At 41.5% G+C, this 241,598-nt stretch overlaps 6 protein-coding genes across 8 annotated transcripts; 3 read left to right on the top strand and 3 right to left on the bottom strand.

Annotated features, from left to right (window-relative positions):
- Window positions 1-4,810: 4,810 nt before the first annotated feature.
- Window positions 4,811-17,596, top strand: stub1.S (STIP1 homology and U-box containing protein 1, E3 ubiquitin protein ligase S homeolog). The gene is made up of 7 exons (XM_018239333.2): window positions 4,811-6,263; window positions 7,172-7,370; window positions 12,578-12,743; window positions 12,931-13,021; window positions 15,324-15,380; window positions 16,149-16,265; window positions 17,226-17,596. The coding sequence occupies exons 1-7, from the start codon at window positions 6,087-6,089 to the stop codon at window positions 17,349-17,351; spliced, it is 933 nt and encodes a 310-aa protein (XP_018094822.1). The 5' UTR covers window positions 4,811-6,086; the 3' UTR covers window positions 17,352-17,596.
- A 4,278-nt stretch (window positions 17,597-21,874) lies between these two features.
- Window positions 21,875-38,575, bottom strand: XB5729975.S (novel C3HC4 type (RING finger) and B-box zinc finger protein with SPRY domain S homeolog). 2 transcript variants are annotated; one of them, NM_001086430.1, is given in 2 exon segments: window positions 21,875-23,746; window positions 37,994-38,044. In NM_001086430.1, a coding segment is annotated over 1 exon segment (1,638 nt). In that variant the 5' UTR covers window positions 23,647-23,746; window positions 37,994-38,044; the 3' UTR covers window positions 21,875-22,008.
- On the top strand, window positions 38,226-85,302 carry pgap6.S (post-glycosylphosphatidylinositol attachment to proteins 6 S homeolog). Its single transcript, XM_018239332.2, has 13 exons — window positions 38,226-38,736; window positions 51,393-51,567; window positions 52,958-53,165; window positions 67,178-67,311; window positions 69,406-69,674; window positions 71,092-71,402; window positions 72,434-72,527; window positions 73,876-73,999; window positions 77,924-78,060; window positions 80,677-80,855; window positions 81,810-81,956; window positions 82,292-82,408; window positions 84,633-85,302. The coding sequence occupies exons 1-13, from the start codon at window positions 38,661-38,663 to the stop codon at window positions 84,927-84,929; spliced, it is 2,268 nt and encodes a 755-aa protein (XP_018094821.1). The 5' UTR covers window positions 38,226-38,660; the 3' UTR covers window positions 84,930-85,302.
- Window positions 85,303-91,054: 5,752 nt separating this feature from the next.
- On the bottom strand, window positions 91,055-95,990 carry LOC121399108 (retinal cone rhodopsin-sensitive cGMP 3',5'-cyclic phosphodiesterase subunit gamma-like). Its single transcript, XM_041578967.1, has 3 exons — window positions 95,399-95,990; window positions 94,252-94,289; window positions 91,055-91,598 (listed from the first exon to the last, which is right to left on the bottom strand). The coding sequence occupies exons 1-3, from the start codon at window positions 95,605-95,607 to the stop codon at window positions 91,522-91,524; spliced, it is 324 nt and encodes a 107-aa protein (XP_041434901.1). The 5' UTR covers window positions 95,608-95,990; the 3' UTR covers window positions 91,055-91,521.
- Window positions 95,991-105,037: 9,047 nt separating this feature from the next.
- On the bottom strand, window positions 105,038-177,772 carry rgs9.S (regulator of G-protein signaling 9 S homeolog). 2 transcript variants are annotated; one of them, XM_041578511.1, is made up of 19 exons: window positions 177,684-177,772; window positions 170,601-170,697; window positions 161,003-161,053; window positions 150,334-150,440; window positions 146,866-146,917; window positions 145,633-145,691; window positions 145,428-145,504; window positions 138,463-138,544; window positions 133,134-133,202; window positions 128,830-128,859; window positions 127,797-127,858; window positions 124,234-124,347; window positions 123,684-123,799; window positions 121,763-121,850; window positions 121,105-121,243; window positions 119,261-119,343; window positions 117,139-117,253; window positions 111,054-111,196; window positions 105,038-106,017 (listed from the first exon to the last, which is right to left on the bottom strand). In XM_041578511.1, exons 1-19 carry the CDS (start codon window positions 177,744-177,746, stop codon window positions 105,891-105,893), a joined length of 1,674 nt encoding a protein of 557 aa, XP_041434445.1. In that variant the 5' UTR covers window positions 177,747-177,772; the 3' UTR covers window positions 105,038-105,890. The 2 variants fall into 2 exon arrangements, with proteins under 2 accessions (XP_041434445.1, XP_018093289.2); XM_018237800.2 differs by lacking the exon at window positions 111,054-111,196 and having other exon boundaries at window positions 105,932-106,017.
- Window positions 177,773-191,561: 13,789 nt separating this feature from the next.
- Window positions 191,562-240,020, top strand: arhgdig.S (Rho GDP dissociation inhibitor (GDI) gamma S homeolog; the record flags this gene model as incomplete). Its single annotated transcript, NM_001094028.1, is given in 6 exon segments — window positions 191,562-191,640; window positions 223,031-223,210; window positions 234,416-234,499; window positions 237,373-237,449; window positions 237,653-237,716; window positions 239,776-240,020. Coding segments are annotated over 5 exon segments (600 nt in total). The 5' UTR covers window positions 191,562-191,640; window positions 223,031-223,035.
- Window positions 240,021-241,598: the final 1,578 nt, after the last annotated feature.

Here is a 241,598-nt window from a genome sequence, read left to right as displayed (position 1 = left end):
ACAACTACCTTTGCCAGATTTATTTCCTTCACACCTCGTTGGTTAAAGGAACAAAAAAACAAAAAAATAAAATGTGTTTTAAAGGAAAGACAATAAAATGTAGTGTTGCCCTGCACTGGAAAAACTGGTGTGTTTGCTATAGTTTATATAAACAAGCTGCTGTGTAGCCATGGGGGCAGCCATTCAAGCACAGGATATACAGTAGATAACAGATAAGTACTACTATAGTTTATATAAACAAGCTGCTGTCTAGCCATGGGGGCAGCCATTCAAGCACAGGATACACAGTAGATAACAGATAAGTACTACTATAGTTTATATAAACAAGCTGCTGTGTAGCCATGGGGGCAGCCATTCAAGCACAGGATACACAGTAGATAACAGATAAGTACTACTATAGTTTATATAAACAAGCTGCTGTGTAGCCATGGGGGCAGCCATTCAAGCACAGGATACACAGTAGATAACAGATAAGTACTACTATAGTTGTTATAAACAAGCTCCTGTGTAGCCATGGGGGCAGCCATTCAAGCACAGGATACACAGTAGATAAAAGATAAGTCCTACTATAGTTTATATAAACAAGCTGCTATGTAGCCATGGGGGCATCCATTCAAGCACACGATACACAGTAAATAACAGATAAGTACTACTATAGTTTATATAAACAAGCTGCTGTGTAGCCATGGGGGCAGCCATTCAAGCACAGGATACACAGTAGATAACAGATAAGTACTACTATAGTTTATATAAACAAGCTGCTGTGTAGCCATGGGGGCAGCCATTCAAACACGTATCCTTTAATATCTTGGACTAAAAAGAAAATAAATAATGAATGTACATTACAAAAGAGCTTATAATAGCCCCCTCGTCAATTTTACATGCACTTATTTTAAATGTTTACTACTACTAGTGACACACGCTGCAATTTAGGGAGATTAGTCGCCTGGCGATAAATCTCCCCGAAACTGCCTCCCCTGCCTTCCCGCTGGCTAGAATGAAAATCGCCAGTGGGATGGCAGTCGGAGCACTTTGTTTTCCGAAGTCACTCGAAGTTGCCTCACGAGGAAACTTCGGGCGACTTTGGAAAATTAAGTGATCCGAGTGCCATCCAGCCATGATTTAGATTCTAGCCAACGGGAAGGCATTGCGGGGAGATTAGTCGCCCAGAAAAGAGGCAATTTGTGGTTAGAGCTGTAGTTCAGCATCATCTTGGTAATGTATGATAAAACAAGCCTATAAAAATGGACAGAGCCCTTCTATACATAATACTATTCTTTTTTCCCCTCTACAGACCAGAAGCCGTGGCAGGGCCGATGCCCTTCAGTTGGCACAGCTCATTGATTGCAGTAGAAACATCAGTCAGGAGCTGGAAAAGCTTTACTGGTGCAGGTCTCTACAGCCCAGAGAGAGATGGACCCATTAGAAATACTGATGTTTGTTGTTCTAAACTACTAAACAGCATAGTTAAGTTTGGTGCTGGAAGCCTGACATTCTGGTGATGCATTTCATAGGGAAGATCAATGGCCACCATTGCTACTCACAGTCAGCTTCCACTCCATCAGCTTCACCAGCTCTTCCCGGATTAAGTGTTTCTGTGGTGCAGGGTGGCAGTTTCTCCTGGTACCTGCATAAATTTGCATATATGGTAAATATTATAATTTGCAGTGGCACACGGGAAGATTTGTCCCTCGTGATTTTTTAGATGCAGCTGCAGGCGACAAATCTCCCAAAAGTGCCTCTCCATTGCCAGTAATTAAAATCGCTGGTGGTGTGCTCAACTTTTTGCTAAATTGCTTGAAAATGCCTCCAGAGAAAAATGTGGCTGATTTAGCGATCAGTTGGACATACCGCCAACGATTCCTATTACCAGCAATGTAGAGGAATTTTCGGGAGATTTGCAGCGTCTAAAAAAAATCACAGGCGACAAATCTTCCCCTGTGCCACTGCCCTAACACACTGACTTCATGCTCCTTAAATCCCACGACTCAATCAGAAGGAAGACATTGTTGGTAGTAGGGGCCGGTATTAGAAATTTACCGGCAATGTAGCTGCCGGTAAATTTGTAATACCATTAAAAAGAGCCATCGGCCTGCCCCCAATCCCCTTGAACTTACCTGTTCTTTGTGGTTCTTTTAGTGTCCGTGACGCGGCCCCGCCCCCTTTGACATCACGCCCCGCCCATTTTGATGTCATGGCCCGACCCTTTTCGTCCCCGCCCCCCACAAGCCAGTAAAGAAATTTTAAAAAGGTGGCAACCCTAGGAGGAGGTCAATGGAGAAATCCATACCCATAGTGGGAGGAGTTGCCAAAATAATATATATACAGCCCTTATTTGGGACCCATGAGAAGTTTTGAATGCTTTTGTTGCTCCCCAAGTCTTTTTACATTTGAATGTGGCTCACAGGTAAAAAAAAAAAAAAAAAAAGGGTTGGGGACTCCTGCTCCAGTCTAGGATAATTTGGACACTAGCAATGAGATTGCTGAAACTGCAAACTGGAGATCTGCCAAATATCAAGCTAAATAACTCAAAAACCACAAATAATAAAAAATGAAAGCCAATTGCAAATTGTCTCAGAATATCCCTCTCTACATCATATTAAACGTTAACTCAAAGGTGAATTTAATTGGAAAAGGCAATTATGCTGGAAGACTTCAAGGGCAGAGCCACACACGAAGATTCGGGGAGATTTAGTCGCCCGGCAACAAATCGCCTCTTCTTCGATGACTAATCTCCCCTAAACGCCTTCCCGCTGGCTAGAATGTAAGGACAGAGACACATGCTTAGATTCGGGCGAGATTTAGTTAACATTCTAGCCGGCGGGGGGGGCAGTTTCTCCTGGTACCTGCATAAATTTGCATATATGGTAAATATTATAATTTGCAGTGGCACACGGGAATATTTGTCCCTCGTGATTTTTTAGATGAAGCTGCGGGTGACAAATCTCCCAAAAATGCCTCTCCATTGCCAGTAATTGAAATCGCTGGTGGTGTGCTCAACTTTTTTGCTAAATTGCTTGAAAATGCCTCCAGAGAAAACTTTGGCCGATTTAGCGATCAGTTGGACATACCGCCAACGATTCCTATTACCAGCAATGTAGAGGAATTTTCGGGAGATTTGCAGCGTCTAAAAAAAATCACAGGCGACAAATCTTCCCCTGTGCCACTGCCCTAACACACTGACTTCATGCTCCTTAAATCCCACGACTCAATCAGAAGGAAGACATTGTTGGTAGTAGGGAGATTTATTTCCTTGAAATCTACCTAGATAAGTAGGTCCCAAATCTGAGATAATTGGTGGGGAGGAGGTAGGGTTGCCACCCGGCCGGTATTTTACCGGCCTAGCCGGTAAAATACCTGCCAAGGCCGGGATTACAAATTTACCGGCAATGTAGCTGCCGGTAAATTTGTAATACCATTAAAAAGAGCCCTTGGCCTGCCCCCAATCCCCTTGAACTTACCTTTTCTTTGTGGTTCTTTTAGTGTCCGTGACGCGGCCCCGCCCCCTTTGACATCACGCCCCGCCCATTTTGATGTCACGGCCCGACTCTTTTCATCCCCGCCCCCCACAAGCCTAGGAGGAGGTCAATGGAGAAATCCATACCCATAGTGGGAGGAGTTGCCAAAATAATATATATACAGCCCTTATTTGGGACCCATGAGAAGTTTTGCATGCTTGTGTTGCTCCCCAAGTCTTTTTACATTTGAATGTGGCTCACAGGTAAAAAAAAAAAAGGGTTGGGGACTCCTGCTCCAGTCTAGGATAATTTGGACACTAGCAATGAGATTGCTGAAACTGCAAACTGGAGATCTGCCAAATATCAAGCTAAATAACTCAAAAACCACAAATAATAAAAAATGAAAGCCAATTGCAAATTGTCTCAGAATATCCCTCTCTACATCATATTAAACGTTAACTCAAAGGTGAATTTAATTGGAAAAGGCAATTATGCTGGAAGACTTCAAGGGCAGAGCCACACACGGAGATTCGGGGAGATTTAGTCGCCCGGCAACAAATCGCCTCTTCTTCGATGACTAATCTCCCCTAAACGCCTTCCCGCTGGCTAGAATGTAAGGACAGAGACACATGCTTAGATTCGGGCGAGATTTAGTTAACATTCTAGCCAGCGGGAAGCAGTTCGTGGAGATTAGTCGCCCCGAAGAAGAGGAGATTTGTTGCTAGGCAACTAACCTCCCCCGGATCTGAGCGTGTCTCTGCCCTAGATCGCCGGCAGGATGGCTCTCGGAGCATACCTTCAGTCCCTCATTTGTACTGGAAAGTCCCGATTTTCTCTGCACTGAACAGACAGAAAAAGAAACAGTTTCTCACTTAATTGGTTTTTAGCAGAGAGCCCAGACCAGGTAACAGGTGCAAATAAGATACTTTGTAACAATTTTGAGACAAAAATACAGTAATAAGGAGAAAAATTTTCAAACTTTCACAGCCTGCCAAATTTTGTAAAATGCACATGATAATTAGAGGGTGTGGCTACAGAAAGGGGCGTGGTCAAAAATTTTTGCAGCGCTACATGTGAAAAAAAATCCCTCATTTTACTTGCAAGATGTTGGGAGGTATGCGGCTGCCCAGTGCGCTAGGTTTTCCAAAGTCGCACATTTCCAAAGTTCCACCTTCTAAAAAAAAATTACCGGCCAGTGGTGGGGGCGGAAAATAAAGGGGCGGGACATGATGCAAAAAGAGGCGGAGCTGATGAGGCACACTGCAAAAGGGGTGGGGCCACTTGGGGTAGCGTCACAAAAGGGACGGGAAGTCGACAAAAATTTAAGTTTTCATCGGCGGAGAAGGGATTTTGTAAATAGTATTACAAATTACCGGCAGCTACAATGCTGGTAAATTTGCAATAGAGGTGTTTTTAGCCGCAGGAAGGCTTTTCAGGGAGATTAGTCACCGAAGAGGCAATTTGTTGCAGAGCGACTAAATCTCCCAGAATCTTTCCATGTGTGTCTCTCTGTCCTAAAGGAAAAGAAGAAAAGAAACATTGAACTTCCATGAAAGGACGCGACCAAACTTTCAAAGACTAACCCGAGTAGGCGGGGTTTTATAACATAATCTTCTTTCTACTGAATGAGCCATGTGGGCGCGGCTTATTTGGCTACTTTCGATATCGCTTCCTGGATTTGCGTTCCAAGTCTCGGTCTGATTAAAGCCGTACTAAGGTCTCTGTGCGGAAGAACCCAGCTGGTTGCTGTAGAAGGCAGACCGGAAGTTCCGGCTGGTGGTGTCAACAGCTGTCTGTGTTTAGGGTTTTGGGCTGTAGCTGTGTCAGTGGAGCGCCCTGTGAGCGGGGTTGGAAGCTCACAGAGGGGAGGACTGTTGTGGGAGATATGTGGGGCCACAAGGGCCGGTGCTTAGGGTTTGGCCTGACTTTTCTTGTTATGAAGAGCAACCTGGGGATCTATAGTGGAGCCTGTGCTTGTGGATTCTGACTTTAACCTGTACATATCAGGGACATTACAAGGGCTCTGTGACATTAACCTGTAAGTGTCAGGAAGGATATAAGGGCCTTCATTAATTTGTCTGTGTATTACTGTAGTATGGGATTTATCTGTGGCTGTTAGAGGCATTATAGGGGCCCTCATTAATTTGTCTGTGTATTACTGTAGTATGGGACTCATCTGTGGGTGTTAGAGGCATTATAGGGGCCCTCATTAATTTGTATGTGTATTACTGTACCTGGGAGAATAAGCTGTGAGTGCAGGCGGTTCAGTCAGTGCTTATATCTATAGAGTGAAACATTGGGTTCTTATTAAGCATTATAGGGTTTCTTGTGCTGGTTGTTTAAGTGGGACACACAGAGACACTATCCCACCAGCATTGGTTTGAGCATTGACAAACACTTGAATATATAACGTTTATATAATGTTTATGCCAAGTTTAACAACAAAGGCGTGACTAGATATTTGGAAATTAGTCTTTTTATTTGATCTTGGGGCGGGGGAAACCTCAACTTTTTTCTTTAAATATAATTTTTGGGTCCCCTTGATCAAGGGGTCCCTCGCCATCTGTGAAATTGGGGGTGGCACCAAGCATCCCGAGGATTGGAGGGGTGACTGCGGGAGGCCCTGGGATGAAAGGGAAGGAGGAGGGTGGTGGAGGACGCCCCTCGGGGGTCAGTGGGGGGTCCGGTGGTACAGAAGGTAGTCCAGAAAAGAGCGTCAGTGCCCAAGAGCTAAAAGAACAAGGCAACAGGCTGTTTGTGGCCCGGAAATACCAAGAGGCTGTGTCCTGTTATAGCAAAGCCATTGTAAGTATCACCTCTTCTCATTCAAATATATGTATATAAATAAGGAACTTCATGTAGAATTAATATTTGTAAAGTGACCTTAAAAATTGTGATGCAGGAGGCAGATATTTTATTTCTTGCATGGGACAGTGTTGCTCAGTGTTTCCCAGCCTTAATATTAAATAATACACAGAAATCTATGAAGTTTCTCAGGCAATCCTGGGGGGGCTTAAATTAGGTGTATTAGCCTAGAAGATACCAATTAATTGCTTGATTTAGGGAGGCTGGTTAGGGTTTTGATCAAGAGTTTTAGGGCCATGAACCAGTCAGGTCCATTCCCATCGGGTCTACATAAACTTTGGTTATGACCTGTTTATCAGCATGGTGGCCAGAAGAATAGATCAGCCCAATTTGTTCTTTTTCTCCATATGGTTGTTATTGGGGATATGTAATTATTTGATTTATTTAGTACTGTAAGACCTAAATGCCACTAAGCCCACTCTCCTAATATACAAAAGTGAAAACGTTCACCTATTCTAGGTTAAAGAATAGCAAGATGGTTGACTGTGCTGGTAATGAACATTATCACTGGAACATTCTTTTTCATATTTAATTCAAATTAGGCAACCTATTTTGCAGAGCTAAATGGAAGAATTATGAAGATTTACTGTAGCTCAATTCTTCAGAGCAAACAATAGGCAATTATTTATAAACGGTCGCCTACAAGATAAGAGCAGAGATCGTATTGGACGTTATGGATAAATGTACTGGTGCAATAAAATGGAAGTAAATCAGCCCTACTGAAGTCATGGGTGGGGGTTTAAGTGTAACTTGTTCACCCACAATATAGATTGGATAAGACAAGGGATCTGTATATTTTGTGTAGCTATTTCTAACAGTGGCCGTTTCTTCTCTGACCCTCCTTTTAGACCAGAAACTCCTCCATTGCTGTGTATCACACTAACCGGGCGCTATGCTACCTGAAGATGCAGCAGCTGGACAAGGCCCTGGCAGACTGCAAACATGCCTTAGAGTTGGACTGTCAGTCGGTGAAAGCCCACTTCTTCCTGGGGCAGTGTCAGATGGAACTAGAGAACTATGATGAAGCCATTGCCAATCTGCAGAGAGGTGACCCCCCAGCCTGCGCTGAACAGTACAATAACATGTCTCTTCCAGCATGTCTCACTTGAGACCAGAGGGGTCCCACCTCCTGTACACAGGATACTTAAATACAGTAGAACCCACATTTTACATCCCCTGATTTTGTTTCCCCTCATGGGGGCCTTTATACATTTCCCTGATTTTACATTTTTCCTGGATTTTACACCATTTTTTTATGGTCCCCTGTAAAATGGGAGTTATATTGTACTGAGCTCATAAAGGAAGTGCTAGGGAAAAGCCAGAGTATCCAGGCACGCCCTCTTTTTTCGTTTAAGCAAGTGTCCTGCCATGAAACTTTACCCCACTGTGTCCCTCTGAGACACCAGAAACGTTTTGTTTTTTAAAGGAGAATTCAACCCTTTAAGAAATAAACCCGTACCCCCCACCCCAAGTAGACCCCCCAGCCTAATTTCCCCCCCCCCCGCGGGGAAATGCCCCATACTTTATACTTACCCCTCAGCACAGTTTCTGGCATCTGAGTTCCACGCAGCCGGGTCTTCAGTAAGCTGACTGGGAGATCGGCATGTCGGCGCATGTGCAGTTGGAGCAATTTGCCGGTTTGCGCATGCACCGAAACGGACGGAAATTGCAGAAGCGCCAGAAGAAGACGAAGATCCGGAAGATGGCTGCTTGGACTCGGATGCCAGAAACTGCGCAGAGGGGTAAGCATAAAGTATGGGGCATTACCCCAGGGGGGCAGTTAGGCTGGAGGGAGGGGGGGTCTACGTGGGGTGGGAGGTACGGGTTTATTTATTAAAGGGTTGAATTCTCCTTTAAAGGGGAACAATTGCGAAAACGAAAATTTAATATAAGCTTCATCAAACTGAAGTAAGAAACTTTCTAAATACAATCAATTAAAAATTCTGCATTGTTTCTGAAATAATCAAGTTTATCTTCACTATCCCTCTCTCAGCATCTGTTATCAAATTTTCATTTTTACAATAGTTCCCCTTTAATGGGAACAATAGGTAAAACAAATTGCACAATGCCCCCAGTAACTAAACTCAGTGACTTTTTACCCCAGGCCAGTTCCCTTTTTCTATAAAATACAAAGTGGCCCAGGGTACGTTCTCAGAGAAATCAGGGCTGCCATCTTTTCCTTTGCTCCAGGTATCCCTCATGCTGCCCTGAGTGAATACATGTGCACAGGGCCGCCATCAGGGGGGGACAGGGGGGACAAGCGTACCGGGCCCGGGCATGAAGGGGGGCCCGGCAGCGCTGCATTTTTTTGAAGATCCGGGCCCCCCTTACGAGCGCCCGAGCCGTACGTCTTGCCTCTTCAGTGCCGAATGCGGAAGTGCCGAAAAGCCGAAGCCGATGCGACGAAAAGACCCGAAGTCACGGAAAAAGCCGAAGTCTGAAGTCACGAAGCGCCGAAAAGACCCGAAGTCACGAAAACAGCCGAAGCCGAAGTCCTGAAGCAGCGCAAAGACCCGAAGTCACGAAAACAGCCGAAGCCGAAGTCCTGAAGCGGTGAAAAGACCCGAAGTCACGAAAGGAGGCGAAGTTGAAGTACTGAAGCCATGAGTTCAATTCTACTGAACACCAGTTTGTGTTTTTTTTTTTTAATCCCCTGGCCACCAATGTATTATTTTAATATTCTATAGGCCCCTGCCACCAATCTTTTTTTTAAAACTTTTGTTTTTGGGGCCCCAATTTTTTTTTTAACTCGTAAGGGGCCCCTTGCCACCATTGTTTTTTTTTTGGGGTTTTTTTTTTAAAAAAAAAATTAATTTTCTTTTTGGTGGCCCCAAATTTTTTTAACTTGTAAGGGGGCCCCTGCCACCAGTTTTTTTTTTTTCAAAAAAATTTTTTTTTCTCCATATTTTTTTTTTGGGGCCCCAATTTGTTTTTAACTTATAAGGGGGCCCCTGCCGCCAATGTTTTTTTTTTTTTTTCAAAAAAAAAATTAATTTTTTTTCAAATTTTTTTTTGGGGCCCCAATTTGTTTTTAACTTATAAGGGGGCCCCTGCCGCCAATGTTTTTTTTTTTTTCAAAAAAAAATTAATTTTTTTTCAAATTTTTTTTTGGGGCCCCAATTTGTTTTTAACTTAGAAGGGGGCCCCTGCCACCAATGTTTGTTTATTTTTTAGTTTTTTTACATTTTTTTTGTTGGGGCCCCAAGTTTTTTTTAACAGGGGGCCCCTGCCACCAATGTTTTTAAAAAAAAAAAATTTTTAATTTTTTTTTTTTGGGGCCCCAATTTTTTTTATAAGGGGGCCCTGACCATCAATAGCTTTTTACAACTTGTGTGGGGGGGGGGTTACTTTTTTAGCGCTGATGTCTGTGTGGTCTTTTAACTGCGATGTGGGCGGGATATGGGGCGGAGCTTGGTCGTCAGTGTGGGCGGGGCCCAGGGGGCCCCAAAAATTTTGTTGTACGGGGCCCCGTGATTTCTAATGGCGGCCCTGCATGTGCAGTATAGAACCTCTTTAATACTTGTCTTCACTCAATCTGCTGAGAGCTGAAAAAAAAAGATGGCGGCACACGGAGAGCACCCTGGGCTGGAGTGTTTTTTTAAAGATGAATTGAGTCAACCCAGAGTAAAAGGTCTTCAATTAAAATCTAACAAATTGGCGCCCCCAATGGTGTTTTCGACATTGCATTCACCTTAACCGATAAGATAAAATGCAGCACATGCACTGAAATATCTTATGCACGGGCTGTTTCTGGAGCCTAGGGGCAGATTTATCAAAGGTCGAATAGTAAATTGAGATTCAAATTTTTGAGTTTCAAAATTCACAGATTCAAATTTTAATCCCCTTATTCGAATGTAAATGCCTTAAACCTGCCGAGTTCATGTACAAGTCAATGGCCGAGGTCCGTTAAGCCATTTGGAGATGTTAATAGCCTTCCTGACATTTTTTCGGGAGAAAAACTCAATTCGATTCGAATTTCGGGTCGGAACCATTCGATCGACTATAAGACATTCAAATATTTTTCTTAAAGGTGTTAATTTTTAGTATGTTATAGAGTAGCTAATTCTAAACTTTTCAGCTAGTCTTCATTATTTTTTTTTTTTTTTTTATAGTTTTTGAATTATATGCCATCTCCTTCTGACTCTTTCCAGCTTTCAAAAAGGGGTCATCGATCCCATCTAAAAACAAATGCTCTGTAAGGCTACACATTTATTGTTATTGCTACATTTTATTACTCTTCTTCCTATTCATGTCTCTCCTATTCATATTCCAGTCTCTTATTCAAATCAGTGAATGGTTGCTAGGGTAATTTGGACCATAGCAACCAGTTTGCTGAAATTGCAAACTGAAGAGCTGCTAAATACAAATCTAAATAACTCAAAAACCACAAATAATAAAAAAAAGAAAACCAATTTATATTGGAACATCACTCTCTACATTACAAAAGTTAATTCAAAGGTGAACAAACCCTTTAAATAGCCTCCCAGTCGAATTGTGAGTTTATTCGAATTTAAAAAAAATTCACATGAATTCGAAATTCGACCTTTGATAAATGGGCCTCCTAAAGTCTATTTAATGCAAAAAGTGTTTACACAGAAGATATATTTATTTATTTACACCAGCAGACTTAGTGCTGCCTGACAGCAAAAGTATATTTAGGTCTTGAACAAGCTTGAAAAACAAGAACACAGAGGCCCGGCACACAGGTTTAGCAAGCCGTGAGCTCACAGTGTGACTTGTCGCAGCTTTAGTTTCCCTTGAAAATGACACATGCAGGGAGGCCTAGATGTAGGTTCAGATTGTTGTACTTTATAGACTGGAGTGCAATTCCACTAATGTAATGAATGCATTGCTACAATAACTGTATGGATATGTGTTTAAAGGAACAGTTCAGTGTGAAAATAAAAACTGGGTAAATAAATAGGCTGTGCAAAATAAAAAATGTATCTAATATAGTTAGTTAGACAAAAATGTAATGTATAAAGGCTGGAGTGACTGGATGTGTAACATAATAGTCAGAACACTACTTACTGCTTTTCAGCTCTCTAACTCTGAGTTAGTCAGTGACTATAAGGGGGGCCACATGGGACATAACTGTTCAGTGAGTTTGCAATTGATCCTCGTCATTCAGCTCTGATTCAAAAGCAACAGTTATGTCCCAGGTTACCGCCTGGTAGGGATGCTCCGAATCCAGGATTCGGTTTGGGATTCGGCCTTTTTCAGCAGGATTCGGCCGAATCCTTCTGCCCGGCTGTTAGGGGCAGGGAGGGAAATCGTGACTTTTTGTAAAAAAAAAAAACCCTTATTTGGATTATCAGATAAAATGGAGTCTATGGGAGACAACCTTTCCGTAATTTGGAGCTTTCTGGATAACGTATGCCATACCTGTATTCCCTTACACTAATCCATAACCCTGTGTAATATTGGTCGCTGTGTTACTGGGGCTTGTGTTTATCTTCCCAGTATCAACACAGAGAGCATTGAACCTGGTCGCTATGGATTTTTACCAATGCAACTTTACAGTATCACCCTGCCCAGTATTACATAATTTAAAGGACAAGGAAAGTTAAACTAAAGAAGTAGCTAGAAATGTTGTACATAATGTTTTGTGCTTCTGTATCAGCCCAAGGCAACCACAGCCCTTTAGCAGTAAAGATCTGTGTCTCCAAAGATGCCCCAGTAGCTCCCCATCTTCTTTTCTGCTCATTCACTGCACATGCTCTGTGCTGCTGTCACTTACTGAGCTTAGGGAGCCACTCACAATATACAGTACACATAGAATAGAAATGTCACAATATAAGGCTGATTAGTAATTAATACAGATAATTACTACATGGCAGCACAGAAACCAGTGCAATTAGCATCAGAATTTAATAATCAGCAAACCTGTAGCATCAGCTTATATTACAGCCAGGGAAGCTCATTTTCTGCTGGATAATTAGTGACGAGCCCTAAGCTTAGCTTCTCAACAGCCAATCAGAGCCCACTGAGCATGTGAGTGTCACAGACACTTTCCAAGATGGTGACCCCCTGTGACAAGTTTGAAGTCCTGGATCATTGCTGCTATTGTCAAGCTGAAACTTTAGCCTTGTGCAATAAGTTCACTATATAAAATATGCCATTTTTAGCCACATTCATTTTTAGGGTTTAGTTCTCCTTTAAGCTAATAGTTTCCCAACCAGCTACCCCATAAAAAAAGAAAATGAAATAGTCTTTACAAGTCTATAACTGGTATTCTCCTTCTCCCTGTGCAGCATATAACCTGGCCAAAGAGCAGAGGCTGAACTTCGGAGATGATATCCCCGGTGCCCTGCGAATTGCCAAGAAGAAACGTTGGAACAACATAGAGGAGAGACGGATCAACCAGGAGAACGAGCTGCACTCGCATCTCACCAAACTCATCCTGGCAGAGAAAGAGAGGTGGGTGGCCATTTGCTCTGCAGCCCATTTGCTCTGCAGCCCATTTGCTCTGCAGCCTTGCTCATAATCTGCTTGTGTTGTGCTACGTCACATGCAGACTTTTTAGCTTTTCTGTTGTCTCTTGGAGGGGTCACAGCTCAGCATTCATCTGATACGGTTAATTTACCACTTTTTTTTGTTTTTACAGGGAACTCGAAGAAGCAGAGAGAAAACACCAAGAAGATAACGTAGAGGAGAATAGAGGTCGAGCCCTGTTGTCTAGTGTGGCTTCGAAACATGTGAGCAGGATTCTTATGGGATGTTTAGTGTTTTGGGCTTTTTCCTTGTACAGGTATGGGATCCGGAAACTCGTTATCCAGAAAGCTCCGAATTATGGAAAGGCTTTCTTCCATAGACCAATGTGTAAAAGAAACTGATCCGCACACACACCGATTAGTGCAGTCGGGGATTATCCCCTTTTATTCAGCCACCAAACATCAACGTTTCGGGGGGGAACACCCACCCTTCATCAGGATACAATTATTTGTGCAGTCACCCATTTATACCCAACTTCCCACGCCTTCTTTTCCCATCATGCAATTTGCCATAAAAATTAACCCTTATGTGGGATACAGGAAATTCGACCTATATGTTACATACAATAAAGCAATCAATTTGGTACGGTTAATTTTTATGGCAAATTGCATGATGGGAAAAGAAGGCGTGGGAAGTTGGGTTTAAATGGGTGACTGCACAAATAATTGTATCCTGATGATTGTATCCTGATGAAGGGTGGGTGTTCCCCCCCGAAATGTTGATGTTTGGTGGCTGAATAAAAGGGGATAATCCCCGACTGCACTAATCGGTGTGTGTGCGGATCCGTTTCTTTTACATATTGATTGCTAAGGGACCCGGCCGGGTCAACGGAAGGAACGCACCACCAGCTTGCAGGATTGGTGAACTACAGGTGTGCGGTAGGATAATTACATTGTTTCTTCCATAGACTCCATTTATAATTAAATAATCCAAATTTTTAAGAAACCATTTCCTTTTTCTGTGTAATAATAAAACAGTAGCTTGCACTTGATCCCAACAAAAAATAATTATTGGAAGCAAAATCAGCCTATTGGGTTTATTTAATGTTTACATGATTTTCTAGAAGACTTAAGGTATGAAGATCCAAATTATGGAAAGATCCATTATCCAGAAAACCTCAGGATAACCGGTCCCATACCTGTACCATTATTGTATAATTGCTGGGCCAGTGTACCTTCTGCACTGAAATCCATTTCTCAAAAGAGCAAACAGATTTTTTATATTCAATTTTGAAATCTGACATGGGGCTAGACATTTTGTCAATTTCCCAGCTGCCCCCAGTCATGTGACCTGTGCCTGCACTTTAGGAGAGAAATGCTTTCTGGCAGGCTGCTGTTTTTCCTTCTCAATGTAACTGACTGTGTCTCAGTGGGACCTGGTTTTTACTATTGAGTGTTGTTCTTAGATCTACCAGGCAGCTGTTATCTTGTGTTAGGGAGCTGCTATCTGGTTACCTTCCCATTGTTCTGTTGTTAGGCTGCTGGGGGGGGAAAAGGGAGGGGGTGGTATCCCTCCCAACTTGCAGTACAGCAGTAAAGAGTGATTGAAGTTTATCAAAGCACAAGTCACATGACTTGGGGCAGCTGGGAAATTGACAATATGTCTAGCACCATGTCAGATTTCAAAATTGAATATAAAAAAATCTGTTTGCTCTTTTGAGAATTGGATCTCAGTGCAGAATTCTGCTGAAGCAGCACTATTAACTGATTCATTTTGAAATAAAAAATTTTCCCATGACAGTATCCCTTTAAAGGACCAGTAACACATTTTTTTAGCAATTTCAACGTTTAATTTGTCTGTTTTTTTTCCGTTGTATACTAAACGAGTTTAAAAATTTTTTTTATGTTACTGTCCTTTAAAGGAATTGTTCAGTGTAAAAATAAAAACTGGGTAAATAGATAGACTGTGCAAAATAAATAAATGTTTCTAATATAGTTAGTTAGCCAAAAATGTAATGTATAAAGGCTGGAGTGACTGGATGTGTAACATAATAGCCAGAACACTACTTCCTGCTTTTCAGCTCTCTTGGTTTATACTGACTGGTTACCCTGGCTACCAGGTAGTAACCAATCAGTGACTTGAGTGGGGGCACATTGGTCATAACTGTTGCTTTTGAATCTGAGCTGAATGCTGAGGATCAATTACAAACTCACTGAACAGTTATGTCCCATGTGACCCCCCTTATAGTCACTGACTAACTCAGAGTTAGAGAGCTGAAAAGCAGGAAGTAGTGTTCTGGCTATTATGTTATACATCCAGTCACTCCAGCCTTTATACATTACATTTTTGGCTAATTTACTATATTAGATACATTTTTTATTTTGCACAGCCTGTCTATTTACCCACTTTTTATTTTTACACTGAACAATTCCTTTATGATCTTTGCGTCCCATGGTAGAAAAGTGCTATAAAATTGTTACTATTATTATAATTCATTATTACTGTACCTGCAATTTACAGCATTTGCTGCTTATATGTTTTTATTGATTATTTGCTGCTTTCTAGGACAAGTATCTTGCTGAGATGGAGGAACTTTTCTCTCAAGTGGATGAAAAGAGAAAGGTGAGTGTATTATATTCGGCCTCAGTCTGGGCACGTAAAGGACCAGTGCTGCTGTTAGTGGTTATATGTTTGGCCACTTAAGCAAGATTTCCAGCTTAAAGGGGAACTATCACGAAAATGAAATATAAGCTTCCTCATACTGAAATAAGATACTTTCTAAATGCAATCAATTAAAAATGTTGTACTGTTTCTGAAATAATCAAGTTTATCTTCACTATCCCTCTGTCTATGTTTCTCTTCATTCTGTCTTCATGCAGCAGTTGAGTGTCAGATGAATGATCCAATATATCTTATAGGGGGGCTCCTTTTGCCTAGAAGATGTATTAGAGCTCACTATATTAAAATCACCAGACATCATGTCTCTCTACATGCAGGATTTGTGCAAAAAGCAGTTATTTTGTTAGATTTTGTTTGTACTGGAATCAGTTATTTGAGTGAACTCTAATACATCTGCTAGGCAAAAGGAGCCCCCCTATAAGATATATTGGATCTAACTGTCAATGAATATCTGACACCCAACTGCTGCATGAAGACAGGATGAAGAGAAACAGATGCTGAGAGAGGAATAGTGATTATAAACTTGATTATTTCAGAAACATTACAGAATTTAAAATTGATTGTATTTAAAAAGTTTCTTTTAGTATGAGGAAGCTTATATTAAATTTTTATTTTTGTGACAGTTCCCCTTTGGTAGTGAGAATTGAGGAAAGCTATGCACAGAGCTGCCATGTTGTTTTTTCTTAAGCTCCTCCCTATTCTTCTCAACAGAAGAGAGACATCCCAGATTATCTGTGTGGCAAGATCAGTTTTGAGCTCATGAGAGAACCCTGCATAACACCCAGTGGAATCACGTACGATAGGAAAGACATTGAGGAACATCTCCAGGTAATTGAATGTTGGGAGCGGTACTGCAGGGGGGTTAGTTATTATAGGGACTGAAAGAAAGAAAGGGATCAGTTACTTGTTGCTATTGCGGATGAAACCATGCAGGCGCAGGGAGAATATACAGACCTTTCAAATATTGCCCTGGAATTGAATTTAGGACATTATTGGAGGAAGTGGGTCTTGACACTTAAAGGAAAAGTTCAGTGTAAAAACTGGATAAATAGCAGGAAGTAGTGTTCTGGCTATTATGTTACACATCCAGTCACTCCAGTCTTTATACATTACATTTTTGCATAACTATATCAGAAACATTTTTTTATAGTTTTTATTTGTATACTGAACTGTTCCTTTAAAAGCATCCAGAAATGTTGGGCAGGAAAGGGGGTTGGGCTAGCAATCACTATTTTACATTTATATTTACAGTGCACATCTTCTATTTATATATCGCGGGGCTCATTTCTTCTCTCTCGCTAACATTCAGACATTTAGAAATAGCCTGCCCGTGCCTTCTATATTATTAGGAGCAGATTTATCAAGGGTTTTTTTGAACTCCCATAACTTTGAAATTCGAATTTAAAAAAAAGACCAATTGATTAACTTCGGGTGAATAGGCTGTGTTGGAATCGTTCGAATCGAATCCCAAAACCTACATTTTTCAAAGTCCACCAAATGACTCCAAATAGGTTCTTGGAGGTCCCCCATAAGCTAGAACAGCATTTTGGCAGGTTTTAGATGGTGAATGGTCGAAGTTTTAAAGAGACAGTACATGATAAATTTCGATATTCGAATAGTCAAATTTTTTTCACATTCGAATCTAATTTTGGTCTATTCAATAGACGAAGTACACAAAGGTTTTTTTTTTTTTTATTTCGAATTTTCACTTAGACCCTTGATAAACCTGCCCCTAAATCTTGATAACATTTATAGATCTCTCACTTTTCTTTATTTTTCTTTATCCAGAGGGTCGGACACTTTGATCCAGTAACTAGAAGCCCTTTGACTCAAGATCAGCTCATCCCCAACCTGGCCATGAAGGAGGTGATCGATGCATTTATATCAGAGAATGGCTGGGTGGAGGACTATTGATTGTGGAGAAGACTAACGGTGGCCTGGCATTGCAATTTGATTCCTACTCCTCTTGTGCCTGTCTAGCCTTAAGCCTTACTCATCTCCCTTATGTGTCAGAGCCTAGTCTCTTCTAGAGCTTATTCTAGATCAAGCAACCCGAGTCTGCTTCTTTGGCTATTTGCCTTGGTCATTTGTTTGTGTGCGTTTGCCATAGTCACAAATACGGTGACCTTCCAGTGAGCCTGCCTGCTTTTCACTTAAAGGATAAGTAAACCTTTAAAATAAGCAAATGAAAAATTGATGAGGGGGCTATTCTAAGCACTTTTGTAATTTACATTCATTATTTATTTTGTTTTATTTTGCAGAGCAAACCTCTTTCTTTCTCCTGACAACTTCCTTGACTACTTGGTGGTCAGACTGGTGGGAAACTGACCAGCAGGTGGTGCTGTTGTTAACAAAATTCATTCATAACAGCGCCACCTGCTGGTCAGTTTCCCACCAGTCTGACCACCAAGTAGTCAAGGAAGTTGTCAGGAGGTTGTCACCAGCAGGTGGTGCTGTTGGAACAAAATTAATTCATATTAACAGTACATGTATCCCTTAATATCTTTGATATAAAACAAAATAATTGATGAATGTACATTAATACATACATACAAAAGTGCTTAGAATAGCCCCCTCGTCAATTTTACATTCACTTATTTTAAAGGTTTACGTGTCCTTTAATGTTTCCTTTCCTTGGAGGACACTACATAGCGATGGACTGTTTTATAGCTGAGTGGTTTAAGGGCTGAAGGACTATGTTCTGGAGATGGCCCACCCAGCATGCACTCTGCCAGCCATCATCTCACACCCAGAAGTATTTAGTACTACTCCCAGAGACTGTGCTACTATGGCATGAGAACAAGCCCAGCGTATTGTATGCCAATATTTTGCCCTTTCAATTCAACACAAGGATCTAGTGTGTTCTTATACAGCAGTTGGAGTTTTGTTTTGGAGTCCTCACACCAGAACTTTCAGTGTGGGCTTTGCAGAACATTTGCTTGGCACACAGAATGGCTGTGAAGCAAGAGTCCTGGCTCATGACAAATGGAGCACTTGGCTTGATATGGAGACTGACTGCAGGAAGCAACGCATGAAACACATTAAACCTGTAAAAGCTGCAGATGGAAGGATTGGCATTTACTAATGTATGACACGTACATACTCCAAGGCACATCTGCAGCAATGAATGTATCCGCCCCGGGACTTGAACTCCTTTGCTTTACTCTGTACATAGTCTGTAAATATGTTCTAGTGTCTCAGACATGTGTGTGTGTGAGGCCATTGTGGAGCGATATAGATACATACATTAAAGGAGTTACACTGTATCTCTGTTCTCTTATTGATATAGTCCCTTACATAAATGATACACCCCAGTGGAGTTTACAATCCAAGGTCCCATTCATATGCACTGTGGCCATTTTTGCTTAGGAGGAACCAATTAATCTGGCCATGTGTTTCTGGAGCCAATCATTCTTGTGGCTCCACAAACGGGATAAAGGAATAACTACCCCTGGTCCATTTTTTGGAACCCGTCCCATACCCGCAACCCGTATTCTTACCTGCTTGGACCCACTACCCGACCCGCAAGTACCTTATCCGCAACCCGGACCCGCTGACCATCAAGAATCAGAAAGTGCTGTCATTGTAAACCGGAAGTGACATCATCGGAAGTAGACGTGATCAGAAAAAAGGAGTAAAAATCGCTATTGAGAAGACCCGCAGAACCGCGTCTATAGCCGCACCCGGAACTTCTACCCGCAGGTCTTTGTGGGTACCCGACCCGCTGCAGGACTCTGCCCCACACCACAGTAAAAAGTCCACCAGCGTTAAAAACAGTAAACCCCCCTCATTTACAAGTTATAAAAAGCCATTGGTGGCCAGGGCCCCCCTACAAGTTAAAAAAAAAAAAAATCATTGGTGGTCAGTAGTGATGGGCGAATTTGTCCAGGACACCGAAAATGTGTGAAATTTGCAAAATGGCGAAAAATTAGCAAAACACGAATTTTGACACCAGTGTCAAATTTTTAATGTTAGTATGACAGAGACAATTTGCAATTGGTTTTGATTTTTTTATTATTTCTAGTTTGAGTTATTCAGCAGCTCTCTGGTTGGCAATTTCAGCAATTTGGCTGTTAGGGTCCAAATTCCCCTAGCAACCATGCACTGATATGAATAAGAGACTGGAATGTGAATAGGAGAGGCCTGAATAGAAAGATGATTATAAAAAAAAGTAGGTATAACAATAACTTTGTAGCGTTTGTTCTTCAGATGGGGTCAGTGACCCCTATTTGAAAGATAGAAAGAGTCAGAAAAAGGCAAATAATTCAAAAACTAAGTAAGAAAGAAATCAAAGCCAATTGAAAAGCTGCTTAGAATTATCCAATCTATAACATGCTAAAAGTTAACTTAAAGGTGAACCACCCCTTTAAATATGCTACTTGCCTAGTAACCCATAGCAACGAATCCAAAGTTACATTTGCTGGGTTACCAGATGTGGGTTAAATGTAAGACTTATTACTACTAGGGATGCACCGAATCCAGGAATCGTTTCGGGACTCTGCCTTTTTCAGCAGGATTTGTCCGAATTGAATCTGAATCCTAATTTGCATATGCAAATTAGGGGCTGGGAGGGAAGTCGTGACTTTTTGGCACAAAACAAGGAAGTAAAAAACAGTTTTCCCCTTCCCACCTGTAATTTGCAAATTAGGATTCGGTTAGGTATACGGCCGAATCTTTCACAAAGAATTCGGTGGTTCGGCCAAATCCAAAATAGTGGATTCGGTGTATCTCTAATTATTACATTACCCAGGTAAATCTTTTTTTCTTCATCTCTATAATTTGCATCTCTTGTTTCCATGGTCCCACTCACCCTAGCAACAGGAAATGGGTTGGTTAGAATTAGAAGGGCTAAAAATTACAATACTAAAGTAGTCTGCTTTTTGGTTATCATATACACTAAACACCAAAAAAAAGTATAGCATTTAAATTCCCAGGCTGTTGTAGAACTAAAAGGCTAATTGTTCACCAACCACATAAAAGTAACAAAGACCCAACTGCTTGACCATTTGACTGAGTTCAATCTGTGAAGAAGGTTCCATAGATGTACATTAGTAGTTCTAGATTCATCTTACTTTGTGCTTATGGGTTTAATATCCTTGCATTAAAGTTCTGGTAACTGTATGATGAGCAGAATATAAAGAACCCCATGGAAACAGGACAGGGCACATTTCAATACAATGGTGTAGAGCAGTTTTGGCACATATGTAAACTGATAGAACCAAGTTTGCCTTAATTCTAGTAACCTATTGGCAACCAATCAACAGGTAGCGTTTACTGGTCTCCTGATTGAACGCAAACAACTGACTGGTTGCTATGAGTTACAAGACCTGAAGCCTATGATTTTTTTTTTTGTGGTTCTAGTTAATGAAAACACTGGAGGTTATGGCACACATTGCCCGTCTTATTGTTTTCTCCATAAAGGAGAAGGAAACCCCCCTGGGCGCAAAAACCTAACTTGTTACTTACCCCTCTGCGCAGGTCCAGTCCACGGAGTTCACAGACGCCATCTTCTTCCACGCGATCTTCTTCCTGCTTTGACCGGCGTGACTTTTGGCGCATGTGCAGTAGATCCGTACCGGCAAAATGCTCCTACTGCGCATGCGCCAAAAACGCCGGTCAAAGCAGGAAGAAGATCACGTGGAAGAAGATGGCGTCTGTGAACTCCGTGGACTGGACCTGCGCAGAGGGGGTAAGTAACAAGTTAGGGGCATTTGCCCAGCGGCACAGTTAGGGCAGGAGGGAGGGGGATCAACACAGAGGAGGGGGGAGGGTTTTTGCGCCCAAGGGGGTTTCTTCTCCTTTAAACACAAACCTCTCCAAATAACCCCAGGCCCCAAACACACGGCACTGTTGATTCTCACCGATATTAATAGGGCAACAATGAGGGGCAATTTCCTTACTGATGCCGATTTAGACTATAGAAAAAAAATAATCTTTTATTTTAATGCAGTATTAGGGTGCAGAACCCAGTCTTTTGCATATTCATAGAAATAAGAACTTCCATGTTGCTTGACTTGGCCTATGTATTATCTAGTGCACTGCGAATGGTCATAATGGGCAGTGAATTCCCAACCACTAACATATCAATCTACCCATAGACATTTTACAGGGGAACAGTTGAATGATCCGTATATACATATATACACACACACACTTTTTTCCTAGAAGATGCATCAGAGCTCACTCAATTAAAAGCCTCAAATCATGTCTCTCTACATGCAGAATTTGTCCAAAAGGCAGTTATTTTGTTAGATTTTGTTTGTACTGGAATCAGTTATGAGTGAGCTCTAATACATCTGCTAGGAAAGGAGCCCTCCTATAAGATATATTGGATCATTCATTGGACACCCAACTGCTGCATGACAAGAGAATAAGGAGAAACAGATGCTGAGAGAGGAATAGTGAATATAAACTTAATTACATCAGAAACAATGGAAAATTTTTAATTGTGTGTATTTAGAAGTTTCTTACTTCAGTATGAGGAAGCTTATATTAAATGTTCATTTTGGCGATAGTTCCCCTTTAAGGTGAGGTGGAATAGTGGCCTTGGTTAATACTCCTGAAAGCAATCTTACAAATCCCCAACTTTGGATTCAGTAGTACTTGCAATTGTCCAGAATGGTTTGCTGCTTATTCTCACCCAGCCATTTTCTACACGGAAGGCAAGATGAAGAGGCTCGGTGAATACACAGGTGAAGGTGTACAGGTGTCTGATGGGGTTGCACAGCTGATAGAAGGTCAGTACTCCTGCTTCGTAGTCTAAGTAGATTCCAACATTTCTCATTGTTGAGCTTTTAGACACCGTTTTGCCCTCAGAATTATGACTTACTCCAATCAGGTGATTGATCCAGGTTAGGCTCCAGGATTGACTATTATAGCCTATAATGGATTCCTGCCCTGCCCTCGGGATGCTGGAGTAGGCAACGCCAACACTCCTGAGACCATCTTCACTAACCTCTACTTCCCAGAAATGTTTTCCAGATGAGAAGCTGGTGGTACTCATAACTTGTCCTGTTTGGAACCTGCAAGAATTAGCGCCTCGCTCTTGTGCCTCTGTCGAGTATGTAGCCATTTTCAGGTCACCGGACAGACAAATGTTATTACCAGATGTGTTATCGTCCAATAAAAGATCAGACACACATTCCACATTGGACCATCTGTCAGCCGTAAGTTTGGGGATAGTGGCAACATACCTGTCTAGACCTTTCTGTATTATTAGAGACAGAAGCAGCCGATCCACGTGACTTGTTGATATCAGATGCTTGCTATACGTTTCTTCTTCATCATCATCATCATCTCGTACATTGTCCAATTCCTGGTCCTGTAATACAGCCAGGGAATCAGTATTATGACACAACTCCTCTATGTAATGCATTTTTCTGGTCAGTTCATCTTTTTCTACTTCCAACTTTCCAATCAACTCAGAGATTGGAAGGAGAACCTTTTGTTCCTGGAGTTTTATCTCATTGAGGATGTGGTGTTCTAGACATCCAAGATGTTCTCTGATGGTAGAAAACAAGGCAGCAACATTCTTGGTTAGAACAGCAGTCTCCTGTTCTACTTTCCTGCCGTGGCGAGTAAGATTCAGGGTTGCCATGTTTTTCTTTGCTTTCAGGAGGCCCATGTTTTCTAGAATGACACTTAGTTCAGCTTTCCTTATCTGGGAAGCCTTGTTCAACATTTCCACTTGGTGTCCCCGGTGCTGCTCAGAAAGGCAGCAGTGTACACATACGCAGACAGAATCCTCAGAACAGTAATACTCAAAAAGCTTTCCATGAATGGGGCAGTGCCGATTCTGCAGGGGACTGGTGGGGTCCAGTAAGATATGTTCCTCCGAGGTGCAGTGAGCTCTAAGGTGCACTTCACATAAGGAGGCCTCACAGTGCAGGCAGGTCTTTACTGCATGTTGAGGAAAGTCTATGCAGTAAGTGCAGAGGATTTCAGTCTCTTCTGGCTTTGGCCTGGCAACCTTGTACAGCTCTGCTATATTATAGAGTGCTAGGTTTCTCACAGGCAAAGGTCTCACCTTAAATCTTTTTCTGCACTCAGGGCAAGTATAAAATCCCCATTCCTCCTCCTCTTGGGTATCGAACACTCCAGTAATACAGTCCTGGCAGAAATTATGGCCGCATCGGAGAATGACCGGTTTTCTGTAAAAGTCCAGGCAGATGGAGCAACATAACTCCTGCCTGAGCCTAGCAGATGCCATCGCCAAATGAAACACAAATACCAGCGAGTGTTTGTAAGGGAGGACGTTCCTTAGAACACACCTTCATCGGTCTGTCTGGGTTTCTTTTTCTCATCGGGATCTGATCAGAAATAGAAATGAAAGTGAAATTGTTAAACAGTGAAGGAAGTCCCCACCAGTTTCATCTTTATCTGTGATGATTTTTAAATGGTAACTATTGCGAAAATGATAATCATTTAATTAATATAAGCTTCCTCATAGTGAAATAAGAAGCTTTCAAAATACGATCAATTAAATATTCTGCATTGTTTCTGAAATAATCAAGTTCATCTTCACTATTCCTCTCTCAGCATCTGTTTCTCTTCATTCTGTCTTCATGCAGCAGTTGGGTGTCAGATATTCATTGACAGTTACATCCAATATATCTTATAGGGGGGCTCCTTTTGCCTAGAAGATGTATTAGAGCTCACTCTATTAAACTCACCAGACATCATGTCTCTCTACATGCAGGATTTGTGCAAAAGGCAGTTATTTTGTTTGTACTGGAATCAGTTATTTGAGTGAGCTCTAATACATCTGCTAGGAAAGGAGCCTCCCCTATAAGATATATTGGATCTAACTGTCAATGAATATCTGACACCCAACTGCTGCATGAAGACAGAATGAAGAGAAACAGATGCTGAGAGAGGGATAGTGAAGATAAACTTGATTATTTCAGAAACGATGCAGGATATTTAATTGATTGTATTTAGAAAGTTTCTTATTCCAGTATGATGAAGCTTATATTAAATTTTCATTTTCACATTAGTTTAATCCTTTAAGTAACCCCTTAACAGGATTATATTTAGCTGAGTGGTTAAGATGAGTTTAGTGAGGCAGAGGTAACAATAAAACTGCCTAACACTAATAAAATTGAACTATCGATGCTGAAAATTATTTTTAAAATTTAAAAGGGGTTGTTCATCTTTAAATTAACTTTTACCATGATGTAGAGCAGTGATCTCCAACCAGTAGCCCGTGAGTAACATGTTCATGTTGCTCACCAACCCCTTGGATGTTGCTCCCAGTGGCCTCAAAGCAGGAGCTTATTTTTTAATTCCAGACTTGGAGGCAAGTTTTGGTTGTATAAAAACCAGATGTTACAGCCCATATTTTGCACCCCTGGGGACTTTTAGCAGCATTATGTTGTGCTCCAACTTTTGTTTAGATTTAAATGTGGCTCACGAGTAAAAAAAAAAAAAGAAAAAAAAAAAGAAAAAGGTTGGTGACCCCTGATGTAGAGCGTGATATCGTGAGAAAATTTGCAATTGGTTTTCATTTCATTATTATTTGTGGTTATTTAGCTTTTTATTCAGCAGTTCTCCAGTTTGCAATTTCAGCAACCATGCAGTGGTTTGAATAAGAAACTGGAAAATGAATAGGAGAGGCCTGAATAGAAAGAGGAGTAATAAAAAGTAGCAATAAAAATACATTTGTAGCCTAAAAGAACATTTGTTTTTGTTAGATGGGGTCAATGACCCCCATTTAATACTGGAAAGAGTTAGAAGACAAATAATTTAAAAAAACTATAAAAAGAAAAAATGAAGGCCAATTGAAAAGATGCTTCGAATTAGCCATTCTATAACAAAGACACCTTTAAAAAAAAAATAACATTTGGATCTCATATTACTTATGGCTAGCTTTCCCCTTAAAGTAATTGTTAAGTGTAAAAATTAAAACTGGGTAAATAAATAGGCTGTGCAAAATAAATAATGTATCTAATATAATTAGTTGGGCAAAAATGTAATGTATAAAGGCTGGAGTGACTGGATGTGTAACATAATAGCCAGAACACTACTTCCTGCTTTTCAGCTCTCTTGGTTTCCACTGATTGGTTACCAGGCAGTAACCAATCAGTGAGTTGAGGAGAAGTCACATGGGTCATAACTGTTGCTTTTGAGCTGAATGCTGAGGATCAATTACAAACTCACTGACCAATATATACAGAATCACGAGATTAAATGGTTTAACTGAAATCGAATTATATAGTGATAACATAATTTTTTGTGTGTTTTTTCTGATTAAAAAGACAGGGATACTTTCTTTCTTTTCGCCTATATAAAAACTCACTGAGCAGTTATGTCCCATGTGGCCCCCCTTATAGTCACTGACTAACTCAGAGTTAGAGAGCTGAAAAGCAGGAAGTAGTGTTCTGGCTATTATGTTACACATCCAGTCACTCCAGCCTTTATACATTACATTTTTGGCTTACTAACTATATTAGATTATTTTAGTCTATGATAGCTTTTGCCATTACCCACCACTTGTGCTTGTAGCCAACAAGAGCCTCAAATGCCTTTACCCACTATGGCCCATGGCATGCAGAGTTTCTGAACATTGGAATCTCATAACTCAGTATTGATTAGCTCAAAAGGATAAAAAGATTCAGTTTAGATTTCTGCATCAAACTGACTTAACTCTATAAATTACATTTAATAAACCCTTCCATTCCAGATATATGCCCCAAATGTAAGCACTCCCCAACTGACGTCATACACATGGTGTGGCATTGCCCACCAATACAAAAATTCTGGGAAAAAACTTTAACTGCCTCCTGGTGCTAATAATCCCTATGGACTTAACCCTCCTTATCCTGAACCAGTAAAAAAATTCAAAAATTGAAGTAATTTTTTTGGATACTTCGACCATCGAATAGGATACTACGACTTCGACTCAAAGTAAGATAATTCGAATATTCGATAATCAAAGTACTGTCTCTTTAAAAAAACTTCGACTTCAATACTTCGCCAAATTAAACCTGTGGAAGTGCTATGTTAGCTTCTAGAGCATTTTTCTAAGTTTTTGGAAGTCGAAGTAAAATCGTTCGATCGTTCGCTGAAATCCTTTGAATTGTTTGATTCAAAGGATTTAATCGTTTTTACTTCGACCGCAGGATACCCAAATTTGATGGTCGAATTTGGAAGTATTTTTAACTTTGAAATTCGCCCCTTGATAAATCTGCCCCTAAATGTTGCAAAATTGTAACAGTTCAGAGTCTGCTCTAGAGTCCTGCAGCGGGTCGGATACCTGCGGGTTACTCGCAAAAAAAGCGGGCACCCTGCAGAATGAGGATTTTCAGGTGCAAGTATACCCACGGGTCGGGTTTCGGGTCTCATCTAAATTGCTTATCTTATGTAATGTTGTCTATATTTTACTCCTTTTAAAGTTTTACAAAACTTATTTCTATCCCTGCCCACTTTTGAAGATGTCACTTCCGGTTTGCAGCACCATCACTTCCTGTTCATGGTGGTCGGCAGGTTGCGGCAATTGTGGTGGGGGCACTTGCGGCAATTGCCCAGCCTGCTATGATGAATAGTGAGTAATAGCATACACGGACGCTAGGGAATCCAAGAATTACTAATATGGTGCTAGTTCCAGGGGTCTGCTAATGGGCTGAACTAAGCAAATCGCACACATCGGGGCACATTCAATTAGTTCGAGTGAAGGAATAGAATAAAAAAAACTTAGAATTTCGAATGTTTTTTTGGCTACTTCGACCATCGAATTGGCTACTTCGACCTTTGAATCGAACGATTCGAACTAAAAATCGTTCGAATATTCGACCATTCGATAGTCGAAGTACTGTCTCTTTAAAAAAAACTTCGACCCCCGACTTCGCCACCTAAAACCTACCGAGGTGCAATGTTAGCCTATGGGGAAGGTCCCCATAGGCTTTCTAACAATTTTTTGGTCGAAGAAAAATCGTTCGATCGACGGATTCGAGGGATTTAATGGTTTTTCGTTCGATCGAACTATTTGCGGTAAATCCTTCGACTTTGATGTTCAAAGGATTTACATCGGATTTTCGGCAGTTGAATATCGAGGGTTAATTAACCCATATGTAAATCTGCCCCTAATTCTGTTATAAATGAATGAATAAAGGAGTTATTCCTGAAACGCGTCAGGCGTAATCATCCGCAGTCTGGGGCAATAAACTTTTTATCCAGAGTTTTATCCAGAGTGCCGCCTTTTGTGATTTTGCTACAAATCTCTTATAAATGCTGTAAGTCATGCAATATAATTTGTGTGCATTTTGCCACATCACATACAATTGGGGCAGAGGAAACTTAGCGTCAAACTGCACTGAAGCTGAAATTCTTATAAAAGCAGTGCTGAAGTGTGTGTGTGCGGTGTTCAGAAATAAGCTTTTCAATAACAGAGCATGTTGAGTGGTCCAAGATCCACTATTCATATAAGGATTTAGAGTTCTTATTAGGATTCATTCCGAATAACTGTTCTGTTCAGCACCGCAGACAGCTGCCTATCCGGAAACTGTGCAAGCCTCAGTGAATAAGGATATGGGATATATATCGGGTGCTTGTAGTAGTTTTGTGACACGGTTTTAAATTAACTGAACAATTAGTACTTTTTTACGAAGCAGGAAATGGAGATACAATATATTTTTTTGTATTGGAGAGTAGACGTAGATAAACTGGGTGCGGTTGTTTCCCTTACATATCAATGAAGGAGAACTAAAGCTTAACTAAAGAAGTAGCTAGAAATGCTGTACATTATGTTTTGTGCTTCTGTACCAGCCCAAGGCAACCACAGCCCTTTAGCAGTAAAGATCTGTGTCTTCAAAGATGCCCCAGTAGCTCCCCATCTTCTTTTCTGCTGATTCACTGCACATGCTCTGTGCTGCTGTCACTTACTGAGCTTAGGGACCCACTCACAATATACAGTACACATAGAATAGAAATGTCACAATATAAGGCTGATTAGTAATTAATACAGATAATTACTACATGGCAGCACAGAAACCAGTGCAATTAGCATCAGAATTTAATAATCAGCAAACCTGTAGCATCAGCTTATATTACAGGGGAAGCTCATTTTCTGCTGGATAATTAGTGACGAGCCCTAAGCTTAGCTTCTCAACAGCCAATCAGAGCCCACTGAGCATGTGAGTGTCACAGACACTTTCCAAGATGGTGACCCCCTGTGACAAGTTTGAAGTCCTGGATCATTGCTGCTATTGACAAGCTGAAACTTTAGCCTCGTGCAATAAGTTCACTATATAAAATATGGCAGTTTTAGTCGCATTTATTTTTCATGGTTTAATTATCTTTTAAAAGCCAAGAGGTTGGTCCAAGATGAATGAGCCTAACAGAGAACTTTGTGCAGAATTGTTGTACACTCTCATAAGTATCGCCCCACAGAGAAGCATAACATTTAGTGCTGCCATGAAAAGAAATGCACGTGTTTTCATTGATCTAAACACTGAAGACAAAAATCTAGTAAACAGAGTTGCAGTGTGGCATAACAGATAAAACTGTGCTGCACGCCACACATTTGTAAATGTTCTTGGGTACAATGTCAGAATTTAACACGGGAATATATTTGTCTGAGCTCAAGAATGAAAATAAAAGTATAATTCCTGCTGAGGAAATTCCACGGAATTCCAGATGACTCAGGGATTTGCATATTATCGGTCTGTTGTCGGGTATTATACAAACAATTGTATTAAAGGGGCAGATTTATTAAAGGAGAAGGAAAGGTAAAATACAAATAAAGTTGTATAGATTGCCCACAAAATGAAGAGATACTTACTTTTTGTAAGGTGCATAGAAAAATAAAAACCTTGCTTTTTGTAAGGTGCATAGAAAAATAAAAACCGTCCCTCTCGCTATCCAAATCTGTTCTAATAGGGCTGGCACATGCTCAGTAAAAATTTGGCAAGCCCTGCGCACAATATCCTTTTCTTCCCACATGCGAGCGGCGATACTGCGGTCAGGTGGTACAAGGCAACGTCATTGTTGGACTAAATTTAGCGCATGCGCAGTTCAGACAGGGACGTGACGCACACTCTGCTAACGTGGCGGGCGCAAAGTTTAGAAACGGCAGAAACTTCAACGGGACGGTGTGAGAGAAAGAGAACGGATTGGGCAGCGGAAGTAATGCGGATCAGGAGGGGAGCACCCAAGCAACATTTAAAGATAGGTTAAAAAAAATTACCTTTCCTTCTCCTTTAAGGGTCGAATTGAAAATTCTAATTTTCAAAAGATTGTCAAATTCGACTAGGGAATTATCCACTCGATTCGAGTTTTTTTTTTTTTTTTTTTAAATATAATACGAGTGATACTCAGAGTTCCCTGTATAGTCTGCAGTCTTGTGCCTTTATATGGTCACCAAATCCCTCAGTGACTTCTAATATCCTTATCATTTACAGTAGGGGGTACATTATCCCTTATAATACAAGAGTGATACTCCGAGTTCCCTGTATAACTCAGCCTGCAGCCTTGTGTCTTTATATGGTCACAGAACAACCCCTCAGTGACTTCTAATATCCTTATCATTTACAGTAGGGGGTACATTATCCCTTATAATACATGAGTGATACTCAGAGTTCCCTGTATAACTCAGCCTGCAGCCTTGTGCCTTTATATGGTCACAGAACAACCCCTCAGTGACTTCTAATATCCTTATCATTTACAGTAGGGGGTACATTATCCCTTATAATACAAGAGTGATACTCCGAGTTCCCTGTATAACTCAGCCTGCAGCCTTGTGCCTTTGTATGGTCACAGAACAACCCCTCAGTGACTTCTAATATCCTTATCATTTACAGTAGGGGGTACATTATCCCTTATAATACAAGAGTGATACTCAGAGTTCCCTGTATAACTCAGCCTGCAGCCTTGTGCCTTTGTATGGTCACAGAACAACCCCTCAGTGGAACCCCTTATCTGTGGAACTCTGACTTCTAATTCCACATTTTTTACTATTTACACTTCATCCTTGTTTTGCATTTACCTCATTACATTAATAAAAAATATATCTGTTAAGAACATAGATTTAATGCAACTGTAGTGCAATCAAGCAGAAACTTAAAAATATATGCAAAACACACCATGGTCTAAGGTTTTCTGGTGGGCCCCTGGCATCCCAGTCCGACACTGCTTATGATTAAGGGCAGCTGTGCCCGAAACGCATCAAGCTATCACGCAGTATGTTCTTAAAATGGATTAATACAATTTTCGATTTTTAAGTTATCTGGTGTGCAGAGCTTAATCCTATCTTTGATACCGCAGTCAGCACCAATTTATTTCTTACATGATTATTATCACATGGTTACAAATGAAGCTTTCAGCAAAAAACTTTCGGGTCCTTCTGTATATATTCGTTGATTTCTGTTACAATCCTGACATGCGCAAAGAACGATTGTTTCTACGAAAAATATCTAATTCACACCCACTGTCCGATTTTATCCTTGAACGACCAAAATTTTTAACCCCATCGGATCAATTTTGAGAACAATAATGTTGAGCCAATAATTAGCCCAACGATGATAAGTTACCGATAGGGGCGAAGTGGCCGTCGATAGCGAAAATTCACCAGAAATCCCATCCACAGGTGTAAAGGACAACTCGCTAGCATAGTTTCGCACCCTATCGCCAGGCAAATTTTTGCTCAGGCGAACTATTGTTAATCCACAGATTCACTAAAGTGGGAATTTTACAGAACGTTACCTCTTTCACCAGAGTTTCCTTCGCCTTTGCCTTCGATAGGCAGAAACCAAAGTTATAGAAAGTTTGCTATGAAATGCTCGTGCTGACGAATTAACACTAGCGAAACTTCGCCAGTGTTTGGCTGCAGAGACGCAACTTTGCATTCTAGTGAATTAGGGTAGTGGAAGCGAATTTATGCCTGGCGAAGTGGCGCGGAGTGTGGCGAAGCGTTCGCAGGCAAACATTTGTGAATTTGCACCTTTATCAGAATATTCGGGAATCGGTTGTTTGGAAGTAAAGAATCTGGTGGTGTATGGCCACCTTAACGGTACCTATTTAGTCTCAACCTTACTACTGGCTTTAAAGGAGAACTAAACCCTAAAAATTAATAGGGCTAAGAATGCCATGTTTTTTTTTATTTACTGAACTTATTGCACCAGCCTAAAGTTTCAGCTTGTCAATAGCAGCAATGATCCAGGACTTCAAACTTGTCATAGGGGGTCACCATCTTGGAAAGTGTCTGTGACACTCACATGCTCAGTGGGCTCTGATTGGCTGTTGAGAAGCTAAGCTTAGGGCTCGTCACTAATTATCCAGCAGAAAATGAGCTTCCCTGGCTGTAATATAAGCTGATGCTACAGGTTTGCTGATTATTAAATTCTGATGCTAATTGCACTGGTTTCTGTGCTGCCATGTAGTAATTATCTGTATTAATTACTAATCAGCCTTATATTGTGACATTTCTATTCTATGTGTACTGTATATTGTGAGTGGGTCCCTAAGCTCAGTAAGTGACAGCAGCACAGAGCATGTGCAGTGAATCAGCAGAAAAGAAGATGGGGAGCTACTGGGGCATCTTTGGAGACACAGATCGTTACTGCTAATGGGCTGTGGAATCCCAAAAGATAACGTACAACATTTCTAGCCTACTGTTTTAGTTTAACTTTCCTTGCCCTTTAACCACAGAATTTTGCTCATAAGCCCACTAGGGGGCAGATACACACAAGATATTCTTACTCCTGAAAAGTGTAATTAATGCTTATTGGAAGGTGGCTTAGAATTATATTTTCTTTAATGAAGTAAAATTTTACTTTTCATTTTTACACCCCACTTAAAATAATTGCAACACTGCATTTCCCATAAATGTTATCATTCACATGGTCAGTGATTCCACAAATATTATGATGTTCAAAAATTCGGTAAGTTCCACAATGCTTCCAGCCTCTATACATTATTGGCCAAAGGAATATACAGTATGTTTATATCCAGCCTGGTACACCACTAGGATCTAGGTAAAACAAGCCTAGATCCCAAGGTATATTCACACAAACATTCTGACACACTCAAGCAGTATGATGTGTTCATCACAGAACAAGGCCTTATACAGAATGTGTGCATGCTTATAGAAACAGCAGGGGTTTTATGTACTTTATTTTTAAGGCTTTTTTTTTTTTTTTTTTAGTTAAAGCGAGGGTTATGCTACAATGCAACTAATATTTTTGATATAATGATATAAATAAAACTGTTAAATGTTTGGAAGATTAGGTTTAGGGCAAGGGCTGGCCTATTATGCAACATCATTGTTGGTATAAAGAAAAGTGTTCAGGGTTAAAGAATTTAATTTAGCGACATTAGGGGGCCGATTCACTAAATTCGAGTGAAGGATTCGAAGTAAAAAAACTTCGAATTTCGAAGTATTTTTTGGGCTACTTCGACCATCGAATGGGCTACTTCGACCACGACTTTGAATCGAAGGATTGAAAGTAAAAATCGTTCGACTATTCGACCATTCGATAGTCGAAGTACTGTCTCTTTAAAAAAAACTTCGACCCCCTAGTTCGCCATCTAAAAGCTACCGAATAGCCTATGGGGAAGGTCCCCATAGGCTTGCCTAACTTTTTTTGATCGAAGGATATTCCGTCGATCGTTGGATTTAAATCCTTCGATTCGAAGGACTTAATCGTTCGATTCGAAGGATTTAATCGTTCCATCGAAGGAATAATCCTTCGATCGTACGATCGCAGTATTTGCGCTAAATCCTTCGACTTCGATATTCGAAGGATTTCAATTCCTAGTCGAATATCGAGGGTTAATTAACCCTCGATATTCGACCCTTAGTGAATCAGCCCCTAGGTTTAGGGCTAGAGCAGCGATATCCCCAACCAGTGGCTCATGAGCAACATGTTGCTCCTGGTGGCCCCATAGCATGTGCCCATATTGAAACTTCTAGCTTTGAATAAAGTTTTGGAGGCATAAAGACACATTTACTCCAACAGAGCCTCCTGTCGGGCAGCAGTCCACATGGGGCTATTAATTAGCCAATCACAGCCCTTATTTGGCATCCCTAAGGAAGATTTTCTTGATTGTGTGGCTTCCCAACAATATTTATATTCGAGTGTGGCTCACGTGTAATAAAAAATGACGTGGACCACTGGGCTAGAGTAATGGTGAGGAGCAAATGTAGAATTGCCTTCTTTAATTGGTTTAAGTAGTTAAACCACTCAATAAGATATATCCTTATGGCCACTAGGATCTAAGCATATAAGGCTACAGGGCCATATCTAGGAGCGCTGCTCCAATGGGATGAGAAATTCAAACAACAGCGCCCCCTTGGGGATTCAGCTCTTCTAGCGCAGGGAGCACAATTGCACTTCTCTGTCCCAGTGTTTCCCAGTTGTTGGTTTATGTGCAGGACAAACGCACCATTTGCAGGAGAATGAGGTTTGGTGCCTAGGGCAGTGCCGGGACTAAATACAGCCCTGTAAAGCTACATGATTCTATGCCTGTCACAACTAGTATGTAGGTTAATATGTGTACAGTGGCTGTATACTAAGCTCTGAGGGATGCTGTGGTTACACCCACTAGTCTCTAGCCCTTTCATACCAGTTCAGTCTTTGGTTTGACTGACCTTGTTACACCTTCCCCTGGAACATGGGTTGAATGGGAACAAACAGAAGAGACAGACCTGCCAGAAACTAGCGATTGTTCCAAGGAGGCAATAAAAACCCTTCCACCCCTCTGTTTCCTAGGCAGGTCAGTTATTTGTGGTTAGGGGCCGTATGCCTGTGCTCGCTCCATTAAAGAGATACTGACATCAGAAAATACATTTTTTTATTATTGATCATAACATTGTCTTTGAATGTTATTTATAATTTTGCCATAAAAGTATCTGCCTGATGCTTTTACATTGCCTTTCTTACTGCCATGTTTCAGCTTCAGTAGTCGGTTAGCATTAGAAACTCTGACACTTTAAAGGGATACTGTCATGGGAAAAAATTTTTTTTTCAAAATGAATCAGTTAATAGTGCTGCTCCAGCAGAATTCTGCACTGAAATCCATTTCTCAAAAGAGCAAACAGATTTTTTTATATTCAATTTTGAAATCTGACATGGGGCTAGACATATTGTCAATTTCCCAGCTGCCCCTGGTCATGTGACTTGTGCCTGCACTTTAGGAGAGAAATGCTTTCTGGCAGGCTGGTGTTTTTCCTTCTCAATGTAAATGAATGTGTCTCAGTGGGACCTGGATTTTACTACTGAGTGTTGTTCTTAGATCTACCAGGCAGCTGTTATCTTGAGTTAGGGAGCTGCTATCTGGTTACCTTCCCATTGTTCTTTTGTTAGGTTGCTGGGCGGGGGGGAAGGGAAGGGGGGTGATATCACTCCAACTTGCAGTACAGCAGTAAAGAGTGATTGAAGTTTATCAGAGCACATGACTTGGGGCAGCTGGGAAATTGACAATATGTCTAGCCCCATGTCAGATTTCAAAATTGAATATAAAAAAATCTGTTTGCTCTTTTGAGAAATGGATTTCAGTGCAGAATTCTGCTGATTCATTTTGAAAAAAAATGTTTTCCCCATGTCAATTAGTCAATGGGGTAAAGACTGCGCTCTGTCAAAAACGGTGGGGAAGAGAGCTGCACCAAAGTTCAATCTATGGATCCACTTGTCCACATACAATTCAAAAGAAAATAGGGAATGGAAGGTGCGCTGGGGGTACCTGTAGAGAAAGGGAGACAAGCCTATCTAGTGTAGTATCCTTTGTACACTTTAGCGGATATTAAATAATCAGATCTACTGACATTCGTGAAATAATCGTATCGCAAAAATGGGATCTGGTCGCATATGTCTTCAGTGTGAGGTTGGTTTGTAGTTGGCGTGTCTGGTCGATTCTTTCGCCTGTTAAGTAAGGATGCCGGATAGTGTAGTACAGCTAGCAGAGAGGTGGTTTTAAGCCGATAATGCGCTTACCTTAAGTGTATGTACAAACGGCTTAATAGAACGCTGTCTGGATCGTGTTCAGATCGACCTCCGCAAGGGTTGGATGGATGGCACTTGCTGGGGTTTACATCCGATCGCGTCCCGATGTCTAAATTCTGGCGATGGTGTGTTCTCCTCCAGTAGACGCTGCTCTGATGTTTCCCGCAGTTGCACAAGTCGGCGTTCTCCTCCACGCGGTCTTCAGTCTCACCTGGGGATACTGTCGGCGCTGCTTTCCACTTCTCTACTGGATATTTTAGCTCAAAGGGGTTTGTTGCGAAATAAGTTTACGGCAATGTCTTTTGCCTTTAAAGAATTTATTATAGTCAAGTGTTTATAACAGTACAATGCCCAACGCGTTTCGTATACAATTATACTTCCTCAGGGGCTGATTTCCCATATTGCTTCACAGAGGTGTTTTTATCCCTTCCGTGGGTGGTTTTCTCAATTAAAAATGCAAATCACATTTATTTAATCATGCCATATAAAATAGAATATATAATACTAATAAAATGGAATATATATAATAAAACGGATTTTAAAAAGTTAGTCTTTTAAAAAGCATTTAATATCAATGTCAATGTTTAAACCTTTGGGGGTTAAAGTCTTTAATTTATGAATCCAGTAAGTCTCTTCCTGTGATATTACTTTAGTCATGTCACTCCCACGCCAATGGTTCTTTTTAAGTGATATTCCCATGAAAGTTAACTGTGTGGGATCTGAATTGTGGTATGTTTTAAAGTGCGCAGGCACACTATGAGTAGTCATTCCTTTTTGTATGTTATTGACATGTTCACGTATTCTGATTTTCAGACTTCTGGTAGTTCTCCCCACATATTGTAACATACATGGACATTGTAATAAATATATCACATTTTTGTTGTTGCAAGTGATTGTATCTTTTATGTCGAATGTTTCTTTTGTTACATTTGAATTAAAATTAAACGATTTTCTTGTATTATTTTTGCATGTTTTGCAAGCTTTGCAGCTCCCACATGAATAAAATCCCTTTTTTCCACTGCTAAGAAATGTATCGTTTTTTGCTTCATTAAGAGGTAGACAGCTTGGTACTAGCATTTGTCTTATGGTTTGGGGTCTTTTATAGATTACCTTCGGTTTTTCCGTTAGGAAGCCAGACAAATCTCTATCATTTTTTAAAATATGCCAATGTTTGTTTATTATTTGTTCCAAATTTTTATTCGAATTATTAAATGTAGTGATAAACGAAATGGCGTTTTCTTGTGGGATTTTTTGTTTCTGATGATTATGTTTTAACATTTCCTTTCGATCTTTCACATCGCAGATCTTCTTGGCTTTATCCACAGTTTCTTTTTTATATCCTTTTTCTTTAAATTGTTTGTATAATGTTTTACATTCTTTTTCGTAATCACTCACTTTACTGCAATTTCTTTTTACTCTATTAAATTGACCAAGAGGAATATTATCTAACCATTTTTTATGGTGGCAGCTGGAGTTCAGGATGAAACCATTGCAGTCAGTTGGTTTGCGATATAGGCTGGTCACAAACTTGTTATTGTCAATCGATATTGTCAAATCTAGAAAATGTACAGTATGGCTACTGAATTCACTAGTAAAAGTCAGATTAAAATCATTTTGATTTATAGTATTTAGAAAGTTTTTTAAGGATTGTTCAGGACCTTTCCAAATAAATAGACAATCATCTATGTAGCGTTTCCAAGCTATAAGTCCGATGTTCGAATCAAGGAGGGGAGTGATATTAGTTAATTCCCAATAACCCATGAATAAATTTGCATAGCTAGGGGCGAATCGAGTTCCCATAGCTGTCCCATTGGTTTGTAAATAATAATTCCCTTCAAACCAAAAATAATTTTTCTCTAGGATAAAATTAATTCCTTTAAGTATAAATTCTTTTTGTTCGCCAGCAATTGTTGCGTCCTCATCTAGGAAATATCGTATAGCATGTAATCCCTGATTATGATTTATAACCGTATATAGAGAGGTAACATCGCAGGTCCCTATGATATAACCATCAGAGCAAGGTGTATTGTTAATAAAATCAATTGTTTGAACAGTGTCTCTAAGATAAGACGGAAGTTTTGTCACATATTTCTGTAGAAAGATATCTATATATTCTGATAAATTTGAGGTTAGGGAATCGCACCCTGATGTCAGTATCCCTTTAAGAAGGGACAGTCAGGTTGGCAAAACTGTCAGGTTTAGGAACTTCAAGTGACACAAAAGGAGAACTATCTGCGAAAAACGATCAACATGACCTGATTGGTAACTTCTGATATTTTGAAAAGAACATTTTTAGTGTCGGTATCACTTTAAATAAACAGGCACTCGCCTCAGAACCCTCTCTGTATCCTCCTTGGGGTCAGGGGATGACCGGCTGATATTTTATTTAAGTAAATGCTCCCTGGTGCCCACGTTATTTATAAGAAAGAATAGGAAAGACAGAAGAGATAAATAGGATTGTATTTCTTATACAAATGGCAGCAAACCCCATTTTGTGACCCATCTCTACCTCTCAGGGATTTGCCCATTCCCAGCATTCCACACGGAAACTACGGAACAGGAAGTGCCCCTCTAAATCTCCCTTGGCTTCACTTTCCTCACACAGGTTGGTCACCTCATTACCTTGGCGTAACAGCGTGCTTCCTTCTTACGTCATTAGGGCTGACGTTCTCCCAAGGCTCCCTACTTTAGTATACGTCCCCCATCATATTTATCACAGAAGTAGAAGCGGAGGAGGGGAAGGTGGGAGTGACAGGGAAGAATGGGCGGAGACTAGAAAACTCGTGCGCTAAAAGTTGATGATGTTGTGGGCGTGGCTTGTTGGACTGGGCGGGGATTATCTCAATGTTATATAGAAAATGGATTGAGTAGGGACGAGAAGGACTGGGCAGGAGATCTAATGACGTTTGGAGTAGGGGACAAGATTTAATTGTGAGTGACTGGCGGAAGAAGCAGGAAGTGAATAAAGGAAAGCCAGACAGGCCCGTGTGGGAGTGATTGGCAGCCTCACAATGGAAAGGGGCGGTGAGAGCGAGGCCGGGGGCGTGGCTTAGTCTCTATTTGCTTTGCCCTTACCTGGCAGGAGCAGTGTGTGTGTGAGACACCGGCCTGGGAACTGGGTGAGCTGCAGAGTGTGTTTATCCTGGCGGGTGAGTCACAGGGAGCTTGGGAAGGAGCCAGTCTGTGCCAGTGACTGCATTGCGGTGACTGAAGCCTGTGTGAGGACATGATGGCAGCTGTGTGTGACATAAACACTTCCTGATCCCTCGTCCTATCAGCTGTGGCCGGCATGTCTCTCCCCTCGGGCTGCCTCATCATCCTGGGGATCATCCACTTGTTGCCAACAGCCAGGAGCCTGTCCAGCGGTGAGTAGGGTCTGTCATTACTACAATTCCCAGCATCCTCTCACAGCCTCAAACATGTTCTTCTAAGCAGGACATATTCCATTTCCCTGGAACACTTCTCACACATGTGACCAATTTAAAGGGGAACTTCACCCAAAAACAAACGTACAAATCAGTACAATAAAGACTGAGCTTCAGTGGCAGGTATCCCAGGGGAGCAAGGGGATATGCTGCTGTTTATCTGGATTGTGTTTATTCTACACTCACACAGGACAAGCACTGGCAACCTTTCCCATTACAGGTTTCTGGGAGTTGTAGTCCGACAACATCTTCCACCTAACCTGGGCTGTGGTATACTAGGATGGTTCACCTTTAACTTCTAGTATGTTATAGAATGGCTAATTCTAAGCAACTTTTCAATTAGTCTTCATTTTTTATTTTTTATAGTTTTTAAATTATTTGCCTTCTTTTTCTGACTCTGTCCTGCTTTCAAATGGGGGTCACTGACCCCATCTAAAAAACAAATGCGCTGTAAGGCTACACATTTACTGTTATTGCTTCTTTTTATTACTCCGCTTTCTATTTCGCTCCCCTCCTATTCATATTCCAGTCTCTTATTCAGATCGATGCATGGTTGCTAGGGTGATTTTGACCCTGGGAACCAGATTGCTGTAATTGCAAACTGGAGAGCTGCTGAATAAAAAGCTAATAAACCACAAATAATACGAAAAAAAACTAAAACCTATTGTCTCAGAATATCACTCTATTCATTATATTAAAAGTTAATTCAAGGGCTCTTGCACACGGCCGTTTTCTCCTGCGCTCCCCTGCGTTGCGCTTTCTTCCGTTCAACCGCAGGGGAGCGCAGGAGTAGACGCAGTCCATTATTGTGAAGGGGGCTGTACTCACAAGGACATGAAGGGCCCAGCAATATCTACCTACGCCACTGCTGTTATCTACTGTGTATCCTGTGCTTGAATGGCTGCCCCCATGGCTACACAGCAGCTTGTTTATATAAACTATAGTAGTACTTATCTGTCATCTACTGTGTATCCTGTGCTTGAATGACTGCCCCCATGGCTACACAGCAGCTTGTTTATATAAACTATAGTAGTACTTATCTGTTATCTACTGTGTATCCTGTGCTTGAATGGCTGCCCCCATGGCTACACAGCAGCTTGTTTATATAAACTATAGTAGTACTTATCTGTTATCTACTGTGTATCCTGTGCTTGAATGACTGCCCCCATGGCTACACAGCAGCTTGTTTATATAAACTATAGTAGTACTTATCTGTTATCTACTGTGTATCCTGTGCTTGAATGGCTGCCCCCATGGCTACACAGCAGCTTGTTTATATAAACTATAGTAGTACTTATCTGTTATCTACTGTGTATCCTGTGCTTGAATGGCTGCCTCCATGGCTACACAGCAGCTTGTTTATATAAACTATAGTAGTACTTATCTGTTATCTACTGTGTATCCTGTGCTTGAATGGCTGCCTCCATGGCTACACAGCAGCTTGTTTATATAAACTATAGTAGTACTTATCTGTTATCTACTGTGTATCCTGTGCTTGAATGGCTGCCTCCATGGCTACACAGCAGCTTGTTTATATAAACTATAGTAGTACTTATCTGTTATCTACTGTGTATCCTGTGCTTGAATGGCTGCCTCCATGGCTACACAGCAGCTTGTTTATATAAACTATAGTAGTACTTATCTGTTATCTACTGTGTATCCTGTGCTTGAATGGCTGCCTCCATGGCTACACAGCAGCTTGTTTATATAAACTATAGTAGTACTTATCTGTTATCTACTGTGTATCCTGTGCTTGAATGGCTGCCTCCATGGCTACACAGCAGCTTGTTTATATAAACTATAGTAGTACTTATCTGTTATCTACTGTGTATCCTGTGCTTGAATGGCTGCCTCCATGGCTACACAGCAGCTTGTTTATATAAACTATAGTAGTACTTATCTGTTATCTACTCTGTATCCTGTGCTTGAATGGCTGCCTCCATGGCTACACAGCAGCTTGTTTATATAAACTATAGTAGTACTTATCTGTTATCTACTGTGTATCCTGTGCTTGAATGGCTGCCCCCATGGCTACACAGCAGCTTGTTTATATAAACTATAGTAGTACTTATCTGTTATCTACTGTGTATCCTGTGCTTGAATGGCTGCCCCATGGCTACACAGCAGCTTGTTTATATAAACTATAGTAGTACTTATCTGTTATCTACTGTGTATCCTGTGCTTGAATGGCTGCCTCCATGGCTACACAGCAGCTTGTTTATATAAACTATAGTAGTACTTATGTGTTATCTACTGTGTATCCTGTGCTTGAAAGGCTGCCTCCATGGCTACACAGCAGCTTGTTTATATAAACTATAGTAGTACTTATCTGTTATCTACTGTGTATCCTGTGCTTGAATGGCTGCCCCCATGGCTACACAGCAGCTTGTTTATATAAACTATAGTAGTACTTATCTGTTATCTACTGTGTATCCTGTGCTTGAATGGCTGCCCCATGGCTACACAGCAGCTTGTTTATATAAACTATAGTAGTACTTATCTGTTATCTACTGTGTATCCTGTGCTTGAATGGCTGCCCCATGGCTACACAGCAGCTTGTTTATATAAACTATAGTAGTACTTATCTGTTATCTACTGTGTATCCTGTGCTTGAATGGCTGCCCCCATGGCTACACAGCAGCTTGTTTATATAAACTATAGTAGTACTTATCAGCTATCTACTGTGTATCCTGTGCTTGAATGGCTGCCCCCATGGCTACACAGCAGCTTGTTTATATAAACTATAGTAGTGTTTCTGAAGCAAACACACCAGTTTTACCAGTGCAGGGCAACACTACATTATATTTTCATTACTTTAAAACTTAAATTTTTTGGTGTTACTGTTCCTTTAAGCACTGGGACTTCCCTTACCTGTGTTTGATGTCGGTGCCTTCTATGTACTAAGACAAGCTAATAAACACATAGCGCACACAATGTAAACAAACTGGGGTGACCTTTGTTACACCGTCATTTCACGCATCATAGCCACAGCTCTCCACCTGTTTACAGCTGCCATTGTCTCTTTTCCAGTCCAGTTAATATCATAAAAATAATTTTGTTGTCTTGATTTTAAGTGAGGAGGAATCAGAAAGATCAAAGGAGAACTAACCCTGTTTTACAGGGACCCTGCAATGAATTCCCTCCCAACCATTTGCCATTACACCAGCAGAAGCTCTAAGCCGATGGGGCTCATTTCTGAGGATCTGGCACGGTGGTTTTATGTTGGGGGTGGATGGCCGGTGCCGTAATAGAACTACCTTAGACATCCTTTAATGTATATTGGACAGGTTCACGGCAGGAATATTTACCCTTAGCAGTTGTGTTGCTCACACCTGTTCATGTGAATGAGCCGAGGTACGTTAGCTCTGTGCTTTTCACTTGCCACTGGCCAGGGGAAAGTACATGTTGAACATTATGCCCTATAATAAAACCCAAACCTTACAGGCTCTGCTGCAAAATTAGCACCATCCCTCCTCGCACCACCACATGTTCTACTTGTTAGTGCTCAGTACAGCACACATTGGCTTCCCAGCAGGGTCCATCCCCTTAGTTACATACCTTTTCATTTGTTTTGACTAACAGCACATCGTTATTATTATTATACTTCGTTTTGTTGGGAAAATACACTTTATTTTTGGTGTCTATTTCCCTGTATAAAAATCTGTGTGCATAGGTTATTGTATAGGTGTTGCATGACACAAGGTTTAGTAATGTTCTTTTGTGGAATATAGAGGTTTAGTTTTTATATACTGGTTGGGGTCACATCAGACAGTACAGGGCCCTTTCAATTTAGTGACTTACTTGCCATAACCCCCTCCCTTTTGGTGGCACCTCGTGCCAATGGCAGCTACAGTATAAATGACATGATCAGAGTGAGCTGGGTCAGTGCTTGTGTTGGGCTAAAACATTAGCCACAGGACTTGCTACCATCTGTGACAACATCATGACAACCCCACTAGAGACCCAACACTAACCCGCCCCCTCCCAATCCGCACCAGGGCCTGCTGCTGCCCTCTATTTATAGGCATGCCCCACCCACAGTTACAACACAGAAGGGACGGGGCAAGCGCAAGTTTATAAATTCTGGCGGCTGAAGCCGGAACTGCAAGGTCGCGGTCGGGGAAAGCAGGAGAAGAGGTCGACCCACACCTGCGACCCGATGATTTTGCGCAGGTTTCGGTTAAACTTAGATTAGATTAGAGCTGTGTTGGACTGGGATGCCAGGGGCCCACCAGAAAGCCTTAGACCTTGGGCCCGCCAGAAAACCTAAAACTGGGAGCCCACCAGAAAACCTTAGACCAGGGGTCCCCAACCTTTTTCACTCGTGAGCAACATTCAGATGTAAAAAGAGTTGGGGAGCAACACAAGCATGAAAAATCTTCCTGGGTGGTGCCAAATAAGGGATGTGATTGGCTATTAGTAGCCCCTATGTGGACTGGCAGCCTATTGGAGGCTCTGTTTGGCAGTGCATCTGGTTTTTATACAACCAAAACTTGCCTCCAAGCCTGGAATTCAAAAAAAAGCACCTGCTTTGAGGCCACTGGGAGCAACATCCAAGAGTTTGGGGATCAACATGTTGCTCACGAGCTACTGGTTGGGGATCACTGCCTTAGACAGTGGACCTTTCCAAACTACTATTCCTCCTCTACTCACTCAACCACTTTATTCTCCTAGTCTTTTATATACTTACAATATTCTCCCATTATTAAGTATTTTCCCCCATAAAGAAATAGGGAATGACCATGAAATTGGCCAATTGTTTAGAAACAAGAGTGCCCACTAACACCTGGGTACAATGTAATTTCTCCTACCGCACACCTGTAGTTCACCAATCCTGCAACTGGTGGTGTGTTTCTTCCGTTGACCCGGCCGGGTCCCTTAGCAACGAATGTGTATAGAAAACGGATCCGCACCCACACTGGTTAATGCAGTCGGGGAGTATCCCCTTTTATTCAGCCACCAACGTTTCGGGGGGGAACACCTACCCTTCATCAGGATACAACTATTAGTGCAGTAACCAATCCAAACCCAACTTCCCACGCCTTCTTTTCCCATCATGCAACTTGCCACAGTAACACCTGGGCCCACTGGGAATTTTCCTGGTATCCCGGTGGGCCAGTCCGACACTGGATTAGAGTTTATAAAAAAAAATTGTAATTTGATTTTCGAGATATATTATATTATATTTCATATCATCATCAAATTCGATTTGAGTTTTCTGGTGGATCCTATTCACCCTAGTTTTAGAAATTCGATTTTTTTTTTTTTTTTTAGTAAATTTCAATTGGTCAAATATCAAATTCATAGGAGTTTAGGGGAGTTTTTAAAAACTCGCATGAATTTGAAATTCGACCTTTGATAAATGTGTCTCCATAGGTTTGCCAGAAAGAAAGTAGTGACATGATTGGGAAATGGAACCCTCCATGCCAGGAAAACATTGCCGGTAACTTGTCCAGCAGTAAAGCATTTTCCCTATGTCTATACTCCTTTATAATATTACACATTATTCTCAATTAAGCGTGGACATTTTTTATTCTAATGACACTATCCCTTTAAGAAGGTTATAAATAACCTGATTTCCACTAATTTGTCCCTATGTGCGTGCCGTATTTCCTCTTCTGTTTGGGAAGATTTTTCATATCTTTTGGACCAACAAAATTGTCCTGTATCGAGTATAGTTTTGCATGTCATCTGTAAGTGTGATTCTTGTACCCATCTATTGTACAGCGCTGAGGATTATGTTGGCGCATTATAAATGTGCTGATAATATTGGCCGAATTAAAGCTCATACTGTACAGCAGGTGACTGGGTGCTTAACGGGGTGTGAGAGGCTGGCACTGTTACATGGTATGATGTGACTACTGTTGGCGCCAGGGATAATTAGAGCTTTTCTTATTGGCACCTTCCAATTAGATAATGAGCCCTTGGAGTAAATATTATTGTGATGTATCACAGAATGAGCATTCATAGTGGCACAAATGCACACGTTCTGTAATTTGATGACTGCCTATTAAACCATGCTGATGATGTTTATAAAAAATGTGATGATACATCCATTCTTTATTAGGGATTTATTCTCCTTGTTCTTCTGCTCTAAATATGCAGTTCCATTATCGTGTGTTTAATTGCTATTCGTTGTTAAAGTGCCGTAGAGAGACTTATGGTTACTAGAGTTCGTATTAAAAGAAAAAAAAAAATTAAGACCGGTTGCAAATTGTCTCAGAATATCACACTCTAGATCATATTAAAAGTTAATTTAAAGGTGAACAACCCCTTAAAAGGAATTGTGGGAAGCATTGCGATGGGAAAAACATGGAGACTGCACCTTGCTCACTGCACTTGTGGTCGTAAAAGGCACCTTGGCACCTGATGTGTGGCCAGGAGTACTTCTGGGGTCTTTGGCACCCGAGGGGGCCTTTTGTATGCCCACCCCCCCTTGCACCCGGCGCTTACCTTTGTATGTGCCGGCAGGTTGAATGAGGGGGGGGAGCATCACTAGTGCAATTGCGCTTTCTGCACTAGAAGAGCCAAAATCTAAAAATCAGAATTTTGGCTCTTTAAAGGGATTCTTCATGATTTTTATGATGTCGTTTTTATTTCTAAATGATACTGTTTACACTGCAAATAATTCACTCTACAATATAAAATTTCATTCCTGAACCAGCAAGTGTATTTGTTTAGTTGTAATATTGGTGTGTAGATGCATCTCAGGTCATTTTGCCTGGTCATGTGCTTTCAGAAAGAGCCAGCACTTTAGGATGGAACTGCTTTCTGGCAGGCTGTTGTTTCTCCTGCTCAATGTAACTGAATGTGTCTCAGTGGGACCTGGATTTTACTATTGAGTGTTATTCTTATATCTACCAGGCAGCTGTTATCTTGTGTTAGGGAGCTGCTATCTGGTTACCTTCCCATTGTTCTGCTGCTGGGGGGAAAGGGAGGGGGTGATATCACTTGCAGTCAGGACTGGATTTAATCTTTTTGAGCCCCTAAACCGCCTGGGTCCTAGTGCCCTTACGCAAATGCACGCACCTCCCTACAAGCGCATGTGCCGGGTCTAAAGCTGCCAAGGTCATAGCTCCCTCACTAAAACCAGGTCCAAATGCGCAAACATCCCCCGCAAGCGCACACTCCCCAGCAGGTCTGGACTGAGAATTAAAATTGGCCCTGGCATTTCAGGTACACGGAGGCCCAATCAGCCCACATATAGAGGCCCAAACAGCCCCCACCAGCCCACTAAATACTGACTTTCTATGGCACCTTATAGCAGCCCCTCTGGCATTTGCCAGAACTCACAGATTGCCAGTCCGGGCCTGCTCCCCAGTGATCTTAGTGCTCTTCTAGATGCGGCTTGGGCAGCATGCCTCCCCTCAAATTTTGACGCCTCGCCACAAATACGGGCCTGCTTGCAGTACAGCAGTAAAGAGTGACTGAAGTCTATCAGAGCACAAGTCGCATGACTGGGGGCAGCTGGGAAACTGACAATATGTCTAGCCCCGAGTCAGATTTCAAAATTAAATCTAAAAAAAATCTGTTTGCTCTTTTGAGAAATGGATTTCAGTGCAGAATTCTGCGATGGCTTTTTGCCACCCCTGGTAACCTGTGGGCTGCTATCGCCTGAGACGAATTTCTCAACTTGCCTCATGGCAACATCGCCCTTGTGTGTGGCTTTGAAACCCAAATGGTATGTGGGTTGAAAAAAAAATAAAAAATACTTTGAATGTCAAGCCTGGCATATTTAGCTAACAGGGTGACATCCTTCTTGTTGCCCTTTAAACTGGAAATTTCATATACATCTTCCTTATAAGGTCACCTGTTTGGTGAAAACACCTTGCCCTACAGGTAAGTCATATGTGAATGAAACAACATATTTTTTTTGGAGTGGGGTGGGAAACATAATTCATAAATTAACTGACGTACCATTGGGCTGTTCACTGTGCTCTTTGGATTCACTCTCCGAACTGCCGCTGACTTACGTGAATTTGGCAAGTTTTAGATGGAGTATTTTCACATTCAGACTTGGAACAGATTTGGGGCATAATAAATTGTGTAAAAAAAAAATCACGTCTTTTTTTTTTTTTTTCCCCGCAACTTTTTTTAGTTTTCGGTGTTGAAAAAAACCAGAGAAAAAATCGCACCTTTATAAATAACCCCCTGAAAGTTAATTTAAAGGTGAACAACCCCTTTAAAGACCCCTTTATTGTTCTGTCTGGATATTTTCCACTTATATGTCAACATTTTTCCACTAACGGCCAAGTTAAAGTGGACCTGTCACCCAGACATAATAATCTGCTTAATAAAAGTCCTTTTCAAATTAAAAATCCCTTTTTTTTTTTTTTTTTTTTTTTTTAAAGCAGTCCATGGGGATGGACATCAGGGCCCCCATTAAGGTGCACAAACAAGATTTTGAGCTGATACAAGGCTTGTCGTAATAACTGTCCACAAAAATAGTTCCTGTCTGCTTGTTATAATTATGAATTCCCAGACCGAAGGAAACAAGATTCAAATAATTTATTTTGTGTAATTAAAGTTTATTTTGCTTGAGTAACTTGATAAAATAGGATTTGGAATCATATATTTCGGGTGACACTGCATTGTATAGAGAATGCTATACACCAGGAATTCCCAACCTTTCGAACCCGTGAGCAACATTCAGAAGTAAAAGGAGTTGAGGAGCAACACTAGCATGAAAAATGTTCTTGGGATGACAAATAAGGGCTGTGATTGGCCATTTAGCAGCCCCTATGTGCATTGTCAACCTACATTGAGGTTCTGTTTGGCAGTACATCTGGTTTTTATACAACCAAAACTTGTCTCTAAGCCTGGAAAATAATCACCTGCTTTGAGGCCACTGGGAGCAACATCCAAGGGGTTGGAGAGCAACATGTTACTCATGAGCTACTGGTTGGGAATCATTGCTGTACAGAGTGAGACCAGTAGAAATCTTCTGAGTTCTCTCCAATTATCTTACCTTGGATTTAGGGTTAACTGATTTGTAATTATGTTTTCCAGTTATGTGTAAAATGTATATGAAGTTCTTTTGGCAGCGTCACCTGTATTGGCCTGTAATAAGTTGTTTTCTCTCCAGTCTCGTAGTATATTACAGTAGCTTGTGAGTCCTGTGCAAGCCGAAACATGTTTTAGACGACCCTGCTGATCATATTATCTCTTTTTAACCAGTTATGTGCCCAGTAGTCATGGGCCGGCCTTTCCTTTTATAAAGTTTTTATCCTGCCTTATCTGTGATCACTCGAAACCAGTCCGACCTCTCCTGCCGCCCTGTTGGGGCTTGTCTGTGTGTAGCAAAATGAGTATTAATTTAAATCCACCCTGATGCAAATAATTCAGTTTGTATATTTCTGACTATCTCTTAACTTTTCAGTGGCTTCTAATATCCTTATTCAGTAGGGGAGTATATTATCCCTTATAATACATGAGTGACACTCAGAGTTCCCTGTATAACTCAGCCTGCAGCCTTGTGCCATTATATGGTCACAGAACAACCCCTCAGTAACTTCTAATATCCTTATCATTTACAGTAGGGGATACATTATCCCTTATAATACATGAGTGATGCTCAGAGTTCCCTGTATAACTCAGCCTGCAGCCTTGTGTCTTTATATGGTCACAGAACAACCCCTCAGTGACTTCTAATATCCTTATCATTTACAGTAGGGGGTACATTATCCCTTATAATACATGAGTGATACTCAGAGTTCCCTGTATAACTCAGCCTGCAGCCTTGTGCCTTTGTATGGTCACAGAACAACCCCTCAGTTACTTCTAATATCCTTATCATTTACAGTAGGGGGTATATTATCCCTTATAATACATAAGTGATACTCAGAGTTCCCTGTATAACTCAGCCTGCAGCCTTGTGTCTTTATATGGTCACAGAACAACCCCTCAGTAACTTCTAATATCCTTATCATTTACAGTAGGGGGTACATTATCCCTTATAATACATGAGTGATGCTCAGAGTTCCCTGTATAACTCAGCCTGCAGCCTTGTGCCTTTGTATGGTCACAGAACAACCCCTCAGTTACTTCTAATATCCTTATCATTTACAGTAGGGGGTACATTATCCCTTATAATACATGAGTGATACTCAGAGTTCCCTGTATAACTCAGCCTGCAGCCTTGTGCATTTATATGATCACAGAACACCTCAGTGACTTCTAATATCCTTATCATTTACAGTAGGGGGTAAATTATCCCTTATAATACATGAGTGATACTCCGAGTTCCCCGTACAACTGAACTTGCAGCCTTGAAACGATATATGTGATTTATGTTGCCGACAAGAAAAGAGAATTGCCAGGATATTCTGCCGCTCTAGTCCTACTTCACTGTTTATCATGTGAGTATGTAGGTCAATAAAAGATATATTCCCAGAACAGGTTTAGTAGCTGCAAGGTAGGGTTGTATTGGCCTTAAATATAAAGTAGAATTTGTTTTGGGTTTGGTTCCATTGTCCCTGTATGTGTGTATCAGCCTTAGGCCGGGACATGCCATTGTTTTACTGTGTGGGGGTCTCTACTGTAGCACAAAAGGATTGTGGGAGCGATCCAAGGTTAACTAAAGTCAAAGTATAAAGTAAGTGCAACTGATCCAGCCAAAAAGTTGGTTTGACCCATACATGTTCCCTGGTTCTGTGTTTCACCCAGAGAAGACAGAGTTTCTATGCAGAGTCTAAAGAGGAAGTATTCTTATGAAATCTTTTCTATAAGAAGAATTCCATGCTCTTTGTTTAGGCTCACCACAAAACTAAAATAAGTAAAACAGGTGTAGCAGCACCCCTTGTCCAGGGGCGTAACAACACGGGAAGCGGACCAAGAAGCTATAGGTCCACTTATACAGTTTCAATCTCTATTGGTAGAATGAGGTAGAACCTCTAGATATGTTTTGGGCCCTAAAATTAATTTGCTGTGGGGCCCTGAAACATATAGTTACGCCACTGCCCTTGTCTGTCTGTACTGTGTTTTGATCTGTCTGTGTGTTGCTAGGCATGGAGCAAACCGAAACGTAGAGGCTACTGGCCCAATGCTTGTGGATTTTAACTAGCATGGCACATAAAGGACAACCAAGGTCCTGGCTACCAGATATCCTTGAGAGAACTCCAAGAGACCTGCACACAGCCAACATTTTGCAGGGGGGAGCTGGTTGCCTTGATGTAGTTAAAGGACCAGCAACATACTTTTTTTTTTTTTTTTAAATTTGTTTCTACATAACAAAAAAAACAGACCACTTTGTCTGGTTTTTCGGTGTGCAAGCCCTTTCTATGAGATTTAAAGGACCTGTAACTTGAAAAACTATTTAAAAATTTGTTTCTACATAAAAAAACAAAACACCAAGACACATTTAACTTTAAATTTGCAAAGTCTTTATTAAGAAATAACGATACTCTGCTTGCGCTACTCTTCAGAAAAGGTGATGGGGCAACAATCTATCGTGCGGCGATCGATTTCTCCTCCCTGCCTTGTATATGAGATAGCCAGGGAAGAGAAATCGAGCTTTGCACGATGGTTCGTTGTCCTGTCGCCTTTTCTGAAGAGGAGCGGAAGCGGAGTATCGTTATTTCTTAATAAAGACTTTGCAAATTTCAAGTTAAATGTGTCTTGGTGTTTTGTTTTTTTTTTTTATGTAGAAACAATTTTTTTTAAATTGTTTTTCATGTTACAGGTCCTTTAAATCTCATAGAAAGGGCTTGCACACCCAAAAAACAAACAAAGTGGCATTGCAAACGATCTATATTTACAAATAAGCAATCACAGACAAAAAGTCAGTTTGGTCATATATACAAAGTAAGACAAAACTGTCCGCAAAATGCACAATTTAAGCAGATGATCAGAAAAAGGAAGCGGATGCCTTTGCCACAGAACGAGAATTACCCCAACGTTTTGGCTATAAGCCTTTCTCTTCCCCTTTAGAATTTGGGTGGTTGTATGCTAAAATTGTGCATTTTGCTGACAGTTTTGTCTTACTTTGTATATATGACCAAAGTGACTTTTTTTCTGTGATTTCTTAATATTTTGTAAATAAAGATCTTTTGCAATACCACATTGTCTGTTTTTTTCGGTGGTCAACCCCTTTCTATGGGATTTAGGGGCAGATTTATCAAGGGTCGAATTGAAAATTCGAAATTCGCATGTTTGCGTTTTTTTATGGTGAAAATTGTCAAATTTGACTAGGGAGTGATTAAAATTCAATTCGAGTTTTCGGAGAAAAAAACCTCAAATCGAGTCGAAACGAAAATTCGAATGCGATCTGTATTCGATTCGAGTTTTCGGGTCGATCCTATTCACCCGAGTTTAACAAATTAAATTTTTATAATAAATTTCGATTGGTCAAATTCAAAAAACTCACATGAATGCAACATTGTTTTGCCTTGTATGGGGATATGCTTTGGCTTTTTGCAGCTGTAATTAACCAAACTTTTTGATACTATTGGTACATTAGAGTGCTCTCCATTGATCAATATTTCTGTATGTCTTGATGTGGTTACCCAGAGAAAGTCTGACATTTTTGGTCTTTGCCAGAAAGAAGCAACCAAAAGCTGCAACTCCCTTAGAAGAATAACTTCATATTTCTATTTCAGATGTTGTCTATACCTCGGAATTCTTCTCCCAGATTCAACAGCAGCTCTCCTTTTACAACTGGTACGGGAATGCGCGGCTATTTCAATTCCGGGTGCCCCCTGACACCGCTCTCCTCCGATGGCTGCTACAGGCCTCGCGGGACAAAGCTGACTGCAACGATGCAGAAATTACTGTGTAAGTATCTTTTTTTTTTTTTTTATTCTCTGCTTATATTTCTGTTATTTTAGTTTAAAAGCAATGTCATGATTGGCTAGAAAAAAAGGCACTGTTCTGGCAGTCTTCCTGGTGTGAATGTGTAATATAGCGTGCTTTAGATGCATGTGAGGTGCGGGTGGAAAAAATGTCTTGAGAACCCTACACCAAGATAAGACTTCAGGGGCTGTTCCTTCTGAATTGTGCTTAGTACAGAGGAATACCTTTGCTGCCATAGTTTTATGGTATCACTCTGTACAGACTATGAGCAAACTTAGGGGACTGGTCCTGCTGAATTGTGCTTAGTACAGGGAATACCTATGCTGCCATAGTTTTATGGGATCTCTCTCTGTACAGACTATGAGCAAACTTAGGGGGCTGTTCCTGCTGAATTGTGCTAAATACAGGGAATACCTATGCTGCCATAGTTTTATGGGATCTCTCTGTACAGATTATGAGCAAATTTAGGGGACTGTTCCTGCTGAATTGTGCTTAGTACAGGGGAATACCTATGCTGCCATAGTTTTATGGGATCTCTCTGTACAGATTATGAGCAAATTTAGGGGACTGTTCCTGCTGAATTGTGCTTAGTACAGGGGATACCTATGCTGCCATAGTTTTATGGGATCTCTCTGTACAGACTATGAGCAAACTTAGGGACTGTTCCTGCTGAATTGTGCTTAGTACAGGGAATACCTATGCTGCCATTGTTTTATGGGATCTCTCTGTACAGACTATGAGCAAACTCGGGGGACTGTTCCTGCAGAATTGTGCTTAGTACAGAGGAATATCTATGCTGCCATAGTTTTATGGGATCTCTCTGTACAGGCTTTGAGCAAACGTAGGGGACTGTTTCTGCTGAATTGTGTTTAGTACAGGGGAATACCTATGCTGCCATAGGTTTATGGGATCTCTCTGTACAGGCTATGAGCAAATTTAGGAGACTGTTCCTGCTGAATTGTGCTTAGTACAGAGGAATACCTATGCTGCCATAGTTTTATGGGATCTCTCTGTACAGACTATGAGCAAACTTATGGGTTGTTCCTGCAGAATTGTGCTTAGTACAGAGGAATACCTATGCTGCCATAGTTTTATGGGATCTCTCTGTACAGATTATGAGCAAACTTAGGGGCTATTTTGGGATATAACACAATAGGTGGGGCTATATGAGGGGATCAGAAAGGCTATACCATAGCATGTAGGTGAGGCTACAGACACATAGATAGCAGTAATTAAGTAGATTTTGCCTGTGCAAGTCAAAGCCATTGGATGTTCTGTTGCAGCCTATGCAGAACACATGACAACGGGTACTGAATATTGCTGAAAGTGACAGAGCAGTTCTTTACAAGTTACGTGTCCTTTTGCTTTGCAGACATTTCCGTCATGGAGCCCCACCGGTGATTAACCCTCTGGGCACAGCTTTTTCCGCTGCCACTCGTGTCCCTTATTCTTTTAACATGACAATGACATTTACAAACTCGTTGAACAATAACACCTTCTTGAATATCACCAACCCTGAGCCGGGAGACTGGTATATCGTGGCCCACCTGCCCAGAGATCCAGAAAAAATCCAAATCCAGGTAAGTGGTTAGTTGCTGATCATTTTGAAGGTGACATTGTAGCCTTTGTTTTTATTTATGTTCAGTCTTTATGTTGTTTCTGGAGGTGGAGATTGTGGGTAAGTCACTTCTGATCCTCCCATACCTCTTGTTTGTTGCAAAAACACAGAAAAACATTTGGACTATTGAGTGCAGCTTTAATGTGGCTCTGTCTCCCTGGTGCTCAAATAATATTTCCATTTACCCTGGTTAAAAGGACAAATCGTTTGTTTTCTCTCTCTTTGTGAGCAACATAGAAGCTTTATTAGCCACAGTGATCCTGACACATGGAATAAGAATGAATCATTATGCACCATTTTAAAGTACACATAAAACAATGTTTTGTTAAGCATTTCCCTGGTTATTGCTTCAAAGGGGAAATAAAACACAAACAAACACAGCACAGGAGCACCTGACTGTAGAGTCCTGCAGCGGGTCAGGTACCCGCAACAAAAGCGGGCACCATGCGGAATGAGGGGAGGATTTTCAGGTGCGGGTATAGCCGCGGGTCGGGTTGCGGGTCTCGTCTAAATTTCTTATCTTATGAAATATTGTTTATATTTTACTCCTTTTAAAGTCTTAAAAAACGTGTTTCTGTCCCCATGATGTCACTACCGGTTTGCAGCACCATCACTTCCTGTTTGGTGGTTGGCAGGTTGCGGGTCGGGTTGTGGATAAGGCAGTTGCGGGTCCGGGTCAGGTAGTGGATCAAAGTAGGTAAATATGCAGGTTCGGGTCCGGTTCTTAGAAAACGGTTCCACGCAGGACTCTGCCTGACTGCTAGAAGCTCCCGCTCTCAGACATGATCTAGGTTGGGGTATCACCTGACATGAAAGCAGTGTCTTGTTTGGGATGGCCTGGGTAGAGCTGAAACAAGCCAATCAATCCTCTCATCACAAAAGTTAATGGCTGTAACACAACCATATATGTGACCCACAAGGCTCAGAAAATAGCATCCATTGAACTCGGAGGAGACCGTCTTTAATATTTATTGATGAGAAATAATTGGCTTGCTGGGGGCAAAATAATCCTCAGTATTATAAAAATTGCTTTCTGACAGTTTAAAAGGCTACTTGGAGCCATCATCAATAATTTCAGTTTAGAATTGTAACTATGGTTTTCTAAAGAGGTGGAGAAGAGAAAATCACCGGCACAACAGGATATTTCTAGCAGGGAAACCCTTGCTCGTTTATTTGCGGATGCAACGTTTCGGGGCGTAACCCCTTTGTCAAGCATACCGGGAATCAGTGCTCATAGTATTTAAAAGCATATCAATTAGACATAATTGGTTAAGTGATTACAATATTAAGTGATTATATAATTTAGTGAAAAATAAATACATAGTAAGTGTAAAAGGCCATAAATACATAGTAAGCGTCTCAAAAAAGTGTAGTAAAAATTGTCCCAAATATCCATCAGAATAAAAAATCCCTCAGAAAGAGGTGTTCAGCTTTTTTTTCTTTCTTTTTTACCCAACCAATAAGGGGCAGATTTATCAAGAGTCAAATTGAGAGTTCAAATTTTTTAGTCTTTTGATGGCCAAAACTGTCAAATTTGAGGTTTTTTTTTTTAAAATTCGAATTTGATTTTTGAGATTTATCATACAATGGCCCTTTAAGGACTTGAATTTGACAATTTGCCACCTAAAACTTGCCCGAATTGCTCTTTTAGTCAATGTGAGATGACCTGGGGTAAAATTGGAGTTGTTTGCAGCCTTCCTGACATTTTGAGTTTTTTTTTATTTAAAACTCAAATCGACTTCGATTCAAATTTGATTTGGGTTCGATCCTTTTCACTTTAGTTTAGGAAATTAGATTTTTTACATGCATTTGGATTGGTTGAATTTCGAGTTCATAGGAGTTTATGGGAGTTTTTAAAAAACTCACATGAATTCAAAATTCAACCTTTGATAAATGTGCCTCCCCTGTCGGATTGCCCTCACAATAAGGCTAATGCCCTGCAGGGCTGCAGGATTTCTGCATGAGAATTTGCATTATGGTGCTGAGATCGGCAGGACCAACACAAATGGTTACAGGTGAAGGCAAGGAGAAAGGATGATTCAGACCGGGATTCATCCCTGTGGGACATAAGGGCAGACAGAAAGATGCGGATCCGCTCTATCTCCGTTCATTTGAAGCGCTTCAGCTTGCATGCAATAACACACAGCTGAGCAGATCTTGGCCTGAAAATGCCTGATTTTGGGTATTTGGGCCAACCTCTACTGCAAGCAGTTCTTCAAATCAGTGGAGATAGGGCAACGATCTAACCCGCTTCTCTCAGCCTGAAAAAAATACACAGACTGAGAGCAGTGGAGCCAATGCTCCAAAAAACCCTAAAAATTAATATGGGTAAAAATTTTATATACTGAATTTATTGCACCAGCCTAAAGTTTCAGCTTGTCAATGGCAGCAATGATCCAGGACTTCAAACTTGTCACAGGGGGTCACCATCTTGGAAAGTGTCTGTGACACTCACATGCTCAGTGGGCTCTGATTGGCTGTTGAGAAGCTAAGCTTAGGGCTCGTCACTAATTATCCAGCAGAAAATGAGCTTCCCTGGCTGTAATATAAGCTGATGCTACAGGTTTGCTGATTATTCAATTCTGATGCTAATTGCACTGGTTTCTGTGCTGCCATGTAGTAATTATCTGTATTAATTACTAATCAGCCTTATATTGTGACATTTCTATTCTCTGTGTGGGTCCCTAAGCTCAGTAAGTGGGGTATGGATTTTTTTAATAAGGGGTTTGTTTCTCCTTTAAGCTACTGAAAAATGCCTTACCCTTTGAACAAAACAGGGATTGTTTGTCCATATATTGCAATATATTTAATCTGGCCAACTACGTCAGTCATCCCTGGTCTGGTCAGTCCTACACTCAACTCTTATCTGATTAGTTCTACAGATATATTTTACACAGGGACTAAGTTTTACCTGTAACTTACTTGCTGCTTTCAAGGTTAAAACTCCAAAACTTGGTTGTCCTTTTATTGGCCACCAGTGGCATCAACAGGGATGACTTTGACATTGTTGGACAGCTTAAATATATTTAATCAAAACCAAAGAATGGCGGCACTCCAGTAAAAAAGGCAGGTTTATTGCAGAATCCTGCAGATGTACATGGCCTTACGCATTTCGGGAACAAAATCCCTTAATCATAGACTTACATGGCGAATCATACATGCGCATTATATGCAAAAAGTCTGTGGCGACCCCTGTTGGCCACCCTCACATATCACAGTTAAAATCACTATTTATTTATGTCAATAAAAACATGGAATGCTCAGTTAAAATCTCAAACTTAATAAAACCAAATATAATCCTGGGGAACTCTGTGTGCTTGTATTTTCTATATATATTTATTGCAATTCTTACTGTAAATTATGTGTCCTTAGCTTACATAGTCCATTCGCTTTGTTATTTATAACTAATTCTTAGGCATTCATCTCGTTATAAGTGCAAATATGTCTATTGTTACCTCAAGGGGTTTACCGTCATCTCCTATAATTAATCATTTCCCAATTAGGTGTGGCTAAATACGTGTTTGGCGTGGAGGCACGTGTACAGGAATGAAGTCTAATAATTAAACATAAATATTTATATATCTCATCATATCACCCACTGCACACTGTAAATACTTGTTTCCCACACTTGTCATTTGTCAATATAAATATGCAATATCATGTCTCATGTTCAGACCCTTCGTAATTCTCGTTTCCAACTCAAGAATCCAAAATGCCTCTCTTCATTTTATAGAGCGTATTGGATCAACACCTCTTAAAGGTGTCCTCACCTGTAGGTTCCTTTTACTGAGAGCCAACTGCCCCCAGGGTTCCATGAAGCTGAAGTAACTAAACCAGGTGCTAGAATCTTCCCTAATATTGGAGCTTTTTTTGAAACACATATAATGTCTGTCAGTGACAGCACCTCAGCTAGCGTGGCATCGTTATATAGTACTGGAAGATGTCTTCTAATGATACCACAAATCCTGCCATATTCCTCACTATATTCAGTGGTGAAATAAATTTGATCCTTCCCCCTTTATTCCTGATATCTGTTCCTTATGATTAAGGGGTGGGGGATCCTACCTTTTTTAGGAACCCTGCCTGCTTTGTTGCATGATGCCCTTATGATCTCCTTAAGGTGGCCATACACTAGAAGATCCGCTCATTTGGCAAGGTCACCACGTTACAATACTACGAATGGGCTACTACTGGTCGCAGGACCACATCAACTAGCCGATGCGGTCCTGGATTGTACAAAAAATCAAACTTGACCGATCGATATCTGCCCGATTTTTGGCCTGATATTGATCGGGAGGACCCGTCGGCAGCCCCCACGCATGGGCAGATAAACTGCTGAATCGGTCTAACGGAATGATATCGACATCTTTGATCTGGCTGTGTATGGCCACCTTAATATGGTATTGCCTGCTGTAGGTTTCCTAAAAATGTTGGATGAAGGAGTTTCACACCTGCTTCAATGTGAATCCGTTTAATTACATTTTTACACTAGAGCACAATCAATTGGAGATCAATTTCCTGGATCTTAATCTAAAAGGTAACAGTCAGCTGGGGAGTATTGAATCCAATGTTTTTAGGAAACCTACAGCAGGCAATACCATATTAAGGGCTAACAGCTGCCACCCTAAGCATGCTATACGGATATTCCCTACAGTCAGTTTGTTAGATACAGAAGGAACTGTAAAATAAATAATCTCATTTTAATCATGTTGTCAAAGAAGCCGTATTTCATTTTAGGGCAGAAACCCCCCTTTTTCACATTTAGCTGTTTTGGTTTTTTTTGTTTGTTTTTTTAAATTTGGGAAAGATTCTCTGAGTTAGACGTTGTTGCTAATTTTAGCCAGAGATCTGTTTTGGATTGAGATGTTTGTATGACTGGCTCATTATTCATGCAGCCGCCAGCTTTCATTTGGTACAGTCACCGTTTCAAACAGCATGCCATTTTAGGAGTATTGCTCAGAAAGAATGTCAGCTGAGCCGCTTACATCATCAGCTCCTGCATTAAAAGAAATGTAAATCCACTAAATAAATTAATAAAAATGTTGGATAAAGGAGTTTCACACCTACTTAAATGCGAATCCGTTTAATTAAATTTTTACACTAGAGCACAATCGATTGGATATCAATTTCCTGGATCTTAATTTAAAAGGTAACAGTCAGCTGAATCCAACATTTTTAGGAAACCTACAGCAGGCAATACCATATTAAAGGAAAACTATACCCCCCAAACAATGTAGGTCTCTAATAAAAGATACTGAGTAAAACAGCTCATGTGTAAAACCCTGCTCCATGTAAATGAACCATTATCATAATAATAATATACTTTTCTAGTAGTATGTGCCATTGGGTAATCATAAATAGAAAATTGCCATTTTAAAAAATAAGGGCCGCCCCCTGAGATCGTAAGATTCACAGTGCACACTTACAAACCACATGTAAGGTCACATGAGCCAATTAACAGACAGAGTTCTGCCTTTTGCTTCCTCACTTCTTCCTGTTACAGTTAGTGTTGTAGTATTTCTGGTCAGGTGATCTCTGAGGCAGCACAGATACAGTCACGAAATGGTGGTTCAAGGCAAGAGATGTAAAAGGGCAATATTTATGTAAATATATATTCCAGTTTGGAAAGATTCTTTAATATGTCATTCAATTTGATATAAACTATCTGTTGCTTAAGTATTCATTTTGGGGGTATAGTTTTCCTTTAAGGGCTAACGGATTCCACCCTAAGCATACTATACGGAGTATTCCCTACAGTCAGTAGTCTGTCACCCAGACGGAGTATTCCCTACAGTCAGTTTGTTGGATATAGAAGGAACTGCAGCCAGGATGACACCTTCAAGGAACAATCGAGATTGCTGGGTGACAGACTACGGACGCGGGGCTATTCTAAGGAGATCATAAGGGCATCATGCGACAAATCCGGCAGGGGCCCTAAAAAAGGTAGGATCCGCCCACCCCTTAATCATAAGGAAGAGATATCAGGAATAATGGGGAAGGATCAAATTTATTTCACCACTGAATATAGTGAGGAATATGGCAGGATTTGTGGCTTTTGGATTCTTAAGTTGGAAACAAGAATACCGAAGGGTCTGAACACGAGACATGATATTGCATATTTATATTGACAAATGAAATACAATGTACAAATATATACAATGTACGGTATATTTTGACGTTGGAGTGGGTGATATATACATATATAGATATTTATGTTTATTTATTAGACTTCATTCCAGTACACGTACCTCCACTCCTCACCAAACACGTATTCATCCACACCTAATTGGGAATGGATTAATTATAGGAGATGACGGTAACCCCCTTGATGAGGTAACTATAGACATATTTGCACTTATAACGAGATGGGTACCTAAGAATTAGTTATAAATAAAGCGGTATAATAGGAAACAAGAAATGGACTATGTAAGCTAAGGACACATAATTTACAGTAAGCATTGCAACACATATATTGAAAATACAAGTTCCCCAGGATTATATTTGGTTTTATTAAGTTTGAGATTTTAACCGAGCATTCCATGTTTTTATTGACATAAATAAATAATGATTTTAATGGTGATATGTGAGGGTGGCCAACAGGGGTCGCCACAGACTTTTTGTATATAATGCGCATGTATGATTCACCATGTAAGCCTATAATTTAGGGATTTTGTTTCCGAAATGCGTAAGGCCATGTACATCTGCAGGATTCCGCAATAAAGCTGCCTTTTTTTACCGGAGTGCCGTCCTTCTTTGGTCTTGATATTACGCTGCTGCGGATAGAGCACCTGGAGCTTTATATGGAAGCAGCCACGGGGGTTGTTAGTTTGGAGTGGTCCCCCTTGTGTGTTGCAGCTTAAATATATTGCAATATATGGACAAACAATCCCTATTTTGTTTAAAGACTAGGGCATTTTTAGTAGCTTAAGGCACAAAATGTCTCTGTCTTAAATATATTGATAATGGGTTGAGTGCAGAGGATTGCTTGTATTTGTCTTGGCCAAAAGGAACCATACCTATACTGATCATGCCGTCTCTTTCCCTCCAATCTCAGGTGATTTCTCACATGCAAATAAATGTCATTTTTATATGTGATAACCATGTAATGTAAACAAATGAATCCAGTTTGCTTACGCTTTCTTTATCAGCCCCCAGCTCTGATTAGTTTGACCAATACCCGAGAATCCATTCAATATCTTTTAGAATATAGGTGCCTACAGCTAGGTGTGGTGTTACCATTTATGTATTATAGGGAAGAGCTGTTAAAATAATTGTAGTCAAATTACTAAGTAAGTTAATCGCAATGTTATGATGAGTTACTTCCAGGCATAATAAGCGGCGTGACTTCCCTCATTTGCAAATTACCATAGTTGGTTGATGATGAGTTAAGTTTTGGATGCCTTTACAGTAATGGATGATCCTGACCTGCAAATTGTATCGTTTGAAGGGAAAGAGGATAGAGGCCAGTTCTTGGCTTCTTCTTTGAGGCTTAGCCGCACCTTTCTCATCAGGGTTGGACTGGCATGCCGGGACACTAGGAAATATCCTGTTAGACTAGGGTTGCCACCTGCCCGGTTTTTCAAAAAACCGGGGAATGCCAAATTAGGAAAACCGGACAGGATTTCTTATGCTTGATGCTGTGACCAGCCAATCACCGCGTCATAGCCCTGCCCCAGTTGCATCACGGCTCTGTCCCCTCCCCGGATTTCCCCTGGTGAAACGGTGGAAACCCTATAGGCCCCACTGGCCACTGTCCCTAATAATTTGCAGGTTGAGGGGAGCTGTTAGTGTTTGGGTGAGGAGGTTTCTAGGTGGCCCAGATACAGTGGCATAACTAGATGTTTATGGGCCCCCAACATTTGCAGCGGTTGTGCTGTTTTACCAATATATGTTGAAATAGTCATTAATGCCTCATGGGGCCCCCTATACTTCCTGGCCCCCCTGCTTCCTCTGTAGGTACGCCACTGCCCAGATACCCCAGAGCAACATTGTTTCTCATAATCAAAATCACTTGGACCTCGATCCACCAGAGAAATCGCTGGCATGAGAAATCACTAAATAATAAGCCATGCCGTACATCATTTTAGGGCAGAAAACCCCCTTTTTAACATTCAGCTGTTTTCTCTTTTTTAAATTTGGGAAAGATTCTCTGAGTCAGACGTTGTTGCTAATTTTAGCCAGATCTGTTTTGGATCGAGATGTTTGTATGACTGGCTCTTACTCATTATTCATGCAGCCGCCAGCTTTCATTTCGTACAGTCACTGTTTTAAACAGCATGCCATTTTAGGAGTATTGCTCAGAAAGAATGTCCGCTAACCTGCTTACACCATCCGCTCCTGCATTAAAAGAAATGTAAACTCACTAAATAAATTCATGTAAAATTTTCTAAAACCTTTTGCACTATCTTTTCTGCTTTTCAAGATATTGGCAGTTTTTATACTGCTGACAAGGTCTTGGAAACTACATCGCCACCTGCTGTTCATGTCCGCTGACTTCACACATTAGGTAGAAAATCACATTATTAAGCCAAGTTTTGTGATGTTGCTCTGCTTAGAACTGACCAGTGATGCCTCTCATCTGCTCACTAACTTCATTTTTAATGGTCACAATGCTTTTGTACTTTACATGTTTCTTTGGAGCTGAGTGAGCACCACTGACCAAGTCCATGTATTGTAAGTCAGATCTAAACACAGACACATTTTATTTTAATGGATGATGGATTTTAAACTGAAGAAGGGTTATGTTACAGCGGGGGAACCGGGAGTTTTGTTTCTATTTTTGGACTATCTATCTCCTGGGTGGATTGGATAACATGCCAGACGGAGCACCCAGCTAAATGCACCAGAGGAAACACTGGGTGCCCTACTTAGCCCAGAACCAAACTTAAAGAATTATTCTTAACAAACAGGTTTAATTTATGCTTTCATGTGATTGTGTGTCACACACTGTAACCTACAGCACTTTAATACCCCTCCAAATTGTGTCTGTAAATTATCCTCCCATTTAGACTGTAAGCCCTACGGGGTAGGGTCCTCCATCCTTTTGTCTCCTTGACACTGAGCACTTAATCTCTATTGTAATTATATTTATGTGAATTGTATTTCTAATAATGCACTTATTGTTACTTATTAATGCAGTGACCCCTTGTTTGTTATTACCAATTTATTGTTTTCCTCAAAGAGCGCTATACAAATAAAAATATACATACAATTGCAAATGCAAGTAAGGCAGAGCTCAGACGGACACAAGACTGTGTTTGTATCAATGCTATTCTTTAAAGGTATACTCTCCCAGCTCATCCCTCGTAGCTACCCATGTTGATAATTTTATTGCTATGACCTCGTTATATGGAAAGCAAAACATCGAGATAAGGCAATTTCAAATGGAATGAGGTTTATTGAGTTTAACAAAGAATATTTAATGGTTTTGCTTTGGGAAAAAGATCATTTTACACCGAAGTGTCCCATGAGCGTTTTGCCAAAGACACTCCCCTTTTCACAAGCTTTTATAGATTAAAATACACATACATACGTTATATAACTTGAACCCTCCCAAAATGTTGGAAGAGGACTGAATGTTCTTAGCTACAGATATTGCACTGAAAATAGTTTCCCATTTACAACTGTCCCTCAGCCTTGCAGTTCTTTATCTGTTAAAAGCAGACACAGGGAGGAATCAGCAAATGAAGAAAACACTTCTGTAAAAAGGGGCCTCATCTAGTATCTGCTGACACTCTGAATTCTGTCAGTAACTTACAAAGTGACCTCTCATCACTGGGTGTCATTAATGAGAGAAATAATAAATAGGGGAACATCACCCATCCCTTCACCTTTCCTGCCTTGGGCATTTGGTTATTGCTGAGTCAGAATGATAGGGGCATTTGATGTAAGACTTTATTATTCTTACACTCTGACACATAACCATTTGTCCGTCATTGGAATAGGCTGTTCTCATATAAATGTGGTCATATAAAAAATATATTATCACCCATTACATTTTCTATCTGTGGCCAGTGACATCACAAATGACTCCCATTATGTCATGACCCCACCTGTTGCATCATCAACCTCCTCTCTCTCAGACACGTTCCCACCCTAGCCTGTATTAGAAGCGACAAAAGCTTTTATGCCCATAAAAACCCTGCCTAACTGCTAGTCGATCTCCTGCTGGGTTCATCCAATCAGAGCAGGTGAAATCTGTCAGTGACTGACAACAAGAGTGTGTTGGTTTCAGCTAGGACAAGCATGTTAGATTGAGGAGCTTGCAAATTTTTTATATATTTTATTCACAGTTTCCCGTTAAGCAGCTGATGTGAGGCAGATTTCTGTCTGAGAGCCGATGCCGTACAATGGGGTATTTGTTGCTGCTGATAGTCGGGGGAATTAATAGTGTACTGGGAGAGAAAGAAGGAATAAAGAGCTGCTTATGGTGTGTAGGAGCCTCTGCATTCTAGGAACCTGCTCTATTGCTGCTGCTGCCTTCTTTTATTACTTGGCCTTTTCCAGCTGAAAGAATGTTATTGTCAATTGTACGGAGCAGCGGCCATTAAACTGGCTTCTCCTTCTGGTGTCCAAACAAAGGGAAAGTCGATAGGAAAGGGAAACCATAGCTGACGGAGCCTGATTAGCATTATATTATGTGCGTATATGTTACAGAAGACAGGATCTCTATTAGAATGTACAGCTTCTACACATAACTCCTATACATAACTCCATGTATAAAAACATATGTACATGCATTTTATAGAAACTTCACTTGTAAAGCATTATGTCACTGCCAAAAATTGTCTGTATGTTTCTTTCTGAGGCAAGTGATGCAACATATTTACTGGCGTAACTTCTATACAGCAGGCCCCAGGGAAGGTTGAGCCAAGACCAGTTACTACCTGCATTCCACCTCCACCTGCTGCAAGTCTCTTCTATCCAACACCCATGCCTCCAGCATCTGCTACTAACCCTCACAAAATGCTAAAATTGTTTCTGCTGGGGTCCTGGCTTTGTTACCTTCCACCACCTCCAACTCTTTCCCAGCTGGCAGCAGATGCCCCAGCAATGATGTCTGTTTTGGAGCCCCCTGCCACATAAAGTTACTGTTACCCTCTTAGCACCCACAAGCAAATGTATCTGGCAGCAGGCAGGAGGGATGGCGTCGGGGGGGATGCAGGTCCTTTCTAGTATCCCCATCAGGGTCGGACAGGGGGAGTCTGGGCCCACCTGGGCTGCTGCATCAGGCCCCCCCCCCACCAGTGACACAATATTGCACAGGTAACCTCCAGTATTCGAGGGGGGGGATTACTTCCTTTTCTTGCATAACTCATTTTTTTAGGGGAGTTGGCAAAACCCTGATAAAGGTTCCATCAATTCTATTTATACATGGCAAATAATTAATACTAGTAGGTGTAGTAGAGTAATAGAAACCTAACAGACCCAACAGTCATGTCATGCTGCTGATTCTGTCATTGAATCATTCATTGAGGCTTGTTCCAAATAATAGCAGTGTTCCAAATAATAATAGTTTGTTCCAAATAATAGCAGTGTTTCAAATAATAATAGTTTGTTCCAAATAATAGTAGTGTTCCAAATAATAATAGTTTGTTCCAAGTAATAGCAGTGTTCCAAATAATAATAGTTTGTTCCAAGTAATAGCAGTGTTCCAAATAATAATAGTTTGTTCCAAATATTAGCAGTGTTCCAAATAATAATAGTTTGTTCCAAGTAATAGCAGTGTTCCAAATAATAATAGTTTGTTCCAAGTAATAGCAGTGTTCCAAATAATAGCAGTGTTCCAAATAATAGCAGTGTTCCAAATAATAATAGTTTGTTCCAAATAATAATAGTTTGTTCCAAATAATAATAGTTTGTTCCAAATAATAATAGTTTGTTCCAAATAATAGCAGTGTTTCAAATAATAGTTTGTTTCAAATAATAATAGTTTGTTTCAAATAATAATAGTTTGTTCCAAATAATAATAGTTTGTTCCAAATAATAATAGTTTGTTCCAAGTAATAGCAGTGTTCCAAATAATAGCAGTGTTCCAAATAATAATAGTTTGTTCCAAATAATAATAGTTTGTTCCAAATAATAGCAGTGTTCCAAATAATAGCAGTTTTCCAAATAATAGTTTGTTCCAAATAATAGCAGTGTTCCAAATAATAGCAGTGTTCCAAATAATAAGTTTGTTCCAAATAGCAGTGTTCCAAATAATAATAGTTTGTTCCAAGTAATAGCAGTTTTCCTAATAATAATAATAGTTTTGTTCCAAGTAATAGCAGTGTTCCAAATAATAATAGTTTTGTTCCAAGTAATAGCAGTGTTCCAAATAATAATAGTTTTGTTCCAAGTAATAGCAGTGTTCCAAATAATAATAGTTTTGTTCCAAGTAATAGCAGTGTTCCAAATAATAATAGTTTTGTTCCAAGTAATAGCAGTGTTCCAAATAATAATAGTTTGTTCCAAGTAATAGCAGTGTTCCAAATAATAATAGCAGTGTTCCAAATAATAATAGCAGTGTTCCAAATAATAATAGTTTGTTCCAAGTAATAGCAGTGTTCCAAATAATAATAGTTTTGTTCCAAGTAATAGCAGTGTTCCAAATAATAAGTTTTGTTCCAAGTAATAGCAGTGTTCCAAATAATAATAGCAGTGTTCCAAATAATAATAGCAGTGTTCCAAATAATAATAGCAGTGTTCCAAATAATAATTTGTTCCAAATAATAGTTTGTTCCAAATAATAATAGTTTGTTCCAAATAATAATAGTTTGTTCCAAATAATAATAGTTTGTTCCAAATAATAGTTTGTTCCAAATAATAATAGTTTGTTCCAAATGATAACAGTATTCCAAATAATAGCTTGCTACAAATAATAGCTTGTTACAAATAATAATAGCTTGTTACAAATAATAGCAGTGTGGAGTTCAATTAGTGAGCTCATGCATTCTGTGAAAAAGTAAATTCCGGCTCTTATTTAAGGAAGGAAGGAGCAAACGTTGTGTATGCTGGTTATAGTGTATTTCTCTCTGAAAATCTCACTCAAATGGCTGATTAGAGAGGGAAAAACATATAAAGAAGTGGAGAAAATGACAGGCTGCTCTGCTAAAATGATCTCAGATGCTTTAAAATGGCACCTAAACCTGAAAGAGGCAAAAGAAAATGAAAAACGACCATTGGAATGGATAGAATGAATAGCCAAAATGGCAAAGACTCAGCCAATGATCAGCTCCAGGAAGATGAAAGAAGGAGTAAAGTTCCCTGTGATACTGTTACAACGAGAAGACGACTATGTGAAGCCAAGATATCAGCAAGAAGCTCCCGCAAAGTTCCATTGTTGAAAAAAAAAAAAGTTGTGTTGAAGAGCTTACAATTTGCCAAAGAATCTGGTGATGTCCATGAGTTCAAGACTTCAGGCTGTCCTTGCCAGCAAAGGGTTTTCAACCAAGTATTAGAAATGAATATTTTATTTTCAATTTGTCCAATTACTTGTGAGCCCCTGAAATGAAGTGATTGTGTTAAAAAAGACTTAAGCAATCTTTTTGTTCAACCCACTGAATTAAAGCGGAAAGTCTGCAGTTCAACTGCATCCGAGTTGTTCATTTAAAATTCATTGTGGTCATGTACAGAACAGAAAGGTATGTGTGTGTGTATATATATATATATATATATATATATATTTTCTCTTAAGTCTAACAATGCAATGTAGGGACCTGCCCTACAAAACATAGAAGATGGGAGGAGGAGAGGAAAAGAGAGCTGAACTGTGGGGATAGAGCGTCCATTGATATTTAATGAAGGACAAATTAATACCCTAAGCATTTTGTTTCTGTCTTAATTCTTACAGGGGTTGGAGCTGCCAGATGCTTAACCCCCACAGATAATTTAAATAACCTGAAAAAGATGCTTCACTTCCAGCAGATAAAATTGCATAACACTGCTTTATTGTCAGATGCTTACAGCTGCCTCTTCCTTTCTCCCCTCCAGGGTTTCACCAGTTCATGCAAGTACTTTTTCCAGCCGGATCTATTTATTCTTCGGGAGGTTGATATCCCAATATTACAGGCAGACACGCCCACGCAGAAAACATTGTCACAATCTGGAAGCTCGGCAAGTTTCAAGTGAGTGAGACATTTACTATAAGATACACTGGCAGGCACATTTATCAAGGGTCGAATTTCGAATTCATGGGAGTTTTTTTAAACTCCCTTCAATTCAAATGAATTCAAAATTCGACCTGGGCAGATTTATTTAAAAAATAGAATTTTGAAAAGTCGGGCGAATTTAAACGACCCTAAAACTTAAATTGAATTCGATCAAACTCGATTCGAATTAGAATTTTTTTAACTAAAAACTCGAATTGAATTTGGATAATTCCCTAGTCGAATTTGACAGAATTGAACATAAACAAAAATTGAAAATTCGAATTTTCAATTCGAGCCTTAATAAATGTGCCCCTTAGTCACTGTGTGTTTGCATACTCTGCTTAAAGGGCCGGTAGCAACCAGAAATCATAATGCCTTATAATTACACCTTGTCATATTAGTTACTGCATCTATACATATCTTTTCTTGAGGGTATATTCTCATGTAAATAAGCTGTAAGTATCAGTTACTGTAACACTCACGGTATCAGGAACCTTGCGCAGTGACGGTATGCTCTAATGCACAGGTGAACCCTGTGGATTCCAGTGTTCACCGACGGGCCCGGGATTTCTGCTGCAGAAACCAACAAGGATGTGCGTAGCTAGAAACAAGTCCGTAAGCGAGGTACCGGCAAGGATTTAGAGAAGACATGGTCAAGAATCAGGTGAAGGGTTAAAGGCAGGTGTCTGGAATCGTAGTTAAAGGAACAGTAACGTCAAAAAATAAGTGTTTTAAAGTAATGAAAATATAAAGTAGTGTTGCCCTGCACTGGTAAAACTGGTATGTTTGCTTAAGAAACACTACTATAGTTTATATAAATAAGCTGCTGTGTAGCTATGGGGGCAGCCATTCAAAGGAGAAAAAGCTCAAGTTACACAGCAGATAGAAGATAAGCTCTGTCTGTCTAATGGTGTTATCTGTTATCCATTCGTTAACCTGTGCCATGTAGCCGTTTTTCAATTTCCACCATTGCTCAACAGCAGCTTGTTTATATGAACTATAGTAGTGTTTCTGAAGCAAACACATCAGTTTTACCAGTGCAGGGCAACAGTACCTGATATTTTCATTACTTTAAAACACTTGAATTTTTTGGTGTTACTGTTCCTTTAAGGGTCAGGCAGGAGTCAAAAACCAGGATATCAAAGTCAAAAATATGCTTTAGCAGGAACAGTAAACTGAAGCCTAGTTTGGGCACTGGCAAAATGGCAAATAGGCTATTTAAAGAGAGTTTTGGCGCCAAAATTCAAACACGCGCCGAACAATGACGTTACTTTGCCAGCGTTACTTCGAGTGATGGTGACGTCCACGCCGCGTGCGCTCTATTCACCTGTAAGCCTGGAAGAGACGTGCCGGGAGGTAAGGACACCAGGAGATCTCCCCGCGCGTCTTACAGTTACATTTTTATCCCACCTCTCCAAAGCCCTTTTTTGTGTTGTAATCCGTTAACAAGAAGCCAGAAGGGGGCAAACATAGCAGCCTTGGGACTGTGGGGTGACGTCATTAGCTGCTGTCACACTGGGCCATAAATTAGATATTCCAATGTATTTCTGGGCTCTGTATATAGAAATATATACAGTGCGCTGATAAAGAAATTAATCTGGCTCACACCTTTTCATGCGTCAGAGCTGATCTACAATAGTGGGTGGCTTTACAGAAGCAGCAAACGAGCAGTACAGGTATGAGACCCATTATCCAGAATGCTCTGGACCTGGGGTTTTCTGGAAAACAGATCTTTCTTTAATTTGGATCTCTGTACCTTAAATCTACTAAAAAAAATCATATCAAATCATATAAAGCCGATAGGTTTGTTTTGCCTTCATTAAATATTAATTATATCTTAGTTTAGATCAAGTACAAGCTACTGTTTTATTATTACAGGGAAAAAGGGAATCCCTTTTAAAAATTTAAATTTTTTGATTATAATGGAGTCTATGGGAGACAGCCATCCACTAATTCGGAACTTTCAAGGATAACAGTTTTCCAGATTCCATACCTGTATTTGGTATTTTAGTTTTGTCTCCAGCCACATGTATGCCCATATTCATTTTTTTTTTTAATCTCTGTTGTCAGAATGTTTATACCCGAATACACCCGGGAACTGAGGCTTCAGCTGCAGAATTGCACCTTGGACACCACACGGGTCCCTTGCCCACTGCTGGTTACAGTGGGATCCATCTCGGAGCTGCCGTCTGCCCAAAGGACAATGAACTGCAGTGAAAACCCCGAATGTGCTCTCCTCTTACACTCCCCGCCCTGGGGAAAATGGCTGAATGTGCTAGTGGAGATCCCCCAAGGGATAAACTCCAGCGTGTCATTCGAGATCCTCCACAAAACCTCAGGTTGGTTTCAGGGCACTGCAAATTACTATATTTATTGGATTATAGTTATGCTTTAAATACTTTCCTGTATTATAACACTAACATCTTGTGGTTTTCAGTGAAATCTGCAAGTCATATACAGTATGTATGGATGTATATAGGATAATGCCACCTAGTGGTTTATTTATCTATTACTGCTGTAAAAGAGTGATATGTGATGTATATGTAATTATATACAGGCCAATGGCAAGTTGTAGATATATCTGCTCTTTGTTTTTTTTAGGGGGTTGGACATGGCCTCCTCTTTGGAATAAGACGGTTTATTATGCTTATACAGATATGGTATCCGTTATCCAGAAAGTTCTGAATTACAGAAGGACCATCTCCCATAGACTTCATTGTAATCAAATAATCCAAATTTTTAAAAAGTGATTTTTCAGTTTTTTTTCTCTGTAATAATAAAACAGTAGCTTGTACTTGATCCCAACTAAGATATAATTAATCCTTATTGGAAGCAAAACCAGCCTATTGGGTTTATTGAATGTTTACATGATTTTGTATTAGACTTTAAAGACCAGTATCATAAAAAAAATGTAAAAGAAATTTTTTCTACATAACGAAAAAAAAAACACCAAGACACTTTTAAATTTAAATTCGCAAAGTCTTTATTAAGAAATAACTGACCGATTCTCTGCTTGCGCTCCTCTTCAGAAACGGCGTCGATCCATCATACGTCGCTTGATTTCTCCTCCCTGCCTTCTATAGGAGATAGCCAAGGAGGAGAAATCAAGCGCCACACGATGGATCGTCACCCTGTCGCCGTTTCTGAAGAGAAAAGCAAGCGGTGAATCGGTAAGTTATTTCTTAATAAACACTTTGCGAATTTAAAGTTAAGTGTCTTGGTGTTTTTTTCATTAAGTACAAACTATTTTTTTTTTAAAAAGATTCATGTTACTGGTCCTTTAAGGTATGAAGATCCAAATTACGGAAAGATCCATTATCCGGAAAAAAAAACAAAGTCCCAAGCATTCTGGATAACAGGTCCCATAGCTGTATATATAATCAAAGGAGAAAATGGTAGGCACTCATAGACATGCTTGTATAAGAACTTTATTTTAGGCAACAAAGCAAATGAATACATAGCCTCACACATTTCATGCCTTTAGGCACTTAATCGTAGGCTAAACAAAAACAGATCGGTATACCCAGAATATACCCCAAACCCACCAATCACCGGAGTACATTAATTAACCAATAGGATAGAAAAAGGAAGGGGCATTAAAACAACGTACAAAAAGGGAAGGCATCGAAGGGCATATACTCCTAGCAAATGGTTCATAATTAACAAATGACAACAAAAATACTATAGTAAATTATGCAAGAAAGCAAAATATACACAGTATATGTATATAAACCACGCTGGCATTTCTGTTTTCAGCCTGTAAACCAGGGAAAGTCATGAGCCGAAGGTCGGCGTTTACATTAATGGAACAAGCAATTCTCAAAGCTGCCAAAAATGCCACCCAGGCCGACACCAATGAAACCCAGTTGCTTGCCGTTGGCTCTGGCTCCTGTCTGAACAAGTACCCGTTAATACGGGAAGATCTTGATGTTGTGTCGGTCAGGTTCCAGTCCGTTAAAAACCCATATGTAGCAGTTTCAGCTGAAATGCCCTCGATTATGCTCCTCAATCTCGATTCCGATATGGACAGCGGTGGAATGCTGAAAATATCTTTGCAGCTGAACAAGGTAAACTATGTTTTTTTTGTTTTCTTTTGTTTTTAATTTCAAGCACAAAAAGGAAAGAGTTTCAGGCAGTTGTAAAGCTTAACGAGGAACCATCATGGAAATGAAAATGTAATATAAGCTTCATCATACTGAAATAAGAAGTTTTCTAAATACAATCGATTAAAAAATCTGTACCGTTTCTGAAATAATCAAGTTTCTTTTCATTCTCTCTTTATTCAGGAGTTGGGTGTCAGTTTTTTATTTCAGTATGATGATTATATTTCATTTTCGTGATAGTTCCACTTTAAATTCACCTCTTATTATGCTCACTTCTTTGTTTATATGTTGGTTATTCCTTCATTTATTATGCATTAGGGCACTGTTACTATGGGCATCTCACAGCCAACCATATACTTCCCAGCTTAAAGGGGTTGTTCACCTTTGCATTAACTGTTAGTAAGATGGAGACAATTTGCAATTTTTTATTATTTGTGTTTTTTTGAGTTATTTAGCTTTTTATTCAGCAGCTCTCCAGTTTGCAGTTTCAGCCATCTGGTTATTAGGGTCCATCTTACTCATTAAGATGAGTATTAAAAAGTAGAAATAACACAACAACACAATAACTATACATATGTAGCCTTACAGAGCATTTGTTTTTAGATGGGGTCAGTGACCCCCATTTTAAAGCTGTAAAGAGTCAGTAGAAAAAGGCAATCATTCAAAAACTATATAACAAAAAAAATTAGACCAATTTAAAAGTAGCTTAGGACTGGCCATTCAGTAACATACTTAGAGTTAACTGAAAGGTGAACCACCCATGTTTTAAGTAATGAAAATATACAGTACTGTTTCCAGATGCTGAGAGAGGGATAATGAAGATAAACTTGATTATTTCAGAAACGATACAGAATACTTAATTGATTGTATTTAGAAAGTTTCTTATTTCAGTATGAGGAAGCTTATATTACATTTTCATTTTTGCGACACAGTTCCCCTTTTAAATGCAAGACGAAACATCAGTAATTGGTTTTAATTGAGTTCTTTTGTTTCAGACGACCATGGGAAATTCCTCTGCGACTGTGATCGCTTGTTTGAGCGCTGATTCCCCTGTACTCACATTTAACACCTCCCAGAACTGCGCAACAGGTAAATGTGCCTCTAAAATAATCCGTTTCTGAAATCTAAACAACCCCCCCAAGAAGAAACAATGGGTAGAAATGGTGAATGCCTCAGTTCCCATGTACCAACTTACATTAGAATCCTGCACGGGTCCATTTTTTGGAACCCGTACCCGCAATCTGCAACCCGCAACCCACATTCTTACCCTCTTGGACCCGCTACCCGATCCGCAAGTACCTTATCCGCAACCCGGACTAGCGACCCGCTGACCATCAAGAATCAGGAAGTGCTGCTGTAAACCGGAAGTGACATCATCGGAGGTAGGCGTGATCAGGGGGGAAAAGGAGTAAAACAGGAAGTGCGGACATTGTAAACCAGAAGTGACATCATTGGAAGTAGGCATGATCAGAAAAAAGGAGTAAAAATCGCCATTGAGAAGAACCGCGGCCCAACCAGCGACCCCGCAGAACCGCCGACCCGCATCTATACCCGCAACCCGCAGGGTACCGCAAGTTTTTGCGGGTAACCCACGGGTACCCGACCCGCTGCAGGACTCTTAACTTACATATCTAAGCAGGGGATGCCCCAAAAAGTTTGAAAAAATATGGTCCCCATGGCTCACTGAACATCTACCAAGTCAGATACCCCGTGCCGACCCATAGGTGAGAAATCACCTTACTCCTTCAATACATTCCCTCCCCCCCATCCCTAAGAAAGACAGTAGACATAAATAGAGGGAAAAGGTTAATTTATTGTTGACAGAAATAACTGAAGGCATTACTTTTGCATTACTGACACAGAGACCGTAAGATACTTTGGCATAAGGTTCTACATACAAGAAGGAAAATATTTGTTAACAATTCCAGACATGCAAAACTAAATAATTGCATCTAAATGCAGTAACGTAACTAAAGGGGGGCGGGCCCTGGCGCGGGACGTGCAGCCGGGCCCCGTCCCCCTCCGTACGGCCAGAAACAGCCGAAGAACTCAGTGGCGCACAAGCTGCCGGGGGGGGGGGCCTGAGGGGGTGCGGACCCTGGTCCAATTGCACCCCCTACTCCCCCGGTAGTTAAGCCACTGTCTAAATGCTAACTGTCATTAATACACTTAGTGAACTAAGCAAAAAAAACTGACTTTAATTTGTAACTTCAATACATTTCTTTTTTTACTTTTGTTTGTTTGTGGGAAAGTTAAAACTCAATAAAAAACAACTTGGAAAAAAAAAATATTCCGTTTCTATTAAGCTGACTTCAGTGTATTCCAAGTGTGCAGGCTGTAAAGCAATCATTCGTGATTTAGATAAAGCATTTGAATCTGCTCTACAGACAGCACTATGTACTATGACTGATAACTACTGTAAATTGTCTTTTCCCAGCTTTTTCTCAGGGTTATACATTACTAATGGACCGCTCCATGGCAGACGTTTCACTAAACATCCCCTTCCCAGTGACGGCCAGTTGGTACCTATCTATGCAGCTGCTTTGCCCACTGAATGACAGGTAAATAGCAGTCTCGTTTCTTTTTCTTATAACTAGTCTGCAGATAATATCTAATATATTTATTATGCGCAAATGCATTATTAGTGGTGCTTGCGAAGCAAAGCATCACTACTGTTATCTTGCAAACTTATTTTTATTCTTCTTCCGTATGAAAGTTTGGCGCGTAACTAGTCCCGCACCGTTTGTCCTAGACCCATGAATGAGGTGTCAAATCGTGCGGCTTAATCGGGAATGGGGTGGTATGACTTTTCTAAGGGGTGGGTGGTTAATTGCCCCTTGCGGGGGCAATTAACCACCCCGAAAAGTCCCATAGATTAACATTGAGGCCAACTTTTGACGGATTCTAGCGCAGAGAGGGAATCTTGTAGAAACGTTAAATTTACCACATTTGAAGAGGTTTGCGACCTGTGTCAGATGATACCCCACACGAGGGTATAAGTTTTACCCCCGGGGCAGGAGAGGTCCCCAAATTTGCCCCATTGACTTATAATGGGGAATTTATCGAATAATTAGTTTGTCGCAGACCCATGAATGAGGTGTCAAACCGTTCAGCTTATTCGGGAATGGGGTGTTGTGACTTTTCTGTCCTATTTTGGGGACCCAAAAAAGTGAGCGGAGCCGCAAACAACCAATCAGATTTTCCCTATTGACTTCAATGAGAAAATGTAAACAGCTGTAATTCTCACAGTAATAAAGCCAGAGCTCCCAAACTTGGCACCGTGGGTCACTGGGTGACTGCGGCCAAAATTTACAAAAAGTGGGCGGAGTCTACAACAGCCAATCAAATTTCAGCCATTCAATTAAATAGGAAAATTTTAAACTGCTGCCGCTCTTAGACGGTTAATGGCAGGGTCCTCAAACTTGGCACAGTTGGTCACTGGGGGACTGGGATTAAAATTAAGAAAAGTGGGTGGAGCCAAAACCAACCAATCAGATTTCTTTGATTGGTTTTAATGGGAAAAATTAAGAAGGCTGCCATTCTCTCAGTATTGATGTCAGGGACCTTGAATATCACAAATGTGGTCGCTGGGGGTTTCCACTTCAAGTTTAGAAAAAGTGGGCGGAGCCACCAACAACCAATCAAATTTCATTCATTGATTTTCAATAGAAAAAAATAGAAATGCTGCCATTTTTACACATTAAATGACAGCATTCCCAAACTTTGGTATGTTAGTCACTGAGTGACTGTGGTTCACAATTAGGAAAAAAAGGGGCGGGGCAACAACAGCCAATCAGATTTGGGCCTGAGTTTTGCCACGGCAAGCACCACTCACATTTTCTTCAGGAAATGTACCTCTCTAGTTATTATTATCATTCAAATCTTCTTGCTTGGTCCTCTTGCTGGGTTAGGGTTGCCACCTTTATTAAAGATTTTTACCGGCCAGTGGGGGGCGGGCACCAAAAGGGGGCGGTCCGTGATGCTAAAAGGGGGTGGGGCTACGTGCCGTGCCGCAAAAGGGGTGGAGCAACATCGCTGAGACGTGCACAGCACTGGAAAAAAGGTAGGTTTTTTGCAAATTGGGGGCAGGCCAGGGGCTTTTTTAAAGGGTATTACAAATTACCGGCAATTGCATTGCCAGTAAATTTGTAATACCGGCCCCGGCCTTGGCAGGTGTTTTACCGGCTAGGCCAGTATAATACCGGCCGGGTGGCAACTCTATGCTGGGTACATGCTGTAGATATTTAGGAACAAACATCTCTCCGTTTAGTTTTTCTCTTTCATTTCGTATCACTTAACAACCAATTGAATCAGGACAGTTACAGTAACGAGAGGGAACAACAACTTCATCTTCAGCCTCCTCACATTGTGCACCAACAGTTGACAGGAAGTGATGCAGCTCTCACTCAATCAGGAAGTGTGTCAGTGAAAGGCACAACTCTGTCCATTCATTGGCTGATATCAGCTAGCAAGTATGTGTGCACTGATTTGTGTGAGAGCACAGGGCCTCATAAAAGCTACAGAGAGAGGCACATGGCTATTTCAAATGACAGTGTTTCTCTATGGGATTATGTGATGGCACAAACTATTACATGTGATTTATTTTCACACAGATTTGCCCAGTAACTGATATTTACCTGCACAAACCTCAGACCCTCATGCACATAATGAGCCAGTGTCTCTGGCCAAACATGGCTGTCACACTGCAAGTTCTCTCCCATTGTGGCTCTAATAGTCTTTGCTTTGAGCCCAAATACCATTGTTTTCCCCATAGGCAACATAACTTATTTTATCTTCACTATTCCTCTCTCAGTATCTGTTTCTCTTCATTCCTTCTTCATTCAGGAGCTGGGTGTCAGATAATCATTGACAGTTAGATCCAATATGTTATAGGGGGGCTCCTATAATACATGAGTGATGCTCAGAGTTCCCTGTATAACTCAGCCTGCAGCCTTGTGCCTTTATATGGTCACAGAACAACCCCTCAGTGACTTCTAATATCCTTATCATTTACAGTAGGGGGTACATTATCCCTTATAATACATGAGTGATACTCAGAGTTCCCTGTATAACTCAGCCTGCAGCCTTGTGCCTTTATATGGTCACAGAACAACCCCTCAGTGACTTCTAATATCCTTATCATTTACAGTAGGGGGTACATTATCCCTTATAATACATGAGTGATACTCAGAGTTCCCTGTATAACTCAGCCTGCAGCCTTGTGCCTTTATATGGTCACAGAACAACCCCTCAGTGACTTCTAATATCCTTATCATTTACAGTAGGGGGTACATTATCCCTTATAATACATGAGTGATACTCAGAGTTCCCTGTATAACTCAGCCTGCAGCCTTGTGCCTTTATATGGTCACAGAACAACCCCTCAGTGACTTCTAATATCCTTATCATTTACAGTAGGGGGTACATTATCCCTTATAATACATGAGTGATACTCAGAGTTCCCTGTATAACTCAGCCTGCAGCCTTGTGCCTTTATATGGTCACAGAACAACCCCTCAGTGACTTCTAATATACTTATCATTTACAGTAGGGGGTACATTATCCCTTATAATACATGAGTGATACTCAGAGTTCCCTGTATAACTCAGCCTGCAGCCTTGTGCCTTTATATGGTCACAAAACAACCCCTCAGTGACTTCGAATATCCTTATCATTTACAGTAGGGGGTACATTATCCCTTATAAGTGCCTTTATAGTGAAGATAAACTTTATTTCGAAATTATTTTCGAAAGATTATTTCAGAAACAGTACATCATTTTTAGCTTCACTATTCCTCTCTCAGCATCTGTTTCTCTTCATTCTGTCTTCATGCAGCAGTTGGGCGTCAGATATTCATTGACAGTTAGATCCAATATATCTTATAGTGAGGCTCCTTTTGCCTAGAAGATGTATTAGAACTCACTCTATTAAAATCACCAGACATCATGTCTCTCTACATGCAGAATTTGTGCAAAAGGCAGTTATTTTGTTAGATTTTGTTTGTACTGGAATCAGTTATTTGAGTGAGCTCTAATACATCTGCTAGGAAAGGAAGCCCCCTATAAGATATATTGGATCTAACTGTCAATGAAAATCTGACACCCAACTGCTGCATGAAGACAGAATGAAGAGAAACAGATGCTGAGAGAGGGATAGTGAAGAGATAAATGTGATTATTTCAGAAACAATGCAGAATTTTTAATTGATTGTATTTAGAAAGTTCCTTGCTTCAATATGAGGAAGTTTATATTAAATTTAAATTTTTTGTGATAGTTCTCCTTTAAAAACATGGTGGATTGTGCCTATGTTATGCACTTTGCTCCCTGCCCTCGTACCTCTAAGCCTGGGGCAAGGCAGATCAGGTTGATCTCTGCCCATGTTTCAGTTCCACGATCGACGGCATCCTTTAGTGCGAGACCTGTTTGCCCCACTTTGGTGAATGAGGGGGTTAAAGATGTAAATTTGTTTCTGTTTCCCCCCTTTAGTGACTGCCAGTCCCTGTCCCCTAGAGTACTTTTTGGTTCTGCTCTCAGTCCATGCGAAGATAACTGCGGGCCCAATGGAGATTGCCGGCTTCTGCGAAGGAATGGTTACCTCTATGCTGCCTGCAGCTGCAAGGCCGGTGAGATTTCTCTTGAGTTTCTTTGTACTGTTGCAGCAATTTATAGCAACCAGTTGGTGGTTTGCTTTGCTGTGTTGAAACTGGCTGCTATAGAATTCTAAACTACTGCAAGGTTATACAGGTACGGGACCTGTTATCCAGAAAGCTCAGGACCTGGATAACATATCTTTCCGTAATTTGGATCTTCATACCTTAAGTCTACTAGAAAATCATGTAAACATTAAATCCTTCCAATAAGGATTAATTATATCTTAGTTGGGATCAAGTACAAACTACTGTTTTATTATGACAGAGAAAAAGGAAATCATTTAAAAAAAAAAATGTGGATTATTTTATTATAATGGAGTCTATGGGAGACGGTAATGTGGAGCTTTCTGGATAACGGGTTTCATACTTGTGTAAGGATAGATTGAATGTCTGTCTTTTACCTCTGGGCTCACCCAAGATCAACTCTTCTATGGGTGAGACTTATAATGACTAGTGTATTGCCTGGTGGGAACCTTCTTGTTTGCTAGGTACAGTTGTGCAATATGTTTCTTCAACTAAGTAATGGTGGATGTCTCCAGAAAGAATATCTTCCGATGGCTGCCATCAACACATGAGCTGGGCATAAGCAAGCCCCTTGTCAATACACTTTATGGGCCATCAGCCAGACAAGCAGATCAGTTGTTTTTCCAATTTGCTTGGATGGTCTGTTAAAGGAGAAGTAAACCCTAAAAATTAATATGTTAAAAATGGCATATTTTAAATACTGAACTTACTGCACGAGGCTAAAGTTTCAGCTTGTCAATAACAGCAATGATCCAGGACTTCAAACTTGTCACAGGGGGTCACCATCTTGGAAAGTGTCTGTGACACTCACATGCTCAGTGGGCTCTGATTGGCTGTTGAGAAGCTAAGCTTAGGGCTCGTCACTAATTATCCAGCAGAAAATGAGCTTCCCTGGCTGTAATATAAGCTGATGCTACAGGTTTGCTGATTATTCAATTCTGATGCTAATTGCACTGGTTTCTGTGCTGCCATGTAGTAATTATCTGTATTAATTACTAATCAGCCTTATATTGTGACATTTCTATTTTATGTGTACTGTATATTGTGAGTGGGTCCCTAAGCTCAGTAAATGACAGCAGCACAGAGCATGTGCAGTGAATCAGCAGAAAAGAAGATGGGGAGCTACTGGGGCATCTTTGGAGACACAGATCTTTACTGCTAAAGGGCTGTGGTTGCCTTGGGCTGGTACAGAAGCACAAAACATCATGTACAACATTTCTAGCTACTTCTTTAGTTCTCCTTTTAAATATACTAACTGGCCCTCAAAGTCAGGTCAAGCTGACAGAGTTGGCTAGTAAGGGGTTAAGCTTAAAGTCCTTGCTTGCTAGTGCACAAAGAGGTATATTTATCAAAGAGTAAAGTTAGAGATCACCACAGTCCTCTAGAGTGAAATTCTGCCACTCTCCATTCATTTCTATGACATTTTAAAAAGAGTATTTATAAACAGGTGAAAGAGAAAGTTCACCCTTTCATAAATTCAACTTTCCAAATGTCATAAAAAAGAATGGAGATCGGCGGAATTTCACTCTAGAGGACTGTGGTGATCTCTAACTTCACTCTTTCATAAATACACACCAAAATGTTATAGGAACTGAAATTATTTTGCTTGGCACACGGAAAGCCCCCAGAATTTAGTCAATAAATCGTACAAGCTAATGCATGAAAATCTGCTTCGTAACAAATGATGCTTAATCATAAAATCCAATGACGTGAGATTAAAATTAAGATGACCTATAAGATTGATTCAAGTATAATACGTAATCGAAAATGTTAAAGGGGGTTGTTCACCTTTAAAGAAACTTTAAGCATGATGTAGAGAGTGATATTCTGAGACAATTAAATGAAAAATAATTTTATTATTTGTGGTTTTTGAGTTATTTAGCTTTTTATTCAGTAGTGGCAATTTCAACCATCTGGTTGCTTGGGTCTAAATTCCCCCAGCAACTATGCATTGATTTGAACAAGAGACTGGAATAGGAATAGGAGAGGCCTGAATAGAAAGATCAGTAATAAAAAGTAGCAATAACAATACATTTGTAGCCTTACAGAGTATTTGTTTTTTAGATGAGGTCAGTGACCCCCCATTTGAAAGCTGGAAAGAATCAGAAGAAATCTGCAAATAATTCAAAAACTGTAAAAAAAAAAAAAAATAATAATAATAATAATAATAATAAAGGTAATTTAAAAAGTTGCTTAGAATTAGCCGATCTATAAGTAATAAAAGTTAATTTAAAGGTGAACCACCCCTTTAACGATGTTTTGATCTGGGTATAAAATTGAACGGGAAGAACTGATTTTCTCTGGCCGGGCCTGTCTGATTTGTTGTGTTGCAGTTTGATGCATCCTGCAGATAAATCAATGTTTTGAGTCTGAACATTATCCGTGTGTCCAGATGTGCTGATTGCCTGAGAGATAAACAACCGAAGTCTTCAGGTCACATGGGGCAGTATCCATCTCTTCTCACATGGTCCATTCAAACAGACAACACAACTTTAGTAACCACACGAGAACTACACTCGGGCTGTTTATCTGATTTACAGACATATGTCTTTCTCTTCCCTCCAGGCTGGGCCGGCTGGAGCTGTTCAGACAACAGTAAGGTTCTCTCCTACCAACAACAATTGGTCGCCACTTTGCTGCTGACACTGAGCAACTTCATGTTCATACCCACCATCATTGTGGCAGTTTACAAGTTTTACTTTGTGGAGGCTGCAGTGTATGCATACAACATGTTCTTCTCCACCGTACGTACAGATTTTTCTTTCTGTTGTTGCTATCCTGTCTGCCAGCTATACTGTACATGAAACCATTTTCATAATAATGTACTTTTTTAGTAGTATGTGCCATTAGGTAATCCTAAATAGAAAACTGCCATTTTAAAAAAACAAGGGATCATAGGATTCACGGTGCACATAAACATACCAAACAAACCATACATGTTAGGTCACATGAGCCAATTAACAGACAGAGTTCTGTCTTTTGCTTCCACACTTCTTCCTGTTACAGTTAGAGCTGCAGTATTTCTGGTCAGGTTATCTCTTCCTGTTACAGTTAGAGCTGCAGTATTTCTGGTCAGGTTATCTCTTCCTGTTACAGTTAGAGCTGCAGTATTTCTGGTCAGGTGATCTCTTTCTGTTACAGTTAGAGCTGCAGAATTTCTGGTCAGGTGATCTCTTCCTGTTACAGCTGCAGTATTTCTGGTCAGATGATCTCTTCCCATTACAATTAGAGCTGCAGTATTTCTGGTCATGTGATCTCTTAGGCAGCACACAGACCATCACTAAATGGCAGTTTAGGCAAGAGATGTAAAAGGGCAATATTTACTTAAATATATAGACCAGTTTGATACGATTCTTTAATATGCCACTAATAAGATATCAACTATCTGTTGCTCAAGTGTTCATTTTGGGGGTAAAGTTTTCCGTTAAGCATCAGTGCAAGAGAATAGATGAGTATATGGAGCTGTCTGCGTGTGTACACCCTATAGCTCCCTGGAATACTCAAAATAAGTGAATGAGATCCACAATTAATAAATGCAGTAGCAAGGGTAGTAGCAAAATATAAAAAGTATTTATTAGGACACATATAGCCTAACGCATTTTGTGCTCAGAGGCTTTCATTGTTGCTGTTACAGTGTCTGTCGATTGCATTTCTGGTATTGTTCCCACACCATTCTAACATCATTACGACTGTTTCAGTTCTATCACGCCTGTGACCAGCCTGGGGACGCAGTGATGTGCATCATGGACTATGACACCTTACAGTACTGTGATTTCTTTGGCTCCGTCGTGTCCATATGGGTGACCATCCTCTGTATGGCCAGACTGAAGAAAACTCTGAAATATGTAAGTATGAAATAACAGTTTGCTTTAGTGCTACTGCCTCCCTAGCTCCAGTCTCAGAGCCATGCCATGGGGCTCATATATAAACACTGGGCAAATTCGCCCCTGGGCAGTAACCCATAGCAACCAATCAGCGATTAGCTTTTTTCAGCCATATGCAGGTTGAACATTGAAAGCAATCATCTGATTGGTTGCCATGGGTTACTGCTGAGGTGCAGGTTTGCCCAGTGTTTATAAAGAACCCCCCCCGACTGGCTGGACTTTGCTCAATTCTAGGTTAGCTAAGGGCAGTGACATTTTATTTCCATTTGCTATTTAGTGTCCCTTTGTGATTGCAGGTCTTGTTTATGCTGGGCACACTACTTATTGCCCTTTCTATGCAGCTAGACCGGAAAGGAATCTGGAATATGATGGGACCTTGCCTATTTGCACTAGTTATACTGGTAATCACATGGGTAAGTAAAATTTGTTATTGGTATTCATCTGATTTTTTTGGTGTCTCTGATTTTTTTGGTCAAGGTAGAGACCGGCGTGGGTCCATTTTGTTAGACCCATACTCGCAACCTGTGACTTTCCCCCACGAAACTGCTACCCTCCCCGACCCCCAATAGCCCAACTTACCCTTCCTTACCTGGGGCCCCGCAAAACTGGAAGCGACGTCACTTTGGGCCGGAAGTGACGTCGCACCAAAACTTCAGGAAAACGGAAGAAATCTCACAGGGGAGGGATCAAGCCTCCACATGAACTGCCCGCACAGCCATAGAATCGGGGACTTTTTGCCCGAAAGCCAAACACTTTGCGGTTATTCCGCGGGCACCTAACCCGGTGCAGGACTCTAGGTTATGGTAGAATGGGCTAAAAGCTGTAAGTAAATTAGGAATGCACCGAATCCACTATTTTGGATTTGGCCAAACCCCCTAATCCTTCACAAAAGATTCTGCTGCATACCGAATACTAATTTGCATATGCAAGTTAGGGGTGGGAAGGGGAAAACATTTTTTACTTCTTTGTTTTGTGACAAAAAGTCACGCAATTTCCCTCCCGCATATGCAAATTAGGATTCGAATTTGATTTGGCTGGGCAGAAGGATTTGGCCAAATCCAAATCCTGCTGAAAAAGTCAGAATCCCGAACTAAATCCTGGATTGGTGCATCCCTAAAGTATACCTACTCTATGGGAGCGCCCCCCCCCCATCAAGGCCTGGCTGAAGATGGTAAACGTCACAATTCCACTCTACAAACTCACATACGAAATCAGAGGTTCCCGTGGTGTGACATACTCCCAGAGACCCTCCAACCCTTGGACCCTTGAAACTACTAACTCCGCACCCCCGGAGAAACCATCAAGATATGCTTGAATGTTAATTAGAAATGTATCCAACTATCTAGCTCTAACTCTGTGCAAATGCTTCTGGCCACATAATCAACCTGATAAATGTCTATTGTTATTATTTTTGGTTTAAGAAAATAAAAATTGACCTTTAAAAAAAATAAAAAAAAAAATAAAGCTGTAAGTATCTTAGTAGGACAAAATAGCCGGCATCATTCCCTGGGGCACCACTTAGCACTTTAGAACTTGCTTAGAACTTTGAAGTAATAAATGACCCTTTATGTGATCAAGGTGGAGAAAGAGGCTATTGGGTACAGAGTAAAGAGACAGCATGGGATTAGAATAGAGTCAGTAATTCAAGAGGAACTATTGTGAAAATGAAAATTTAATATAAGCTTCATCCTACTAAAATAATAAATACAATCAATTAAAAATTCTGCATTGTTTCTGAAATAATCAAGTTTATATTCACTATTCCTCTCTCAGCATCTGTTTCTCTCCATTCTGTCTTCATGCAGCAGTTGGATATTAATTGACAGTTAGATCCAATATATTTAATAGGTGGGCTCCCTTTCCTAGCAGATGAATTAGAACTCATTCAAATAAATGATACCATTAAAACCCAACCCACACCCGACTCTAACCCACTATTTGCCAACCCACCCAAGGCCGGCTTCCATTTTAAGGCCCGCGCCGAGACATCACAGAAGGGGCGTCTTTAAAAAATTAAGCCGGTAGTCGCCAGGGTCGAGCCAAGGTGCGGGGTCAGCCCGAACCCGCTTAACCCGCGGGTATCGGGCCTACCGCACATCACTAATTCCTGTACAAACAAAATCTAACAAAATAACTGCCTTTTGCACAAATCCTGCATGTAGAGAGACATGATGTCTGGTGATTTTAATAGAGTGATCTCTAATACATCTTCTAGGCAAAAGGAGCCCCCCTATAAGATATATTGGATCTAACTGTCAATGAATATCTGACACCCAACTGCTGCATGAAGAGAGAATGAAGAGAAACAGATAATGATAGAGGAATAGTGAAGATAAACTTAATTATTTCAGAAATTGTACCGTACCAACGTTTCTTATTTCCGTATGAGGAAGCTTATATTAAATTTTTATTTTCACAATAGTTCCCCTTTCATGTTCAAAAAGAATAAAATCACAACATTCTATACTGATGCAGACTTTTTGTGGTCAAGCTTTTGGTCAGTTCTCCGGTCAGAGCCCCTATTACTCTCTAAAAAAAATTGCACTAGGGTGATTCTTTGTGAAATCGCTGTAAAAACAATATATATCCATGTCATTTACTTCCAAAGAAATCATTGCCTCTCTGCTCTGTTTTTAGACTTACCGTGGAGTACGGCGCCGGCACTGTTACCCTCCCAGCTGGAAACGCTGGCTCTTCTACTTGGTTCCGGGAATTTCCCTGGCGCTCATTGCTCTTTCCATCTACGTCTTTGCACAGACCAACACCAATTACTTTTACACTCACAGTCTCTGGCACATCATGGTGGCCGGAAGTGTGGCCTTCTTGCTCCCGCCGCGAGACAAGAAGAAGAAACCGTGGGATTTTAAACAGCTGCTGGGCTGTCGGTACAAGATCTGCCACGATGACCGGGAGGAATTATTTGTGGCGACGTGAGAATTCACAACGGGACAGTTTTTATTTCTTTCAGACACATGCGCGAGGGAGGCGAGATGTTCTAAGACTTGAAACCGGTGCTTCTACACTACAATCATAATAGGCAAGAATAGCTCGAATCGTGTAATAAAAACCCAAAGAGGGGAGAAGTGGGTTTTTGGAAAAAAATATGTATATTTTGCTGCAATGATGGAAGAAGACTGCCAGTGCTGGGCTTCTGGAACACGAGTTTACAACTATATCATTATTTTTCCATTTTCTGATTGGGAGAAGTCATTGTTCCCAGCACTCCTTGCCTTTTTATGCATTTTCGTCAAAGCCCATGTTCCTAATTCTGTAGACACCATTAACCAACCAAATTAAAGGATATGTAAACCTTTAAAATAAGTGAATGTAAAATTGCTGAGGGGGCTATTCTAAGCACTTTTGTCATTTACATTCAGTATTTATTTATATTTTATTCCAGGATATTAAGGGATACATGTACTGTTAATATGAACAGCCACCTGCTGGTCAGTTTCCCACCAGTCTGACCACCAAGTATTCAAGGAAGTTGTCAGGAGAAAGAGGCTGCTCTGATTCATAGCTATACTGAGAAAGAGGCTGCTCTGATGTTCTTCTGCTTAGGAAAGATTTGAGAAAGGTTTCTAATTGTTTTCCTAAGCAGAAGAACATCAGAGCAGCCTCTTTCTTTCTCCTGACAACTTCCTTGACTACATGGTGGTCAGACTGGTGGGAAACTGACCAGCAGGTGGTGCTGTTGTAACAAAATTCATTCATATTAACAGTACATGTATCCCTTAATATCTTGGAATAAAAAAATAAATAATTAATGTAAATGACAAAAGTGCTTAGAATAGCCCCCTCATCAATTTTACATTCACTTATTTTAAAGGTTTATTTACCCTTGAACAAGCTGCAACTGAATGGCTTGGACTGCTTCTTCTGTCTAGGTTAGTCAGCTTTTTATGTAACCTTGTCTGTGATCAAATAAGTCTGACTGTGTTAATTTAATAGTTCAGTTGGGGTAATGGCATCAGCAGATATGTATATATGGTAACGTAAAAGGAGACTTAAGAAGAGCTTCATTTATTTTTCAAAGAGAATCAGATACTGGTTAAACAATACAGAATATTTTTTTTTTTTTTTTTGAAATGCAAGATATTATTTTCGTACATAAATTCAATGCTACAGCCACTCTTTAATGCCTGGAGACAGATACCTCACTCCTCGGGGCACATAGGGCTCTGTATCACATGGTGTCAGTAAGGGTCAGACTGGGGCGTCCAGGGGCTGTCACTTGAAGGGCCCTTCTTGCAAACTTAAGAGCCCTTCTACAGCTTCTACCAGAAGATTTTTAAAATGTCCACTATTTTTTTAATATTCAAATATTTTTTTTGCTCCTAATCTGGAGTATTCAAATCCTGAAAACTCAGATTCCAAAATTATTGAGATTGTGTTTTTTTTTTTTTTTTTTTTTTTTTAAATGTGAACTGTGGCAAAAGCTTGATTTGATATGTTAATGAAATCTGCCCCTTAGTGAACTGAATCTTCACCCTTAAAGGAGAAAGAAAGGGATAAAATACTAAGGGGGTGCAAGTAACTATAATCGCTAACCTCTCACCCCACGTCCAAGATGATACAGGTATGGAACCTATTATCCAGAATGCTCAGGACCTGTGGTTTTCCAGATAACTGATCTTTCCATAATTTGGATCTACTAGAAAATCATGTAAACATCAAATGAACCCAATAGGCTGGTTTTGCTTCCAATAAGGGTTAAGGTGGCCATAGACGCAAAGATCCGCTCGTTTGGCCATGTGCCATTAACGAGCATGGCTATATCGGGGGGTAATCTGAACATTCGGCCGATTTACGATGCGCAATGGGCAATGGTCGGGTCAAAATCAAACCTGTCCGATCGACCAATCTCTGCCGGACGAAAAAGGTCGGCACACTCCACACACAATCCGAAAATCATACGAATCCTCAATTTGTACGATAGGATCTTTGCTTCTATGGCCATCTTTAATTAGATCTTAATTGGGATCAAGTACAAGCTACTGTTTTATTATTACACAGAAAAAGGAAATCAGTTTTAAAAATTTGGATTATTCGAATAAAATGGAGTCGACAGGAGACGGCTATTCCGGATAATGGGTTTCCGTATAACGGTTCCCATTCCTGTACTTTTGTACAAATGTGCGTATGGGTTCAGTAGTTGCCTTATTCTTCTGTCTATGGGTCGTTATCCCTCCTAATCCAAAAAAAATGACAGATGTGGTGCAACCCAATAAACATATGTATTAATGACCTTACAAATATTTTCCGAATACTGCGCCACTGGTTTTTGGTGCTACACTGAAGGGCTGATTTAAAAATATAGAGGCTGAATAGCACAAGTGCTGTTGCTCAACCAATCGGGTTTTTAATTTTCTATCTGCTGGTTGGTGACCATGGGCGACTGTACTTGAGATATTCAGCACCTATAGCCGAGCTCTTGAGTTGGGTAAAGTAATGTGGCGTATGTTTTATATGTTGTATCTGTCGTAGTGTCTTACCTTCTGATTTCCATGGATTTGTTGGGAAAATTCCTAAAAAGTTTGATTCCTGTGGGTTGAAAATATGGAAACGCAAAGCTGAAAAATGATTAAAGGGGACCGTCACCCAAAAAAATTATTAAAAATCCTATTTTATCGCATTAGTCAAGCAAAATGAACATTAATTACACTATATAAATTATTTGAATCTTGTTTCCTTCAGTCTGGAAATTCAAAATGATAGCAAACAGGCAGGAGCCATTTTGTGGACACTGTTATTAAGACAAGTCTTGTATCATCTCAGAATCTTGTTTGTGCACCAGAATGGGGGACCTGATGTCCATCCCCATGCCCTGGCTACACAATTAAATGGTGAAGAGAACGGGGGAATGTGTGGGGAGAGCAGTGACATGTAGGAAGTGCTGAATGGAAAGTGAAAGTAATTGTCTGCCCCGCCTCTATTCCTAAGGCATAGAGGAGGGGCAGACAATATTTGATTGACAGCTGAGATTTTTAATTGAGTTTACAACAGCTATGAATGCTTTAATAAAAAATAGAAATTGGATTTCATGTTTAATTTGAAAAGGACTTTTATTATACCGATTTTTGTGTCTGGGTGACAGGTCCACTTTAATAAACACCAGAAAGGCTACGGGCTCAACAGTAGCTGCAACTTGTAGCTGGCGCGAAATAGGATTTAGTGTTTCCAAAGAGGGTATCATGGCATTATAGCAGCTGCTAATGTCTGTTGGACATAGACCCAGGGAATATACCAATCTTCACATATTCTACTTCAGTAGATCCGACTGACTAGACTTCCCATATGTTGATTGTGGCAGAAGGCTTGCATGCTGACTCTCTGTTGGCTGCTGTACATATGGCTTTATAAACAAACACTGTATCTACATTATGGAAAGGTCATTTGCACAGATGCTGGACACAGATGATCCATTAACCGACCCCTCTGTATTTCAGCTTTAATTTATGGTTTTATTTATAAAAAGAAAAAAAGTGGTGTCAGACTGTTTCTTTGATCCTTAGCATTTTTATTGACCAGTTGGAAGGTGATTGATCCATCGTTTACATCTAAAAATCAATGTATTGCCTGGATGTTCTAGAAATCTTATTAACTCTGAAAACCCCCAAAAAAACACTAACAGTATGCCAAAATTATTTTTTCTGCCATTGGAATGTTCAGTCAATTGCACTACAATGTGATCTCATTATTTCTGAAGTCCAAGGGGCAAATTGCACATTTACGTATGATTTACATTTTTTTCTGGTTTTTTTCCACTTCCCAATGCAAGGATTGGATCTAAGACACAACTAGAATAGAGCTAATCATGTAGGAGGTAGAAGGAAAAATGCTAAAGCTGATAACTTTAAGACGCTTCAGAAGCACCAAACTTTCTGCTTCTAGAAGTCCAACCATGGAAGCCAAATATATATATAATGGCAGCAAATTCAATTCACTTCCTTCTCTGCTCCCAACAACGATGTCTTCTCTTTTTAATTCCAAAGGATATGGTGCCAATCCAAGCATGTCTCTTCTGGATAACTCCCAACAGCAGAGTTATTTCTAGGGATTACAAAGGTTCTTCCCGATGTCGAGACTGTCTATTGTGTTATGTCCACTAGCAATTCATTGTGTGTCAATTGTAATGTCCTCCTGATTTCTCTAGATTAAAAAAAGCTTTATTTTTCTCTTTCCGTTGATATTTTGGGAAATATGCAATATTTTTGGAGTAGATTTGCAACGACACTTTGTTTTCTATTGAAATCTTTCCTCAAATTAATTTCAATAAACAGCCAGAATATATTGTGTGTGGATTGGTTTTTTCTGAGTTTGGTATGCCATTTCGAATATTAAGGATGCTTTTTTATTAGGTATAATGACTCTAACAGTCAAAATGATCAGATATAGAATAATATCGGTATATCAGCCATAGTACCAAAAATATCTAGGATTTTTAGAGTTTTACCCCAGATCTCTCCCTAACTGAACTTCAAGTTGGACTTTTATTGTATCTAGGAGAACAAATGGCCATTCTACTCAAATCTAACCCTAGCCAGCCATAATGATGGCCTTTCAATACATTCTATCACCCAAATCTAAACCTAATTGTCCTTCAGGCTTGACTTTCAATGTATTTAGGAGAGGAGGAGCTGGCTTAGAGGTTAAGTGATCAGCCTTTGAGAAATTATTCTCTTTCCTTTCCTTTAGGTGAACAAATGGCCATTGTACCTGAACTTTCAGTGTATCTAGGAGAGAAACTGGCAGTTCTACCCAAATCTAACCCTAACTGTCCTTCAAGTTGGTCTTTTTTAATGTATCTAAGAGACAAAATTGCCATTCTACCCAAATGTAACCCTGTTCTTCAAGTTGGACTTTCAATGTATCAAGAAGAGCAAATGGCCATTCTACCAAATTCTAACCCTAAATGGCCTTTAAGTTGGGCTTTCTATGTGTCTAGGAGAACATATATCCATTCTACCAAAATCTAACCCTAGCTGGCCTTCAAGTTGGACTTTTTTTTAATGTAACTAAGAGACAAAATGGCCATTCTACTCAAATTTAATCCTGTCCTTCAAGTTGAACTTTCAATGTATCAAGAAGAGCAAATGGCCATTCTACCGAATTCTAACCCTAAATTACCTTCAAGTTGGGCTTTCAATGTATCTAGGAGAACATATATCAATTATACCCAGGCCCGGATTTGTGGAAAGGCCACCTAGGCCCGGGCCTAGGGTGGCAGGATTTTAGGGGGGCGGCAAGGTGCTCAACCACACCCACATTGGTTCAAAAACAATCATTTTTTAAATTTCCCATCCACCAATCCCCATTGCTGCGGTCCAGATTATGAAAATTTGCACGAATTAAGGGGAGGGGACAGGGGCGACAAACGGTAGTGGGCCTAGGGGCGCCCACTTTGTAAATCCGGCACTGATTATACCCAAATCTAAGCCTAACTAGCCTTCAAATTGGGCCTTTAATTTATCTAGGAGGGTAAATGAACATTCTTCTACCCCCTGCCACTGCTCCAAGCCCCCCCCCACACACACAGTTCAAGACTCTAAAAAGAAATTTTTTTTATTATTATTCTAGTCAAACCTGGTTCTTTTATAATTCTGTTTTGTTTTGTAAAATTCAGTGAGTTAACTTTAAAGAGAAATGTATTTATTCATCCATTCAAACATGATTGTTTTAAAAAAATTTTTAGGAAGTTTTGTATTTCAGAACATTCAAGATTTTGAAAATTTTACAGAACACGAAAGACAACATAAAATCCTGAAGTATTTGATGATATGTACAAAAAATACAACATTCTTACTCCTCCCCTAACTTAAAAGATTAGTAAATTACAGGCACCGAATCCTGCGCCCAAATAAAATAAAAACCGTTGATGTTATTGTGTCCAGTGCTAAAGGAACAAAGACGTGTGAGCCTTATTTAGCCTCTCTTAAAGGAGACCAGAACTATTTGGTGTGTGGCTCATACAATGTTTTAACTCCCAGTGACCCCCAACAGAGAGGACATGGTTAAAAGTATGATATAATATAGGGATCCCGAACTTTTTATACCTGTGAGCCACATTTAAATGTAAAAAGAGTTGGGCTACAACATACACATGAAATAAGTTCTTGGAGGTACCAAATAAGGGCTGTGATTGGCTATTGGTGGCCCATATATGGTCTGGCAGCCTTCAGGAGACTCTGTTTGGCAGATTTTTTGTGTGATTTTTATACAATCAAAACTTGCCTGGAATTGAAAAATAATCATCTGCTTTGAGACCACTGGGTGCAACATCCAAGGGGTTGGTGGTTACTGATATAATGTATGGGTCTTCGGAGCAGTGTATATCAGACTAAACTGATTCACTCTTCCATGCCATTCCTTTATTTATTAATTTCTCTTGCTACTGTTATCCAACGTTTAACAGTCCAACTTCTTAAGTAGACAAAATGCAGAGAAGGCTTCATAGTTAAAAAAAAAAAAAAAAAAAAAAAAAAAGTATTTATACACAAACAAAAACCATAGAAAACCCTAATCTTCAAATAATTCCATACTGTGCAAGTTCGTGCAGCTCAAGATGGCTATACGCTTCCCACGGGCAAATGATGGTGATGTCTGAAACAATAAAGAGATCTTGTTATGGAAATATTTTCTGCAGAACACTAGATGGCAGCATCGTTTTAATGCCCCTCCTGGTGTATTCTTGTGTAGATTAGGGTTCTGTCTCTGATTTTTGAGACTCCAGAATTGCTTTCCAATATCCTTTCTCTACTTTTGGATAAAAATCTCAATTAAAACCACAACGGTCTTCTAAAACAATTATCATTTCATCGTTGTTTGCTCATTTCTTCGATTTGTAAAGTTGTATGGTGTATTAGTTACCGTTTAAAGTTATAACTTTTTGGCCTAAATATTATTTTAATGAAATAATTTGATATATATATATATATACCTATTAAAGGTTATGCACCTTTCATAATCTCTGTTGAAATAAGTACAGGTATGGGACTGGATTTGCTTCCATTACGTATTAATTATATCTTAGAAGGTACTTTTTTAATTATTACAGAGAAAAAGGAAATCATTTTTAAAAATTTGGATAAAATGGAGTCAATGGGAGACGGCCTTTCCTTAATTCTGAGCTTTCTGGATAACAAGTGTCTGGATAAAGGGTCCCATACCTGAAGTTATATCGTAGAGGTTTGCGGATCATTTCACCTCACCCTGCCCAGATGTTGTACCCAGTTAGAATTTCATAATTGATGGCCATTTACAGTTTAAATAAAATTGCCCGTTTACAAAGGATTGAAAGATTTTGGTGAAACATTTTAGGCGACATAATTGTCAATTTAAATACTTCAATATAGTAGCGTATTACAGATTTTTGAATCACTTGTTTTATCACAGATTTATCAAGGGTCGAATTTCGAAGTTGAAAATACTTCGAAATTCGACCATTGAATTGAATTACTCTGACTTTCGAATATCGAAGTCGAAGTTTGTTTTCATCGAATTTGGCCATTTGCGGTCGAAGTAAAATCGTTGGATCGAACGATTAAAACCTTCGAATCGAACAATTAGAAGGATTTCAGCGATCGATTGAACGATTTTTCTTGGACTTCAAAAAACTTAGAAAACTGCTCTAGAAGGTCCCCATAGGCTAACATAGCACTTCTGCAGGTTTAAATTGGCGAAGTATTGAAGTCGAGGTTTTTTTTAAGAGACAGTACTTCGATTATTGAATGGTCGAAAATTCTAACTATTTTACTTCAAATCGAATTCGAAGTCGTAGTATTCTATTCGATGGTCGAAGTATCCAAAAAATTACGAATTTCACATTTTTTACTTCGAAAATTCCCTCAAATTCACTTTGACCCTTGATAAACTTGCCCCTTAATGTTTTTTGAAACACTGCCTCTGAAGCTTTTCGTATTTTTCTATGAATAAAGTGGGAGCGGGGCTGATTTACAAATTGCACAAGAGCTTTTGCCAATAGCAACCACCAATGTTATGGTTGAAAAATGAAAACAATTTCCCTACGTCTCTTGAGTTTGTCCAGTGTTGTTTTATCCATGGCAGCAGTGCAGAAAAATTGGTATTACATTATAGAATTTGCATTACTATAAATTTAGTGGAGAACAAAAATCAGCTGCACTGAAAAAGTCATAGAAGGGATACATTTCCCTAAATTTTATTTAAAAATATATATATGAATTTGTCTCATTAAATGGGCCCTCCTTTGAATATCTATTTTTATCCGTCAGAGCTTGTTTGAGGACCTTTCCTATTGATTCTCTATTCTGCCTTCCAAGTGCTGCCTGGTTACTACGGTCATTGTAACAGTTAAATTCCAAACCAGAGATTTGCAGAGCACAAAAATTAAATATTTCAAAAACCACAAAACGAAAACTACCCCTATCAAATTTACTGTAAGTTTTAAAAACCTATAAGGTAACGTGCTCCCCAGAACAGTTCTTCCAACAGAAATGGTGTTGCTTCTAAGCTCGATGTAAATGGAAGGCATTTATCCGTCAGAACCAAGCTCACAAAAAAGCTTTGCCGTTGAACAAACCTGTGGAATTCCCGTAGCTGGACCCTGATTGAGCTTCTCGTTGAACATTGGCCAGGTGTGGGTTAATACATGTATAATGTGATTAGTTAAGTAAATCGGCATTAAGTTCTCCTTGTCATCAAATTTCAGTGTCGCCGATTTTCCCTTTCCGAAGAGGAACAATGTCTTGGAAGGTTAAGAAGCTTAACTCAGAGACAACAGGAATCCTCTTAAGCTTTGGGAATTTTGTCAGCAAAAAATAAAACAGTTCCAGTCACGAAGAAAAGAGGCCAATGTGTCCTTTAGAGCTCACATCTTGTATCAATTGGGGTTCCCTTTGTTTACTAAGATATTCTAGACGAGATTATGGATTTGAAATAATTTAAGATTCTTTTATTTTATCGCAGTTGTAGATTTAGGGCATTAAGGTTAAGTTTATATTTTTTGTTCTAACCTTAATTTCTATTTTTTTTTCCCCCCATGACTTGCTAAATGCATGTTTTAATAAGAAGCAGATGTTTCCCTTAAGATTTTTAGTTTAGGCAAAGGAGAACCACTGCACGTTGGTTTCACTGAAATGTGAGGGTTCCTTTAAAAAAAATATTGAGGATGATATGATATTTTTGATTTTGTTCTCTGTAGAGGACGCCACCACCAAGGCAAATAATATGGTTCAGGCTACTAAAACTGCGAGGAGCTCTGTACAGAGATACCAACCTGCGCCTAAGCCGTCCATTCCAGGGATTTCTTCAAATCTAGATTTAAAGGAGAGGAACACAATATGATTTAACACAAGAGATAATTCTGATAATAATACAAAGCTGAGACCTAGATCTGTACCCTCTTAGCCCCAGCAATCGCTTGAGAACCACTCGTTGGCAGTTGCAGTAGCCCATTATCTCCTGTTCAGATACAGGTAGACAGACAGCCTGGTAAGGGCACACGCTAAGATTTGCAGAAATTTAGTCGCCCGCTGATCAAACGTCTCTTCTTCGGGCGACTAATCTCCTCCTTCCCGCTGGCTAGAATCTAAATGGCCAATGGGATGGCACTCAGAGCAGTTCATTTTTCAAAGTCACCCAGAAACTTCGGCCAACTTTAGAAAACGAAGAGCTCCAAGTGTCACCCTACCGGCTCACCTTAGTTTTGATTTTTTTGCATATTATTTTTGGATTAATTTCTTCTTTTTTTAATTTTTTTCTAATCGGGTGTGCTGTCTATTATTTTTATTTTTTTGTAATTCATTTGGAGACTCTTATGGGGAGTCACCGATGGATTAGCACCCTGTAATTTCATTTTAGGGTGTGCGCCTTCTATTTCCATTTTTGTATTTGTTTATTTAGATTCCAGCCAGCGGGAAGGCTTTTTGGAGAGATTAGTCGCCCGAAGAAGAGGCAATTTGTCGCTGGAGGACTAAATCTCCCCAAACCTTAGCATGTGCCCTTACCCAAAAGCCAATAGAACTAACCAATTTCAAGTTCACTTTATGATGATGTTATAGTTGTCAAGAAAGGAAATATTTTGGGTCTAAACAAGAACTTGTTATGGGTCAATCACAATTTTTTTGGTGGAAACATTTCTTTCGCCGACCTCTCAAGCACAGGGCCACCATTATGGACGGTGTCTGCCTGCAAACTGGCAAGGGGACAGATTTACTGTTTTATAATTATACCTTCATCAGGGAGATCAGCTTTCTCTTTGGAGCTAAGTGTAAGTGAAAGAGAAGAATTTCTAGAAGTTTTCCATGCATAACATCTATACCCTTTGTATTGTATCTTATTTGTGTTCATTCATTGATGTAGAATTCCAACAGTTCCTCTACACTTTGAGACCAAACTTTTTGCCTGAATTTCACCCTGCTTACCCAATAACTCCTCTTTTGGGTGGTTTGCTTTTGAATTCCTTTGACCCCCTTTGCTTAAATTTTGGTCCTTTTTTCGTTGTTGGACCTGATCGAGCAGGAGGCTGGGACGACGTTGCACCAAAGTTTTCTGTAGGCACATTTGCTTCCTCTGTGACTTTAACTTGAGTTCCTTTTGATTCTTCACCTAAAACATTCGTTCTGTGCCCCATGGTGACTTCATTTGGTTCTTTGTTCACTTCTTCCACCTTTTCTACATTTTCCTTTTGTACATCATTCTGTTCTTTTGTTTCTTTCTCTGGTGGTTGACTTTCATTTTCAGCTGGGACCTTTTCCTCAACTGTGACCTTCTCTACTGCTTCACCTTTCTTATCTGCCTGGGCTTGTTTTTTGTCTTGTTTTTTCTCTTCAGTTGCACTGATCACTGCTACAGGGGCGGGGGTTGGCGTTTCCACTGGTGTTCTGTTTTCCAAAGGCACAGCTGTTGTAATCCTGTAAAGGAAAAGAAAACCTCAGTAAACATTTGTTTTATTATCACCCTTAAACATCATCTTGAACAACGGTCTCACTAAAAGGATTATTACCATGATTTGGTATTAAGATTAACTCAGAGTTAGATGCTAGCTAGGGATGGATGGTATCTAAGTGGTCTCGAATGTGGGAGAAGCCCATGCAGCTCAAATCATAAGTGCTTCTTTCAGTTTTTGAGATATTTTGTGGTGTTGGGAGGGGAGCAGCTATGGAATTCAAGCACTGCATAAAATGTTCATGTGGTGGTTCCTTAATTATTATGGAGTACCTTCTTTAAGGAAAACATTTATGTATATGAAGCGCAACCCATTGACTGCCAACAGCCTTTGTGTTTTACCTCTCATGGCTGCCCAACTATATTTTAAATTTCCGAACAAGCACGGGGACTGATATTTTTAGGAACCGGTCAGCTGATCAAGGCCTGTAATAGACTACTCTGAATGTGGGAACAACTCCATTAACATTTGTAAAACTATTAGGGAAACCATAAAGGTTTGTTAGCATTGGTATTTCCCTATAATATGCCAAATTCTGCAGGAAACTTTTAGGGTATGCCTATAAATGATGTGTGTGTGTCTAATATGTTTGAATGAACGAAGTGTTGATAAGTTGTGGTCTAAGTAGTCTCAGGAGGAATCTGTAGATACTTATCGATGTCTCCTTTTGAATGGCTCTCTTTTCATCAATCTACCTCCAGCCTTGTTATCTTCGTCTAGGTTGTTTTCCATCTGTAATGGGACACACATGTGTAACAGGTTATTTACTGTCCGATAATCTGCTCTAATCACATAGAATAAGAAATAAAATCTAAGCAGCCTAACAATCTATATTTTATTGTTTGTACTTATAGAAGCAAGGAATTTATCACATGACCAACGGATTCCACTGTGCACCCCCTTGGGGTGATAAAATAAAGTTACAGAAGAATGGAATGACTTACTTCCATTCTCATATGGGGTAAGCAGTCTTTTTTACCCGGTGTTGTATATGGTCTACACAGTCTAAACAGTAACTCAGGCTTTCATCACTGATTTCATCTGGGTCTAATATCTTGGGGCCAAAACCAAAGGCTCCTGATTTTTTATTTTGACTCTTCTAGAGTGAGGATGGCCGACCAAGCTAGAAGTGTCAGGGATGGTAGCTAGCAGATCAATGAAGAATGTGCTCCTGTTAACATAGTAGAAGGACGAGACCTGTATTGTATGGGTCACAAATACAGTATGTGGACTATATCAGAAGGACTTTCAAATATTATTTAGGTTCAGCTTCTCCTCATAAGCTCCAATATTTGGTCTCATGGATAACTCTTAGAGTTCCGGGCAAGTAAGAGCCATACAGTATATGCCCAAATTTCACACTAAATGACTTAAGGCTTCCCCCACCCACTGGTTTGGACCATCCACATTTTAATAACCACTAACTTAGAGATTGATATAAACAGTGAACTATTATGAAGTGCTGCGCAATCTTGGTTACAACTCATGTATTATTCATGTTCCTGTTAATTTTATTTCTGTATGTTTTACTGTTCATGACCGATCATGAAACAAAACCGTGTGCAGTGGTTAGCATTGCTGTCTTGCAGAACTTGGGTTAGAAGTTCAATTCCAGCCAGGGCATCATCTGTAAAAAGTTTTCACTGTGTTTGTGTGGCTTCCCACCATGTTCTCTGGTTTCCTACGAACATACTCCAAACACATTATTTGGCTCCTGCTGAAGTTGCCAACGGTGTCTGTGTCATAGAGGCCAGGAACAGGGACTGATGTACAATCTCTGTAATCTCTGATAAAATATAATAACAATAACTGGCAGGCACACCATTGTCCATATATTCAGTGGAGATTCAAAACTGACAGTACTGCAGGGCAGAAGGCTTCACTTCTACAGCTGAATGTCTTCATATTGTTACAAAAGTTGGAAAACAAAAGGATTTAAAAGATTTAAAGAGGTTTGTCCCATAAGGTGAGTATTAGACATAAGTCGGCTGCGGGTGACTGTAAATGACCCGAGGTGAACATATGGTAGAAAGGCATTAAGAGATCTATATCTATTTATGTTTCATATAGCTCTATCATTATGTAGCACACTGCATATACACCTACTATGGACTCATGTGACTGTCTGACGTCATTAATAAATCAAGTACATTTCACATCCCCCTCAAAGTGGAACACAGTGTCAGTGGCCTCAAATTATCAACCGCTGGATTGGCAGAGAGTTGAGCCACTAACAAAGAACACACACTCTTTGCCAAGAGACTGCATATTCATGATTAAGGGAGGACTTTATCCTCAAAAAGCATTGCACCTTCTAGTCACATTGGCCATGTTTAATAATAAAAGGCGAAGCATTTACTTCAGACTGTGCATGAGGTTCCTACTTTTTAATTACTCAAAGAGCCTCCATTTATCACCAGTTGCTTGGGTTTTGTTAGAATATATAGGCCATTAATTGTTAAGACGTTACAATTACGATCTTTCCTGGAAAAAATCTTTCCAGTAAAAAATTGTTGAGTTCAATACACACGTGAAGAGCTGAATCGTCTGATATACAGTTAGAAACAATAGAATTCTACCCGAATCTGATGACTCAGCACTAACAATGACTGATGTTCGGTTGCCTTCAAAGGCGTCCAATTAAAATTTTCTGGCCACCCCAATCGTTGAGCCATCTGATATCAAGTCTTCTGCCGATATTGGTCGGATCGTCTCCCACCATAAACGCACCGAATATTGTATGAAAATTATGGCCACCTTTAGACAACCAGGGCTGACCCATCCGCGAAAAACTTCAATAGCAAAGGCTACACCAAAATTAAATCTAACCCTGGTCTTATTTTCTCTCCATTACTCTAAACTCTTGCGATTAGGGATTTAGTCTCTTATGGGTTTTTTTTTACCAGAATGAAAAATGTGTCCATATTAACCTTACTGTCTGCTTCATTGTTATAAATTCTAAATAGTCTTAAATGTTCCTCATTATTAAAGCAATTTCCTTCAAGTCTTTCAGCTTTTATAGTAAATGCCACTTTCCATCATTATAATCCTTCACTTTTATGCGCCGCTCATTAATCAGATAAATTATTTTACCCTTTGGGTTCAATCTGAATTGCTAAGTGAGTCTATAAATCCATGGACATTAATTTCATGTCATAGATGCACAATCCTTATTTCCATATTTTACCAACCTACTTAGTGAGATGAAACAATAACATTTAACCACCATCATTATGATCATATAATGAAGCCGCATTTTGAATAATTGGATACGAATAATGGTAATTTTGTAACATTTTCCATACTGGCATTGTTTTTTTTATATAAATTGAATGATTCCTCTGGATTAGGCTGAAATGAATTCCTCCAATAAGTAAGAAGTAAAATATAAAGATCTATACTCTTGTGGATAAATGTTTTCAAAAATCTATTTCTTCTATTATCTATTTCTTGAAAACATCATCAACGTATCGGGGCTATTCTCAGACCATTATCAAAATCCTGATAAAAGTCAGATAATCAGACTGAAATTTGAAATTTGATTTTGTGCAATAAAATTTAAAAAATCTTTGGCATGCCATAGAGGTCAATAAAGGTAAGTACAGTATAAACTCTCCTATTCCCAAAAACAGCCACAATTTACACTTACAAAAAAATGCAAACTGAAGTGTACAAAATATTAAATATCCGTTATCAATCTCTAACTATGTACACCTTGAATCTACATATATATCTATCATCTGTCTGTATTTTAACATTATGCAAATTCTAAAATACATCTATTCTCCCTTTGTTTAAAATAAATTCTTAATTCTTTCAAATAAAAAAGTGTTAATATTTTTAAAAATAAATTCTTTTTTTAACATTTTTTTCTGTGGATGAGTATTGTAAATAAGTTCTGAACATTACTGTAAATAATTAAAGTGCTAAGAATTGTTAATTGACTGGCACGGGAGACGTAGAAGGCACAACGTGATACTTACTATTGTTATATGTGCACTGCTTCTCCTGTGTAGCCTTGTGTGTAGTTACGTTACCTGTCAGTAAATACCAGAAGCATCTATTAAGCAGGGTGCCAGGCAGCGGAGCATATTAATAGAGGCTTAGAGTTGTCTGGTGACATCACCACCAGAAACACGTTCGAGTCTGGAGCTCACATGCAATGCAGATTGATATAAACTGAGTATTTATAAATACATTACTGTGTTTTTTCTATAAATTATATTGTGAATAGTGATGGGCGAATTTATTCTCCAGGCGCGAATTTGTGGTGAATTCTCTTGATTCACCACCGGCGAATGAATTCGCGAAACCACCGCAAAAAAATTCGCCGGCGTAAAAAAAAAAGTGCATTTTTTTGGATAATGGTGCAATTTCGTCTAAAACGGATGCTGGCATCAAAAAATAGACGCCAGCACCGTTTCGCTAATTTTTCGTTGTTCCGTGAATTTCACAGGAAATTCTCAAATTTTTCGGTGAAGCGAATCGCCCCAAATTCGCCCATCACTAATTGTGAACAGAAAAAACGGATCTATTTGACGAGGATCTGGCAAAAAAGAAATTGTCACCTTAATTTCCACTAGGGAAGTTGATTCATTTTTCTGTACACAAATTTATAGCAATATCTAGTACCAAGATTTATTATTACCAAGATGTAATATTCTGGATAATCAATCCCATGTCGGTATTTATAGAATTAAATAAAAACGACCCTGAAGTGCTGGGGTCCTACGTTTTCCTCCAGATACAACCATTTCCTCCCACACTTCAAATACACAAAGGCAAGTGACTTGGCTCCTAAAAGATTGTAAGTTCCACTGGGGCAGGGGCTGATGGGAATGATGTATAGTAAAACACTGCGGAATATAATAAAGGATAATAATCGAACTATACAAGGCCTTAATAGGATTTGGGCAGGAAATTTGTGCTTTGTTTGTCGAGAGGCTAAAGACTCTTGACAATGGCAGGGGGGTGTTAATAAGCAGCACCTTCCTGATAAATGTATAATACACAAAAGCCACAAATATCCTGTAAATGATATCCTTATAAACGTTGACTAGTGATGTCATCAGTTATAAACGGTGAGTAGTGATGTCATTTTTGTCACATGACTCACTAAAACTTGTGTATTATAATAAATAAAGTGTCCCTTGTTGGAAAATATGAGGATATTAGAAGTTACCTTGGAGTTCCATGTCCTGTATAAAAGCACTCGGCCTTCGGCCTCTTGTTTTTATATGGTCATGGAACTGCTCGGTGACATAATATGCTTATATTTAACAATAGGGACTACTTTATTCACTATTCACTATATATATACGGTATGTAAAACTGCTGTTACAGGGCATTAGCTGCATGTGGGGATTAGTCTCAGCCATACGGGCAAAATCACCTGAGTAAGCACCTTGTTAATCCGTGACATCAGAGAACAGGTAAAACAGAGCACGTGACAGTGGAGCCAATGGAAGCAAAGGCTGGATTTAGAATTCTATACCTGAACTCTGTAAATCCCTTGGAGGGCCAAACTAGGTCAAACTTCAAGTCAGTGTTGGCCAATAGGTATCTCTTGTCCCCGCATGGTAAAACACTGAAAAAAGGGGGGCACGGGACACAAAATATGTGAATCTAGAGCCGGATTTACCTAACAGGCCCCCCTAGGCCAGCTGTCATTCGTTGCCGCCCCCTCCCCCTTTTATTAGTTCAATTTTTCATCATTAGGACCACAGCAAAGGGTATTGGTGCCCAGGAAACTATTGTGTCTCCTGCACATCCCCAGTGTTTCTGAACAAATGTGGGAGTGGTTGGGTGGCATGGCACCCCCTAAAATTCTGCCACCCTAGGCCCGGGACTTGGTGGCCTCTCCACAAATCCTGGCCTGTGTGGATCACTCCCCATGTAGAAGAGATGGTCCAAGTGCACCAGCCCCTCAGCTTAGGGAGCAAAATACAAAAAGAGGGGTATCAGGCACTCAGAATCCACAAGGGCCACCAAAAAAAATGTTTAAAGTAGCGATGCACCGAATCCAATTTTTTGGATTCAGCTGAACCCCCGAATCCTTTGTGAAAGATTCCGAACTGCATATGCAAATCAGCGAGGGGGAGGGAAAAATAGTTCCATGTTTTGTGATGAAAAGTCACATGATTTTAAGGATTTGGATTCAGTTCGGCCAGGCTCAAGGATTCGGCCGAATCCAAATCCTGCTGAAAAAAGGCAGAATACCGAACCGAATCCTGGATTCAGTGCATCCCTAGAATCCATTTCACGAAAAATTTGCCTGAATACCAAACCGAATCCAAATCCTAATTTGCATATGCAAATTAGGGGTGGGAAGGGGAAAACATTTTTTACTTCCTTGTTTCATGACAAAAAGTCACGTGATTTCCCTCCCCGTCCCTAATTTACATATGCAAATTTGGATTCGGTTCGGCCGGGCAGAAGGATTTTTGTCAGCTTGAGAACTTTATAGTTGGGGGTTCAATGCAGAGAGTTCTAGGAAAGACGTCTTTTTTTAACCCTTTAAAAGGTGGCAAGATGGCCACCAACTATTAGGCAGAACAAAAGAAAATTAGACAAGGAAAATTTGAATTGGGAAAGTCACTCGTTAAATTTAAAATTTCATCCTTTATACACTGTCTATCTCATCATAAAGAAATGTAACCATTTCAGCTTAATGTTATAGTATCAAAGGCACAGGAGCGTCTTCATCTGGGATTCTGGTCTGGCTCTGACGCAGGCTGTAATGCTAAGTGAGCTGTGAGGATTTGGCTGCTTGTGCCAGTGAATCGGAGGGAAGGGGGAAGACCCCAGACATGTTCCAGTGTGTCCTTGATTTCTTTTATGGGTCAGATATGTCCCTTGCAAGGACCGAAATACAGCAAAGTGCTTCCATAAATGCAGATAATTAAGGGGAAATATTCCAAACATGCTTTTATAATGCAGGATGAGTAGGAGGATGTCTGTGTGATTGGTCTGCTATGGATAGTGAGTCTGGTTAAGCAGGGGTGTCGCCCAACCTGGGCTCTGGGACCTAACCGGGCCCTCTATGGTGCAAAATAATGTGACTTTTAACTACAAACAGAGACCTGGAATGACTATCAGATAGAAGGGCAGCGTTTTACAAAGATTCTACATTGGGCCCTACTCCATGGAGCTTACAGACGAAAGTCCCTATCGCATATCTGTATTACAATAGCAACATTCATAGGCGGATTTTCATTAAGGCTTGGGGAGACTTAGCCTGTTTGCCTAAAAAATGTAAAGAAAAATTCAAAGAATAAAAAATGAAAATCCTCTGTTTGACCAATGTGTCTATTTGAGCTTGTCTGGGGGAGGGGCAAGGGGTGCTAATCCTCCACTTGCTTGTCTGGTATGTGGGGATTATTTCATACTTACATTGTACAAAAAATAAATAAAAAGACCACGCCCCGCCCCTGACATCATCCACCCGCACCTGACATCACTTGCCACTCCCCTGATGTCATCCGCCCCTCTCCTGACCCTGCCAGTTTTCTGCCCCAGCAAAGGTGGCAACCCTAGCGAGGGGCGGGGCTTTGTGGCTGGGATGGCGGGTCCCTAGTTGGACGCTGGCTGGGGTAACAGACCTTGGGGGGTGACGGGGGCCCTGATTAGGGTTGCCACCTTTTAATAAACTTTTAACTGGCCGGTGGCGGGAACAAAGGGGCGGGTCATGGTGGCAAATGGGGTGGAGCGTGATGACAAAGGGGTGGAGCCACTGTACGCGATTGGATGGGGCGGGTCATGACATCAAAGGGGGCGGAGCCGGAGAAAAGGCAAGTTTTTACCAGACTGGGGGCAGGCCATGGGCTTTTGTTAGGTGTATTATAAATTTACCGGCTGGTTAATTTGTAATACTGGCCCCGGCCTTGGCAGGTGTTTTACCTGCTAGTCTTGTAAAATAGTGGCCGGATGGCAACCCTAGCCCTGATGTGGCAGCCCTGGCAGGCCCAGAACCCCCCCCAGTCCCATGCCGCCGAACACAGGAATTCCTCGGGTACAGAACCTGCATCAGTGTCTTCTAATAAATACTGGCAACGTTGCTTTCCTCTGTGTTTTATACAAATATATTTCATGTTTGTACAAATCTCTTGTTACAAGCGATTTACTTGCAGCTCCACCTCCATACACTTACCCCCTATAATTTGTAGACTACCTGTATATCAGAGAAAACCAAGAAATGTGAGGCCCTCCAAAAAAATCATTGAAAAGTTTATAAAAATACAAAAAATGTTTATTAGGACATAGCGAATGGAGACCTAACGCGTTTCGTGCCTATTACTCATATGAGTTAGTGCCACACAAAATGCGTTAGGTCTCCATTCACTATGTCCTAATAAATTCTTTTTTTATATTTTTATAAACTTTTCAATGATTTTTTTGGAGGGACTCACATTTATTGGTTTTCTTATGGATATGCGCCCCTGGGGATGGGGTGAACTGTGAGTAAATCCGTCTTCCCAGATTTCAATTTGTTTATAAATATTATTGATCTCCTATTTACTGTGTTAGTGTTCACACTGGATCCAGGCAACGACCCTTTTTTGCTCTTGTTTATTCAGTAACTGTATATCAAACCCCATGAAATAATCACATTCTATATGTAGCACTACAAGACAATTGCGCAGCCTATACCGATATCAACTGATAGATCCTGCAGACTGTGCTGGTTTCTATGCCACCGAGTTGCACTGAATCCTTTAGAACTTGGGTAAGATAACTTTTAGCATGCTATAGAATGGCTGGTGTTCTTAGCTTTTTTTGCAATTGGTCTTCAATTTTAATTTTTTTTTTTGAATTCTCAATTATTTGACTCTTTCCAGCTTTCAAATGGGGGTCACTGACCCCAGAAGCCAAAAAATATTGCTTTGCAAGGCTACAATTGTATTATGATTGTTACATTTTATGACTTGTCTTTCTTTTCAGGTCTATCTTCTTCATATTCCAATCTCTCACTCACACCATTGCTTGTTGCTTGGGTAATTTGGACCCTAGCAACCAGATAGCTGCTGAAATGTCCAAACTGGAGATCTGCTGAACAATTAAAAAAAAACAACCCACACATAATAAAAAAATGAAGACCAATTGCAAATGATCTCAAGATTTTACCAGTGGCGGAACTACCAGGGGAGCAAAGGGTGCAATTGCGCCAGGGCCCGCACCCCCTCAGGACCCCCCGGCAGCTTTCGCACTGCTGATTTCTGGCCGCATCGGCCGATTTCGGGTAAAAAAAAATCTGGTACGGAGGGGGGCGGGGCCCGGCAGCACGTCCCGCACCAGGGCCCGCCCCCCTCCAGTTACGTTACTGGATTTTACTCTCATAACGATTCTTAAAGTTTATTTAAAGATGAACAAACCCTTTAATTGCTAGATTTTCCCAGGAAAGTCACATTTTTGCCGCTACAAAATAATCATTCCTATTTGGAAATGGTTTTCAGATGTCCGTGCGTTTGAGGGAAACGGAAATTTCTAAAAAGAAAAACGAAAAATGTAAAATTCTACAAAAAAAATAGTTTAAATTGCCTGTCGAGGCCCTTGGCCTTTTAATCCAGGGTCATTTAATTGCTGCAGGAATGTTGTTCCCCAACACTATAAGAAATTTCCCAGCAGCCTTTTCCTGCCGTGGGTAAATACAAGAAACTGAGAATATTCCAGAATGATCCAGGGTCTCCTATACCAACCTGAATAACCAAGTCAGCATCTCGTGCATTAATATCCTCCAATCACCGCTGCCTCCGGTGAACTACAACTCCCAGTAATGGCAGTTTGGGGTCTCAGGAATAAACGGTGTTGGTTTCATCTATAGAATGTTCTAGTGGAACTATAAGTGCAGTTATACAGAGCAGGGAATGAGCAATAGACACAGGGCATAGACCCATTGCTCCAGTGTGTGTGCCACATGCATGTCACTAAATAAAGGCACCATTGGGTGTTGGAATAGAATTTGGGGGTGATCAAAGTGCTGTGGATGTTGGGGTTCTCTCCCCTTCCTGCTGCTGCTCCTGGAGTCTGTGGTGGGGCTCTTGGGCTGTACACAATGGATCCCGGGGGCAGGACTCGCTTCCCAGAGGATTTTCATGGCTGCAGCAAAAAGAAAAACATCAGCTCAGAACCAAGATCTGTGAAGTCAAAACTGTTACTAACGAACAGACGGAGAAGGAGCGGAGAGAATACGGGGGCACAATCATGGAGACCACACATCCAAGGGGCTTTTAGTGAGGGCCAGGAGGATATAGTGCCGGATAAAAGTCTCATTTGATGTTAAATATCAATGTGTGAAAATCTATGTTCTTGTTAATTACTGGAAGTTACATATAAACACATTAGTCATTGCCAGGTATTGCGCAGTCAGTAATGTCCACTAGGTGGCGATAGTGTCCATGGCATCTATTTATCTATCTACTGTATCTGTCTAACTGTCTGTCTGTCTATCTACTGTCATTATCTTTCTGTTTGTCTCTCTGTCAGTCTTTTTGCCTGGCTAATCTGCTAATTGTGTTTGGTTTGGAGAACACCCCTTTAGGGCAGAGACACACGTGGAGATTCGGGGTGATTAGTTTCTCTCTCCTCTTCTAGGGGTAGGCTAAGAGTGAATTTACATTGTAGCTGGTGTGAAGGCAGTTCGGGAGATTAATCGCCCCAAAAAGAGGAGATTTGTCACCGGACGACTAATCCCCCCGAATGTGACCGTTTATTTCTGCCCTAAAGGTGTGGTTCTCCTTTAAGTTAACATTTAGTATGTTATAGAATGGCAAATTCTATGTAACTTTTCAATTGGTCTTCATTATTTCTTTATAGTGTTTGTAATTATTACTTTTTTTTCTGACTATTTCCAGCTTTCAAATGGGAGTCACTGACCCCATCTAAAAAAACAAATGCTCTGTAATGCAACAAATGTATTGTTATTGCTAATTTGTATTATTCATCTATTCAGGCCTCTCCTATTCGTATTCCAGTCTCTTATTTAAATCAGTGCATGGTTGCTAGGGTAGTGTGGATCCTAGTAACCAGATTGCTGAAATTGCAAACCGGAGAGCTGCTGAATAAAAAGCTAAATAATGGAAAAACCACAAATAATAAATAGGGATGCACCGAATCCAGGATTTGGTTTGGGATTCGGGCTTTTTCAGCAGGATTCTGATTCAGCCGAATCCTTCTGCCAGGCTGAACCGAATCCTTATTTGCATATGCAAATTAGGGGTGGGGAGGGAAATCGTGTGACTTTTTGTCACATAACTAGGAGGTAAAAAATCTTTTCCCCTTCCCACCCCTAATTTGCATATGCAAATTAGGATTCAGGTTCGGTATTTGGCCGAATCTTTCGCGAAGGATTCGGGGGTTCGGCCGAATCCAAAATAGTGGATTCAGTGCATTCCTAAAAATGAAAAATTAAAACCAATTGCAAGTTGTCAAAATCTCCCTCTCTACATCATACTAAAAGTTAACTCAAAGGTGAACAACCCCTTTAGCTACATATCTATCTAGTATATGCCTTTCTTCCCCATTAATCCAAGAGACCAAACCTGGTTGTTAATACAATAAGAATTAAAGGAGAACTAAAGCCTAACTAAAGAAGTATCTAGAAATGTTGTACTTGATGTTTTGTGCTTCTGTACCAGCCCAAAGCAACCACAGCCCTTTAGCAGTAAAGATCTGTGTCTCCAAAGATGCCCCAGTAGCTCCCCATCTTCTTTTCTGCTGATTCACTGCACATGCTCTGTGCTGCTGTCACTTACTGAGCTTAGGGACCCACTCACAATATACAGTACACATAGAATAGAAATGTCACAATATAAGGCTGATTAGTAATTAATACAGATAATTACTACATGGCAGCACAGAAACCAGTGCAATTAGCATCAGCATTTAATAATCAGCAAACCTGTAGCATCAGCTTATATTACAGCCAGGGAAGCTCATTTTCTGCTGGATAATTAGTGACGAGCCCTAAGCTTAGCTTCTCAACAGCCAATCAGAGCCCACTGAGCATGTGAGTGTCACAGACACACAAAAGATGCCTAATAAGATCCAAGATGGAGAGCTGCTGGGAAGGCCTGGATTGTTATTTATAAAGGGCTGCTGAAGCTCTGGGCTGGTACAGTATATTCAGTATATAAAATACAGCTTTTCTAGCCATTTGGATTTTTTGGCTTTAGCTCATACAGAAAAGCAAAGTCTCAGGGGTGTAACTACAGAGGAATCAGACCTGTGGCTGCAGGGGGGCCCCGGAGGTATAGGGGCCCATGAGGCCCTAATTCATATAAAATTGCTTTAATGTTTTTATTTCATGTATTTTTCTTTGCTCTTATGTCATTTTGGCATTTTTTAATTAGTTTGTTCCTGAAGATCATTAATTGTTACTATAATTGTATACTTCTACATTCCATATTTGGTATATCTATGCTCCATTATTGACTTGTTTATGAAAAATAATAAACACATTTTAAAAATGAAATGAGAATTCTGGGAATTCATCAATATGTTTTGATCTAATAGACATTTTTTTTCCGTTCCAAATGAATAACAAGGATTTAGTGGGCTCAGCGGTGAAATTCAGCATTCTGTATCCATCCCAGCCTTTGGTGCATTCTAGAACTCCCGCACCTTCTGCGGATCATTAGGAAGAACTCCCCAGCCTGTGCTATTGCAGCAGATCCCCACATGATGGCGCCATTGTCACCAAGTAATTGACTAATGGATCAGAGGGCAGGAGTTTGGCTGCTCTGGTTTAATTGTAAAATCTGAATATATTACATATTTTCATTCAATCATACAACGGCCTGAACCCCAAGCAAAGTCTGTCGCCGTGGGGTGTTATATAATCAATATATAATCAATATATAATCAATACACCACCCTTGTATAATAGACAAATAGAGATATATCCACCCAAAGATCCATAAATACTATTAATAGGGAGGAAATGCCGTTTCCTGACTGAGACGTTATATCGTTTTTCTAAGCAGGATCACGGATCTCCTTTTATCTTTAAAAGCCGCCCGGAGGCTCAGTGTTATACGCAGAAAAGTGCTCATCTGGCAGAAGGCGTTTATTCTGTACAAATGAAAGAAGCTCTGGGTCCCTTGGGCAGTGAATTTAAGATCAGCGAGAGGGCTTGTTAAAAGGCCTGGATATATATATATATATCTGTATCAGCAGGGGCAGAGTGCAGCTTTCCCATTATGAAAGGGAAGGAAACATTTAAGAGGTGGCAGCCAAGATCAGGGCATGACTTCATGGCATTGTATAAATATAAAATCCTCTTGACTGCGAAATTGGGTCACACAAATAAAATTATTTATTATAAGGATATTAGAAGTCACTGAGGGGTTGTTCTGTGATCATATAAAGACACAAGGCTGCAGGCTGAGTTATACAGGGAACTCTGAGTATCACTCATGTATTATAAGGGATAATGTACCCCCTACTGTAAATGATAAGGATATTAGAAGTCCCTGAGGGGTTGTTCTGTGACCATATAAAGGCACAAGGCTACAGGCTGAGTTATACAGGGAACTCTGAGTATCACTCATGTATTATAAGGGATAATGTACCCCCTACTGTAAATGATAAGGATATTAGAAGTCCCTGAGGGGTTGTTCTGTGACCATATAAAGGCACAAGGCTACAGGCTGAGTTATACAGGGAACTCTGAGTATCACTCATGTATTATAAGGGATAATGTACCCCCTACTGTAAATGATAAGGATATTAGAAGTTACTGAGGGGTTCTGTGACCATATAAAGGCACAAGGCTGCAGGCTGAGTTATACAGGGAACTCTGAGTATCACTCATGTATTATAAGGGATAATGTACCCCCTACTGTAAATGATAAGGATATTAGAAGTCACTGAGGGGTTGTTCTGTGACCATATAAAGGCACAAGGCTGCAGGCTGAGTTATACAGGGAACTCTGAGTATCACTCATGTATTATAAGGGATAATGTACCCCCTACTGTAAATGATAAGGATATTAGAAGTCACTGAGGGGTTGTTCTGTGACCATATAAAGGCACAAGGCTGCAGGCTGAGTTATACAGGGAACTCTGAGTATCACTCATGTATTATAAGGGATAATGTACCCCCTACTGTAAATGATAAGGATATTAGAAGTCACTGAGGGGTTCTGTGACCATATAAAGGCACAAGGCTGCAGGCTGAGTTATACAGGGAACTCTGAGTATCACTCATGTATTATAAGGGATAATGTACCCCCTACTGTAAATGATAAGGATATTAGAAGTCACTGAGGGGTTGTTCTGTGACCATATAAAGACACAAGGCTGCAGGCTGAGTTATACAGGGAACTCTGAGTATCACTCATGTATTATAAGGGATAATGTACCCCCTACTGTAAATGAAAAAGATATTAGAAGTCACGCAGGGTTTTGTCTTAAAGCAACACTGTTGGGGCAGGGGCACACGGACAAAATCGGGGAAATTTAGTCGCCTGGTGACTAATCGCCTCTTCTTTGGGGGCGACAATCTCCCTGCTAAAATGAAAAATCGCCTGCACCAATGCACTCGCGGCGCTTCAATTTCTGAAGTCGATTCCACGTGAGGCAACTTAGGGCGACTTTGGAAATTGAAGCACCGCAAGTGCCATTGCGCTGGTGTTTTCTCATTATAGCAGGGCGAAGGCAATTCAGGGAGATTGTTGCCCCCGAAGAAGAGGCGATTAGTCACCAGGCGACTAAATCTCCCCGAATCTGTCTGTGTGCCCCTGCCCTTGATTAGCAACAACTGCAACAACAATAAGCAAATGTTACTGTAAATACATAGGTCATTAGACAGACATATATCAGTAAGAGCCTCTCATTAGTGGAGGAACATCAAAAGCTGTGGATAAGGAATGTTGTGTGAGGAAAAGGCCAAGGAGAGCAGAAGACAAACCATAAAGACAACAGCAAAGGATGGTGGGTATCCTAAATACAGAAACAGGAGGGAATAACACAAAGAAACATTTCAGGCAAACAGAACTACTACTACTTTTCTATTTATAGTTGAACACTGAACCCATCACCATTAATTCTGAATAGTGTGAAACCTGGCCTTTAGTATATCCTGAATATATAGAGCCGTGATAATGATATGAAGACATGATCAGGCAGAGAACCTCTCAGACTTTGCGGTAGGAGTCGGGAAGGTGAAGATGGGTGGGGCTTCCAGGCAAAGGGAGGAGTAAGGCTGGAGTTCTTCAGGGCAGGTAGGTAGGGTTGCTTCAGGCAGCGCAGCCAGAGGATTACTTAAGTGACCAAGCTGTACGAAATGAAGCAGATAAAGAAATTAATTCACTGATAAAAATATTGGGAACAATCACAATTCTGTTTCTTTTTTTAAAAATGGAAGTATTAGTACCCTAGTCTGGTTAACAGACAAAATAACCACACAATTTAGTCATCTTCCACACTCTGTGATCAGGGTCGGACTGGGGGCCCAGGGCTGAGTCCCTTCTTTTGCTGCGACCTGGGCCGGAGAGAAAGAGGGCAGGGCAGCAAAGGCAGGGAGTGGTTATGGGCCGGCAGGTCTCTCAAGAGCTGGGACACACCTTTTCCTGGTGTCCCGTCAGCACAGTCCAACCCTGTCGGGGCTATGTTAAATATATATAATATAGAGAATAACACATAATGATGAGAAGAAACAGAAAAGGAAGGTGTACAAAGGCCTTTAGCTGGATATAGAGGTTGGGAAGCCAGGTCTGGAGTTGGATCAACAGGTTAGGAAGCCAGGCCTACAGCTGGATCTACAGGTTGGGAAGCCAAGCTTGGAGCTGGATCTACAAGTTGGGAAGCCAGGCCTGGAGCTGGATCTACAGGTTGGGCAGCGAGGCCTGGAAATCGATCTACAGGTTGGTAAGCCAGGCCTGGAGATGGATCTACAGGTTGGGAAGCTAGGTCTGGAGCAGGATCTACAGGTTGGGAAGCCAAGCTTGGAGCCTGATCTACAGGTTGGGAAGCCAGGTCTGGAGCTGGATCTACAGGTTGGGAAGCCAAGCGTGGAGCTGGATCTACACGTTGGGAAGCCAATCTTGGAGCTGGATATACAGGTTGGGAAGCCAGGCCTGGAGCTGGATCTACGGGTTGGGAAGTCAAGCTTGGAGCTGGATCTACAGGTTGGGAAGCCAGGTCTGGAGCTGGATCTACAGGTTGGGAAGCCAGGCCTGGAGCTGGATCTACAGGTTGGGAAGCCAGGCCTGGAGCTGGATCCACAGATTGGGAAGCCAGGCCTGGAGCTGGATCTACATTTTGGAAAGCCAGGTCTGGAGCTGGATCTACAGGTTGGGAAGCCAATCTTGGAGCTGGATCTACAGATTGGGAAGCCAGGCCTAGAGTTGGATCTACAGGTTGGAAATGCCAGGTCTGGAGCTGGAACTGGATACATACATAAAGGACAAAAAAAATATGTATTCACTGAGAAATGACAAGATGTTAGACACCCCAATAAATGGAATAACTACTCCTGTTTTCTAACAAGAGCCCCAGCCCAAGGAACAAACCTGGTGTGTGTGCCTTGTATATGGCACGCTTCAGTGTATAGGGCTTTCCTTAAAACCATAAAGAGAGAAACAAGCAAACAGAGAAAGGGCTGGTCCACAAACACAGGAAGGGTAGGGTATCGTAGGTTCTGTCTGAGACTGGGCCAATTTCTGGCACAAATATTATAAAACCCAAAGAGCCTCACCAAACGTTAATATGTAGGATAGATGTCTTATGAAAGGAAGAAGAAACCAAGCAGTAGGGGTAAGAGAAGGAGCGAAATCCCACAGTAGCTTTAGCCTTTACCAAACAGAAGAAAGAATGTGAGGGGCAGAAGGATAAAATGCAGCTGATGAATGGATCCTGTCCATGTATCCAAGCCTACGGATATGTAAACACTGTATTTTGTTGGAAGGACAGAATCAGAACTGAAGCCAACAGATGTTCCTTGGGGGAATCCTCCAGAGAGAGAGATATATATAAATACAAATGTGCCGTGTGAAGGCCCTGGGAATTCTTCCCTTACAAGAGTCCAAAACATGAAAAACAGAATCTTTTGTCAAGATGCCAAATAACAAATAATACATTATACAATCTCTGACATTGCCTTATGTTACCCCGGTATAAGGGAACACCATGTCCTATCACTGGCTTCTCCAACGACACCATGAAGCAAGTGCTATCTCACCATTTATACATCTGCATTGTCAAGGAAGCCCCGGTAGTAGAAAACTAGCTGCTATTTTACAGACCCGACCATAAAATGTTTATTTGGTACCAATGTTATTAATAGGGATAACTTCTGAAAAAAACAGGAAAGTCATTTTTTTCCAGAAATGGTGGAAACCCTAGGTGGGGGGCCTACATAGTAACGGGTGCTATTTGCCTCGCTCATGTATCACTCTGAAAAGAGCCGGCTACTGTGCTGCACCCTATGACCCTAAAATGCAGCGCAGGGGAGTTCCCGGTCTCTATTCAGACACAAAGCCTGCGGGAGCATGCACAATTGGGCCTAGTCAGGAATCGGCTTCAACTGCACATGTGCAAATCGGCTTTGAGACCAGCAGAGATTGCGAGCGGGCAGAAGATGGTGCTCTGGAACTCCACTGCGTAGTTCTACATTTTAGGGTGAGGTTTTTTTCAAGAGCTTCTTTTTGACTAATGCCCAGTGCAGGGAGGGAGAGGGAAGGGGGGGGGGGGGTGATGGCAGGGCTATTGTTACTGAAGGGGAGGGTTTCTTTCTCCTTTAAGGAATATCTGGAGCATTTGCTGCAATGCCATATTCCAAGGATTTTCACAGAGCTCTTCATCTTCTGTTACTTCTCCGCTGCATGCCCCACCTAGTGGCTGAAAGCTGAATTGACTAATATATATTTAAAAAACAGGGTTGCTGTTAATGAAACAGTAACATAATCTAAAATTAAAGTGTTTTAAAGTAATAAAAAAATAATGCAGTGTTGCCCTGCACTGGTAAAACCAATGTGTTTGCTTCAGAAACACTACTATAGTTTATATAAACAAGCTGCTGTGTAGCCATGGGGGCAGCCATTCAAGCACAGGATACACAGTAGATAACAGATAAGTACTACTATAGTTTATATAAACAAGCTGCTGTGTAGCCATGGGGCAGCCATTCAAGCACAGGATACACAGTAGATAACAGATAAGTACTACTATAGTTTATATAAACAAGCTGCTGTGTAGCCATGGGGGCAGCCATTCAAGCACAGGATACACAGTAGATAACAGATAATTACTACTATAGTTTATATAAACAAGCTGCTGTGTAGCCATGGGGACAGCGATTCAAGCACAGGATACACAGTAGGTAACAGATAAGTACTACTATAGTTTATATAAACAAGCTGCTGTGTAGCCAAGGGGGCAGCCATTCAAGCACAGGATACACAGTAGATAACAGATAAGTACTACTATAGTTTATATAAACAAGCTGCTGTGTAGCCATGGGGGCAGCCATTCAAGCACAGGATACACAGTAGATAACAGATAAGTACTACTATAGTTTATATAAACAAGCTGCTGTGTAGCCATGGGGGCAGCCATTCAACCACAGGATACCCAGTAGATAACAGATAAGTACTACTATAGTTTATATAAACAAGCTGCTGTGTAGCCATGGGGACAGCCATTCAAGCACAGGATACACAGTAGGTAACAGATAAGTACTACTATAGTTTATATAAACAAGCTGCTGTGTAGCCATGGGGGCAGCCATTCAAGCACAGGATACACAGTAGATAACAGATAAGTACTACTATAGTTTATATAAACATGCTTCTGTGTAGCCATGGGGGCAGCCATTCAAGCACAGGATACCCAGTAGATAACAGATAAGTACTACTATAGTTTATATAAACAAGCTGCTGTGTAGCCATGGGGGCAGCCATTCAAGCACAGGATACACAGTAGATAACAGATAAGTACTACTATAGTTTATATAAACAAGCTGCTGTGTAGCCATGGGGGCAGCCATTCAAGCACAGGATACACAGTAGATAACAGATAAGTACTACTATAGTTTATATAAACAAGCTGCTGTGTAACACCTTTGGTTTCTCTATTTCAACTTTCTCTATTTTGTGTAGGAAAGAAAATCCAATTACAAAAAATAGTACAAAATTAAGGGGTGAGGGGGGTTTTATGACGGATTCTGAATGGTTTCAGCAGGACTCTCGTCTGTGTGGCAGTTACAGATTTTGGATGTGCAACAGGCAGTTTTACACTGTAATGAAAACGTAATTATACATTAATGAATTCCCAGGCACAGGCTCTCCGTAATGACACTTTACAAGGAATCACTTTCTGCATTAACGGAATGAAAACACAGAATTATGGGGACAATTAATTGCAATTGGAAAGGTCAGGAATGGCTAAGCAGTGGAATGAGGAGGATTCCTTTTAATGGCTATAGCCTTTGAGGCATTCACTATGCGGCTTTGTCTCGGGGTGTGGAAGCTATTACAGTTTGGTAGGACCTCCAGCAATTAAATAATAGACCCCCATGTTTTCGTCTGGCTGCAATTGACTGATTATTTCAGCCACATCTACATAGAGTTGTCTCCATCTCCATTTGTATTTGCCTATAGCCCTCATAATGGCCATATTGAGCTGATATATGGAACATTCTCATCACACCAAGGACCAATATCATTATTTGGCCATACATTGACTACATACACACCCCGTCCATTGCCCATCCCTGAACTTGCACCCCAAATGCAACGGCAACCCCCCTCCACTCACCCTCATGCTGTATTTTATCTTGTTTTTGCCGCAGTTGGGGTGGGTGTAAAGGTGCAGAGGTCAGGACAGGACAAGGTCTGGGCATGCAGGGCCCACAGGGTTTTTTTCCCAGTGTCCCACAGGCCTATTTCAACCCTGTAGGCCACAAATGTATTGGAAATATCAGGCAGTAGTGCTATTTTTTTGTAAGCCCTCTCGTTGTTAAAAGTTCACTATTTACATTCATTGTTACTGTCTGATACTTTATGCAGAGAACAGTTGGGTAGACTATTAAGCAGGGTGGGTCTAGTATAGGGGTGAGCTGTATATGAGGAAGAGAGAGAGATAGACAGGAGTCCTTGAGGGAAGGTACCCACCCCTGCTACATAGGATTGTCACCTGACAATAGTTCACTGGACTACAGTATGCTGGTAAAATAGCAGCCATGGCTTGGGCTAGTATTACAGTTCTGGTGTAAAAAATAACTAAAATAGAATGCAAAGGTAGGATAGATCTGCTCCAGATCTATTCCAATTCTTGTAAAATCTTACCTCCTGCATCCTGATCCCTCTTAATCAGCCTCATGGCTCACCCATTAACATAAGCACTCCACCCCTTTACATCATTGCTCCGCCCCATTACATCACTGCCCCGTCCCTCTTACATCATCTGCCACCCCCAACATGTGCCGCTCCATGGTCTACCCATTAACATAATTGCTCAACCCCATTACCCCAATAATATGCCACTAGTATTCTAGGATTCAAAGGTTGACAACCCTATTGCTACAAGGTCACAATGTTATTTATAGGGATGAAAGATAAAAGACATAGGAAGATCAGGCAACATTTTTACCAACATCTTTAACTATTCTACCTTTGTACACAATGTTATTAATAGGGATGGAAGATGGAAGACCAGGCAACCTTATTCCCAACACCTTAAACCAGGGGTCCCCATCCTTTTTTTACCTATGAGCAATATTCAGATGTAAAAGGAGTTGGGGAGCAACACAAGCATGAAAAATGTTCTTGGGGTGCCAAATAAGGGCTGTGATTGACCATTTAGTAGCCTCTATGAAGACTGGCAGACTAAAGGAGACTCTGTTTGGCAGTACAGCTGTTTTTAGGCAACTAAAACTTGCCTCCGAGTCTGGAATTCAAAAATAAGCGCCTGCTTTGAGGCCTATGGGAGCAACATCCAAGGGCTCAGAGAGCAACATGTTGGGGACCACTGCCTTAAACTATCTTACCTCTACATTCAATTTTAGTTACTGTATATTTTACACCAGAATTGGCCAAGCCATGACCATCCCAATGATGTATAAATCTAGCCCAACAACATTACAAGGGCAGCAGCTTTCCTGCCCCATTTCCCATTGCGTGATGGTGCATGCCTTGCTTATTCTCATTAATTGCAGAACACGCCTAAACATTCAAGGAGATGATGGGAAATCAATGGAAGGATGAAAACACAGGTCACCTGGGAAACTGGTGCAGGGGTGAGTGGTTCCGTTCTTGCCTCTTGCTCTCCCTGGGGCAGTTGGAATGCTGGACTAGGGCTGGAGTGTCGCTGCCGTCTCATGAACGGGAACACCCTGCGAAGAGGAGAGAGAATGAGAAAATAGGAGCAGCCATATTGATTGACTACAGATATGCATTAGACTGGTGCAAGCCTAATAGATTTGCCTATAGTCTCTATGAGCCTGGCACCATGCACTAACGATAAACTAAACATTATTATGAAATAGGAGTTGCTTGAGCTGTAACTCAATAAGAAACTCAAACCCCCCCCCCATTACTTGCTTGTAAGAGTTAATGGCAGAGACGGGTTCATGTGAGAGCGACAGTCAAGAAATAAATATAAACAGGGGAGTCGAGTTTCCGCTGAAATAATCTTCTTCCCAGAAAATTAGAACTAAAGTCAATAATTAGAATTGCACAACAGGATACGAACCGCCTCTACAATGAAATGTTATATTGTTACCCGTGAGCCTTCTCATTACACTTAAATGCAATTCATAAAAACCCTGGAGCAGACAAAAAAAACTCAGCAGAATTTGGGAACAATGGTTTCATCTTAATGGGCAGTATCTAAGAATATACCGTCTTTTGAAACACAACAAAACATAAATAGGGCACAAAATACAGTATCTATATTTTCTTAGGCTATTTACATTATAAATCACCTATTCCTCCTCCTTTGTTTTTTTTCTTTGGCTTACAGATAGGAGGTGTTAATGTGTGCACTACTAATCCAATCAACTACCTTCTCCTCCTATAACTGCTCGCGAGAACTAGAAAGTTGGAAAAGACGTTTTAATATCTGTTTGCCCCATGTAGATCCAGAAAGTAAACAGACAAACTGTAGGACTAGTATAAGGCTTATTTATTCAAGTCATGTTGAACATGGGGGTACACTGCCCTATTAAAGTGATATTGACTAACTCAGTAGGGGTCGGTTGCCGATCCCTCCTCCTAGAGACCGATTTATCAAAGGTCGATTTTAAAATTCATGTGAATTTTTTTAAATTCAAATATACTCACATTTCGACTGGGAGATATTTAAAAAAAAATCAGAATGGCTAATATCCAATCTAATTTTTCCGACCCGAAAATTCAAATATTATTCGATTCGTATTCAATTTGTACGAATTGAATTTTTCTCCGGAAAAAAACTTGAATGTCAGGAAGGCTATTAACATCTCCAAAGGGCTCAACGGACCTCTGCCATTGGCTTGTACATGAACTCTGCTGGTTTTTGGTGTCAAATATTCGAATTGGGACTGTTTCCATGATCGAGGTGTAATAAAACTCACTTTCGAATTTACATTTGAATAGGGGGACTACAACTTGAACATGTGCATTTTGATATTCGAAAATTCGAATTTGAATTCAAATCTGGCCCAGACTGAGACAATTCAGTGAGCAGAACGGAGAAAAGGGAGCCGTGGGAAAGAACAGAACCATCTACACCTTGAGACTCCCCCAGAGCAGCCATCTGGGTACCCATATATACAGTCACATCAGCCCACGGCACCCTGACCAACTCTCTGGTCTCTCTGTAGGCACCATCCAAAGTCAGTGCCATGGCTCTGGTGTTCACTACCTACCTGCTCAAGCCTGTCTTCCCCCTAACCTTTATGGGGGGAGAGCACTGACTACCAATTTGTTTTGTTTGCTTTTATGGGGGAACCCTGGCCACCGGTGTTGCATATTTATATGTGGGCTGCTTTGAATTTTTTGCCAGGGCAGCTTTTTACTCTGTCCTTGAGTCCAAATGTAAACAGTTCTTCGTCCAGCCTATAGGAGGATTATCCAGCCAAGAATGACTGACAGTTCTGACTCTCCAGTGGCCAGCATACTTAGCATGTTGGAGATTCAGAACATGACAACGTGGGCACATACGTGATGATGGTATCCCTTTAAACACAATGCAACTGGTACTCTTCCAAATCTGAACTTCTGGAATTCTTATTGAGTCACTAGCCAACTGGAAGTTTAGGTTGAGCAACAACTAGACGCCCATTTATAAGTAAATAAGACGCATGTGTGTATTGTATTCGCCAAGCATCATAATAGATTCACTGGAATAGGCTACTGACCCTTTCTTGGTTTCCGGAGGTATAAAAGCTTGGCCAAGGAGGTTCTTATACATCTCAGATTTTAGGTACCTCGGATAGGAATCCTGGAAGGCAAAATGGAGGTAATTAAATTGGTGTCAACTGAGCAGAGACATAACTCATGAAAGGTCCCTCATTGATGAGATGTGTAACAGAAGACACCGATACCTACACAGGCTGTTGGCTAATGCACCATTATTTGGTGGTCTAGGGATCTTATAGTAATGAACACAGGAATCATTTATCGTCTGCACATTTAAGGCTGGATAGGAAAAATCTAATTGCATATGAAAGTCAATTTTTTCCTTTAGATGTATAAATATTAATTGCGAAGGAAAGGCACAGCTGCGTGCAACATTCTGGTCACATAAATGCCCTCTATATATTTAGGGTTAATGTAACTGGCACAATTTTTAAGTACAGTATCCTTTCATTTGACTAATAAAAATAGTAAGGTGAAATGAGTTGAAAATATTATTATTTTGCTCTTGCTTTTGTCTCCCAAGAGTCTTTGAAGGTGATAATAACTGCCCTGTGTAATCCTCCATTGCTAACTGCCTGTTGGGTCATAAGCTTTCTTTTCCCCTCCCATAGCCCTGCTGTAGCATTACAATCTACAGGGGATTCATCTAGTTGGGAAAGGAACCTGTGCTAAATCACTGGGAGCAAAGTCAATTGAGAACCTTCGGAAATAGAATTATATAGTTATAGTGGTATTAAAATCACTAAGTGCATTGAATTCAACATGGACTTATGAGTTGTGGGGGTTACCCAGCTGAAGGCACATTTTTTTCTTCACTCAGAAGAGCAGAGAAAGACAAAGAGAAGATGGGGGATTTACTGACGCAAATTACTTGAGTGTTGGGTTTCACAGGCTCATTACTGATGATGATGATGATGATGGAAAAAGTAGTATTATCTGCCACAACTGCCCCTCTACTTTACTTTAACTTATATCCGTATAAAAGGAACATTGTTTGGACTCCTCTCTTATTGTTTCTAGTGCACTTTACGGTCCTGTGTCTCCATTTATGTTGAGTGTTGGGTTTCACAGGATTATTACTGATGATGATGATTATGTAAAAAGTGGTATTATCTGCCACAAACTGCCCCTCTATTTTAATTTACTTTAACTCATATCCATATAAAAGGGACATTGTTTGGATACCTCTCTTATTGTTTATAGTGCACTTTTCAGTCCTGTTTCTCCATTTCTGAGAACCTACCAGTCAACCAACTAGATGCCTCCTTAATCCAAAAATCTACACTCTTGGTAGGAACCTACCTGCAGGATGGGTGTTTTCTGAGGATGTAACGGGAGAGTCATACAAGTTTTTTAATATCCTGTATGGAAGTGCTTAGTGTCCCAAGAGAGAGACAGGGCCTGGTGACCCACTTTATAAGGGCAGTGGTCTAGATCATTCTCTTGGATCCCATTCAGGCAGGCCTGAGAGTAGGTTAGAAGATGATTAATCATAGAGTTTTAGCTCTGCGCTGTCTTATCTTCATTTAATTACTCTAGGAGCAAAAGAGAGTTGGGATAGGTAACCAAAACTGGGTATTCATTTACTGCTGGTTTTCATACACATTGCATTCAGATGCCACCATTGATGTCCTGCTCTGTCAAACTTTAGACTTTGGTCAAGCAGCAATATCTAATCGAGCAAGGAACCATCCACCTGAAATCTCACAATTAAAGTCATGCTGGGCCCCCTTGGGGAAATCTTTGGACCCCTTTTGGTAGTTGCTGAGTGCTGTATGGAATGTTCTGTGAGTGCCCTCGCTGATGAAAAAAAACTCTAAAAAATGTAAAAAATGGAACCCACCTTTTTCATCAGCATGTAGATATGCATCTGGGCATCATCCAGCACATAGCGGTGGGGATTCTTTATCCCTTCTAAAGTCTTTTCCATTGTCTTGCTGTCAATGTTCACCCATCGCGTAGCACCGGGAGCCAAAAACTGCCTGCAATAGGAATTGACATTGTTGCGTTATGTCCAATATCCTTTGAGAAAGTAGAGGGACAAGGGATGGTTTGCAGGTTTACTGTGGGGGTGGGAAGTTCCCTGGAGGTCAGGTCCTGTTGTGGGTACATAGTCTCCAGTCTGACACTGCTAAAGATTGACCAGTGCTAAGCCACCATATCTACGTCAAGATGAACCCCATAAAGTAGTCATGGTGGACATTGGGCCAGAATATGTGCATTGATCAATTTCTTTTTATGTTTATTACAGTCCAGCAGCCAAAGGCACTTTATGTATAGGACTAAGGGAAATAGTGCCATACCCATACCAACCAGCCAACCAACCAGCACTTACAGTAAATACGACATCTGATTCGTTTTTTTAATTTATATTTATTTTTATTTGCAGGTAAAAAAAAAAAAGACAAAGAAAAGAATTGTACACAAACATGGTTATCTGATTCGTTTTTGTAGGGTACAGTATAATAGGATAATGTCAATAAGAATTCCCTAATCCTTACTGATAGACGGACTCCAGCGTTGACGCGACCTTAGCTTGTTCTCCATAACGTAACTCTTCACAGGCCTCCCAAAAACAGAGGTTCTCAGCTGGAATAAATATATATATATAGAATTATGCTCCAGTTGGATCAAAAGGAGAAATAATAATAAATTCGCACACAAAAAAAATGTCTGAAACAAACTAAACAAAAATGACTAAAATATAAACTTTCCCTTTGATATACAGATACAGAATCATACTCTTCATCTAAAACTAAGGTAATATGAGCACAGGATTTTGCAGATAGTGGATAAAAGAAAGCTGGATATTTATAGTCTCAGCAAAAGGGCCCAAATCATTCTGCCTGAGACAAAAGTATTGATTAAACCAAAAACCAGAAATGATGAAGGAGTTCTGGGATCATCAGATAAAAATGGTCTGTTACCGATAGACCATTATGTGAGTTAGAACATAGCCGAGACGACACAGAGACAGGCTCACAGCAGGCCTTTGGGAAATTGGGAACAATAACCTACTTTCCGATACTTTGTAAAAATTCGGAGGGGAAATGTCATTTGTACTGTGATCACTATACACATTACTGCCTGCAATCTTTCTCGGTAGCCCTTAAGGAAAGATTTGTTCTGCTACCTTCAAAGCAAAAAGTAGGTCAGCTAGAACCAAGGGTGGGGACAGTTTATGCTCCTAAAGCTTCTGGTCCAAAGCACCACCACAATATCTGCACCAATGGCTGCATCAGATGCGGACAGAAGCATTTGGAAGTTTAGTGAGATGGGAAGAATATTTATATTTGCCTTAGGTACCCCTGGAACTATAGCAGGGTGACTGTTACCCCAATGTTTCTATATATCTGTAACCTTGTTATGAGCTAAGGGGGCCCAGCCTGAAGGCCAGTTAGGGGGAGATTTGGGGTGAGTGCTTATTTGTGCCTTAGGTACCCCTGGAACTATAGCAGGGTGACACCCCAATGTTTCTATATATCTGTAACCTTGTTATGAGCTAAGGGGGCCCAGTCTGAAGACCAGTTAGGGTGAGATTTGAGGTGAGTGTTTATTTGTGCCCTGGGTACCCCTGGAACTATAGCAGGATGACTGTTACCCCAATGTTTCTATGTTTCTATATATCTGTAACCTTGTTATGAGCTAAGGGGGCCCAGTCTGAGGGTCAGTTAGGGGAGATTTAGGGTGAGTGCTTATTTGTACCCTAGGTACCCCTGGAATTATAGCAGGGTGACTGTTACCCCAATGTTTCTATTAATCTGTAACCTTGTTATGAGCTAAGGGGGCCCAGTCTGAAGGTCAGTTAGGGGGAGATTTGGGGTGAGTGCTTATTTGTACCCTGTGTACCCCTGGAACTATAGCAGGGTGACTGTTACCCCAATGTTTCTATATATCTGTAACCTTGTTATGAGCTAAGGGGGCCCAGTCTGAAGGTCAGTTAGGGGGATATTTGGGGTGAGTGTTTATTTGTGCCCTGGGTACCCCTGGAACTATAGCAGGGTGACTGTTACCCCAATGTTTCTATATATCTGTAACCTTGTTATGAGCTAAGGGGGCCCAGTCTGAAGGTCAGTTAGGGGGATATTTGGGGTGAGTGTTTATTTGTGCCCTGGGTACCCCTGGAACTATAGCAGGGTGACTGTTACCCCCAATGTTTCTATATATCTTTAACCTTTTATGAGCTAAGGGGGCCCAGTCTAAAGGCCAGTAACCTTTTAAATAAAAATGATGAGCACCCCAAAGGACTTCAAGCCAACAAAGTCTGAAAACCACTGGTTTACACAATGTACTAAGGCCAAGAGATGGTTTCTTTGTGGGGCTGGAGTCTTTTTAGTAGAGAATAGCATGACAGATTGGATGAGTGTGTGGAAAGAGCCACTAGCTAGTAAGAGTAAGTAGTATGGAGTGCTGACTTCTCACCACTGAATTCCTTCTCCAAGAACTGTAGGAACTCTTTCCGTCCACGAGGATCATTTAGAAGCTCCATAAAATTAAAGGTCCAACGATCCACTCTGAGCTTGCTCGGCATTTCCACCCTAGTATTGATAGGAAAATAATGCAACCGAAAACATCAGTCACTTTATTCTTTACATCTTCAAAGATGAAACTGCCTCCCACCTATTTATCTATTAACATCAAAATGTTATGGGGCTCTTAACCAAATAAATAGGATTCTTTTTTGAGGGATTTGTATCCTCCAAATACTGGGGCATGTAAACTTAATCCAAGACAGGTGGGTCGGCACTGGAGGGTTTAAATTTTAAGTATGACTAAATGCACATTACTTATTTTTCAGTCACTGGTGGTGCTGGAAATTGAAGCTTAAAGTTTATGAAATTCCTTTTTTGATTTGCCAGGTTTAGCAACCCATAATAACCAATCAGAATTTTTCCTTTGAACAAGACTAGGCAATGCTACTTATAAAGCCGGTTTCATCCCAAATCCCATGAAAAAAATGTTGCCTACTGACATGGGTGCGTATATGGTCCAGTGCATGCCATCGTCGGTGATCCAGGGGTTGCTGGGGAGGCAGCCAGACATGATGGGATCGTGGGGGAGGTATTGTTCGCTGAATTTCAGAAAGCTGCAAAGGAAGAAGAAGTGAAAGAAGTTGGTTCCTCATCATCTTAATTTGCCCTTCTTTTTATGCCGTCTTAACTGAATTTTTAGCTTCAACATAAACTAGTTGGCAATGAATGCTCTCAATTGTCACAACATTTACTGTCAGTAGTTCGTCAGCCATCTGGACTAATTATCCCATAATGCGCCATTAAATCACAGGTGTATATTTTTCCATTTTTTTCTATCCTTTTTCATCTGCAAGTTCTTAAAAAAACACGTTTAGGTTTGGAAAATGCATACTTTGGGTTCGTTCCATGCCTGTCAATGGACACTGATGTCAGGGTAGAAAGAAAGGGACTGACATTGTCTCCGGGACTTCTAGGTACTGGTGTGACATGACCCTCAGAGGGCCACTGGGCATCTAATGGCCTAGATGCTCAGCGGATGATCTAATTGGACCATAACCTAAGAGTTATTTTGGTTTCTTATGGCCTGGGCATAGGGTTGCCACGGTGCCACCTGTCTGGTCTTGACCTGGTCTTGACCTGGACACCCAGTTTTCATAAGGGCTGCCTGAGTCAAAACTTTCCAAATTAGGAAAGAAAATTAGGCAGGATTGTCTTAGATTGATGGCATGAGTGGCCAGTAGCTGATCACCATGTCATAGATCTGCCCCATGACTTCTCCTGGCCAACCCTGTGATGTCACAGGCCCACCCTCACACACAGATTGTGAGGCTTCCAAAGTTGACAACCCTACCTGGATAGATGCCATAAATACATGGCAATATAGGTAATCCCATCTTCTAAGCACACGTCTGGAAGTGAATATGAATAACGATGTCCAATTGAAGATCAGGGTGCTGGTTGCAGCTCCATCCCCAAGGGATTTTGAAGGCTCCTAGTTTGCTCAACATCTCCACAGACTTGCTTCTAAAACCATTTTAATATAATCTGGCCCTCGAACATCTGCCCACTACCTGCAATATGTTGAAGGATATACCTGTCCCTTCTTCTATCAAGTATATTCCTTGTAGCCAGTCAAAATACACTTTCCCCTCATCCAACTTTCTGTGGGAGTGGCTTAGAGTCCCATGTGATACAGGCAGGATCAGGTGACCTCCTGGGTTTATAAAAAATATGGCAGTGTCTTAGTTCTGTCTCTTGGATCCCCCTCGGTGAGCAGGGTGGATTTGTACCCAGAGCCGGGGGTGATTTAGGCACAGGAACTGAGAATTAAGTTTAGGGGTGATGCACTGGTCTTTAGTATTAAAGGGGTGGTTCAACTTTCAATTAACTTTTGGTATGTTATAGAATGACTAATTCTCAGCAACTTTTCAACTGGACTTCTTAATTTATTTTTAATAGTTTTTTAATTATTTGCCTTTTTCTTCTAACTCTTTCCAGCTTTCAAACGGGGGTCACCGACCCCATCTAACAACAATTGCTCTGTAAAGCTACAAATGCACTGTTATTGATACTTTGTATTCCTCATCCTATTATTCTGATCCTCTCCCAATCATATTCTGGTTGCTAAGTTAATTTGAATACTAGCAACCAGATTGCTTGAATAGCAATTTGGAGCGCTGCTGAATAAAAAGCTAAATAATGCAAAAACCACATATAATAAAAAATGATGACCAATTGCAAATTGTCTCAGAATATCGCTCTCTACATCATATTAAAAGTTAACTCAAAGGTGAACAACCCCTTTAATTACTGCTCAGTTATTTATTGGCCTCTTTTCTAAATCAGAGTTTTTTCAAAATCAGTGGGCACCAATAGTGATGAGCAGGTCAGGAATTTCCAGGCCTGCACTTGACCTTTTTAAATCCAGGCCCAACCCAGGCTGAAGTTGAGAAGGGGATTCAGAACCCAATGTTACCTGCGCACATAATGACATCACAGATTACAACATAGAGAATGGCATATTGTCAGTGGAGGGAGGTGGTGACATCACTAGCAGGGAGGGGCCTTGTCAGGATTTTGGCGGACAAATCGTCCCTGCTGCTAGGAATTCATTCTTACATTTTATTTAAGGATCCATTGAACAGAAAAGACTGGGTAGAGCATTTTTTTCATGTAACAAATACAATATGGCTGAACACTGCCGAGCCGATAACAACCAAAATGTGATACAAAATAGGACTTCTGCACCAAAGAAAACATCCTTAAATGTACAGGACAGTGTTTCAAGTCAAATCAAGCAGATTTTATATTTGGTATTACTAGCCCTTTAAGCTATTTACATTTTAAGGGCCAGGGTATAAGGAGGCCATTGCAGCTAGGGTTGCCACCTTTTCTGGAATAAAATACCGGCTTTCCTATATTCTTGCCGTTTTTTCCTATTAAAAACATTGGCATCGCGCATCATTTTTACCGGTCAGGCTGGTAAAATACCGACCAGGTGGCGACCCTAATTGCAGCCCATGTTGTACTTTGGGAGGGACCAAAGGGGTTTTCTTTCCAACTTTGTGATGTTAAACATTTATCTACCTGTGAGAATGGGATTTAGGGTTGGATAGGTAATGGGAACAGCTGTAGCACTACAATGGGTGGCATATTTGCCAGAAGTCATGGGAAGCTGGATTCAGTCATGGCCTATGATAGCACAAGATATAAATACATCTCTATAGCTGTGTCTGCTTCTAATACTGGGTAACAATGGAGAAATGTTGAGGAGCATTTTAGGAAAGAGGTTTTTTTTATATTTATTTAAAGGCTTTAATGAACATATCCTCACACCTCCTCTTGGTTAGAGCCGCAAGGAAAAACCACAAGAATAAAGGAAACAAGCCCATTTCTTAAAGGGTTAAACCCCAAGTTAACTTTATATGGAATATCTGCACTTTTTGTGTAGCATAGTAAAATAGTAACATTCATAGTAGTAACATAGTAACATACTTAATAACATAGTAAGGTAGGTGGAAGAAAGACACATGTCCATCAAGTTCAACCTTTTAACTCTATATATAACGTGCCTAACTGTCAGTTGATGCAGAGGAAGGCGAAAAACCCATCTGAACCCTCTCCAATTTGCCTCAGAGCGGCAAATCCTTCCTGACTCCAAAATGGCAATGGGACTAGTCCCTGGATCAACTTGTACTATGAGCTATCTCCCATATCCCTGTATTCCCTCACTTGCTAAACACCATCCAACTCCTTCTTATACCTATCTAATGTATCAGCCTGTACCACTGATTCAGGGAGACAATTCCACATCTTCACAGCTCTCACTGTAACAAACCCCTTCCCAATATTTAGCTGGAACCTCTTTTCTTCTAATCGGAATGGGTGTAGAGTCAAACCACCCTTCCTTTGGGTCAGATATTGCTCCTCTTGTATAAGGAGAGCCCTGAATCTAAAGAATCCACCTAACATGGAATATTACTTTCTAATTAATATGGAACACCACCTGTCATTCATCCGCTGACCTGAGAAGTACTTCATTGGCTTCTCTTGTATTTCTTACCCTTCCAGGCAGATTGAAGACTTCACTCTGGTTCTTCCCATGGCTTTCTGCAAGTATTCCATCTGGGTAAAAGCAAAAGACCATATTCATTATTTACTAATTTGCATGTTTAACCTTATTTAGCAGTTTATGCGATTCTGCCATCTCAGCAATTGTTTATCTTGATGGTTCGCAGAAACGCCTAGAAGTAGGTGTGCCATTGCCTTATATTACCTTTTACAAAATTAGTTCACAGTTGGACTGGATTGGTGGGGCATCAGAAAAAATCCCGGTGGACCCCAACCCTCATGGGCCAGGACAACCCAGTACTGCTGTCCTCCCTGTCTGCTGACTGGGAACTGCTGGCCCACCCCCCACTGGCTGCAATCAACAGGTCCCAAAATGAGAGAGGAGTTACGCAATGGGGTGTTGGAGGGGGCAAGAGTTCACAAAGGAGATGAGGGTGGTGGGCCCTTAATTTGGCGGCCCTAGTAGGCCCTGAACCCCAAGTTTCAAACTGAATTGGTTTATATGATAATGAATACTACCCAGTAACAGAACTACGAGTCTCGGGGGCCGGGGTGCAGGCTCTGTAGCTGGGCCACCCCCTTCTGGATGCAGAGATCACAGCAGATTCGCAATCGCGCAAACCACCGACGGGCCCCGAGGGGGTGAAGTCGCAGTAGTTCCGCCACTGATACCAGTAGTGTTTTGACCCCCTTGTTGGCTCTTCTTTATTGTTACAGATATACGGCACGTTGTGGTATCAGTACGCCCCCCTCCCCCAAATCTAATCTTAATTCACGTATATGGTTTACTCTAAAATATGGATTGGAAAAAGTAAACTAAAAGGCAAAACATATTTTTAGAGAGGAAGCAGAACTCATGTGTCTAATATTGAACACGATAAAGTACAGGCCCTTTATATATTCATTACTATTAATGAAATACATCATTGACTTTGCTGAAGGCCAACTATCAGCTTCTGTCATTGCCTCTGAGGAGCGACCCTCACTCAATCAATACAATACAGGCGGTAACATTTAGTACTTACCTCTCTTTTATAAAAATCAATGTTCTTTCCCTACAAATAAACATAGGAATAAAGATCATTCCTCTTCCAAGCCACAATACACTACTATATAAAGAGACATAATATCCCAAAAGCTTAGCTATTCAGATTTTTTTAGCATAATTGCCATGTATTTTACCCACAATGCAGCATTTTTCCCCCAGAATTCCAGCAGCATTATGGCCACAATCAGGTAATGCACTTGGCAGAATTTCGTCCACATTTTATAGCAATTTGGACACAATCGTACAGAAGTTCTGCTGTCGTTATTTCCAGTGTTTGGCGTAAGAGTGGCGGCTGCACCAGATGCTTTAGACGCAACTGACAATAGGGAAATTACAGGGAATGCAACTGCACTTGTGTAAATACGAGCCCTCATTACTTCTCTGCATATTTGCATTGATACAAAGCTCATTTACTTGCCTTGACTGAAACATTCTTAAATAAACAGAAAGGTCGAATTAATCCCATGGCTAAAAAAGATGGCGCTATCCTTCTTATACCAATGAGGAATCTCTCAACTGATGATACCAATATGCCTCCTTAGATACAATGTTTTTATGAACACTATTCATTCCACTTCTGGTTTTTGCAGCTCCACTAAAGAATGGTGTACCCCTTACTGTAAATGATTAGGATATTAGAAGTCACTGAGGGGTTCTGTGACCATATAAAGACACAAGGCTGCAGGCTGAGTTATACAGGGAACTCTGAGTATCACTCATGTATTATAAGGGATAATGTACCCCCTACTGTAAATGATAAGGATATTAGAAGTCACTGAGGGGTTGTTCTGTGACCATATAAAGGCACAAGGCTGCAGGCTGAGTTATACAGGGAACTCTGAGTATCACTCATGTATTATAAGGGATAATGTACCCGCTACTGTAAATGATAAGGATATTAGAAGTCACTGAGGGGTTGTTTTGTGACCATATAAAGACACAAGGCTGCAGGCTGAGTTAATGTACCCCCTACTGTAAATGATAAGGATATAAAAGATATGTCATTGAGATCTGTCACAAAGGAACAAGACCAATAAATACTTTTAAAGGGGATTAGAACTTGAAGGAGACTTCAAGTATACTATAATCTTATTATTACTGATGACATCACAATAAGCACCATGTATACATTTACAATTTACAGTTTTTTTATGGCTAATTTGTATAAAGAAATATAAATGCAATCAATATTTATATGTAGGGCACAGAAAAGAAGATAAAATAAATGCCATTTTCCACCAGAAGGCACGGTCTGTCCAATCACAGTAAATTGACAGGAATCATGTGACATAACCCTTTCTCTGCCAGAGATGCAAGTAGAACCTTTAGTGCTGATAAAGCATTTTAGGACCACACACTCTATATTTCTTAATTCAAAGTTTGCAACTATTTCTTTTTTAATCGAGGGGGGGGTTTCTGGAGTGAGTTATAAAAAAATGCAATTATTGCAAATAATATAGAGTTTAGGTTTCCTACTAACAATCCTAAAAATAATCTGCTTTGAAGATCGGTGTTGCTATGGCAACAGAAATGGTGAGAAATCGGCAGCGTTGGGGGCTTCTGTTTCTTGTGCTGAGAAAATATTTTCTTCTAGGAGAAACCGCTGTCACCACATTTACAATCTAGATTTTGCGTCAGTGCCGGATTATTATTAATGGGGGACATTTACTTCCTATAAGACTTCTTATTACACTTTCACTTATAGTTCTGCAAGGACAGTCCAATTAGTGCTCCAAACAAACAACAGTATGTATCATGATATATATGCAGGCATGGGATCTGTTATCCAGAAACCCGTTATCCAGAAAGCTCCAAATTACGGAATGAACATCTCCCATAGACTCTATTATAACCAAATAACCCAGATATTTAAAAATAATTTCCTTTTTCTCTGTAATAATAAATCAGTACTTGATCCCAGCTAAGATATAATTAATCCTTATTGGAAGCAAAACCAGCCATTGGGTTTATTTTTTTATTTTATATATTTTCTAGAAGACTTATGGGGGCAGATTCCCTAAAGGGCGAAGTGACTAACGCTTGCGAAAATTCGCCAGCGTGACTTCATTTCGGAACCTATCGGGTGTTACTCTTGGCACGAAAAAGTTCTTTATAGCAGTAAGAGCAGTTTCATAAGTCTCATCAGGTAATGGTAATGTATAGAATATACGCTGTCCCTCTGCTCCCAGGCAGTGAATAAGTAAAGCTTTCTAGCAGCAGAAATCTCCCCTTGGTCAGCAGCAATAATGTAATTTTCAAACGTACGGATCCAAGCAGTAAAAGGTATGGTAGGTTTACCAGGGTTTGGAAGAAAAGGTGCAGGCTGCTGCAGAGGTAGAAGAGCCATCCTCGTGACCATTTGTTATGTTTTGGGTAGCCGAGGATGAGTAGAGTATAACAGTGCTTTATTAGCAGAGTCATGCAGGCATTACACAACAGTAAGCGTTCACTTTCACTTTTAAGCTGTCAGGAAGTATGCACAGTATAAGTCTGAGCACAATGACATCTACAGGCCATTTGTATAAACAACACACTAACGAATTTTCGCTGGTTAGGGAATTTGCCCCCTGGTATGAAGATCCAAATTATGGAAAGATCCAGGACCCGAGCATTCTGGATAAAAGGTCCCTTACCTGTAAATATAGATAGAGAATTTCCCAAGACTTTAATAAATAACCCCCTAAATAAACCCAATACTCTGGTTTTGCCTTCAATAAGGATCAATTATATCTTAGTTGGGATCAAGTACAGGAAGATGGAAGGAGAGGAAGGAAAGACGGATGGAAGGAAGGAGAGGAAGGGAAATACAGATAAAAGGAGAAGAAGGAAAGACAGATGGAAGGAGAAAAAGGAAAGACGGATGGAAGGAGAAGACGGAAAGATGAACGAAAGGAGAGGCATGAATGATGGATGGAAAAAGAGGAAGGAAAGACAGATGGAAGGAAGGAGAAAAAGGAAAGATGGATGGAAGGAAGGAAGGAAGGAAGGAAGGAAGGAAGGAAGGAAGGAGAGGAAGGAAAGACAGATGGAAGGAGAAGAAGGAAAGAGATTAAAGGAGAATGAAAGATGGATGAAAGGAGAGGAAGGAAAGACAGATGGAAGGAGAAGAAGGAAAGATGGATGAAAGGAGAGGAAGGAAATATGGATGGAAGGAAAGGAAGGAAAGACAGATGGAAGGAAAAGAAGGAAAGACAGATGGAAGAAGAAGGAAAGATCAATAGAAGGAGAAGAAGGAAATATGAATGGAAGGAGAGGAAGCAAAGACAGATGGAAAAAGAGGAAGGAAAGACAGATGGAATGAGCAGAAGGAAAGATGGATGGAAGGAGAGGAAGGAAAAACAGATGGAAAAAAAGAAGGAAAGACAGATGGAAGAAGAAGAAGGAAAGACAGATGGAAGGAGAGGAAGGAAAGACAGATGGAAGGAGAAGAAGGAAAGACAGATGGAAGGAGAAGAAGAAAAGACAGATGGAAGGAGAAGAAGGAAACATGAATGAAAGTAGAGGAGGGAAAGATGGATGAAATGAGAGGAAGGAAAGATGGATGAAAGGAGAGGAAGGAAAGATGGATGAAAGGATAGGAAGGAAAGATGGGTGGAAGGAGAGGAAGGAAAGATGGAAGGAGAGGAAGGAAGGACATACAAAAGGAGAAGAAAAAAGATGGATAAAAGGAGAGGAAGGAATGATGGATGGAAGGGGAGGAAGAAAGGATGGAAGAAATGGAAGGATAGGAAGGAATGACAGATGAAAGGAAAGGAAGCAAGGAAGGACGTCAGTAGAGGAAGTAGGGAAGGACTGACACAAGGAGAGGATGAAAGGACGGACAGCAGGAGAGAAAGGATAGAAGTAGAGGAAAGAAGGAAAATATATACCCATACACTGTCCATAGAAACCTGTTATATAGAAAATATAGAAAATGAGAGAAAGGAAGAAGAAGAGAGTGGAGAGAGAAGCAGAGAATACTGAAACAATCAGGGCCACCGTCATCAGGAACAGGCTAGAGTGCAGTAATGGCCTGGACTGCTACAAAAGGGACATAGCTTCCAGCTGAGTGGATGGGATGGGTAAGGGAAGAGAAGAGATGTTGTTGGTCAGATAAGGAGTAGGTGGGATTGTAGGAAAGTCAGAAAGGTGTATAAAGGCAGATGATTTCTTACAGTAGCCACAGCCTCTGCTCTTCTACTTTCCCCCCAGTGTCCAGTTCACCAGTGTGACACAAGATACACAAACTGCCTCTCAATCATTGTTTCAGAATTGTGACAAACAGCAAAGTGTGGTACTTACAATGAGCATTGTGCCTGCACAAACGTCTTCTCTCTCCGGCCCTTCGTCCATCACATTCAATAAACCGGGCTGCAAAGCAACATCCCACATTAAGAGACCTCACAAAATAATGTAAGTTTGAGAGATGAATCAAAACCCAATTAGGTTTCTAAATAGAGTAATTTAGTAAAGTACAGGCTCCGTGGAAACGGAATATTATCTTCATAATCACATACCAACCAATATTTTGAAAATAGAAAGAGGGACAAAAAGTATGGCCACACCCCCTAATAACCATGTCCATTTTATTAAATTTGGCAGGTTATGAAAGTTTGAACACATTTCTGTGGTTTTTATGTGTTATTACAGTTGTGCTAATGAAAGTGAATTGTCCTTTAAGCTGCAAGTCACAGTTTCCCCAAGAGACCTGCTTATCTTTCTTTGCTTATCTTAAATTGTTACAGTTGTTTCTTTTCTTATCTTAAATGGTTATAAAAGTATCTAAGTGTGCCTGACACGTATTCTGGGCTCTCTTCTAAAAGCCAATTAAGTTAGAAACATTGTATGTTTTTTCTGGCTGTTCAGTGCAGGAGATCAAAGAGAAAGTCGGGAGGTTTCAGTAACAATCCGGGACTGCACATTGAGCTGTCAAAATCGGGACTGCCCCGCGAAAAACGGGACAGTTGGGAGATATGTAATCATATGCTGAGAAGCTGAGAGATCCAATGCTGTGATACCGATACTAATTGCCAGCCATGGACTCCTGCCACAAAAATATGTTTTTAATGGCATCAGTTGGAGACTCCTCCATGCAGAGTGAGCTTTCTGCTTTGTAGGATGTCAGGGGGTGGGGCTTCCTCTGCTGCTCAGGCTATAACCTATATGTTCAGCTGTGACTGACAGTTGTGTCATCCTATCTGTCACAGCCTGAGCCACAAAGAGACCACCCCATCACACTGCAGAGCAGAAAGCACATTCGGCATGGGGAAGTATTAGCTCTATGACACACTTAATAGACAGAGGTCTTTCTAGTGTTAGTACTACTGTTAGGGGATTATTTATCAAAATCTCAACATTTCTCAGAATTTTCCAGATACTTAAAAAAAAAACACAAATAATTAAAAAAATAAAACAATTTGCTTATGGTCTCAAAATATCACTCCCTGAATTTAAAGGTGAAAAACCCCCTTTAAAGAACACTAGAGTTGTCATGTAGAAGCTGGTGGAATTATTAGTAAAAAAAAATAAATAAACTAAATTCATCCCGCCCAACTTGCCTTTAACTTGTTCCATACAGCACATTAGCACTGGGATTTGGAAACCACAACAATTTTTTCTTATTTCTGCCCTAGTGGTAAATGCCCCCCTCTTGGCCACTTACCACCTTCCATTCTCATTACTGCCGTCTACTCTAGGAGGACTCAACTATAAAGTGGAACTATTATCAGCTGAGCCTTATAATTAAACCCTGTATCTGCTGCTGAGCAAAGACTTTATCATTTTCCTGATGTCTCCAAGGCCCAATAAATTCCGGTTTGGATGCCCTCCAAGGCACGTACTAAATTTAGGAAGAAAAAATAATAATAAACAAAACTACTAGCAGCATTTTTTTGGGTTGCACTGCAGAAAGCGACTTCTGCACCTAATAATATGAGACTGACAAAAAAACAAAAAAAGGCTTTAATAAATATTCTTCCGGTGGCTCTAAGCTGTTGCTGAGAATATGCTTCTAGTGGCTGTTTGAAGGCTGGTGTTTGGGAACATAGAAGGGCAGAGGGAGAGGTCACACACACACAAAATCGCCTTTATAGATCTTCCGTTTAACGTCACTTCAGATCAGGGGGAAAAAAGCGAACCTGACAGCCCCATTACAAAAAATAAAAAAAAAAAGATTAGAGCGTGGGAGAAATTATTCTTAAAAGATCCCCCCCCCGAGGAGGACAGATGTGTGCGTTATGTTATTGGCTCTGCCACGGAAAGTCTGGTAAAAGAGAGGTTAAAATAACAAATTGAACAGAAATACATAGGAATGGACTGGGTCGGCCGCTGCCCTTGGGTTTGTGAAGTCAGAACAGACTTATGTTTCTTGCTGAAATACTGTACAGAAAACAGATCCCAGTCTGGACAATCCCTAGATTAACAACAAATTAAAACTTTTGGAATTTATTAAACTGCGAGGATGAAAACGTCCAAATGTGAAAATCCGGCATCTCAGACCTGTCGAGGTTGCATACAAGTCAATAGAAGTCCCAATGATTTTTTGATGTGCGCTGGGTTACGTGCAATACCCTGAAGAGTTTGTAGCAGAAAATATTAAATTCGGGCTTTGATAAATAACCACCTTAGTATGTTATAGAATGGCTAATTCTAAGCAACTTTTCAATTGCCCTTTAATTTTTTTATAGTTTTTGAGTCTTTCCAGTTGTCAAATGGGGGTCACTGACCCCATCTAAAAAACAAATGCTCTCTAAGTACGGTTGCCACCTGGACGGTAAAAATTATGGGAATAAAGATAAATATATAGGAAGGTCAGTGATCCCAATGTTATTAATAGGGAATAAAAATAAATATATAGGAAGGTCAGTGATATGAACCCAATGTTATTAATAGGGAATAAAGATAAATATATAGGAAGGTCAGTGATCCCAATGTTATTAATAGGGAATAAAGATAAATATATAGGAAGGTCAGTGATCCCAATGTTATTAATAGGGAATAAAAATAAATATATAGGAAGGTCAGTGATCCCAATGTTATTAATAGGGATGTCGCGGGCTGTTCGCTCGCGCGAACATCGGCTGTTCGCGCTCGCCGAATGTTCGCGAACGTCGCGCGACGTTCGCCATTTTGGGTTCGCCTTACCTGGCGCTTTTTTTTTACCTCTCACCCCAGACCAGCAGATACATGGCAGCCAATCAGGAAGCTCTCCCTCCTGGACCACCCCCACACCCCCTGGACCACTCCCCTTCCATATATAAACTGAAGCCCTGCAGCGTTTTTTCATTCTGCCTGTGTGTGCTTGGAAGATCTAGTGTAGGGAGAGAGCTGTTACTGATTTGAGGGACAGTTGATAGTAACTTTGCTGGCTAGTAATCTACTTGATACTGCTCTGTATTGTAGGGACAGAACTCTGCAGGGATTTGAGGGACATTTTAGGTTAGGTAGCTTTGCTGGCTAGTAATCTACCTTCTACTGCAGTGCTCTGTATGTAGCTGCTGTGGGCACTGCTGCTGATCTCTCATCTGCTGACTGCTGCCTGTAACCCAATAGTCCTTGTAAGGACTGCTTTTATTTTCTTTTTTGTTTTTTTACTTTGCTACTATAAGAGCCCAGTGCTATTAGTCTAGCTGTGTTGGGGAGTGGGACTGGTGTGCTGCTCCTAGTAGTTCAGCACCAACCAGAGTAATTTTTTTTTTTTAATATACATATACATATTTTTTTATTTTACTTATCTTACTGTTCTTTAACGTGTCCAGTGCTGTTTGCTGTTCTTCATAGTAGTGCACCAATAGTAGTGTACTTGCAGGCATTATTTGCCCAGTGTGTTCTTCAAACAACTGCCAGCTAGCTGTGTGAGCTTGTTTACATTCTGTCTAAATATCAATAATAATACAGTCTCCAGAAACACCACCTGAGTGACGTTTTTCAAGCAGCAATAATATATTCCGTATCCACTACTGTATACGTTGCCCTTGCAGGCATTGTTTGCCCAGTCTTTAACCAAGTGCCACCTAGCTGTCTGAGCTTTTTCACATTCCGTGTCCAGAAACATCACCTGAGTGACGTAGTGTGATTTCTGCCCTTTACAGCACAAAACGCAGCGCTGTGTCAACAATGGATTTTTTAGAAACATTTTTGCCCTTGATCCCCCTCTGGCATGGCACTGTCCAGGTCGTTGCACCCTTTAAACAACTTTAAAATCATTTTTCTGGCCAGAAATGTCTTTTCTAGCTTTTAAAATTCGCCTTCCCATTGAAGTCTATGGGGTTCGCGACGTTCGCGAACCGTTCGCATTTTTGACGCAAGTTCGCGAATATGTTCGCGAACTTTTTTTCCGACGTTCGCTATATCCCTAGTTATTAATAGGGAATAAAGATAAATATATAGGAAGGCCAGTGATCCCAATGTTATTAATAGGGAATAAAGATAAATATATAGGAAGGTCAGTGATCCCAATGTTATTAATAGGGAATAAAGATAAATATATAGGAAGGCCAGTGATCCCAATGTTATTAATAGGGAATAAAGATAAATATATAGGAAGGTCAGTGATCCCAATGTTATTAATAGGGAATAAAGATAAATATATAGGAAGGCCAGTATTTTTTTCCAGAAAAGGTGGCAACCCTAACTATAAGGCTACAAATTGATTGTTATTGCTACTTTTTCTTTTCTTTCTATTCAGGCCTCTCCTATTCATATCCCAGTCTCCTATTTAAATCAATGCATGGTTGCTAGGGGAATTTGGACCCTACCAACCAGATTGCTAATATTGCAAGCTGGAGAGCTGCTGAATAAAAAGCTAAATAACTCAAAAAGTACAAATAATAAAAAATGAAGACCAACTGCACATTGTCTCAGAATATCATTGTCTACATCATACTAACAGTTCATTTAAAGGAGATCCACGCCTTAAATACATAACTAAAGCTCAACAAGGCTTTAGACTAGAAATGTATATATATATATTTATAACTGAGTCTGGGCCCACCGGGGCTGCCACATAACAGGCCCGCACACCCACCTAGGACTCCAACCCACTCCTCCCACTGCTAATCCCCCACTGTACCCCCTCTGTACCCCCCTTGGTCCTGTCCGACCCTGGATTCACATGACACGGCAGCAGCAAATTCTGCATCAGAACTGACACATAATCAGTTTTGTAGATATGACAGATGTAACTTTATTTTCTGCTGATCAGGGTTGATGAGTTCCCACAACCCCTAGGCTTAGTTTCTCAGCAGCAGCCCAGAGCCCACTGAGCATGTGCAGTGTCGCTGACACTCAAAAGATGGCCTAACTAGATCCAAGATGGGGAGCTTCTAGAAACAAAGTTGAAGTGCCAGATCATTACTTTTATAGAGATGCTGAACCCATGAGCTGGTATAATTAGTTAAGTATATAAAACACATAATTTCGGGGTAAGGTGATCATTTATCAGCCATACTGCTGTGCATGTCATCTAGAGCAGTGCTTCTCACCCTGGTAAATGCCAGTATTTGTAAAACATGCTTAATATGACAAGTGGGGAGGTTGACTGGCTACACTTCTGAGCAGTCTGATTGCAAGATACTACAGGGCCCAGAAGCAAGTTGGCAGCCCCATGTAGGCTGGAGCAAATGCAACTCACCGATGGTTTGCTGACAAGCCAGTAAGCCTGCTCCTGACATTCAATAACAATACGATCTCCTTTCCTTCGTTGCTTGGCCGCCCTGCAAGACATGAGCCAGAGACGTCATACTTCAGACAGCTCAGCCAGGAACAGTTTATATTTATAGAAGAGTTAAAAAAAAGAGAAACTTTTCAGGCTCAGAAAGCAATAAAAAGATTGGAAGGTATTTTTGGTATAATAAGCATTTTATTCTACTTTAATTTGGATGTAGGGATCAGTGTCGGCCTTTTTTATTGTACAGCAGCGGCAAAAATGTGCAGAAGGAATAAATAAATTGTAATAATTATCATTAAAGCCTTGGCACCCCAACTGGCACATTCAGTCCACTCCAATTTCAGATTAGTTGACTCCCCGTTTAACTGCCTACGAAGTGGACAACCAGGGGCGCCATTGAACCCTCTGCACTAGCGATGAGGCCCCCCCATTTGCTCCGGCTCCAACGCCTGCAAATATAAGCGCCAGGTGTGAGGGGGCGGCTTCTGAAAGACCAAGACCCCTGAAATGCCCCTGTGGACAACGTCAGTAAAAAAGTTATTTTGGTTTCTCTACGTGAATATATTTTATAATTGGCAGCCATAAAGGGCAATCCATGTTTCACCTGGACAATTAATCATGAACAAGTTGAGCAATTCAAATTTTTCCAAATTTGATTTTTTTTTTTTTTTTAAAAATACTCAAAAATACTCAAATTCAATCTTACATCAATAAGCCCTTTAGGATTTGGATTCCAGTGGAACACTTAGGGATCGATATAGTATTAGTCGAAGTTTAAGTTCAGGCATATCCCAGTAAGAATACACAATCCCGATTTTCTTTTTTTTCCCCTCTGGACAGCTCTGCATCCAGTCCTGAACCTCAAAGCTAGTGACTTCTCTCAGCCAATAAAAATGCTAGCTTAGGGGCCGATTCACTAACTTCGAGTGAAGGATTTGAAGTAAAAAAAACTTCGAATTTCGAAGTGTTTTTTGGGCTACTTCGACCATCGAATGGGCTACTTCGACTTCGAATCGAAGGATTCGAACTAAAAATCGTTCGACTATTCGACCATTCGATAATCAAAGTACTGTCTCTTTAAGAAAAAACTTTGACCCCCTAGTTCGCCATCTAAAACCTACCAAACTCAATGTTAGCCTATGGGGAAGGTCCCCATAGGCTTTCCTAAGTTTTTTGATCGAAGGATATTCCTTCGATTTTAGAACAAACAGTTTGATATGCGCTTCCGTTTAAGAAATAAAAATAAATACACCAACTTTCAGTATCCCCCAATTGTCCCAAAGTTTCCCTATAGTCCACCAAGGTCCGGAGCTTGGTGGACCTTGGTGGACTATAGGGAAACTTTGGGACAATTGGGGGATACTGAAAGTTGGTGTATTTATTTTTATTTTTATTTCTTAAACGGAAGCGCATATCAAACTGTTTGTTCTAATTTCGATTTTTGGGGTGGAATCCCTTTGTATTTTGCGCATCCGAAGTCTACTACATTTTTGCGCAAGATTTAAATCATTGTCCATATTCCTTCGATTGTTGGATTAAAATCCTTTGAATCGTTCGATCGAACTATCTGCGCTAAAATCCTTCGAATATCGAAGTCGAAGGATTTTAATTCCCAGTCGAATATCGAGGGTTAATTAACCCTCGATATTCGACCCTTGCTGAATCGGCCTCTTGGTGTCCAATTAAGGACAACAATATTTTTGTAAAAAAATAAGAAGCTCACATTTTAGGTAGAGAGTTTTTTTTAGCTCTTAAAGAAATATAAAAATAGTAATAAAAATCCTTTTCTTACATTAATATGGCAAAACCCAAAAAGTCATGTGACGTTAGAGCTCTGGACACCACAATCATGCAATTTTTTTGCAGTATTTTTCCCCAAATGTTTTGTGTTGGGTTTATTCAGACAGATCCAATGCATACCTAGTGTTTTATCTAATATCCATATACAGGTATGGGACCTGTTATCTAGAATGCTCAGGACCTAGGGCTTTCCAGATAAGGGATTGTTCCATAGTTTGGATCTTGATATCTTTAGGGCCTTATTTATCAAAATATGAATTTATTTATTTAGAGTATTTTAGGGATGCACTGAATCTAGTATTCAGTTCATGATTCGGCCAGGATTGAGCTTTTTTCAGCAGGATTCGGGCGAATCCTTCTGCCAGGCCGAACTGAATACGAATCCAAATTTGGGACAGGGAGGGAAATTGCGTGACTTTTTGTCACAAAACAAGGAAGAAAAAAATATTTTCCCCTTATCACCCCAAATTTGCATATTCAAATTAGGATTCGGTTCAGTGTTCAGCCAAATCTTTCGCGAAGGATTCAGGGGTTTGGCTGAATCCAAAATAGTGGATTTGGTGCATCCCTAGAGTATTTTAATCAAAAAAGTCTGACCAAATTAGAATCCATGATTGGACCTAATTTATTATTTACAAAGCACGATTTGATTGGATCGGGGACAAACCCGGAAAAACAAGAGAAAATCCGAATCATGTGAATCATGGAGGGAGTTTTTTTCCTGAAAAACCCGAATTTTTTCCTGAAATAGTCGGATTTTCTAGCAAATTCTAATGCAGACCACAGAAACTTCCAAATAGGATAAGGACCTCTCCCATTGACTTATATACAACCTTGGCCTGAGATGCTGGATTTTCGGATTCTGACTTTTTCCATCCTCAGGGTATAATAAATCTTGAAAAGTTCAAGTTTTTTTTCACTAAAAATTTGGATTTTTGAATTTTTAGAGTTTTTGGCATTAGGACTTTAATAAATAAATAAAATAAAAAAATGTAAACATGAAATAAACCCAATAGGCTGGTTTTGCCTCCAATAAGGATTAATTATATCTTAGGTGGGATCAAGTACAAGCTACTGTTTTATTATAACGGAGAAAATCTATGGGAGATTGCCTTTCCGTAATTCTGAGCTTTCTGGATAACAGGTTTCCAGATACCTTACCTGTATCTCTATTGTGCCACAGAATCATTTTTATTTTCAGTAAACAATTTTCATTTCAGGATTTTGTGAAAATACATACATAAGTACATTTTCACAAAATCTTGAAATGAAAATTGTTTTCTGGAAAAAAAAATGATTCTGTGATTCTGATTCTGAATTTTTTGTAAAAAAATAAAATAAATCAGACTTACCAAACATTTGGAAATTTTAATTTTTCTTCAGATTTTTCTGCCAAACAATTGTATTTTTTGAAATGGAAGACAAGCCTATGTAATATTTTCTATTTTCCGTTAACAAATGCGCTAAGCAAAAAAACCAGCTGCAATACGTAGATGCAATTTACCGACGGCACCGAGACTGATGCACAATAGGTTCTTGCACGCTTTCTGGAAAATTCATGGGATTTAGATTAACCTTGCATTTTTGATGACGGCTCTACGTGAATAATTCATGCTCATTTCCTGTATTTAGCATGAGAGAGAGGAACCGCTTTATTTATTTATGATGCCTTTAAAAGGAAAACACCAGGAAAAATAAAACTTGTGGCTGAAGGAGACTGTGCACACTTTGCACTTGGTGAGATTTATAGGGCTCACACTTTACTGCATTGCCAATTTTATTTGGAATGCACCAAATATTTAGATTTGGACAAATATTGAAGCCTCCGGACATGAGTTGCCCAAATTCTGGACTAAATCTGAAGCCTAGTTTGCATATGCAAATCAGAGTTAAAAAACTGTGTCAACCAAAAAACATATATCTAACGATGAATTGCTATTTTGGTTGTTATTAGTAATAAGGGATTCCATTGTCTTCTGGAATGAAACACACACACACATATATATATATATCTATATATATATATCTATATATATATATACATATATATATATATATTCTTAGTCCTGTAAAGGATTTGATATAGGTATGGTATAGCCGTTATTCAGACTGGTCCCTCTAATAAATGGACGGGGATGGACCAATTGATATCCAGAGTCATATTAAGGCATTAAGGAGAAGCATTTTAAATAATTACCGATGGTCTCTGCTTGGGCTTAAGATGTTAATGAGATATTAATTGATACTGATTTTTGATTTGGTTTGCTAATATTTGGATTCAAAGATGAAGTATTATACGTTTTAGCTTACACTTATTTATCACAGCATAATGGTTTTAAATTATTGCATATTAGCACTTTAATTGTAGTGGACAGGGTTGGACTGGAGCATTGGGGGCCCACTGGGTTCCAAAGTTCCATGGCCCCAATGTGCATGCTGGGGGCCAGCCGATTGGGGGATCTGGTCTGGGCCATAGGGTTTTTTCCAGGTGGTTCCCAGTCTGACCCTGGTAGTGGATATGTTAATATTAGCTATTTAAGTGAGTGATGTAATAATTAGTATTTTGCACTGATTGGCTGTTGAGTATAAGAAGGTGTGTCTCACTTCCTGACACTGTTCTGATGATGATCCCCTGTGGATTGAAACACGTTGATGTGAATAAGGAGGAATAAATATTTCCACATTGTTGCACAATTTTACTTGCCGTGAGTGCTTTCTGATAGGGGACTGTATTATTGATGGTGAGCACCCGGGCCTTTTTGTTTTTGAATGGTGAGTGCCGATGGAATGGAGTTTATATTTACTCGTTGGTGCTATTTTTCAGTTTGATCAAATGGATTTGAGTTCCCTAAAGACCAGGGTTGAAATTAAGGCGACCAAGAATCACCCACCAATGGAAAGCCGGCTCATATAGAAGGGACGTTACCCGCATTGTCCTCAGCTATTGCCAAACGGGGCTATTATTGTATCAGAAGCTTCTGCTTAGTGTTCAGCTTGTGCTATGGATTGTGTCAATAGACAAAGCCCAAATAATGAATTATGGGTAGAAGGAAGCAGGAGACCAGGGAAGAAGAGAGAAAAAGGAATGTGTAAGGAACAGAGAGTGGAGAGAATGGGCAGAAAACTTGAGCAAGAGGTTCAGAGATACAAAAAAACAGTTATTTATAATGTAAATATCTAGGGTAACATAGTAACATAGTTAAGTTGAAAAAAGACACACGTCCATCAAGTTCAACCGTAAGTCTATATATAACCTGCCTAACTGCCAGTTGATCCAGAGGAAGGCAAAAAAAAACCCATTTGAAGCCTCTCCAATTTGCCTCAGAGGGAGAAAATATTCCTTTCTGACTCCAAGATGGCAATCAGATCGGCACACCATGCTCTACTGTCAAATGACCAAGCTAATTTGGACCCTAGCAACTAGACTGCTGAAATTGCAAACTGGAGAGCTGCCGAATAAAAAGCTAAATAACTCAAAAACCGCAACTAATAAAAAATGAAAACCAATTACAAATTGTATCAGAATATTACCCTCTACATCGTACTAAAAGTTAACTCAAAGGTGAACAACCCCTTTAATCGTGGAGCAAGCCTCTCTTTCATCTCCATCTACAATTCTGAAGTTAGAAACCAGGCCTTCTAAATGAAGCAGTATAAAATAGAATCTTCTCTTTATTTGACTGGTAAGACCTTCTTCCAAAACTCTGTATTTAGAAGTATAGCTGTGACCCATAGCAAGGCTGAAGGTCAGATGGGACTTTCTTTTCATCTAAATTATTCTAGAATTTTAGATTAAGAAGCAATCTCCCTTTAGAAGGCAGAAGGTCAGCTAGGACCTTCTTTTTTTCTGATTAGTGAGGTCCTTATGGGACTAGCCTCTCATTTCTCTCCATTTAAAATTCTAAATTTAGAGAAATGTCCACTCCCTTAGAATGGGAGCAGGTCAATAAGGTTCTTCTATTTATCTTGTTGGTGAGGATATGTGTAAGGGAATCTTACCCTGGTGGTATAGTGGGGGGACGGCAGGGACGCCTGCCGCGTCCTTCGGTTCCTCTGTGCGCTGCTCTAGGGTGCGCGCGCACCTCTTCCTGGATTTTGTGTGCATGCGCGCTGACGTGATGACATCAGCGCACAGTGGCGCGAGATTCAAAATAGTATTTAAAGGGATTCCAGTTTGTATTCAGTGCCCGTGATAGGATTTGCTTCCTGGTGCCTTGTACCTTGTGCTGAAAAGCTTCTTGTCTGTTTTGATTCCTGTGTTTGACCTTTGCCTGGCTGTTTGACTACTCTGATCTCTGGAGCCCGACCTTTTGCCTGAAACCGACCTTGATTCTGCTTCACCCTCCTGTTTGACGTTCTGGTTTGACCTCTGCCTGTTATTTGTCTCCGAATCTGCCTCAACCCTTCTGACTACCCGGTTTTGACCCTTTGCCTACCTGACGATCCTAGCTATCTGCCTGCCTCGACCCAGCCAGTCTGACCACGAATCTGCCTTTCCTATTGTACCGCGACCTTCGGCCTCAACTGACTCTAGCAACTGTCGTGCCCCTATGCTTGCCAGAACTCTTCGCTTTGCTCCTCTCGTAAAGTCCAGGTGGCATCTGAGTACGCTGAGGGCTCCTCCCGAAGCCAAAGGCGGTCACACTACTGGTGAAGCCGAGCCGAGACAAAGGAGCTTGGCACTAGTTCTGGTTTAGGGTGCCGACCGTGACAATATGATGGGGCTACCATCTCTTTTGTCCCCTTTGAAAAAATCTAGATTTAGAAGAAGGTAGGGTATGACCTTCTTTTCAGCTGATTGTGAGGACCTTATGGGACTTGCCCTTCTTTAGTCTGCTGAATTCGAGATTTAGAATCAATTTGCCTCCTGGAAGCAAAAGGTTAGCTAGGATCTTCTCCTGAACGGATTAGTGAGGGCTCTGATGTCATTAATTGGGCAAACCAGTGGCTATATGGGTAGAAGAACCTCCCCACAGCCTAGTGGGACCAGGATTAACTTTAAAAGCTAAATAATGTCAAGACCGAACATATTGCTTATACAAAATAACCAGAAAAGTATTTTATATTTTTTCCTCCTTTCATTCTGTAAAAGGGTTGGTAGGTTTTTGGGGCTCGGACATAGAACAAACCTTATCTGTTCCCTTGCCTGCATCACCACAAAGTCCCACGTGTGGTTAATCCGTTTGTGCAGCTGATTGTAATTATCCTGAAACAACATCAAGAAATCAGAATCAAGTCTTTTCATTTCATTCTGAACTTTAGAAAACCGATCTAAAATTCTGCCTAAGTACTTTGTATTTAACGCCCCCTAAATGGAGAGACTGCGTGACTTACCTTTTCATATTCAACTAGATCCCCTTGTTTCCTGATGTTTTTCTTTGCAAGATAAATTGCTAAGAGTAAGACAAAATATAAAAAACTGTGAAATTCAATCATTTGAAGTTGTTTTTCAGATTCTCATGTTTGGGTATTTTTTAAAATATATCTTAAAGGGATTCTGTCATGATTTTTATGGTGTTGTTTTTATTTCTAAATGACACTGTTTACACTGCAAATAATTCACTCTACAATATAAAATGTCATTCCTGAACCAACAAGTGTATTTGTTAGTTGTAATATTGGTGTGTAGGTGCATCTCAGGTCATTTTGCCTGGTCATGTGATTTCAGAAAGAGCCAGCACTTTAGGATGGAACTGCTTTCTGGCAGGCTGTTGTTTCTCCTACTCAATGTAACTGAATGTGTCTCAGTGGGACCTGGATTTTACTATACTTAGATCTACCAGGGAGCTGTTATCTTGTGTTAGGGAGCTGATATCTGGTTACTGTCCCATTGTTCTGCTGATTGGCTGATGGGGAGGGGGGAGGAAGGAGGAGGGTGATATCACTCAAACTTGCAGTACAGCAGTAAAGAGTGACTCACGTTTATCAGAGCACAAGTCACATGACTGGGGGCACCTGGGAAACTGACAATATGTCTAGCCCTGTGCCACGTTTCACTCGAACTTGCAGTGCAGCAGTAAAGAGTGATTGAAGTTTATCAGAGCACAAGTCACATGACTGGGGGCACCTGGAAAACTGACAATATGTCTAGCCCCATGCCACATTTTTTTTAAAACAGAAGTCTGTTGGAACAGCACTATTAACTGATGCATTCATGTCTCGCTTTAATATTTTGTTCTGCTGCTTTTATTTGGAATACAAATTGATGCATGGTTGCTAGGGTCACCATTTCCCTAGCAGCCATGTGTTTTTTTTTTTTTTTTACTGAATGGCAGTCAGATGGTTCCTGGAAGGTGAAATAATGATTCAATATGACAGTAAAAATAATAATAAAGCCTTCATTCAGAAAATGACCAAGTGTAATTTTTTTCAGAATGCCATCATAATAAAAGTAAGAGTTTTCCTCCCAAAGTCACAACATCCCTATTAATTTACATATAAATATATGTTTCAAATTTGGTTTTCCGAATATTCGGAAGTATCTTACCCCAACCGCCCAGTAAATATCCCATACTCCTTTGCAGCCATTCCCCTCACCTTTAGTAAGGTTCAAGCAGAAGCTCTTACCGTAATCCAGCTCAGTGGCCGGCCATTTATTTGTAGTCCAAAAGTACGGGGTCTGGGAGAGAAAAGAATAGGTTTAATGCAGGGGCTTGGCTGGTACAATCTCTGCTTTTATATGATCTTTGGCTGTTGGTGCATGCTGGGAGTTGTAGTCTAATAACAAATGACGGCGTCAGTTTGGACACACATCCATCTTGCCTTACAATACACATTCTTCATGCTCACCAAACCCCCTATTATCCTCTGCATAGAGCTCCCGTTCACATTTATTATAAATACATTTATTATACATTTTCAAGTTATACGTCAATGTAACTGCTACTAAAAACAATACAGGTATGGGATCCATTATCCAGAAACCCATTATTCAGAAAGTTCCAAATTAGGGAATGGCCGTCTCCCATAGACTCCATTTTATCCAAATAATCCAAATTTTTATAGTCTGTTTACTTTTTCTCTGTAGTAATAAAACAGTCGCTTGTACTTGATCCAGACTAAGATATAATTAATCCTTATTGGAAGTAAAACCAGCCTATTGGGTTTATTTAATGTTTACACGATTTTCTAGTAGACCTAAGGTATGAAGATCCAAATTACAGAAAGATCCATTATCTGGAAAACCCCAGGTCTCGAGCATTCTGGATAACAGTATACCTGTATTTGTTTTCTTATCCCTTTCTGTTCTCTGGTTGTTACTGTGGTAAGCTGCCGGCTTCAGCTACATTGTTTCAGGAGTGAGAAGCAGCAGTGCATCGAATGTAAACAGCCAGACAGATACTGGATTGTTTAGAATTGCATTTTCATTCATTATGTACAAGAGAGTTTGTGGGCTCCCATCAATGTGATGAGACAAAATGCAGGCAGCTGACGGGCTCAGCCTAGTTAAATCAATGTCTTCACGTCTCACTGGTTTTTATACCCCGGAGAAGTGGACGCTCATCTGCCAAATTCATGGCATGTTAGAGGAATGAAAGGAGAAGGCAAAACCTGATTGGGAGCCCATCCTTTTTTAGAATGAACCCGGGCTCCCGACTTTGACTAAATTGTTCCTGACATACTTTATTCCGACCAAGGAAAGCAGAACCTTCTAACAGCCTTTGTTCCTTTGTTAATCCTGCCCTCGCTATACACAGCACAACAAAAACATCCAATTTCATTCTATTTATACAGAACCTTTGCCTGAAGGAAGAACCGCTGTCGGTGCTGAAAGACTTTGCATTAGATGAGGCCTCCATTGGCTCCACTTGGGAAAGTCATAAGGGCTCACTGTACCCCGCACACCCGGAGCTTCAGTGTTTCCCGGGGGCAATAACTCATGCACAAGTCGGAACAGGAGGTCGATAGCATCCCCAGGTGCAACTATACAGAAGTGCAACTATACAGAAGTGCAACTATACAGAAGTGCAACTATACAGAAGTGCAACTATACAGAAGTGCAACTAAACAGAAGTGCAACTATACAGAAGTGCAACTATACAGAAGTGCAACTATACAGAAGTGCAACTATACAGAAGTGCAACTATACAGAAGTGCAACTAAACAGAAGTGCAACTATACAGAAGTGAAACTATACAGAAGTGCAATGGCTGCTCCATTTTCTCATGATCGCAACTGTGGTTGTGGCAGTAAAGAGCCCTATAGTGTCCCTTTTGCTTGTCTGGGGTCATGGTTACCACCAGAAATTTTGGGATCACACTCGACTTATATAGCAGGGACATCCAACCCCAAGGAGCTTGAGTTATTAGCCTGGGTCCCCTGGGCAAAGGACCCTATTAAATTGCAACCTGATCAACCCCAACCACTCCCCAACAGCAAAGCCCTGCCCAAGACTCACCCAAACAGTGTTGGAGTTCTTTGAGTCCACCAGGGAAGTGGAACTCGGGCCCCACAGCCACACACATCAAGGCACCGTGGGACTGTTGGGTGGTTGCAGGCAGAGGCATAACTACAGAGGAAGCAGACCCTGCAGGCGGCCCAGGAGCTATAGGAGCCCCTTAAGGTCCTAATTCATATTCAATTTCAATCAGTGTCGGACTGGGATGCCAGGGGCCCACCAGAAAACCTTAGACCGAGGGCCCACTTTCCAAACTACTATACCACCTCTCCTCACTCAACCTCTTTATTCTCCTAGTCTCTACATACTATATTCTATTCTTACATTAGTAAGCATTGTTTCCCATAAAGAAATAGGGACTGACCATGAAATAGTTAGAAGCAAGAGGCTCACTGACCCCTGGGCCCACCGGGAGTTTTCCTGGTATCCAGGTGGGCCAGCCCGACACTGATTTCAATAAATATTGGTAAGACAGGACACTTTGGGGACCTGAAAAAATTATTTGCTGTGGGGCCCAGTAATATCAAGTTATGGCAGTGGTTGCAGGACTAGCTTGGGGACATACAGTTTCCCAGATGTCCAGTTTAACCCTGCACACAAACTACCCCCCCCCACACTATCCACATCCTCTTTACTGCCTGTGAATTAGATAGATCCCCCCTTCCTTTGCAACAAGACCCCTGACTAGAATTGACACCTTTTCTGTTTCTCTTCATTCTCTCTTCATTCAGCAGTTGGGTGTCAGATATTCATTGACAGTTAGATCCAATATATCTTATAGGGGGGCTCCTTTCCTAGCAGATGTATTAGAGCTCACTCATAACTGATTCCAGTACAAACAAAATCTAACAAAATAACTGCCTTTTGCACAAATTCTGCATGTAGAGAGACATGATGTCTGGTGAGTTTAATAGAGTGAGCTCTAATACATCTTCTAGGCAAAAGGAGCCCCCCTATAAGATATATTGGATCTAACTGTCAATGAATATCTGACACCCAACTGCTGCATGAAGAGAGAATGAAGAGAAACAGATGCTGAGAGAGGAATAATGAAGATAAACTTGATTACAGCATATTTAATTGATTGTATTTAGAAAGTTCCTTATTTCAGTATGAGGAAGCTTATATTAAATTTCCATTTTCGCAAGTAGTATTTGATTGTGTTTAATTCCTGACATAAGATCCTCTGTAAGGTTTACTTATAGTTACAGTTCTGCCGGCTAGAAAGGCCACTGATAGGTTTAAATAGGAAGAACTGCGCCCAGTCTTCTGGCTCTTTAATTCCATATCTCATTCCCTATTCCAACTTCACTATGTTTCTTCCAGGTCCAGATACAAAACAGCGTTAGTCTGAAACTGTCGCAGCCACGTATTCAGTTTAATGAGTGAGTCAAGCAGGGAGCTGTAGGCACCGCAGGAAGGGATTCACTCTTTGTCAGTTCTTCCCACATATTTAGTATTCAATGCTGATCTCTCTGGTTAATTTTAAACTATGGGGGCGAGATTCTGTATCATTTATCAAGGATTTTTCTTACATGGAATTCACACCATAAAACTTTGAAAGTTGCTTTTTAATGGGCTAATATTAAACAGTTCCAAACTAAACTCTCTCTCTCTCTATGGGGAGCCAACCTTACCTGGAATCTGTAGGGGGAGTCATCGGCTCTTAGGATGAGATTGCGCGGATCCTTCAAGGGGTAGATATAGCCGTACTTAACCAGCAGATTCCCCAGGTGCTGAGCCTCTGAACAACAGAAACAAGATCAGCACAAATATATATTTAGCAATAATACAAATGATACTTCTGATATGTCTGTGTTTGCTGAATTGTGCTTAGTACAGGGAATACCTATGCTGCCATAGTTTTATGGGATCTCTCTGTACAGACTATGAGCAAACTTAGGGGACTGTTCCTGCTGAATTGTGCTTAGTACAGGGAATACCTATGCTGCTATAGTTTTATGGGATCTCTCTGTACAGACTATGAGCAAACTTAGGGGCTGTTCCTGCTGAATTGTGCTTAGTACAGGGAATACCTATGCTGCCATAGTTTTATGGAATCTCTCTGTACAGACTATGAGCAAACCTAGGGGACTGTTCCTGCTGAATTGTGCTTAGTACAGGGGAATACCTATGCTGCCATAGTTTTATGGGATCTCTCTCTGTACAGACTATGAGCAAACTTAGGGGGCTGTTCCTGCTGAATTGTGCTTAGTACAGGGGAATACCTATGCTGCCATAGTTTTATGGGATCTCTCTGTACAGACTATGAGCAAACTTAGGGGGCTGTTCCTGCTGAATTGTGCTTAGTACAGGGGAATACCTATGCTGCCATAGTTTTATGGACTCTCTCTCTGTACAGACTATGAGCAAACTTAAGCTGGCCATAGATGTTGAGATTTCTAAAAGGTCAGATCCTGATCGTGAGACCACGATCTTCTCAGAACAATCGTACAATCGTACGAATTTACCATCAACTAAAAAGACCAATTTGCCAGGAAAACAAAGGGGAGCTGCCTGCTTGGCCCTGCAAACATAGAGAGATTGCACTGGGACCGACAAAGATTTTTTGACCTGGCCGATCAATTTCCCGACAGATGTCGGCCGAAAAATCGTAAGATGTACGATCGTTCGAATCCCACTAACCACACGATAATTTCTAAGGATTGGTCGGGCTTCCCTAAAATCGGTCGTTCGGCAAGAAGAATTGTCGCGTCTATGGGGAGCTTAAGGGCATGTTCCTGCTGAATTGTGCTTAGTACAGGGAATACCTATGCTGCCATAGTTTTATGGGATCTCTTTGTACAGACTATGAGCAAACTTAAGGGCTGTTCCTGCTGACTTGTGCTTAGTACAGGGAATACCTATGCTGCCATAGTTTTATGGGATCTCTCTGTACAGGCTATGAGCAAACCTAGGGGACTGTTCCTGCTGAATTGTGCTTAGTACAGGGAATACCTATGCTGTCATAGTTTTATGGGATCTCTCTGTACAGACTATGAGCAAACTCAGGGGACCGTTCCTGCTGAATTGTGCTTAGTACAGGGAATACCTATGCTGCCATAGTTTTATGGAATCTCTCTGTACAGGCTATGAGCAAACCTAGGGGACTGTTCCTGCTGAATTGTGCTTAGTACAGGGGAATACCTATGCTGACATAGTTTTATGGGATCTCTCTGTACAGGCTATGAGCAAACTTAGGGGTTGTTCCTGCTGAATTGTGTTTAGTACAGAGGAATACCTATGCTGTCATAGTTTTATGGTATCTCTCTGTACAGACCATGAGCAAACTTAGGGGACTGTTCCTGCTGAATTGTGCTTAGTACAGGGGAATACCTATGCTGCCATAGTTTTATGGTATCTCTCTGTACCGACTATGGGCAAACTTAGAAGGTGGTTCCTGTAGAATTGTGCTTAGTACAGAAGAGGGCAGGGGAATACCTATGCTGGCAACTCCCCTATTTTTATATTGATCCCTACCCTGTCAAGCCCTGGGGCCCTGGGCTCCTTTGAACTACATAGTTGCCTTCTTTGAAAGTTCCCTGAGCCCCCTGTTCAGGCTCTGGTTCTGCCACGTCTAATACAATTTCTGGCTCTCGTATTGCCATGAGCCATGAGCATGTGGAAGGAAAGCCAATCTGTTCCTGGCTTCCGCTGGACAAGCTCCAGGCCTGACATCTCTGTCCAAGAGCCTTAAACCGAATCTGACGAGTCCAAAGATGGCGTTCGCCAACCCTGCTGCGCAACTCTGGGGAGGAATGGAAATTAGTGAGGTGGCAGGATCCCTTCAACTAAGCAGTTCTATGGTACATTGGAATTATATACTGTAGTTTCATGTAAACAGTTCTGCTTTCAACAGTAAAGGACACCAAATTAATTCTGAGTATGTTTAAAGGGAAAGTAAGCAATTATTATATTGTCCTGTTCTCTCATTCTCCTTTCTGCAGGGAGTATTCTCCCTATCTTTGCCACCCTAATGTTTACTTCATTATTCTGATTTTGCATCTGCTGGGAAGTGCCTGACTTATCTGTCCCCCCTGCTTGTGCAGGACCCATATCATACATAATTAAAGGCAAGTGAAAGCTCTCTGATCCGCAGGCATTTGCTGTACTATCTGCTGACGCCAAACCTTTTGTTTCTCAAAACAAAGGGCAGATGCTTGATGTGCGAGCGTTTAATCCGCTGCCTGTGCTCACCCGTGACTCAAGATACAAATTTCAGGAGGGCAGAGATAGGAAGATAAGGAGATATTGAGTGGAGAGTACCAGGCTAGTATTGCCCCAGGCACAAGTACTACTTGGCCCAACTCTGAATATATCGTATATAATACACAAAAGCCATGAATATCCTGTAAATTATATCCTTATAAACGGTGAGTTCTGATGTCATCAGTTATAAATGGTGAGTTCTGATGTCATTTCTGTCACATGACTCACTAAAATTTGTGTATTATAATAAATAAAGTACCCCCAGTTGCAAAATATGAGGATATTAGAAGTTACCTCGGAGTTTCATGACCTGTATAAAAACACTCGGCCTTCGGCCTCGTGTTTTTATATGGTCATGAAACTCCTCGGAAACTTATAATATCCTTATATTTTACAAGAGGGGGTACTTTATTCACTATATTATATAGCGTGGGGACAATCGTCAAAAACCACAGAGGCTCACAATGTATTACAATATGTTTTTGCCATCTCTTTCTTTCTCTTGGACTCATTAAAGAGGGATTATGGCAGAAGCAGAAAAAAATATAATGCAGTGTTATTTGAAGAAACGGTCCTATTGCTCTTATACCATTTTACTGGTCAACATTTAGGCCAGTGGTTCCAGGACTCTGGGACTGGCCCATCTAGAGAGGTTTGGAGCAGTGGCAGGGGGGCAGGTCAGTTAGGGTGAGATTTGGGGAGAATTTGTTCTTCTAGATATACTAAATTGTGCAGAACTATAGGTTCCATGCAGGATGCTGCCACTTTGCACAGTGATTTGTCTAAACTGGAAAACTGGGGCAGTGTCATTCTGTGGCTACTAAAGCAAATAAAGTTCTGTCTTGCATAAAAAAGGGCATTAACTCAAGGGATGAAAACATAATTATGTCTCTTTATAGGTCCCTGGTGAGGCCTCATCTGGAGTATGGGGGCAGTTTTGGACTCCAGTCCTTAAAGGGGAAGGAAACCTCGTCGGCGCTAACCCCCCTCCCCCCCTCCCGTGTACAGTGTCGGACTGGCCCGGCGGGATACCGGGAAAAAACCCGGTGGGCCCCGACCCTCGTGGGCCCCCGCCGGGCCAGAACCTTTTTTTGGAAAAATTTTTTTTTATTTTTGGCGATGCGCAGCGCCGAGTGGCGTTGTTGCGCATGCGCGCCGAACTGAGTTATTGCGCATGCGCGCCAAACGCCGTTGTTGCGCATGCGCGTCAAACGCCGTTGTTGCGCATGCGCGCCGAACGGCTGGGCCGACGGGTTTTAGTAGGGGGGCGGGGGCCCCTGGACAGCAGTCCCGATGGGCCCCGGGCCCCCCAGTCCGACCCTGCCCGTGTATTGCCCCCCCTCCCTCCTCCCCCCTGGCCTACCCCTCCCGCGACATCTTCTTCCACGCAATCTTCTTCCTCCTTTGACCGGCGCATGCGCAGTAGGATCATTTCGCCGGTACGATCTACTGCGCATGTGCGTGACTTTTGGCGCATGCGCAGTAGATCCGTACCGGCAAAATGATCCTACTGCGCATGCGCCGGTCAAAGGAGGAAGAAGATCACGTGGAAGAAGATGTCGCCTGTGAACTCCCTGGACTGGACCTGCGCAGAAGGGTAAGTAACAAGTTAGGGGCATTTGCCCAGCGGGAGGGGTAGGCCAGGGGGGAGGAGGGAGGGGGGGCAATACACGGGAGGGGGGTTAGCGCCGACGAGGTTTCCTTCCCCTTTAAGAGGGATATAAATGAGCTGGAGAGAGCGCAGTGACTAAGTGCAACTAAACTGGTTAGAGGGAGGGAAGACTTAAATTATGAGGGGAGACTGTCAAGGTTGTGGTTGTTTTCTCTGGAAAAAAGGCGCTTGTGAGGGGACATGATTAGACTTTACAAGTACATTAGAGGACATTATAGACAAATAGCAGGGGACCTTTTTACCCATAAAGTGGATCACCGTACCAGAGGCCCCCCCTTTAGACTAGAAGAAAAGAACTTTCATTTGAAGCAACGTAGGGGGTTCTTCACAGTCAGGACAGTGAGGTTGTGGAATGCACTGCCGGGTGATGTTGTGATGCTGATTCAGTTAATGACTATAAGAGGGACTTGGATAATTTCTTGGACAGACATAATATCAAAGGCTATTGTGATACTAAACTCTATAGTTAATATAGATATGGGTATATAGAATTTAATTAAAAGTAGGGAGGGGTGTGTGTAGGGATGCTGGGTTTTCATTTGGAGGGGTTGAACTTGATGGACTTTGTCTTTTTTCAACCCAATTTAACTATGTATGTAACTATGTAACTGAAAGCCCATATTAATGGTCATATAAGGTGGGATATGAGTGAAACCCCTTGGTTTCCTAGGTGTTCTTAGAGCTACGGCTGAATTTCTGATACTTCAATGTTTCCTGTATTTGTAGGTTATGTATAACCTTGTTAGGAGCTAAGGGGAGTCCTTAGCAAAGGTTGGACCTTTAGGTCTTCAACTGAAAAAGTCTGACAACCATTGGTTTTGGTGCTTAATGCAATTTCACTAGGAGATTCCTGCATCTGATGAAGGTGCAATAAAGCCAATGTAATCTTTGCAAGAGAATCTCTCACTCATTGGGTTAAGGGACCAACACAGACATCTTCCTGTTAGATTAGATATTTTTTGGCGGCTCTTTTGGATCTTGATAGAACCAGGTGGACAATCTAATCTGGCAATGACTACATTGGGCAGTGGATGACCATCCTGTATGCCTGATGTTCTGCAAGACCCAATCATGCTATCCAGAAGTTGAGCAGAAGGCTGGTGTGTCTAGAGGTCTAGAGTCCCACAGAGAATTATTAAGGGCCATAAATATTAGGAGCAAGATGAAACTGCTCAACAGTGAAGGTTTCACTTAGGTCAGGAATCCCCAACATTTTTTTTTACCTATGAGCCATGTTCCTGGGTGGTATAAAATAAGTGATGTGATTGGCCATTTGGTGGACTGGCAGTCTACAGGAGGCTTTGATTGGCAGTACACCTGGGTCTGCAACTAAAACTTGCCGCAAAATCAATATGTTGCTCACAATCTACTGGTTGTGGACCACTGAGTGACATTAGATGTGGGCAAAGAGGCCTTTAAAGGTCCAGTCTGTGCTGAAAGTATAGAGGGAATGGTCAGACCCAGGGCTGAAGTGTTCTGAGTGCTCTTGAACTTTGGCCCAGGTTAAATGCAGGGTCGCTGCTGCCAGGTGGCAACAGCCTGCAAGTTACCTGGGGCAGCAAAAATGTGACTCTTGGTAACTTTAAGAGCAGAAATTCCAATTTTTAAATTTAATTGCAACTCTGCTAGTGCAGAAAATGCGATCACACTAGAGATGCAGCCCCCCCTACATCAGCTCTGGCACTTGAAATGGTATGCACCGGGTGGGGACGGCATCAGAAAGGCCACCTCAAGTCGGCAAGGACCCCTGAAACACCCCTGGATTAACGACTCCCTTGTAATCAAAACATGCGCCAAAAATTGTAATTTTCTATAGCCAAATACATCTGTTCTTTAATTGTAACACTTTATAATTGAAGTCCTTCAGAGAAAGAAAACATTATTTGTAGGTGTTATCTATGCTGGCAATGGCACAGATCAGAGTGTAGATAGTGGTGCAAATCCCTCTCAGCAAGTGAGACTCGCAGCCTATAAATCACCAGTTTCCTACTTATAGGAAATCCTCAATTCTGATGATAATTGCACTGGTTTCTGTGCTGCCATGTAGTAATTATGTGTATCAGCCTTATATTGTGACATTTCTATTCTATGTGTACTGTATATTGTGAGTGGGTCCCTAAGCTCAGTAAGTGACAGCAGCACAGAGCATGTGCAGTGAATCAGCAGAAAAAAAGATGGGGAGCTACTGGGGCATCTTTGGAGATACAGATCTTTACTGCTAAAGGGCTGTGGTTGCCTTGGGCTGGTACAGAAGCACAAAACATAATGTACAACACTTCTAGCTTCTTTGGTTAAACTTTAGTTCTCCTTTAAGCTACAGAAGAGGAAAAATGAAGAGAAAAATAACTTTATGGCTTTTTATTTAAAAGAACTAAAAAAGGCTGTAATGTGGGGGTACAAATTTGGACTGGAGCATTGGGGCCCACCAGGGCTGCAAACTGAAGGGACCTCCTCTCAGTCACAGGCGCTGAGCCTCGCTATGTACAAATGCTGTCACGCTCAATAGGCACAAAACGCGATAGGCCCCTATATTTTTGTACTTTAAACTACTATTTAACTACCTAGAATAAATATATAGAGCATCAACCTCTATATCTGGAAGCACAAAGGTGACAGTGAGGTGAATTAAACTAGAGAAGGCCGGGCATTTTTTATAAATCCATGTGAATATATTGAACCTCAGATAATATAACCTACTTGGTGAATTTCAATGCCCTCAAAATAAATATTTTTCACAGGGTAAATGGGATCATTAAAAAAGCAGTTTTTTTATTTACTTTCAGCATTTGAATGAATTCCTAAAGTGTTTTTTTTAAAGCTGTTCCTCGGCAGATGTGAGACACTCAGATGGGAATTAGTCAAATGGAAAAAACAGAGGAAGGAAAGAGATAAAAGAGACTGTGGGTAATTGGCAGCGCACGGCCCCCGGGGTTAGGAAATCCATAAACAGACACTCAGAGGGCCCCTGTGGAATCCAACATGACCAATGCGTAACTGGTGTAACTTGGTATCACTATACAGTCGTAGCACCTGAACGCGTCCTATGGGAGAGGGAGATTAAATGGAGCTTAAAATAAAAATGGCCTCAGTGATCCTAAGTCTGAAATCATCCTTTTGCTTCAGTTTCCATATTTAAACATTTATGTTATTATCATTATTTTTTTCTTCTTCTACTTCAGTCTTGCGCAGCATTCTTTTTCCTCTGAGGCTCAGTACAAGTCTAACATTAAATAAATACTAAGTATATGATAGTTATTTGTTTTTTGGGTTCCAGCACTGTACTCCACCCCCTAGATTTACACACTTGTAGCTACCCCCTCCCATGATCTCTGAATTGTCACTCCCCTTCATCTCGCACAGCTCTGTCAATCCTGATTAAATCATATTCTGACCACAAATACCCCAAAAGTAACCCATAGACTCACCTTTCCCCTTGGTCTTTCTCCAGTCTGCAGTGGTCCAAAAAGTTTTTTCCCGACCACCAACCTCAAATCTCACATCTTCCGCTGCCCCATGGTGACAATTCCTCCACTAACTCCCAAGGGCATTAGGAGCCAAATATAAAAGATGGAAACTAACCTACAAGGCCCCTCGTAATATTACTTTCCCATACATCTCATGCCAAGCAAACAGTTTACAGTTAGATTGGAGTCACCAAAAGTTACTGGGCCCCACAGAATAAAAATGTAAGGACCCACCTAAATTGTATTCATGAAGATCATTAAATCTGCTTATCAATCAGTGCCTCACTAACCCACTATGGGGCAGATTCACTAAGCGACAAATTTGTGCTAGCATTCGCTTCGCTTGCAACACTTCGACAGGCGTAAATTCATTAAAATCCGAAATTGGGCACCGAATGCTGGCAAAGTAGCGCTAGTGTTACTGCGGCAAGCTCTTTTTGCAGCCTATCACCTTGAAAAATTAAAAGTCACCAGCGTTTTTTGGGACTTTGAAAAATTTTCAACTATTTTTTGAGGAAGTCCTATCTACTCTATTGCACTTCTCCTGGTCTGAGGTGGTGAAGGCAAGTCTGGCGCAAGAGGTAACGTTCAGTAAAATCCGCATCTTAGTGAATTTGCGTAGTTACGTCCCGTCGCCAGAGTACAACTTGCCAGGCGTAAGGGAGCGAAGTACAGCTGGAGTCTATCTCCTTCGCTAGCGAATTTTCGTCAGCGTTAGTCACTTCGCCCTTTAGTAAATTTCCCCTATATTTCTTGGGCCCTTCAGCAGTCACACAGTCAACTTGCTTTATCATTATAGCCCTTATTATGAGCCAGGAAGAATAAGAGTAAATATATATATAAAGAAGCCCAGATGATGAATAAAAATGTGATAGAATGTGGAATGGAAATACAGGAAGGTGATGAGAAATTCTGAAGATGACTATGTGAAGAGGTTACAAGAGAAGAGATGATGAGCAGATGAGTGAAGATGAATACCTAAATACTGACCATAGGGTAGATTTAGAATATTATCCTGAGTACAGTGGAAGCCAGTGGGTTGGTTGGCAGCAAAGACGGGTGTGTAAACGTATTAAGAGCCAGGACAAATGACAGTAAGCTACTCTTAGGATGTCCAGATGTCAAACGATCATTTGATGGATAAAAACTTTATGAAGCATTTAATGGAATGTGGAATGGAAATCCAGATAGGTGGTGCAACTCTAGAGAAATACTGAAGATGTCTATGTGAAGAGGTTACAAGAGAAGAGATGATGAGCAGATGATGAGTGAAGATGAATTCCTAGAGAATGATCATAGGGTAGGTATAGAATGTTATCCTGAGTACTAGTGATAGCCAGTGGATTGGGCGGTAGAAAAGAAGGCTGTGTAAACCTAATAGGAGCCAGGAAGAATGATGGTAAGCTACTCTAAGCATGTCCTGATGTAAAAAGATCACTTCATGGATGAAACTTTATGAATCATTTGACGGAATGTGGAATGTAAATCCAGACAGGTGGTACAGATAAATGCTGAAGATGTGAAGAGGTTACAAGAGAAGAGCTGATGAGCAGATGACGAGTAAAGATAGTAATTCCTATCAATTCACCCTCCATGTATAATGCCATTTTTGGATTCCCGAAATGCAAGTGTTTTTCTCATACTGTATAGTGCCCCAGAGAAAAAAGAGGGTTGCTGATGATGGCCCCCAGATATTACATTAAGAAAGCATACTGTAATAAAGGAGACCCCACTATTTCCTAGAGTCTTGCACCTTCCCCCAAGGATCCTGTGGCTTTGATATCCAATAAAGGGGCAAATTTACTTACCTCCAAAATTGCGCCAACGACGGCTTCGCTCAAACACTTTGCCAGGCGAAAATGATCGAAAAATTCGCCAGGACAACGCTAATTCAAGAAAATGCGAAGTTGTGTCCAGGGCGCCGAACGATGGTGAATTTTCGCTAGCGTTAATTCGGCAAGCAAAGCAAAGTTGCGCTAACAATGGCTAATTTGCATACGGCGGGTAGTTAAATTTCAATGGACGTATATGTTGCATCAAATACATTACACTGCACAAGCCCAGAGAACCTTAATAAAATAAAATAAAGTTGTTATAATGCCCTACACATGAGCCCACTGTATAGTTTATGTGCCATATGTTAGGAAATGTAGGGGGGAAGCCGGGTACCCTAAAAAAAAATGTACGATCTTTTGCAGCCTATCACCCTGAAAAACTGAAAAGTCGCCAGCGTTTTTTGGGACTTAGAAAAATGTTCAATTTTTTTTTGGGAACTGCTATCTATATCTATTGCACTTTGCCTGGTCTGAGGTGGCGAAGGCAAGTCTGGTGCAAGAGGCGACGTTCAGTAAAATCCGCATCCGCGAAAATTCACCTGGCATTAGAGTGCAAAGTACCACTTCAGTCTATCTCCTTCACTTGCGAATTTACGTTCATTAGTAAATCTGCGAAGTCCTGAAATTATGTCACGCTAGCAAATTTTTGCCAGCGTTAGTCACTTCACCCTTTAGTAAATTTGCCCCAAAGACATTTCTTTCTAGCTCCGTACCGGCAAATGCCTCCAACTGCGCATGTGCACGAAAGTCACAAAGTTTCCGATTTCTTTGACTTTTGCTGCATGCGCAGTAGATCCTTACCGGTAAATGACTCCTACTGCTCATGCGCCATCAAACGCCGCTGAATAGAGGAAGAAGAGCGCTCGGGAGAAGATGGCTGCCGTGAACTCTGCTGGAGAGGACCTGGGTAAGTAACAAGTTAGGGGCATTTGCCCGGAGGGGAGGTAGGCCGGGGGCAGGAGGGAGGGGAGGGATTTTTGCACCTAGGGGGTTGAATTCTCCTTTAAGAAGATGCACTCCAATAGCCGTATTTGCACAACTGTTGTTAGTTTACAGGTTCAGTTACCCTTTCAAATCACATCCAGTGAAATTCAAGTCATGGCAAAGAGCAGAGCGACTCACTCACCTTCCTCACTGATAGAAAGCTTCTGAATTAGCCATTCAACCACGTCGTTCCCTGTATCGGAATAAACACAAATTCAATCAAAGCTGATTTTGCATTAATGAAGAGACATGTCGAACCTCGTAATCATGAACCGACCATTAACCGTATAAAAATAGTTACCGCCTCTACGCGGAACTGTGCAGCAATTTGTGACAACTGCATAAACATTATACTGTGTGTAAATAATAATACAATTGGTGCAGAACTGTAAAGGCCATAATAAACTAATTTATCAAACACTGAGTTTTTGAAAATCCAAACTAATGACATGTTAATTCACAAATTACACACGCAAAAAATGAAAATAGACAAAGCAGATAGCCAATTGCAATTTGTCGGCCATCTGCTAAATAAACTGGTACAGAGACCTGTGTCCCTTCATGAATACAGAGCTGCCTGCTTTTGGCATCCCTGCATTCACAAAGGGCAGGTCGAAAAACCCTAATGAGATGTGCTCCAAGGGCTGCTGTTTCTGTCTGATGGCCCCCTTTACCCCCACCCCATTTGCCTCTTTTTCATCAGTGCAGGTCAAGAGGGGCCACATGATGAGTACAGAGAACACAACTGCCCTCAGGGGGCCACAAGAGACATAAACATGTGAGTAGTGGGTCACAAAGGGAGCGAGGCTTGTAGGAGTGGGCAGGCGTTCAGTATAAAGCTTGGATCTGGGACATTCACAGGTCATTTCATTGTGGCCCCATGGAAGGGCCAGGTGACTATAAACTATACTATCTTACCAGCATTTTATTGTTCTGGTCCATTTCAAACCAAAACCATTACCCAATAATATAAGATTTACATAGTGGGCACGTCTAGGCCCCCTGCTGTTCGTCACCCCTGTCCCCTACCCTTCCTTCCAGTACATGCAGATATTTTCATCATCAAGTTGGGAGCACTGGGGATTAGCACACAGGAAATTTAAATAACTATTTTATCTCATGAGCAGAACTACAGCTTCCAAACCAATGTGGTTGTGGTTGGGTAGAACGCCGGCCCCCTAAAATCCTGCAGCCCTAGGCCCGGGCCTTTGTTGCCTTTCCACAAATCCGGATCTGATAATATAGCTCTTTCTTGTGCATCTCTAAAGCACCCCTTTTGTTTAAAGGGGAAGGCATTTTTAGTATCTTAAGGCACAAAATGTTTCAATGTCCTTAATATAATGATAATGGGTTGAGTGCAGAGGATCTCTTGTATTTGTGTGAATTTTGTGGTCACACCCTCATTGCACCCCCGCTTAGTGTTTTTAAAAACTAGCGGTGAGCACAACTTTCCCTTGTTTGTTATAGTTCATATAGGAGCAGTGGCCACAGGGCCGGATTATATCTCCTGTGCATCCCCAGTGTTTCTGAACCAAAGTGGATGTAGTTGAGCAGCATGTCGCCCCCTAAAATCCTGCCGCCCTAGGCCCAGGCCTTGGTGGCCTTCCAACAAATTCTGGCCTGAGTGACCAGCTCCATGTTGTAGCCCCCACCCTTCCCAGCTATAGTCAAGTGATCCCACTGGTGTCTAATAAAAGGGCAGCCAAGTTTGGGAGTTTTACTTTGAAAGCAGCAAGTAAGTTGCAGGTAAAACCTAGTCCCTTTGTAAAATGTATAATGAAGCAATAGAATTCTTAATGAATCAGATAAAATTGAGTGTAGGACTGGCCAGATATGGGATGACTTTGACGTAGTTGTTCAGCTTAAATATATTGCAATATATGGACAAACAATCCATGTGTTGTTTAAAGGGTAAGGCATTTTTCAGTAGCAGTAGCACAAAATGTCTCTGTCTTAAATATATTGATAATGGGTTGAGTGCAGAGGACTCTTGTATTTGTCTATTAAACCCTGAAGCATTCTCTCATACATAATAAATGTCCTTGAGCAATTTAGCAAAATCATTTAGGGTAGAGACACACGCAGCGATTCAGGGAAATTAGTCGCCCGATGACAAACCTCCTCTACTTCGGGTCGGCTAAACTACCCAAACTGCCTCCCCTGCCGGCTAGAATGTAAATCGCCGGCGGGATGGCACTCGGAGCACTTCGATTTCAGAAGTCACCGAAGTTTCCTCGTGAGGCAACTTCCCTTAGGATGGAAAAGAAGCTTTTGCTTTACAAGGAGAATAAACACCATCCATCATCATCATCATTTATTTATATAGCGCCGACGCAGTGCATTACCTTAGCTATAACAAACAGGGAATAAATGGTGGATAACAAACAAGGGTAACAGAGTACAATAGGATTAGGCCCCCGTGCCCTTTCCTCACCACTGCCTTTGAATAAAACCCTACAGGCCCTCATATTTGGCCTAAATTCATTGGTATTATTAACAAAAAAATGTTTTAAAAATGGTGCACATTTTTTAATTAAAGTATATTGTAGATAGGTTTCTTTTTCATTAAATGAAGTAAATTTTTTTTGCCTTTACATGCCCTTTAATAGGGAAGAAAATCTGAGTGGAAACCATAGACACCTGGGTATTAGGATGACCTGCATCCAACCTGAACCTGCCATGTCTGAAACCACACAGCTCAAGGGTTATAAAGCTTCTAATTAATGAGGAAAAACGAATGCAGCACCACTAATAAAGAAAAGCAATGGATCAGTTATAAAGGAGGGGAAATATCTAACTATGGTGTCCCAATATGAGTTCAGCACACTCTCCAGACTCCTTCCAATCACATGGACTTCATTCACATGTCCAGAACCCACAGCAGTAATAGGCTAATATTCCTACAGGTAATAACATTACGGCACTGTATCCCCCTGAAATTCTTCTTTAACTCTAATTAATTGGGTGATTTGTCACTATGTAAAAGATTCAGGTTTGGGGGAAATCTGCACACAGGAGGATATCAATGAGAAATGATTAAGTCCCTGAGCATTATGAAGACCCATAGGATCAATTATCCTATCCGTGCAGCTCAGTGTAGGCCCAATGGGAAAGGAGTGTTACACTTACACAGGGATTGTGAATTCTTCATGGAAATTATCCTTGGGGCTGACCCTTGTGCTTGGCTCTCAGGAGGCACCAATTCACTCCATGGCCTAATGGAACACATATGTTTCCAGGATATTGTTACCAGCACAAGTCTAAGGGCTCTTACACATGAGCGTTTTTACCTGCGCTCCCCTGCGTTCCGTTTTTCGGCGTTCAGCCGCAGGGGAGCGCAGGAATAGACGCATTTCATTATTTCAAATGGGGCTGTACTCACACAGGCGCGTGTAGGCGCCGAACGCAGGAAAAATGCAGCATGTTGCGTCTCAACCTGCGTTCAGCGCCTACATGCGCCTGTGTGAGTACAGCCCCATTTGAAATAATGAAATGCGTCTATTCCTGCGCTCCCCTGCGGCTGAACGCCGAAAAACGGAACGCAGGGGAGCGCAGGTAAAAACGCTCATGTGTAAGAGCCCTAAAGCTATACTTGCCAACTGCCTAACAATTAGCCTCTGAAAGAACAATTAGCCTCTCAAAGAGGACAGGGCTTTCCCTAAAGTAGGAGGATTTTATCAGAACTGGGTTGGTGACTGGGGTGCCGTTTGGGCAGATTGCGATGAGGTAAAAAATGTCCCTACACTTGTATAACTGAGTGTTTTCTTCAGAAAAAATACTATAGTTTATATAAACAAGCTGCTGTTTGGCCATGGGGGCAGTCATTCAAGCACAGGATACATAGTAGATAACAGATAAGTACTACTATAGTTTATATAAACAAGCTGCTGTGTAGCCATGGGGGCAGCCATTCAAGCACAGGATACACAGTAGATAAAAGATAAGTACTACTATAGTTTATATAAACAAGCTGCTGTGTGGCCATGGGGGCAGCCATTCAAGCACAGGATACACAGTAGATAACAGATAAGTACTACTATAGTTTATATAAACAAGCTGCTGTGTAGCCATGGGGGCAGCCATTCAAGCACAGGATACACAGTAGATAACAGATAAGTATACTATAGTTTATATAAACAAGCTGCTGTTTGGCCATGGGGGCAGCCATTCAAGCACAGGATACACAGTAGATAACAGATAAGTACTACTATAGTTTATATAAACATGCTGCTGTGTAGCCATGGGGGCAGCCATTCAAGCACAGGATACACAGTAGATAACAGATAAGTACTACTATAGTTTATATAAACAAGCTGCTGTGTAGCCATGGGGGCAGCCATTCAAGCACAGGATACACAGTAGATAACAGATAAGTACTACTATAGTTTATATAAACAAGCTGCTGTGTAGCCATGGGGGCAGTCATTCAAGCACAGGATACACAGTAGATAACAGATAAGTACTACTATAGTTTATATAAACAAGCTGCTGTGTAGCCATGGGGGCAGCCATTCAAGCACAGGATACACAGTAGATAAAAGATAAGTACTACTATAGTTTATATAAACAAGCTGCTGTGTAGCCATGGGGGCAGCCATTCAAGCACAGGATACACAGTAGATAACAGATAAGTACTACTATAGTTTATATAAACAAGCTGCTGTGTAGCCATGGGGCAGTCATTCAAGCACAGGATACACAGTAGATAACAGATAAGTACTACTATAGTTTATATAAACAAGCTGCTGTGTAGCCATGGGGGCAGCCATTCAAGCACAGTATACACAGTAGATAACACATTTCTGAAGAATCCCATTGTATATTACAGAGTTTATCTGTCATCTGTCGTCACTGCTGCAATCAAAACGGCACAACTGGTTCAGGCCCAGTGCTTTAAGGGGGGCCTGGCAGTGCTGAACTTCCTGGATTAGCCGGGCCCCCTTTGCGTCGCTGACATCCGGCATGTTTCTGAAAGCCACTGAAGTTTCCTAAAGCCGGCAAAAGCTTCCAAAAGCCGCCGAACTCTGAAAGCCGTGAAAAGAGGCGAAAGCCGCGGAAAGAGCCAAAAGCCGCAGAAAGAGCCAAAAGCCCTCAGATCGGTCCTAAAAAAACTTGACTTATAGGGGGCCTTGACCACCAATTATTTGTTTTCAACTTATTGGGGGGGCCTGACCTTGTGTGTGTGTTTACCGTTTTTAGCACTGATGTCTGTGTGGTCTTTTTACTATGGTGTGGACAGGATCCTCGATGGGTCTTGGGGGGCCAGGCTGGTGTGGTGGTTACTAGGGAGCCCAGAACATTTTGTTGTATGGGGCCCCGTGATTTCTGATGGCAGCCCTGTCTCATTTTTTTCAGCTATGTATGGCTGCCTCCATGACTGAAGCTTGCCTATAGTTGTGTTCCTGAAGCAAACACACCAGTTTTACCAGTGCAGAAGAACAGTACATTATATTTTCATTTTTTGGTGTTACTGTTCCTTTAAGACTTCCTGCTCCTCCCCCAATGAGTCACCATAAGAGAGTTCTAGTCCAGCCCAGTGCCTGTCTCTTCTCCATCAGAGTGTCCTACTCAGGGCAGCCATCAGGGGGGGACGGGGGGAGAGTTGTAGGGGGCTCCGAGGGTAAGGGGGGCCCCAGCCACGCCACACTTACTTGATTAGCCGGGCCCCCCATCTTTCTGAGAGCTGCTGACTTCGGGAAGGCATGGACGTTTAAGGGGCCCTGGCCACCAATTTTCTTATAATGTGGGGGGGGGCCTGGCCACCAATTATTTTTTCTCATGTGGGGTCCTAGCCACCAATATTTTTTAATGGGGGGGCCCTGGCCAGAAAATGTTTTTCTATGGGGGGCCCTGACCACCAATATCTTTTTATTTTTTATTAACATGTGGGAACCCTAGCCACCAATATTTTTTTTGTTTTTTTACTGTGGGGTGGGGAGGGCGGACCTGTAGGTGGGGCTTGCGGTGGGCGCAGCCCAGGGGGCCCAGGAAATTGTGTCGTACGGGCAGAGGCGGGCCAAACAGGCCGGGCGCCCTAGGCAGCCCAGCCCGCCTGCTCGCCCCTTCCTTTCTTCCGTTCCCAGCGCGCATATGCAGTAAACATGTTCCCGGGCGCGCAGTAAAGGTGGTCCGGCGCGCATGCGCATTAAAGACATTCACGTTCGCTTCAGCGTGCGGCGCTTACTGCAAACAGATTTCCAGGTGGGTTCAGTCTAGGGGTAGGCAGAAGAGGTAGCTGCCCAGCGCCCCCTAATCATTGCGCCCTAGGCAGCTGCCTCTTCTGTCTACCCCTAGTTCCGGCCCTGCGTACGGGGCCCTACGATTTCTGATGGCGGTCCTGGTCCTACTCTAGTAAACTGGTGGTTATGGGTTTTTCTTTTAATGAACCATTGGCTCTGAAGAGCTGGGGATACATTTTATTGAGCAGGTTTAACCAGAATGTTCAACCTGCTCAATATCCCAAGCTCTTCAGAGCCACTGGACAACCTCAACATGCTTAGAGCTTAGGAACATGCTGGTACTTGTAGTCCAGTAACATTCAAGTGTTTATATTACTTTTAAAGCCAGGCTAAAACATATTGCTCAGCAGTGAAACAGTGTCTGTCAGTTCCTCCAGCAACAAAGGGATTAAAACTGGTTCTGGATTCTTAAAATTATAATCTATGAATTATTTATCATGTTTAGTTGCTGGAGAAAATAAAACAGCTCAAAACTCTAAGCGACAGATTCTGAAAACACCAGAAACAAAAAAAGGAAATGTTCTAAAATAGTCACCATTTATTGCCATCAAAGCCTCCAACTGTACATTGAGATGGCGCTGAGATTACTACTCAACACTTGATGAAGGGGCTGTTCTTTTGGTATAACACAATTTGATGCAGTTTAAAAGTCCAATAAAATTCCAACAGGAATCATTTTGAAACATTTTCTAAAAACAACACCAACAAAAAGGAGTAGAAAAGCTCATGGGAATCTGTGGGGTTGGCTACATTTTTTGCACCGGGTGCACCACAAGGACTTTCTGATCTCCTGTGTCCAAAGTGTAGTTCCCATTGGCTGGCCTAGGGGTGCTTAGTAGTGATGTGCAGGTTGGGATTTCCACGACCCGCACCCGCCCTCCACCTCGCCCAAGCCCGACTTCCGGGTTCCTTTATAGACCTGCCCCGCCAATGACATTGCAAAAGGGCTGGGGCGAGCAGGCACAGCGTCTATAAAAGAAGAACCCGGAAGCTGGAAGCCGGCACTGCAACGTGGCGGGCAGGGAGAGCAGGAGAAGAGCTCAACCCGCACCCGTGAAGAAGAGTGTGAGGTCTGCCTGAACCTGCCCGACCCGCACATCACTAGTGCTTAGCTTGAAAATAACCCCCATCATATTTTAAAAAAAGGAACCTTTGACCAGCCTTCTTTTCCAAAATATAATCACCAGAGGCAGGCTTCATTCCATTCTTTAGACTGGAACCCAAAATACACTTGTCAGTTTTTCCCTCACTAATGCCACTGCCAGGGATGGAAAAATCTCCCGGCTCATAATTTGTGGATTTTCTTAACTACATACCCTGAGGCATTTTCCTGCAGGTTTCTCAGTGTCATGCATAATAGGAATGTTTCTAGAAAAATACATAGCAGATGTGCCGTGTACGCAAAGTAAAAATCAAATTGGAAAATATTATCATTATAGAGCTTGGATAATATTCCATTATAAGTAGGGATGCACTGAATCCAGGATTTGGTTTGGGATTCGGCCAGGATTCACCCTTTTTCAGCAGGATTCGGCTGAATCCTTCTTACCGGCGGAACCGAATCCGAATCCTAATTTGCATATGCAAATTAGGGGTGGGGAGGGAAATCCTGTGACTTTTTGTTACAAAACAAGGAAGTAAATAGTTTTTCCCTTTCCCTTAGGATTTGGTTCGGTATTCTGCCGAATCTTTCGAGAAGGATTCAGGGGTTAGCCTGAATCCAAAATAATGTATTTGGTGCCTCCCTAATTATAATATCCCATAATTTGGTGTGAAATATATAGATGTGCAACTGGCAGATACGCAATAGTGTGGTCACTTTATTACTTTCTTTTTGTCATTATATTTTTCTCATCTCATGGATCTAATTAAAAGTCCATTGGTTTGCTTGTTCTGCTTCAGGTCTTCCTCTCTCATATCTAACTTGGACAAACTCCCCCCAGGTAGCAGAATGGAGTACAAAAAAATCATGGCTCGTTTAGGGATATATATTTGCTGCGGGGAAGGGGGTGCAAGTCGGCATGGGGCAGGTAGTGGGCAGAGGCAGACGGGAAGTGGGTGGAGGTGGGAAATGGGTGGGAGGGTTGGGCTAGATTGGGATTGAAGTGCGCCTGGCCCCTCTGAAGATGGTGGGATTGGCTTCAATTCATATGTAAGAGGCTGAGGAGTGATACTGGCTCACAGTCAGGGTTCCAGTTAATCCCAAAGTTGTCCAGTTGGGTTGTGAGACCAGTCATATTCTTCCACTCTCAACTCAGCACACCCATTCTATATGCACTTGTCTTTGTTCATGGGGGCTTTATTGTGCTGAAACCAGAAAGGGCCTTCTGTAAACTGTTGCCAAAAAGTATGACAAAAGGAATTATAGAGAATCTCTTTGTACACTGAAGCCTTAAAGGTTGTTTTCAGTAGAACAAGAGGCCCTTGCCCAAATAAATGATGAGAAACAAAGGAAGAGCATTATTCCTCATTCACCAAACCTAACCATTGTCAGTACTGATTCCACCAGATAGAGACATTTCAGAACTCAGCAGTAAATGTTACAACTTTTATAAGGGATGGGTACTTACATTTGGCCGTATAATCTATTTATCTTGATCAACACTGGGAAAAAATCTAAATTCCTAATTTTTTTTTTATAATCCAGACTTGATAAGGTTTGTGTGCTCATCTTCAATTTATCAAACAATGCCATTCATTGTGAGGGTCAGATGTGCCTCTAATATCACCACTTATTCAATGAGCATCTCCCTTTTTGCCAACAGTTATTAAGTGAGCACAGGGCTGGGCCAAACCGACAGGGCACCCTAGGCTCACCGGTCGGCTACCCCTCCCCCCAGTGTGTGCATGTGTGTGCGGGAGTGCACATGCGCCATAATAGAAGGGAGGGAGGGGAGAGCAAACGAAGGGGAAGGGCAAGGGAGGGATGGAGGTGGGGCGAGTGACAGAGGAAGGGAGGGGAGAGTAATAGAGTGGAGGGGAGGGGAGAGGAGAGGGAGGTGAGAGCAGCAGGGGTGTGAACCCGGACTAGAGGTAGGCAGAAGACATTTTAATAGGTACCTGCCCAACGCCAAGGGGGTCTGAGGAAGACTGCGGAAGTGACATCACACGCACGGCACTCTGACATCACTTCCGTTACACGTGCTGCTTGACGTCAGCACGCACAACATAGGGGACTGTCAAGGTTTGATGTCTAGGGTGCCATCGGATCTAAATACAGCCTTGCCAGCGCCCCCACATTATTGTGCCCTAGGCAGGTGCCTCTTCTGCCTACCCCTTTTTTCAGCCCTGAGTGAGCATCACCGTTATTTTATTAACCTTGCCCTGTGCTCCAATCAGTCAAAGCCGCAATATCTTCCAAGTAATATGAATTCAGATGGCACCACAAAACCAGGAGTGCGACTCTACTGGAGGAAACAAACAGTGGAGGCCATCATCATATCTCGCAAATTCTATGGCATTTCATATGTAACCTCTGTTTCAAGCTGGCCATGGACTTACCTGTCATTGCATGAGGTATTACTGTGATCAGTAGCCTCTGATTCCTCATTTTGATGCCCATGTCTGGATCTTGCATGGCAACAATCAGCCGTTCCATCTACACAATTCAGAATGACAAGAAGATTATAATTCTAATTTTATTCTCCAGTTTCTAGACAAGCAAGAAAGGGACATTATAGTGACCTCTAATGGTCATAAATGACTTATAATAACATAAATTATCCATCCAAATCTCCACTTGCACGCCTTAGCATTACAGAAGAACTCGGGGTAGGCAGAGTAGACAAGTCCCTAGGGACTTGATTTAAGAAAATAATGACTGACTGGTACCTCTGGTTCACTCTTGCTGCCCTTAGTTTGGCCTGACTGAAATTTCCTAACTTTGATAATAGCAGCGGGTATGTTGGTGTAGAGGGGTTCAGGAGACATGGTGAGTGGTAAGAGGGGACATCTTAGACCAGGGGTGTTCAAAAGGTAGATCGGGATCTACCAGTAGACTGTTAGCTGGTGACACTGTCAACAAACAGTCTAAATCACCCTCCTGTTTTATGCTTTTCATTTAGATATTTTTTTATGCTAAGGTTACATAAGAATTAGATATTTAAATATAACAATATATATTTACTACTGGAACAGAATGCTAGCAATTCTTTTATGGGTGTAGATCATAATGGGACATCATTACTGAAAGTAGACCTGGCACTCAAATAGGCACTCCCTGTCTTAGACCAACCCTGCTCCATAGCACTCCATAGCACTGTAGGAGACCTAAACTTCACGATAAATACAAAAACATTTTCTAGTGAAATGCATCACTATAAGCGCCATTGCCTTGCTCTTCGTTCATATTTGGAGATTACCCTGCTATTTTGGCCTGCTCATACGGGTATTATGCTGTAGCAAATATCAGAAGGGCAGATGTTGGAAACTAAAAGTCAAAATATTCTAGGAGTTCACAGAATTCTCATTGGAGGATCTTCTTGCATTAAGTGGGCAGCTGTCCCACTGTGCCCCCAATTTTTCAACAAAACTTGACAGCATTTAAAAAAAATTTAATTATTCATGCAATTATTCATAATTTACCAATAAGAATTCCCAATAGCCATGTCAGCCCCCCCACAATCCATCATTTTCCCCAGAATTGCAGTATTGTTCTGGTCACCAGGGGATGCTGTGCCTGGCGCATTTGTTGCCTATGCATTAAGATTAGTGCATTTTGTGTTGGCATCATTGGCGTGCAACTGTGCTGATTAATGCAGGGCACCTCGGGAAACGTGGAGCTACCACTTGGTTCAGAGGGGTTCCCTTGCGTCAACAGCTCTTGATTCAGAATAGGAGGGACTGTTTGATGCCAAATGCAACTTTACAGAAATGCTTGCAATTTTACGCAAGCACCTTTAATAAAAAACTTACAACAAGGAGTTTTGCATAACTGTAACTGTGCTAATAGTTGTAAATAGGGTTGCCACCTTTTGGCTGTGTTCTCACCGGCCAGGGCGGGGGAGGGTCCATTACATCATGGGTGGAGCTGTGATATAAATTGGGGCGGAGGCAAGACCTCATGGACCACATACAAGGGGGAACAGTAAGTAGGGAAGGCTAGAAGGGTTGTTGGGAAAGGGGGTAGGAGGAGGGTCGGGGCAGATTGTACATTGCCGGTAAGTTTGTAATACTGGCCAAGGCCCTTGCTGGTGTTTTGAGGCTAGGCTGGTGAAATACTGGCTGCGTTGTAACCCTAGTTGTAGATGTACCCTCTTGTCTCGTGGTGGCAGCAACTCTGCTCTTGATAGGAGCATAGATGTTGTTGTGGAATCTCTCTTTAAGGCAATGTTCCCCAACCTTTTTTACCCACAAGCCACATTCAAAAATAGAAAGAGTTGGGGAGCAACACAGGCATGCAAAAACTTCCTGGGATAGCCAAATAACTGCCGTGATTGGCAATTTGGTAGCCCCTATGCGGACTGTAAGCCTACAAGAGGCTCTGTTTGGCATTACACGTGATTTTTATGTAGCCAAAACTTGCCTGGAATTAAAAAATAAGCTCCTGCTTTGAGGCCACTGGGAGCAACATCCAAGGGGTTGGTGAGCAACATGTTACTTGCGAGCTCCTGGTTGGGGATCACTGCTTTAAGGTATGGGGACCCTACCTGTGTGCAAGAAGGATGAAATTCCACCTTAAGGGGGGGTCTAAGCACCACCACCTCAATAAAAGGGAGGACCTCCCAGTATACAAGCAGGTGAGCAATTTTGTTTTTTTCCCCTTAGTGGTGTCAAATAGCCACCATGCTAACCCCACTCTACAAGAGACTACAGGCTAAATAAGGAAGCTCAGCACAAAAAAAAGGGAAACACCAAACTGTTTTGAAGTGTTATTAGCAAACATAGATAGCATTCAGTGAATAAACTACACAGAACCAATTAAGCGAGATATTATAACGTGATTGCATGTCATTAATGAACTTTGGAGATCAATGCCAATATCTGTCTTAATCTGTTTAATAACAAGAGCTTTCGCAGTGGCCATTTAGTTCCCCAATGAACTGTTTCAAACAGATTTGTTTTTTCTTGTTTGCCCAATATGACGGCTAATGTGATGTGACGTTCAGACGATAAATATCTTATGCATTAGTTTTGGTGATTATTAAAGGCGCAGTGGGTGGAGCAGGGAATCGGCGCTTATATCATAGAGCACATTAGGGTCACTTTCTGAGGAAGTATCAGATCTTTTCGTGGGACAGAAAGAAATCATTTATAAGGAGCTTATCCTTTCCATAAAACACCATCTGGCCGGGGAGCACAAAAAGGGCATCCCTAGTGAAATGACAGTTGAACATCTGGTCAGCAGCAGATATGGAAGATGCTTTGTGCATAATCTGTGCTAAAACCCCATTCCAATCTCTTCTTTGACATTCCCACCAGCCCTGCAATGGATGTCTAGTGCAAGAGTTCATCATCAATAAAGGGCAACTCCTCTCATAAGGGGAAAACAAGTAATTCTAAGCAACTTCCCAATATTTATACATTACACATCTTTTATTGTTATTCAAGTTATTCTGTAATTGCTTTTGAGAGCCGTATCTGTCGGGCTGGATCTATTCTTTGCACAGTAACAGACCTGGAGGGAAACTGGCTTCTGCTTCACTGTTTCCGGAATCAGAACCAGAGGCCATAAACAGTGGAACATGTGCTTTTTTTTTTTTAATAGCAATTTCATTGACACATACTTTAACAGCCAATGAAAATGTTTAATGAGCGTTTATTGGAAAGCTGCTGAGAATTACAGTTTCCTTCATTTAGGCAAGGGGTAAAGATCCAATTTAAAGGCACATTTCTCTCTTACGTGATAGCAAATGAAAACAGAGGCACCAGACACGTTATTGTATATAGTCCTCTGTTCTGCAAGCCATACATTGGGCTCGTACAGAGATGCAGACTGCTGATGCCTTGGAATGCTGCACCGCTTATTAACCATCACCTCTCCACTTCCCCCTCTGCTTCCCAACCCTAGCACTCCACCTGAGGCTGCTTTTCTTTACCTGGCTTTAGAACAGAAAACAGTACTGGTAGCCACCACATCTTGCTGCCCATCTCGGTGCCCAGGCTATATAATGTTATTTGCAGACAGAGCCGGCTCAAATTGTATGTGGGCTCTTAGCGGGTACCCCCCACCCAGTGCCGCTTGCACAGTTCTGACTCTCTCCCCTGGAACTAATGGTAGGACTGAAAACGTAAGTTCTGACCACCACCCTTGTGCCCTAGATATGTGCCTCTTCTGCCTACTCCTAGTTCTGGCCCTGACACGGATCAAGTGTGTGCCACATGCACTGGAAGCCAAGATCAGATCAGTCCCAGCATCGGACATGGGAACCGGATGTGATGCAGCTAGACATGGAGGCCGCCAACCCTGAAATTAATAAATGACCCTCACTGTGTTTTCCCTCAGTTATCCACTCGCCCAGTCTGATCCTGGGCTTGCCAGAGAGTGAGTGGTGTTTGGGACAATAATGGGCATGTTTGGACGTAACAATCCATGGGTTCACATGGGACTTAAACCATGATCTGTTTGTAAAAATACGCAGGTATGGGATCTGTTATCTGGAAACCCATTATCCAGAAAGCTTTGAATTATGGGAATACCATATCCCATAGACTCCATTTTAATCACATACTTAAAATTTAGATTTTTTTTTCTGAAATGAGAAAAAAATTACCTTGTACTGGATCACAAATAAGATATAATGAATCCTTATTGGAATCAAATACAGCCTTTTGGGTTTAATTAATGATTTTTTTAGTAGACTTAGGGGGTTATTTATAAAGCCACAACTTTTTGGCGGCGCCATTTTTGATGCCAAAAAAGTTTGTCTTTTATATGTGATTTTATTTCGCCCTGATGCTGCTCAAAGATACTGCGAGACAATCCGAAAAAGTTTAGTTTTTTTCTCTATCCAATTTTTCTTCGTTTTTTATTGATAATTAAGGATAAATCGAGGATTCTAGTTTGGTTCGATTTTTTTGAGAAAAATGTGTATTTTTATATAGAACCCCCTTAATGTCTACTAGTAGGGTGGGGCTCACCCTCTACCCCAGGTACCAATGAAATGAGGGGACATAAACCTTCCCTAAATCTCTCTAGTTAAGACTCAGACTCAACTACATGTGCAATGGGAATTCCCTAGACAGGATATACAATATGAGTTAAACTATACAGTAATCTGATCAACATCCACTAATGTTCCCTGAATTTTGTGTCTAACCATTCCATCTCCCCTTTTAGTGATCAGACCCAAGGCATGTCTCAGCATCGCTCATCCCTAACTCACCTTATTGTCTTCACTGAATCAAAACCTTTAAGTAAATTAAACCTTGGGTTTCCTCCTTCCAAGAGTGAATTCCGCAGTCTCTCCCGTGTGATTAAAAGGCGCTTTTAATGATTTCTTCCAGCTACAATTTCTCGCTATTTGAAAGCAAGGGCAGATGATGGATTTCAGCAAATGTACCATGAGTGGTGTGGGATTTCACTCAAAAGGAGTTTTTATCTCCTGGATGAAAAAACGACACTGGGGATTCATTGGCAGCCACGTGAGTCAATTTATATCATAACAACCAGCAATAACAGGGCTGTGTGTTCTTTAGGCATTTTACATATCCACCGTCAAAGTCATGGTGAGGCCTGTTTCTGAGGGTTGTAGTTCAATAACAACTGTATATCAGGGTACACTGCTACAATAAGAGTTTCTATTTCTGATAGTATAAGTGAGGCTGTATACTTATGCTTATTACTATAAGGTTTCCTATGCAAATATCAGTGTTATTACATTTGATACTTGGCTGTTATTCTTGTTAATATGAGTGCTGCTGTTCTGTGATCCCTCTTACTATACCCACTACTATACCTGTGCTGTTATACCTGTGACTATACCCACTGCTGCACTGTTATACCTGTGACTATACCCACTGCTGCACTGTTCTGCCTCTTACTATACCCGCTGCTGTGCTGTTATACCTATGACTATAGAAGTAGAAAATCACCGGCACAAAAGGATATTTCTAGCAGGGGAACCCTTGCTCGATTATTTGCGGATGCAACGTTTCGGGGCGTACCCCTTTGTACCCCGGGGTACGCCTCGAAAACGTTGCATCCGCAAATAAACGAGCAAGGGTTTCCCTGCTAGAAATATCCTTTTGTGCCGGTGATTTTCTACTTCTCTGTCTGTTGTGGAGGCTGCCGATACCTCCTTCATCGAACACCAGGTTTTGCAAAATTGGGACGGCCAGGGTGTGCGAGGTGACTCTTCTTGTATACCTATGACTATAGCCACTGGTACACTAATATGCCGTTTACTATACCCACTGCTGCACTGTTATGCCTCTTACTATAGCCGCTGCTGCACTGTTATGCCTCTTACTATACCCGCTGCTGCACTTTTACTCCTGTGACTATACCCGCTGCTGCACTGTTATTCCACTTACTATAACCGCTGCTCAACTGGTTTGCCTGTTACTATATTTGCTGCTGCACTGTTATGCCTGTAACTACAGGTTCTACTGGGCTATTATCCCAGTCCTATAAGTGATGCTCATTGCTGCCCTATTATAACTATTACTGTACCCGAAGCTGCACTATTATACCCAAGATTAATACAAAGGCTGCTTCCCTATTATTACTCTGCAACTATAAATGATACTGCAACGTTACACCTGATACTATAAGTGCTGCTGTACTATTATCCCTGCTACTATACGTGATGCCTTATACCTTATGGTCACCCCCTACCAGGACCCCCATGAAGACAGCCCAGCAGTCCACAGGTTTCCCAACCCCTGTCTTAGTGCTTAGATGCATAAAACCCCTTTCTGAAAGCTGAACTTGCTGTGCGGCTCCTCCAGGGCTCAGTAAACTCATCATTTCCCTGTCACGGTCTCTTAGCCCCGATGATATCATATTAACTAATGAACAGGAGAGGCGAGGAGTGCAATCGAAAAGACTGGAATAAGTCAGCCTGGCAGTTCAGCTCCACTTTAACTGATACATGAGACAAATACACTCGGTGAGGGGCATCTTCACTTGACTCCTAACTGCTCATGGGAATCCAGTTTTATCTGGGACATGGCTGTGTGGGATAACTGGAGTTCTCCATCACTTTGGGGGTATCTCTGGCTATAGTTGTAGTGGGAAAGATGAATTCAACCTCGTTCTTCTGGGATTGAAAGAATGAATTAAATATAATCCATGAAATGTAAACTGGATACTGGAGGATAAAGGCAAATCCCGTGTCCTGGTTTAGCACTAAATCAGGGAGAAGTTTGGCAAGCAGAGCAGCAAATGAAATATTCTGGGAAGTGCTAAATTATTTAGTAGCAACACGTTCAAAGCAGTGCAAATCCACCTCAACAAAGCCAAGGCTTATGTTCATATGCACAGAGCTGGTAGAATAAGGGTCACTGCAACAATCCCAAGAGCAAATTTTCACCAACAACAACTGTAAGGTCCTGGGGTTCTCTCGTCAGTGGTGCTGTAGGTGTAGAATACAGGTGACACCCTCAGGTGGGGATTATGGTAGGAAATTAAAATGGACTTACCTTGGCCAAACATGACATCTGGACTTTGCAGTTCTTCCCTTGTTGGAGACTGTTAATGGTCATTGCTGAGTGCTGAAGTCAAACTGCTGGTTTGAAAGCTGTGTATGTCCCTGTGTATTAATGTGGAGGGTGATGGCTCTGTGGGCTGGCAGTTTGCACCTCTCGTGCCTCTCTGCTGCCACCTAGGGGATCAAAATTAATATAGCGACCAAGTACTGCAGGTGTTTTACAATAAGAGCAAAACAGATGCAATGGGCACTTTGGCTCCCTGGTAAGTTGCAACCTAATGGCACAAATGGCACAGTGCACACATCATTTGGCCACTAAGTACATGGCCCAGACTTAATTATAGGTGCAAGAATTATCCTTCTATTATCTGCCTGTCAGTACTATGTCATCTGGCTCAAATGTTAGAAACGACAGTAGCCAGCATCCTAAGCCTGCCATTGTGTGCTCTGTCACAATATATGAAAATCTAACATCTGTATTTTTAATCCGGTTGAATGAATTGTGGGTTATTAATGCCAAGCCAAGAAACTGGCACCCAGGGCAAGTGGGTCAAAATGGTCCCACCGCACTGTTACACCCGGTCTGACAGAGTTTGTGGCGGATGCAGCTGACATGGGAAGGGTGAGAAGAAATTCACTCGTCTGATCATGAGCTTTTCTAATAAAACACTGCACCCTGCTGGCTGCCAGCACATACTACATTTCTTCTTCTTTGCAAGCCCTTCTTTGCTCCTGTGCATTTTATTACTCTAACAGTTCATATGGGATACCAGGAAACTCCCGGTGGGCTCAGGTATCAGTGGGTCCTTCTGCTCACCCAATTATTTGCCTTGTATGTCTATATCACAGCCATTCCCCCGTTTCTAAGAGAGAATAGGGGAAATTGAGGGAAAAATGAATGATAATATGTAAGGAGAAGTGATTAAAATAATAAAGAAAGAAGAAAAAAAGTGAATGAAGAAAAAAGAGGAAAATAATTTGGACAGTGGGCTGTTCTGGTGGGCCCCAGTCATCCCAGTACCAAACGTATATGGAGCAGTCAGCAAGACAGAACAGGCAGGATCAATACCAGACGGGGAATGCTGTACCAAATCAGATAACGGAAGAGTAGTCGAGGTCACAGGCCGAGGTCAAACCAAACAGTAGTGTGGTACAAAATCAAGATCCAGAGAATAGTCAATAAACAGGCAGAGGTCACTACAGGCGGCAGGATAGCAGAGTCAGGAACAGGCAAGGGTCAGGGACAAGATCAGACTGGAAAAAGCTCACCCAGATTTTTATGTTGGGCAATGGAAACAGGACATTTGCGCCTTTAAATACTTGAGTTTTGCGCCAACCGAGATGACGTAACACGGCGCACCAAAGAAAGCTGATTTTAGCCGAGCGATGGGCAAGCCTGGAAGCGGCACTTCAGGAGCGGTGAAGGGGAGCAGCAGGCAGTGGGCATCCCTGCCACCCCACTTGACCACCAGGTATTCTTACAGTCAGCCCAGTAGCTGCTGGAAGGGAAGATTAGGGCTAACAATCGAGCATTTTCGAGGTGGAAATAGGTGGTAGGTCAGGATTTTTGAAAGTTTTTTTTGCCCACTGTTGACGTCACCAAACATATCCCAATCCATTCAGTGAGGTCACCAGGCTTTGTTGACTTCTCCACCTGTACCACTACTAAACACGGCATCACTCGAGGGGCAGGGAGATGTAAAAAAAAAAAAAAGCAGACATAACCTTGGGCCAAGTTGAGTATGGGTCAAGGAGAGGCAAGATTGGGACTGCAACTACTCATCCCTAAAAATGGGGTGTTAGTACCACACTTGGCCAAATTATTTAAGCTCACGTAAGGCAACCTGTGGGCAATCTTTCTTTCTTTTTCTGTACAATTAATGTTTTTTTTATCATTTATAGCAGCTGGTCAACTCCAAGTCAATGTCAAGTACTTGTCCCATGCAGCACTAGGTGATATCTTGTGACAGTAGTAGAACGTTTATGATGATGTGTATTAATAGTTCATTGGATTTGCATAATAAAGCAGTTAAACTGTTATAAACATATTCACAAAATGATTGAGCCCTGGGTAGGTGGTTCTGCTGCCTACCTCTATTTCTGGCTCTCCCAACATCAAAGATATCACTAGGAGAATGGGATGGAACCAAGTTTGTGTTTCTCTGGGGTACATGGGCACAGCACATCTTCTGGAGTATCTCCTGGAACAGGAGACATCACTGCTTTATTTTAGAACTCCTTAGTGAAGGAGGGACAATGCAATCTAGAGCCTTGAGTGGGTGGTCATGAAAACGACTGAGCCTTGGGGCTGGAGGCTTTAGGAGAAGATGTAGATCCTGGTGTTTTAGAAGAACACAATATTGAGGGTGTATTTAATGAGCAGCTTTTGATCAACTGGAGATAGTTCCAAGGGTTTCAAGGGTAAATAATCCCTTGGTTGTAGGTGCCTACAACAAATTTTGTTAGACACTGAGGACAATCTGGAATCACACACCCCAAAATGGACATTACCTAACAGGGTGATTACAGTATATTCTATAGATTCTAACTTGGTGGGGTTAGGGAAGACAAATCTGCACCTGGTCAGTAACCCATGGTAACCAGTTACATTTTTGCTTTTATTGTTCTACCTGCAGCTAATATCTAATTATATCTAATATCTAGCCGGTTGCTAAAGGTAAATACCCAGGTGCAAATGTGCCCCATGCTGACAAATGAGTTCCACTGAGTGGGTTGTTGTTTCTAACACTGTCATTCGCTATTGAGTGTACTGTGGCAGTTAAACAATCATTATTAATTATTTAACAACTACTAGTGCCTTTTATACACCACAATGGCTGGTACACAGTCCTGTGAATGTTTGTACACTGGTCAATATTTGCACCTGTGCAATAACCCTTAACAGCCAATCGGCAAATGTTTTTAAACCGCAGTCTCCAAGTAAAAAACTAAAAGCAAATATTTGATTGGTTGATGCAAAATTGCCCAATGTTTGTAAATGGGCCAGAGTATTTTTTAAAATATCCGCTACCTTCAGAATCCTTCCGTTACCTTTCAGAATCAAATTCAAATTAATGACCTAGACATTCAAAGCACTTCATAACTCTGCCCCACCCTACATCTCTGAACTCATCTCTATATACTCACCCAACCGCTTACTACGCTCCTCTACTGACCTGCTACTCAACTCTTCCCTCATTACCTCCTCACATGCTCGCATTCAAGACTTTGCAAGGGCTGCACCCCTCCTCTGGAACTCTCTCCCACGGTCTGTCTGACTTTCTCCCAACCTTTCTGCTTTCAACAAATCTCTGAAAACGCACTTCTTTCGAGAAGCCTACCCTCACTCTGCTTAACTACCAAACGCAACACCACATACAGTACCACATTTCTCACCCACTTAATTCTATCTTGCCCACTCCCACACCTTGTGTATTACTCCCTTCCCTTTAGAGTGTAAGCTCTTTCTGCTTTGGGCCTTCCTCACCTTTTGTACCTGTATTGATTGTGATGTATGTAACTCCATATGTTCTATGTATAGAATTCATGTGATTTAGTTGTATAATCACATTTACTTTACAGCTCTACGCAATATGTTGGCGATATATAAATACATGTTATTAATAATAATAATAATAAAATAAGTGAAAACGTATCCTTAAATCTGAGTGTTCAAGAATGTAATCCACAATCTGCCTGAATTAAGCCATGAAGCCCCGCTTCTGTGCCTTGGGTTGCTGAACTACAACTCTCAGTGTGCCTTAACCCTTGAGAAATATGAAAGGATGTTGGGAGTTGTACTCCACCAACATCTGGGGATTCCAAGTTAAGAACCAGAATGATAAAGGGTTAATAATGTGGGGAGGGGGGAGCAAAGACATTGCAAGCAGCTTAGTACAAACTCCTTAGTTTATTGGGCACTACCTACATTATGAATGGAATGGAACTTGTCCAGCAGAGTGAGGAACCTGTTGGGTCTTGTAACGAGAAAGTTGGCTTCAGGCGCTGAGTTCAGATTCTAGAATGTGGTTTGACAAACACTAGAAATGTGTCAGGAGATGAACACGGAAATAGCGGCAGAATTTATAAAGGTGTGTCATTAAAGCCATTGTTTCCCACCTCCCTAGAGCCGAGCGTGACCCATAAAGGTCAGTGGGACACATTCACTCACCAAAGAATTTCTAGTGTATTTTGGGCCAGTCCCCACACCAATATAGTTCACTGTTAATTCTATATTCAGTTGGCCTACATTATTTTGTTTAATTAGTTAATCTTCTGCTACTTTCCAGCTTACAGATGAGGGTCGATGACACAACAGCCACATATCTATTGCTGTGCGGAGCCAATTGTACTGTCATTGTGGTTTTTTATCTTCAAGTCTCTCATATAAATCACTGTGTGGCTGCTGGGTTAATAATAATAAAAAATTATGTTTGTGCTTCTGTACCAGCCCAAGGCAACCACAGCAGTTTAGCAGTAAAGATCTGTGTCTCCAAAGATGCCCCAGTAGCTCCCCATCTTCTTTTCTGCTGATTCACTGCACATGCTCTGTGCTGCTGTCACTTACTGAGTTTAGGGAGCCACTCACAATATACAGTACACATAGAATAGAAATGTCACAATATAAGGCTGATTAGTAATTAACTGAAAATACTTTGGTTTGTGCTACTGCCACATAACAAAAAATATCTATGGTACCACTCAACAAATAAATATTAGATAAGTAAAGATACAAAAATATATAATAGAAAAAATAATAAGGAGAAAACACTCACAGTTCACCTCAGTCCCAAGGTGCAAAAACCAAAAACACTGTATCCAAAGAGTGTGAGGGTCTCCAAAAATAAAGAGGCAAATTTAAAAAGTAGAAAAATTTATTAGGACATGAAGACCTAACGCGGGTAATCTCCCCATAATCTCTACCCTAATTGGGTAATCTCCCCATAATTTTCAGTTTACATGGTGTGATAGACACTTGGTGGATAAATTTAAATTGTATAAATCGATCTCTGTCGCAATCAAAAAATCGTAAATGGGATCAGTTGCTTCCTCCCAATGTTCATCATTAAGCGTGCTAACAAAATTATTCCATTTAATTTTAGCTTTAGCAAAGGGGTAGGCGTAGCCTGTGCAAGCAATTTATATAGTTGGGAAAGAAGCTTATCAGCTGTGTGGGTTCCCATAGTCTAGCTTCCCATGCAGCTTTGCACATCTCCAGTTTGAGGGAACCAAACTGCGCCTTAAACGCATGACATAACTGCAGGTATCTAAAAAATTAAATGTTTTGGTTCCCTACTTTGAATTGACGGAAGTTCTCCTCAACTATTAGATCGGACAACCATTTCACTCCCATATGGGGCCAATAGTGGTAGTCAGGAATATCTAAAAACTGTTGAAAGTTGGAATTTCTCAAGATGGGCGTCTGTGCATTTTTAGGGTTTAGTTCTCTTTTAAAGTTGGCCATACACGGGCAGATAAAGCTGCTGATATTGGTCGTTTGGACCGATTTGACAGCTTATCTGCCCGTGTATGGGGGCTTCCGACGGGTCTTCCCGATCGATATCTGGCCACGATATCGATCGGGAAGGTTGGATTTTTACCCGACCGACCCGTCGGAGCCCCTTGGCGCAACGTAATTCGATCGTTCGGCCATACGGCCGAACGTTCGAATTACCCCCGATATAGCCATGCAGTTAGTGGCATATCGGGGAAAGATCCGCTCGTTTGGCGGATCTTTCCCTGAGCGGATCTTTGAGTCTATGGCCACCTTAAGCCTCTGAATCCATCGCACCTCAGCTTGTAAGCAAATCATATTTGACTATTACCATCTCTGCTGAAAAGCTTAACCTGCCGCGGGTGGATAGGATTCTCGCTGGAAGATTTTCTTGGGTTGTCTTTTGTCTAGCATGTCTTTAAAGAGAGATCATTTGTGGACAATATAAAATGATCAGAAACTGTAAAAGGTTTTATTACTTGTTTAAATGATTAAATGATTTCCGACCCAGTTTAGCTTGCAATAAGATATTCACTTTCATCAGTGGAGTGCCACTCCCGTCAGTGCTAGAATATCTGAATATATAACTATAATTTCCATGATGAAGTATGCACAGATAAACATTTCAATGTCATTATAGCGTTACCTTTCCCTTACTATTTCTTACTAGAATAAACAGGTGCAGCTTTGTCCACTAAGCCACCCACAATACTGCCTCCCCCTTCAGGTTTTCTGTCCCATTTTCTTTGGTCCCGATTTTGACAACTCGGTCCGCAGTCCCGGATTTTTATTAAATAGTTCCAAGTTTCTATGCTACCCCTCCTGTGAAACTAGTTCTGCATGACCCTGAGCATAAAAATGTGATATCCAGGCTGCACCGGGCACTTATGGATACAGCTCCCCACCCTTTACAAGGGCCCAACGATGCTGGCAACAATCACTCCCAACTGTGAGCAAGGAACAATGGGATGAGGCCACTGAGGTCCTCTATAGTGATCGTATCTCCCTACGAAACAAGCAAATGTAGTACAAATGTTTCCACCAATTATATATCACCCCTACAAAAATGGGTCAGCAATCTGGAGCTAGGTGCCCAAGATGCCAAAAGACTGGGGCATCCTTCTTACACTTGGCATGGCAATGCCCATGGCTGGGACTGAGGAGAATGATGATATATATTCTGTAAAGCACTGTTAAGCATATATTAGTGCTATAAATAAAATAAAAATAATCTTTAGTCCTAGGGAAAACATTCAGGCTTTCACTAATGTGGCATGGAAGATTAGAGAAAGTGCTGAACCTTGGATTTCCCAGTGCCCAGTACAAATATGCAGCTCAAAACAGTGCTAGCAAAGTTATCAGGTTCAAGCCAAAGAGATTACTATAAATACGACCACTTGGAATTATCTCCAAAATATCTCTGAGCAGCCTCATTTGGTGCCTGGTAATGTGGCGTTTCTGTTTTCTTGCTGACGGTGTCTGACAGCTGATGACATGAGTGAGCACCTAGGCCAAAGAGCTTACTGTGCTACATTTAGGGATAAACGTCACTCTGGCTCATTTCACTTCCTTTGGACTTTATTTCCTTGGCTGGAGACTGATGGGTAGAGTAAAAATGTTGCTTGGTCTGTCGGCACAGGAAGCAACCTTTTTAAAAAAGGAAGGTATCTGTATACATTAAAAAAGGATACTGCTACACTGTTAAGGGATATGGCAAGGGGGTGTTCTGTTTAAATTGCTTTTAGAGGATGCATTAAAGCCTCACCGTATGATAAACGCAATTTAAAATGCATTAAAAGGCTTGATCTCTGGGGTGGGGGAATATTGTTGGTATCTGTTGGTCCCATACGTTTAAAAATGGGTGTTGGTTTGGGCAATCTCTCACTTTAAAATCCGCAGCAGCTAGTGGGAGGATCTAGCCCTCTGATTAAAACCAAACTCAAGGTCAGGAGACACTGATCCCAAGGACTACTGCTTTTATATTATTGACCAGAGGTAAACAGTTAGGGACCACCGTTGGGGTTTACCTTGACGTGGTATGGTGGCTTACCAATTTTATGATCATAACCTAGTAACTAAAAACCCTTGTCTTTATACACACATGTACTTGCATTTATATTGAATTATTTGTGAGACGGGGACCAGGGAATGTGCATTGATTAATAGGATAAATCAGTTGCACTTCCATTGTATTTAAACGTATTATTTTTTGCTTTGTAGCCTGGATTGCTTCCACTTTCCCTCCCCTTGTAGCAGTGCCAGACTGGCAATCTGTAGAGTTTTGTCTTTTATGCCAGGGCCTATTTCGACTCCCAGTCCAGACATGCCTGCCAGTGAGCCAAAATGGTAACCATCTGCCCTAGGCTGGTGCACCTCTTCGATAAAAAGCAAACACTGCGTCTTGCGCCTACTGGTGCTCCCTAGATTGTGGGTCTGGAAAATGCCCATGTTCCACCCCAGGGTGGTCCTCATAAATACAGACAGTGATGTATTCATTGCAAAGACCTGCGCCTATGAATGCAAAGCTCAGGGATGGGCGAAGAGTGCAAAAATATCGCACTGTACACATATTTTGCTCTTTGCACCATGCCCCACACTTCCTAAACACGGCCTACTTTAAAACAAATGACCAGTAAATGATTCCTGTTGATTGGTTTCTTTTGGGGTTGCCACCTTTATGAAAATTTCTTTACAGCCAGGTGGGGGGGCACAAAATAGGACGGGGGCGCCAAAGTAAAAGTAGTGGGGTTATGCTGTAAAAGGTGGGTGGTTATGACTACACGTCAGCAGAAAAGAGGATTTATGAGTGGCTCCGCATACAAATAAGGTAACATTTGGGCAGATCAGGAGCAGGCCAAGGGCATTACAAATTTAATGGCAGCTACATTGCTGGTAAATTTGTCCCCGGCCTTGGCAGGTGTTTTACCGGCTAGGCCAATAAAATACCAGCCTGGTGGCAACCCTAGTTTCTATGGACCTTTTTCGGACTTTGCACCTATCATCATATGACTCCATAAGTGTATTGTACAAGAATCTACTCCAAAGCTGATACCTGGAAGAAAATGCAGCCCTGTGCTCCCTAGTCAAGTGCTCTAGGTTGGTGCAGCGTTCATAGAAGGGTTGCTCTAGCCTGGGACAAAAAGATTGAGTTTTGGCTCATTAGAGGGGTGCTTAATATATTGGCAAATGCCAATACAGTTAACGTTTCCTCATCCTTTAAACGTTTTAAAGCATTTCCCAGCATCATACACCACAGATGGCTGCTATGTGACTGTTAAATACAGTAGAACCATTTAAAAAAATTTCAGGGGACCAGAAACAAATGGTGTAAAATTCAGGAAAATTTAAAATCGAGGAAATGTATTATGCATAATATAGACAACAATGAATTATGAGGGAAAACTTAAAGTCAGGGGATGTAAAATTGAGGTTTCACTGTAATCAAGAGACCTGTACAAAGGTTTTGATCTTATTTAGGTCTGAAGAGTATTTTGCCCATGGACACACTCCTCTTGCAACTATCCTCCCAAATACACAAACTCTGGTAGAACACACATCTCCCCCATACAGAAAGACACAGGAAGAAGCTTGGTCAGATGTTAGGCAGGTTACAATTTGGCTGAAGATGCAGGAAGGATACATAATGCTAAAAGACATTGAGGGAAAACCCCAGGAGTAGCAAATAAAACATGAGGTGACAACAAATATACAATGGAAACACAAGAGAGCAGAAGCCGAAAGGGGAATCACGTGAAGGAGACAAAGCAGAAAGTAAAATATGAAAACAGAAACTTCATAAAGAAGGAACAATAAGGGGAAAAAAAGAGGAAATTTATATTGTGTAGACTGCTGATGAAATGGGAAAGCCATATCACATTTGCCACTATCCTTCTCTTTTACAATAGCCTGCAATCTAATTATGGTGACTTCTAATATCCTTATAATTTACAGTAGGGGGTACATTATACCTTATAATACATAAGTGATACTCAGAGTTCCCTGTATAACTCAGCCTGCAGCCTTGTGCCTTTATATGGTCACAGAACCCCTCAGTGACTTCTAATATCCTTATCATTTACAGTAGGGGGTACATTATCCCTTATAATACACGAGTGATACTCAGAGTTCCCTGTATAACTCAGCCTGCAGCCTTGTGCCTTTATATGGTCACAGAACAACCCCTCAGTGACTTCTAATATCCTTATCATTTACAGTAGGGGGTACATTATACCTTATAATACATAAGTGATACTCAGAGTTCCCTGTACAACTGTCACGGCTGGCACCCAATACCAGAACAAGTGCCAAGTACCCTGGTCTCGGCTCGGCTTCACCAGTAGTGTGACCACCGCTCGGCTTCGGGAGGAGCCCTCAGCTTACTTGGGTGCCACCTGGACTTAACGAGGGGTACAAGGCGAGATGTTCTGGCTGGCGAAGGGGCACGGCAGTTTAGCAAAGTCTTTTTGGTCCGAAGGTCACGGTACAAAAGGACAAGGCAAGCGGATGGTCAGACAGGCTGGGTCGAGGCAGGCGGATATCAGAATAGTCAGGCAGGCAAGGGTCAAAACCGGGTATCAACAGACAGATGGGATCAGGCAAGAGAGAAGTCAAAGTTCAGGCTGGGTCAGGATTCAGAGTTCAGAATAGTCAGGATACAGGCAGGGTCAAACACAGACAATCAAACCAGGATATAGATTCAGGGACAGAAAGCACAAGGCTCAGGAAGCAACAGGATAACAATCCTATCACGGGCAAGGTCCTGTAGTTAAAACTGGGCCTTTGTACATTCAAATTTGGCGCCATTGCGTGCTGGCGTGATCATGCCAGAGCGCCTGCGCCTATAAAGAACACAGAGGCGCGCGCACGTGCGCCTTAAGGAGACAAGATGGCACCGGGCACGGAGCGGCACTGCGGGCGTCCACGCCGATGGCGCGGCGGGCGTCCCCGCCGCACCACTGGACCACCAGGGTGAGTCTTATTTATTACAACAACTCAACCTGCAGCCTTGTGCCTTTATATGGTCACCAAACCCCTCATTGACTTCTAATATCCTTGTTATTGATAGTAGGAGGTACATTATCCCTTTTAATACATAAGTGATACTCAGACTTCCCTGTATAACTCAGCCTGCAGCATTGTGCCTTTATATGGTCACAGAACAACCCCTCAGTGACTTCTAATATCCTTATCATTTACAGTAGTGGGTACATTATCCCTTATAATACATGAGTGATACTCAGAGTTCCCTGTATATCTCAGCCTGCAGCCTTGTGCCTTTATATGGTCACAGAACCCCTCAGTGACTTCTAAAATCCTTATCATTTACAGTAGGGGGTACGTTATCCCTTTTAATACACGAGTGATACTCAGATTTCCCTGTATAACTCAGCCTGCAGCCTTGTGCCTTTATATGGTCACAGAACAACCCCTCAGTGACTTCTAATATCCTCATCATTTACAATAGGGGATACATTATCCCTTATAATACATGAGTGATACTCAGAGATCTCTGTATAACTCAGCCTGCAGCCTTGTGCCTATATATGGACACAGAACTTCTCAGTGACTTCTAATATCCTTATAATTAATAGTAGGGGGGTACAATTACAATAAGTGGGATTTGGCAGACTAAGTTTTTTTTTTTATCAAGGTGACATGAGATGTTATCCTTTGTCAACAGGGAAAGGGTTAACTAATTTGCTGATATCATGGAGAAAAAGTTGGACAATTAGTAGAAAAGCTTGGAAAAATAGAAGCAGGTAAAGTACAAGACATAGGGGAGGCCTTCTGTGTTGAAATTTGTGTACAACCCCTGCCTTTTATAGGCAAATGCACAAGGCTGGTCCCACTCCTCCGAAGACACAACAGAGTTAAGAGCGTCCCTTTAAGAAAGCATATGGCAGACAATTTTCATAGACAAATATGTGCTAAAAGCAAGAGCATCTGTTTCTGGGAACTGTAACATGAACTGCGGGGGGGGGGGGGGAGGGGAGAGAAAGGGACTTTATGAAAGTTTACAAAGAAACTAAAAAGGAAAATGACTATTAGATAACTATCACTCTTCTCTACTAGCTCAATGTGAACAAAAAATATAAAAAGTATTTCTAAAATGCACATTTGTGGATCCTAGGAAAGATCACTGACAGAGAAATCCTATTGGGCCCTAGGCAGCAGGTGCGTATACATCGGCCACGTTTCTGACAATGGGGCAGTATCAGACTGGGACACCAGGGGCCTACCCAAAAAACCTTAGACCAGGGGCCCACCAAAGAACCATAGACCAGGGTCCCACTCTCAGTACTATTATTCTTCTTCTCCCCACTCGACCTCTATTCTCCTAGTCTCTATTCTTTACATACTATAATCTATCATCCCATCTATTTAGCCTCTTTGTTCTCAAAGAAATAGGAAATGGCCATGAAATAGGCCAAATCTTTAGCAGCACAAGGGCCCCCTGACAGCTGGACCCACTTGGAGTTTCCCTGGTATCCCGGTGGGCCAGTCCGACACTGCAATGGGGTGAGTAGCCCTGGTGGGGTAGGGGCAGGGATAAAACTACAGAGGAAGCAGACCCTGCAGGGGGCCCAGGTGTTATAGGGGATCCATGAGGCCCTAATTTATATAAAATATTTTTTTATATAAAAATAATTAATTGTAAACCAGGTCAACTTATAGACATTTTGAAGGCCTGAAAAATAATTTGCTGTGGGGCCCAGTAATATATAGTTACGTCGCTGCTCTTCGCATTGCGTTACCCACAATTGGACACCTCAATTTTAAATGAATGGATTTTTTGTCACCGGTTATATTTAGAGGCTGAGTCACAAGGTCAGACTGGCCCACAGGGATACCAGGAAAAGTCCCGGTGGCCCCAGGTGTCAGTGGCCCCTCATGCTGCTACACATTTGGCCTATTTCATGACCATTCCCTATTTCTATGAGAACTAAGTGATTTAATACATGGAATAATAGATTATAGTATGTAAAGAAAAGATACTAGGAGAATAGAGGTTGAGTCAGGACAGGAAGAGTAATAGTAATGAGAGTGGACCCCTGGTCTAAGGTTACTTGGTGGGCCCCTGGTCTAAGGTTACTTGGTGGGCCCCTGGTCTAAGATTACTTGGTGGGCCCCTGGTCTAAGGTTACTTGGTGGGCCCCTGGTCTAAGGTTACTTGGTGGGCCCCTGGTCTAAGGATACTTGGTGGGCCCCTGGTCTAACGTTACTTGGCGGTCCCCTTGTCCAAGGTTACTTGGTGGGCCCCTGGTCTAAGGTTACTTGGTGGTCCCCTGGTCTAAGGTTAATTGGTGGGCCCCTGGTCTAAGGTTACTTGGTGGGCCCCTGGTCTAAGGTTACTTGGTGGGCCCCTGGTCTAAGGTTACTTGGTGGGCCCCTGGTCTAAGGTTAATTGGTGGGCCCCTGGTCTAAAGTTACTTGGTGGGCCCCTGGTCTAAGGTTACTTGGTGGGCCTCTGGTCTAAGGTTACTTGGTGGGCCCCTGGTCTAAGGTTACTTGGCGGTCCCCTGGTCTAAAGTTACTTGGTGGGCCCCTGGTCTAAGGTTACTTGGTGGGCCCCTGGTCTAAAGTTACTTGGTGGACCCTTGGTCTAAGGTTACTTGGCGGTCCCCTGGTCTAAGGTTACTTGGTGGCCCTCTGGTGTCCCAGTCCGACACTGAGAGGCTCCTGACCCAGTCCCGTTTGCCGCCTAATTGGTGAGGGGGCCTGAGGTGGCAGCAGCAATGGGCCCTGGCCCCTCTAGTCCGATGCCAATGAGAATTTACCAACCTCCCAGGGCAAACGAGCAGCTTTTATGACAGGGCCTTCTCTTGAGTCAGTAATGTGTCCAGTGTATATAATATATATATATATATATATATATATATGATAATCAGAGGGCACACTGGGGAGATACAAGGACAAGGGACAAAACGTAACCATTTATTTCTGTATATGGATGAAAAGCCACTACTTGTAGTTTAATTATTGTAAATCGTTTTATTCCCCTCAGGCTCAGACTTCCGGGTTTGCCAAGAGGGGCCCCTGTTTCATTGAGGAAAGAATAAACACAGTTTCGAGTGAAAAAGTGAAGCACAGAAGACTGTGGAAAAAGTGAGTGTGACAGAGCAAGTCCTGTTGAGACAGACACGCCCCGTTTCCCCTATCCCCACCAATCAGCGGAGCGTTGCCCCCCCTTGCCCTGCCTGAGTGTGTGTGAATGCCGAGCTTTGTCCCCACTTCCTCTCTCTCTCTTTTTCTCTTCCCACCTCCGCTCACTTCTGGACGTTCATTGGCGGCAAAGTACGCGGCTCTGGCTGCTGATTGGCTGCGAAGTACGCGGTTCTGGCTGCTGATTGGCTGCAAAGTACTCCCTCTTCTCCTGCGAGGCGAGCCAGTTAGTGTGCCGCGCAGTACTGCGGGAAGTGTGACTGTTCCGGGGGGATACCGTCTGAGCACTAAGGTAAGGGGCATTTGTGGGGTGGGGAAGTAGTGTGATATGTAAGTGGGTGACAGCTGGGGGGTCTGACAGCGGCTGTTGGGCCCTGTAGGCCGGCTATGGGCTCAGGTGTGTAGAATGGAGACTACAAGGCGTGGCTGCCGGTCTGACTCTCAACTTTCACCCAACACGTTGTTACATGAACAAGCCCTTCGATTTTCCATTGGAAAGGAATGTTTATGTCTGCAGCTGTACTGTCTGTAAAGGGCACTAACCCAGCATTCTCTTGTACTACAACTCCCAGCATGCTCCCCTTCTCTTGTACTACAACTCCCAGCATGCTCCCTTTCCGATGTACTACAGCTCCCAGCATGCTCCCTTTCCGATGTACTACAGCGCCCAGCATGCTCCCCTTCTCTTGTACTACAGCTCCCAGCATGCTCCCCTTCTCTTGTACTACAGCTCCCAGCATGCTCCCCTTCTCTTTGTACTACAGCTCCCAGCATGCTCCCCTTCTCTTGTACTACAGCTCCCAGCATGCTCCCCTTCTTTTGTACTACAGCTCCCAGCATGCTCCCCTTCTCTTGTACTACAGCTCCCAGCGTGCTCCCCTTCTCCGATGTACTACAACTCCCAGCATGCTCCCTTTCTGTTGTACTGGACTACAACTCCCAGCATACTTAGCAGTTCAATAATAGCTGTGTAATCCCTTGATAGTTTCAAGAGCAGAACCTTTAGCAGGCCATTCTCAGCAATTTCCTGAAATGAGTAACCAGATCTGTAATTCAACTACTACTTCCTGTATGGGCCTGTTCCATTGTGCTCTGGGGGGTGACATGGGCACAGTACCCCCATATGTAAGTGCAGGGAACCAGATCTGTAATTAAACTACTACTTCCTGTATGGGCCTGTTCCAATCCCCAGCTTCCATCAAGCAGCAGTTGGTGGCAGGTGTAGGCAGATTTATGGGGGTTGCATCTACCTGGCGGTATAAGGCACATGCGCCTGCCAAATCTATTTGGACAGAATCCATCGATTCAGGTAGAAGCACTGCTGCCAAAGTCTTGTTTGAACAACATCTCCATGGAGGCAAAGCTGCTTTCATTGAAACAGGAAAGAGAAGCCAGTGTGAACCCCCTGTGTGTCTTATGCCATTGTCCACCATGTGTTTCATTTCTATATGCGTCACACTGGCTAGTAGTGCAAAGAAGGGATTGTGTGCCTGTCCCAAGAGCTGCAAGCAGGAACAACCACATGGGGTCCCACAGACTGAGCACTGGGAAACTCCAATGTTTCACAAATATATAAGTGACGCACCCCACAACTATTATTGCAGCAGTGAAGCTGCGGAGGCCTAAGCTGTTTCACCAACTGGTTATTGGCAAATGGCAGGCTTCCAAGCCCTTCAGCCACCGCTGCAGGCCCTACTGGCATTCAGTTCGGGCATGTCTTTCTGTAGATACGAAGAAAAACAAAGTTGGCCGGAAGGCAACTCACCCCTGACACTGCTTTCTTAACCCCTGCTGCAATGGCAAAATTGTTATGTAGGGAATGTCCTGCCTGTTGAGTGCCAGTTTATTTTTGGTATGACGTATTGAGAGGGGCTTACAGTAGGCATCTGTTCTGTGTGATTTTTACATGCACCTGTTAGTTCTACACCCACTGTAAAAGGGAAATAACTCACTAGTACATTCTGTGGATAACAATATAATTTTCATTAACATTTAATCAATATGTATCGAGTGCTATTTCTTTTTTGCTTTTTAAGTTGACCAATATGCAAAGTTTGTTACGTTTATCTAATGTTGCAATTTCTAGCACTAGATGCATTGTGATATCACTCATCATTGTGACGGCACATCAGTTGCTCAGTTGGAGTTGTGCAACATTTTTATTTTTTTTTTAAAATCCTGTATGTGCTTGCTTGCTAAGCCAACCAGTCGTTCCCTGGTCATAGACACTGGGGTTGTAGCTTAATTATTATTGTGGCCAGTAATGATTGAAGTCGTAGTACTGGTACCGCTGCTAAGACTTTGTATTGGACACCGTTTAGAAGTGTCCCCTGTATGCGCCACTGCCTTGTTGTTCTCGGTGTGTGTGATCACTGGTGATTGAGAGAAGGGTACAGGTGCCTGTTGCGTTATGCATGCTTAATCTGGGAGCGGTTGCCCCAATGATGTCACTGCTTTTAGCTGAATCACTTATTTACAGACTTATATACAGAGCAGACAGGTCATGTTTGTACATACAGTACGTGCTATGAGTCACGTGATTATCAGACGGGAAGCTCTGCACAACAAGCAGAAAAAAGGTGTGCCATAACTTTTTCCTGCAACCATATCCCAAGTTAACCTGATTTAATATTGTTTTTTATCATATCAACATAGTAGTGCACAAACTATTGCGCCGTAGCCTGTTGGGAAATAGCTGAGGCAACTGTTGCCTTACAATCGATTGGACAAGCTCTTGCAGGCGATTGCAACCCTGTGTGCCATCACCCTATATTGTCAAGTATGAATTCTATTGGTTTGTAGTTAGAAGGTGCATAAAGGAAAGGTGTATGTGTAGTCGTACCAATTAGGAACCAAAGCTGGCCCAATAGCAGGAGCCCCCAACACACACATGCTGCCGTAGGTAATGTTAGTGGCAGGGCCCCTGTATGATGTTTCCTTAGAATCCATGGAAAAGGTAGAGGTAGTGTGTGTTTGACCTCAGTCGATCTTTAGCTGTTTTGAGGCAAGTTATTAGAACATCTGGCCAGGAGTAGGGAGACTTGGCTAGCAGGGCAGAAATGAGCCCACATTCCTTTGATTTGTTTTATTTATGCCACATCTATAACAAGGTAAGGAGCCTAAGTGAAGCACGTATAGTGGGCGTGTGCACAGAGGTGCAATTCTTAGCCTTTTGTTTCCAGTGATTAAGTATATGCGTGGGTGGGTTCATTTCATTAAGGAAAAAGCAAAGTAATTGAATTCTGTATTTTCAGTCGTTGGCACCTCAGGTGAAGGAGTTTCGAGCCATGCCGCTGCGTGATGTAAATGGGAATATTTAACACACAGACTGTAGAATAGTCGTGCCTCGGAGCAAGTAGTGAGGAAAAGGAGAGAGAGAGACATATGGTTGTTCTGAAAATAGTAGATTACAGCTTATTTTTGGCTCTTGTGTGTTACTTTGTTATAGTCCATCAGAGCCTTGGGAAATCTGTAAAATATATTCTTAGAAACCTTACTCGGTGAAGTCACTTATCTCACATTAAAAAAAAAAACAAGTGGTCATGGAGCCCCCATAGTGACTTTTTTAATATTCTAGTGTTTTAAATATGTTCTGATATCAGTCGTGCTTACAACAGTTATGTGCCCCTGTCTGATATTTCATAACGATGCAAGCAAGGCACTTTAGAATCCAGTGAGCAGTGGAAAGGTAAGAGGCCAGGCCATTGTTGCATAGATAAAATTCTTGTGCTGCAAATTGTCAATAATTGCAGGTTGCCCAACCCTTCTGCACAGGCCGTTTAAACTGTTTAAGAATGTTTCAGCCACTTATCTTTGTTGCACCTGCCTATTGGCTGCTAGGTTGGCTACTCATAAGGGGCAATAAAACACTACAGGAGGGCTATCGGGGAATATGGAAGGCTGTGTTCGACCAGAAGTTAAAATGTTTCTAGAACCTGGAGTGGGAGGATCAAAGCGGTAGATATTCAGGTTATGAAATTCCAATTAGACAAACACAAAGAGACAACTACAAAGACTGTATGGATGTCAAGGAAACTCCCTGTGAAAGAAAGCCAGGATTATTGAGCTGTTCTTGTTAATCTACACCTTTTAATTAAAGTCTTGCTGCCTATGGAACTGAAAGGGGAACTACCAATTCTGAAGAAAACTCAACCAGCTGATACTTCATATCTTACTTAGTAACCCACCAAAGAATCGTAACAGTTTGCAGTATACGCACCAGTAAATATTACCCCTTAACTTGTTTTACCTTGTGCTGCCATTTTGTGATCTAACCATAACAGGAAGTAGAAGACCTCCCTCTGTCGATTTATTGGATGATGTAATCTATCATGTTTGTGTGTGAGCACAGACCCTTATGTGAACAAGAGAGATGGATTGTCCTGCTAAAAATGACAGTGTGTCAATATGGAATTGCCGAATGGCATATATATATTTTATAAAAGCTTTTATTTATGTGTTTTACATATGGGACACCTGCACTGTTCAGTGGTATAGTTTCCCTTGAAATATCCTTAGTGCAAATGATGACCCAGTGCATCGGAGGCGCAAGTGACTTAATTTGGAAAATACTGTAGCTCCAAAGCGTTTAATATTGTCCAGACATCTCAAATAGTTCTCGCCGATGTGGATGAGCCCGAGTGTGTGACGTATTAATTTAAGCTCTTTTTGTATATGTTATATATCTGCGTGTGTGGCCTGTAACCTTAAAATAAAGCATACCCCTGATTTATAGGTCGTCTTTGTCTGCCCATTGTCCCTAAGGTAGAATGAAGGGGAATTTATTGTTTACAAAATTCCATGCTTCTCTGCATTTGCACGTGAGCAGGAGCTGCCCTATTGGGTTTCTTAACTAAGGTATTCTCTGTAACTATGAGGAGTGGGTAAAATGTTTTACATGAGTCTAGTTACCCCATAGCAACCAGTCGTAATTCTAATACCCTGTTTCTTAAGCTTTGGTCCCCAGATATTAACCTTAATTGTGTGTTGAAAAATAGTTCTGGGAGCTGTAGTTCAGCAAGAACTGGGGATGCAAGGTTCATTCAACTACAACCTCATTTAGGCGTGAACACACAGGGCAAAGGTCTGGGCTCACAAGCAATGGGTGCGCATTGATAAATGTAAGTAAAGGCACTAAATGGAATACAAACCATGGAATATTCTAATAACAGGATTTTCAAGTTTCTGGGCAGACGCTGTTTATATTACAGGCGTGCAATAAAAGCTGGACATGTACTTCAAGATCAGTACCAGTTCTTTATTGAATGCTAAAGCGGCCTTTTTTTTTAACTAAAAACTCCTATATATGCCCCAGTTTATACATTGCAAAAAGGAAAATCCATTCTCCACCCTCAACGTACCATTAAACGTTCTATCCTATTGGAGGACAGTTTTTTGTTTGTACAACCCTTAATTTCTTAGTTGTTTTCAAAGTTGTAAATAGGTTCATATGTTTGGAGCAAGAACTTTCCAAAAGTCTGTTGAGAATTCGTCACTTTTCGCCCACTGAAAGAGGTTTCGGAATCCTAGAAATTGTTACGTAGCCCATATATAATGTTACCCTTATTGGTAAATTTCTTTGTTTGATCCAGTCACTGCTCCCCTGTTCCTGCAACATTGGGACCTGTCTACTTCCAGTTATGTGATCCTCTCAGCTGAGAGTCCAAGAGTTGAGTCCTGCATTGGGTCGGGTACCTGTGGAATACCCACAAAGTGGTCGGGTTTTTGGGGCGAAAATTCCTCAGACCATGCAAGTGGTCAGCAGGTACACTGCCTGGTTCCACAGGCCGATTTTAGGCTGCATTCCCCACCTCCTGCAGTTAAATCTAAGGTTTACCATGATCTGGTTGATCTGCACTCCGGAGAGATATCATTTCAACCCATCATTGACATCGCATGTTTCCATGGGTCTCGATTTTCCCGAAGATTGGGGTAGAGTCCTGCAGCGGGTCGGGTTACCCGCAAAAAAAGCAGAGACCTTGCAGGATGAGGGTAGGACATAGATGCGGGTTGCAGGTCTCATCTGTATATCTTATGTTATATTGTCTATATTTTACTCCTTTTAATATTTAACATATTTACCTCGATTGGATCCGATACCCGACCCGCAACTGCCTAATTCTAAAACCCTTAGGGCATTGTGGTTCAGGTCAGGTAGCAGATCCAAGTGGCGTTATTACAGTGGTTGCCGGTCGGGTCTCAAAAATTGGTTTCATGTAGGACTCTAGATTGGGGCACTGCTGGTAAGTTCTGGCAGTGGGAACAGGGGACTTTGTAGAGGGCCAGTAGGTCCAGTTCTAGTTTTCACTTAGCGGGTCTGGGTTGGACACTGGTCTGCCCAACTGGACCTGAGCAGGACTCTATCCAAGAGTCAGTTGGTACCATGTTCTCTTATCACTTTTCAGCAGCTAGGGATGGGCAAACTTTTTCGCCTAATCTTGCCGAAAAAATTACGCCCATAGACTTTAATGGGCGTTTGCGACATTTCGCCGCCGGTTAATTTTTGGCGAAACGAAACGGGTCAAATTCGCCCATCCCTATCAGCAGCTTGATAATTAACACAAGAAAAGTGGAGGCTATAAAAAAGCAAGGATGTAAAGCAACAGTAAGCAATTTAGATGAGGACCCACTGAATGTGCCCAATTGTCTGTTCTGCAGACAGCTACAATCCTAAACCTGGAAGGATGAAGACTAGGGACTGTATTCACTTCTTTATACAGGTAGTTGTTTTTTCAGATGGGTTACTTGTAGCGTTGCCACCTTTTCTGGAAAAAAATACCGGCCTTCCTATATTTTTGTAGTTTTTCCCTATAAATAACATTGGCATCAAGCAACATTTTTACCAGCCAGGCCAGTAAAATACCGGCCAGGTGGCAACCGTAGTTACTTGCTGCTGCTCTCTGAGGCTGCTGCTCGCTCCTCTGGAATTACTGCCCTTGCTGTTCAGCCCCCACAGGAATGTGCCCCAGGGTAACCACAGGCTGCACACCCAGATGCTCAAATGCCTTGTTTGTTCACAGACACAACAAAGGAAATAGAATTCTTCACTAACTGCCGTCGCCTCTCTGCGGTTCATATAATCAGTCTGGCGGATCGGGGCCTCTGAACCGGCGCACAAGACCTGGTACTTGTAGTGAAACGCATGTATATGACAAAAAAAATAAACGCTGAGGAATTTGTTTCGCTGCTATGAAAAGCACCATGTTTTTGTGGCCACACCCCAAATAAAAGCATGCCACACCCCTTGTGGTTATTTGTTATTGGGCTAAAATATAAGAAAGATTATTGCTACCTGGATGACAATAGCAGCTCAGTTAAGGCTGAAGTTGGAGTGAGTAACACCTTCAAATAAGATAGGGAGGGGTTGTTGTGAGCAAACCAAAGTGTTTTCAGGTTTATTCTAAAATGGCTCATGATGGAGGATGGGTTTATTTTGTCAGTCTCCTTCCTGGCTGTAAACAAACTGTGGCTGTCACATTCAGACCCTAAGCTAATTGTACCCTGTGAACCTCGGGGGGAAAAAAACCCTGTGTATTCTTACCCTTAAAAGTCTCTGTGCACAAGAGCTATCATTCCCCCACCCACCCACTCTTCTTTTCAGAAAAGAATTCAGTTAAGACAAGTTTCGGCCTGATTGCCCAGAGTTGAGAAATTCTTTTTCCAGCTCAAGTCACTGCTTTGGCTTGTGACTTTTACATAATAACAGAAGGGAAAAACATCAGATGCTTGTGCCCAGAGTGGGGTTTTTTTTTAAATAAATAAAGGAAAACATTAAATTGTAGGATTTAAAACCAGAAAACATGATTTTAAAAATATTAATTTGGTAACCTCAGTTTTTAAAATTATTTTAGAATGAAAAATTACATTTTGCTTGAAAAAAGAAAATGTAATTGCCTTTTGTAATTGTACAGGGAAGTGTAATAAAATGTCTCTATCCTTTCTCTCACAAAGCAGCACTATTTCCCTGCTTTATGGCTGAAAGCAACATTGTAAGCAACAGTCCTGTCCTGCTTTATGGCTGAAATTCTAGCTATCTGTATAACAGCAGAGCATTCTGTCCCAGTGGCTGCACAGATCCTATCTGATCCCCATTGTAAGCAGCAGTCCTGTCCTGCTTTATGGCAGCTGAGATTCTAGCTATCTGTATAACAGAGCATTCTGTCCCAGTGACTGCACAGATCCTATCTGATCCCCATTGTAAGCAGCAGTCCTGTCCTGCTTTATGGCAGCTGAGATTCTAGCTATCTGTATAACAGAACATTCTGTCCCAGTGGCTGCACAGATCATATCTGATCCCCATTGTAAGCAGCAGTCCTGCCCTGCTTTATGGCAGCTGAGATTCTAGCTATCTGTATAACAGAGCATTCTGTCCCAGTGGCTGCACAGATCCTATCTGATCCCCATTGTAAGCAGCAGTCCTGCCCTGCTTTATGGCAGCTGAGATTCTAGCTATCTGTATAACAGAGCATTCTGTCCCAGTGGCTGCACAGATCCTATCTGATCCCCATTGTAAGCAGCAGTCCTGCCCTGCTTTATGGCAGCTGAGATTCTAGCTATCTGTATAACAGAGCATTCTGTCCCAGTGGCTGCACAGATCCTATCTGATCCCCATTGTAAGCAGCAGTCCTTTCCTGCTTTATGGCAGCTGAGATTCTAGCTATCTGTATAACAGAGCATTCTGTCCCAGTGGCTGCACAGATCCTATCTGATCCCCATTGTAAGCAGCATTCCTGTCCTGCTTTATGGCAGCTGAGATTTTAGCTCCTTTTATCCCGTATAGCATTCAGACAAAACCATCCAGTTTTGAGATGATAATATATATGTTTTTAAGGCCTTGTCTGTACTCAACTGCTACTTCCAGTACTCAAAGTATTCAACCTGCCCTACACCCCCTCATTTTTAGCATTCACCTCCAAACTATGTAAGGCATTTACTTACAAAATTACATCATTTAGGAGGTAGGGCAGTAACAAATACAAATCTATACTTCTGATTCTTTGCAGTTGCAGGGAGCCCAGAGATAAAACAACTTTGCTCCGGGATGCCTATAGTTTATGACCCTATATTATTTACTAGTTCTACTGAGTCATAAACCCTTCTCAGTTGGAACTCACAGGGCTGTAGGCACTGCATTCTTTCTATTCAAATCTCTGCAAACAATTGCTGCCATTTTAGGGCAGAGACACATGGAGATTTGGGGAGATTAGTCTCCCGGCGATAAATCGCTTCTTTTTTCTTTTTTAATCTCCCCTTTCCGCCAGTTAGAATGTAAATCGACAGTGTGATGGCACTCCGAGCGCTTCGTTGCCGAAGTCGTCTGAAGTTGCCTCACAAAGAAACTTTGGGTGACTTCGGAAAACAAACCACTCGGAGTGCCATCCCGCTGTCGATTTACCAGTGGGAAGGCAGTTCAGGGAGATTAATTGCCTTGAAAATTCGCTGGGCAACTAATCTCCCTGAATCTGAGCGTGTGTATGCATTTGGCATATGTGTGTACACATCTAGGAATAAATATATATATATATATATATATATATATATATATATATATATATATATATATATATATATATATATATATATATATATATATATATATATATATATATATAAAAGAAATGTTATTTGCAAGAACGTTTTTAGTTCTGACTCTGCCCAGAAATAAAACTAAAAATAGCCCACGGAGGAATTGTGTATTAGTTCTAAAGTTTAAGAGGAGATATATGTATATGTGTGTGATTATACGGATAGTGACAGATGGAGATAAATGCGTTAGCAACAAGCACGCAACTACTCCCTTTAACCAGATGTGCACAACAGGACATCTTCAGTGTCGCTGAAAGTATTTCCGAAATATTCTCTATACAACTACCCATATCTGTCCAATATGGCTGGGAGCTCCCATGAGGGGGGCAATGACTTTATGGGCAGCATATTGATCCCCACTTGCTAAGTCTCTCTAATACAAAAATGACACCTAGTAATTCCATTTACATATATGGCACAAGGACATTTCTGTGTTCCATCATTATGAAGAGCAGTTACTGGAGCCAACAGGGGTCACATTTTTTGGTGTCACTTTATATTGCTTTGGAATTAAGGTTCATAACCCTGGGATTAAGCCGATGCAGCTTAAAAATGTTCAGTTCTACATTATTTACCGCCATTTATGTACATTGCCAGGAAGAAAAGAATAATTATGATCTTTTGCTGTACTCATTTTAATAACACAAACCATGTATAATTTAATTTTAGACGCACTTTGTGGGAAAGAAAAGATTCGAATTTTTTTTGTTTTAGTTACGTGGTCTATTATCGGAAACCCATTATCCAGAAAGTTTAGAATTACGGGAAGGCCATCTCCCTTAGACCCCATTTTAATCAAATAATTCAGATTTCTAAAAATGATTTCCTTTTATTGTAATTATAAACCAGTATCTTGTACTTGAGCCCAATGAAAATATAAATAATACTTGTTTATGGCAAAACAATCCAATTGGGTTTAATTCATGTTTCAATTATATCTTAGTAGACTTACGGTATGGTTATGCAAAGACTCCCTTATCCAGAAACCCCAGGTCCAGAGCATTCTGGATAGCAGATTTTATACTGGTACAATTTTTTTTCTTTTAAATCCCCCAAAAGTTTACAACTGAAACTAGTGTTAATGTTTTGGGGGCCTTTTTACAATTGGAGGCTGAAATGGTTAGTAATTTACTGATATTCCTTCTCCCATATTTCAGCATGCTAGTGGGTACATAATGGAGGTTATTTACCAGCAGAGAAGGACCTGGCTCTTTTTGTAATTGGGATCTCCATACCATAAAGGCAGAGACAAACGTCCGATTCGGGGAGATTAGTCGACCAGCGACAAATCTCCTCTTCTTCGAGACGACTAATCTCCCCAAACTGCTTTCCCGCCGGCTAGAATGAAAATCAACGGCGGGATGGCACTCCGAGTGCGTCGTTTTCCGAAATTTCCTCACGTGCTTTGGAACACTAATCACTCCGATTGCCATCCCACCGGCGATTTTCATTCTAGCCAGCGGGAAGGCAGTTCGGGAAGATTAGTCGCCCCGAACAAGAGGAGATTTGTCGCCAGGCGACTAATCTCCCAGAATCTGACCGTGTGTCTCTGCCCTAAGTGTACTAAAAAAAAAAAATGTAAACATTAAATGAAAACCAATAGGATTGTTTTGGTTTCTGGATAATGGGTTTCCGGATAACAGATCCCATACCTGTACTATAGATTCTGAAAAAAATACCGGCCTTCCTATATATTTATCTTTTTTCCCTATTAATAAAATTGGGATCAGCCATCATTTTTACCGGTCAGGTCGGTAAAATACCGGCCAGATGGCAACCCTAATTCTGTACCATGTTGGCCAGTTTGTGGTGCATTGGCAGGGGAGGAAGCACTCCGAAGGAACAGTAGGATGGTGGCCAATACTGTTCATGGCTTCTCCTATGCTTTCCATTTGTTTTGATTTACAAGCCATTCAGGAGAAGAGAGTTCCGGGTCCACCCATGTATGGCTGCCTTAAGGGTAGTGGACCAGTTTCAAAATAACAACATTTTTCTTCCATCTGCACATTTTTTGTGGAAGGTGTTCCAAAATCTTTCTTTTGGTTTGTTTTTTTTAATTATTTTTTTTGCTGAAATATCCACATAGATGAACAGACGTTCCATTACTAATTGCCACATTCGGGAATATTGTGTACAATAAAGCCAAGTATTTCCAGTGATTTATTTATAAAGCCATGTTTGTCACTGATAGGCTTTATTGGCTGCTGAAGCTGTTGTGTTTTCTAAATTACAAACAATGCAGATGTCATGGATACCTTGCAGCCGATTAAGGAAAATTCGAGGCAAAGCAGCTCGTTTGAAAAGAGGTAAAAAAAGAAGTGAAAAATGGCTTCATTATCAAGCAGAGAATGTAAAATAAACTGTGCATTATAACAACATTCTCAAGTGATTGTTTCAGGCACATCATACATTTCAGAAAACGCTGTTGGTTTTCACAGCTCTATACGACTTTGATAAATAATTGGCAAATTCTCTGCTTGTTGCTAGAATGGGTAGATAGAAAATCGTTTTAAGCATTGCAGCCATTTTGTCTGGTCATGGTGAACACGGGCAGCCATTTTCACCTATTACTCTGCTTGCAGTTTTACCCTTATGCTCCCAAAATGTGCAGGCCTGGGATATGCAACACTAACAATCTCTGTAAGGATCTGCCATAAGTCCAATGCCATACTATGAACTACTAAATGTGTGACTCTTAAGGTGCAAGAAGTCCTTTGCAAGGTGCCGTGTATTTCTGCCAGTGCTTGTGGGGGTTCCTGACTGGGAGGCCATGCCTTATTGCATTGCTATTGATCATCTGACCGTAGGATTTCCACTGGCCGCTATTTTACCGGCCTGGCCGCTAAAAACGATGGTTGATCCCAATGTTATTGATGGGGAAAAAAGATAAATATATAGGAAGGCCGGTTTTTTTTTCCAGAAAAGGTGGCAGCCTTACCTGACCTCCTTCGCTCAACTGCGTGCACACTACACAAAATATTGGTGTGGCGGGCAGGTTTTCAGAAAGTTGCTTGGTAAGCTCATGTGACTCTAAACTCCCACCCCCGTCAAGCCACATGGGGTGGAATCTAATGAATTCTGTGTGGATTGTGGAAAGTTCTGGTGAAACAGAACGCTGCATGATGTGTCTCACCTGGGTTCATTTTGGTACAGTGCAACGGTAGGATAGAATGGGGGATGTAGTCACATGTGTGATGGAATTAATAAATCGGCTTACATCCATTGCCATTTAATTGCTGATGCAACTTTACCTCATGCTGTGGTAACTGCGAGATTTAGTTCCTGGTTTTTTTTGTGTTCAGTGCACCAAGTTTAAGTGTCCCTGTCCCATAAAACCCCCAGTTCCTCATTTTTTTGGGCCTGTTTTTCTGTCAGGCTTTTTCATTGTTGAATGTGTTGAAGAAAAGTGCTGTATTCAGTTAATAAAATACCTCACGGATAGTGGAAGAAGAAACTCAAAGTTGTATAATGCTCGCACTGAGAATTCATAGGCATTAGTAACGGGCAACTGGGGACTTCTTGTACTGTGTATTTGAGCCGAGCTTCCTTAGTTTCCTTCTCACCAGCAGTGCTATGAATTACCGATGGGAAAACATACACAATACTTCTGCTTTCCAAAGTAGCCTGAAGTTGCCTCACACGGCTTTTATCTAGAGTAAAACCAGGGTTGCTTGATAAAAATGCTTAGTAATTCTTCTGTCATTTGTCCTGATAATGTGGCCTCTTGTTGATGTCAGGAAGAGGTTACCACATCAGATCAATCATGGCTGCACCCACTGCTTGGAATTCGCTTGTAAAATAGTTACAAAAAAAGTAACCACATATACCTTTTCCTTTAAGGGTAAGGGGACATGCTAAGATTCGGGGGCATTAGTCACCCCAAAAAAGCGGCAACTAAATCTCCCCGAAAAGCCTTCCCGCTGGCTAGAATGTAAATCGCTGGCATGATGGCACTCGGAGTGCTTCGTTTTCTGAAGTCACTCGAAGTTGCCTCACGAGGAAACTTGGGGCGACTTCGGAAAACAAAGCACTCTGAGTGCCATCCCGTCTGCGATTAACATTCTAGCTGGTGGGAAGGCTTTTTGGGGAGATTAGTTGCCTGAAGAAGAGGCGATCTCCCCAAATTTGAGGGTGTGCCCTTACCCTAAAGGAGAAGGAAAGTGTACTTGCCCTTGGGGGTAGGCACCCCCCAAGTGATTTATTTACTTACCTGAAACCCCGGGCCGGTTTTTCCAGCGAGCACCACAGATCGATCCTCTTCTGTCTTCCTCTTCGCACAGATGCGCATGCACAGTAGAGCGGAAAGCCGGACTTTAACTAAAAAGTTCCATTCCATTCTACTGCGCATGCATCTGCCCCGGGAAATTTGAAGAAAGAAGAAGCCGAAGAAGATCGCTCCGTGGTGCTCGTTGGAATAACCCCTGGCCGGTGCAGTTTTCTGCTGATAGGAGCACGGGTTTCAGGTAAGTAAATACAACACTTGGCACCCCCAAGTGCAAAACGACTTTCCTTCTCCTTTAATCTCACCCCTAAATGATCTTTTGTCTGGGTGCAGCCATGCAGTTTGACACTTATGTTTCCCCCCCCTACACTCAGCAGGAACCTTGACGAAAGACCGTGGTATGCCATAGAAAGCAAGGGTAAAGCTATGCCAATCTCATTATAACCCTATAACTTGGTTACTTGGAAACTAACTTGTATCCAGTTGACTGCTTCCAGTACTGCCTATCTCCACATACACTTTGTACTGTACTCTTGGACTGTGTTTGTGAGAAAGCAGAGTTTATTGGCTGATGTTGTGCACACCAGTCAATACTGTTGGCATTTCATCACGTAGGCAATGTGTGGTAGGCTGCATTCCATAGTAATACCAACTCTCTGCCCTACTGTCTCTAGGAACCTCTCCCACATATGTCTCTGCACCTAATTTCTCATATAATAAGTTTAATAGTTCCATAACCATTGTTTGCACAAAATAACCTATTGTTAAGCAGTAATCTTGCTATTGTCACCCACAAATGTTCAACAATGATTGTACATTCAGTGTGGAGCCATGCAGAGATGCAGCAGCTGTTGTTTTTAATAGATACAGAGCTTACAGTTAGAAAAACATCCCTGCCCCTTAAACATCTGTGCTCTCTACTCCTGCTAAATTCCCTCACTCACCAAGTCTATCTTTTCCTTTGCCTATTCTTTTGGTTCTTCCTGATATCTATCCTCTTGGTCTTCCTTTTCCACCCTTTCTTCTTTTCCTCCCTGTCCCCCCTTGGCTCATTGTTCTGAAGAATTGGACTTTATTTTTATTCACTTCCTGCCTTTCCATTAGGTTTTATGATAACCCCCGCTGCCCCATACTATGGTCCTCTCAAACTCTCTTGTTAGACTTTCAAGTTTCTCGGCCTTTCAGTTGGTTCTTGTTTATTCTCTGCCAATCTTCCTTGTTCTTCTCCCCCATTCTCTGTGCCCTCCATTTTCCTTCCAAATTCGCACTTCTTGTTTGGGCAGTGCTTTACTACGTCTTCTACTCCATCAGGCTGTCATCAGTGATTCATCTTGCCTCTCTTCTTTGGTCCTCCTTTTCCTTTTGTAAGTCTTCCCTGTGCCTACTCCTTCTTGTCCATCTCTTCCCAGTACCTCCCTATCGGCTGTCCTTGTTGGCCCACTATCTATCTGACTGTCTTTCCTCCCTGTTTAATTCCAGCCTTCATCTTCACAAGGCATTTTAAAGGGGACCCGTCATCCAATAAAATTATTCAAAATCCTATTTTATCAAATTAGTCAAGCAAAATTAACTTTGATTGCAGTGTATAAATTATTTGAATCTTGTTTCCTTCAGTCTGGTAATTCATAATTATAACAAGCAGGCAGGAGCCATTTTGTGGACACTGTTATTAAGACAAGCCTTGTATCATCTCAGAATCTTGTTTGTGCACCAGAATGGGGGACCTGATGTCCATCCCCATGTCCTGGCTACACAATTAAATGGTGAAGAGAACGGGGGAATGTGGGGAGACACATCTAGGAAGTGCTGAATGGAAAGTGAAAGTAATTGTCTGCCCCGCCTCTATTCCTAAGGCATAGAGGAGGGGCAGACAATATTTGATTGACAGCTGATATTTTTAAATGAGCTTACAACAGCTATGAATGCTTTAATAAAAAATAGAAATTGGATTTCATGTTTAATTCGAAAAGGACTTTTATTATACAGCTTTGTGTGTCTGGGTGACAGGTCCACTTTAAGGGAGATAGAAATACATGTTCCTAATACAGAGATCTTCAGTCTTTTTAGGTTCAGACTATGTGATTATGAACCCCTGCTCTGATATGTGCAATGATGAGAAATCCTTATTTCACAGAAGTTGAATCCTCAAAGCTGAATTGTTAAAGACTGATTTAATTACGACCCCCAATAGTTCCTTGGCTGCCCTCAAAAGTCATTTTTTTCCTTTAGAAACTGTATTCATCTCATTAGCAGTTTTTAGTTTTTTTAATTTATTTTATGGTAATACATTTTCATTAATGTTTTATCAAGGATGACCGAAAGTACAGAATAATAATTTAGGAATCCAATTGCTGCAGCGGATTCTTCACTGTTAAAGATGAGGTTTCAGCCTCGGTGGTTTCAGGCGTTTTCATATTTATTATTGTAATTATAACAAATGAGCTTAATGTGAATATAACCATTTTCTTGCACTTTGCACCTTACCCCATGGCCCGTGACCGAGTCTAAACCTCCCAACATGAACCCTACCTAGCAGGCCATTATTATTACTTATATGCCTGTGCTTACACTTATCTGATGTCACTAGACTGGCTGGCGATTAATGGCAAGAGGGGGAATAGAAGGCACGGACGGCAGTGCATGGTTTGCCCACGTATCCGTATCGGTGGGTCATGTGACAGTTCTTATGACTCCACTGAGCTCTATGTGCTTATTAATACAATTTGTGTTTTGATTTGGAGTTTTATTAGCTTTTGGCTAAAATCCCATTAATTCAACAACATTTAATGTTGCTATTAATAAATCTTTGTAAAGAGCTGAAGTACGGTGCCATCTAGGGGCTGTTTATTGTATTTAGTGGTGAAAACTCCTGTATATACAATGTATAATTCCAGTGCCCATCAGTATTGCTAATGCAAAGTCCCTTTGCAGCAGCTAGTTTGTTGTATTAATTGGGCCAAACACTGTACATTTTTGCCCAAATGGCCTGTTAAAACAATTGCAATACTTAATCCTATCCCCTTTCAAAGAATTATCCCGTTGTAGCTGCCTATTAAAGAGAAAAGTACAGTATATCAAAGTAAGCCTGATGTAGAATTTCCCTTGTAGGTTTATTTTAAACATTCCTGCAGATTCTACTTTGCATTTGGGACCCTTGTTGTTTATATCTTCAAAAGATAAGGTAATGATAATTTGAGTTCAGTGGGTGACTTTGGCCCTCTGGATTTTGTAAAACCTTTGAGCTGACTTTTTAAAGGGGACCCGTCACCCTATTTTCAAATTCTTTTCTATCATGTTAGTTGAGCAAAATAAACTTTACTTACACTATATTTATTATTTCAATTTTGTTTCCTTCAGTCTTGAATAACATCAAAGTATACAGGCAGGAGCCATTTTGTGGACACTGTTATTAAGACAAATTGTGCATCACCCCAAAATCTTGTGGAAGCACCAGAATGGGGGACCTAATGCCCTTGCACAGTGCCCTACATAATTATAGAGCCTGAGGAGGGAAGGGGGAATGTAATGAGTGCAGTGATATGTAGGAAGTGCTGAATGGAAAGTGAAAGCAATTGAATGCCCCGCCTCTATGCCTGAGGCATAGAGGCGGGGCAGATATTTGATTGACAGCTCAGATATTTAAATACCTTTATAACAGGTATGGATGCTTTAATGAAAAAAATAATTTGTGTTCCATGTTTAATTTGCAAAGGACTTTCATTATACAACTTTTTATGTGTAGGTGACCGGTCCACTTTAAAACAGGGATCTCCAACCTTTTGAACCTGTGAGCAACATTCAGAAGTAAAAGCAGTTGGGGAGCAACACTAGCATGAAAAATGTTCTTGGGGTGCCAAATAAGGGCTGTGATTGGCCATTTGGTAGCCCCTATGTGGATTGTCAGTCTACATTGAGACTCTGTTTGGCAGTACACCTGGTTTTTATAATTGCCTCCAAGTCTGGAATTCAAAAATAATCACCTGCTTTGAGGCCACTGAGAGCAACATCCAAGGGGTTGGAGAGCAACATGTTGCTTACGGTCTACTGGGTGGGGGATCACTGTTTTAAAGGAACACTGGGAGTTGCTGTTTTGCAGCAAGTAGTGTAGCTGATATAGTGCCTATTGACATCACTGCTGAACCATATTACTTTGGTCCGGCAGAATTGTGCTTCGTATTAGTGAGGCAAGGGCCAACAAAAAGGTTGACTTGTGTCTGGCCATAACCCACCAATCTGACCAGATGTACTGTCCTTGCTTACCCACCCCCCTCTGACATCACCAAAGGGGTCGGCAGGTACTTGTGAATACCTATGACTGGGGGAATTTTAAGGTATTTTCTTCTGTTCTTGGCACTGAATACCACCATGTGGTATGCCCCTGCCCACCATCAAGAGCCATTTCAATATCAATGGCAATCAGAGTGCCAGCATTTGAGTAATTGCCTAAAAAAGCAATAGAAATTTCGTCACAATGAATGTGAAGTTCACAGTAGTAGTGACTGCATTCAGGGTTTAGAGTCTATTTCTTTGCTGGCTGTACTTCTTTCCCCGCGTTTACTTGGGCGATTCTGCTAGGAAACAAGAGAAAGCAATTCCGAAAAGGATTAGACTGACCTAGAAAAATGTCTTGTTCTTTATAGAACTATTTGTTCCCCGCAGCACAATTTCATGTTGTGTTCAACGTTATAGCCCTTAGACCTTCTTTTGGTAATATGAGTTAATGGCCCGGGGTTGGAGGGGTGAATTGACGCATTATCCAGACTATGTCAAGTAATGTGACTAAAATGTGAAATCCGTGAGATTGAGATAAAAAATTATTCAATGCAAAATAGTATTTGTAACCGTCCCTGGTTCAGTTTTCTACCAGATGGTCCATTTATAAATTAGGATACCCCTGCCTCCAAATATTCCCCTAGTATCTTCTTATCCTGTGTTGATTCACAGCACGTGCTCTGGGTTTTGGAACCTGAGCTTTGGAACGGACTCTCAATATACAGTACATGTACAATATGGCATTCACAATAAAAGACTGATTAGTAATTCATTCAGATTCTCATGGCAGTATAGAAACCAGTGTATTCTGTAATAATCTGTCCTGTAGCATCAGTTTGGATGCCATGAACCTACTTTTCTGCATAGCTTCTCAAGAGAAGCTATTGAGCATGTGCAGTGCCACTGACACTTTTAAAGGGGACCTGTCACCTAGACATAAGAATCTGTATAATAAAAGTCCTTTTAAAACTAAACACAAAACCCAAATTGTTTTTTTTAATTAAAACATCCATACCTGTTATAAACTCTTTTTTAAAAGTCTCTGCTGTCGATCTTATATTGCTTGTCCCTCTTCTATGCCTTAGGCATAGAGGCGGGGCAGACAATTACTTTCACTTTTCATTTTGCACTTGCTAGATTTCACTGCCCTCCTTACATTCCCCCTCCCTCCTCACTATCTAATTGTGTAACCAGTGCATTGGCAGGGGCATCAGGTGCCCTATTCTGGCACATAAACAAAACTTTGTCATGATGCAAAGCTAGGGTTGCCACCTTTATTAAAATATTGTACTGGCCAGTGGGGGGCGGGCGCCAAAAGGGGGTGGTCCGTGACGGTAAAAAGGGGGCGGAGCTACGCGGCGTGCCGCAAAAGGAGCAACATCGCAGACACGTCCACAGCGCTGGAAAAAAGGTAAGTTCTTTGCGAATTGGGGGCAGGCCAGGGGCTTTTTTAAAGGGTATTACAAATAACCGGCAATTGTATTGCCACTAAATTTGTAATACCGGCCTTGGCAGGTGTTTTACCGGCTAGGCCGGTAGAATACCGGCCGAGTGGTAACCCTATGCAAAGCTTGTCTTAAAGGAGAAGGAAACCCCCTGGGCGCAAAACCCCTTCCCCCCTGGCCTACCTGTCCCCCTGGACAAATGCCCCTAACTTGTTACTCACCCCTCTGCACAGGTCCTGTCCACGGAGTTCACAGTCGCCATCTTCTCCCACGTGCGTCTTCTTCCTGCTTTGACCAGTGTCTTCTGGCGCATGCGCAGTAGGAACATTTACTGGTACGGATCTACTGCGCATGCGCCGAATGTCACAAAGTGAAATCGGAAAACTTTGTGACATTCGGCGCATGCACAGTAGATCCGTACCAGTAAATGTTCCTACTGCGCATGCACCAGAAGACGCCGGTCAAAGCAGGAAGAAGACGCGCGTGGGAGAAGATGGCGACTGTGAACTCCGTGGACAGGACCTGCGCAGAGGGGTGAGTAACAAGTTAGGGGCATTTGCCCAGGGGGACGGGGGGGGCAACACAGGCGAGGGGTTTTGCACCCAGGGGGTTTCCTTCTCCTTTAACAACAGGCATAAATCATGAAACGCTCACCCTGTGAGTGAGTGGGTCCGGGTGCAGCTGCCCCGGACCTTTCGCTTAAAATTCAACTTCACAGTTCAGTAAGCATTTGATATTCACAGGTCACTCACCGCTCCACGTCTCTGGTCCGGGTGCAGCGCCCCGAACCCGCAGCTTGGGGAGACTTCGTAGTGAACACGATTCCCTTGCAGCGCGCACTCAACGGAACAGCAGAAAGCGGTGTTATTAAAACATCTTTATTCACTGGACAATCCTCCTAACGCATTTCATGTGAACACACATACTCATAGTTGGAAAAGCGAAACACGTTGGGAGGATTGACTGGTGAATAAAGATGTTTTAATCACACCGCTGTCTGCTGTTTTGTTGAGTGCGTGCTCCAAGGAAATCGTGTTCACTGACAGGTCCCCTTTAACAAAATCCAAGATGGGGGAACTCCTGTGCATGACTTATAGTAATGCTGCAGTATCAGAACTAGGCATACATTTCAATATAAAAGTTCTGTACCCAAATCAATGGCCTAATCATACTCCGATGATGTCCCTTGCTTTCTATGCGACTGAACTGCCCCTTGTCTAGGAAATCTAATGTTCAAAGTCCGTGTCGCCAAGTGTGGTTGGCAGGCGGCGGGAGATCCGATAGCAAAGTGCCACTCCTTTTTTTCTTGGTAGGGATCTTAAAGTGGACCTGTCTCCTACGCATAAAAAGTTGTATAATGAAAGTCCTTTGCAAATTAAACATGGAACACAAATATTTTTATCATTAAAGCATCCATACCTGTTATAAAGGTATTTAAATATCTGAGCTGTCAATCAAATATTATCTGCCCCGCCTGTATGCCTCAGGCATAGAGGGGGGGCATTCAATTACTTTCACTTTCCATTCAGCAGTTCCTACATATCACTGCACTCATTACATTCCCCCTTCCCTCCTCAGGCTCTATAATTATGTAGGGCACTGTGCAAGGGCATTAGGTCCCCCATTCTGGGGCTTCCACAAGATTTTGGGGTGATGCACAATTTGTCTTAATAACAGTGTCCACAAAATGGCTCCTGCCTGTATACTTTGATGTTATTCCAAGACTGAAGGAAACAAAATTGAAATAATAAATATAGCGCAAGTAAAGTTTATTTTGCTCAACTAACATGATAGAAAAGAATTTGGAATTATTTCATAGGGTGACGGGTCCCCTTTAAAGGGGTTTGTGAAAGGTGCAGTGACCATGTCATTCTAAGCAATTCTTCCAATATACATAAAATAATTATTGCAGTCAATAAAAACAAAGGTACAGCTTTTAATAGTAATAACTATAAGACCACTGACATTGTTTTAATCAATGTATATTGAAATGTTGCACAGAATTTTGTTTTCAAAACCGTTTTGGGTGGAATTCCCATTGAAAATCTTGGTTTTGGTCTAACAGTAGCCTTTTGTGTCTGGTTACACACCAATCCTGCAGGGTTTTCCAGGATAAAACGAGAGGCGTCGCCGTCCTCTTTTGCCAACCCAAATTGCCATGTGTGTAGACAATGCTCCATTCCCTTCTCTCCACATTCTGCCCCCCGGGGCGACACCGAGCGGTTGCACAAGTAGCTGCTGCAGCTGAATTGTTGCCACGTGCTGCCTCTGCATTGGGGCTGTTGGTATTCTGCTGCGCGTGTGCTGCATAAGCCAAAAGGATGAGATCATTGCAGTCGGCTGAATTGATAGAGGCCGGTGGAGGTTTTCAGCTCCATGCAAAGGGAGGGGATCTACAGAGGAGGAGGAGGGGGGGTCTGTGTGTGGATAATGGAGGGGGGTACAGCCCAGCTTAGCAAATCAATAGCGTCTACAGTCAGAAATCCGATTTTCCCATTACGTCTTCTCCTGGCTCGCTCTGCCCAGGTATCCCTTCCAGAAAAAAAAAAAAAAAGATTGGTGGAGGAGCTCTCCATAGTTCCGCAGCTTCTCATGGCCCTTTAACAGTATAATTTTTTTTTTCACCCAAACCTCCTTTTTGACCCATTCATTCACCAGGGTTCTTAACAAAAATAAATATTGGGGGGAGTTTTTGTTTTTTTTAAAGTAATTTTTATCCGTTTCCCGGAAACTTGGATTATGCTCAGGAGCAAGACGGAGATGCTTGGCTTGGATGTCTGTGAATTTGGTGGGCAGCTTTTGCAACTTATGTGGCTGACTGTGTGCTACCGAGGTGAGAATTTCGTTTTTTTTTTTAATTTAAAAAAATATTTATTTCAAGAAATTTCCTTTAAAAAAACCCCGTCTCATTTTACTTTTATTATTCATTTTAATTTTCAATTGTCCTTTTTTAAGTTTCATATTTGTGAGGGTGGAATTTTCCTTACGGAGTGCATTGATTCTCCACCCCACCCTCCATGTTAAAAATATATATATATAATTTCTTAAGCTGAATTTGCATCCAACTTTACATCCAGCTGAAAGTATAGAAACTTAAGTCTATTTATTCCATTTTTTTTTTGCCTCTGTGTATGGGCGTGACTCGTGCCATCTCTTGATAAAACTGACCCTACTGCATGTGAGAGAGACCTTAGATTGTAAGCTCCACTGGGGCATTGACAGATGTATATTATCTATAAAGCTCTGCACAATATTAAACCACTATCTAAAAAAAGGGAAATACAGGTATGGGACCTGTTATCCAGAATGCTCGCGACCTGAGGTTTTCCGGATTAAGGATCTTTCCGTAATTTGGATCTTCCTACCTTAAGTCTACTAGAAAATCATGTAAATATTAAAAAAAAAAACAATAGGCTGATTTTGCTTCCAATAAGGATTAATTATATCTTAGTTGGGATCAAGTACAAGCTACTGTTTTATTATTACACAGAAAAAATGAATTCATTTTTAAACATTTGGATTATTTGTTTAAAATGGAGTCTATGGGAGTCAGCCTTTGTAATTCAGAGATTTCTGTATAATGGGTTTCCAAATAACGGATCCCATACCTATACTACTAATAAATCCCTGAATAAGATTCAGCCCATCAGCTGTCGAGATTCCGGGCTTGCGGATTTCTTATCCATTCTGTATGGTTTTACATTCTCCCCTCTTGGAGCATTTATTTAGCAATTTTATTTGGCTTTTTCATAAGCATGACATGGAAAAAAAACAAGGATTTTTTTCAAATTCCTGATATATAATAATGATATTATAACAGATATTTAGATCAGCTGTGTGTGCAAGCCGCAGTATCCGTATTAAACATCTGATGCAACGTTAGGATCGCTGCTTTAGCAAAGTGTAAAGAATCAAGTTCAGTACAGGTATGGGATCCATGATCCGGAAACCCATTATCCCTGCAAGCTCCAAATTATAGGAAGACCATCTCCTACAGAGTTCATTTTAATTTTATAATTCAAATTTTAGACAATTCTTTCCTTTTTCTCTGTAATAATAAAATAGTGGCTTGTACTTTATTTCCAACTAAGATGTAATGGATCTTTATTGGAGGCAAAATAACACTATTGGGTTTAATTCATGTACAAATGATTTTCTAGTAGACTTAAGGTATGTTATGGAAAGATCCTTAATTTGGAAAACCTCAGGTCCCGAGCATTCTGGATAACAGGTTCCATACTTGTATTGGGGTTTATCTAGTCCCTAATCATAGTGATATTTATTCAAATTATTAGCACTTAAACCTTTATTTGTGTCTGGAAAGGGTTAACAAGCACCCCCCCGCCCGTCCAACAGGCAGTCTCCATATGGTCCAATGACTAATTCTTCTACTGGTCCAAATTTCTTTAGGGCATCTCCTTTGGGTTAAGGTACTAAGTAGATCCCATTAGATCTGTATATGGGCAGGGAACAGTAATTGGAATGCAATTATTCAGGCAAATGGTTCTGGGGATTGTCAGAGGAATTTTGGGATTCTGCCTTAGATTAGATGAAAAGTTGGGGTGTCAAAAGAGCTCCCTGAGTTCACCTCCACTGAAGGGCAATACCCTGAAACCGTAAGTCTCAGAATTTAGACTGAATTCACTTCCCCTTCTGTGGCTCTCAAATGCCTGTTGGACTACAATTCCCAGCATGCCGATGTAGCACAGTGCAGCTCCGTTACCTAAAGTGGCCCAGAAAGTTTAAATTACAAATTTGAATTTACTCCTGTCAATGTTGGGCAAGTTTGAAAGTCTTTGATGTTGGGAAGAAAGTTGATTCATGGTGTTTATAGCTTGAAATACTTTGCCCTCGCTGGCTCAGCTATACCATGTATTATATAATGTGTTTGGGAATATACGGAATGTATCATTGTAGGTAATGCTGCAAAGACCCCCTCCATTTGGCTTCCAGTTCCCGTATGGTGAGCCAAAATGAGGTGATTCAAATTTTTGGCCATAAGTTTATGAGGACTAGTAGGACCACCCAGGGGTGGGTTGCAATAATGGGCCAATGTGGTCCTTGCCTCCTGGCAGAGGATTTTCTACCCTGCTTGATCGATATCTGATCTTGATTGGCTGGGAGTGTAGTTAATGAAAGGAGAGTTTGCTGGGTACTGGGGAAAAGACACCATCAATATGACTAAACCTCTGTTTGGTGCCGTCTGCCTCTTTGATGGTTTTTGAGTGATCCCCGCAGGGTTCCCTTTAATGTAGAATTACCCACCCACCTTTTACTTTTCATTTGATCTTGGAACATCAGGCATTTCTTGTACTTATTCTAGGCACAATTACACCTTACTCTACCTATGTTTAATAACAACAAAACTAAAGGTAAATATGTTCCCTAAACTTGACTTTCAATGGAGAAAAAAATAAGGACAGATCATAGTGTTTATATGTGTTTTGGAGTTGCCATGTTGACCATGCGGTGGTGTTGACAGGGATGTGAAAATAATTTATTACATATTTGTTATACCTAAATATATCTCCAATTCTCACTCGGGTATTGCTATGGTGATGTTGAGTTTGTGGGCAGAGCAAGGTAACCAGGCCCAATTTACTTGGGCAAGGTCTACAGCAGCTGGAGAATAATGTGTGTTCTTCCCCTTCTACTACCTTTTGTTTGACATGATGGCACAGTACCTCCATTTATTCTCCTTGGTCGTCATAAATGGCCACCCTGGTCCTCAAAGATGTTCATCTTGTTTGGTGAGATCATGAAATGTGTAGATCTTTGCCCTGCTTGGCCATCCGGATCCAGGCGTTTGCCAGCAATTGGATATTAACGGAGGCCTATACAGACTGGTCAGGAGATGACTGGATCAGCAAATCAATTATGGTTCTTGCCCAAGGTAGATATTAAGCCAATGGTACAACAGGCTGTCGTTAGGCCCCATACACACTAATAAGCTGCTGACTAAACATGGAACATTTTGAGGCGAGCACTTGAGTAGATTTTTCTTTAAAGTTGGAATTTGTCTCCTCTAGGTGTACCAGGATTGAGGGCTTCAGTGGATACCTTTAGCATGAGCAGCCTTTGCTTAATAGTTATGATAGCTCTCCTGGCTCTGGGAGTGGTATCCTTCCATTTTCTAGTACTTGAGAGCTGGAAATTCAAGAAAATACAGGCAACTAGGTGCAAGAAACCTACAGGCGAGTTTATAACTTGACATCTGATGTCCATTGGATAGCTCTATCCCACTTCTAGCAGTGGGCACCAAATCCAGGAAATTAATTTGCTTCCTGCAATTTTTATCAATTATAATCCTCAACGTATGTGTCAGTGCTGTCGGTAGTTTGCATGCTTCATATATACAAATAATAATGGATACAGGAGGGTCCTGCCCATAAGAGCTTACAATCTAAAAATGCTTGTAGTAGTAGTGCATCTTGCATTATAACTATTCAACTTCCACTCCCTCCTAGGTATTTCAATACATTTGCCATATTTCTTTCTGTTACACCAGGTTCTTGTTTTTCTCGCAGGCTGGCTAATACTGTGACAATGTGCCGTTCTATCATTTTGTGTTATTTCAGATTTATAGGAGGTAACAATCCTCTGCTGATTGCTGCTAACAAGGGGATTATTAGATTTAGGGGTATTATTTATTTTCTGCTTTGGCCGCATTCATTTCCAGATGTGATTTATCAAATGTTATCTGGAATAGTGAAGGCCAGCAGCAAGAAGTCAACCCACACCCGATTGTAACCCACCCATGTTCAGCCTGTCCCAGTGAGCTATTATTCTTTACATACTTGTGTCAGACCCATATCTGGCTTTTCCAGAGGGGGCAGGAGAAAGTATATAAAAGAGTGATGGTGAGCAGAAGAGGTGCATGCCAGGGGCAGATTTACTATACACTTACTATACACTTGCCCCCCACATCTCCCCCTATGTCTCCTCCCCTTCCCCCTATGTCTCCTCCCCTTCCCCTCTACGTCTCCTTATATTACGTCTGCCTGCCCGCCCCCTCGGGTGACATCAGAGATGGATAGGTCAGGCACAGATCTATAAATAATGATGTTTGGATCATGTTTTGGAGCAGTTGGGTTAGAGTCGGGAGCTGGTTCTTTTTTGCCAACCCGCACATCGATAGGCTGAAGAATCTGCGGCCGAGAAATGCCTACGTGTAATGTGTAATGTATCAAATTGTAACAGTAGTCCTGTAACGGACTTCAGTAAGCATGCTCATTAGGGCAAGGCCAGATGTGGCGTTTTTGCGGCGTTTTTACGCCAGACGTAAATACGCATAAACTGCACGACCACTGAAACTAATGGAAAACGCAATTTTCAATGTCAATTCACACAGGGCGCTTGCAAGCTGAAACCCGCCACAGGACGCCAGTATTGGCGTTTTTTTTAGCAGAAACGCCAATACGTCAAGAAACTACCAAATCAATAGACTTTACGGGATCTGCATGTTTGAAAACACACTTTGTGTAAATACGCCGCGTATTTTAAATATGGCGTCCAAATTCTCAATGAGAACAATGAGAAGTGCATGTTGGGAAAAGAAACCTACGTGCTCAAAAACGCGTGTTGACAGTCGCATGTGGTTTCGGTGGCGTATTTACACCTGGCTGTTCTTTTTTAAAAACGCAACGTAAGAACGCCACGTCTGGCCTTGCCCTTAGGGTCTAAACCTGCTGCCGCCCACAACTGCCAGCAACTAATGTATCAAACAGACTAGTAAGTTAGGGCAGCAGACTCAGTAGGGACTGCAGAGAAATGCCAGCAACGAATGTAAGAGTGTTGCCAACCAGGCTTACTCAGCGGCTACTTGTAAATTTGAGGGGGGGAATCATTTTACAAATGTAATTTTTTTTTAAAAATAGTAAAAAAAAATAAAAAATAAATAGATGATAGGGGCTTAAAATGGTGCATGTCCTAGTAAACCTTTGTTCAATCACGACTTTAAGGGGCCGATTCACCAAGGGTCGAATATCGAGGGTTAATCAGCAAAAAACATGCGCAATACAACCATTTGCGAAAAATATGCGCGAACTTTATAAATGACCCCCTCTGCGATCGCAGGATTATTCCTTCGATCGAATGATTAAATCCTTCGAATCGTTCGATTCGAAGGATTTTAATCCAACGATCGAAGGAATATCCTTCGATCAAAAAAACTTAGGAAAGCCTATGGGGACCTTCCCCATAGGCTAACATTGAGTTCGGTAGGTTTTCGATGAGGAACTAGGGGGTCGAAGTTTTTTTTTAAAGAGACAGTACTTCGATTATCGAATAGTAGAACGATTTTTAGTTTGAATCCTTCGATTCAAAGTCGTAGTCGAAGTAGCCCAAAAAACACTTTGAAATTCGAAGTATTTTTACTTCGAATCCTTCACTCGAAGTTAGTGAATCGGCCCCTAAGTATTGCTCATGGTGCTGGGGCACAAATACCAACATTATTCTCTGTATCATCCTATCCATTTGCCTTGTGCCCGACACCGAGTAATCAGAGATCACACCATTCATCATCCTGACCGCAGGAGCTCTCATCTCATTGTCCTCCCAGTCATATCTCTCACAAATCACAGAGAAGCCCCTCTCCACCCCCACAGCTCTATTAGGCAACTAGAATTTCCTATTTATCTCCCAGCAAGCAGGTGATGAGAATGCACAGGAGTTAAAAGCATTATAAAGCATGGCAGGGTCAGCTTTTGGCAGCGCAGAAGATAATACATATTTAATGGGGCTCTGGGATATTGTTATGTGATTGGCTGCAACTGTGGTTTATTGGATTGGTTTATAGTGAGCACCCATCAAACTTGGTCCCTCAGGCAGCAGAGTTAGTTATTGCGCCCCTTTGCTGCCCATATGGTATTGAACATGCCATGTAAGAGATCTATTATAGGCAGTGGTGGTGTAGGGGTCCATCAGTACCATCCCCATTTCTCCTGTCATTCAATATAAATGTCACTATCTCGCCAATGGAGGGATCGTTCGACGGCTTGCGCTGATGTCATGGACATGATAATAATAATAATAATAATAATAATAATGAGGGGATTTGGGCTCAGGCACAGGAGAAAGGCACATATATTGCTTTTCTGCATTCATTTCTCATGCTATGGCAGGGCAGACAAACCGAAACACCAAAATACGCACTCATAACAGATTGGCGTTCTAAAGTTTAAACAGTCCTTTGTGTGGGCTCTTATTTGGTCCCAGAATCCTTTGGGTGGCTCTTATATGATCCCCGAATCCAGTCTTCCCCTTTATCACATGTTGTGCGATTTGCCTTGCGCTCTACCCACTTTAATCATTGTTGCTATCATGTGGCTTTCCTGATCTTCCTTACTTCAACAACTCCCAGCATTCTCTGTTACAATATTAAGAGGAGGGATAGGTTAGGGCACACCCAGTTAAGGGCAGACACAATCAGGGCTGATCCTGCACATTTTGCCACCTGAGGCGGACTTCGTTTTGCCGCCTCCCCACGGCACTCACTTTTCCAGACGGGTAGGGGGGTCCACTTCACTTGTGCAGAGCTCGAAGTTGCACGTGCTGCACTAGAAAAGCCGAACTTTCTGGTTGAAAACCGGAAATTCGTCTCTTAGTTACCAGGAGTTGCCGCCTGAGGCGAGTGCCTCAACTCGCCCCATTGGCGGAGCGCCCCTGGACACAACTTCAATCCAAACATGTGACCAGGAAGCCCCATTTAGGTTCACAGTTCATGACTGTCTGGCCTATATGGGACCATTGAGAGATGCAATGCTGATAACTGTAGCAGTGAATGCTGGGAGCATCCTAATGGCTTCCACACACACCCCATGCACCTACAGATATCCCCCATGTAATAACGTGTATTTTATCCTGCATGAAACCTGCCTTTATCTGATGAATGACTTTTAAGGTCAGATCAATATCAGTCCCCTGAAGACGCCGCTAGTCATGTCTCTACTAATGCCTATTCAGTTGATGATTCATGGCTCGGGGTCCCTGGGGGGAGTGTTTAATTACAGCTCACACATGCCAAGATGTCGTCCTCACACCTCCTTTAACTGTCACTGTTCAGTAATTAAACAGGGGAGTCGGGGATTTAGCCACTCAGAGAAAGCCTGAAGCTGACAATAGGTAGGGCTGACACCTGGAGCCTGTATGCCTGACGCCCATGTTATTAATAGAAAAGATAGTTCTAACAAAGAAAAAAACATACCCTGACCCAAGGCCAGCCCACCTGACTTATATGTGACGTAATTAAGGTGAGAGTTCTACTAGTAAGCGCCAATCTGTGATGGAAAATCTGCATGGGGGTGTAACTGAGAATACAGCCCGCTACTTGTCTCTAGAAACCATTGCTCGGCCCAAAGATCCCAATCTGCAGGTTTCAGACTGACCCTCCCTTTACTACTGGGGTAGACATGATGGGCTTCACATGCAGCCTTATGCCAACACTGGTCTTGCCTCACTATAAACTGTGCATTTTTTTGTCCCTTTGAAGTACTATAGCAGCAGATAGATAGATAGGTTATAGGTAGATAGATACGATGGATAGATAGATGGATATCATAGCTAGATTATAGATAGATGGATACCATAGCTAGATTATAGATAGATGGATATCATAGCTAGATTATAGATAGATGGATACCATAGCTAGATTATAGATAGATGGATACCATAACCAGATTAAAGATATATGGATACCATAGCTAGATTATAGATATATGGATACCATAGCCAGATTATAGATAGATGGATACCATAGCCAGATTATAGATGGATGGATACCATAGCCAGATTATAGATAGATGGATACCATAGCCAGATTATAGATAGATGGATACCATAGCCAGATTATAGATAGATGGATACCATAGCTAGATTATAGATAGATGGATACCATAGCTATATTATAGATAGATGGATACCATAGCCAGATTAAAGATATATGGATACCATAGATTATAGATAGATGGATATCATAGCTATATTATAGATATATGGATGCGATAGCTAGATTATAGATAGATGGATACCATAGATAGATTATAGATAGATGGATATCATAGCTAGATTATAGATAGATGGATGCCATAGCTAGATTATAGATAGATGGATACCTTAACCAGATTATAGATAGATGGATACCATAGCTAGATTATAGATAGATGGACGCCATAGCTAGATTATAGATAGATGGACGCCATAGCTAGATTATAGATAGATGGATACCATAGCCAGATTATAGATAGATGGATACCATAGCTAGATTAGATAGATGGATACCATAGCTAGATTATAGATAGATGGATACCTTAACCAGATTATAGATAGATGGATACCATAGCTAGATTATATAGATGGATGCCATAGCTAGATTATACTGTAGATAGATGGATACCATAGCTAAATTATAGATAGATGGATACCTTAACCAGATTATAGATAGATGGGATACCATAGCTAGATTATGGATGCACCAAATCCACTATTTTGGATTCAGCCGAACCCCTGAATCCTTCGCGAAAGATAAATCCTGAATTGTATATGCAAATTAGGGGTGGGAAGTGGAAAACATTTTTACTCCCTTGTTTTGTGACAAAAAGTCACACGATTTCCCTCCCTGCCCCTAATTTGTATATGCAAATTAAGATTCAGTTCGGCTGGGCAGAAGGATTCTGACGAATCCGAATCCTGCTGAAAAAGGCTAAATCCTGGCCGAATCCAGAACCGAATCCTGGTGCATCCCTATTGTGGATAGATACGATAGCTAGATTATAGATAGATGGATAATGCATTCAGTAAGTTATGACTTTGTGTCTAGGGAAACAGTATGGCAGCTCCAACCCATAGGTTTAAATACACTTTTACAAAGAGAGAATTTACAGTTCTGATGAGCGTGGGTTTATAGCAGGATCCTGCTTATATCCAGTAAAATTTTTAACATCCCTGCACTGTTATTTTCCATTGTGCTGCTGCTTCCTCGGCCCCAAGGGAATGCTCTGGGCAGCAGTGATTAGGAAGCGATTGAGGAAACGAGTGATATAAGACAATGCTGATAATACTAGTATAAAAATCCCCTTCCCCTTGCTTCAGAAAAAACAGAGCCTCTCCCAACTCTATCATTTGACCCGACTAACGGGCAAACTGCTATTTCCTTGTTGCAGACATCATGGCCGACAAGGATGGCATCAAGCATGGCGAGGAGGAGGTGGAAGAAGAAGTCGAACTGAACTACAAGGCCCCGGAGATGAAATCTCTGCAGGAAATCCAAGAGTTGGATAAGGATGACGAGAGCTTAACCAAATACAAGCAGGCGCTGCTGGGCCAACTACCTGCCCAAGTGGGTAAGTCAGTAATTGTGAATATGATATAAGTGCACTCTTGTCTAGGGAATGTGATTTGTCTAAGTTGGGAAACTGGGCAGCAAACTGGAAAATGAGGTTCAATGCTGATAAATGCAGGTTATGCACTTTGGCAAAATAATATAAATGTTATACACTAAATGGCAGTGTGTTGGGAGTTTCCTTAAAGGACCAGTAACCAATTTTTTTTTACAAAAAATTAATTGGTATAAATCGGAAAAAAAACACCAAGCCAAATGAAACTTCTAAATTGCAAAGTCTTTTTAAAGAAATAAGTTAAAGAAACTCCACTTCCGCTTGTGAAAGGGCATTGATCCATTGTGCGGCGCTGGATTTCTCCTCCCTGGCTCCGATATTCTTCTGACAGCATGTGAAGGAGCGGTGGTCCTTGGAAAGTCTGATGCGCTGGTGAGGTCGCAGGCAGTTTTTCTTCTGGCAGTCGAATCAGTGCGAACTAGCCCCATTGCCTTCACCACAAGAGGAACACCAAGGCTTGAACTTGCAGGGGGCGCCCTGCGGAGGAGGCTGGAGGAAGAGCAGGAAGCCACAGAAGAAGTCGATGTCAGCAGGCTCCCCAGCAGCAGTAGCGCCAGCAGATGAGGTAGCGGCACTGGTTCGTCCTCTCCTCGGCTCCCCTCCACGCAGACTGTATGTTCTCCTGTGTCTGCTGCGTGCATGGGAATGCTAGTTATATGCGCTGTACCACCATCCCGCCAACTCCCCCACATCCACCTGGACTCAGGCTGACCCCCCATGTGGCCTCCTCCAACCGTGTGCAGCAGCCCCCCAACTAGATAGTACTTGTCCTTTCTGAAGAGGAGCGGAAGTGGAGTTTCTGTAAGTTATTTCTTAAAAAAGACTTTGCAATTTTAACGTTTAATTTGGCTTGGTGTTTTTTGGTTTTTTTTCGATTTATACAAACAAATTTTTTGTAAAAAAAAATTTGACGTTACTGGTCCTTGAAATTAGATGGATCTTGGGGTTTTTGCTATAGTAACAGTATCACAAACTGAGGAGGTGGAGGCCTTCAGCACCATGAGTGAGCCAAAGAAGATGCAAACCGCTCTTATCAGCTTCATTTTCCAGTTGCCCATCGGCACAACAACTGAACGCAGCTATGAGGCAACTCTCAGGCCTGGGAATTGCTCACTAAACAACTCTGTATCCCCTTCATTGCGATGCTCATGCACTTAACCCAAGATACGCTGGAAAGCTATAAATAAAGCCTAAAGACAAATTCAGGTGACTGTTCTTAAAGGAGACGGAAAGGTTCAACTAAGTAATCTTTATCAGAAAGGTCAATATAAATACACCAGTAAACCCTCAAAGTAATGCTGCTCTGAGTCCTCTGTCAAAAGAAACACCAGATTTCTTTCCTTTTATTATGTACTCGTGGGCTTCTGTATCAGACTTAAACCTTCTTTCAGCTTAAACCTCCAGGGCTTGGGCTTGAGCATGCTCAGTCTGCTTCCTCCCCATCCCTGCTGTAATCTGAGCCCAGATCATAAACAAACAAGTTTTTTGGTCACTAAATTCTGTCTCTTGGGGTTGCTGCGCAGCAACCCAGAGAATGACTGGAGAAGCAAGTGCCTACTCCACTGGGAAGCAGCTCTGTATATGGAGCACTCTTCTTATGAGGATTTTCAGCTGCGCTGACAGTGGGAGGGAAGGAGCAGCTCTAGATTTATACTTTGAATGGCTCCATCACTCCTGCTTCCAGCACAAATGCACTGGATATAGAGTCAGGTTTTCCAGCCTTCCTGACTGTCTGTTTGGCCAACTCACAGGCCAGTTTGTCAGCCAGTTTTGGATCTGTAAAGCTAGCGTGGAGGGACTCGTACAAATTCAGATATTGGCCTGTTTGGAGGACCAAGGCCTCTGAATTGGTGCGGCTGTCTACGTTTGACTGGTGGTGGGTAAGTGGGGCCTTTTTGACTAATCATCCCCAGCATCACTATGATACATATTTAAAGGAAGGATCTAAAACAATTAATTTAAAGACATGCACAGTATCTCACTTCAAACATTTATGTGTGCAAAATCACCAATAACAATATAAATAGCATTAAGTCATTAAAAAATTCACATGAAAAACCTTCTCCATATCACACCACAAGGCAGTGTCTCCCCCTTTGCATACCTCATGTTGGCCACTCCCTCCTGATGCGTTTCGCGCTATTGGGCACTTCATCAGAGGAGGTGTGGCTATTACTAGTCCTATCCCTTAAAGGAAAACTATACCCCCAAAATGAATACTTAAGCAACAGATAGTTTATATCAAATTGAATGACATATTAAAGAATCTTACCAAACTGGAATATATATTTACATAAATATTGCCCTTTTACATCTCTTGCCTTGAACCACCATTTCGTGACTCTATCTGTGCTGCCTCAGAGATCACCTGACCAGAAATACTACAACACTAACTGTAACAGGAAGAAGTGAGGAAGCAAAAGGCAGAACTCTGTCTGTTAATTGGCTCATGTGACCTTACATGTGGTCTGTATGTGTGCACAGTGAATCTTACGATCTCAGGGGGCGGCCCTTATTTTTTTAAAATGGCAATTTTCTATTTATGATTACCCAATGGCACATACTACTAAAAAAGTATATTATTATGATAATGGTTCATTTACATGAAGCAGAGTTTTACACATGAGCTGTTTTACTCAGTATCTTTTAATAGAGACCTACATTGTTTGGGGGGTATAGTTTTCCTTTAAATACCCGCACAATCATTTCATACATATTACAGGACATACAAAAATTCATCTAGTGCCCTGGTCACAATCAAACCTTGAATTGCAGAGCAACACAACCGCAATGCTATGGTTTCCCCGTATACTGAAAAGAACTAATGCACAAAGGCGTCCCGCGAGGACGAGCCCCTCTGTAAGCCGCCGTACAGCCAGTGAATAGCAATGAGGACTCAGCTGGCGGCGCTTCCCTGTGCCAGCGCAGATGCCTAACTGCTTTGTGCGGATGATTTATCACTAGCGGAGAAGAGCACTCAGCAGTGGGATGTTACCCAGAGATCCTTTGCATGTTGGAAAGTGCTTTGTGTAATACCAAGTGAGCATAAAATTGCGGACTAATTGATTTAAGAGCCGGCAACATTCATTCTCAAGTCTCACTGCGAAGTAAAGAAACTGTCAGCTGTGTAAGCTTAGAATGTTTGTATGGCAACCACTATTAAAGGGCAAGTGATGCAGCCATAAAGTACTAACTAAAGCCTAACTAAAGGAGTAGGTAGAAATGTTGTACATTACGTTTTGTGCTTCTGTACCAGCCCAAGGCAACCACAGCCCTTTAGCAGTAAAGATCTGTGTCTCCAAAGATGCCCCAGTAGCTCCCCATCTTCTTTTCTGCTGATTCACTGCACATGCTCTGTGCTGCTGCCACTTACTGAGCTTAGGGACCCACTCACAATATACAGTACACATAGAACAGAAATGTCACAATATAAGGCTGATTAGTAATTAATACAGATAATTACTACATGGCAGCACAGAAACCAGTGCAATTAGCATCAGAATTTAATAATCAGCAAACCTGTAGCATCAGCTTATATTACAGCCAGGGAAGCTCATTTTCTGCTGGATAATTAGTGACGAGTCCTAAGCTTAGCTTCTCAACAGCCAATCAGAGCCCACTGAGCATGTGAGTGTCACAGACACTTTCCAAGATGGTGACCCCCTGTGACAAGTTTGAAGTCCTGGATCATTGCTGCTATTGACAAGCTCAAACTTTAGCCTCGTGCAATAAATTCACTATATAAAATATGGCAGTTTTATCCATATTCATTTTTAGCGTTTAGTTCTCCTTAAATATGCCTCCTGTTGAACAAAGGCAAAAGCTGGTTTGTACCATTTATCCCAATAAAGGGATTTATCTGGCAGTAGGGAAGAGAAGAGGAGACATTGTATCATGCTTTATAGAAATGATGGGAGAGTTCATTAAGTGTAACTGTATAGAAGGCCTATATACACTTACGGTGTACAGGTATGGGATTAGTTATCGAGAAACCTTTTATCCAGATAACTCTAAATTATGGAAAGGCCGTCTCCCATAGACTCCCATTTTATCCAAATAATTCACATTTTTAAAAAGGATTTCCTTTTTCTCTGTAATAATAAAACAGTCGCTTGTACAGGTATGTGACCTGTTATCCAGAATGCTCGGGACCTGGGGTTTTCCGGATTTTCCTGGGGATCTTTCCATAATTTGGGTCTTCTTGCCTTAAGTCTACTAGAAATGAATTTAAACGTTAAATAAACCCAACAGGCTGGTTTTGCTTCCAATAAGGATTAATTAGATCTTAGTTGGGATCAAGTACAAGCTACTGTTTTATTATTAGAGAGAAAAAGGAAATCATTTTTAAAAATTTGGGTTATTTGTATAAAATAGAGTCTACGGGAGACATTCCGTAATTTGGAGCTTTCTGGATATCGGGTTTCTGGATAAGGGATCCTATACCTGTACTTGATCCCACCTAAGATATAATTAATCCTTATTGGAGGCAAAATCAGCCTATTGGGTTTATGTAGATATTTTATTAAACTTTATGTATCAAGATCCAAATTACGGAAAGATCAGTTATCCGGAAGACCTCAGGTCCTGAGCATTCTGTATAACAGGTCCCACACCTGTATATATCCTTATCTAGGGAAAGCAGAAGGAAAGAAATGTTTTGTGTACAAATACTTTGCTGTATATTTAAAGGGCCACTGCACCTCTAACTTTTATATTTCTGTGTTGGTCAAATGTGAATCGTAATGGTTCCCTCTTGTTTTATGAAGGTGTTGCTGGCTCAGCTGGCAGTTTTAGCCTTTCAGTCTCATTGGCCACCTCCTTCCTGTCTCATTGGCCACCTCCTTCCTTATAATTTGCAGTAGGCTGCCTATTGTGTTCTAATCTCCTGACAAGAATGGGGGCATAGCCGAGAAGCACAAGATTCTTGAGAAGATCCAGTCCAGCAGACCCATGCCCCACCCAGATTTGCCTACCCTCTTCCAGCCCATGGTTGATTTATATCCCGAAACAAAGCCATGCAGAAGTGACATCACTGTGGGCCAGGTGTGATGTCACCCACAGGATGTGGATCAATCAGTTTACAAAAAAAAAAATAGGGGTGGTAAATTCACCCAGATTAGAACTAGAACCTTACCTGGGTACCCTCCTCCCCGACAGGAAACTATACTTATTTTACAAACATTAAATGAAAACTGAATATTTCCCCTTTAACTACAAAAGGTTAAACTCAATCTAGTCCCTCTTGTCTATACAGGCTGACCACAGTAACAAAACCATTCTGTGTCTCGGAAATGTTCCTGACCCAGTCGTTGACTTTTTGGCTTGTGGGTGAGAGGAGGAGAAAGAGAGCGATGGGGGTTAACCCTGCGTCTCCTCAATTGCATTATACAAAATACCTTACAGAACCCATTAAGATATCTCTGTTTCCTGATTGGATTACGGCTTTTGTTTCTTGCCAGTAATGTCTGCCCTTCTTATCTAAGCTCTTTTGTCTTTCCCCTCTCTGTGATTAGCGGGCGGATATTGGTGCAGCTTGAGAGTGATTGATGGAGCAACTATGGGGCGGTTGAAGTACCCGAAGCCACCACTGCTGATTTCAATTCATTTGAATGTGAAAACTAAATGCACCCCAAAAATGTGCGGTACGAGGGCAACTTATGAACTAAAACTCCATAGGCACACCATTGTCTTTCTAGGTCTGAATCTGATCAGGGATTTTGATTGAATATCCTGTTGGTGGACACATCGACCTTGAACTGGATTTTATTTAGCTGTAGTATTAACAATATTCCATGCTCCGGAGGAGCTTATTTTCTAGGGTCCCTATCCCATTCACTCAATGGTCCATTTCATCAGGATCCAAGTAGCGAAGAAGTACTCCAACTCCGCCAGGCAATGTTGGAGCTTCGAATACTTCTGCATTAAATGTGATAAAGGCATTGCCTGACTGAGTTGGTGTGCTTCTTCCCTACTTGGAACCTGGTTGGTAAATTGGGCTTGGAAGCTGGCAGGGATATGAATGCACCCTGCAACAAGAAGTAAGTGGTGTGCTGCAAACGGCAGCCGCCGGGGGGACAGTTGTAGGGGGCCCTGAGGGTAAGGGGGCCCTGCCATGCCACACTTACTTGATTAGCCGGGCCCCCCATCTTGCTGACTTGGGGAAGACATGGACGTTTAAGGGGCCTTGGCCACCAATTTTTTTTCTCATGTGGGGTCCTAGCCACCGATATTTTTTAATGGGGGGCCCTGGCTACAAATGTTTTTTTATGGGGGGCCCTGACCACCAATATCTTTTATTTTTTATTAACATGTGGGAACCCTAGCCACCAATATTTTTTTTGTTTTTTTACTGTGTGGTGGGGAGGGCGGACCTGTAGATGGGGCTTGTGGTGGGCGCAGCCCAGGGGGCCCAGGAAATTTTGTCGTATGGGGCCCTGTGATTTCTGATGGCGGTCCTGGCTGCAAATGAAAAGGTGCAGTTTCATCAGGAGCCAGTTGACCTTGGTGTATCATTTTAGAGTGTGGAAGAAAGCAGGAGTACTTGGAGGAAACTCACACAGACACAGGGAGAACATAAAAACTCTTTACAGATATTGCCCTGGTCAGGATTGAACACAGGACCCCTGTGCCTGGGTTCAGTCCTCACCAGGGCACTATATATTTTCATTTATAGTTGAGTGCTACATTATTTACATTAGTGATGTGCTGGCCAGCCAGAAGCCTACACAACCCGCTCGTAGGTGGGTCCTGCCTGACACTTACAATATATTTGCACCGCTGGTGGATTATTGGCAGTGGGGTAACTGTAGAGGAATTAGACCCCGCAGTCTCAGGGGATACTGGGAAACACAGGGGCCTGGGGAGCACGGGGTCCCAGACTGCGCAGTCTGCTTACTCTATAAGATAACCCCCCTCTCCCCAGCCACTCTCTTGCCTGGTATGCAAGTTGGGGTGGGAGTGGGCGGAGTTGAGACAGAGTGGGGGCAGAGACAGGATGGGAAGTGGGTGGGATCAGAGTGTGCCAGGCCCTTCTGAAGATTTTTTTTTGAAGGGGGGCCCACACACACTTGTTATGCCACTGGTTCGGGCCAATCGCTTCCTGCTGCGCTTCCTGCATCCAGTGGTGTCTAATTATAGACGCCTGCCCCGCCCCCTCTATAACATCAGAGTCCGGGCATCGTGGGTATATAAATAGACACAGACCCACGTGCTGGATCATGAAGGGGCAAGTACAGGTCAACAATTAGTCTACCGCACATCAGTAATTTATGTCTGCAGAGGTGCTCTCCAGCTGTGCCTAAGCGCTATTGGGGTGGTAAAAGATTCCTATAACTTGTAACCAATCAGATGTTGGCTTTCAACAAGCAGACCGTGTAATGTTTCCTGGCTTGTTGGATGCTATGGGCTGCAAGTACTGGAGCTCCTGTAGTAACATGAACACCAAGAGTTGGTGCCTCCTCAGACTAGCGGTAAAGCCATTAATACTCTGCTGGCACACGGCTACTGTATCTGGCACTGGGCCACAAAGCACTCTCGTAATCCAAGTGATGGATTGGCACAGAAAAGCTAATACTCTGTCCCAGTGACAAACTGCTTTATAAATACGTTAATGGGGATATATAGCCTGATCAATATTCTGCATTCTCCTCTCGGAATACATAGCGCAAATGCCATCACTCACACCGTGAGCCGAATTAGTCATATCCTCGGCAGCAGCTCTGAAAGTTGTTTAGTGGAACCAGCGCTCATTTCTAATAGTTTCCAATGTGACCCCCGGCCTCTTGTGTGGGTCGCTGGTGCTTACAGAAGAAGAATATTCCTCCCATTTGGGAATATAAACGGATCAGGCTTTTCTGCTACACCAAAGTCTTCCTTAAAGGGGAACTCCACCCTAAAGCAGTATTATGCAAAATGAAACAAATGGGTAGAATGAAAGATCATTTTATTTGAATATATCTATATGGTGGGAGACATTTAAAGGCCATAAGAAGGTCTCTAAACACGTCTTTTGACTTGTGGCACCGGGACTGGCTTGACTTAGGATGGCTTTTGCCATTGTCATACTATACCCGCGAACAATGTAGGTCTCAATAAAGGTCTCAATAAAAAGATACTGCATAAAACAGCACATATGTAAAATCTTGCTTCATCTAAATAAACCATTTTTATAATAATATACTTTTTTAGTAGTATGTGCCATTGGGTAATCATAAATAGAAAATTGCCATTTTTAAAAACAAGGGCCGCCCCCTGGAATCGTAGGATTCCTGGTGCACACAAACAGGTCTGGTCACATGAGCCAATTAACAGACAGAGTTCTCTCTTTTGCTTCCACACTTCTTCCTGTTACAGTCAGAGCTGCAGTATTTCTGGTCAGCTGATCTCTGAGGCAGCACACAGACCATCACAAAATGGTGGTTCAAGGCAAGAGATGTAAAAGGGCAATATTTACTTAAAGGGGTGGTTCACCTTTAAGGTAACTTTATGTATGTTATAGAATGGCTAATTCTAAGCAACTTTTAAATTGGTTTTCATTATTTATTTTTTATAGTTTTATAGTTATTTGCTTTTTTCTTCTGACCCTTTGCAGATTTAGAATGGGCGTCGCTGACCCCTTCTAAAAAGCAAATGCTCTGTAAGGCTACAAATGTATTGTTATTGCTACTTCTTATTCCTCATCTTTCTATTAGCCCCTCTCCTATTCATATTCGTCTATTTAAATCAATGCATGGTTGCTAGGGGAATTTGCACCCTAGCAACCAGATTGATTAAAATGCAAATTGAAGAGTTGCTGAATAAAAAGCTAAATAACTCAAAAACCTTAAATAATAAAAAATGAAAACCAATTGCAAATTATCTCAGAATATTACCCTCTACATCAGTGATCCCCAACCAGTAGCTCGCGAGCAACATGTTGCTCTCCAACCCCTTGGATGTTGCTCCCAGTGGCCTCAAAGCAGGTGCTTATTTTTTAATTCCAGGCTTGGGGGCAAGTTTTGGTTGTATAAAACCAGGTGCACTGCCAAACAGAGCCTCAATGTAGATTGACAATCCACATAGGGGCCACCAAATGGCCAATCACAGCCCTTATTTGGCACCCCATGAACATTTTTCATGCTAGTGTTGCTCCCCAACTCCTTTTACTTCTGAATGTTGCTCACGGGTTCTAAAGGTTGGGGATCCCTGCTCTACATCATACTAAAAGTTTATCTCAAAGGTGAACGACCCCTTTAAATATATATTCCAATTTGGTAAGATTCTTTAAAATGTCACTTAAACTGTTGCTCAAATATTAATTTTGGGGGTATAGTTTTTCTTTGAATACTGTTGGGGTGCCAACCAGAATCTCGGCCGTAAAGCAGGACACAACTGCTGGTCTGTGATAGGAAAGCGATCGACACGGTCACATGACTAACAGGAGGAAATACACAATCTCAGCCGTAAAGCGTTGCTGCTTTGTTAGAGGAAAAGAGACACAGTTGTATGATATAACAGGAAATACACAATGGCACATTTTCAGTCGTTGGACAATTATGTGTAACTAACAATACTGAAAGCAGCATCTGGCTGTTTATTTTTTCTGCACTGCTGGTTCTGACTTCTTGAAAAATGTAGCAAACCTGCCTTTAGACTTCAGTACCCATTTTTAAGATTCTCGTTCTACTTTGAAACTGTTCCTTGAGAGAGAGAGACAAGGTCACGGGCAGATAAGCTATTGCTTTAAAAACACATCTGCTTCTCCTCCGAGACCTGGAACAAGGGGTCCCTTGGCGAGGGCTGATTGTGTGTAATTGGTTTTAGGAGGCAGCTGCTCTCATTTACAGATTAGATTGCTCCTACAGGTTCTGCAACCGCTCATCGTTGCTACTATTAGATTCGTTATATATGTGGAGGGGGGGGGTAAAGGCTCACCGCTTTCTATGTTTTTATTGGGGAGTCGCTGGCTTTGAGCCAACCAGCCTGCCGTACATTTTCTGAAGAAGCAGAGGAGGTAGATGAAAGGCTAAGCGATACCAGTGTGCAGACTTTTTAGATTAAACTGATCTTAAAGGGGAAGTAAAGTCCAAAATAGAACAAGGCTAGAAATGCTGTATTTTGTATACTAAACATAAACATGAACTTACTGCACCACAAGCCTAATCAAACAAATGATTTATGCTTTCAAAGTTGGCTACAGGGGGGTCACCATCTTGTAACTTTGTTATACATCTTTGCAAGACTAAGACTGTGCACATGCTCAGTGTGGTCTGGGCTGCTTCGTCATAAATTATCCAAATAATTTCTGCTGGAAGCCGAAGACTGATTAATAATCAGAATATACAGACTGCACTGGGTCCTCTGTTGTCATGTAATCTAATGTGGATTTTATAGTTTTTGTATTATTTAATACAATTTTTCTCCAACTCTGCAGAACCAGTGGCTGCAGCAAAATAATCCTCCAAATAGAATCCCAGTTTATCTGTTTAAATCTGGCTCCATGATCTTTGTCCCTTCAGCTGGAGTTGGAAACGGTAAAGGGGATGTAAAGGCAAAAATAAAATCCAATACAAATCTCTACACAGTCACCGACTGCTCTACAGGGAAACAAACAAAGCTGCTTGAGTTCTGCATGGCTGGGAAGTAAGGTGGGGGCTCCCCCCTGCTGTTCATAAGTATGATTGTTTCCCTGCAGAGCAGTTAGGGACTGTCTGACCATTCCTATCCACAGCAGTAAATGAAGGGAGAATTTCACTGCATACAGTCAGGTTTCTTATAAAAACGGTACACATTTTTTAATTAAAGTATAATGGAGATAGGATTTTATTTGTTTGCCTTTACATGCCCTTTAAAGCCAAAAGAGGCTTAAAGCCCCCCTTCCAAGTTGAGGATCTTGTGGATCATCAACACCAATGGCAACAATTGGATCATTACCCAAACCCCTTGGGAAAAGACCACACGGTGCTGATTGATCACATGAGCCCAGTTTGGCCCGGCATTTGGGTGGCCAGATTGGAGAGTTTCCCTACGATGAATCTTTATTCATTCCAAATGGGCTGGTGCCTTTACGGTGTTCAGATTGGGCAACTTCTGAGCCCTCTATTGATCACTTTGGCTTGCAGCTTCATTTGTGGAAACAAAACTCATTTTCTGTTAATTTAATTTGTCTTTCAGATCCTAACCTCCCCAATGTTCAGGTAACAAGGCTGACCCTCATCTGTGACGAGGCCCCTGAACCAATCACAATGGACCTTTCAGGTAAAGCATTTCTCTTAGTTCCATAGACCAACCATTTTTGTCTTTTCACCCCTGTCCCCTATGAGTTATACAGGGAACTCTGAGTATCACTCATGTATTATAAGGGATAATGTACCCCCTACTATAAATGATAAGGATATTAGAAGTCACTGAGGGGTTGTTCTGTGACCATATAAAGGCACAAGGCTGCAGGCTGAGTTATACAGGGAACTCTGAGTATCACTCATGTATTATAAGGGATAATGTACCCCCTACTGTAAATGATAAGGATATTAGAAGTCACTGAGGGGTTGTTCTGTGACCATATAAAGACACAAGGCTGCAGGCTGAGTTATACAGGGAACTCTGAGTATCACTCATGTATTATAAGGGATAATGTACCCCCTACTGTAAATGATAAGGATATTAGAAGTCACTGAGGAGTTGTTCTGTGACCATATAAAGGCACAAGGCTGCAGGCTGAGTTATACAGGGAACTCTGAGTATCACTCATGTATTATAAGGGATAATGTACCCCCTACTGTAAATGATAAGGATATTAGAAGTCACTGAGGAGTTGTTCTGTGACCATATAAAGGCACAAGGCTGCAGGCTGAGTTATACAGGGAACTCTGAGTATCACTCATGTATTATAAGGGATAATGTACCCCCTACTGTAAATGATAAGGATATTAGAAGTCACTGAGGAGTTGTTCTGTGACCATATAAAGGCACAAGGCTGCAGGCTGAGTTATACAGGGAACTCTGAGTATCACTCATGTATTATAAGGGATAATGTACCCCCTACTGTAAATGATAAGGATATTAGAAGTCACTGAGGGGTTGTTCTGTGACCATTTAAAGGCACAAGGCTGCAGGCTGAGTTATACAGGGAACTATTGAGTATCACTCATGTATTATAAGGGATAATGTACCCCCTACTGTAAATGATAAGGATATTAGAAGTCACTGAGGGGTTGTTCTGTGACCATATAAAGGCACAAGGCTACAGGCTGAGATATACAGGGAACTCTGAGTATCACTCATGTATTATAAGGGATAATGTACCCCCTACTGTAAATGATAAGGATATTAGAAGTCACTGAGGGGTTGTTCTGGGACCATATAAAGGCACAAGGCTGCAGGCTGAGTTATACAGGGAACTCTGAGTATCACTCATGTATTATAAGGGATAATGTACCCCCTACTGTAAATGATAAGGATATTAGAAGTCACTGAGGGGTTGTTCTGTGACCATTTAAAGGCACAAGGCTGCAGGCTGAGTTATACAGGGAACTATTGAGTATCACTCATGTATTATAAGGGATAATGTACCCCCTACTGTAAATGATAAGGATATTAGAAGTCACTGAGGGGTTGTTCTGTGACCATATAAAGGCACAAGGCTACAGGCTGAGATATACAGGGAACTCTGAGTATCACTCATGTATTGTAAGGGATAATGTACCCCCTACTGTAAATGATAAGGATATTAGAAGTCACTGAGGGGTTGTTCTGGGACCATATAAAGGCACAAGGCTGCAGGCTGAGTTATACAGGGAACTCTGAGTATCACTCATGTATTATAAGGGATAATGTACCCCCTACTGTAAATGATAAGGATATTAGAAGTCACTGAGGGGTTGTTCTGTGACCATATAAAGACACAAGGCTGCAGGCTGAGTTATACAGGGAACTCTGAGTATCACTCATGTATTATAAGGGATAATATACCCCCTACTGTTAATGATAAGGATATTAGAAGTCACTGAGGGGTTGTTCTGTGACCATATAAAGACACAAGGCTGCAGGCTGAGTTATACAGGGAACTCTGAGTATCACTCATGTATTATAAGGGATAATATACCCCCTACTGTTAATGATAAGGATATTAGAAGTCACTGAGGGGTTGTTCTGTGACCATATAAAGGCACAAGGCTGCAGGCTGAGTTATACAGGGAACTCTGAGTATCACTCATGTATTATAAGGGATAATGTACCCCCTACTGTAAATGATAAGGATATTAGAAGTCACTGAGGGGTTGTTCTGTGACCATATAAAGGCACAAGGCTGCAGGCTGAGTTATACAGGGAACTCTGAGTATCACTCATGTATTATAAGGGATAATGTACCCCCTACTGTAAATGATAAGGATATTAGAAGTCACTGAGGGGTTGTTCTGTGACCATATAAAGACACAAGGCTGCAGGCTGAGTTATACAGGGAACTCTGAGTATCACTCATGTATTATAAGGGATAATATACCCCCTACTGTTAATGATAAGGATATTAGAAGTCACTGAGGGGTTGTTCTGTGACCATATAAAGACACAAGGCTGCAGGCTGAGTTATACAGGGAACTCTGAGTATCACTCATGTATTATAAGGGATAATATACCCCCTACTGTTAATGATAAGGATATTAGAAGTCACTGAGGGGTTGTTCTGTGACCATATAAAGGCACAAGGCTGCAGGCTGAGTTATACAGGGAACTCTGAGTATCACTCATGTATTATAAGGGATAATGTACCCCCTACTGTAAATGATAAGGATATTAGAAGTCACTGAGGGGTTGTTCTGTGACCATATAAAGGCACAAGGCTGCAGGCTGAGTTATACAGGGAACTCTGAGTATCACTCATGTATTATAGGGGATAATGTACCCTCTGCATTAACAAAGACAATGGGATACTGGGCAAATGTTTTTATAAATCCAAGGAAGACCCTTTTGCTTTCATGTAGGGGTAAAGTTATTTCTTATAACATAAAATGTTGTAATATGTGACATTACTAAACCATTTATTATAATATATTGTGTTTGTATTTGGCAGTACTTAGTGTTACCTGCTGTGTCTGTACATTTATGTTGCAAATGTGCTTTTGTCTTTGCAGGGGATATCAGCCATTTAAAGGAAAAGCTCTTTATATTAAAGGAAGGTGTGAGCTACAGGGTTAAAATATGTTATAAAGTAAGTTTTGTTTTGTAAGATTGACTGACCAATTGAATACCATGGTACCATTCATTTATTGTAAGAGACTTTCAAACCTGCTAGATGTCACATGACTGATTAGGGGTCACTTTAAATGTTGCCTTGTGGAAATATGATTAACTATTTGTCCTTTTTTCCCATAAAATGGCATTGACGTTCCTCTGTGTGTTTGTTGTACAAAGGTGAACAAGGAGATTGTTTCTGGCCTAAGATACGTCCATGCCACATACAGGAAAGGAGTTAAAGGTACGTGGCACTTAACTATCTGTCGCTTTTCTTTTTGTACAAGATTTAGAATACAATCTATGCAGCAGATAGATCACTGGGGTGCTGCCATGGCTGAGATCCTGAGAAGTGATTGGTTGGATATTTCTAAGATTACCTCGTTAGAACAATTAAAGGGGACATATTGTGTAAAAACAAGTATCTGCCAGTGAATTATAATCCTCCAACTATAGCAGGAATGTGCGTAAAAATGTGTTTTTGGGTTGATTTATTGAAAAATTCCCCCAAAATACAACTAGCCCTGTCCATCCATTCCACTTCCGCTGAATAGTCTGGCTGTGCAGGGGAGCCGGTGGCACTCGGCTCAATGTACTGTAGGACAGGAACCAATCAGCAGCTAGCAGGACCTGATAGGGAACTGAAGTATGTCTGTGCTTGTGACTGCAGGGCTGTGATTGGCTGCCCCCCTTCTGCTGTGCTTCTGGCAGGGATCGTTAGGCGACACCCACCCCTCACTTAAAACACAGACAGGGGGCGTTGCAGATCTACAGGGGAGCTCCAATAAAGGGGGACTTGTTTTATATTATTATGATATTAATTTTTAGCCCCAAGTAAAACCAGCACCATAATATTATCCATTTTGCCTACAAAATGTAGGTTGTTTTTTTTTTCCTATTATATATGTCTCCTTTAACACTCCTCCCGCAGACCTGGATTTATTCCTTCGGCACCCCTAGGTCCTAGTACCCAACGCACATGCCAATTCAGCCCCACCCCCTTTTGTGATGTCAGATCGGTGGGTTGTGGGAAGGTCTATAAATAGAGCTGCCGGGTTGGGCAGGGTGCAGGTTGGGAGGGGTCGGGTGCATATTGGGAGGGGTCAGGTGCAGGTTGGGAGACTTGTTTTATATTATTATGATATTAATTTTTAGCCCCAAGTAAAACCAGCACCATAATATTATCCATTTTGCCTACAAAATGTAGGTTGTTTTTTTTTTCCTATTATATATGTCTCCTTTAACACTCCTCCCGCAGACCTGGATTTATTCCTTCGGCACCCCTAGGTCCTAGTACCCAACGCACATGCCAATTCAGCCCCACCCCCTTTTGTGATGTCAGATCGGTGGGTTGTGGGAAGGTCTATAAATAGAGCTGCCGGGTTGGGCAGGGTGCAGGTTGGGAGGGGTCGGGTGCATATTGGGAGGGGTCAGGTGCAGGTTGGGAGACTTGTTTTATATTATTATGATATTAATTTTTAGCCCCAAGTAAAACCAGCACCATAATATTATCCATTTTGCCTACAAAATGTAGGTTGTTTTTTTTTTCCTATTATATATGTCTCCTTTAACACTCCTCCCGCAGACCTGGATTTATTCCTTCGGCACCCCTAGGTCCTAGTACCCAACGCACATGCCAATTCAGCCCCACCCCCTTTTGTGATGTCAGATCGGTGGGTTGTGGGAAGGTCTATAAATAGAGCTGCCGGGTTGGGCAGGGTGCAGGTTGGGAGGGGTCGGGTGCATATTGGGAGGGGTCAGGTGCAGGTTGGGAGGGGTCGGGTGCAGGTTGGGAGGGGTCGGGTACAGATTGGAAGGGTGCAGGTTGGTAGGGGTCGGGTGCAGGTTGGATGGGGTCGGGTGCAGATTGGGAGGGGTCAGGTGAAGGTTGGGAGGGGTCGGGTGCAGATTGGGAGGGGTCGGGTGCAGATTGGGAGGGGTCGGGTGCAGATTGGGAGGGGTCGGGTGCAGATTGGGAGGGGTCGGGTGCAGGTTGGGAGGGGTCGGGTGCAGGTTGGGAGGGGTCGGGTGCAGGTTGGGAGGGGTCGGGTGCAGGTTGGGAGGGTCGGGTGCAGGTTGGGAGGGGTCGGGTGCAGGTTGGGAGGGGTCGGGTGCAGGTTGGGAGGGGTCGGGTGCAGGTTGGAAGGGTGCAGGTTGGGAGGGTGCAGGTTGGGAGGGGTCAGGTGCAGTTTGGGAGGGGTCAAGTACAGTTTGGGAGGGGTCGGGGTGCAGGTTCTATCTCCCTGTGCAATATAACCCAAACTGACCCTTTTTAAAAATGTCCCCGTGATTTCTCTCCACAGTTGACAGTGAGAACCACATGGTTGGGAGCTACGGGCCCCGAATTGAAGACTACGAATTCCTGACCCCCTTGGAGGAGGCACCCAAAGGCCTGATAGCCCGGGGCACCTACGTCATCAAATCCAAATTCACGGACGATGACAAAAGTGACCATTTGTCGTGGGAGTGGAAATTGGCCATAAAGAAAGAGTGGAAAGACTAGGGAGGTGCCCCCATATAATTGCCCCTTTCTCTAATTGTGCTGTTAATTACAGGCAGATATTACCCCTCCCATATTCAAATATACAAGGCATATCTTGGTTTCTACATCTGTTTTCTAATAGTTACTTATAGTTTCTAAAAAGAATGTAAAGATGGTATTTAATAAAAAAAAAAAACACCTAAAAACCTATAACTGAATGTTTGTTGTGGACAGTGAGCCGTTCCTAGAGTTAACTCAGTCTGTCCCGCCCCCCATGTTGCCGTCTGTGTTGCTTCTGATTGGCCGATGCGGAGACACTGCACGGGAAGTGGGTTTTAATCGTGATTGGTCAAGGATCCTGTGTGTTTTTTTATGTTCAACCAATGTGCATATGTGATGGAATATAAAGTTCTGCTGATAACGATGGAAGCCTTGATTGGAGTGTGTTTGTACCTATACACTTTTCATTTCTCCTTGGTATGATACTGTGATGGGTTAAAACTGATTACAGTATATGACCTAATACATGGGCAATCTAGAGGTTGATAGACGTTTGTCAGGATGTGATTGGCTACTTTGAGCAGTCCAACACCTTTCTGTATGATAGTGACATTACTCTGTAGTGGGACCGAGCTCTAACACCTATCTGAAAGCCTGCAACCCTAATGCTAATTGCATGCTGTAAGAAAGGATTCAGCCTTGATTTTCCACACTGGTGATTACAGGTTCTGTAAGTAACCTGTTATCCAGAATGCTGAGGATCTGTGGTTTTCTGAATAAGGGGTCTTTTCATAATTTGTATCTCCATGCCTAGTCTACTCCTTTAAACAAGTGAGAGTAATTTTATTATATTGGAGTCTATGTGAGATGGCCTTCCCATAATTGAGAGCTTTCTAGATAATGGGTTTCCAGATAACAGATCCCATACCTTTACTAGTTTATTTGCCTTACGTTCAGTTCAGCCACAGCACGTACTGCGTTGGAATACTTATTTTACCTGTGTGTTAAAGGGTGGTTGACCTTTAAGTTATAGAACGGTCAATTCTAAACAAATTTTAATTAGTCTTCATTATTTCTTTTTTATAGTTGTTAGAAATTATTTGCCTTCTTCCAGCTTTCTATAAGGTCACTGACCCCAACAATGCTCTGTAAGGCTACAAATATATTTGTATTACTCATTTTCTATTCAGGCCTCTCCTATTCATATTCCAGTCTCTTATTCAAATCAGTGCATGGTTGCCAGGGTAATTAGGACCCTAGCAACCAGACTGTTGAAATTGCAAACTGGAGAGCTGCTGAATAAAAAAAACTAAATAACTGAAAATCCACAAATCATAAAAAATGAAAGCCAATTTTCTCAGAATTTCACATCATACTAAGATTTAAAGGATAAGTGAACCTTTAAAATAAGTGAATGTAAAACTGATGAGGGGGCTATTCTAAGCACTTTTGTAATGTACATTCATTATTTATTTTCTTTTTATTCCAAGATATTAAGGGATACATGTACGCATCAATGTTGCCTTTAGATGTACAGATATGGGATCCGTTATCAGGAAACCCATTATCCAGATAGCTGAATTCCAGAAAGGCCATTTCCCATAGATTCCATTTTATCCAAATAATCTATATTTCCTTTTTCTC

Source organism: Xenopus laevis, chromosome 9_10S (genome assembly GCF_017654675.1).
Source record: "Xenopus laevis strain J_2021 chromosome 9_10S, Xenopus_laevis_v10.1, whole genome shotgun sequence".
Classification (NCBI taxonomy): Eukaryota; Metazoa; Chordata; class Amphibia; order Anura; family Pipidae; genus Xenopus; species Xenopus laevis.
This window is presented reverse-complemented; position numbering and strand designations above follow the sequence as displayed.

Excerpts from the sequence above, each read along its gene's own strand:
- stub1.S (XM_018239333.2), top strand. The coding sequence starts at position 6,087 with ATGAAAGGGAAGGAGGAGGGTGGTGGAGGACGCCCCTCGGGGGTCAGT. Across the intron at positions 15,381-16,148 it reads AAGTGGATGAAAAGAGAAAG|AAGAGAGACATCCCAGATTA; the intron begins GTGAGTGTATTA and ends TCTTCTCAACAG. Across the intron at positions 16,266-17,225 it reads ACATTGAGGAACATCTCCAG|AGGGTCGGACACTTTGATCC; the intron begins GTAATTGAATGT and ends TTCTTTATCCAG.
- XB5729975.S (XM_041577623.1), bottom strand. The coding sequence starts at position 23,646 with ATGGCATCTGCTAGGCTCAGGCAGGAGTTATGTTGCTCCATCTGCCTG.
- pgap6.S (XM_018239332.2), top strand. The coding sequence starts at position 38,661 with ATGTCTCTCCCCTCGGGCTGCCTCATCATCCTGGGGATCATCCACTTG. Across the intron at positions 67,312-69,405 it reads GGAAGCTCGGCAAGTTTCAA|AATGTTTATACCCGAATACA; the intron begins GTGAGTGAGACA and ends CTCTGTTGTCAG. Across the intron at positions 74,000-77,923 it reads CTTTGCCCACTGAATGACAG|TGACTGCCAGTCCCTGTCCC; the intron begins GTAAATAGCAGT and ends TCCCCCCTTTAG.
- LOC121399108 (XM_041578967.1), bottom strand. The coding sequence starts at position 95,607 with ATGGGGCACAGAACGAATGTTTTAGGTGAAGAATCAAAAGGAACTCAA. Across the intron at positions 94,290-95,398 it reads CCCAAAAGAGGAGTTATTGG|ATTTGAAGAAATCCCTGGAA; the intron begins GTAAGCAGGGTG and ends CTTTAAATCTAG. Across the intron at positions 91,599-94,251 it reads AATGGACGGCTTAGGCGCAG|ACATCACCATCATTTGCCCG; the intron begins GTTGGTATCTCT and ends TTATTGTTTCAG.
- rgs9.S (XM_041578511.1), bottom strand. The coding sequence starts at position 177,746 with ATGACCATTAACAGTCTCCAACAAGGGAAGAACTGCAAAGTCCAGATG. Across the intron at positions 124,348-127,796 it reads TCTTCAATCTGCCTGGAAGG|CTTTCTGAAATTCAGCGAAC; the intron begins GTAAGAAATACA and ends CTTCCTTTGCAG. Across the intron at positions 121,851-123,683 it reads CTTGGAGAAGGAATTCAGTG|CTGAGAACCTCTGTTTTTGG; the intron begins GTGAGAAGTCAG and ends TATTTATTCCAG.